General features: G+C 45.8%; 7 protein-coding genes across 16 annotated transcripts in view; 3 read left to right on the top strand and 4 right to left on the bottom strand.

Moving 5' to 3' along the window:
• The first annotated feature begins 31,900 nt into the window (after positions 1 to 31,900).
• On the top strand, positions 31,901 to 49,693 carry NPW (neuropeptide W). 2 transcript variants are annotated; one of them, XR_011364459.1, is made up of 2 exons: positions 31,901 to 32,101; positions 49,266 to 49,352. XR_011364459.1 is itself a non-coding variant. In XM_069982074.1 (2 exons), the coding sequence occupies exons 1-2, from the start codon at positions 37,900 to 37,902 to the stop codon at positions 49,407 to 49,409; spliced, it is 873 nt and encodes a 290-aa protein (XP_069838175.1). In that variant the 5' UTR covers positions 37,580 to 37,899; the 3' UTR covers positions 49,410 to 49,693. The 2 variants fall into 2 exon arrangements, 1 of the variants encoding a protein (XP_069838175.1); XM_069982074.1 differs by lacking the exon at positions 31,901 to 32,101 and adding an exon at positions 37,580 to 38,628 and having other exon boundaries at positions 49,266 to 49,693.
• Positions 49,694 to 51,145: 1,452 nt separating this feature from the next.
• LOC138801332 (protein SpAN-like) lies at positions 51,146 to 54,297 on the bottom strand. Its single transcript, XM_069984045.1, has 4 exons — positions 53,836 to 54,297; positions 53,638 to 53,747; positions 53,187 to 53,453; positions 51,146 to 51,270 (listed from the first exon to the last, which is right to left on the bottom strand). Exons 1-3 carry the CDS (start codon positions 54,062 to 54,064, stop codon positions 53,220 to 53,222), a joined length of 573 nt encoding a protein of 190 aa, XP_069840146.1. The 5' UTR covers positions 54,065 to 54,297; the 3' UTR covers positions 51,146 to 51,270; positions 53,187 to 53,219.
• Positions 54,298 to 62,510: 8,213 nt separating this feature from the next.
• On the top strand, positions 62,511 to 194,202 carry NHERF2 (NHERF family PDZ scaffold protein 2). 2 transcript variants are annotated; one of them, XM_069984044.1, is made up of 9 exons: positions 62,511 to 62,580; positions 82,078 to 82,202; positions 96,265 to 96,343; positions 148,322 to 148,558; positions 185,602 to 185,781; positions 188,360 to 188,516; positions 188,889 to 188,932; positions 190,511 to 190,576; positions 192,332 to 194,202. In XM_069984044.1, exons 3-9 carry the CDS (start codon positions 96,320 to 96,322, stop codon positions 192,488 to 192,490), a joined length of 867 nt encoding a protein of 288 aa, XP_069840145.1. In that variant the 5' UTR covers positions 62,511 to 62,580; positions 82,078 to 82,202; positions 96,265 to 96,319; the 3' UTR covers positions 192,491 to 194,202. The 2 variants fall into 2 exon arrangements, with proteins under 2 accessions (XP_069840145.1, XP_069840144.1); XM_069984043.1 differs by lacking the exons at positions 62,511 to 62,580; positions 82,078 to 82,202; positions 96,265 to 96,343 and adding an exon at positions 137,187 to 137,549.
• LOC138801828 (high choriolytic enzyme 2-like) lies at positions 63,938 to 78,988 on the bottom strand. Its single transcript, XM_069984926.1, has 13 exons — positions 78,923 to 78,988; positions 78,223 to 78,262; positions 77,439 to 77,489; positions 74,250 to 74,300; positions 74,001 to 74,153; positions 72,135 to 72,252; positions 69,959 to 70,137; positions 69,768 to 69,852; positions 66,776 to 66,900; positions 65,487 to 65,555; positions 64,549 to 64,839; positions 64,345 to 64,454; positions 63,938 to 64,189 (listed from the first exon to the last, which is right to left on the bottom strand). Exons 1-13 carry the CDS (start codon positions 78,986 to 78,988, stop codon positions 63,953 to 63,955), a joined length of 1,575 nt encoding a protein of 524 aa, XP_069841027.1. The 3' UTR covers positions 63,938 to 63,952.
• Positions 194,203 to 198,266: 4,064 nt separating the features above from the next.
• On the bottom strand, positions 198,267 to 208,749 carry NTHL1 (nth like DNA glycosylase 1). Of its 2 annotated transcripts, XM_069984040.1 has the most exons (7): positions 208,612 to 208,749; positions 202,627 to 202,844; positions 200,601 to 200,771; positions 199,928 to 200,087; positions 199,204 to 199,309; positions 198,709 to 198,880; positions 198,267 to 198,335 (listed from the first exon to the last, which is right to left on the bottom strand). In XM_069984040.1, exons 1-6 carry the CDS (start codon positions 208,694 to 208,696, stop codon positions 198,754 to 198,756), a joined length of 867 nt encoding a protein of 288 aa, XP_069840141.1. In that variant the 5' UTR covers positions 208,697 to 208,749; the 3' UTR covers positions 198,267 to 198,335; positions 198,709 to 198,753. The 2 variants fall into 2 exon arrangements, with proteins under 2 accessions (XP_069840141.1, XP_069840140.1); XM_069984039.1 differs by lacking the exon at positions 198,267 to 198,335 and having other exon boundaries at positions 198,361 to 198,880.
• A 37-nt stretch (positions 208,750 to 208,786) lies between these two features.
• TSC2 (TSC complex subunit 2) lies at positions 208,787 to 257,942 on the top strand. 6 transcript variants are annotated; one of them, XM_069984031.1, is made up of 42 exons: positions 208,787 to 208,895; positions 210,004 to 210,162; positions 210,517 to 210,603; positions 212,280 to 212,390; positions 212,783 to 212,927; positions 213,321 to 213,438; positions 214,680 to 214,728; positions 216,767 to 216,892; positions 218,462 to 218,535; positions 219,486 to 219,612; positions 219,719 to 219,862; positions 220,276 to 220,413; positions 220,499 to 220,602; positions 221,607 to 221,688; positions 221,856 to 222,011; positions 222,804 to 222,905; positions 222,999 to 223,121; positions 224,066 to 224,172; positions 225,621 to 225,774; positions 225,856 to 225,978; positions 226,073 to 226,207; positions 229,013 to 229,202; positions 229,286 to 229,379; positions 229,503 to 229,605; positions 229,688 to 229,782; positions 234,747 to 234,869; positions 236,981 to 237,145; positions 237,336 to 237,494; positions 237,595 to 237,656; positions 239,612 to 239,794; positions 244,789 to 245,004; positions 246,528 to 246,596; positions 248,122 to 248,276; positions 249,067 to 249,569; positions 249,680 to 249,758; positions 249,849 to 249,935; positions 255,336 to 255,522; positions 255,735 to 255,874; positions 255,953 to 256,031; positions 256,460 to 256,551; positions 256,652 to 256,750; positions 257,154 to 257,942. In XM_069984031.1, exons 2-42 carry the CDS (start codon positions 210,025 to 210,027, stop codon positions 257,316 to 257,318), a joined length of 5,388 nt encoding a protein of 1,795 aa, XP_069840132.1. In that variant the 5' UTR covers positions 208,787 to 208,895; positions 210,004 to 210,024; the 3' UTR covers positions 257,319 to 257,942. The 6 variants fall into 6 exon arrangements, with proteins under 6 accessions (XP_069840132.1, XP_069840131.1, XP_069840134.1 ...); XM_069984030.1 differs by having other exon boundaries at positions 237,595 to 237,695; positions 257,154 to 257,941; XM_069984033.1 differs by lacking the exon at positions 234,747 to 234,869 and adding an exon at positions 231,459 to 231,485 and having other exon boundaries at positions 237,595 to 237,695; positions 257,154 to 257,941.
• A 4,489-nt stretch (positions 257,943 to 262,431) lies between these two features.
• PKD1 (polycystin 1, transient receptor potential channel interacting) overlaps positions 262,432 to 288,358 on the bottom strand; it is a 90,414-nt gene continuing 64,487 nt past the window's right edge. The window contains exons 12-45 of one of the 2 annotated variants that reach the window (XM_069984028.1): positions 288,282 to 288,358; positions 288,065 to 288,198; positions 284,056 to 287,669; positions 283,498 to 283,647; positions 282,644 to 282,787; positions 281,919 to 282,198; positions 281,626 to 281,839; positions 281,376 to 281,535; positions 280,838 to 280,987; positions 280,377 to 280,521; positions 276,928 to 277,530; positions 276,609 to 276,765; positions 276,215 to 276,467; positions 275,579 to 275,774; positions 274,227 to 274,397; positions 272,206 to 272,349; positions 271,912 to 272,122; positions 271,420 to 271,546; positions 271,224 to 271,337; positions 271,071 to 271,120; positions 270,310 to 270,515; positions 269,976 to 270,051; positions 269,092 to 269,210; positions 268,530 to 268,738; positions 268,248 to 268,442; positions 267,839 to 267,978; positions 267,629 to 267,750; positions 267,057 to 267,195; positions 266,838 to 266,963; positions 266,579 to 266,753; positions 266,154 to 266,441; positions 265,758 to 265,892; positions 264,749 to 265,063; positions 262,432 to 264,665 (exon numbers count right to left, since the gene is read on the bottom strand). The exon at positions 288,282 to 288,358 is cut by the window's right edge and continues 99 nt beyond it. In XM_069984028.1, coding sequence (XP_069840129.1) covers positions 264,036 to 264,665; positions 264,749 to 265,063; positions 265,758 to 265,892; positions 266,154 to 266,441; positions 266,579 to 266,753; positions 266,838 to 266,963; positions 267,057 to 267,195; positions 267,629 to 267,750; positions 267,839 to 267,978; positions 268,248 to 268,442; positions 268,530 to 268,738; positions 269,092 to 269,210; positions 269,976 to 270,051; positions 270,310 to 270,515; positions 271,071 to 271,120; positions 271,224 to 271,337; positions 271,420 to 271,546; positions 271,912 to 272,122; positions 272,206 to 272,349; positions 274,227 to 274,397; positions 275,579 to 275,774; positions 276,215 to 276,467; positions 276,609 to 276,765; positions 276,928 to 277,530; positions 280,377 to 280,521; positions 280,838 to 280,987; positions 281,376 to 281,535; positions 281,626 to 281,839; positions 281,919 to 282,198; positions 282,644 to 282,787; positions 283,498 to 283,647; positions 284,056 to 287,669; positions 288,065 to 288,198; positions 288,282 to 288,358 — 9,969 coding nt within the window. In that variant the 3' untranslated portion in view covers positions 262,432 to 264,035. The remainder of the gene's footprint in view (positions 264,666 to 264,748; positions 265,064 to 265,757; positions 265,893 to 266,153; positions 266,442 to 266,578; positions 266,754 to 266,837; positions 266,964 to 267,056; positions 267,196 to 267,628; positions 267,751 to 267,838; positions 267,979 to 268,247; positions 268,443 to 268,529; positions 268,739 to 269,091; positions 269,211 to 269,975; positions 270,052 to 270,309; positions 270,516 to 271,070; positions 271,121 to 271,223; positions 271,338 to 271,419; positions 271,547 to 271,911; positions 272,123 to 272,205; positions 272,350 to 274,226; positions 274,398 to 275,578; positions 275,775 to 276,214; positions 276,468 to 276,608; positions 276,766 to 276,927; positions 277,531 to 280,376; positions 280,522 to 280,837; positions 280,988 to 281,375; positions 281,536 to 281,625; positions 281,840 to 281,918; positions 282,199 to 282,643; positions 282,788 to 283,497; positions 283,648 to 284,055; positions 287,670 to 288,064; positions 288,199 to 288,281) is intronic. The other variant, XM_069984029.1, reaches the window with a different exon arrangement.

Here is a 288,358-nt window from a genome sequence, read left to right as displayed (position 1 = left end):
TATACTGGGTTCTTCTGACTAAGACTGACCATAGCAGGGGACCTGGCAGAGGGCCAGGGCCCAGAGAGGACCACTGTAGAGAGCTGTCTAGCTTGCGTACTTCCTCTACAATGTCCAACACGAAAGACCCATGCACTTCCTCTACTCATGTGACTTCCTTACTCAGCGTATCTAAAGTGCACTGTGAGTGGGTGAAGAGTGCAATAGAAGAAGTAAAGAGAGAGTTGATAGGAAAGAAGAAGAACAGATTCCTGTTGGTTCACATACCCATGTGACATACAAACAATCAATAACCCTTTACACACTTCAGCTGTGCAGCATCGGAATACACATATCTAATACAGCGACATCTAGTGGCGAAACTTTATCACTATTTTCATCACTATTTTAGTACAATAAGTACAGGCTTTTTCGAAGGGTGTATCCAACAGTAACACCCGTGGTAGGACACCACACGCACCCTTAGAAGCAGCAATAGCATAGATTAGATAGAAGAGCAGTACTTGGCGATATACATTGTGAATTCTGCTGTGGGTTGAGATATAACAATAGAACTTACAGAAGCTTCTTTATTTCTCCCTCACTCTCTGTACCGTAACAATCCTGATCACCCATCTTTTTTTCAGAAGAATAATGCATTTATGTGGGCCTATGGGCTCTCCATGAGTTAGTGTGGAGAGACCCAGAACACCATTGGAGTTGGGGTGGGGGAAAGGTGCGGCCAGGTTGTCAAAGTAACTGTATGGTGCCCCGTGATATCCATGCACAAGCCCTATTCTAATTGATAGGTCTCTAGGGCTCATGCACAGAATTTGCGAGCTGCCCTACAATTGACCCCCCTGCATGAGTATGTCTCTGCATGTTAACCTATGGAGAGCAGGTGAGCCAGCATGAATGCACTGACTCTTTAAGTCAGTGAAATGTAGTATAAAGGCTAAGAAAGATTTTTGTTTCATTTCCTACAAAAAAAAAGGTTAAAGCTCTTCCATTACATCGTGCTTTAAGAGATTTTGCCAACCCATAAGGCCCGTTCTGATGAAAGGATTGTTTCTCTGTCCTGTGGATACAGAATCATGCGCTCCTAAGGACCATCGGCCTTGCCGTCTGATGACAATTCAGCTCTTGAAAGAAAGACTAATGTGACCCTTAAAAAGAAATCATGTGGTTTCCCCGGCTGTGTGTAAAGCAGCGACTGCTGGGCCCAACACAATCTGAAATCAATCGGAGAAAACCTTAGGTGGATCAGGCTCAGTCACTTATTGTCTGCTAATGGGAGCCGAATCAAGAGGTCTTTCTCGGAAGTAACAAAAATCTTTTGGAAATCCAACAATAGATCTTATGGACACTAACAAAAAGAGTAAAGTCCCTGAACTGACTAGACCAGGGGTAGGGAACCTTGGCTCTCCAACTGTTGCAAAACTACAACTCCCATCATGCCTGGACAGCCATAGCTAAAGCTTTGGCTGTCCAGGCATGATAGGAGTTGTAGTTTTTCAACAGCTGGAGAGCCAAGGTTCACTACCCCTGGACTAGAACATCTGGATCATGTAGACACCATGGGAGACATTTATCAAGCTTACGGCCAGGGCGTGCGCCAGGGAGAAGGCACAGATTCGCCCTTTCTCCCTGGCGTATGCCTGCCATATCCCCCACTCACCCAATGGGTGGATGGGGAAGGGGGGGAGGGGGTGGCTGCCCCTCATTTATTATGATTTACGCCTAAATCATGATGGAAATCCAAACCTGCTCAGGAGCAGATACAGGCGGAGCAGGTCAGGCCAAATTCACTGTGCCAGTCTTCATAAATCCCCCAATCATTCATCATGGGAGCCAGACTTATCCTATGTAAATTATATGGAGAACAGTATTGGGCCTAACTTGTTAATAATTGAATACAGGAGTTTCAAGAATCTGATGGCCGCAGGTATATAGAATCCATCCTCTATCAATGCCGTCCGCCTTTACAACTATTTGTGAAGAATGGGTCATTCTCCCCGATGCCATCATTGTCTGATAGCCGCACTGTGACAAGTCACTTCTTCTTCCAGCTGTAAGTAGTATTATTGAGATGTGAAAGTGGTCAGGAACTCACATAGAGGAGACTACAAAAAGTTCTGGGGGGGGGGGGGGGGGGGGGGTTACAATGCATAAAAGTTGCAAACTATCTAAAGACTCTGCTTCAAACCTCAGAACTCTAGAAGACAGACCATCCTCCGCCTTTAGTAGGGGAATGTAATGTGATTCTCCATTGCTGAATTCCCAGTCTGCATCCCGATCCCCATTATGGACCACAGACCGTCAGTGCAGCTATTTATTTATTTATGTTTAAAATATCTTTATTTATAGAATTTTTTCAAAGCAAACCAAGGCGGGGTTCACACTACAGTTTTTTCATAAGTTTTTGCCAAAATTGTATGTATTTGTGTGCATCTGTTTTGATCCATTTTTCTATTGACTTCCATTATAAAAGAAAACGGATCAAACCACATCCATTTAAAAAATTTTTTATTTACATACACTAAAATAGGGTCAGCTACGTTTTTGTGTACGTTAAAAAAAGGATGCGTTTTCATTAGGGATGGTCCGAACCTGCCGAGGTTCGGGTTCATACAAACCCGAACTCTCGGCAATGATTCACGCTGTCTGCCCGTTCCGTAGAGAGGGTGGATACAGCGGGAGGACCGCCTTGAAAACTGGGATAAAGCCATAGCCATAGGTTCATACGAACCCGAACCTTGGCAGGTTCAGACCATCCTTAGTTTTGATCTTTTTTTAATTAATAAGTTAGTGGAAAAACGGATATACACAAATGCATCAGTTTTTTCATCTGTTTTTCATCCGTTTTTTGCCAAAACGTATAAAAAAAAGGATAAAAAAAAAAAAAAGTAGTGTGAACCCAGCCTTATGTCTTACACCAGTTACCCCCTGGAGAGCGGACAAAAAAAACACAAAACCAGTCGCCCTAGTTAGGAACCGAACACACTGGTGGTAACCATACACCAACAAAAGGATATTTACATGGTTGAAACCTGATAAACAGGTTTATCAGAATTATGTTGGGAGAAGACATCAAAGATCTCTATGATATGGAAAGAAAGAGAAGAAAAGAAGAAGAACAATTAACCTGACAGCCACAGGGGAAGAAGAGCATCTGTGAGGGGGGTCTATAGGCAAATAATTGGTTTGTAAAAATATCTAAAATATCTATTAGTACCAGGTACAGAAGAACAGGTCATGTTGGTTATAGACTTGGGCTGTGAAATATTCTAGTTTCATTGGGTCCCCTGACGCCATCGGGATTCCTGACGCCTCCACTGTGCTGGGATACAGAGCCTGCTTACATTGATTATATGTCTCACAGGGATGAAAAGGCCGGGAGAAAGGGAGTGTGAAGAGGAGGATAGTCTCCGAATTTGCTTCCAGAAGGAGATAATTTGTGGGCACTCCCAAAACATACATAAACACTCACCGTCCAACTTATGTAACTACCAACTTTTTATCCAACCTCTAGATCTACCAATTCTCTTCTTTTATTAAATTCCAAAATTTTACAAACAACCAGACACATCTCCCAATCAGGGAAGAATAAAAACACCTTATTCACAAATCAACACATATTCCCCAACCCCCCCTACATCCCCCCCCCCCCCAAAAAGAAAAAAAAAGAAAGAACCCTCCCACTACCCCCCCCCCCCCCGTTCCCCCCCTGTTCCCCCTATCCCACCCCCCTCCTAGTGTGCCATTATCATTTTATATTCATTAGTTTCTCTATAAGCCTGCCACGCATGCCATGTCTCATGGAATTTATCGTTGCTTTCCTGTATTTGTGAGGTGAGGTCTTCCATTTTATACATTTTCTCTACCTCTCCCAGCCACATTCTTATTGTTGGTATCTCTGCCTTCTTCCAGAATTTTGGCACACAAACCCTAGCTGCGTTAATCATATGACGGGTTAGTGAATTACGATATCGCCTCAGTGGAATATCTGAGAAATGCAACAAAAAGAGTTCTGGGGAAAAGGGCAGAGGGAACACCGTAAGACTTGAGATAATTCTCCACACTTCTCTCCAAAATCCCACCAAATAGGGACAGCTCCAAAACGTATGAATCAGCGTTCCCTCCTCCCCACACCCTCTCCAACACAGGGGGGAACATTCGGGGTAAATTTTGTGGAGTCGTTCTGGGACACGATACCATCTCGACACTATTTTAAAACTAGTTTCCTGGTATCTACTTGACCTTGATGAAGTATGAGTAAGTGCCAGTATACGTGACTTCTGTTGATCTGTAAATGTTCTATTCAGGTCTCTCTCCCATTCTACTAGATATGAAGGGTTAGTAGCACCTGGAGGGGTACATAGTGCAGCGTAAACAAAAGAAAGGATGTGACGTACAGGCCCAACTCCCAAACATAGCTGTTCAATTCCCGTAGGTGACCTACAAAATCTACTAGCACTAGGTAGGGTATGTAAGAAATGGCGTAATTGTAAGCAACGCCAATAGCCCAAAGGGCACGGTTCGCTCATACTCATCCAATCGGATATAGACCCCCATTGTCCGTCCTTCACAAACATTTTCGCCCTACCAACATTCGCCAAGTGCCATTTACGAAAAATCGGATCCTCATTTCCCGGAAGGAATTCTGGATTCCCCGTGATCGAATATAATGGAGAAGGATAGGGCGCCAGATGACCTCTCGATAAAAATTTACTACATAGTTTGAGCGTTGGAGTGATTGTCGGGTGAGTAGGGAGGTATTGCGTGGGTCTCAACATCCACGTTACTGTTGTTAAATCCGTTGTCGCCCACTCTTGTTCAAGTTTAACCCATATTTTATTATCCTGGTGGCGATGCCAGTCAACCACCCTGGTCAGATGGGAGGCAACATAATATAAATACATGTTTGGCACTCCTTAGCCGCCCTTTCCCTTAGGTCTTGTCAATACATGTTTGGCTAATCTAGAAGTTTTGTGTGCCCAAATAAATTTAACAAAAAGGGATGAGATAGACCGGAATAAAGTTGAGGGAATCGAAATTGGAAGGGCCTGAAACAAATACAGGACCCGAGGCAGTATGTTCATTTTAATTAATGAACATCTCCCAAACCAGGAGAATGTCCCCTTGTGCCATCTATCAAGGTCCATAGATATCAAGTCCAAAAGAGGGGGGAAGTTAGCCTTATAGAGCTGTGAGATTTTAGGTGTTAGATAAACTCCAAGATATTTCAGGGAGACCGCATTCCACTTAAACTGAAAAGAAGATGATAGAACTTGTACCGTGTGCAAAGGGAGAGAAATGTTGAGAGCCTCCGACTTCTGCAGATTTATTTTGTAGTTGGATAGCTCTCTATAGCACTGCAATTCCTTTAAAAGATTAGGAAGGGACACCAGTGGGTTAGAAAGAAAAAACAATAGATCATCCGCAAAAGCTGCCACCTTGTGCTCGTGACACTTTGAAATAAAACCCCTAATATCCTGATTTCTTCTAACATAACATAAAAACGGCTCCAAAGTGAGAATAAAAATCAAAGGTGACAGAGGGCAGGCTTGACGGGTTCCATTAAAAATATCAAAACAAGGCGAGAGAAGGCCGTTGACCGAGACCCCTCTTTGGGAATAACAGAGATATATGCCCTTAATGCATCTTTTGGCAGTTTTCCATCACTGGCCAGAGAGTTAAATGCCTCCACGAAATGCTCCTTGACAATGTGCCCAAGTTTCCTATAATATTATAGTGGAAAGCCATCCGGCCCTGGCGCCTTGTTTGTTTCAGAAGCTCCCACTGACGGGGGAGAGGCTCGGCATCCCAGACCCTGCAATGTAATCATCTATCGCGGAGATCGAGGAAGCAGGAAGAGGATGGTCTTCGGATGAGGATAGACCATACAGGGATTCATAAAAAGATCTGAATTCCCCTGCTATCTGCTTTGATTGCAACAACTTTTCCCCTCTTTTAGAGAGGATATGAGGGATAAAAGCACGGGCGCTCTGAGCTCGAAGGGCCCGTGCTAACATCTTGCTCGACTTATTTCCGAACTCATAGAAGCCCCAATGGCACCTGGCAAATGCCGCTCTAGCTTTTACAAACATCAAGTCTCGTAGTTGTGTACGTAGAACACAAAGTTGCTCAGCCACCCCCTGTGCCCCTGTGACCTTATGTCGCTTATCCAACTCTTCAATTTTACAAATAAGGGAAGAGATCTGAGCAGATCTCTCTTTTTTCAACCTTGTGCCTATTCTGATCAGGGAACCCCATATATAACATTTGTGCGACTACCAGACGATGGATGGTGGTACCTCAGATGTTTGATTTAGAGCAAAAAATTCTCGCAATTCCCTCTGGATCTCCTCCATCACCTTTTTATCCTTCAGGAGCGAGTCGTTGAGGCACCACCTCCATGTCCGGTTATCCTGCTCAGACAAAGAAAAAGTTAAAGTAATCAGTGCATGGTCGGAAAACATTATTGGATCAATATCAGTGCAAGTGACCTTTTCCAAGTAAGAGTGTGAAACAAAGAAATAATCTATACGTGAATAAGAACCGTGCACGTGCGAGTAAAACGTATAATCTTTAACCGATGGATTCATAAGCCTCCAAACATCCATTAACTGAAAAGTGTTTAGGTTTGTTTTAACTCAACTTACTGTTCTATGTGAAAGTGCCGAGTTACCTGAAGAGGTGCCTAAGGAGGGGTCTAGCACCATATTCATGTCCCCTCCAAGCACTACCATACCCTCTATGAATTCTTCCACTGTCAGTAGACAGGATTCGAGCGCTTGCTGTTGACCAGTATTTGGCATGTAAACTGTCCCCAGAGTGCATAAAGTACCCGCCATTTTCCCTTTCACAAAAAGGAAGCGACCATTCGGGTACGCCATATGTCCGATATATTCCCATGGGGCTGATCGTGTAATAATTATAGCCACCCCTTTTGTCTTGGTTTCCTGTGAGCAACTATGGTAGACCTCTGGATATCGATAGTTACATAGCTTTGGAACCTGGTCGGCTCTAAAATGCATCTCCTGTATAAAAGCGACCGTTGCTCGTTTACTCCAAAGAAGATTCAGCAACGCAGAGCGCTTTTCAGGCATGTTTAGTCCCTGGGCGTTTAAAGAGACACATTTTATCGCGGCCATTTACACAACTCTAATACAGATGATGAAAAGATAAGGGAATAGAGGTCGAGGGAGGGAGGGAAAATTAAAAAAAACAAAAAAAAAAACCCAAGCACCACACTAACACTCGTACACCCCCTTCACACCTGGGGGTTACCCCTATACGGGAGTGGTCGGAGAGAGCCCAAGCCCGCCCGCCTATCTACCCCGTATACAACACCACCCTGTGGGGGCGTGATCCAAAACCTCGGAGAGGTCAAAGGTCTCCCTCCTAAGCCCCAACACCCGCAGACCTATTTTTTATAGCGTTTAGCAACGCCATCCAGACACAAAGGCAAAAGGAGGGGGGGAGCGGTGGGGTGGTCAGGGCGGCATCCTAATAAATAAAACAAAATTACAGTTCCCTCCCAGTACACATCTTATCACACATTACATTTCCCTACTCAGGCCCCCCCCCCCTCCCCAAAAGAAGAAGAAAGAAAAAAAACAAAAACAAAGGAACCCCAAGGAGCATCAGTAACGTCTGGGTCAGGGCCCGACAAAACCTTCAGGACATGTCGCCCACCACCAACAATTCTATGTTTGGGAAAGCAACAAACACTACATTATTCCCAGGCCAGACTTCAAGCTATAAGATGAATTTTTCAATCCCAAACATGCCAGGGGGCTACTGCCCCAAAAGTTATTTTCTTGTTCCCATCGGTAATACTGGTACGGTCCAATCCGGGATATCCACAACCGGGGCCCCCAGAAAACTGAAGGCGCCTGGGAGATCTGCTGGGGTATTAACCCTATGGAAACCCCCTGCTTGTCTTAATGTCAGGTTAAAGGGGTATCCCCAACGGTAGGTGGCTCCTTTCTCCTTGGCCACTTGTAGTAGGGGTCTTAGCATTCTCCTCATAGTGAGGGTCCGGCGTGATAGATCTGCCAACAGTGTAACTTCCGCACCCTGTACTTCTATAGGGCCTCTCTCCCATGCCCGTTGCATAATAGTCTCTTTTTGTTGGAAGAAATGGACTCTACACAACACATCCCTGGGGCGATTCTTATCAGTCAATCTGGGGCCCGCAATCCTGTGCACCCTATCTAACTCAATATTTGACTCCTCCGAGTCTCTGAGATAGCTTTTGAGGATAGTTCTCACAGTCTCCATTAGTTTCTCTGGGCCAATATCCTCGGGAATACCCCTGTATCTTAATATTGTTTCTACGGCCTCTATTTTCCAGGTCATCCACCTGCAAGACCAGTTGCCGCAGAGAACTATCATGCTGGGAGATCTGATCTGGCAATTTCGCTACAGTAGCTTCCATAGCCTTTTGTCTAGACTCTAGTGCATTTATTGCTGCCACTGCTCCCGCACATGAAACTTTGATATCTGCCAGCTCCTTGTTAAATCTTACTTCCATCAGCTCTAGCTGAGCAGTTAAGTCAGTACGTGTAGGGAGCGCTTGTATCAAAGTTCTAACTTCTGCCAGCAACTCAGCTGGACTGCATGTTTCCGTCTTACCCAGCCCCTCCATACTGCCACTAACCGGGGATCCAGGGGATGTTGCTGGAGTCGACTTCGGCATTGTAGTGCCGGCTTCCACAAAAGAGGCTCCCAAGGACAGACTATCCCGCTGTTTGCCGATCTCACTCCTGGAGCTCTGCGGAGGAGAAGACTCAGCATGGTTTGGAGTCTGGACGAAGCAGGCCAGCGTCCCACGTGTTGCTTGAGTGGACTGCTGCTGTCCCGTCTTCTTTCCTCTCCCTGCCATCCTCAAGCCTAGGTGCACAGGCAGGTTCGTGCAAGCACTGGACCGGCAGTCAGCTATTCAGACGGCGTCACCGCAAGAGTAAGCTCAGGCTCGTGCGGGTGGTTCACGGAGCTCAGGCAGAGCACAACCTCACCCCGCCATGTCCTAACCACGCCCCTGCATGTGCGTTCTTCTGCCGACAATCTTCTGTCCCAACCTCTAGATCTAAAGAAGAGAAAAGATGGTAGAAATTGAGACTACTATTTAGAGAAAAAAAAACAAAAATTTTACACTAGAGGACATAGGAAAATGGAGAGAGCTAGATTTTAGCTGCCTGACTCTATTGTTCAAGGAGGAATAAGCTGCCACCAGAATAGACCTCACAGACAACACATGAACAAACTTATATGTGTATAAAAAATGTACGGCCGCCTTTGGCAAATGGATGAGAGATACTTTTATGTTTGATATCAAGCAAAAGAAGATCTTCCACGTTGGATATTTAGTTCTTCACAACGTTTCAAGTTGCGGTCTAAATCTCTGCTGCTCATAAGCTTCCAAAATCTTATTGGCGTGCTGCTGTAGGGTGGGAAGGAAATAGAAAATTTACTTTTGGAACTTTCTGTTCCTTGAGTCTGTAGGCGGCACAACATGACCCCTCTATATCATCACTATATAGGAGATGTTGAATTTTAGTCCACCAGACACACCTCTTACAACTGCAGATGTCACTATAGAGAGGAAAGCAGTGGAAACATTAGAGATAAGCAAACTTTAAGCACGCTAGGGTTCATCCAGACCCAAGCGCACCGCATATGATTACCAGTAACTGGAGAAGGTGGATTCAGCCCTAAGGAGTGCTGGAAAACATGGAGACTACTGTGGCTGTATTCATGTTTTCCAGGACTCCCTAGGGCTGCATCCACTTCTTCAGGGCTGCATCCACTTCTTCAGGGCTGCATCCAACTCCTTTAGCGTGCCTGGTCATCTAGACTTGGCATGCTCAGGTATGGACAAACCCTAACATGCTCAAGGTTTGCTCATCTCTAGTAAACATAACTGGGGTGATAGTCATGCAAGTGACTGAGAAATCCTAGTTTTAATACCCCTGGCACCATGATCACAAGGGACCAGAAGGCAACCCTTTCATGTTGAACACTTCCCCGGAACTTCCTCTATGCACAGACTGATGGCTCTTCTTATTAGACAAAGCTGGGGTAGGGGTCATACTTACCTGCCTGATCCTTAGCCACTGCTGTTCTGGTGATACCACTTCCTAGTCCCTGCCTTGACACAGGGAAGTGAACACTCAGCCAATCACTGGCTGCAGGGGTGAACTGCCTGGCCCAGTTATTGGCTGAGAGATCATTTACTCAGATAAAGACCAGGAAGTGTTGAGGAGCAGCAGGAACCAGAAGTTTCCTGAACAGCAGCAGCAGGTGAGTACACCTTTTTTTTCACCCTAATAAAAACTCCATATAACCTCTTTAATGGTGACTATGTCATCTATGGATAAAGAAAGTTTTTCATCCACAACCCCCCCCCCCCCTCAGAAAAAAAAAATTGCCTTTACATCTCAGTGAACCAGATGTGAAATATTATTAGTTTTTCATATTCAACATGAATATGTTATTGCTGTTTTTCTTTTAATCCCATCCATACAAATTAACCCCTGGAGGTTTCGGCTCTGAATGCGCTCGCTCTGACATGAGTTGTTCTGCTAAACCCTGACACATCGTTCTTCTAGGATAATTGTTCTGCTACGGCGTCATCCTGAAGACTGACAATCCTGTCATGTATAAAAGGGGACTAACTGGAAAATGAGTCTATTACTGGAAAAAAAGCCACGCGAATGTAATGAGTCAGGAGGGGGATCATGGGATTATTTGCGTACACACTGAATATATAATGGCGCTGAAGTAATGGAGCTTGGTGATGGCGCTCCGGAAGTCACAGACTGTAAAATGTCATTTTGTGGTGACAGTGACTGCTTCTCCTGCTTCATCGGCTTCCCAATCTATTTCATGTGTCATCATTTCTAAGGGATGCGACCTATGTAATAGTCCGGGCTGAAGACGCCTTATCCCCCTCGGAGATGGATCTTGGGTTAAGCATCCCATAGGCCTAAGGATTACTCTTACAATGTCATCCATGGCAGGCGTCCTTGATGATCATCTTATCCATCATTTCTGGATTATGGAAAGGGCGCCACTGGTGGGGAAATTTACATTTCTTTTGCAGTCATCATGGAAATGTTATGGGGTTTTAAGCACCATGATAAGAACAAATTGTCAAAGGATTGTGAAATGAATGGTTGACCAAGTAATATGTGGATGGGTCAAGTTTGCCAGAGAAGGAGTAACTGAAGGCTGTCCTGATTGGGTAATCCCCGTCTAAGATGTCCATGTAATCCCATATGGCCTATGGACAAGAGTTAAAGGGGTTGTCCAGTGAAAATCTTTTTCTTTCAAATCAACTGGTATCAGAAAGTTATATAGATTTGTAATTTACTTCAATTAAAAAAAATCTCAAGTCTTTCCATACTTATTAGCTGCTGTATGTCCTGCAGGAAATGTTTTTTTTTTCAGTCTGACATAGTGCTCTCTGCTGACATCTCTGGCCGAGACAGGAACTGTGCAGAGCAGGAGAGGTTTTCTATGGGGATTCATAGAAAACAGACAGAGTTCCTGCCTCGGCCAGAGATGTCAGCAGAGAGCACTGTGTCAGACTGAAAATAAAACATTTCCTGCAGGACATACACCAGCTAATAAGTATGAAAAGACTTGAGATTTTTTGATAAAAGTAAACTACAAATCTATATAACTTTCTGATATCAGTTGATTTAAAAGAAAAAGATTTTCGCTGGACACCCCCTTTAACCTCTTAGGGACATATGACGTACCCATACGTCATATGTCCCCGAGAGTTGTTCAGAGCGGGGCCGCCGCGGTTCCGGGTGCCGCTTGTAGCCCGGGACCGCGGGTATTAGCAGGCACGGTCTGATCGCCGTGCCCGCTAATACAGTAATCAGATGCAGCTGTCAAAGATGACAGCTGCATCCAATTACCGGACGCAGCACTTCCCTGGTGTCTAGTGGCGGAGATCACTTATACTAGAAGCCCCCCAGGGGGAATAACCCTAACCCCGGGGGGGGGGGGGATAACCCTAACCCCAGGGGGAATAACCCTAACCCCAGGGGGGAATAACCCTAACCCCAGGGGGGATTAACCCTCACCCCAGGGGAAATAACCCTAAGCCCAGGGGAAAATAACCCTAACCCCAGGGGGGAATAACCCTAACCCCAGGGGGGGGAATAACCCTAACCCAAGGGGGGCTTCTAGTATAAGTGTAAAAAAAAAGTGTTATTATTAGTAAAAAGCCCCCTCCCCTAATAAAAGTCAGAATCACCCCCCTTTTCCCAGGTTTTTAATAAAAGTAAATAAATAAATAAACATGTTTGCTTTTGCCGCGTGCGTAATCGCCCAGACTATTAATTTATCACATTCCTGATCTCGTACGGGAAACGGCGTCAGTGCAAAAAAAAAAAACAAAGTGCAAAATTGTGCATTTTTGGTCGCATCAAATCCAGAAAAAATTGTAATAAAAAGCGATCAAAAAGTCGTATATGCGCAATCAAGGTACAGATAGAAAGAACACATCATGGCGCAAAAAATGACACCTGACACAGCCCCATAGACCAAAGGATAAAAGCGCTATAAGCCAAGGAACATATATTTGTTTACAATGGTTTGAATTTTTTACAGGCCATCAGATACAATAAAAGTTATACATGTTATATATCGTTTTAATCATAACGACTTGAGGAACATACATAATAAGTCAGTTTTACCCCAGGGCGAATTGCATAATAACAAATACCCCCAAAATAAAAGAAATGCGTTTTTTTGTTCAATTTCACCACACATTGAATTTTTTCCTGTTTTTGCAGTGTAATTCAGCCTGTCATTGCAAAGTACAATTAGTGACGCAAAAAATAAGGGCTCATGTGGGTTTCTAGGTGGAAAAATGTGCTGTGCTCAGCCAATCGCGGCTGAGCGGCTGATGACGCGGCCACGTCATCAGCTGCTCAGCCGCGATTGGCTGAGCACAGTTATGCTCAGCCAATCGCGGCTGAGCTTCGGATGACGCTGCAGAGGGCGGCCGGCACTCGGGAAGATCCGCCGGCCTCCCGAAGAAGACGTCACTGCTGAGGATCGGAGACCGTGGACGACACGAGATGCGGTGAGTATAATGCACCACACTTCCGGGTCTAGCGGGGGTGGGGGGAAACACGGGGAAGGGGGCCATTCACAGACATAACATACATTACAAAGTTGTATAACTTTGTAATGTGTGTTATTCTGTGAATAATTTTTTATCGCCGGACAACCCCTTTAAATAGAAGTCATTTACAAAAATATATAACTTTCTGATACACGTTGATTTAAAAAAATATATTTTTTACAGGAGTTCCCTTTTAAGGCACCCACAAATTCTGAATATCTATGATGAGCCATTATTCCAGTTTCCCCCAACCTATGGTTTTCTAGCTGTTGCAAGTCAACAACCACCAGTATGCCCCAAAAACCTTTTGGCTGTCCGAGCATGATGGCTATATTTATGAACATTCAGCTTGTCTTACCCTGCCTGTTATGTCTATAGACCCGGTGGGAAAGCTGCTGCCAGACACTTATGGTGCCACTTATCTCCAAGGGAAGCAAACATGAGAGGCTTTGACATATTAATGCGCGCTGTGTAATACTTAGGGCTGGGCGATATTGGCCTAAATCAATATCGCGGTTTATCGCATATGTAGCTGCGGTAACGATAATTGGACGATAACTATGACACGCCCCTTTGTAAGCCACACCCCTTTTACAAGCCACACCCACTCGGTCGTGCCAAACTGGGGATAGTTTGTTTCAATAAAGTTAAAAAAAGTACAGTAACTCAATGAGCAGCAACCCAAGCTAGGTACACACTACAGGACATGTATATACAGGTATACAGCTATGTGCACACTACAGGACGTGTATATACAGGTATACAGCTATGTGCACACTACAGGACGTGTATATACAGGTATACAGCTATGTGCACACTACAGGACGTGTATATACAGGTATATAGCTATGTACTATAGGTACCCAGAGTATATATGATGGGTATATAGTATATACAGGTGACAGTACAGGGACGTACATTATAGGGGGCTGTAGATGGCACTGCACTGACACGCTGTAAAGATATCGATCTATCGTTCGTGACAGACGCACATCCAAGGCTGTGGGTAGAGGGTGCTGAACACAGAAAGGCCTTTGGCAGGGGATCCCAAAATACAAAGCAGCAAGAGTCCGCAGCACACCAGCATATAGTGAAGAGATAAGCATGCTTGAAAATGATTCTGGAGTGAATTGAAACGTCGTATCCTGCACCTTATTTGATGGAATGAACCACTCTTCACTACATGCTGGTGTGCTGCGGACTCTTGCTGCTTTATCTATATCTATCTATTCCCTATCTATCTATCTATCTATCTATCTATCTATCTATCTATCTATCTATCTATCTATCTCCTATCTATCTATCTATCTATCTATCTATCTATCTCCTATCTATCTCCTATCTATCTCTTCCCTATCTATCTATCTATCTATCTATCTATCTATCTATCTCCTATCTATCTCCTATCTATCTATCTATCTATCTATCTATCTATCTATCTATCTCCTATCTATCTATCTCCTATCTATCTATCTATCTATCTATCTATCTATCTATCTATCTATCTATCTATCTATCTATCTATCTCCTATCTATCTCCTATCTATCTCTTCCCTATCTATCTATCTATCTATCTATCTATCTATCTATCTATCTATCTATCTATCTATCTATCTATCTCCTCTACGGGGAGGTGGGCAGGGGTGTACGGGGGGGCGGGCAGGGGTGTATGGGTACACAGGGGGGCCAGCAGGGGTGGATGGGTACATAGGGGGGCCGGCAAGGGTGGATGGGTACACAGGGGGGCCGGCAAGGGTGGATGGGTACACAGGGGGGCCGGCAAGGGTGGATGGGTACACAGGGGGGCCGGCAAGGGTGGATGGGTACACAGGGGGGCCGGCAAGGGTGGATGGGTACACAGGGGAGCGGGCAGGGGTGGATGGGTACACAGGTGGGCGGGTAGGGGTGGATGGGTACACAGGGGAGCGGGCAGGGGTGGATGGGTACACAGGGGAGCGGGCAGGGGTGGCTGGGTACACAGGGGGGCGAGCAGGGGTGGATGGGTACACAGGTGGGCGGGTAGGGGTGGATGGGTACACAGGTGGGCCCGCAGGGGTGGATGGGTACACAGGTGGGCCCGCAGGGGTGGATGGGTACAAAGGGGGGCCGGCAGGGGTGGATGGGTACACAGGGGGGTCGGCAGGGGTGGATGGGTACACAGGGGAGCGGGCAGGGGTGTATGGGTACACAGGGGAGCGGGCAGGGGTGGCTGGGTACACAGGGGGGCGGGCAGGGGTGGCTGGGTACACAGGGGGGCGAGCAGGGGTGTATGGGTACACAGGGGAGCGGGCAGGGGTGGCTGGGTACACAGGGGGGCGGGCAGGGGTGGATGGGTACACAGGGGGGCGGGCAGGGGTGGATGGGTACACAGGGGAGCGGGCAGGGGTGGATGGGTACACAGGGGGGCCGGCAGGGGTGGATGGGTACACAGGGGGGCGGGCAGGGGTGGCTGGGTACACAGGGGAGCGGGCAGGGGTGGCTGGGTACACAGGGGGGCGGGCAGGGGTGGCTGGGTACACAGGGGGGCGGGCAGGGGTGGCTGGGTACACAGGGGAGCGGGCAGGGGTGGATGGGTACACGGGGGCGGGCAGGGGTGGCTGGGTACACAGGGGGGCGGGCAGGGGTGGATGGGTACACAGGGGGGCGGGCAGGGGTGGCTGGGTACGCAGGGGTGGATGGGTACACAGGGGGGCGGGCAGGGGTGGCTGGGTACACAGGGGAGCGGGCAGGGGTGGCTGGGTACACAGGGGGGCGGGCAGGGGTGGATGGGTACACAGGGGGGCGGGCAGGGGTGGCTGGGTACACAGGGGGGCGGGCAGGGGTGGCTGGGTACACAGGGGGGCGGGCAGGGGTGGATGGGTACACAGGGGAGCGGGCAGGGGTGGCTGGGTACACAGGGGGGCGGGCAGGGGTGGATGGGTACACAGGGGAGCGGGCAGGGGTGGATGGGTATACATCTCCTCCACCTTGAGATCTGACCGGCGTCCCTGCACACACATGACATTAATGTGCAGCGCTCGCCGGGAGGAGGGGGGGGGACCGGCACCAGTCCTGTCCGAGCGCCCTTCTCCTCCGGCCAGTGAGCGCTGCACATGTTAATGGCCTGTGTGTGCAGGGACGCCGGACGGGACAGGATCGGCGGGACGGGGGAAGGGCTGTGCACTCAGGAACATTCTCCCCTGGACCCTGCTGCTCCTCCACTTCCCGCGCGCACACCGGCGTCCCTGCACATACAGGACATTAACGTGCAGCGCTCGCCGGCCGGAGGAGAAGGGCGCTCGGACAGGACTGGTGCCGGTCCCCCAACTCCCCCTTCCGGCGAGCGCTGCACGTTAGTGTCCTGTGTGTGCAGGGACGCCGGATGGGACAGGGGGAGGGCGGGCGCTCAGACAGGACGGGTGCCGGGGGCGGGCATTCTCACCTGGGCCCTGCTGCTCCTCCACCTCCCGCTCTGATTCCGGCGTCCCTGCACATAACGTGCAGCGCTCACGCCGGGCCGCGACTGCGTGCAGAAGCTCTCTGGGAAACACAAAATTACCGCAGATACCGTCCTGGCTAAGTTGAGGTCGGTTAACCGACGCCAGTGACGGTATCGGTATTTTTGCGGTATACCGCCCAGCCCTAGTAATACTTCATTTTTCCTGCGGGGGCTACTGTGGGCAATTTGACCACTTGTTGCCAGGTTGCTGCACAGTAGGTGTGGTGTCCCACTAGGGGTGTTACGGTTACATACACCCTTTGCAAAAGTCTTTACTTGTTGTATCATCCCTATGATGAAAGTAGTTCTAAAAGTTAGCCACTAGATGTCGCTGTATTATGTACGTGTTTATAGATGCTGCACAGCTGAAGGATCGCAAAGGGTTATTGTTTTTCTGTGTCACCAGAATTTGTAGACCAGTAGGATCTCTCCTTTCTTCTCTCCTATCATCTCCCTTCTCTTTTCTCCTGTTGCACTCTTTCACCCACTCGTAGCGCACCTTACATGCTAGAGAGGAAGTGAGTCAAGCGGGACACAGGAAGTGTAGTTCAGTCTTAGTACCCCGCATAGGAAGGACGCAAGACAGAACACTGTCACCAACTTCTTTACCTGTAACACTCCAAAGTTCTATGCACTGTTAAACTCCTCTTAAGAGAGGACTAGCCAGAGACAACCTCAACCCACGCCATGGACAAGGAGAAGTTACAGAGCAGGACAGTATCCATACTAGAGCCACAGAGCCAGGAACTGATCAGGACAGAGCAAAGTTGCACAAAGCCTAGGAATTCTGTCTCACAGTGCGCTTGTCAGCAGGGAACCCTTAGCTTGTGTCACCCATTAGGAAGGTTCAGCCGAGTCTAGTGGGCATAAGGTGGTGTGAGGACTGAAGTCAAAGGTCAAAACACGGGCACGGGTGTTCTTATTCTTCTACTTCTTGTACAAGTATTGTACCTCATCCTCCAACCTCCCGGCAGAGCACAGTACTACATGGGTTGAGACTCTCACGGCATCCTCCTCTCTGCCACTCTACCTCTTGTATTACTCAGCACAATTCAACCAACACGATTATATCCTACACTGCACTTATCCTACAGATTAGGTCGTTCTCCTATCAAGTGTTTTATATGAACATTGTCAAGTGTGTTTCAGAGAATTTCTGTTTTACCTGCTGCACATTTACAAGTAGTAAACCAACTCAACTTTATAACAAGACTCTGTAATTATTGGCCTCCACCAACACAGTATACACACAGCGCAACCTTGGGACACTTCCCCTTTCTGGGGGTGGCGGGTCTTACTATCCGGGAGGGATTATACCACTCTGGCCATCTGTGACATATCCCCAAGGGACCTGGTAGCAACTCAGCAAGACACTGACCACAGAGGAAAAGGGTACAACCGGCCTTACACACTAAAAGCAGACGTGCCATCACACCTGAGTGCCCACCAGGCACTGGCGTCACATGACAACATACTAAAGTCTGGCTGTATCTTGGCCATACAACACCTAGCAAGTGACCGTCCGTTCCTCCGACCAGCATCACCGGGGGTACACCACACAGGGACCTCCGCAGCAAAATACCCTGTCACCTTTTCATTGTGAGGGGACCCTTCTAACAAAAGAGCTTGTCCAGAGACGACAGCCCCTTCACAGCACATACACAGATTCATAGCCTAATAGTGTAACATTGTAACAAATTGTCTCCATTGTTCCGTCAATCAGGTTTATTGTGTTATTGTCCTATTGTCCATTGTTCTTGGACCGTGTCTATTTGTCATTTGGAGAAATCAGGACACACATGATGGATCTTCTCTCTATAGAGAATGATGTTCTGCTTTAGGATTTTTCATCAATGAATTTTGAGAACAGTTTTTCCATTGACATAGGCTTTTAAAGTCTTCTTTTTGGGGTACAATAGTGATCATGGTGTCACCTGCTATGAAAGGGGGTGGACTGGTGCATTCGCAGTTAGTGCTGCATTTACTAACTATGGAGCGTTACTTGACAAAGTATCAATGGGTTGCCACTGCCAGGGTGGACATAGACCTTTTGAAGGCTTCCATGGCTGCCATGATATATCTACTATTACAACCTGTCATATGTTGTAATAGGGATTCTGCTGGTTCTGGTCAATAGACCTACACTCAGGTTGTGCAACCTTATACGTACTTTAAGGATCAATTGACAATACAGAAAAAGTGTTCTGTGACCCTACAGTGCCCCCACAGGGAAAATTAGGAATTACACCGGGCTCTTTAAATTCAGTGGGATGTTTGTGTAATGCGCTTCCCCTTTAATAAATATGGATGTTCTAAACTAGATAACCCCTTTAACAAACAAGATCTTCTTGACATGACGCCATTTTTAGCGACATCGTAACTAAATAGTTATAGGGTGGTGGTGATGGTGGTGGTGGTGGGGGGGGGGGTGTAATGGAGCTTTATATAGAAAACTACTGTGTATTATCCGTGAGTGATGTGTTTTGTCCTCTGAGTTCTACAATTATGTAGCATGGAGCGGAGGCGTACGGGAAAATACACCGGAGAGGACAAATTAATCAGGAGTGACGAAGGATACTCTAGGTAATTACCCGATGAAATCGCCCTTCCCCCCTACTTAAAACTAATAGTTATGTAAAATGGGATTTCATGTCAGAATTAGCACATCAGCCATCACAAAGTGCAATTAGCATGAAATGAGCTGAGGTCCGGCAGAACTAATGGAGAGGCTGTGGATCATCCAGACGCCGCCAGCCGGCAAGTAATAGCCCCCTTGGTGCAGATTTAGGGAGAATGGAGCCGGCTCAGTCAAACATAGAATCTGAATTTTGGATAATGTTTCATATCTGCTGGAACAAAGGAACATAGTGTGACCTCCTTGGAGAACATCTCCAATCTGATGGGGGTATAGCACAACAAGTGCCAGACTGGAGGGGGCTCTGACCATTGTTGGGGGATGTCCATCGGTAAGGTGCTGGATGTACAATGTAGGGTGTCTGATATCTTCTAAGGCAGATGTAGCATCTTCATTTATGAGCCATAGTGGAGGACAACAACAAAGAGCGTCTCCCTCTCTGGAGGACCCAGGACGTCCATGTACACAGATTGCCTATTGATTTCATTTCCCCTGTGGTGGCGCTGAAAGACTTGCTCCAGAAACCACATTCCCCCAAAGAGTATAGATGGTTGCTTTTAACGAAAAAGGGGATTGTCCATAGTAGAAAACATTGAGCTAAAAGCATCAATTAAAGGTCCATTCCTTTAAAGTCAAAAAGAGAAAACGACCCCTTTTAATATGGATCCCAGAGTTGTCCTCTTTTGTTAAAGGGGTATTTCCATTTCCATCATTTATGAGTGATTGATAGATCCTGTAGGTCCCGTCATTGGAATCTTAAACCTCAAGGTCCCACCGTCATTGGGAGCCAACCCCTCTGACCTTATCCGGCCTATTGGCAACGGCCATAGGCGGATTGGATTCTGAAAACAAAAAGCTGGGAAATTCGCCAATGTATAGGCATTGGTAGATGTGTCACCTACAGGCCTCTGTATACTGTGCAATCAGCAATGTTCAGTATAAATTTTTTATGCATCCCTCTTTATAGAATAGGGTAGTCTATAAAGCAAAAAAAGAAAAAGTATACTAACAAATCATAGCCCAGCATATGCACAATAGAGATTATTGGTACTTTTGTAGTTTCCCAGTACAGATGTGCCACTAAGTCTTACACACCTGGGCAAAGTAACTCACTTAGGTTCTCACAAGGGGATGATTGTGTTTTTTTTTCCCCCACTAGATGTTTCTGTATTTATTATACACTCACCGGCCACTTTATTAGGTACACCTGTCCAACTGCACGTTACCACTTCATTTCTAATCAGCCAATCACATGGCGGCAACTCAGTGCATTTAGGCATGTAGACATGGTCAAGACAATCTCCTGCAGTTCAAACCGAGCATCAGTATGGGGAAGAAAGGTGATTTGAGGGCCTTTGAACGTGGCATGGTTGTTGGTGCCAGAAGGGCTGGTCTGAGTATTTCAGAAACTGCTGATTTACTGGGATTTTCACACACAACCATCTCTAGGGTTTACAGAGAATGGTCCGAAAAAGAAAAAACATCCAGTGAGCGGCAGTTCTGTGGGCGGAAATGCCTTGTTGATGCCAGAGGTCAGAGGAGAATGGGCAGACTTATTCGAGCTGATAGAAAGGCAACAGTGACTCAAATAGCCAACCGTTACAACCAAGGTAGGCAGAAGAGCATCTCTGAAGGCACAGTACGTCCAACTTTGAGGCAGATGGGCTACAGCAGCAGAAGACCACACCGGGTGCCACTCCTTTCAGCTAAGAACAGGAAACTGAGGCTACAATTTGCACAAGCTCATCGAAATTGGACAGTAGAAGATTGGAAAAACGTTGCCTGGTCTGATGAGTCTCGATTTCTGCTGCGACATTCGGATGGTAGGGTCAGAATTTGTCGTCAACAACATGAAAGCATGGATCCATCCTGCCTTGTATCAACGGTTCAGGCTGGTGGTGGTGGTGTCATGGTGTGGGGAATATTTTCTTGGCACTCTTTGGGCCCCTTGGTACCAATTGAGCATCGTTGCAACGCCGCAGCCTACCTGAGTATTGTTGCTGACCATGTCCATCCCTTTATGACCACAACGTACCTAACATCTGATGGCTACTTTCAGCAGGATAATGCGCCATGTCATAAAGCTAGAATCATCTCAGACTGGTTTCTTGAACATGACAATGAGTTCACTGTACTCAAATGGCCTCCACAGTCACCAGATCTCAATCCAATAGAGCATCTTTGGGATGTCGTGGAACGGGAGATTCGCATCATGGATGTGCAGCCGACAAATCTGCGGCAACTGTGTGATGCCATCATGTCAATATGGACCAAAATCTCTGAGGAATGCTTCCAGCACCTTGTTGTATCTCCACGAAGAATTGAGGCAGTTCTGAAGGCAAAAGGGGGTCCAACCCGTTACTAGCATGGTGTACCTAATAAAGTGGCCGGTGAGTGTATGTACTGTATTATGCACAGCTGAAGGTTTCATGGGTTATATGTTTTGTTTCACCTGCTATGTCTTATCCTATCATAGGGGCAGGTTTGTTTGCCCTCACTTTTCTGCTTTTCCTCTTTCTTACTCATACACACACACACAGCCCCACCAATCACAGGCTAGCTGAGGTAACGCTATAAAAGGAGCTAGTCACTGGTGGAAGGGTCTTTTTAGTTGGGTCATTGGAGAAAGACAAACACAGAGAAGGCCAGGGCCTGGGCCTACAGTGAAGCCAGGGCCTGGTTCAGGCCAGGACCCCTGTCAGGGACTGAGAAAACACAGAGCCAGAGAGATTGGCCACTCCAGGGATACCTTCTGCAACACTTAGGGCAGTATACCTGAGGTTAGATACTGACCCAAGTAGGATAAAGCAGCATGTAAGCCTACGTGTCCTACTGTAACACACGGCTATTCTGGGAAGTCTTGGGAAGTCTGCTCAACCCAGCACAGGGACCTGGGACCTAGTACTACCCTAACAGGATGGGTACCCTGACACTATAGGGCAAAAGGCGGTTAGATCCACAGTATCTACTTCTTTTGTCACTTCTCTTCTCAACTGTGCTATGCTATCCCAGCAGAGTACACTACTATATTGGACAGGGCCCTAAGGACGTTCCTCTACTTTACCTTGTTGTTACAACTTTTCCTATTACTACCTCCTTCCTGCACCTGCAGTTACCAAAAGTGGATTTATTCTGTATTCACTGAAGTTTCTACAAGTAAACCAAGTTATTCTGGTTAAGTCATTGGACTCTGGTCTATTCTTTATTGCACCTGCACCTATACACCTATTAATATCCGGTCTGCGAAAAAAATAGGACATGTCCAAGTGCGGATTGTGGCACGGATCCCCCCTGCCGCCTAGCAGCAGAGATAACAGGAGCGCAGAAGACCCCTGTGCTGTGAACATGTGAGCTGGCCAGCATGTGGGGAGTAGGCAAGTAGTTGTCTTCTGCGCTCCTGTCAACCCTGCAAGGGGGTGGCAAGGAGGCTGCACTTCTATTGGGGTATCCATGCCGCGATCCTCCTCTGGTAATATAGGCCCGGATCGCAGCACGGATCGTGTGAATGAGGCCTTATACCTACCTAAACATAATTTCTGCCTATCTGGTCATGATGAGGTTAAAGGAATGCTTTATAACACAACTGACTCACTGCAGACATATAGAGATTGGTGTAGCGGGTAAGATGTCTCTAGAAGTGGGCTCAGGTGGACATACAAGGATATTCCTATGTTCTTACCAGAGCCTCAGGTTGCAGTTTCCAAGGACTCAAGAGTTCTCTGCAAACCATCTCATAGAATCAGAGAATATTATGGCGCACCCTCTAACATTAGATCAGAAATACAAAACCAGAAGCTAAACCTTTCCCTGCTATCAGCGCTATAGATATCCGCCATCACTCACCTCCTGCTCGGGTTCAGTGCATCAATTATCAGAAATAAACCAGTAATCACCAATGCCACGGGGCGGTGAGTTTACGAGCGGCAGTCATTGACACGTGTGATGAGCGATTCTGCGTCATCATCGGCGTCAACACAAATGACTTCACCGGATCATTTACCATGTGATCGGATATTTACCCTTCAGTTAAATGACAGTGTATCTGAAGACCTTTCATCGACTTGTTTGCGCCTATTCAATCATATGGAGATCGGATTAGGAGCAGGGAGTCATTTGAGGATCTGCACCCAAATTCCACAAGCCGTCCCCCCTTCTGTTGTTCAGAAAATTAAAAGCGATACAGACTAAGGACCCTATTACATGGGGCGATTATCGTGCAAGTTATATCGTTCAAAGTGATACTGTCTTCCCCTTTCTGGATGGGGACTTCTCTACACAGATGTAAGGCCTATATTCTGCAGTTGTTATACCTTACTTTATAATAGATTTCTCAGTGCTTGGTCCAGTGAAAAATGCCTTTTATCATTAGTGGATTGTGCCACCTGGGCGGGGCTTAACGACCAATGTGCCACTTCGCCCTGCCCACATCGGCGTCATAGGTCCTGCCCCGTCATTGGATCTAGGCCCCACCCCCTCTAGAGAGCCAATGATGTCATAGAGGGGCAGGACCTATTGACGCTGATGTGGGCAGGGCGAAGTGGCTCAGCGGTTGAGAAGCCCCGCCCGGGTGGCACAATCCACCGATGATAAAAGGTATTTTTCACTGGACCAAGCACTAAGAAATCTATTATAAAGTAAGAAAACTGCAGTATTTAAGCTTTACAGCTGTGTAGAAAAATCCTTATCCAGAAAGGGGGTGACAGTATCCCTTTAAATGATAATAGTTTAGTGTAAATGCAGGCAATGATCAAACGACCAACGAGAAATCGTTCGTTGTTCGTTTGGTGCTGACACCAAAATCATTGTTAAAGGTAACCAATCACTTAAAAAACGGCTATAACGCTATGGGAATGTGCTGTAGCAGCACCCAGCACACTTCCCAAACCTGCTTCTACACCCCCCGTCCCTGGAGTGTACAGCCCAAGACTGCCCAAGACAAACGACTTCAACGATTTTTCGCATGATAATCGTCCCGTGCATTTCTATGTCCATCTTGAGATGCAGCTTCTTATTAGTGTGGCTGTCTGATGTATACGGAGAACTCCACCCATTATCCAGGCATCTAGAGGGTCTTCCGTATAGATGGCTGTATTATTGCTGCACATCGCTCCACAGCTGCGATTCACTTGAAGGCAAAAATAGTGGAAAGAAATTTCCTCTGGTATAAGCGACCTAAGCAACGCCATACCAGCTGTGTATGTGACAGGGAGGACATCTGGGGAAATATAAACCTCTCCACTAGGACGCAGGATGTCCGGTTGATGGATTTGTGCCTCTCCAACTGTTGCAAAACTACAGGCCCTGTATCCACACTGGACAGTGCTATTTTATTAGACGGGTCCCCTGATTTTCCCAGTGCTAGAATGCTTAGTAATTAGGAAAGTTTAGTGGGTTTTTTTGCTTTCAGTGTCTCCACATTTTTATCGACACAACCATATGGGGGCTTGTTTTTTGTGGGACATAGTGCACTTTAAAACGGAATCTGGGGTTTTATCATGTAAAAAAATAATTCTGCAGGTCAGTATGATGACGAATATACCAAACGTAATGGGGAACTCCAGTAAAAAAATGTTTTCAAATCAACTGGTTTTAGATTTGTAAATTATTTCTATTTAAAACACTCAATTTTTCCTGTACTTATCAGCTGCTGTATGTCCTGCAGGAAGTGGTGTATTCTTTTCAGTCTAAAATATTGCTGTCCAGAGCAGAAAAGGTTTCTATGGGGATTTGCTACTGCTCTGGACAGTTCCTGACGTGGACAGAGGTGGCAGCAGAGAGCACTGTGTCAGACTGGAAAGAATATACCACTTCCTGCAGGACAAACAGCAGCAGATAAGTACTGGAAGGCTTGAGTGTTTTAAATAGAAGTAATTTACAAATCTGTATAACTTTCTGACACCAGTTAATCTGAAAACCTATTATTTCCACTCGAGTACCCCTTGAAATAGTTTTTGTTAAAAACGTTTAATGTTTAAAAAATAATAAGCTACTCTATTTTTCTGGCTCGTTTTTTGCTGGGTGAGACATACTTTAAAAAAAAAAAACATTTTAAGGTACATTTATCTTTTCCATTATTTTTTAATCTGTATTTTGTTTTGTTTCTTTGAGAAGCAAAGTGACCAAGAAAACCATCAATATCTTTTTCTGTGACACCATCATTGTAGGAAACTAGTAATGTAATATTTTAATACTTGGGATGCGGTTTATTTATTTCATTGTAGGTTAGAAATTTGTATTTTAACAATGGGAAAAGAAGGTGATTTAAATTTTATAGTTTTTTTTTTTTACTTTTTTTCCTTTCCACCTAAAGAATTTGCGTATGTGATTTCTCAGTGTATTGCAGTTTTCTGCCATATCACTTTGGTGTAGACAGGGTGTAATAGGAGTACAACCATGCCTCATCTGAAGGTCCCTACTAGGCCTCTAGCTGCCATGGCCATCACATGTTACCCCATGACCACATCACAGGGAGGGGGGCTGCAGTCGGATGCTGTTGCTGTTGTCACTATTGACTGTGGCGTCCAGGGCACTAAATGACCGGGTTCAGAACTATGTCTGATCATGGCAGCTGCAGTTTACAGCTGGCACCTGTAGTATATGATGTGGGCTTAGCTCCTGAACCCATTTCACAGATCTGACATACAAGTACGTCAGGGTTCAAATAGTTCGGTATAAAAGGGGTTATCCAGTGCTACAAAAACATGGCCACTTTCTTCCAGAGACAGCACCACTCCTGTCTCCAGCTTGGGCGGGGTTTTGCTGCTCAGTTCCATTGAAGTGAATGGAACTTAAAAGGGTAATCCAGCGCTACAAAAACATGGCCACTTTCCCCCTACTGTTGTCTCCAGTTTGGGTGGGGTTTTGAAACTCAGTTCCATTGAAGTAAATGGAGCTTGATTGCAAACTGCACCTGAACTGGAGACAACAGTAGGGGGAAAAGTGGCCATGTTTTTGTAGCGCTGGATAACCCCTTTAATTGCAAACCGCACCTGAACTGGAGACAAGAGTCGTGTTGTCTCTGAATGAAAGTGGCCATGTTTTTGTAGCACTGGATAACCCCTTTAAAGGCCTATATAGGATTAGAAAAAAACGTAGCTGCTTTAAACCATAAGCAGCACCACATCTGTCCACAGGTTGGATATGGAATTGCACCTCAGCCACATTGGGGGAGATTTATGAAACATGGTGTAAAGTGAAACTGGCTCAGTTGCCTCTAGCAACCAATCAGATTCCACCTTTCATTTTCCAAAGAGTCCATGAGGAATGAAAGGTGGATTCTGATTGGTTGCTAGGGGCAACTGCACCAGTTTCACTTCACACCATGCTTGATAAATCTTCAGAAGAGCTGAGCGGCAATACAGACACCACCCATGACTAGGGGTGGCGCTCACATCTCTTTGTCTTCTCTCATAGCGCACATCTCTTCAGTCCCCTGAAAAGACGGGTCAATTACAATAACAATCATATTATGGGGTGTGAAATGACTCCATCTAATCCCATGAAGTGGGCGTGATGCCGGCATGCTGCAGAGAGCAGGCATCAAGCTGTGAGAGTGCTCTTGGTGCACACCATCATCGTACCTTTACATTAATAGTAAGAACACTGAACAATGTAATTGGCCGCACATTAACCCACGGGGCTAGCGGGAGGATCAGCATCACAGCAGAGGAGCTATAGACTTCCAGGGGTCCGGCAACTAAAGGGTTCCTACCACTCCAAAAATATACGGAATTCTTGGAAGCTATCCTGACATTGTCTTAGTCATCCCAATTGTGTACTATCATGTGAACAAACACTAGCCCACGTACCTGTGAACTACACCAGATACAATAATAACTCAGCTTCACAAAGGGTCTTGAGAACTTTCTGTTGTGTCTAAAGGCGCCGTAACATTGGAGTTCTGTTTCTGGATCCAGATTCCTCTATATACACACACTGCCAGACATCTAAGAACACCTTACCATTATCTCCCATTAGGACTGGTGGCCCACCGTACACATCAGAGCAGGTGTAGGGAACCTTGGCTCTACAGCTGTTGCAACACTACAACTCCCATCATGCCTGGACAACCAAAGCTTTAGCTTTATTACATGGGGCCATTCAAATGCATTATCACCTATAATACATGGATGCGTCAAGCCCAGCAGAATGAGATTCCCCCTCTTATAGGGAATATGAACAGGGGATATTGTACCTTTAAGTCCCTTTAAGGGTGCGTTCACAGATCCGCAGCAGATTTGATGGTCCAGATTTGATGCTGTGTTCAGTTATTTAAATGAAATCTGCTGCGCATCCGCAGCAGAAAATACGCTGCGGATCCGGTAAGTGTGAACGTCCCCTAAAGGGGTACTCAGGCAATTGTATTTCCTTTCAAATCAACTGGTGTCAGAAAGTTATATAGATTTGTAATTTTGTTCTATTTAAAAATCTTGAGTCTTCCTGTACTTTTCCTCTGCTGTATGTCCTGCAAGTGGTGTATTCTTTCCAGTCTGACACAGTGCTCTCTGCTGCCACCTCTGTCTATGTCAGGAACTGTCCAGAGCAGTAGCAAATCCCCATAGAAAACCTCTCCTGCTCTGGACAGTTCCTAATATGGACAGAGGTGGCAGCAAAGAGCACTGTGACAGACTGGAGAGAATACAACACTTCCTGCAGGACATACAACAGCTGATAAGTACTGGAAGACTTGAGATTTTTAAATAGAAGTAATTTACAAATCTATATAACTTTCTGACACCAGTTGATTTGAAAGATGTTTTTTTTTTTTTTTTTGGCTGGACTACCCCAGGATTTCAAGCTACACCTGTACACACATCTTAGGGCCCTATTCCACCGGACGATTATCGTTTGCATTAACGATTAACCATCTCAAACGACCGCTATTGCGAAAGACCTGAAAACGTTCACTCATTTCCATGGAACGATAATTGTTACTTATGATCGTAATTGCGATCACTATTTATTCACTATTGCGTTTGTATCTTTTGCGAACGACCGAACGATGTCTTATTCAATGCGAACGATTTGCAAACGTTTTGCGAACGAGCAAAGATAAAAATAGGTCCAGGTCTTATAAAGCGATCAACGATTTCTCGTTCGGTCGTTAATTGTTAACTGCATTTCAACCGAACGATTATCGTTTAGATTCGAATGATTTAACGATAATCTGAACGATAATCGTCCTTTGGAATAGGGCCCTTATGGTCCTTTTACACGGAAAGATTGATCGTTCGTTTTTGCACGATAACAATCGAATTCGAACGATAATCGTACGTGTAAACGCAGCGAACGATCAAACGACGAGCAAAAAATCGTTCATTTTGATCTTTCACCATGTTCTCAAATCATCATTGATCGTTTGCAAAAAATTCGCAGATCGTTCCATGTAAACAGTCTTTGAATGATTTCACCTATGTGTGAGATAGGCTTAAACAATCACAAAACGATCGCATAGCGAATTTTCCATACGATGTATCGTTCCGTCTAAACGCTGATCGTTATAAAAAAAACAACGTTCATTCAAAATCGTTAATCGTGCGATCGGGCGAATTATCGCTCCGTGTAAAAGTACCATTAGTATTGTAACATTATTCTTTTCCCTTTGTCATCCTGTTAGTATTCATTGTGTATTATTGATCTGTTCTTCTTTCTTACTAGAACAGAACAAAGGATGATTTATACCAGAAGATGAACAAATCCCAAAGACAGGAAATGAAGATGTTTCTAATTATCTTATCTATATTTCATTCTATTACTCCAGATATTCTATAAGAAATTGCCCTTATGATAGCCAGATTTATATTAGTTTTTCATAATTAAAAATCTCTTCTTTCTAATTTCTTAATATGCCATAAATTCATCTCCAACCTGAAATTAATAAAAGTTATTAAAATGTGCAACCTAATGCCTCCAGCCAGTCCTCCACTTTGGATGGCTTAAAGAGTTATTCTACTCAAACATAACTTTTGATATGTTGCTGCCCATGGTGAGACTAACAATTCCTTCCATACTTGTTATTATCTATTCAGTCTCCTTCTCCCAGTTCTGAGCTGCTGCTTTCTGCTTAAAACACAAAAGTCTGTGTGTAAGCTTTTCTCCCCCTCCCACCTTCTCCCCCCTTCCTTTCTGAGATGACTGATCTAAGCAAGTCCCTGACAGGCTGTATCTGCAACTTTGTAATGTCTGGAAGAATAATCACAGTGAGCTTATCAACAACTTGACGTCAGGTCAACCCTCCCAGCATTACAAAGAAGCTACAAGGTTGCAGATAAAGCCTGCCAGGGACTTGTTTACATTAACTGTCTCAGAAGGGAGGGGGAAGGAGGGAGAGTTAGAGAGAAAAGCTCACTCAAAGCTTTTTGTGTTTTCAGCACAAAGCAGCAGCTGAGAATTGGTATGGAAGGAATTGTTAGTATCACCATGGTCAGCAACATATTGAAAATTATTGTTTGAGTGGAATACCCCTTTAAGGCTATAAGGCATGTAGACTTTTGCAAACTATTTTAATTGTTAAAAAATGAAATGTTTACTGTTTTGTGTATATAGCCCCTATTAAGGACCTCAGCTCTATTTGTCTCCATGGTTACAGACTACAATCGTCATGTAGTCTGAATATTTTAGATGTCATGGAGAAAAAAAAAAGTGTTTCCACATCTTTATACAATTATGGTTGAAATGAAGGAGTCATGTAGTGATTGGTACCGGTCATAGATACATGCCAAAAGGTTTGATCAGTTGGGGTCTGTGTTTATAACATAACCGGCTGCTAGAGGAAGAATGGAGAAGAAGTTTGCAGCTGAGCGCATCTTCTTTCCCGGCTCTCTGTGTGCATGACATGAGAAGGTCTCTTAGGGCCCTATTCCACGGGACGATTATCGTTCAGATTATCGTTAAATCGTTCAAATCTAAGCAATCATCGTTCGGTTGAATAGCAGTTAACGATTAACGACCGAACGAGAAATCGTTGATCGTTTAATAGGACCTGAACCTATTTTTATCATTGCTCGTTCACAAATCGTTCGCAGTAGTGACGACAAGACGACCGCAAGAACGATCATAAGTAACGATTATCGTTCCATGTAAATGGGTGAACGATTTCAGGTCTTTCACAATAGCGGTCGTTTGGATCGTTTATCGTTAACGATTATGCGAACAATAATCAGGAACAGGAATCTGTCTTGATCACTTAATGTGCACTTCTCTCAGCTCGTTCCTGCAATCGGTCGGGGTATGAACACCCAGATCTTTCCACATATCTCCATTTTAAGGGGTTGTTTAGTTTAAAAGACTCATTGTCAAATACCCTATGAGGGGGGTTCTGAGTTTATAGAAGAGGAATGGTTCAGCCACAGCAGTGAGTGGCTACAAAACCTGCTGTATCTGTGCATTACATGACCTATTTATTTAAAGGGGTACTCAGCGTCATCAGCCGCTCAGCCGCGATTGGCTAAGCACAGTTATGCTCAGCCAATCGCGGCTGAGCTTCGGATGACGCTGCAGAGGGCGGCCGGCACTCGGGAAGATCCGCTGGCCTCCCGAAGAAGACGTCACTGCTGACGATCGGAGACCGTGGACGACACGAGATGCGGTGAGTATAATGCACCACACTTCCGGGTCTAGCGTGGGTGGGGGGAAACACGGGGAAGGGGGCCATTCACAGACATAACATACATTACAAAGTTGTATAACTTTGTAATGTGTGTTATTCTGTGAATAATTTTTATCGCCGGACAACCCCTTTAAGCAGCAGATTGACCTTGTGATCAGGAGACCCTTCTCACAAAAAGTAATTTCCAAGGCAGGCAAACATTATACTGGGGACCTTGAGTGTAAGGGGTTAAAAGACCTAGTCCCCCATCTTCTACAGAAGTCATAGCTTGAATTTATAATAATTCCCAGTAGCCTAGGCTAAGACACTGTAACAAACAGCTGCTGTATAAGCAGGACATGGGCAGCATAGCATTGTACTGAAGGTTTCCCTTTAAACAGTGTCTCCCGACCTTCAGTCATTTCCATAGCGCTTTGCATTGTTCCTCTTCTATTCCTCCTGGAAATGCACAATGAAATTGAAAGCAGTGTCATTGTTCCCCCTTGTCAGTTGGGCGTGTCCCTTCACAGACTGACCTCGTCCAATCAGTGCAGCCTATATAAGACACAACCTATTGACAAGGACATGGTAACACTCAGTTGTTAGCCTACTTATACATTTCCAGGAGGAATAACAGAGGGAACGTCACAATCCACAGAAGACAACTTAAACCGCATTGTGTACTTGTTGAACTTTTTCGACTCGTCTATAACTTTCTCGGCAGCAGCTCTCTCCGCGCGCCCATACGTCTCCGCCAGTAAGTCAGCACAATAATAGTTTTCTTCCTTGTTCTGTGTTATTCAAATTGAGCTGTTTGTGATGCGGATTGTAAATGACGGTGTATTATGCCGGTGACATTTGCGCACAATCCAGCTCCATTACCATGAGTAATTAGACGTCTTGTATTGCCTATATTTACCATCTTTTATCTTGCTGTAAAGTTTAATGTTCACAGATAATTTCTTTTATTTGCAGAGCGAGGCGCAGACCTATTTGTTTGCAAGATAATGGTTTTATTTTTTTTGTTGCATGTGTTCAGATTATGAAGCAGCGTACCACAATAGACAGAATTACAAATCAACCAGTCTAATTATCCATGGTATTGTCTAGCGGAACAATCCGGGTCCTGTCCCGCACTTATACATCTTATGGAAGGCTTTGTTCACAGGTGAGATCCGCCTCCTGAAGAAGTCATGATACTTGGGGGTCCTTCACCCACTACAGGGAAGACGAGGGAACAGCAGGACATGGGGATGTCAGAGCCTGGTAAGGTCCTATTACACATAGAGTATATCTACCAAACAAACCAGGCAGATATCTGTCCATGTAACAGACCCAGTGATCAGCATTTGCTCACTCGTCGGCTGATCGCTGTCTTTTAACCTGTCATAAAATAATCTTCTGTCAGCCTCACATCTCTCTGTGTAATAAGATCATCCAGCCTTCTAATAGGGTTGGTAGATGAGCGCCGATCTAGCAGATAGAACATGGCTCAGGCCACGTAATATGGCCTTTAGTCCCTGCTATCTGTCTGTAAAGGTAACTGAAGCTATTGTGGTGCGTTACTGGGCTGTACAACAACAATGCTGACACTTGGGGTACAGGACACTGACACTTGGGGTACAGGATAATGACACGCTGACACTTAGGGTACAGGATAATGACACGCTGTCACTTGGGGTACAGGATAATGACCCTGACACTTGGGGTACAGGATAATGACACGCTGACACTTGGGGTACAGGACACCGACACTTGGGATATAGGATAATGACACGCTGACACTTAGGGTACAGGATGCTGACACTTAGGGTACAGGATAATGACACACTGACACTTGGGGTACAGGATAATGACACTGACACTTGGGGTACAGGATAATGACATGCTGACACGTGGGGTACAGGATAATGACACACTGACACTTGGGGTACAGGATAATGACACCTGGGGTACAGGATAATGACACACTGACACTTAGGTACAGGACAATGACACTGACACTTGGGGTACAGGACAATGACACGCTGACACCTGGGGTACAGCATATTGACACTTGGGGTACAGGATAGTGACACACTGACACTTGAGGTACAGGATTATGACACCCTGACACTTAGAGTACAGGACAATGACACGCTGACACTTGGGGTACAGGATAATGACACACTGAAATTTGGGGTACAGGATAGTGACACACTAACATTTGGGTTACAGGATAACTGCACACTGAATCTTGGTGTGGTATCCCACCACAGGTGTTATTAGTTTTCACACCCCTCGCAAAAGTCTATACTTCAAGTAAGCATGGTAATGAAGTAGTACCTAAGTTTTACCACAAGATGTCACTGTTATCTGTATATGCACTTATGTATTGCACAGCTGTAGTGAACAAGGCGTTATTGTTTGTTGTAATCTGCGCACTAATGAGAGCTGTTCTATCTTTTCACTTATCTCTATCCTTTTTTCTCTTTACACTGTCTTCTCCACCACTCACAGGGGCATTACACCTCCTGTAGGAAGTTGTCACATGGGGAGAGAAAGTGCACGCCTACAGTGAGTCTTACCCAAGTCTTGATGGAGAGAGGACTCAAGAAAAGATGGTCCCTGCTGTAGTCCAGCTGGGCCCTGGCTTTGCCTGGTCCCCCCTCAAGTCCAGTCTAGTGTAGTGTGTGGTAGTGGATAGACGCACATGGGAGACACAGAGACTTTTTCTTCAAAAACTATACCTATTCCTAGTACGCAGTGCTAAGCTACTTAGAAGAGGACAAGTGAACACCCCAACCCCCAGTAAACACTTCTAAAAGCGCAGGTGTAACCAGGTAATTTGGCCACCTTGTTCAACTCAGGTAACAAGGTCTAGGGCTTGTGTCACCCTAGTAGGACGGGTCACCTGACACTGTAGGGCAACAGGTGGTATAACGACAGTAAAGGTCAAAACACGGGCACAAGTATACTTGTATTTTCAAGTACTGTATTCTTCAGTATTGTACTTCTTCTTCTTCTTCTAAAGTTCCGGCAGAGCACATTTTTTCCCTGAGTTGGGACTCTTGGTAAAAACTCTCCACTACTCTGAACTCTCAGCACAGACTCCTCTCTACTGTTCTCAGTTCACTCTACTTCTCAGCACGCGACCAAGTTAGCTCAGCTCTTCTAGTCTAAAGGTTCTTAGCGCAGATTCTGTTCTGTCACGTCTATGGTCTGCTACTGTACAAAGTATTTTCACAGTAAGAAGATTTTATTTATGGTAACAGGACTCAGTGATTATTGTTCTGGCACCTACACAGTCACTACTCCATCCTTGGGTCATCTCCCCTTTCTGTGGGTGGCGGTACCGATAGTCCGGGTGGGTCGCAGCTCCATTCCGGACCACCGTGATAAGTGTGCCCAACTGGAACTGGCGTCACAACAGTACATCCACTGGCTGAGCTATACTCCGACCAACCACCATAGAAGTGGCATCATACATTACCATCTAGCAAGTGACCGGTCGAGCACACACCATATTGGGGTAAAGCATAATGACACACTGACACTTGGGGTACATGATAGTGACACTGACACTTGGGGTAGAGGATAATGACACTGACACTTGGGGTACAGGATAATGACACTGACACTTGGGGTACCCCCAACCCCCGTGTGCAGTTGTTGCTAAGCAAAAGCAGTGTGTGTATTATGGCACCTGGCCCGGACCACCATGATGATTTCTTGCAGCTACAATTCATCTCTTCTAAACCTGCCAGACAAACATCTTAGGCTCCGCACTTTTACAACAACTTTCACTTTTTTGTGTCATGTAGATATGTGGGTTGCCCCCTGTATGTAGGATGCCCTGCTGGGTCCCCATATAGTAATAATGTCCCCTGCTGGGCTCTCCATATAATAAAAATGTCCCCTGCTGTGCCCTCCATATAGTAATAATGTCCACTAGTAATAATACTTCCCGCTCAGCGCTCATCTAGTAAAAATGTCCCCCTGCTCTGCTGTGTCCCATATAGTAATAATGCCCCCTGCTGTGCCTCACTATAGTAATAATGTCTGCTGTGCCTCCATATAGTAATAATGTCTCCTGCTGTGTCCTCTATATAGTAATAATGCCCCTGCTGTGTCCCCATATAGTAATATTGCCTCCTGATGTGTTCCTTAATATAGTAATAATTCCCAGCTGTGCCCCCACAGTAACTGCCCTCTGTCTGCCTGTGTCCCCAAAGTAATAATGCCCCCTTCCCTGCTGTGCCCACACAGTCACTGCCTCCTGTCTGGCTGTGTACCCATAGTAATAATGCCCCCTTCCCTGACACGCTGACACTTGGGGTACAGGACACTGACACTTGGGGTACAGGACAATGACACACTGACACTTGGGGTACAGAACAATGACATGCTGACACTTGGGGTACAGGATAATGACACGCTAACACTTGGGGTACAGGACACTGACACGCTGACACTTGGGGTACAGGATAATGACACGCTGACACTTGGGGTACAGAACAATGACATGCTGACACTTGGGGTACAGGATAATGACACGCTGACACTTGGGGTACAGGACAATGACACGCTGACACTTGGGGTACAGGACAATGACACACTGACACTTGGGGTACAGGGTAATGACACGCTGACACTTGGGGTACAGGACAATGACACACTGACACTTGGGGTACAGGGTAATGACACGCTGACACTTGGGGTACAGGATAATAACACGCTGACACTTGGGGTACAGGATAATGACACTCTGACACTTGGGGTACAGGACACTGACACTTGGGGTACAGGACACTGACACGCTGACACTTGGGGTACAGGACAATGACACACTGACACTTGGGGTACAGGGTAATGACACGCTGACACTTGGGGTACAGAACAATGACACACTGACACTTGGGGTACAGGGTAATGACACGCTGACACTTGGGGTACAGGATAATAACACGCTGACACTTGGGGTACAGGATAATGACACTCTAAAACTTGGGGTACAGGACACTGACACTTGGGGTACAGGACACTGACACGCTGACACTTGGGGTACAGGACAATGACACGCTGACACTTGGGGTACAGGATAATGACACTGACACTTGGGGTAGAGGACACTGACACGCTGACACTTGGGGTACAGGATAATAACACTCTGACACTTGGGGTATAGGATAATGACACTTGGGGTACAGGACACATACTTGGGGTACAGGACAATGACACGCTGACCCTTGGGGTACGGGATAGTGACACGCTGACACTTGGGGTACAGGGTAATGACACTCTGACACTTGGGGTACAGGATAAAAACACGCTGACACGGGGTACAGGACACTGACACTTGGGGTACAGGATAATGACACTTGGGGTACAGGACACTTACACTTGGGGTACAGGACACTGACACTCTGACACTTGGGGTATAGGACAATGACACGCTGACACTTGGGGTACAGGACACTGACACTTGGGGTACAGGACACTGACACTTGGGGTACAGGGTAATGACACACTGACACTTGGGGTACAGGACACTGACACTTGGGGTACAGGACACTGACACTTGGGGTACAGGATAATGACACTGACACGCTGACACTTTGGGTACAGGATAATAACACGCTGACACTTGGGGTACAGGGTAATAACACGCTGACACTTGGGGTACAGGATAATAACACGCTGACACTTGGGGTACAGGGTAATAACACGCTGACACTTGGGGTACAGGGTAATAATCATGCTGTAATATAACACTTCTATACTTTCCATTATAGAAAATTACAACTTTTCAACCAAAACTTTCAACCTTTTACAGTCAAGTTTAAGGGTTTTAGTTGATGGTACAGACAGAACAGTCGTCATTCCCCCTTGTATCCTTCCGGACATAACCGCCACCCCGGTCCGGGTTCAGTCGGGGGGTCTGGCCCATTTACAGAAGTCACTTAGTATGAAGAAATGTCAACATTTAGTGATAAAACATTCACCACTCATCAAACCTATAAGAAATCATTGCTGCTTCTGACCTTGTGATGTGTGAACATGAAGGATGAATTGATCGCCGGCATGTCACATTGTTAGGCGACCAAGTGATGCATTTAGCTCAATGATTTAGGGTCCTATGTAACTACTATTAGGTCGCCTCCATCAATCATATTAGCAATCACTAATACTAATATCTGCTCGTGTGAATAGGCCCCTAGAAGCTGATCCCATCTGTCATGCAGCAGTTTTCTTTGAGAGGACCATGAAATTTCGCATGACACGGACTCTCGTACAGATCAGACGACACATTTACACTAATGGTGGTATTCATCTTTGGGATAATAAGAGGAACAAGGTACGAGTGAGTGTTCTGCATTAGCCCAGTGCGACCCCCCTCCACAGAAGAATGAGTGGTATTTCAGAGATGATGTGATGACTCCCCCCCCCCCCCCTCATATGTCTCTTTATATAGGGAGGAATAAGAGACTCAGTTACAGATCTGATACGAGACTCCAGGCTGAACACAGGGGTGGAGGCTACAGCAGTTATAGACCCCCATCCTCCAATACAGAACCTGAGGACACATCTGCCCCTACAGCTCCTCATCTCATACAATCTTGGCCAGTCCAGGAGGACACATCTGCCCCTACAGCTCCTCATTTCGCACCATCTTGGCCAGTCCAGGAGGACACATCTGCCCCTACAGCTCCTCATTTTGCACCATCTTGACCAGTCCAGGAGGACACATCTGCCCCTACAACTCCTCATCTCGTACCATCTTGACCAGTCCAAGAGGATACATCTGCCCCTACAACTCCTCATCTTGTACCATCTTGACCAGTCCAGGAGGACATTTCTGCCCCTACAGCTCCTTATCTCGCACCATCTTGACCAGTCCAGGAGGACACATCTGCCCCTACAGCTCCTTATTTCGCACCATCTTGACCAGTCCAGGAGGACATATCTGTCCCAACAGCTCCTCATCTTGTATCTTCTTGACCAATCCAGGAGGGCACATCTGCCCCTACAGCTTATTTCGTACCATCTTGACCAGTCCAGGAGAACACTTGTACTGGTAGACTATGAGTTGGCCAATAAGCCCAATCTGCTGTTGGTTTCTTGGAACCCTACTTCTAGCTTCACCCCACCCAGGGACATCCTGGTACAAGCACTCTGCAAGTCCCAGGTACCACACCGTGGGCAGAGCCTCCGGACTCCTCATAGGGGTTCGCCGCTCACCTTACTTATGGAGAAGAGATGCTAAGGTGGACCCCTGGCAGGGAGCAAAAGAGGAGGCAGGGTTATTACAGACACCCTGGAGTGGGGAAAGGGTAGGGGTGCAGTTGTCTCCTGATCCAGGAGAGCAGAGGTTAATTCATAAACTGATCCAAGACAAGAGAAGTCTTCAAGAAAGTCAAGATGATAAGGGTCTGGAGCAAGGATCCTGGATGTATAGTGACCGGGGAGAAGAGAGAAGTCTCGAGGACCAAAGCCAGACGACCAGGTACCCAGAGGGGGAGGAGGAAAGAAGAAATCTAGAGGGGCAAATGTTGGTCAATGTGGGGCCAGGAGAAAGAAAGAGGAGCCCAGAAGAGACTTGGGTCACCATGGAGCCAGGTGATGTAGTTAGAAGTCTGGAAGATGGGCAAATAAAGGTGAGGAACACGGACAGACACATGAGGAGCTCCATGGAGTCTGTCCAAGAGAGAAGACCCAGCAGAGAGGACATCCTGACCATGTTCCTTCATCTACAGGAAGAGAACAGGTCACATCCCCAGCCATGGAGAACACCAGCTGCCAAAGACAAGCAGGTAACATTCATTTAAGGGTGACAATTCTGGGTGGCAACCGATATGGTAACACCATGGATATTACTCAGCTTTCCCAGGCTCCTAAATAATTTGCCCCCAACTTTTCATGAAGCAGATCTGACTGAACAGATTTCGTTTATAGAAACAGCGCCGCTCTTGTCTATAGGCTGTGTCTGGTATTGCAGTATTTACTGTTATAAGGCTGAGGTGCAATACCAAACTCAGCCTATAGACAATAGTGGCACTGTTTCTGTCTATAGAGAGTCACATAAACAAGTAGCTGAGTTAAATGTGTTAGATGCAGCAGCACTGTTTATTATACAGTTACCTCTATTAAGTTACGGCTAAATGACAAATTCGACTCGGCTACATCTTGCTAGTATCAACACTGCTACATCTCTTTGGTATCTTGTTTATATTGCTGTATTTCATGTCATATGATTAGATAATACAGTGCGTACTCTGCTTAGATACATAGAATCACTAGCTGAGTTACACCTAAATTACTATAATAACACATAATTACAGTATTACATTACATAGAGTAAATATATAGGGAAGTAGAGCAGCAGTTACAGTGGCTCAGTGAGCAAAGGCAGGCATGATATTGGTACAATGAAAAGTGATAGTAAAGGTACAATGTGATATTTGTATTATAGAGTCCATAAGAACAGGAATGTGGCTGGTACAGTAAGTAAGGAACATAATGTTGGTGCAGTGAGGAAAAATGATTGTGATACAGTATAAGGAAAAGGATGATGTATTAAGGAGAAACAACATTGAACAGCGCATATGTTGGAACAGTGAGAAAGTGCAGTGTTGGCATTAGCACAGTAGAATAGTGATAAAGTGAGAACGCTTTGATTATATGATGTTGGCACAGTGAGCAAGAGTACCTTTTAAAGCAGCACTAAGAGTACTAGTAACATCTTTACAGTTAGGAAGGTTAGTGATGGTGATAAAGTAATAGTACCTATAGTAGGAGTACAATGAGGAAAAGTACCTATAATAGTGGAAGAAATAGGAAGAGCTGGGTTTTTGGTACAGTGAGTAAGAACATTGATGTTGGTATGGTGAGAATGCGTATAATAGCATAATGGGCAAAATTGTTCCATTGAGGAGGAGATATAATGGTGCAGTGAGGGTGGGTACCTATAAAAGCGGTCTAGTGAGAAAGAGTAGCTATATAAGTGGTCTAGTGAGGAAGACCATCTATAATAGTGGTCCATCAAAGAAAATTACCTATATTATTGGTCTGGTGAGAAAGAGCACTAATATACTTACTATAATACTAGTAAGGAGGACTACCTATATAAGTGGTCCAGTGAGTAAGAGTATCTACGTACATGAAGATTTTTACTGACTCAATATGGAAGATCATTCATTAAATGCTGTGCAATGAGAAAGAGGATCGACATTAGTGGTTTGATAACATATGTTAGTGGTTCAGTGAAGAATAGTTCCTATAATATTGGTACAGTGAGGAAAAGCAGGGATTTTGGTGCATTGGGTAAAACAGTAATGTACAGTGAAGAAAAGTATATTCAATGGTGGTGAAGGGTCTCTATATCAGTGGCTTAGTGAGGAAGTGTACCTATAAAAGTGATACAGAGAAGACCATCATGTATAACAGTGGTTCAGTGAGGAAGAGTATTTGTATAAGCAAAGACAGATATTTTGAGTTTAAACAGTGATATTGGCACAGTGAGAAAGAACATCTATGATAGGGGGCAATAAGGGAAGAGTACCTATAATAGTGGTCAAGTGAGGAAGTGTACCTATAATAGTCATCCAGAGAGGAAAAGTACCTATAATAGTTGAACAGTGAGAAAGTGTACCTATAATAGTTGTACAGTGAGGATGTGTATCTATAATAGTGGTAAGGTGAGGAAGTGTACCTATAATAGTTATACAATAAGGAGGTGTTCCTCTAAAAGTGGTACAGTGAGGAAGTGTACCTATAATAGTGGTCTTGTAAGCATGTATACTTATAATAGTGGTCTAGTGATCATGTATACTTATAATAGTGGTCTAGTGATCATGTATAGTTATAATAGTGGTCTAGTGATCATGTATACTTATAATAGTGGTCTAGTGATCATGGATAGTTATAATAGTGGTCTAGTGATCATGTATACTTATAATAGTGGTCTAGTGATCATGTATACTTATAATAGTGGTCTAGTGATCATGAATAGTTATAATAGTGGGACACAGAGGAAGTGTACTTATTATAGTGGTCTAGTGAGCATGTGTACCTATAATAGTGGTCTAGTGATCATGTATACTTATAATAGTGGTCTAGTGATCATGTATACTTATAATAGTGGTCTAGTGATCATGAATAGTTATAATAGTGGTCTAGTGATCATGTATACTTATAATAGTGGTCTAGTGATCATGTATAATTATAATAGTGGTCTAGTGATCATGAATAGTTATAATAGTGGTCTAGTGATCATGTATACCTATAATAGTGGGACACAGAGGAAGTGTACTTATTATAGTGGTCTAGTGATAATGTGTACCTATAATAGTGGTCTAGTGATCATGTATACTTATAATAGTGGTCTAGTGATCATGTATAATTATAATAGTGGTCTAGTGATCATGAATAGTTATAATAGTGGTCTAGTGATCATGTATACCTATAATAGTGGGACACAGAGGAAGTGTACTTATTATAGTGGTCTAGTGATAATGTGTACCTATAATAGTGGTCTAGTGATCATGTATACTTATAATAGTGGTCTAGTGATCATGTATACTTATAATAGTGGTCTAGTGATCATGAATAGTTATAATAGTGGTCTAGTGATCATGTATACTTATAATAGTGGTCTAGTGATCATGAATAGTTATAATAGTGGTCTAGTGATCATGTATACTTATAATAGTGGTCTAGTGATCATGAATAGTTATAATAGTGGTCTAGTGATCATGTATACCTATAATAGTGGGACACAGAGGAAGTGTACTTATAGTGGTCTAGTGAGCATGTGTACCTATAATAGTGGTACAGTAAAGAAGTATACCTATAATAGTTATACAATGAGGAAGTGTTCCTATAATAGTGATACAGTGAGGAAGTGTACCTATAGTAGTGGTCTAGAAAGCATGTATACTTATAATAGTGGTATAGTGAGGAAGTGTACCTATAATAGTGGTCTAGTAAGCATGTATACTTTTAATAGTGGTCCAGTGATCATGTATACTTAAAATAGAGGTACAGTGAGGAAGTGTACCCATAATAGTGGTCTAGTGATCATGTATACTTATAATAGGTGGACAAAAAGGAAGTGTACTTATGATAGTGGTCTAGTGAGCATGTGTACTTATAATAGTGGTACAGTGAGGAAGTGTACCCACAATATTAGACCTGTGAGAAGTACCAGTAATAGTGGTCCAGTGAGCCTGTGTACTTATAGTAGTGGTACAGTGAGGAAGTAACAGGCATCATTTATAGTATATAACACCCCCAGCCTCCTCATCCTCATCAGGTTTGTATATTATCCTGTGATGAACCTGAGCTCTGCCCCCCACACCGTATAGCGCTGTCTATGGATGAGCTGCAATCTGTTTTCATAGACTTCTGGTTAGCAGACTGCAATGTGACAGATGATGCACCAGGGAGCTCTGGATGTCTCGGCCTTATAGTAATTGATGCCTCTTTATACTTGATGTATTGTAATGAGCTGCGGGGATCGCTGGAGAATAATCTGTGGGATGATGAAATGATCAGAGTAGTATTACAGGGAACCATTTATCTCCATACACTGGGATCATCTCCACTAGTCTCCAGTGACACCATTAGTCTACAGCTACAAGGATCAGACAACCTGTGCGTCTTGTAGCTTGTATGACCTACGTGATCTTATTTGATGGCTGTGGATCTGCCTCTTGCACAGATATCCACCGCAGGGGTGTACATGAGCTGGAGCAGCTTTCTCCTATACTTTGTGCTATTACCTGGTGATAACGATAGTAAATCAATCTTGTCACACCTCATAATTCGCCCGATCGTACGATTAACGATGTCGGAGTAACAATTTTTTTTTCATAACGATCAGAGTTTAAACAGTACGATATATCGTACGGAAAATTCGTTTTGCGATCGCTTAAGCCTATCTCACACATTGGTTAAATCGGCGAACGACTGTTTACACGGAACGATCTGCGAATTTTTTGCGAACGACGATTTGAGAACATTGTAAGATCAAAATGAACGATTTCTCATTCGCCGTTTGATCGTTCGCTGCATTTACACGTACGATTATCCTTCGAATGCGATCGTTATCGCGCAAATTCACATGATAATCGTTACGTCTAAACGCAGCATAAGGCCATGTTCACACAACGTAAATTATTAATCACGGCTGTTGTTGTCGATTTGGGGGAATCCTGTCCGGAGTGTATACATATAGGCTATGTTCACAATACGTATATGTCCGGTCGCATATTTTACGTGTGAAACTCCGGCCAGGGATTTACGCAAGTTGCGGCCGGCTACGTACGGTCCGCGAACTTACGCCTGTAGTCTACTTACGCTTCCCCAGCGCCGTACGTAGCGATCTGACAGCTGTCTTTTACTTGGATATCTTCGGCTAGCCCCGGACACCCCACAGAACCTTTTGGATCGGCAAATCAAAGTGCAAAAATGAAGAAATCACCACTCCGTACGGGACCGCATGTTACGCTACGGGCGTAAGTTACAGCATTTTTGACCTGAAACAATGGTCTCGTTCATTTTTTAACGGCGCTGCATACGATCCGCTCGTAAGTTCTTAAGTAGTGTGAACGGTGCAGCCGTAGATCGTATACTTTCCATTGTACGCAATCTACGTAAATCTCCGGCCGCTTATTCACGGAACGCGCTACGGCCGGAAACTTACGTAGTGTGAACATAGCCATAGGGGGCGAGTTATCAAACATAGTGTAAAGTGAAACTGGCTCAGTTGGCCCTAGCAACCAATCAGATTCTACTTTTCATTCCTCACAGATTCTTTCTAAAATGAAAAGTGGAATCTGATTGGTTGCTAGGGCCAACTGAGCCAGTTTCACTTTATACCATGTTTGATAAATCTCCCCCAGAGTATACACTCCAGACAGGATGCCTAGCGGCGCCGCAGACAACTGAGATGTCAATGAATAGCGGCCGCAGAGAACCTGTCAGGGGACAGAATGAGTGTGCGGCTCCAGCCGTATGCTCCATTGTGTGCAGCAGTGAATTTGGATGCAGGCACGCACGGATGCGCCCGCATCTGAATAAAACAGCAGTGAAGATAATCCGGCCGGTACTGCATTATTGGCCTGGATGATCTTTAACCAGTGTCAGACTGGGCCACCGGGGGACCGGGGAATTCCCCGGTGGGCCCCGAGCAGGAGTAGGCCCCGCCCCCCAGTCAGGGGACACAGGGCTGGAGACCACAAGAATGTGGTCTCCACCCAGTAAGCCCAGCGGGGGCCCCCGTGCTCCTAGGGGGCCCACTCAGCCGCCGATTGCCGCACCTTCCCTTTTAACTGGAAGCGATCGAAACGATCGCTTCCAGTTAAATGTAGCAGTGTTCCGATTGACAGGGCAAGAAGCCATTGGCTTCCCGCCCTGTCAATCACTCTTGTGACCGCAAGCAGCTTCTTGCTTGCGGTCACAAGCGTGGTGCTGCCGCCGCCTCCCGTGACAGATGAGCAGCTGCTGGTCCCGGGCAGCGTCATCACCAGAGAGCTCCGTGCGCAGTGCGGCAGCGGGGACTTCCGGTTCACGTAACGCATACCGGAAGTCCCAGCCGCTGCGGTGCACACAAAGCTCTCTGGTGGTGATGCTGCCAGGACCAGGAGCTGCTCGTCTGTCGGGGAAGAGAAGAAGAGGCCCGCGACCGTCAGGGGAGCGTGGTGACAGGTGAGTTGGGTTTTGTTGTTTTTTACCAGCACTGGGGGCTATAGGGGAGGGAGGGGGATGGCCAGCACTGGGTGCTATAGGGGGGATGGCCAGCACTGGGGGCTATAGGGGGGATGGCCAGCACTGGGGGCTATAGGGGAGGGAGGGGGATGGCCAGCACTGGGGGCTATAGGGGGGATGGCCAGCACTGGGGGCTATAGGGGGGATGGCCAGCACTGGGGGCTATAGGGGGGATGGCCAGCACTGGGGGCTATAGGGGAGGGAGGGGGATGGCCAGCACTGGGGGCTATAGGGGGGATGGCCAGCACTGGGGGCTATAGGGGGGATGGCCAGCACTGGGGGCTATAGGGGGGATGGCCAGCACTGGGGGCTATAGGGGGGATGGCCAGCACTGGGGGCTATAGGGGAGGGAGGGGGATGGCCAGCACTGGGGGCTATAGGGGGGATGGCCAGCACTGGGGGCTATAGGGGGGATGGCCAGCACTGGGGGCTATAGGGGAGGGAGGGGGATGGCCAGCACTGGGGGCTATAGGGGAGGGAGGGGGGTTGGATGGCCAGCACTGGGGGCTATAGGGGAGGGAGGGGGGGGGGGATGGCCAGCACTGGGGACTATAGGGGAGGGAGGGGGGGGGGGATGGCCAGCACTGGGGACTATAGGGGAGGGAGGGGGATGGCCAGCACTGGGGGCTATAGGGGAGGGAGGGGGGGGGATGGCCAGCACTGGGGGCTATAGGGGAGGGAGGGGGATGGCCAGCACTGGGGGCTATAGGGGAGGGAGGGGGGGGTGGATGGCCAGCACTGGGGGCTATAGGGGAGGGAGGGGGGGGGGGGATGGCCAGCACTGGGGACTATAGGGGAGGGAGGGGGATGGCCAGCACTGGGGGCTATAGGGGAGGGAGGGGGATGGCCAGCACTGGGGGCTATAGGGGAGGGAGGGGGATGGCCAGCACTGGGGGCTATAGGGGAGGGAGGGGGGGTGGATGGCCAGCACTGAGGGCTATAGGGGAGGGAGGGGGATGGCCAGCACTGGGGGCTATAGGGGAGGGAGGGGGGGGGTGGATGGCCAGCACTGGGGGCTATAGGGGAGGGAGGGGGGGTGATGGCCAGCACTGGGGGCTATAGGGGAGGGAGGGGGATGGCCAGCACTGGGGGCTATAGGGGAGGGAGGGGGGGTGGATGGCCAGCACTGGGGGCTATAGGGGGGGGGAGGGAGGGGGGGGGGATGGCCAGCACTGGGGGCTATAGAGGAGGGAGGGGGATGGCCAGCACTGGGGGCTATAGGGGAGGGAGGGGGATGGCCAGCACTGGGGGCTATAGGGGGGATGGCCAGCACTGGGGGCTATAGGGGGGGATGGACAACATAAGGGGGGCTATAGGGGGGGATGGACAACATAAGGGGGGCTATAGGGGGGATGGAAAACATAAGGGGGGCTATGGAGGGGATGGGCAACATAAGGGGGCTATGGGGGGATGGAAAACATAAGGGGGGCTATGGGGGGATAGACAACATAAGGGGGGCTATAGGGGGGATGGACAACATTAAGGGGGGGGCTATAGGGGGGATGGACAACATAAGGGGGCTATGGGGGGATAGACAACATAAGGGGGCTATGGGGGGATAGACAACATAAGGGGGCTTTAGGGGGGGATGGACAACATGAGGGGGGCTATATGGGGGAATGGACAACATGAGGGGCTATAGGGGGGAATGGACAACATGAGGGGGCTATATGGGGGAATGGACTACATAAGGGGGCTATCTATATTGAAGAAGGACAACATGGAGGGGCTATATATATGGGGATGGACAACATAAGGGGTCTACCTATATGGGGCATGGACAACACTGTAAGTTGTCTATATGGGGGACTGAACAAAGGACCATCTATAAGGTGCCTACACAGAGGGGACCATATACTATAAGGGAGATATATACACATAGAGTCAGGGCTACCCACTAAATGAGGGCATAAAGGGGCTAATACAGATGTGCAGTGTGTATAGAGATGAGGATGGTGACAGAGTGAGGAACCTAATATATTTCTCTGGCAGATTCTGTGGATTCGTGGCTCATAGAAGTTCTCATAACGGCCCAGGACAGATGGAGAAGAAGAAGAAGAGGGAAGAACTCTGAATAGAGAAGACGTCCCCTGTGAGTCACCTGCTATAACTGCACTGTAATGTATATGGTGTACAGAACCTGTGTAGAGCTGCGTCTACCTCTATATGACTGGATGAGGTGATGGTGATCTGTGTACAGAGGATTATTCAGTAGCAGCGGCGGTGTTAGTCAGTATGTGGTGGTGTTAGTCAGTAGCAGTGGTGATGTGAGTCAGTATGTGGTGGTGTTAGTCAGTAGCAGCGGTGGGGTTAGTCAGTATGTGGTGGTGTTAGTCAGTATGTGATGGTATTAGTCAGTATGTGGTGGTGTTAGTCAGTATGTGGTGGTGTTAGTCAGTATGTGATGGTATTAGTCAGTATGTGGTGGTATTTGTTACTTGTAATCTGGTGCAGTGTTCATTGGTCTTAGTATACTGGTTCTGGTCAGTAACAATATGGTGGAGATGGTATTGGTTGGTATTATTGGTAATATTGGTATACAGGATCTGGTCAGTAACAGTATGGCAGTAATATGTGTGGGGATGTTTGCTCTTTATATACTGGTGTTATTGGTAGCATACGGTAGTATACAGTGTTATCATGCAAAGAAAATTGTCTTAGAGCCCAATTACATCGGCCAATTATCGGTAACAAGCGCTCCTAGGAAGCCCCATGTAACAGTGCCAGAGATCAGCTGACAAATGCCCCATAGTTGGCTGATTAGATCTTTTGTGCGGGTGTAATAATCATTGCTGTCGGCCGCACATCTCTATATACTGCCTCCTATCACGCCGTGTAACTGGACCCTTATTAATGTTACCATAGATAAGTATAGTGGCAGAAGGGTGGGCCCCAAGAAGGATTTCCCCTGGTGGGCCCAAGGACTCCAGTCCGACACTGTCTTTAACACTGGGCATTCTGTGACCCGGCCGTCTTACGCCATGTGAACATGGCCTTATAGTGATCGGTGGGGGTCCAGCTGCTGAGACCACTACCCATCACTAGAACTTAGGGATAGAGCAACTCAAGAAAAGCCAATACATGGAGTATGGAGGCCCTGACAGTCACTATGCATCTCTATGAAGCAATAAAGCACTTGCCTCTTCATCAGCCAGAACCTTACTGATCACAGCATCTAAATCAGTGCTTCCCAATTCCAGTCCTCGTAGCCAGGTTCGGACTGGCCCACAGGGGAGCAGGGAAATCCCCCGGTGGGCCCTACCTCTTAGTGGGCCCCTAAACAAGACGTGGGCTTTCCTGGTTAGCAGCTCCAGGATGACATATAAGAATTGATGCTGGTTATAACTGGTGTATTTAGGGTGGGTGTCTAGAATCAAATCCCCTGGTGGGCCCAAGGTACCCCATTCCGACACTGCTTATTGCCCACCAACAGGTCATGTTTTGAGGATTCCCTTAGTATGTCACAGGTGATATAATTATCCTCAGTGCATCAGGTATTACCACCGGTGTTCTCTGTATGGGATATTCTCAAACATGACCTGTTGGTGAGGCCTGAGGACTGGAATTGAGGAGCTCTTGTCTAAATAAAATTTTAGATACAGGGCCCAATTACACAAAGATTATCGTGCGAAAAATCGTTATAGCGTTCGAATTTAAGCAATAATCTTTCCATGTGTGTGAAGACGACGACCAAACGACTAATGAACATTCATTCATGTGTCGCTGATCGCGCCTTTTGAGCCAACGATAAAATCATTGTTAATCGTTCGCAAATCTTTCTGTACGTGTTGGCATCATTCGTTTGTAGTTATGACCATTCGTAAATTAAAGTATAGAAACGATCATAATTGTAATCATTCCCTGTATTATAGTTAATTTTTTTTAGGTCATTTGTCGATAATTGGTGAAAATCACTTTGTCTAATAGGACCCTTAGGTTACATTCACATGTTCCGTAGTTTATCCATTATACAGATAAGTAACCATTTTAAACCATTCTCCCTTATTTGAAGGGATAGTTCACCAACAATTTTCTTATTTTAAATCAGCTGGTGCCAGAGATTTGTAATTTACTTCAATTAAAAAAATCTCAAGTCTTCCAGTACTTATCAGCTGGGGTTTGTCCTGCAAGAAGTGGTGTATTCTTTCTAGTCTGACATAGTTCTCTCCGCTGTCAAATGACAAATCTCTGCCACTTTCTGACTCCAGTTGATTTGAAAGAAAAAATAAATGGTGAAGTATCCCTTTAACTATCACCTTCCAAAAAATCTACGGATTATGGATGCATTACGGACATTTTTTTGGCGGATTATGGACGATTGCAGATATCATATATGGTTTTGAAAAATTACTGAATGTGTGACTGTAGCCTTAGATCTGTACAGTGAATGAGCCATTGGATGTAAACTAGAATGTTCCTATTCACTTACAGCAAGCAGTGATGAAATGAACACAAAGGGGGATTTATCAAACATGATGTAAAGTGAAACTGGCTCAGTTGCCCCTAGCAACCAATCAGATTCCACCTTTCATTCCTCACAAACTCTTTTGAAAATGAAAGGTGGAATCTGATTGGTTGCTAGGGGCAACTGAGCCAGTTTCACTTTACACCATGTTTGATAAATCTCCCCCTTTAAAGTGTACAACTATGTCCTTTACACCATATCTATCTGTCTCCGCAGCCATTTTATTCCAAGTCCAAGACTTCAGAGTGGGTTAGCTGTGACGACTTCCCACTGATCTCCTACAAGGTCTTGTGCCGAGCCAGACTGCGCTCCCTGTCTCACACACAGCCGCGGCCTGCAGACCCCGCCGCTGATTTATGAACTCAAAGCAAGAAAGAGTCACACGGATATCGATCTCCAGGCTGTTATGGGCTTTCCATCAATCATCTATGATAGGCCATCGCTCCGGGCGATCACCAAGGAGCCTCATCATCTATAGAGCTACCCCTCCAAGTCCACATCATAGCCCACATCCGATAATCCATATGTACATTAACACATTTCAGAACTGATCTCGGAGTCACCAGCGGCTTTGAGATTGTGTATTGCTTTGGCTTTTTTCACTCATGTTCCCTAGATCGACAATAAAGCTGTTTTTTGTTGGTTCAGCAGAATACATATATATTGGATTTCTAGAAATAAAAGATAAACTTAATCGCCGCTTCTGTTTTCTAATCTAAGATGAAGAATTGCTTGATATATCTTCATATATATATATATATATATATATATATATATATTCCTAGTGAGAACACATGTATGCTCTGAGCTGAAGAATTCTTTGATATATCTTCATATATATCTCTTCCTATTCAGAACACATGCTTAGAGCTAAACGTGCGTGTATATAAGAGAATGGGAGCCAATGCCAACAGTCTTAGCACAATTGGAAATCCTAAAGGGATTTCCGGCAAGAATAAAATTTATTCTGAAAGTTATACAAATTTGTAATTTACTTCTATTTAAAAAATCCCCAGTCTTCCAGTACTTATCAGCTGCTGTATGTCCTGCAGGAAGTGGTGTATTCTTTGCAGTCTGACACAGTGCTCTCTGCTGCCACCTCTGTCCATGTCAGGAACTGTCCAGAGCAGGAGAGGTTTTCTCTGGGGATTTGCTGCTGCTCTGGACAGTTTCTGACATGGACAGAGGTGGCAGCAGAGAGCACTGTGTCAGACTGGAAAAATACACCACTTCCTGGAGGACATACAGCAGCTGATAAGTACTGGAAGACTGGAGATTTTTATATAGAAGTTAATTACAAATCTGTATAACATGCTAAAAGCAGTTGATTTGAAAGAAAGAAAAATTTGCCAGAGTACCCCTTTAATGAGTATGGCCGCCTCCCAATTCTTAACAATAGCAGACGTTGGTGGAGCGAAAGATCAGGCATGTTGGAGTTCAGCTGCCCAACTCTTTTGTTCTCAGAGTTGTCCCTATCCCAAAGGCACCCAGACTGAGCATGCATTACAGATGAGCAAACCTCGATCACGCTGAGGTTCGTCTGAACCATCTCAATTTGATTATTAGTGGCTGAAGAAGCTGGATACAGTGATAGGATGTATCCATGTTTTCCAGGACTCCCTAGGGATGCATCCAACTTCTCCAGCTGCGGGCAATCAAATGCAAAGTGTTCCGGATCGGACAAATCTGATCATGATTGAGGTTCACTCATCTCTAGCATGCATATATGTAGAGGGATCAGGAGGGATAACTGTCGATTGAATAAGCATTTACAAAGCTATCATGTGCATGGCCAGCTTTAGGAGACTCATGTGCCCCTGTTCCACATAAAGGGAAAGTACTACTATAACTTATAGCCTATACCAGAGACAGGGGACTTTCGGCCCTCCAGCTGTTGCAAAACAACAATTCCCATCATGCCTGGACAACCAAAGCTTCTCTTCGGCTGTCCAGGCATGATGGGAACTGTAATTTTGCAACAGCTGGAGAGCCGAAGGTGTCCCATCCCTGGTCTATACCATCAAAATAAAACTCAATATGAGTGATACAGATAAGATATCATATATTTACAAGTATAAAAAGGAGAGGGCCATGAACGATATGATACAAGTACAACAAGACAAATGCATTACACTATCATCAGCAGAAGGGGGTCCAGTCTCTTCCGAGTCTTACACAAATTTTACAATGTTCTGAGAATATTCTCTTTCCATAGATTACACTGCAAGAAAACAGAATACAGGTTATGTGTGAATAAAGGCAACTAACCCAGCAAAAAAGCTGAATACCAGGGGTCTGGCTGCTGAAGCTGTAAGAACTGATAACCTGATAGTTACCACTGACCACAAAAGATGCTGCTTCTTTTAGTAGAGAGAAGGGCACCATGTTGGGTCAGCCCACCCCTATGGGCACTGTGAACCCAGTCAAGGCTCCATCTTTCCTAAACCAGAGGAAAATGGCCGAAGTGTCATGTTGCCCTTTTCCCCTTATAGGAATGATGCAAACAAGCTCTGATACCTCCTGTGTCCGCAGGCTGCTTTGATCTTCTATTGATAAAAAGGGGAGAGCCAAGTTGGTTTGGGCCATCACCATCGGTGAGGCTTCATCTATCTATGTGTGTCCTATTAAACCAGGCAGTAATGGCGTAAGTGTCCCATTACCTTTCTTGTAATACGGAGGGGGCAGATATAAGTCCCCCTGTCCCAAAAAGCTGCTTTATGCTTTTCTTAATAAAAAACGGGCGCCATGTTGGTTTGGTCCTTTTCCATAGGTTGTGTGTACCTAGTCAATGTTCCATCCATCTATAAACTTACCAATTAACTCTCCAAATAGTAATAATACAAACAAGCACTGAGACCTCCTGTCCTGCCAAAAACCATCAGGTACATCGCTTAGGATTTTTTACATGAATGGATCAAAGCTGGTGCGGGGATGCTGGTGGCACGGTCCTTTTTTAAACTGCCGCCCAGTCCCTATGCACGACACTGGTCTATTACCGAGAACTGACCAGGCATAAAGAACTGGAGGTGGGCCAGTCGGCCCCCAGTGTGACAAAACCCCTTTCCTCAGTAACGTTGCTCCATTGATTCTAATGAAGACGCGTCACAGAGGGGAGATTGTCACACTGGGGGCCGGCAAGCCCACCCCAATGATTCATGCCCGGCCAGTGCTCGGGAATAGACTGGCACCGTGTGCGGGAACTGGGTGGCGGTTCAAAAAAAGGACCGTGCCACCAGCATCCCTGCACCAGCATCGAACCATTCATGTTAAAAAACCCTAAGCGATGTACCAGATAGTACATTCACTTTAACAAGTATGGAGTGTTATTTTAATTATTGGTGTGGGCTGCTAGTCTCTATATAGGAGTACAAACATGTAATGCTTGCGACCCCCAATGGATCAGAATAGCGGTGGTACGCAATATGGTCTTATGCATGTTGATAGCCATGGAGAAACTAACCTCTGCCATCAGAGTGGAATTCACCTCTGACCCCGGCCCAGGTACACTTTAAAGCGACTCTGTACCCACAATCTGACCCCCCCCCCAAACCGCTTGTACCTTCGGATATCTGCTTTTAATCCAAGATCTGTCCTGGGGTCCGTTCGGCAAGGGATGCAGTTATTGTCCTAAAAACAACTTTTAATCCTACAGCGCTGTGTCTAACGGCCGGGGCTTACATTTGTATATGCATTAGGCTGGCACATCCTCTCCGTCCTTCCTCCCCGCTCTCCTCATCATTAGGAATGATCCAGGAACATTTACTGCTATTTGAGCTTTGCACAGGTGTCTTAACGATCCAGCCCATGTTCATTATGCACACAGAAGGGGAATAGGAGGCAATCTGTCTGGAGCATTCCTAATGATGAGGAGGGTGGGGAGGAAGGACAGAGAGGTTGTGCCAGCCTAATGCATATACTAATGTAAGCCCCGGCCGTTAGACACAGCGCTGCCGGATTAAAAGTCGTTTTTAAAACAATAACTGCATCCTCTGCCAAACGGACCCCAGGACAGATCTTGGATTAAAAGCAGCTATCCGAAGGGACAAGTGGTTTGGGGGGGTCAGATTGTGGGTACAGAGTCACTTTAAGGACCCTGGAGATAGTAATCGCTGTAATCCATACATCTGGAGGACCTACCCCTCAGTTTAAAAAACAATGCTGTACAGGGGCTCATATTGGCTTGTAGACCACCCGAAATCCTTTCTGTGTAACATGGCGGTCGCTGATGAAAAGAAACTGCATTGAGTTTCCATTGGAAATAATGGGTGATGGGAGCTGCTGCCCGCAGAGATCCTTGAGCTTATAAGAAGCATTGAAGTCTCTTCCATTATAGATCGTCAGCTTGTCGAACAAACAGCTGTAAACCTCGTTCTCAACATCAAAGTCTGTGAAGGTGACTGTGAACTGTAACAAAACCACAAAAAAAGATGGATTAGATGTCTCCATGTAAACATCGCCATCCCATTTGTTCCTTCAGCTATGGAAGTCCCATAGTTGAAGGCTCAGCTTTAGTTTAGATCAGTTGGAGCCCTAGCTCATGGGTGGCCATCAATGACGAATCAATGTACAGATGAAACTGTGTCATTACCTGCGTATTGGTGGTAATATTCCAGTGACATTTAGCATTATTGGGGTAATTGTTGGGATAATTGGGAGAAGTGAAAACTCCTTCTGATCCTGTCAAGTTTCCTCCACAACCTGTAAAAACATTATCAATGCCTTATAAAGCCCGGACAATACAAAGAGATTTTGCAATGACTGTAGTAGAAAAAAATGGGCATCTTACCATTAAGAACAGTCTTGATGGCAGTTTCTGTAGTGGTAGTAGTTGTGCTGGTGGTTGATGTTGTGGTAGTAGTCGGGGTGGTGGACATTGTGGTTGTGGTTATAGTCACAGATGCAGTGGTAGTTGTGGTGCTAGAAGTTCTTGCGGTGGTGGCCCTAGGAAATCTCATAGGAGTTGTGGTGGTGGTTGTGGTAGGGTTAGTTGTGGTGCTCGGAGACAGGGCCGCCATCAGGGCAGTATTGGCGGTACAGTTGTCAGGGGCCCGGGCTCAGACTAAGATCAAAGGGGCCCGGCCAACCTGACAGCTGTAGCTGTACCGCACACAGTTCCCTCCTGTCTGTCCTGTCACAGTGCCCCCTCCTCGCTATCCCCGGGCCTCTCCCCCGCCCTCTTACTGCCTTCTCTGACTGCTTCCTCCTTCTCCTCATGTCGGGACAGAAGAGGAGAGGGCCCGGAGACGCTGTGAGGAGGAGGGGCCGAGAGCCCGGGCTGTGAGGGGGAGGGGCTCAGAGCTGTGAGGAGAGAAGCTGAGGACTGCACAGCATGGAGCTTCCCTGCACACACAGGTGCTCACAGTGTGTGAGTTTCTATGTCCCTGTAATGTGTATGTCTATTTAATGTCTCTGTGTGTGTGTGTTAGTATGGATGTAAGTATACAATGTGCATAAGTGTGTATATCTGTGTAAAGTGTGACTATAGGTATCGGTCAAACACGTTTGCATTACACATGGCATAATCTGCGAGCATATTCAAAGCAAATAAAGTAGCATGGGGGAGAGGGGGCCATCTATAAGGGGACAACATAGGGGAGAGGAGCACAACATAGGGGAGATGGATATTATAAAGGGACAACATTGGGGGAGAGGGGAACATCTATAAAGGGACAATATAGGGGGAGAGGGGGCCATCTATAAGAGGACAACATAGGAGGGGCCATCTATAGGGGGGGCAACATAGGGGACCATCTATTAGGGGACAACATGGGGGGCATCTATAAGGGGGACAGCATGGGGGGCTTCTATAAGGGGGGCAACATAAGGGGGCTATTTATAAGGAGGGGCGACAGAGAGGAGGGCCATATAATAAAATGGGATCACATAGAGTCAGCCTTCCCACTAAATGAGGGTGTAAAGGGGCCAATACAGATGTGCAGTATAGAGAGATGAGGATGGTGCCAGTGTGAGGAGCCTAATATGTTTTTCTGGCAGATTCTGTGGATTTGTGGCTCAGAGAAGGAGATGGAGAAGAAAATGAAAAGGGAAGAACTCCGATCAGAGAAGACGTCCCCTGTAAGTCACCTGATATAACTGTACTGTAATTTATATGGTGTACAGGACCTGTGTAGAGCTGAGTGTGTTGATGGCGTAGTGGTCGATCAAGAGGGGGCGGGCGGGGCTGGGGGCCCCAATCAAAAGTTTGCTATGGGGCCCAGCCATTTCTAGTTACACCCCTGAGGGGACCCCATGTACAACACATGTGAAACAACTGCACTAACATGTAGAGATTATCGGAGCAGTGCAGTCTCCATACTGAATAATCCTCCTCCTCATGTACGTGTCCTCCTCTCCACCAGCCCAGGCTGCTTCTCTCTCTACATGTGATCCCCCAGCTCACTTATAGAGCACAGTAATGGCAGCTATCTGTACAAGCAGTGATCAGCCATGCCTGCAGGGAGTATGTACACCAGGCCAAGCTATAGTGTGTAAGGTAAGAAGAGTAGAGCCATGAGGTGACATGGGACTCCAGGGAGTATGTACACCAGCCCTAGCTACAGTGTGTGAGGTAAGTGGGAGCAGTGCCATAAGGAGACATGGGACTGCAGGGAGTATGTACACCAGCCCCAGCTACAGTGTGTGAGGTAAGTGGGAGCAGCGCCATAAGGAGACATGGGACTCCAGGGAGTGTACACCAGCCCTAGCTACAGTGTGTGAGGTAAGTGGGAGCAGTGCCATAAGAAGACATGGGACTGCAGGGAGTGTACACTGCCCCATATACAGTGTGGGAGCAGTGCCATAAGAAGACATGTTGGCTGCAGGGAGTGTACACCAGCCCCAGCTACAGGGATCCCTGAGGTAATACTGATCCCATACATAATATATTAGCTAATACTACACTATTATATGATAGCTGAGGTGAATGTGATCACATAAGTCTCATATGACATGCTAAACCCCAATATTATACCCCCTGAGGCTGCAGACATGTTTTCCTCCAGATCGTCTTGTGAAATAGAGGAAGTGAGATAAAGACAGGAAGTTATATCTATTCCTAAACCCCACCCTGCTCATAGCAATACACTATATATACCCCACCCTGCTCATAGCAATACACTATATATACCCCACCCTGCTCATAGCAATACACTATATATACCCCACCCTGCTCATAGCAATACACTATATATACCCCACCCTGCTCATAGCAATACACTATATATACCCCACCCTGCTCATAGCAATGCACTATATATACCCCACCCTGCTCATACCAATATACTAGGCATATACTCCTCCCTCTTAAAGGGAACCATTCACCCCGTGGCCCCCGTTAGAAACAGACAAACAGTTACATAAAGGTCAATATACTTACCATATCGCTCCCGGTCCCGTCCCGGATCTCGTTGTTGACACGGAGAAATCGCCGATTCTTCTTCTCCCGCCCATTATGGTAATGAGCTGAGATGAGTCCAACGTCCATAGGAAACGACGGACGAGTCCAACTTATTCATGAGGTCCTCTTCTCGTCGCCGCCCATCCACGCCTCCTGGAACTTGATTGACGTCTTCAGTCTTCAGTCTCCTCACGAATTCCCGCGCAGGCGCCGTTGCGAAGGTCTCGTCATCTCTTCTGCGCCTGCGCGGTAAACAGGATACGTGCTTGTGACGTTCCTGTGTACCGCGCATGCGCGAAGTCCAACACGTCACTTCAGCTCTGACAATCGGCGCACGCGCAGTAAACATTGAAGCTGTGGAGCGGCTTCAATTGTGAACTGCGCATGCGCCGAAAACGACAGTCACGGCCCTGCGCGGGATCCGGCGAGAAGAAAGAAGACGAGGAGGAAGAAGACCCGGCGTCAATCAAGTGTCGGAGGCGGGGAGAAGGCTGGACTTCGGGCCGGTGGCGCTCATTACCATAATGGGCGCGAGAAGAAGAATCGGCGATTTCTCCGTGTCAACAACGAGATCCGGGACGGGACCGGGAGCGATATGGTAAGTATATTGACCTTTATGTAACTGTTTGTCTGTTTCTAACGGGGGCCACGGGGTGAATGGTTCCCTTTAAAGCAGAACCACCTGTGCTTAAATGTATAGCATTATACAGACAAGACTGCTTGGGCTATAGGTCCCCCCCCCTCCCAAAGTCATGTCCCCCTTTGCTTAGGGCTCTGGGGGAGTCTAGAGGGACATTTTTTTTATTTTACTAATAACATCAGCAATCTTCTAGTCCTATAGGTTTGGCTAAAGCTGGGCATAGACATAGTGTCTGAATGTCTGTAATGTCTTCCAGCACCTACACGCCCATTCACAGGTTGTATCACATATTACAGCTCAGCTCCATTGAAGTGGAGGGAGCTGAGCCATGTCTAGTGCAGTGGCTGAGGGGACAGAGCCTGCAAGAAGGATTTAACCCCTATTCACACTACAACATACCGTTACATCATGGTGCGGTTTAGGAAGTAAAGGGAGGATTTAAGAGTCGGGCCCGCTCTATATCTGATGCTTTCCATTGCCATCACCTGAGGAAGAGATCAGAGCAGCTTTGAAACACCTAGGGGAAGATTTATCAAACTGGTGTAAAGTTGAATTGTTTTAGTTGCCCCTAGCAACCAGATTCCACCTTTCATTTTCCAAGGAATCTGTGAATAAAAAGTGGAATCTGATTGGTTGCTAGGGGAATTTAAGCCTATTCTACTTTATTTCAGTTTGATAAATCTCCCCAATACTCCTTTTGGTAGATTACAAAGTGGATCCTTCACATTAATTTCCTCTGACTTACTTAATGACCTGCTCTATGAATACCTGTTGGAGCGGTGTGAAGGTCTGTTGTTTTAGTCAGTTGTTTTATTGGTTGGAATGTTGTCAGTAATTGTGGAGGGTAGATAACTGTGATATATCTGATCTGCAGTTATGTGACTTCATCTACATATAAACAGCAGTCATTACATGTTAATGAAGACCATCGCGGATTGCTTATAACCCTCCAGCCATGTTACACTACACCTTATACTGCCAGACGAACCCTGCCTAGGTCTAATATACCTTCTTAGGCTACATTCACACATGGTAAATTTTCCATTTATCACAGCTGTTGTTCCGGATTTGCAACAACGGCCGTGATTAATAGAACATTTACATTGTGCTGCAGTCTATGTAATCACAGCCGGAGTAGATACACATAGTATAAGCTCCGGCAGGGATCCCTAGCGACCGACACGAAAATGTCAGTTTTGTGCGGCCGCTGTGGAACAACCCTGTCAGCTCAAACAATGGAGAGTTCTCCGGCCGCACTTTCCATTGTGTTCTATGGTGAATTGGGATGTGGGCGCATATGGATGTGCCCGCATCCCAATTCAATAGAAATTAAGTTTATCCTGGCCGGTGCTGCAGTATCGGTCGGGGTAAACTTCACTGACAGCGGCTGTGTCACAGAACGGCCGGTGTCTTACATTGTGTGAACGTGGCCTTAGACTGCATTGGGGGTGGGCAAGTTACATAAGACTAGAATTACAAGAGTAAGGGTCCTAGTACAGGGGCAGAGGAGTGTGCAAATTTCAGCATGTTTAAAAATCATCGGGCGCCGGCTGCACATCTTACCTTGTAATTGCTGATTCACAGGCAACGGCTGTTGAAAGGGTAATATTCTGTATATAGAGTCAGTGGTATATAGAAAATAAAAAAAATTTAGTTAGACTTACCTCTTCAAGCTCACCCAATGTTCTCCTGCCATGTATCTGCGTTGCCCTCTTAACGTCTCTGCAGTGACAGCATGCTCAGCCAATCACTGGCCATGGTGCCGTCCAGCCTTGGTTAATAATTGGCTAAGCAGGCTGTCACTGCAGAGACGGTCAGTGGTCAGAGGGGACGGCAGATACATAGCAGGAGAACATTGGGGGAGCATGGAGTGGAAAGCATAACTATACCTTTATTATTTTCTATATAAAACAAGGGCTGAACATGCTGTGGGCCGGGGTGCTTATTCTCTGGGGCATGTGTGGGGGCCAGGAGTGGTGTTACCCATCCCTGGACACACGGCACTGGCACTTGTAAGAGTAGCACAATGTGTAAGTGCAGTTTTACTTTGGAACTTCAGGGCAATACAGGTTACAGTGGCAAACAGCTCACTAGGTGCAGGTATAGGCAGGGCCGGACTGGGATTGAAAATCAGCCCTGGCATTTCAGAGCACACAGGCCCACTCGCCGTGCGGTGAAAAGTTATCAGACGATGTTGTAAATGCAGCATGGCTACATGTTGTATCATCACGGCTATGACTAGAATTACAGATAATAACACAGTAAATGGGGTCAGAAGCTTCTACCTCTGTACTGTGTAGCTGAGCTGCAGTTACAGGTCGTCACCACTACACAGAGACAGACTGCTTCCGGCTCCGGTCACCATGCTGAGTTTAACACCACCACCGCATAATGACTAATACCACCTCACACTGAGTAATACCACCGCATACTGACTAATACCACCACATACTGACTAACACCACTACATACTGTCTAACACCACCACATACTGACTAATACCACCGCATACTGACTGTCACCACTACATACTGACTAACACCACCGCATACTGACTAATACCACAGCATACTGACTAATACCACCGCATACTGACTAATACTGCCACATACTGACTAACACCACCGCTGTTACTAAATAACATCCACTGTACACAGATCACTATCACCTCAACCAATCATATAAAGGTGGACAAAGCTCCACACAGGTTCTGTACTCCATATACATTACAGTGCAGTTACATCAGGTGACTCACAGGGGACGTCTTCTCTGATCGGAGTTCTTCCCTTTTCTTCTCCATATGCCCTGGGCCATTAGAGCTTCTCCGAGCCACAAATCCACAGAATCTGCCAGACAGACATATTAGGCTCCTCACTATGGCACCATCCTCATCTCTATACTAAGTGCACTTCTGTATTGGCCCCTTTACACCCTCACTTAGTAGGTAGGCTGCCTTTATGTGACCCCCTTATAGTATATGCATCCCTCTATGTAGCCCCCTTATAGATGGCCCCATCTATGTTGTCCCCCCACTTATAGATTGCCCCTTCCCCCCCCCCCTTATAGATGGCCCCTCCTCTCCCCCCCTTATAGATGGCCCCTTATCTCCCCTCCTCCCTTATAGATGGCCCCTTCTCTCCCCTCCCTTATAGATGACCCCTTCTCTCCCCCCTTATAGATGGCCCCTTCTCTCTCCCATCCCTTATAGATGGCCCCTTCTCTCCAGCCCTTATAGATTGTCCCCTCTCTCTTCTCACCCTCCCTTATAGATGGCCCCCTCTCTCTTCTCCCCCTGTTCCTTATAGATGGCCCCCTCTCTCTCCCCCTCCCTTATAGATGGCCCCCTCTCTCTTCTCCCCCCTTCCCTTATAGATGGCCCCCCTCTCTCTTCTCCCCCCTCCCTTATAGATGGCCCCCTCTCTCTCTCTCCCCCTCCCTTATAGATGGCCCCCTCTCTCTTCTCCCCCCTTCCCTTATAGATGGCCCCCCTCTCTCTTCTCCCCCCTCCCTTATAGATGGCCCCCTCTCTCTCTCTCCCCCTCCCTTATAGATGGCCCCCTCTCTCTTCTCCCCCCTCCCTTATAGATGGCCCCCTCTCTCTTCTCCCCCCTCCCTTATAGATGGCCCCCTCTCTCTTCTCCCCCCTCCCTTATAGATGGCCCCCTCTCTCTTCTCCCCCCTCCCTTATAGATAGCCCCCTCTCTCTCCCCCTCCCTTATACATGGCCTCCTCTCTCTTATAGATGGCCCCTCTCTCTTCTTTCCCCTCCCTTATAGATGGCCCCCTCTCTCTTCTCCCCCCTCCCTTATAGATGGCCCCCTCTCTCTCTCCCCCCTCCCTTATAGATGCCCCCCTCTCTCCTCTCCCCCTTTTCATTATAGATGGCCCCCTCTCTCTTCTCCCCCCTCCCTTATAGATGGCCCCCTCTCTCCCCCTCCCTTATAGATAGCCCCCTCTCTTCTCCCCCCTCCATTATAGATGGCCCCCTCTCTCTTCTTCCCCCTCCCTTATAGATGGCCCCCTCTCTTTTCTCCCCCTCCCTTATAGATGGCCCCCTCTCTCTTCTCCCCCCTTCCCTTATAGATGGCCCCCTCTTTCTCTCCACCCTCCCTTATAGATGGCCCCCTCTCTCTTCTCCCCCCTTCCCTTATAGATGGCCCCTCTCTCTTCTTCCCTCTCCCTTATAGATGGCCCCCTCTCTCTCCCCTTCCTTATAGATAGCCCCCTCTGTGGGTCGGGCCGAGTAATACTGCCCTTAGTGGCTCTAGCACCGTGATCATACTAGTTACTGCTCTCAGCAAACACCCACCCCCCCCCACACACACACACACAAACACACACAATACATGCTGTGTCAGTACAGCCACGCAAAGATTTTAACAGTTTTGGAGCTATCGGCATCATAATGAATCTGCTGGGTGGGTTAGCAGGCGGAACACGCCAGCCAATATGAATCCTGGCGTTATGTTGAATTTGATTTGACTACTCGATTTGACTACAAACCTCTCATTAACCCTTTGTTGGTAGGAAACTTACAAACATATGAAGGAACTATGTCTGTTTATACTTTATACCAGATACACCACTCTATAATTTGCTACAATACCAATAAGCAGATATCTAAACTGGCATCAGTATGAGGTGTCACCAACTAGATAATTTTTTTCTGCAAGAGCCCTACAGTTTACTGCACATATATTACAGTACTTTTAGTTTGGGGGATAATCAGGAATTTCCTGCTACAGTATAAATTGTATCTAAAATAATTTTTTTATATTTACTTTTTATCATTTTTAATTCTGGAGCAGTGACCAGCTTCGGTAGCAGGACCAGCAGTAGGGGGTAAGTATGGTGGGCTCTATCCAGGGTTAGGGTGGGTTTCGTCCACTTTCCCGGGAGGCAGGTTCCCTTTAAGGGTGGGGTCACACGTAACGTAATTGCAACGGATTTCTCATTTCGAGTTTGCAGCGAAATCCGCTGTGATTCCCGTACTGTCAGTTTGAATAGTTTTGCATACTTATATAATCCTATTCAAACTGAAAGTACGGGAATTGCAACTCGCAGTTTGAAATCCCCTGCGATTCCATTACGTGTGAACCCACCCTAAGAATGATTTTGAGGTCAGCTCAAAAGATGCGATCAACGAAAATCGAAAGAATTTTCAGATGGATGGAGGATCTGTCCACCATGACAGCCAGGTCCAGATTGGTAATCTGGCACACCAGGCAAATGTCCAGTGGGCCGCTACGATTACCAGTCATTATCTACCAAAGTAAAACACAATACAGGTGATAAATACAACATATTATTTATTTCTATGTATAAAAAATGAGAGTAACGTGATCTATACAACAGACAGCATAAAGCATAAAACAAGACAAATGCGTAAATTTCATAACATTCTTTGAATCTTCTCTTTCCATAGATTACATGCAAGAAAACAAGCTACAAGTAATGACTGACCAGAAGAGCCCAAGTGCCCTGCTCTCCTAATAGTAAGGCTACAAAAATGCTCTTCTACTCTATTATTGTTAACAGTAGTGGCAAGAACCATCACTAGGATAATTGCATGATTTCTGTGGTCTACTACTTTTCACATTTAACCTAAGGGCTGTTTTACAAGGCCTGTTTTGTTATGTAAGTGAGCGCCCATCTGCTAGATCGGAATTCGATTAGCGAGCCTATTACATGGCTTGATGATCGTGCAGCATTCCGGCATATTTAGAAAATAATAAAGTTATACTTACCTCTCCAGGCTCCCCCACCAGTGTTTTGCTGCCTTTTCCCCACTGACCGCAGCCGTCTCTGCAGTGACAGGCTGCTCAGCAAATCACTGGCCGAGATGGGACAGCACCAGTGATTGGCTGACCGGCCTGTCACTGCACAGACAGGTTAGGAAGTGTCAGTGGTGGCTGCAGTGAGCAGGTAATTGGCAGGCAGACACAAGGGGAGCCTAGAGAGGTAAGTATAACTTTATTATTTTCTATATTCTATCTTTATTAGGGTGCCTTTACACAGACAGATTTATCTGACAGATTTTTGAAGCCAAAGCCAGGAATGGATTTAAAAAGAGGAGAAATTTCAATCTTTCCTTTATGACCTGTTCAATGTTTATAGTCTGTTTCTGGCTTTGGCTTCAAAAATCTATCAGATAAATCTCTCTGTGTAAATGCACCATTACACAGAGCAATATCCGCCTGATTGTACCTAATTGGTCAGATAATCGCCCTGTGTAATAGGACACTAAATCTTAAGAACTCATACATCTCGCTACTGGAGGACCTGCCTAGACAAAAGGATCATTCAAATCAGTTACCCAAATAACCGGGAAAAAAAAGGGAGCACCACTCACAAATACCTGAGTACTAAACCAATGCATATGTAAAGTCAAAATACGCAAATAAGAAAAAAAAGCATATGCACTAAAAGGTGGCACATCAACCAATACTTCATTGAAAAGAATGCTATACAAACAAATACTAAACAGGAGCAGTAAAACTAGGAAGACAAGCCCTAAATACTACCAAACATTAAAAACACTTAAAGAGTAACATGGCGATCCCACTTGCGTCCAAGCTGGGATACCCCAAACATCCTGACCCTAGACAACATCATATGGGATGGCATACAAAAAATAACCATTTATATAATGCTGTGTGTAGATCAAAAAAGGTAAAGAAAAAATACAATTAAAAAATGCTCACCATTTGTTGTCCAGATCAAAGGGTGGACAGGACAGGAACACCCAGGGTGTTTAACTGCTCCTGTTTTGTATTTTTTGTATAGGATTCTTTTCAATAAAGTATTGGTTGATATGCTACCTTTTTGTGCTTATGCTTTTTTCTTCTTCAGGTATTTTTAAATCAGTTACTTGACTGGTTGGTAGATCACCCGAAAACCTCTCTTTGCAACACTTGAGTCACTGGTAAAAAGGAACTGCATTGAGTTTCCAGAGGAATCAATGGGTGACGGGAGATTCTTCCCACACAGATCCCTGAGCTGATAAAGAACACTGAAATCTTTTCCATCGTAGATCCTCAGCTTGTTGAACACACAACTGTTAGCATTACCCGCAATGTCAAAGTCTGTGAAGGTGACTCTGAACTGTAACAAAAAGATTAAAAAATGTTATTAGATTTCTTAGAACTATTACCATTAGGACCCCACTGACCCCAAGAAAAAGTGGTCTAGCTCTCCCTCCTCAGGAGTGTAATGCATAACTGAGACATATCAAAGCATAGAGAAAAATGTGTCATTACCTGCGTATCGGTGGTAATATTCCAGTGGCATTTAGCATTATTGGGGTAATTGTTGGGAAAATTTGGAGAAGTGAAAATTCCTTCTGATCCGGTCAAGGTCCCTCCACAACCTGTAGGAACATCAACAATGCCTTATAAATCCTGGACAATACATGGGGCATTTTGCAATGACTATAGTAAAAAAAAAGTAAATGGTCTTCTTACCGTTAAGAACTCTAATGGTTGGAGTGCTGGTAGTTATCGCTGTTGTTTTGGTGGTAGTTGTGGTTGCAATAGTAGTAGTTGTGATGGTGCGTGGAGTTATTCTGGTGGTGGTAGTAGTGCTTGGAGTTCTTCTGGTTGTTGTAGTGGTGCTACGGGTTGTTGTGGTGGTGCTTGGAGTTGTTGCAGTGGTGGTAGTACTGCTTGCAGTTCTTATGGTTGTTGTTGTGGTTTTTGGAGTTCTTGTGGTGGTGGTAGTGATGGTGGTGGTGGACTGTGCTGTCTGAGTAGTGTCTATAAAAAAAAAATCAATTGGTGAATTATATTTATTCACGTTTGGTCGGTGCTTTTAAGGGTATGTTCACAATGAGCAATATGCAAGGAATTGAAGAGGAATCCGCTCTTAATTTCCGCTTGAAATTCCTCCTGTAAAATATGTACAGAACAATGTCCCATTGTGTTTAATGGAATTTCCGCTCCGTTGTTCGCACTGCAGAATTTCCAAGCAGAATTTTCTGCCACAGATGTGATTTCCGCCGGATTCTGCTAGTATTCGGCCTTGTTCACACTGACCAAAAACGGCAACCACTCTCCGCTCAAAGAAGTGACATGTCAGAGGCGAGGAAGCGGACGTGCGCCTTCTCAATTATTCACTGCAGGACACTGAGCACGGTGGAATTCCACCGTTTTTGCTCAGTGTGAACGGGGCCTTCATCTCGAATTCTGCTCCTATTCTGCCAGAGCTAAATAGGCAAGGAATTTCAAGCAGAAAACTTTCCTCTTCAATTACTTGCTTAATAATCACCTATTCCTCAGTGTGAACATACTCTTACACAGAGCAATAACCCCCCAATAGTGGTAGATATTAGTACTACAGGCCATATAATTGAGTACATACAGTGACTCACAGATGATGTGTTTGATCACAGAAATTTTCTTACCTTGTTCCTCCCTATTTGGTGGAGAGTACCATGTCTTCGCCGTAAGGATTTGACGCTTTTTTGCAATACCTGACAGAAAAACGTGTGAGGCTTTGCATTATTCCAACACCAATCCCACCCACCTCCATAAAATCTCCCCATATATAGACCCCCAAATAATAGTAATGTTGGTAAAAGTTGGTAGGTAAGTAAGCCCTTTATCAGATAGATATTTTCTTTGTTAAATATATATGTCAAGCATTGCAGTTTGGAAGTCCCCTCCATTATAGAGGTAGTTCCCCCCCTCCCCTTCCATAAGTCATGATCCTCTATGTGGATTGGGGCTATTGGTCCAGTTGGTATCTGACTGTCGCCATAAATGTGCAGGCAAGAATAGTATTTTTTCATACACAACATATCAAAAGATTGCTGAAACCCAGTGAAGACTACTCAGGGGACCACTCAGTGTTTGCCTATAGAAACCCTTTAAAACAGGGGTCTCAAACTCAATTTACCCGGGGGCCGCTGGAGGTAGAGTCTGGGTAAGGTTGGGCCGCATTAGGGTTTCCACAAAAAAAACTCTTACAAAAAACATTCCAATGTCATCAAATGGTTTCTCTCCCCCATCCCCATGTTTCTCTCCCCCCTGATTCTCTTCCTTGTTTCTCCCCCATCCCCATGTTTCTCTCCCCCCTGCTTCTCTCCAGTTTCTCCCCCATCCCCATCTTTTTCTCCCCCCCCCCCCTTTCCTCCTCACCTCCTCTGAGATAGTCACTCCTGCTGTCTGCCTCACCTACTGGCCGCCCGTAGGGCCCGGACGTGCTCCTCCAATCAGCGGAGACCGGAAGCGTGGTGCGCTGCGGAGGGCCGTAGCGCACACGTAGATTGGATGCGTGCATCACAGCCCTTCGCAGCGCACCACGCTCCCAGTCTCCGCTGATTGCATAGGAGTAGCACGTCCGGGCGCTACAGGCGGCCAGTAGGTGAGGCGAGCCAGATGCGGCCATCAAAAGAGCCGCGTCTGGCTCGCAAGAGCTGGGCAGACGACATGCGGACTCCAGGGACAGCGCACACCACAGCAGCACATCACTCAGGGGCCTGCTGGGCTCCGAAAGTGACGTACTGCCGTGTGCTGCAAACTAAACCGCCCACATTATAATCCGCCACTGTCAGTGACACAGGGCCGCACTTAGAATAAAGTTATCATTGAGGTGGGGGCCGCAAACTAGTGTCCCGAGGGCCGCAGTTGGCCCCCGGGCCACGAGTTTGAGACCCCTGCTTTAAAATGACAGAAATGGCTGAATACTTACTGCAGTTGTATAGAGTGTTTATTTTGACGATATCCAAAGCACTCAGGGCAAAATCGCTTCCTAACTGGATACTGTTGTTGAGTATAGGGATGAGGGTTGGGAGATTGTTACTGGAGTATGCCGTGCTGGGAGAGAAGAAGAATATGTGAGTGAATATAGGTTACGTTACACAATGTCTGATATTGCGGGGGCTCGCAATCTAGTGACCCCCCCCCCCCATATTTTTCCCTATAATACAACCATATTCCTCACCAAATTAGGTGTACATACCCCCAAGTGTAATGGGGCAGTCTCTGTTTCTGGGTGCTGTCCCAGCTGCCCATATTCCTGCCCTTTTTGGTCCCAGGGGCAGGATGGACATTCAGGACCCATGTGGTTTTACTCTGAAGCTCATCATGGGAAAAACTACCGGACCATTAAGTCTTTTAAAGTGTTATTGTAGAAGTCTCTTTCTCACTTAAGTGGCAATCTTAGGGGGTCACAAGGAGCGTTTCTTCTGTCTTAAAGGACTAGTGCAGCAAGCAGGTGGCATCATCTGGAGCAAAGCGGCAAGAAGGGTTCCTGTTTTGTTAAGGGAAGGGACTGTCCATGTTAAGGGGGGCTGTTGGTATTTTTTCATTTTTGTTTTAATAAAGAAGGATTTTTTTTTATAAGAAACAGTTCGAATATCAAACATTGTAGAAAATTGGCTACATAATTTAACAATTCCAAGAGGTAAAAAAGTAAAATTTGACCTAAAACAAAAGTCTTTAAAGGGGTTATCCAGAGCAACAAAAACATGGCCACTTTCCCCCCTCTCTTGTCTCCAGCTCAGATGTGGTTTGTAATTAAGCTCTATTTACTTCAAGGGAACTGAGTTTGAAACCCCACCCAACCTGGAGACAAGAGATGGGGGAAAGTGGCCATGTTTTTGTAGATCTGGATAACCCCTTTAACTTTTAACCAGCTGATCCATGTAGTGGTCATCAGTGATGTATGAATGACCACGGTATATGAGTGTGAGAAGGAAAAGAAGGGGAGGGGAGGGCGAAGTGGGGTGTATGGAAGGCTCTCCAGAGGGAACACAATTTGAGGGTGGGTGAGCTGTGAGGTGTCGTGACGGGACGTATCACGACTATTTTTAAGAGGAAGCTAACCAAGAGCTCATGTCAGGACCATCACGCAATAGAATCGCGATTGGCATCCTCTGCCTCCATCTTCTCCATGCAAATTATGTAGTTGACCTCGGATACCCATTCTGCAAAGGATGGAGAAGTAGAGGACTTCCAGTGGCATGGCCGCACCACTCTAGCAGCAGCCAGAAAGTGAAAAAGCAGTCATCACTGAACTGAAGAGATGGAGCCTTAGGGTGGTATTACAGGGGCCGATGGGGGCCTGATAATACCTGTAAACGAGCGCCGATCTGCTAGATCAGTGCTCGTTTACTGGGCCTATTACACGGCCCGATAGTCGTTTAACAAGGGCTGCAGGGACATCGTTACCAATGTCCTTGCAGCCTTTGTTTAAACTGTATACATCTTCTCCCCTTGTCTGTGCGCTCCAGCTTCACAGTGGCTTGTCTCAGCTGACAGGCCGCTCAGCCAATCACTGGCCGCGGCGGTCCCGGCCTGTGATTGGCCAAACGGCCTGTCAGCTGACACAGGCCGCTGTGAAGCCGGAGCGCACGGGACCCGGGGAGAAGCTCAGAGGAAGAGGAGCCCTGCAACCTGGATGGGTATGTATTCCTCTTTGCATATCATCAACGTCGGCCGCGCACCGCTATTACACGTATGATGCGCTGTCGGCGCACGACGATTATAGGTCAGAACCTATATCAACGATCAACCGATGACAACGATCATCGGCTGATCGTTGTCTTTATTACACGGAACGATAATTGGCCAGATCGTTCCGTGTGATAGTACCCTTAGATCTTGGATAGGAGGACAATTTGAGCTGTGACAGGTACTAAGCTATTCGTAAGAGAATTATATAATGCAATTATTTTGGACCAATATCTGGAAAGATGTGAGCAGCTCCACCAAATGTGTAGCATGGTCCCAGAGGCAGATGAACATCTCTGACACAGAGGGGAAGATCGAGTATAACAGGGCAGGGTGACAATACCACCGGGTTAAGATTTTATCATTTTTCTCCTGTGCGTGACATGCCATTGGGAGCTTGTGTGTGAACAAAAAGCATTTGTCCCAATCTTCAGTACTAAATTGCACACCAAGCTTTGGTGAGACCCTCACACCAAAGCTCCAGGTGTGGGTCACTTGTAGCTTTAAGGGTATAGGAGTCCATGAATATCATTGTATATGGTCCCCTTCTGTGTTACTACATGATGACCCTAAAGCTAGAAATGTTATGGGTGCACCCTGCAACTATCTTTCTTGAAGGCATCCGAATATATAGTGGTACGGTGTATATTCCAACACATAAAAAGCGCTTACTTGAAGATGCACCATATTATTCTGTGCATCAGGCATGGGTCATAAAATGAAAACAATGATGAGATTTTACCTATATATAAAGTGTTTTCTCACCTGACAAAGGGAAAAAAAACAAGAATAACACATACTCACCCTCTCCATTTGCTTCTGGTCCAATGCCGCAGCTTTACTGTCCCTGGCGAAGTGCCCCCATGATGTTCCTGTATACTCAGCATAGGCACCTGAATGCTGGGGACAGTAAGTGGCCAAAGCAGCCTTTGCAGGGAGACATCATCAGGGGCTTCGACCAAGGACTATGAAGCAGCAACGGTGTCAAACTGGAAGTGAGGAGAGGGTGAGTATGTTATTTTCTTTTTTTTGCCCTGCTATTGTCGTCCATACACATAAGATGTAAGACTGACTAAAAAATGTGTATGAAGGTGTCCTGGACTCCTGACTCCACACTGTCTATGTGGACTTGAGGAGAAATAGCTGTCGGTCGAATGAGCATATACAGCTTTACACTTGGAATAAAGATAGTAAACTGTATGTACATTGATACAAATGTGTCTACTCACTTCTTATAGTGCATAATGGAGCGATAGTCATAAGCAGTAAGGTCGTTGTTGTAGGTGTCACTCATTTCGAAATTAGACCTCGCACCTGCAATGAGATAGTTAGGTTACTTATCTAGGTCTATATCTGTGGATAGTCAGGAGAAGGACCATCAAATGCATTTTAAAATAATATCACTTGGTAAGGGACTTACTTTGCTGGATGTTATTCCACTGAACTTCTACATAGTTATCTCGGTCAAATCTCACATGTTCATGGTTAAGGCCGAGAGCGTGCAGAACCTCATGGATGACAACGCCTGTCCACACACAGTCAGGTTCTTCCAGGGAGAGGGTCTGGGCACCACCCATGAAACCCACTGGAGACCAACACCTGCAAAACAGAAGATGATGACAATTGTGGTGAAGAAAACAATAGGGAATATGCATAGGACAAAAAATGTGGAATCTATGAGAAGGCGTGGTGGAAGGTTCTCGAAAAATCTAATGCCTGAGAACTTACGCACCACATACAGACCACCAGCCAATGTCCTATGTCTTAGCTTCAAAGATCAGCGATACCATGTCTGCCATCTTATGTTCTCGTACAAACCAAGATACATATCTCCAAGACATTTGAGGTTCACTACATCTTGTGCGTCTATGCTGACCCATTGTGACTGACATGATTGCCTTGTAACGACCCTCAGTTGTCAAGTAGACATGTTATGAGCTACATTGGTGTAATCATTCTGACTCCCATCACCAGAAATGCTCCCATAACTACCATTTGGGTTCTCAGTCCTCTACATGTCTTGGTAGTCATCAGAAGACTCTTTTAATATTCACTTTAGGTCTATAGCTTAAAGGGGTCTTCCACTGAAAAATAACTTTTCATATGTTGCTGCCCATGGGGAGAACATAAAAAACAGCCTATATAAAGCAAAAGTAAAGCCAGGATGGCACTACCTGAACGGGATACCACGCGGCACTCAGGACTCCACAGTATATGCAATAAACATTTGCTGAAGTTTACATTGAGTGCCGCAAGTCATTTTTACTTATTTCTACCTTTCCACGCTCCCCATTGTCCTGCCACATCATGTTCAGCTCTCCGGCTGAGCAATCCTGCCTCCACTTCCGAGACGTACTTGTCTGGCAGTGACAGCCTGCTCAGCCAATCACTGAGGAGATAGGATAGTGCTGCAGCCAGTGTTTGGCTGAGTGGGCTGTCACTGCTGAGACAAGTAGCCTCTGAAGTATAGGTGGTGTCATTCAGTCAGGGCCTGAAAATTACGTAGGGTGACACCAGGGGAGCACAGAAAGGTAAGAATACACTGTTTGTTATGTTCTCCGCATGGGCAGCAACATGAACATTTTTTTGAGAAGAATACCCCTTTAAAAGGGTCAGTTGAAAGGATTTCCCTATTTAGGACCTTCAGCCATAACAGCCACCACTGAAGGACCAAGGATAGTCATGCATTAGCTCATTGACTTCAATGTAAACTGTGTAATACTTCAATAAACCTGTGTGGGTAAAAAGTTTTTATGGTTAACAAAACACCATCACTAACCTCAGGGAAACTCAGCAATTAAAGTCAATGGAGTATTCAATCAAGAGTCTCCATTGATACTTTACCACCTGAAAAAATTTGAATATGCATAAACAGGGTTCATGGAGCCTCAGTTACAAGTCTCAAAACATGGGAATAGCCAGATATCCCTCCTAGGAAGGAAGCCCATTGCCAAGGGGGTGCCTCCCAGTGGAGAGAGCAACAAAACACCCTGATTTGTAGCCCCTTAAGCCCCACGTACTTGCGAGTATTGGGACACAAATAGGGAAGTATTCGGGAATTGCCCCTCGTCAGTGTGGAGTAGGATTTTGGCTCCACAATGACGAGGGGCAATTCCCAGGAAACAGCTGTCTGTGGATATATACCTGGCTAAGGTAATTCCCTTGTCATGTCACAATACTTGCAACTGAGTGGGCCTTAAGGGGCTACATATCAGGGTGGTTTGGTGATCTCCCCACTGGGAGGCACTACTTAGCAAAGGGTCTCCTTCCCAAGAGGGATATTTGGCTATTCCCATGGTTTGAGACTTACATCTAAGGCTCCTGTTTTTATTTTACGGTTACCCACAAATTTCAGCTGATTGATGGGAGTCATAAATGTGAGACACCTTGTGATTGGCTTATTGTTGGAAGACTCAAAGCAGACTATAAAATAACATTACATAGTCCATGACTAGCATTATATGTCCTAGTTAATGATTACTCGCCATCTTCACGTCACATCATACTTGATAAACAATGAATATGTATTTATTTGGCTCTAGACATACTATACACTCAACCTACCACTTGAATAGCCAGCTTGTATTTGTACGTACCCTTTAGCAGCCTTGAAGTCGATGTAGTCCGTCTCTGTCGTCTTTTTTATGAAGCGTATGCAGGTGACATCCTGCATGTCACTTAGGGATGATGAAATTACAGAGTTCAGAAGGGAACCTGAGGAAGACAGAAGAAATACATTATATAATGCCTGACAGCTGCTTTCTCCTATTCTTGTACACTGGCACACCCAAAATTCATTGGGTTTGCAACCAGCTCCAAACGGGCAGACCTCCTATGACCTCCTAAGCGTGGGCGGGCAAGGCAAATATTGAGCTAAGTAGGGGTGGGTCATTGCAACCATAAATGTATGCGTCAGGCATAGAATAGCAGCTACAGTGTATTAGTTAAGGGGGGACTTGCAGTGTCCCAGAGCGGAGTCACTGTCTTTTCTAAACAAGTATAGGTCGGTACCATGGGTTTGAATAACCTCTGAGACTGAGGTCTGTAGTATGAGGTCTGGGGATGGTGTCACACAACACCATCCCCTGAAACACAGTCTATCAGAGGCTTCACATTCAGTCACAGGGTGGGTTTTGCCCAATCCAAGTGCTGCCTGAATATGTAAGTGGAGAAGTAGTTTCAGTTTCGGTTGTCTGTCTTTAGCCTAGTCTGAGGAGGAGAGAGTGTAGACTAGTCAGGTTTTCAGAGAGTTATAAAGATATTACAAAAGAGTTCTGGAGCTAGCCATGTCTGGCTGGAGTACATTTAGGGGAATGGAAGAGATAGGGATAATTTATCCACTCAGAGGGACTGTCTGAGGAGAAAATTAGGAGGGTTTGTCTACAGTCAAGTCTATCTGCTTGGAGTCCGGGACTTCTGCTCCCTTCAGTCTGGGCTCTTGATAGCTTTGTCCAGCTAGTCTGTCCAGCTTGATCCAGCTTCTTACCTTGCGATCTGTATTTCTGGTTTCCTGAACCCCTTTGCTTGTTTCTAGCCTTTCTTTGTCTTTTGGTTCTGTGTGTTGCTTAGTCCTCAGTGTGCCTCGCTTGTCCTCAGTGTTCCTTGCGCTGTCCCCAGTTCATCTTGCGACATTCTCTGGCTTTGGGTCCACCATTACCTTGTTGTATGTCTGGCTTTGGCTCCACTGTTACCTTGTTGTATCTCTGGCTTTGGCTCTACCATTTACTTTGCCTACTGTCTGTTATAGTGCCTTGTCCTAGTATCTCCTTTCCGTGTGTTTTAGTGATTCTGACCTGGATTTCGTGACCTCGACCTTTCTTGTGGATTTTGCTTCTGTACTTCTGCTGCCCGTTTGTTGCCAACCTTGCCCGACGACTATTCTTTTATTGTGTGAGTTTCGTCTTGTCTTGTTTTGTGTTTGCTTGTACTGCAGCGTAGGGAATGCCGCCCAGTTGCTCGCCGCCATCTTCGGGCGGATTGTGGCAAGTAGGTAGGGACAGCGTGGGGGGTGTTAGCTATAGGGCCCACTTGTCCTGTGTCTTTGTTCCCAGGGGCCCTGACACCCGTACTACCTACACCAAACAGCATTTAGCTGCAACTTAACTAAACTACCTGTTCAAATACACCACAGATCAACCTTGTACAAAGGGATCTTGGATAACAAGTTGACAATCAATTATACTGTTCACTACTGTGCAAAAAACGCATAAGTTGTACTGTTTACTGAACTCTTCAGTAAAAGCATTAACTGTTTAAGAACCGGAGTATCTTTAATACTACACAACACTCAGTACTCTGCCTAACTGCAGCAACTGCAACTCCTAGTACTGTGGTGGTGCTGAGCCAGCGTATCCAGGGGTGGTCAGCTGATCCCACTTCTGGCTCACTGGGAAAAATCCTGTGTAATGCTCCGTGCTCCCCAACATCTGCCCCCATCCAATCTGTCTAAATGCAATAATTACCAAAATAATCAGGTATGACGTAAGGGATGTAGACGTTTCCATCTGAAGACTTGGGCCACAAGCAGACACCGTGAGGACATGGAGAAGCACTTTTGCTAACACTATCGGCAATGTCCAGATTTGTGATGATGTATTTTCCAGTAAAGATGGTCTCTGGGTGATAAAAAGGTGGTAACAGAGGGATGTTAGTACAATGGAACATCATCTCTTATGGGATGCAACAGAATTGAAAGATCTCCATATACTTACCATTGTTGGCTTTGGAGATTCTGTCAAACACGCTCTGATATCCCTGGGTAACTGTAAGTATTAAACAAGATATAAACTTTTTAGAAAAGATCCAACTATAGGTCAGTGAATATAATATTTTGGTCCCTACCAGAGACGGTCACTAAGGGACCTCTCTAGTGTGTGTGAAGTGTGCCAGTACAGACGTGCCACTAAGTACCCCTGTCTAAAGGTGTCACAATCTGGGATGAAGGGTGCACATTCTACACTTCTGCCACTAGGTGTCACCAAAGCCTATCTATTGCACCGTATTTGCTTGATTTTCTGCACAGCTGAGGGAAAGAAAAGGGTTAACTGATATTATTCTGTGTCCTGTTTTGTCCAATCACTGCTAGGCCTGGCTTAGGCCAGGGCCCTGGGAGGTCTTTTGGTCTGTAGTCAGTAGTGGAGTTGGGGTGAGCTTAAAAGAGATTAAAAGAGAAGTCCAGTGAAAATTTTTATTAAAGTATTATATTGCCCCCCCTAAAGTTATACAAATGATCAATATACAGTTACTACGGGAAAGGCTTATATTCAGTTCACTTCTCCTAACGGGGAGTACTGCACTATTTAGGCAAGGTCCCCAAGACAGTCCCTGAATCTATTCCAAGTCAAGCAACACTTCTTTTACTTCTACTTTCTACTCTCAGTAACTACCTCAGGCACAACCTGCACCTAATATTGCACTTAAAGCGATTCTGTACCCACAATCTGACCCCGCCAAACCGCTTGTACCTTCAGATAGCTGCTTTTACTCCAAGATCTGTCCTGAGGTCCGTTCAGCAGGTGATGCAGTTATTGTCCTAAAAAACAACTTTTAAACTGGCAGCCCCGTGCCCAACGGCCGTGGCTTAGAATATCTGTGCCCTAACTTTGCACCATCCCTCCATCCATCCTCCCTGCCCTCTTCATCATTGGGAATGCTCCAGGCAGATTTTTTATTATTCACCCCCTGTGTCGGCACATGGGCTGGATCGTTAAGGCACCTGTGCAATGTTCAGACAGTAGAAAATGTTCTAGAGGCATTCCTAATGACAAAGAGGGTGGGGTGGAGGGGGGTGCAAAGTTAGGGCACAGATATGCTAAGCCCCGGACGTTTGACACAGGGCTCCCAGTTTAAAAGTTGTTTTTTTAGAACAATAGCTGCATCATCTGCCGAACGGACCCCAGGACAGATCTTGGAGTAAAAGCAGCTATCCGAAGGTACAAGTGGTTTGGGGGGGTCAGATTGTGGGTACAGAGTCGCTTTAAATTCTCGAGAAAAGTCATTCCTTGTTTAAGTGCTGGACCTGCACCCACACCCACACATTGTGTTACCCTTTACAAAGCCCATTGCCAGTGTTCTTGGTGGTTGGTTATGCCACTCCTGGCCACCATGACAAGTGCCCCAGTGAAAACACCAGAGCCCACTTGCTGTTGCCATCTAAGCACCCAGGGCAACGGCATGTGCATACACTATTTGTGAACATACCCTAACACAAGGCAAGTATGAATAAAATATAATAAAATGGATCATGCATGCAGTGGCGGTCTTTGGCACCAAGCACCCCAAGCGATCGCTTAGGGCCCCCAACATCCAGGGGGGCCCCCATGCCCCGCTCTTGTGCTCAAGACCGCTGGACAGGGCCACTGCCCCGCTTGCTGCTGCCATCTGAACTGTAACTATGAGCACTCCTAATGAGCGCTCATACTTACATGCAGCAGCACTGACAGGGCGGGAGACATTGGCTCCCTTCCTGTCAGTCACTCTTGTGGCCGCAGGAAGGGTTTTCCCTGCGGTCACAAGTGGCAGCTTTGTCCTTGTGGTGCCGGCGCTCCAGTGACATCATTGGAGCATCGGCGCCAGGACAAGGGGAGCGCGGCCTCTTGTGATCACAGGGAAAACCCTTCCTGCGGCCACAAGAGTGAAGAGAAGAGGAGACGCCCAGACCCAGGTGAGTATAAGTGTTTGTTTTATTGTGTTATATACTATATGGGAGGGGGAGGAGCACACAGGGGTCTGTTTAACTGGGGGAGCGCACATCGGGGGTCTATATAAATGGGGGGAGCACACAGGGGGGCTATATAACAGGGGGAGCACACAGGGGGGCTATATATCAGGGGGAGCACACAGGGGGGCAATAGACTACTGGGGCTTCACAGAGGGGTCTATATACTACTGGGGGCAGCAGAATGGGGTCTATATACAACTCGGAGAGCACACAGGAGGTCTATATCCAAGTGGGGGAGCACACAGGGGGGCTATTTACTACTGGGGGAGTACACAGAGGTCTATATACTACTGGTGGGGCACACAGGGGGTCTATATACTACTGGGGGAACATACAGGGGGTCTATATACTACTTGTGAGGCACACAGGTGGTCTATATAAAACTGGGGGAGCACACAGGGGTCTGTATACTACTGGGGCAGCACACAAGGGGTCTATATAATACTGGTGGGGCACACAGGGGGTCTATATACTACTGGGGGAACCACACAGGGGGTTTATATACTACTGGAGGAGCACACAGGGGTCTATATCTAAGTGAGGGAGCACACAGGAGGTCTATATCCAAGTGGGGGAGCACACAGGGGGCTAAATACCCCTGAGGGAGCACACAGGGGGCCTATATACTAGTGGGGGAGCACACAGGGGGTATATACAACTGGGGGCAGCACACAGGGGGTCTATATACGACTGGGGCAGCACACAGGAGGTCTATATACTTCTGGGGGGGAGCACACAGGGGGGCTATATATAACTGGGGGAACACACAGGGGTCTATATACTACTGGGGAAGCAAACAAGGGGTATATACTACTGGGGGCAGGACACAAGGGGTATATAATATTGGGGACAGCACACAAGGAGTATATATTACTGGCAGTAGCGCACCAGGGGTATATACTACTGGGGGCAACACACAGCGGTCTACCATCTTATATAATCAGATCATTACCCATGTGTAATCTATTATTGCTCAGGATGTGCTAAATATGCCCCGAGACGTCATATATAAAATGCCTATTGTTTTTGGACCTGATGCTTTCTGGTGCTGTACTGTATCAACAACTACATGTAATGCAAAGTACAGGGGAAGAAATGCAATGGCGCCACCTAGAGGACAAAACCAATAGTAATTTAATCTCTACATGCTGATTCTGTTACATGGAAGCAGATAACTTACTGTTAGCAGCGACTTCTTCTGAAGGGTTGCTTTGTACTTGCGGCTCAGGATCTGTGGATTTGTAGACAATAAATGTTTGATAGAAGATGCAGGCGGCTTCCCATCCCTCCCCCATGCTTTATACTGCAGCACTGCTCTCTGTTAGCTCAACTTGTACAGATCAGCAGTACATGCAGAACTAATTTCAATAAAATCAACTGTAATACTATAATTTATTAGGCAATTGCACATATAAGGAGGCAGCTACCACTCCTGTATTACTGCACAACAAGGAAGAGGAGACATTCAGGAGTCCTGAAAACACAGGGAAAGATGTAATAGCGGCCATACAACTTTCTACAGGGCAAATTACAATAAACAAAGTAAATGGCCAGATGCCCATAATGAATTAGTAACACCTATATATGTATCTAAAATAAAGAGTAAGGCTGTATTCACACTGTGTCTTTGCAGTCCGTTTAAGGGATCCACTTTTAAATGGTTACTTTTAACGTACACAAAAACGTAAAAAAAAAAATTCTACTTTGATCAATTTTTTTATAATGGAATTCAATGAATAGTCGTATGTGAACCCAGCCTAAGAGTGCTAAGTGCAATGTGCCGAACAGGGACATAACTAGGATTCATTGGGCCCCATAGCAAAAAACTTAATGGCTCCCCTCCAACATATTCACCTGCCCTGCTCAGCGCAGTCCCCCGATGTGCCGGGGAGCTGGGAGAACAAAGGAGCGCCATGCCAGGCAGGGTGAGTATGTGTATGTGGGGGGCTCTTGTTCACACTTACCTGGTGCGTTCCCTGTGTCTCTTCTCTCCCTTTGCAATCTCTGTTAATATACAAAATAACAATTCAGATAGGAAAGCTGACATAGGCATAGATGTAAGACAGGTGGGAATGTTATTTCTATAGAGCAGGGATGGGGAATGCTCAGACTTCCAGCTGTCAAAACTATAATCCCCATCATGCCTGGATAGCCAAAGCAAAGCTTTGGCTGTTCAGAAATGATGGGAATTGCAGTTTTGCAACAGCTTGAGGGCCAAAAGTTCCCTATCCCTGGAATAGAGGGAAGGAGATAAGTGGCCGGCAGGCAGGTCAGGTTATTAGAGGTAGGGCAACCCCAATAGACATAAGACAGACTGATTCTTTTTATGAAGGACGAGGGATAAGTGGCTGCTAGATATATAGTATGCCGCTTATCTATAGAAAACAAAGGATCCGAGAAACATCCAATATATGTTTCTCGTAATGGAAACCATCAAGCTGATCTCATAGACATAAGATCCCACCAAAAAGATTTAATGTCCCTGACATACCCAGAGTCATACTAAGAGAGAATTTACTATACATCAGTAACGTCATCTGGAACCACCTTATAGCAATTGTTATGGTCCGCCTTATGGGTATATAGTATTATGGATCTGATAGAGAACATTTATATTCTGCCAGTTTATAAAACTCTATCCAATTGATGTAAATCCCCACTTACCAGGGATGGGAAAGCTAAGCAGACGGAACATAGGGTGGCCAGCAGTAGGGTCCTCGTGGTGTTCATGATGGTCTTGAGATGCCTACAAGTTCTTCAGTGGCTACAAGACCATAGTCCCCTTCGCCTTGTCTTTCTCCTTATATACTCCCTGAACACACCCATATCTCTAGGGTAATGCTCAGTATCTACAGTAAATGGTATAACAATGGACTGGAGGGACACCTTTTATCTTCCCAGATGGCTGCTGTGATACACCTCCCATTCACACATTCACATCTACAAATGTCATCTCTTTCAGATGAACTGGGCTCTTCCAGTAAATCCTCATGCCATATGGATGACCCCATATGTGTAACAAAGGTCAAAAAGCCATACTACAAAGTTCAAAAAGCCCTACTACATACTCAGTAGTAGATCTGTCACAATAACTCTTGGTGGGGGGGGGCAATCTCCTGGTTTCCACCATTTTATATCCCTCCTAATTCTCCTATATAATTGATGGGCTTTGCTCGATGTGCCTGCCTGGAAAACATGGATACAGCTGTAGGTCTTAGGCTAGAGATGAGCAAACTTCGAGCATGTTCGAGTTAGTCTGAACCCAAACTCTTGGCATTCGATTACCGGTGGCTGAAGAAGTTGGATGCAGCCCTAGGGGGTCCTGGAAAGCATAGATACAGACATAGGCCATAGGCTATATCCACATTTTCCAGGACTCCCCAGCGCTGCATCCATCTTTTTCAGCCACCGGTAATCAAATGCTGAGAGTTTGGGAACAGACAAACTAAAACATGCTTGACGTTCACTCATCTAGTTATAGGCTGTAGCAGATTGGTGCTCATTTACAGCATACCTCAGAATGTGTAATACAGCCTAAGGCCGGTGTAGCAGACCAGATTAAAGGGGTTGTCCGGCGATAAAAAATTATTCACAGAATAACACACATTACAAAGTTATACAACTTTGTAATGTATGTTATGTCTGTGAATGGCCCCCTTCCCCGTGTCCCACCACCCCCACCCGTGTACCCGGAAGTGTGGTGCGCTATACATTACCTGTCACGTGCCGACCACGGTCTCCGATCCTCAGCAGTGATGTCTTCTTCGGGAAGCCAGCGGATCTTCCCGAGTGCCGGCCGCCCTCTGCAGCGTCATCCGAAGCTCAGCCGCGATTGGCTGAGCATAACTGTGCTCAGCCAATCGCGGCTGAGCAGCTGATGACGTGGCCGCGTCATCAGCCGCTCAGCCGCGATTGGCTGAGCTCAGTTATGCTCAGTCAATCGCGGCTGAGCTTCGGATGACGCTGCAGAGGGCGGACGGCACTCGGGAAGATCCGCTGGCCTCCCGAAGAAGACGTCACTGCTGACGATCGGAGACCGTGGACGACACGAGATGCGGTGAGTATAATGCACCACACTTCCGGGTCTAGCGTGGGTGGGGGGAAACACGGGGAAGGGGGCCATTCACAGACATAACATACATTACAAAGTTGTATAACTTTGTAATGTGTGTTATTCTGTGAATAATTTTTTATCGCCGGACAACCCCTTTAACTCCTTCCAGATTATAACCAGGCATATTGGGTGGGATTAACTTTACTATGGGCCTCGGGCTGTTCACTAAGCTTGGGCCCCCAACCCACTGTAACTATGGCGGCACTAACTTAATTCTTTTTCCTCCATAATGCAGCCTGTAAAGGACCTGTGGTAACATCAATGTCACATGATAAGGGCCTTTAATATATTCTCTAATGTTACTGCATTGTCTGCTGGCTGCAGTTTTGCCCTGATTTGTACAAAATTGCGGTAAAAAGCAGCGATTTTTATGCAAATCATGACTGAACATAAGTCTGTTTGGGGGGCCATGGGCCCCTCAGGAGCTCAGGGCCCCGGGCTACCGCCCGAAACGGACCTATTATAATCCGCTACTGCCTGGGCAAGAGTATACCCCGGGGTATAAAATAGCCTAGGCCAGAATATACCCATCCTGGCCAGAATATATCCATAATGTCGAACCAGGCCCCTTGGCTCCTTGCTTCATTAGTGGAGCAGCAGAACACAGGCAGCTCCCCTGCTGCAATAATGAAGTTAGGAGCTGTGAAGGCAGCCCCAGACCACCCCAGAGAAGAGGGTGAAGAAGCACCACCCCTCCTGCCGAAGGGCCTGCTGCCTGGGAGGACATCACCTGCGGCCCTCCATGTGTGAGTTAAAGCAAGGGCGTTCAGGGGGCGGGATCACTGGTGCCAGGGGTGGGGGTAGTCCCTTGGGGTACACTAAACGGTATCTGGCTGGCAAGGGTATTCCTCATACAGTATTCACCCCCCCCCCATCCATATGACATTCAGTATATAGGGAGGGGAAGGGAAGGCTCCAGTATAATAAAGTTCCCCCCTCCCCCATATGGGGCCAGCACCCTCCTATGTCTGTGTCCACATAAGACTGTCCAAAATCTGCCTGCCCTTATAATTAATCTATCTTTTGGACAGCCTCATATGGACTACAACCCCCCCCCCCCTTATTGAATTTATGCATGGTGTGGGTTGTAGTCCATTTTATATTAACATAAGGGGGCACAGTATACCTGTGTAGGTGGTGGATGGGCAGGTTAATGGGGCCCACTGTTACAAGAGGATGCTGTGAACACCACTATGTTAGGGTGAGACTTAGGCTAGGTTCACACTGCGTTTTTGCAATAGTTTTTTTTCATCCATTTTTTGCAAAAAACGGATTGCAAAAACGGAGTGTGAACCTAGCCTTAGAATAAAGTCTCCTCTAATATGCAACAGCTCACCGCAATGGCAAGATACAGACCCACTACAGACATGAAAATAGTTAAAAGCAGCCCCCCCCAACTGCCAAAAAAACTTCCATAAAAATAATGAGGCTTGGTTACCACTTGAAAATGGTATAAACTGCCCCACCACGTTTTCAAGTGGTAACCAAGAGCCTCATTATTTTTGTGGGAATTTTTTGGCAGTTGGGGGGGGGGGGGGGGCTGCTTTTAACTTTTTTTCATGTCTGTAGTGGGTCTGTATCTTGCCATTGCGGTGAGCTGTTGCATTTTTCTGTGTGTTTGTAACTTCAGCCATAGCAACGTGCTCCTGCCTAGTGTGAATGGTGTTCCAGGAGAGCTAACCAAATTTTTTTTTATTTTCCTCAGATATACCTGGGTGCTGCCTATTTAGAGAAAGTGATGTGACAGCTGTCCTTAAGTATCAACCAAGACACGTGAAAGCACCTGAAGATCTCTTAGTTATATCTTAACAAGAAAACTTAGAAAAAAAGGTAGGACCCATGTTGTTTACATATCCTGCATTAGCAGTCATGATATCTGTCCCCAGCTGTCCTTGCCCTATAGTCAAGGATTCTCAGACCCTAATGTAAAAAAAAAGAGCAGGACAGAACAAATTCTCCTAGCCATAAACAAAGTAAATAGACAGAGCGGGGGCCACTTTCTCCATAGCTGCTTACACAGTATTACACACAGCACATAAACATTTTAAGAATATAAAATGGAGGAAACGAGACAAGATGGCCTCTTAACTCCACAACTGTGCCTAGTGGAACTGCACACAGTATAACATTAAAGTGAATGTACATGACCTGGTTGGTGCCAGAGCATAGATCACGCGACATGGTCCATTTTTCAAATCGCCACCTTGTTTCCAGGCGAGGCGTGGCAGGAGCAGTAGGCAGGAGATGGTGCTGCAGAGGCCAGTGGACGTGACCGCAGGTGACAGGCTATACACAGGAGCAACGGTGATGCAGGGGAACAGGAACCAGGAACAAGGACTAGGGACAAGGTGGCGGATAGGAATCAGGAACAGGGACTAGGAACCAGGTAACGGACGGGAATCAGGAACAACAGGGAGCTGGGCCAAACGCTATGGGAAGCATGTAGAGGCTCCAACACCTGTAGTGGGGCAGGGCTGGAATAAATAGGGAGTGATTGGTGCAACTGGCCAATTAGGTGCGGACTGGCCCTTTAAATCTGAGACAGCCGGCGCGCACGCGCCCTAGGAGGCGGGGACGCGCGCGCCGGCCGGCACAGACGGAGGCAGGAGCGGGACCAGGTAAGGCGCCCCCCGGGGCCGAACATGTAGCAGCGCCGGGTCCCTGCACCGGGACCCCGGCAGCTGCATGAGATGGGGGGAGGTCGCGGCGGCGGCCCGGAGCATGGGACGCCGCCGCGGCCGTGACAGTACCCCCCCCCCTTTGGCCTCCCCCTCTTTCTAACCTGCAGGAACCTCTTGATGAGATCTTGGTCCAGGATGTTAGCCTCGGGTTCCCAGGACCTCTCCTCAGGACCAAATCCTTTCCAGTCCACCAGGAAGAACCTTCTCCCTCTGACAGTCTTCATGGCCAGAATGTCCTTAACAGCGTAGACGTCGTCAGAGACGGCTTGAGGAGCAGAGAACGAAGATCTATCGGAGAACCGGTTCAGGACCACTGGTTTTAAGAGGGAAACATGGAAGGAGTTCGGAATCCGCATAGTGGGGGGTAGACGGAGTTTGTAGGTGACAGGGTTGATGCGTCTTAGCACCGAGAAAGGACCGAGGAATCGAGGGCCCAACTTGTAGCTGGGGATCTTGAGTCGGACATATTTGGCCGAGAGCCAGACTTTGTCACCTGGGAGAAAATTCGTGGCAGGTCTCCTCTTCTTATCAGCCTGGTCCTTCATGCGTTCAGAGGCTTTGAGTAAGGACTGTCGAGTTTGTTCCCAGATCGATTGCAGGTCAGATAACAACTCCTCCACGGCTGGGACTTCAGAGGATGGAGAGAGAGGCAGAGGAGGACGAGGATGATGCCCGTAGACCACATAGAAAGGGGACTTGCCTGTGGAAGTCGAGTCCAAATGGTTATATGAGAATTCTGCCCATGGGAGTAGATCGGACCAGTTGTCTTGGCGGCTTGAAACAAAATGGCGTAGGTAGTTACCCAGAATCTGATTGACTCTCTCCACTTGCCCGTTAGTTTGAGGATGATAGGCCGATGAGAAGTCCAGCTTCACTTGGAGTTGCGAGCATAGGGCACGCCAAAATTTAGAGACAAATTGAGAGCCTCGGTCGGACACAATGTGAAGAGGAAGTCCATGCAGGCGAAAGATGTGTCGGAAGAACAACTGAGCCAGACGAGGAGCAGAGGGCAGACCAGGAAGGGCCACGAAGTGAGCCATTTTAGAAAAGCGGTCCGTCACCACCCAAATAACTGTATTGCCCGCAGATGGAGGTAGGTCTGTGATGAAATCTTCTCGGCTGGACGGAAGTGGATGGTATAGTTGAACCGAGAGAAGAAGAGGGACCACCGAGCCTGCCTGGGATTGAGGCGTTGAGCCGATTGGAGATAGAGGAGGTTCTTGTGGTCCGTGTAGATGTTAACCGGGTGTTTAGCCCCCTCTAATAGATGACGCCACTCCTCCAGTGCCAACTTAATGGCCAGGAGTTCACGGTCCCCAATGGTATAGTTCCTCTCGGCAGGGGAGAAAGTCTTAGAGAAGAACCCACAGGTTCTGGTCTTGCCTGATGTGTCCCTTTGCGAGAGAACGGCTCCTGCGCCCACAGAAGAAGCATCGACCTCGAGAGAAAACGGCCTGGAGACATCCGGGCGGACCAGAGCAGGAGCAGAGGCAAAGGCAGACTTGAGGCTATTGAAGGCTTGTTCGGCCTCTGGAGGCCAACGTCTGGGGTCCGCCTTCTTTTTAGTGAGAGCCACTATGGGTGCGACCAGGGTAGAGAAGTGAGGGATGAATTGCCGATAATAGTTGGCGAAGCCAAGGAAACGTTGGATGGCTCTAAGTCCCACAGGGCGTGGCCATTGAAGGACAGCTGCGAGCTTGGCTGGATCCATTTGTAGACCCTGGTCGGAAACGATATAGCCAAGAAATGGAAGACTGCGCTGATGAAAAACACACTTCTCTAGCTTGGCGTATAGATGGTTGGCCCGTAGTCTTCGTAGGACTTGACGCACTTGTGCCACATGAGTCTGCTGGTCCGGGGAGAAGACCAAAATATCGTCCAAATAGACAATGACGCAGACATAGAGGAGGTCTCGGAAGATATCGTTCACGAATTCCTGGAAGACCGCTGGGGCATTGCATAGGCCGAATGGCATGACCAGATATTCGTAGTGCCCATCTCTGGTGTTGAAAGCGGTCTTCCATTCGTCTCCTTTACGAATACGGACCAAGTTATACGCTCCCCTGAGATCCAGCTTGGAGAAGATCTTAGCTCCACGAAGACGGTCGAATAGTTCAGGAATAAGCGGAAGAGGATAGCGGTTCTTAACGGTCACCTTATTCAGGCCCCGATAGTCTATACATGGGCGGAGGGAACCGTCCTTCTTCTGAACAAAGAAAAATCCAGCGCCAGCTGGAGACGTGGATTTACGGATGAAGCCCTTTTGTAAGTTCTCCTGGATGTAGGAGGACATGGCTTCAGTCTCGGGCACAGAGAGAGGGTATACTCAACCACGTGGAGGAGAAGCCCCTGGAAGAAGGTCTATAGGGCAATCATAGGCTCGATGAGGTGGTAGTGAGTCCGCCTCCTTGGCCGAGAAAACATCGACAAAGTCTTGGTAGTCCTCTGGTAGCCCGGATAGAGGCTTGACATTAGCAGGTGACCTTGTAGAGCACTTGGATTGAGGAGATCTCAGACACCGGTTATGACAGTCCGGGCCCCAGCTGAGAACCTCCCCAGTTCTCCAGTCCAGCCTAGGGGTATGGAATTGCAGCCAAGGAAGACCCAGCAGGAGGTTGGAAGAGGAATGGCGCAAGACATAGAAGGAGATCTTCTCCTGATGTAAGGCTCCCACCTGGAGGACTAGGGGTGCCGTCTGGCTGTACACCGCTTCGGTAAGAACCTCCCCCGTAACCGAAGAGATAGACCGGGGTTGGGCTAGCTGGGTCACGGGTAGCCGCCATCTTTGGACCAACGAAGCAGAGATGAAACTGCCAGCAGAGCCAGAGTCGATGAGGGCAGTAGTCTGGAAAACTTGCCCAGAGGGTGTCTGGATGGAGACGGGCATAGTCAACCTTGGAGAGGTGGCATTCTCACCTAGGGAGGCCTCTCCCACCGGACCTAGGTGCGAGCGTTTCCCGGACGCTGAGGGCGTTGGGGACATCTCTGTCGATAGTGATCCGCGCCACCGCAATAGAGGCAGAGATTCTGGTCCAGTCGACGGTTCCTCTCATCAGTCGTCAGGCGAACACGTTCCACCTGCATAGGAACCTCTGGAAGCGACTGGGACATAGGAGCAACGGGATTCTGGAACACCGGTGCCAGCCGAGGATGGCGACGGGGCAGACTCAGACGCCGTCCTTGCCGGACCTCCTCCTCTCTCTCGGAAAACCTGGTGTAGACTCTGGTAGCCAGTAGAATAAGATCGTTCAAGAAGGTAGGCAGATCCCGGGCAGCGAGCACATCCTTCACTTGGCTGGACAGGCCCTTTTTAAAGGTGGCAATCAGAGCGGCCTCATTCCAGTCTAGTTCCGCAGCCAGGGTGCGGAACTGGATGGCGTAATCACCAACGGAGGAAGTCCCTTGGGATAAATTGAGGAGAGCAGTCTCAGCCGAAGACGCACGGGCAGGTTCCTCAAAGACAGAGCGGAACTCGTCCAGGAAGATTCGAAAATTGGCAGCAACCGGATCATTACGGTCCCATAGTGGCGTGGCCCAGGCCAGAGCTCTTCCCTCCAATAGGCTGATAATGAAAGCCACTTTAGAGCGCTCGGTGGCAAACTGACTGCTTAAAAGTTCGATGTACATAGTGCATTGGGTCAGGAATCCTCTGCACAACTTGGGGTCACCTCCATATTTACTTGGGAGAGCCAGTCGTAGTTTTGAAGAGGCTGCCGGAGGTGATGACTGCTGAGCTGTGGTATGCTGCTGAACGGCTGCAGTCAGTTGTTGAATCAGCTGTGACTGTTGCTGAATCTGTTGAGCCTGTAGGGCGACCACTCGGGCTACCTTGCGGATATCAGGTACCTCGCCGGGATCCATGGTTGGAGCCTACTGTAACGCCTGGACTAGTGGATCCACTGGACCGTCACCAGCGATTGCACTAACCTCACCAGGGAGCGGAGTCTAAGGGGCCGCTGGTTTTCACCAGAGCCCGCCGCAAGGCGGGATGGACTTGCTGCGGCAGGCGACCCCCAGGTCGCTACCCCTGGCTTGGTTGCTGGTGACGGCAGGCGAGGCGTGGCAGGAGCAGTAGGCAGGAGATGGTGCTGCAGAGGCCAGTGGACGTGACCGCAGGTGACAGGCTATACACAGGAGCAACGGTGATGCAGGGGAACAGGAACCAGGAACAAGGACTAGGGACAAGGTGGCGGATAGGAATCAGGAACAGGGACTAGGAACCAGGTAACGGACGGGAATCAGGAACAACAGGGAGCTGGGCCAAACGCTATGGGAAGCATGTAGAGGCTCCAACACCTGTAGTGGGGCAGGGCTGGAATAAATAGGGAGTGATTGGTGCAACTGGCCAATTAGGTGCGGACTGGCCCTTTAAATCTGAGACAGGGGACGCGCGCGCCGGCCGGCACAGACGGAGGCAGGAGCGGGACCAGGTAAGGCGCCCCCCGGGGCCGAACATGTAGCAGCGCCGGGTCCCTGCACCGGGACCCCGGCAGCTGCATGAGATGGGGGGAGGTCGCGGCGGCCCGGAGCATGGGACGCCGCCGCGGCCGTGACAGGGTATAAGTGTACTGGGGGGCGCTGGGCCTATGGGGCTGTCCAAAAGATCTCCTGATCAGAGTGGGTGTCAGCAGTGAGACCTGCTGTAATAATGCAGTGTCCCAGCACGAAAGGTTCTTTCTCTTAATACTCATATATTTTCTATAGTGCTGGAAAGGTTAGTGGCCACTGCAAAGGTTTGGTTTATGTTGCCCCATTATTCATCCCTTGTGTTCTCAATATTCTGTTATGTATATTGATTTTCATATGTTGGTCACATGGTGTGGTGATGCAAACGGCCTAGTATCATGTGACTTCCCCGGCTGCCATAGCAACCCCAATAGCCCTCGAGCTTTTGGCTGGGGTCAGTCAGTCCTCCCTCTACCTTCAAGAGGGAAGGGTGTGTTACCTTGCTGCTCCTCAGGGAGAAGGCTGCTGCTCAGTATTCTTCAGTCCATTATCTCCAAAACGTATTCCGGTCCAGTCCAGATGGGCAAGGTTTTCCTCAGAGGATGTCACTCTCTCCTAAGGTTTCTAGCACTGCATGCTAGCAGTAGTACCATAAAAGAATAAGTCTCTTGGTCCCTGACAAGGGTCCTGGCCTAAGCCAGGCCCTGGCTTCACTGCAGCAGGAACTGTGCTCTCTGTGTTTCTCCCACATCTACTGACACCAAAAAGCCCTCCCACCAGGAACTAGCTCATACAAAAGCCATATAAATATAAAACACCTCAAAGTGCAGGAGGCACTTTTCCTTATCTGGATTGGCCCCATACACTACTGAGTTCCTCAACAAGTTGAATATGGTGGACAATGACATTAAGTTAACCATGGTGGCATCGGAAACAGCTATACGGTTTCTAGATACATGGGTGTACAAGGGGGATGGGAAACAACCTGTTACATTTTTCCAGCTCTCACCCCAGACATATGTTGGAATCACTACCGTACAGCCAACTGTTAAGAATCAAAAGAATAGTTGAGGACCCACAGAAAGTAGGTGAAAGGCTAGAGGAGATGGGTGAAAAGAAGGTACCCATGCAGGTTGAAAGACAGAAAGCTAGAGCACTGGCTACTTCTATTAAAACCTTAGGGTCCTATAACAAGGGCCGATGAAGGCCCGATCAATTCTGTAAATGAGCCCCTATCTGCTAGATCGGCATCCATTTACTGGGCCTATTACATGGCCCAATAATCGTTTAGCGAGGGCTGCACAGACATCGATAGCGATCACATACATTTTGTGATCACATATTCCACATAAGAGAACAAACACATAAGAGAAATTATAAGGAAGGAAAGGAAAATTCTGGGTGATATTTTTCCATACATACCTGAATTCAAGAAGCCCCCTTGTGTGACATTTCGCAGATCAGGAAATTTGACACACTCGTCAGAGCAGCTGTGGGGTCAGCCAGCAGGGAGAGACAAATAATTTATTATTTTATTTTATAATTCCATTCTTTATACAAAATTAACATTGTATTAGAAAAATATACAGCAGAATTTTAATTTCAATCAATTAACAATTACGGTACATTTTTATTTTACCCTAAACCCTCCTACCACCCGCAAAGGAATTATATGAGAGGTATACGGAATAGGAAAGACAGACAACATTAGAAGCACACAATAAGGGATGCAGTAGCTGCAACCATATGATTAAAAGCAGAACATTTGTACATCCCACTACTGGAGAACAATTTCCTATTAAATTTTATCTGACATGTAAATACGTCATTTACATCCTCTGTGTAAGAAATTATATGTGGGGGAAACCACCATGGGATGCAAAGAGAGCATCAATAAACAAGTCTACAATAAAAACGGGTAGAGTTGACCACCATCGGCTGATCGTTTCTTTAGGCCCAGACCTAAAATTATCGCAACCTGCAACAACGGCTGTTGTTTAACGCTAAAATACACTGTCTGAACATAGCCTTACGATGTTGCTTGCTTCCTCTGGCAGTAGATTATCTCCCATGGGATAAAGCATCAGGCCGGTTAAATTAGGCCTTGTCTCTTTTTCCCTGGCCAAATTCACTAAGAGGCGCTTGTTTAACGACTCATCACCTTTAAGCAGGATCAATCATCTGATAGTTCTTCATTATTGGATGGACGTCATCTGTATAGATAGATGACGTCTCTTGTTCATTCGTTAATTATCAGGAATAAACAATGTATTACACAATATGATTTTCCAGGGGAAGTGAGCACCAACTTGTCAGTTCAGCACTCACTTCCCCCTCATTCCCTGCTCGCTGCCTGTGCAGTTACAAGCAGAGACATCAAGGGGGAGGGGGGTGCCTGAACAATCCTTAGGTTATGCGGGCTGGTGATAAAAGTCAGCGGCAGCGGGCTGCCTATTACACAGAACAATGCGCTGCAGAATGTCACTGACATAACCCTGATTTTTCAGCATGTTGAAAGACCACCATCAGCCGACTTACTGCTGAAGGCCGATAATCGTTTAGTGTAATAGGGCTAGTGTAATTAGTGTTCCTCTGAATTGGCGTGCACTAAAGGGACTAGGGCACAATAGGACCCTAGTTACACCTGTATTATATATATATATATATATATATATATATATATATATATATATATAGTTAGGACAATACAGAGGGAGGGGATTTGTACAGAACAGATGACCAGACCTGCATATTGCAGACCCCAGTATAAGGCCCACAACATCTTACAAACATATTATGAGCCTGTACTGTGAATCTGTAGAATATTACCGCTACTTAGTGCTGCATGTGTGCAGAATGGTGGTGAATGGTGTTGGTGGAGTGGTGAATAAGTGTGACTTTTAATGGAAAACACAAAATTGTTTGGGTGACCCCAAACTTTTGAACGGTAGTGTATATATATATATATATATATATATATATATATATATATATATCGCTCTGTGTAATAGAGAGAACGATCAGCCAATGAAACAATCATCCACTGTTGTTTTGCTAACTCTTAAGCAAAAGGTTCAGATTCGTATTTAAAGAAGGCGACTAATTAAGATACAAGGCAATTTTATTAAACAAATGGTTAAAAATATGATAAGTAATCTATAAAAGGATTATATACAGATGGTATATCAGAAATACAATAGCCAGGTGTTCTCAGTATGAGATTGCGGACACCTTTGCATAGATATAAATACACAGGTTAAAGGGAACCATTCACCCTGTGGCCCCAGGCAGAAACTGACATACAGTGACATAAAGGATCCCGTTGTTGACACTTCTTCTCACGCCCATTATGGTAATGAGCGCCGCCGAGCCCGAAGTCCAGCCTTCTCCCCGCCTCCGACACTTGATTGACGCCGGGTCTTCTTCCTCCTCGTCTTCTTTCTTCTCGCCGGATCCCGCTCAGGCGCCGTGACGGTCGTTTTCGGCGCATGCGCAGTTCACAATTGAAGCCGCTCCGCAGCTTGACTGTTTACTGCTCGTGCGCCGATTGTCTCGAGCACTATCCTGTTTACCGTGCAGGCGCAGAAGAGGTGGCGAGACCATTGCAACGGAGCCTGTGCGGGAATTCGTCAGAAGACTGAAGACTGAAGTCGTCAATCAAGTTCCAGGAGGCGTGGATGGGCGGCGACGAGAAGAGGACCTCATGAATAAGTTGGACTCGTCTGTCGTTTCCTATGGACGTTGGACTCATCTCGGCTCATTAGCATAATGGGCGCGAGAAGAAGAATCTGCGATTTCTCCGTGTCAACAACGAGATCCGGGACAGGACCGGGAGCGATGTGGTAAGTATATTGACCTTTATGTCACTGTATGTCAGTTTCTGCCTGGGGCCACGGGGTGAATGGTTCCCTTTAAGTACTTACAATATCACTAGTGCATAGTCACATCATCCGTCCTTCAAGCATCAGCCACCTGCAAAGCCGCAAGTGGCCGAAACCAAACATCAGCTGCAAATCGGCGCAGGACAGAGAAGAAATCATTACCAGGAATATATCAATACTTCATCTGCCATAAAGCTTCAGCTGGGGAGAGGCTACCAGCGATCTGACAGAGACCAAGTCCTGGGCCTACACTATGGAAGCGTCCTTACCATAGGTCCAAACCTCTCTACCAGATGGCTGCAACTCTCGGGTTTTATGCACAGTTAGAATCAATAATCCTAATACAACCTGGTGTTGCACTAAATTTAGAATACACCGATCTTGTTGTGTTTGTTTGGATTACCTCATGTTAAAGAATAGAATGGCCAGTTCTAATCCTTAAGAGGACAATACTCAAACAATGGGACAATGCACAGATTAATCCTAAAGTAATGATATATGGTTTTCTTGTTTCAGGGCAGTTTCTAGGCCATTTTGGCAACAGGGCGACCCTGAAATATAGTGCCCCCCCCTGGGTATATCTTGTATATTATTGTGTGACCCTCTGTGAGGAGGTATATACTGTTGTGTGACCCTCTGTGAGGCGGTATATACTGTTGTGTGACCCTCTGTGAGGCGGTATATACTATTGTGTGACTCTCTGTGAGGCGGTATATACTATTGTGTGACTCTCTGTGAGGCGGTATATCTTGTGTATTACTGTGTGACCCTCTGTGAGGTGGTATATATTACTATGTGACCCTCTGTGAGGCGGTATATCTTGTGTATTACTGTATGACCCTCTGGGAGGCGGTATATATTACTGTATGACCCTCTGTGAGGTGGTATATATTACTGTATGACCCTCTGTGAGGCGGTCAGGGCCGGCCTTAGGGTAAATGGCGCCCTGTGCAAAACCTTTTTTCGGCGCCCCCCCCCCCCCCCCCCTTAATGTAACATAAAGCTCCTTCAGCCTCCTCCCCCCCCGCCATTCACACAACTACCACCCCCAGCCCCCCCAAACAACTAACATAACGGTAACGATAATTATGACACGCCCCTTTTAACAAGCCACACCCTTTTTTGCAAGCCACATCCACTTAGCCATGCCAAAAAGGAACTTACTGAGCATCAACACAAGGCCGTGCCATTTAGTCTATAGCCATTATTATTATTTGTTATTATTAGGGGGTCTCAGCAGAAACCTGGATGAATATATACACAGGTATACAGCTATGCTCACACTACAGGAGTGTATATACAGGTATACATCCACTACAGGACATGTATATACAGGTATACAGCCACTACAGGACGTGATACAGTTATGCAGTACATAGCCCTTAGTCCCTGTGGTGGAGGACACTCACTGCAGCTTCTGACACAGAGACCCGAGGCTGGGAGCTGTGCAGAGCAGCTCTCTGTCTGCCGGAGCGCCCCCTAGCTGGCCGGGAGTGAGGTGCCCTGTGCAAGCGCACAGGTCGCACACCCCAAAGGCCGGCCCTGGAGGCGGTATATATTATTGTGTGACCCTCTGGGAGGCGGTATATATTATTGTGTGACCCTCTGGGAGGCGGTATATATTATTGTGTGACCCTCTGTGAGGTGGTATATATTACTGTATGACCCTCTGGGAGGCGGTATATATTATTGTGTGACCCTCTGTGAGGCGGTATATATTATTGTGTGACCCTCTGTGAGGCGGTATATATTATTGTGTGACCCTCTGGGAGGCGGTATATATTACTGTATGACCCTCTGGGAGGCGGTATATATTACTGTGTGACCCTCTGTGAGGCGGTATATATTATTGTGTGACCCTCTGTGAGGCGGTATATATTACTGTGTGACCCTCTGGGAGGCGGTATATATTACTGTGTGACCCTCTGGGAGGCGGTATATATTACTGTATGACCCTCTGGGAGGTGGTATATATTACTGTGTGACCCTCTGGGAGGCGGTATATATTACTGTGTGACCCTCTGTGAGGCGGTATATATTACTATATGACCCTCTGTGAGGCGGTATATATTATTGTGTGACCCTCTGTGAGGCGGTATATATTATTGTGTGACCCTCTGTGAGGCGGTATATATTATTGTGTGACCCTCTGTGAGGCGGTATATATTACTGTATGACCCTCTGGGAGGCGGTATATATTATTGTGTGACTCTCTGTGAGGCGGTATATACTATTGTGTGACTCTCTGTGAGGCGGTATATCTTGTGTATTACTGTGTGACCCTCTGTGAGGCGGTATATATTACTGTGTGACCCTCTGGGAGGCGGTATATATTACTGTATGACCCTCTGGGAGGCGGTATATGTTATTGTGTGACCCTCTGGGAGGCGGTATATATTACTGTGTGACCCTCTGTGAGGCGGTATATATTACTGTGTGACCCTTTGTGAGGCGGTATATATTATTGTGTGACCCTCTGGGAGGCGGTATATATTACTGTGTGACCCTCTGTGAGGCGGTATATATTACTGTGTGACCCTTTGTGAGGCGGTATATATTATTGTGTGACCCTCTGTGAGGCGGTATATATTATTGTGTGACCCTCTGTGAGGCGGTATATATTATTGTGTGACCCTCTGGGAGGCGGTATATATTATTGTGTGACCCTCTGGGAGGCGGTATATATTACTGTATGACCCTCTGGGAGGCGGTATATATTATTGTGTGACCCTCTGTGAGGCGGTATATATTACTGTATGACCCTCTGGGAGGCGGTATATATTATTGTATGACCCTCTGGGAGGCGGTATATATTATTGTGTGACCCTCTGGGAGGCGGTATATATTACTGTATGACCCTCTGGGAGGCGGTATATATTATTGTGTGACCCTCTGGGAGGCAGTATATAGAGCATAGCAGCACACTATACATACCATAGGATATCACACATACACAGCACACTATACATAACATAGATCATCACACATACCTTTGCACAGTGGACTCTTTACACACAAATATAGTGGAGTAACTTTTTGTAGCAGGGTGCAGTCTAGGAAGGGTTAATCATCAGGCAGAGGTCCTATGCCACTAACCCTCCCCACCCCCTCCTCCCGACTGAAGCTGCAGAGCCTTGTGAGCTAAGGGGAAAGGAAGTTAGAAGGAAGATAGATAAAGTAGAGACTGTGGGGTATGAAGCTGCCCATCACCCTGCTCCCCCCCCCAATCACATACACCCCAACACTGTACTGCTGATCCCCCACAGTGACACCCCCACAGGAAGCGAGCTGTTGTTTTAAAATAACAGTAATTATTTACCATTAAATGGCGGCCATCCACTCAATTTCAACAGTGTGTGAACAGATCCTTTCTGTGTTTTTAATCCACTCCTGGTTTTGGTTAAAAAATACTGACCAAAATACTGAGCAAAAATACTGTGTGGGAATTTGCATAGAAGTGACAAATTCTAATTATGTTCCAGATTCTAAGTTCCAAATTAAAGTCAATAACAAAATCGGACTCTCTATATTCTAGCAGCTAGGTTCGCACTGTGCGTTATTGTCACATTTTTAACATGCAGTTTTTATTATAACTGATGAATTCTCATCTCTCAGAGTCAACAAAAAGAGCATGTTATACACACAACAAAAACTCACAGGGTGAACTATTCAAACCCTTTTCCCCCGAAAGAGCCCAATAAGGCTCTGTTCACACAGAGCGAAACTGGAGGAATTCCGCTGCTGAATCCTGCCAGCCTCTCTGTCATAATGAGTCTATGGGACGCTCAAACGCCTCCTCTCTCCGCGCTAAAGAATGAGTTCCGCAGCGGAATTCCACCAGTTTGGATCAGTGTGAACAGAGCCTAATGCCTTGCAAGCCACTAAAAAGAATGTGTTATTAGAAAATGACTTATTGTTTAAACAATGTTTTGATGTTAAACATATTTTTTTAAGAATTATTGGTGACATTTTTCCTAATTTCCAATTTTTCTATCTATATTATAAAATAATCCTGTAATCTTGCAGTTTTCATTCTCACCACTGGGGCTAAAACTAAGCTGAGACTTCCTGTTCTGTCTGTAGTGATTATGATAAGGCATCTGTAAAGTGATCTGAAGGTAAATAGCATCAATACAAGACAATAGCAACTCCCTGTGGAATGACCTCTTCAAACATCACAGAGTACCAAAGATCACAGAGTCTGTCTACTGTCATCTATGTCCATGAGTCTTGCTGTAAAGCATGCCACTAAATGCTGTTAATAACAGGCCAGGCAATATGGCAGCCCCCATAACAATGTACAAAAAAATAAAAACCAAGTAGAATAAAAGAAAAAAAAAATTGTATCTGACTCTAATCAGTAAAAAAAAAAATTAAGTTGACACATTGCCAATCACAATGTAATGTTACAAGCAGCGCCAAAAAGACGTGCTAAAATGCTGCCTTATTATGTCTTCTGTAGTAATGTTAGCTGCTGAAACTAAGGCTTTTATTCTGGCGCGCGAGACAGGCAGGGAACCAGGAACCAGTCATCTGGGCTGTGACTAGTCACGGCTCTCTGCCTGTCAGCGCTCTGTAGGATGATTGACAGGAAAAGAGGCCAGTTAGAAGCCTCTTTTCAGAAGACACAAGACATGATAAGGTAGCGTTTTAGCTTGTCTTTTAAAACATTAAAAACATCTGTGCACTTTTTTTAGTCCCCCTAGGAGACTTGTTTGGGCAATCATTTACCCACATGTGACTAACAAGCTTCACCCATCCACATCGTATGTCTTAGCCACCTAAGAGATTGGCGCCTACATGGTTCATATCCAATCTTTGTTTCATAGTGCAGAAATGTTTTTTGTGAAACCTTTGACCTAGATGTCTTTTGATTTTTTTCAGACTCCTGAATATTCATCTTATAAACAGGACGCATTGGCTAAATATAGCGGGATAAATGGCTGAACTGACAGCTCTAATGGTAATTGTCCTTTGTAATGAGATGCGGGAGTTACAGAAGTGTTCCTTGGTGGGCAGATGAGTCACAAGCAAGAAATGAATGGAGGACCTATGATAAACACCTCTGGGACTTGTAGTACCACATACATAATACCTTTATCTACTCTGTATATTAAATAAAGTGTCAGCATCCTATCACTGGGAGTGGCATGGCTGTTATAATGTGAGGGGACACACACTTCACTCTATCTAGCAATAATAGTTAAAGGGGTACTCCAGCGGGGGGGGGGCACTTTTGTGCTGGGATCGGGGAGGAGGTGGCCGAGGGAAAAGACGTCCACTCACCTCCCCGGTTCCAGCGTCGGGTCCCGCATCACGGCGCTCCGGTGCCCGATTCCCAGCCGCGTCTGGGTGTCTGACGCGGGCCCGAGACGTGACGTCTCAGGTCCGCTCAGCCACTCAGTGAAGGAGGCGGGATCCGCTTCAAGTCTGCTCAGATCCCGCCTCCTTCACTGAGTGGCTGAGCGGACCTGAGATGTCACGTCTCGGGCCCGCATCAGACACCCGGAAGCGGCCGGGAGCGGGGCACCGGAGCGCCGCGATGCGGGACCCGCCGCTGGAACCGGGGAGGTGAGTGGACGTCTTTTCCCTCGGCCACCTCCTTCCCGGTCCCAGCAAAAAAGTGCCCCCTCGCTGGAGTACCCTTTTAATGCAGTTTGTAATGGTGTGTTTACACGGAGCATTTATCGTTCGAATTTTTGCGATAACAATCGCATTTGAGCGATAATCGGCTCGTGTAAACACAGCGAACGATCAAGCGACGAGAAATCGTTCATCCTGATCTTTCAACATGTTCTTAAATCGCCATTCGCCGTTTGTTTACATGAAGGGATCTGTGAATTTTTAGCAGTCTTTCACCGATTCACACATATGGGAGATGGGCTTAAGCGATCTTAAAACGATCGCAATAACGATTTTTCCAAACGATATATCATTCCGTCTAATGATCCGTTTACACTAAGCGATAATTCGCCCCAATCGATCATTTAACAATTTTGAAGCAACGATGTGGTTTTTATAACGATCAGCATTTAGACAAATCGTTATTGCAACCGTTTTTAAAATCGCTTAAGCTCATCTCACACATAGGGTGAATCTTTGAAAGACCGTTTACAGGAAGCGATCTGCAAATTTTTAGCGAACGACCAACGACGATTTGAGAACACGTTTAAAGATCACAATGTACGATTTCTCGCTCGTCGCTTGATCGTTCGCTGTGTTTACACAAGCCGATTATCGCTCACGGCGATCGGGCCGGTGGCACGGCAATCAGAGTCCCCCAAAATAGTAAATACCTGCTCTGGACCCCTCAGCTAGGTAGCTGAGGGGTCCAGAGCAGGTATTTGTACATTACTCACCTGTCCCGAGGTCCTGATTGGCGTCTTCCGGGTTCGCGGCGTCCTCCGTCTTCTCATCCGGTCTTCGGCTCTTTCCGGCGGTCCCCATCGGCTTTTTTCGGCTATTTTCGGCTCCAGCCTCGTCTTTTTCCGGATTTTGCGCTCTGCTGCCCCCTAGCGGCTGATATGTGTAATACACTTATCAGCAGCTACAGGGATGTTCAGAATGTAGAAAAAGTTTTGGGTTTTTTTCCAAATTTTTTTTTTTCTATTTTCCGCACCCTATCGCCGCTGAGTGTTGATCAGCATCGCACGAAAGTGCGCTGCTAATCAGCAACTCCTCCTTTTTGGCGTAGGGTGTTTTTTTTCTATATCCTACTGCCACGGTCTGCTGATAAGTGCCGCACATAAGTGCGGCATTTATCAGCAACGCCTTTGTTGGCGTAGGTTTTTTTTATACTTACTGTAAAAAAAAAAACACGTAAAAAACACTACATTACACCACACTACATTGAATAAAGTTTGACACTACACCACTACATACCCCATATACTAGTCCCCGTATAAAGATGACCCCCAGGGTGTTTTCGGCGTCGGACGCATACGCTATTATTGCCTCCGACACCGAAACAGCCAGTGAGGATGAATGGGGGGATCCTTCTTTCCTCCATTCATCCTCATCATCCTCATTATCCAGTGACGTGTCTGGGGGGTAGCGTAGCGTACGCTGCCTCCCAGACACGTCTTTTCCGCCAGTACCGTCCCAATAAGAGATGACGGTATGGCGTGAAATTCTACAAACTCTGTGAGCGTACCTCTAGGGTACGTGCACACTGCGGAATGGCGAAGGATAACCCTTTGTGCATTCCGCAGCTGGCACCCGCCGGCGGACTGATGCAGGCGCATGTCTCTACCCGTGTCATAGACTCCATTCTATGCACAGGCGGATTCCATCGTCCATCCAAAGAATGAATACGTTGGACGGAGAGCGGAATCCGCCCGTGCATAGAATGGAGTCTATGACACGTGTGGAGACGTGTGCCTGCATCACCCCGCCGGCGGGTGCCAACTGCGGAATGCACGAAGGGTTATCTGTCGCGATTCCGCAGTGTGCACGTACCCTTAGAGTGTATGTAGGAAGGGACACCCGAATCCAGCCCCCAGATGCCCCCTCCCCGCCCCCCCCCCAATCCTCGGAACAAGTGGGAAGATCGTCCGGGAACTGATCTTCCCACTGCTGGATAGAGGTTACCACCTGTACGGGGATAACTTTTATACCAGCACCCCCTCTTCTGGTCCCTCGCTGCCCTGTAGCTTGCGGCACGATCCGAACATATCATAAGTAGTAATAGAGCCCTAATATTTAGCAGCCATGGAGCGGCCCCAGCGCTTCTGGATATGAGGGACCCCGTATCGCACCAGGACAACATTTTCCAGGTGACGTCCCCCACACTGGAGAACAGGAGACCCCAGAAGAAGTGCAGAGTGTGGCGTAACAGGGGAATCAGGAAGGACACCATTTTCCAGTGTGACACCTGTCCTGATCCCCCCGTCCTCTGCATACAGGATCGCTCCAAGGCGCACCACACGTCACTAGGGTTCTACATTATCTAAATTCCTTCCCTTATTCCCATTTCAGGGGTCATGTTGATCCAGGGATTATTCTGATCGCCATTATGGAGTCGGGAAGGAATTTTTCCCCTGTGATGAGGCTACTGTCGTCTGCCTTACGAGGGTTTTTTGCCTTCCTCTGTGTCAACACAGGTTGAATTTGATGGACACCTGTCATTTCCAACCTTATAAACTAATAATTGGCCTAATACCCCCAAATAAATTAGAATTGTCCCTTTTCCCCAGCTAAATAGATATGGCCGCCATTCCCATTAGAGGATGCCATGATGCAATTACAAAGCCTCTGTGCGGCCAGGACAGTAGAAACTTCCCACAAGTGACCCCATTCTGGAAACTACACCCCATAAGGAATCTAACAAGGGGGGCAGCGGGGGATATGGCCCCCTGGTGACGGCCACATTTGGGACGTGAAAATGAAAAAAATGGTATTTTTTATTTTCTCGGCACATGTTCTACGTAAGTGCCCGTCACCAGTGGGGTCCATATCCTCACTGCACCCCTTGTTAGATTCCTTATGGGGTGTAGTTTCCAGAATGGGGTCACTTGTAGGGGTTTTCTACTGTCCTGGCAGCACAGGAGCTTTGTAAATGCGACATGGCCTCCATCCTCCATTCCAGCCTCTAAATGGCGCTCTGTCCCTTTGGTGACTTGCCCTGTGCCCATATGGCACATTATGCCCACATGTGGGGTATTTTCGTACTCAGGGGAAACTACCCTACACATTTTGTGTTCATTTTCTTTTTTAACCCCTTGTGGAAATGGAAAAAATCAAGGCTAGACCAACATTTAGTGTAATTTTTGTAAAATTTTTACTCTAAATCATTAATCTTGTCATGATTTTTTCATTTTCACAAGGGGCTAAAAGATTAAAAAAAACACTAAATGTGTAGCGCAATTTCCCCTGAGTACGGAAATACCCCACATGTGGACATAAAGCACCATGCGGGTGCAGGGTAAGCCTCCAAAGGGAAGGAGCGCCATTTGGTTTTTGAAGGCTGGATTTGGATGGAATGGATTTCGAGGGGCCATGTTGCATTCAAAAGGCCCCTGTGTTGCCAAGACAGTTGAAACCCCCCACAAGTGACCCCATTATGGAAACTACACCCCTCAGGGAATGTAACAAGGGGTGTAGTGAGCATATGGACCCCACTGGTGACGGGCACAAATGTGGAACAATGTGGCGTGATAATGAAATATTACATTTTTTACACTATAATGTTGGTTTAGCCTTGAATTTATCATTTTCACAAGGGGTTAAAAGAGGGGAAAAAAACAAAATGTGTAGAGCAATTTCCCCCGAGTCCGTAAATACCCCACATGTGGACATAAAGCGCCATGTGGGCGCAGGGCAAGCCTCCAAAGGGAAGGAGCGCCATTTGGATTTTGGAGGTTGGATTTGGCTAGAATGGATGATGAACGCCATGTCGCATTTACAGAGCCCTCGTGCTGCCAAAACACTGGAAACCCCCCACAAGTGACCCCATTCTGGAAACTGCAGCCCTCAGGGAATCTAACAAGGGGTGCAGTGAGGATATGGACCCCTTGATGACGGGCACCTTTGTGCCATGAAAGTGAAAAAATGAAAATTTTCCCTTTCACGTCACATTGTTCCACATTTGTGCCCGTCACCAGTGGGGTCCATATGCTCACTGCCCCCCCTTGTTAGATTTCTTGAGGGGTGTAGTTTCCAGAATGGGGTCACTTGTGGGGGGTTTCCAGTGTCTTGGCAGCACGAGGGCTCTGTAAATGCGACATGGCCCTTGAAATCCTTTCCAGTGAAATTCAGCTTCCAAAAGCCAATTGGCGCTCCTTCCCTTTGGAGGCTCGTCCTGCGCCCCCTTGGCACTTTATCGCCACATGTGGGGTATTTCTGTACTCGGGAGAAACTGCGCTACACATTTTGTGTCTTTTTTTTCCTCTTATCCCTTTAAGAAAATGAAAAATTGAAGGCTAGAACAACGTTTTAGTGTACAAAATAAATTTTTCTTTTTTCACGCCATATTGTTCGGAAAATCTGTGAAGCACCTGTGGGGTCCAAATGCTCACCGCACCCCTTGTTACATTCCTTGAGGGGTGTAGTTTTCTAAATGGTGTCCCTTTAGGGGTGTTTTTTAGGTTTTGGCACCCCAGAGCCTCTGCCAACCTGAAGTGGTACAGTCAAAAATGACCAAATATAACGGAGGCATTGAAATTCACTAGGCGATCCTTTATATCTGAGGCTTGTGGTTGCGTCAAATAGCGCAATAGGGCCACATATGGGGTATTTCTATAAACTGCAGAAACGGGGCAATAATTATTGGGGTGCATTTCTCTGGTAATAGGTTTATAATTATGAAAAATATTGGATTACAATAAAATCTCTGCACAGAAAATTAAAATTAAAATTTCTTACACACTTAGCTTTATTTCTGTGACTCCCCTAAAGGGTTAAAACACTTTCTGGATATGCTTTTGCAGAGTGTGGGGGGTGCAGTTTCTGAAATGGGGTGCTTTGTGGGGCTTTCTAACATACAGGCCCCTCAAATACACTTTTAACCTGAACAGGTCTTTAAAAATATCTGATTTTGAAATTTTACTGAAAATTTGTAAATTTGCTGCTAATGTTTTAAGCTTCCTATTGTCTAAAAAAAATGAAAGATCGTTTAATAAATGCTGCCAACATAAATTAGACATGTTGCTAATGCTATTTAATATATAATTTATGTGGTATAACCACTTTCTGTATAAGCAAAAAAGTTTCAAAGTTGGAAAAATGCATTTTTTCACATTTTTTCACATTATTTGGGTTTTTTTCATAAAGATTTGTTATGAGTATCGACTCCAATTTACCAGAAATGTAAAGTACAATATGTCACGAGAAAACAATCTCAGAATCAGCCGGATAGGTAAAAGCATCCCGAAGTTATTAATGAATAAAGTGACACTGGTCATATTCATAAAATTTGTCTCTGTCATTAAGGCCATTTCAGGCTCTGTCCTTAAGGGGTTAAATTCTATAAAAATATAGATTTTCTGTAAACAAAAAAGGGGGATAAATGGGTAATTGAGTCTCTTCCTTCCCTAGGAAGAGACCAAGGAATGAGAATTCCCCTCCCTCTACATCCATTGAAGGATACAAGGTCCTAGATGAAGTCTATTCAGATTTTGATGATGAAGATGATAAGAAGAAAGAAAAATTCCTATTTAATCCTGAGAACATTGCTAAACTTGTCAGACTGGTTCGTACTGTAACTCAGCCTGATCAGGAAGAATCTTCATCCTCTAGAAATTCTAAAGCCTTCGGAATGGATGACTTTATCTATGACCTTATTATTTCTGAATGGAAGAAGCCAGACAAGGCTCCCTCTATTAGTAAGAGGTTTTGGACCCTATTCCCTATTGATGAGGATCAATTTGAGACTTGGATTGATCCTCCTAAAGTTGATATGGCCATAGCCAAATTATCAAAGAAGATTATTGTACCCTCTGATGATGGTACCAGCCTTAGAGATCCCATGGATCGCAGGGTTGAAGCATCATTAAAGAGAGCCTATTCAGCGGCAGTAGGTCAGACTTCCATAGCTGTCTCTAACCACGAGGTTACAAAGGCCATGAAGATATGGTTAGACAAAATTCAGGAAGATATAGATGCTTGTGTTGATAGAGATTGTATCCTATCCTTTCAGGAAAGTTAATTTAGCCATGGAGTATATGTCTGATTCTGCTGCTCATCAAGCCAGACTTGGTGCTCGATCCATGGCGTTATCATCCGCTGCTAGAAGGGCCTTGTGGCTGCGTCCGTGGCCGGGTGATAATCCATCTAAATTTAACATGTGTAACATGGAATTTTCTCCGGGCAGGCTCTTTGGCTCAGAGCTGGACACCCTGATGCTGGAACTCTCTGACAAGAAAGGCAAATCTCTCCCTCCTGTCAGAAAGTCCTTTTGGTATAGGAGAGAAAGGTCTCCCCAGGGAGGTAGACAAAGCACATTTCGAGGCAGAGGTAGAGGGTACGGAGGCTACAGAAGGGGAGGTTCTTCCAGAAGAGGTAAATCCTCCCCAAAAGGTAAAGATTTCTGATGCCAATCTTCTGGTGGGGGGTCGTCTGTCCCATTTTTTGCCCGAATGGGAGAGATTAATAAAGGATATATCGGTATTCAACATCATCAGACGAGGTTATGTTCTTTCATTAGATCCGCTGCCACCGAAAAGGTTTCTCGTTTCCTCTCGTCATTGTCCAGAGAAGCAGAGACTGTTGGAACAATCCATTCTGGAACTGATTCAACTATCCGCTGTAGAACCTGTCCCTCCCAACGAAAGAGGCCAGGGAGTTTATTCCCCTGTTTTTCTAGTACCCAAACCCTCGGGGAAAAACAGGTTAATAATAGATCTCAGATACCTAAACAGATTCATGAACAAAAGCAAGTTTCGCATGGAAACTATAAAATCGGTAAAGATGATCCTAAACCGAGGAGACTTTATGGTGTCTCTTGACTTGAAAGACGCCTATTTTCATATACCAATCTACACAGATCACAGAAAGTTTCTTCGTATCACAGTTCACATGGGACAGCAGATCTTACATCTCCAATTCAAGGTTCTTCCATTTGGAATAACATCAGCCCCATTCGTGTTCACAAAAGTAGTATCCTCAGTAGTGGCAGTACTAAGGATGCAGAACATAAACGTAATACCGTACCTAGACAATTGGCGTATCGTAGCAAGGTCGCAGGAACGCCTCAATACAGACGTGACTTCCACATTGAACCTCCTGACCTCTCTAGGTTGGCTGGTCAATTGGGAAAAGTCAGACCTCATTCCCTCTACAGTCAAAAGGTACCTGGGGTTTGTTATAAATTCCCAGAACATGAGACTATATCTCACTCCAGAAAGGAAGTTGAGAATCATGGAAGGATACCGGTTTCTGAGAATTCCTCGACCGGTTTCATTCAGGACTCTGATGAGATATCTAGGGCTTCTCTCCTCATCGGCAGAAGCGGTACCTTGGGCCCTTTGGCATCTGAGACCCCTACAATCGGAAGTTCTTCAGAGATGGGACAAGAGAACTACGTCGTTAGACAAAAAGATCAGGCTTCCCCTAGCAGTAAGGAAATCCCTACAATGGTGGGAACATGTAAAGGATGGAGCCAATATAGAAGAACCAGTTTGGACTATTCTCACTACAGATGCCTCGGGGTCAGGATGGGGAGCTCATCTAGAAGACAGGAGGATCCAAGGAAAATGGAGTGGATCAGAAAGAACCCTCTCTTCAAACCAGCTAAAACTAAGAGCCATATACAAAGCCCTCTTACATCTCTCTCCTCAGATTCAGAGTCAAGCCATTAAGGTAAGATCAGACAACATCTCTGCCGTGTACTACCTGAACAAACAGGGGGGCACCAGATCCAAGGCACTCCTTGGAGAGGTGGGTGTAACGCCTGGAGTAGTGGATCCACTGGACCGTCACCAGCGATGGCACTAACCTCACCAGGGAGCGGAGTCTAAGGGGCCGCTGGTTTTCACCAGAGCCCGCCGCAAGGCGGGATGGACTTGCTGCGGCAGGCGACCCCCAGGTCGCTACCCCTGGCTTGGTTGCTAATGACGGCAGGCGAGGCGTGGCAGGAGCAGTAGGCAGGAGATAGTGCAGGCAGAGGATAGTAGACGTGCTAGCAGGTGGCGGACAGGACTCAGGAACAATGGGAAGGCAGCGGGCAAGGACTAGGGACAAGGACTGGAGACAGGAACAAGGGACAAGGACTAAGGTCAGGAACAACAGGGAGCTGGGCCAAACGCTATGGGAAGCATATAGAGGCTCCAACACGAGGGACAGGGCACGCTGGGATTTATAGGGAGTGATTGGGTGCAACTACCAATTAGGGGCGGACTGGCCCTTTAAATCTGAGACAGCCGGCGCGCGCGCCCTAGGAGGCGGGGACGCGCGCGCCGGCCGGCACAGACGGAGACCAGAGCGGGACGAGGTGAGGCGCCCCCCGGGGCCGAACAGACAGCAGCGCCGGGTCCCTGCACAAGGGGTCCCTGGGACAGAGGGAGGTCGCGGCAGCGGCCCGGAGCACGGGACGCCGCCGCGGCCATGACAGTGGGAAACATTTTGAGTTGGGCAGAACTGAACCTGACCAGAATTACTGCAGTCCATATAAAGGGGACGATGAATGTAGTGGCCGACAGACTCAGTCGAAACCTGGCAGTACCAGGGGAATGGTCTCTGAACCCTGCGATATTCAGCCAGATAACCTCCAGATGGGGTCTACCAAAGATAGACTTGATGGCAACACGCACCAATGCAAAAGTCCTGAGGTTCTGCTCTCTCTATCAGGAAGACGATCCAATGACAGTGGACGCGATGACAATACCGTGGAAATTCCAACTTGCATATATATTTCCACCGACGGCCATGATTCCAAGAGTGTTACTGAAGATCAGACAAGACCAAGCTTCTGTCATAGCGATAATACCATTCGGGCCGAAGAGGTCCTGGTTTACCCAGCTCCTGTCAATGAGCAGAGGGACATATTGGAAGTTGCCACTACAGCAGAACCTGGTGTCTCAGGGCACGCAGCTCTGCGAGAATCTGGGGTCTCTTCACCTGACAGCCTGGAGACTGATCAGTCCTTACTAAGGGCTAAAGGGTTTTCTAGCAGAGTAGTAGACACACTTTCTCATTCTAGAAGTGCTGCTACTAATAGATCATATGCTAGAATCAGGAGAATCTTCCAATCTTGGTGTTTTCCCAGACAAATAAATCCCAGTAACCCTTCAACTCCAGAGATCCTAGAATTCCTGCAAGACGGGTTTGACAAGGGATTGTCGCCTAGTACCCTGAAGGTCCAGTTAGCAGCCTTATCAGCTTATCTTCAGAAAAGGCTCCTGCAGATTCAGGAGGTAAAGGAATTTATTAGAGCCATTTCAAGACTACGCCCCAGGCTCTGTAGACCTGTGAATCCGTGGGACTTATCCCTAGTCGTAAAAGCCCTAAGTAAGGAACCCTTTGAACCTTTGGAGTCAACATCCTTAAAAATGATTACTCTGAAGACGGTCTTCCTCTTGGCCATAACATCTGCCAAGAGAGTAGGAGAACTGCAGGCCCTCTCTTCTAGAGAACCATATACTATTTTCATAGAGGACAGAGTACTTTTGAAATTTTTGCCAAACTTCTCTCCTAAGTGCCCTTTCTTTAGTAACCTAAATCAGATGATTTCTCTATCCAGATTACCTGCGGATTTGGTGTCGGAAGATCCAGAACTGCAAAGCCTAGATGTCATCAGGTGTCTCCAAACCTACCTGGACAGAACCAAAGAACTTAGGAAATCCGAAAATCTGTTTGTATCGTACATGGGGAAGAACAAAGGCAAAAAAGCCTCTAAACCATCCATTTCCAGGTGGATTTCAGAATGCATTAATTTCTGCTATACTATCAGTGATCAAGACCCTCCAGAATTCACGAAAGCTCATTCCACCAGAGCCATGGCAGTTTCATGGGCAGAAAAAGCCCTAATACCTCTGGAGCAGATTTGTTTAGCAGCAGCGTGGTCCACTCCAAAGACCTTTTTCAAACATTATAGGATAGGAAACTCTATTCCAAGTTTTTCCACCTCGGTCCTGAATTCCGCTTTTCAACAATCCCACCCTTAGGGGTTTAGAAGTACGTGTTAAATCCCCATTATTGTGCCGCTGTGGGACGTAAGGGAAGGTTACATTTGATGGATAATGTGTTTTCCCTTAGTCCCATCAGCGGCACAACTTCCCACCCTTTTGTTGTTGTTTTTTCTTCTTCTATATAATGACTCACTGGCTGTGGGGATCCACCTCCTCTTATCCTAGAGGGAGGAGGGGCCTTTATTTGAATTATTAAAACTTTATTCTTTGTACTATTAAAAGTTCCTTTGTCCTGCCTAGCTCAAAGGGGCAAGAATACCCCGTTATTGTGCCGCTGATGGGACTAAGGGAAAACACATTATCCATCAAATGTAACCTTGTGCAACCACAAAGCTTCCCAGCAACTACATCGACCATCGCACAAGTGAACTTCACTGGAGATAGATAAAAGTAAACAGAGACATCTAGTGGTCATCATGAAATATTGCAATGAATCCTTCTAGAAAAAAAAACACAAAAGTACAAAATACCACAACATCTGAGGCCGAATTCACACATCCGTATGCAGTGTCCCAGTGTGGGGTCCACTGTCTTTTCTAACAAGTATAGGTTGTTACAATGTGTATGTGTAACCTCTGAGACTTTAGTCAGTAGTATGCGCCGCCAGATGTCACTGTTCTATTGCACAGCCAATGGTCTAAAGTATGTAAGGGTTAACTGATTGTGATCTATTGATTGTGAATTTCCTGCCACTGTCTGACCATTTCTACAAAACAATCCTAGAGCTACCTACCTTAGTAGCTATTACCCTATCACAGAGGGTTATCCTATGTCTATTGCCCAATCAGATTTCCCCCCTGTAAGCCTTTTAATATATAGTGGTGTGGGACTAATGGGTTGCAGTTCTAGTCTGCTGTTCAGTTTTGTCAGTGTATGAGAGAGTGTATACACAGAGCCTGCTGAGAGTATTCTTCCAGGCCCTGGCCTGCTGCCAGGAGCCTTGTGAGGACTGCTTCTTTATTTCTTCTAACTAAAGAGATCCTTGCCATGTCCAGTTAGAGCACCGCATGGAGGGACTGCAGAGAGGGATGGGACTGAACATATTCACACTGGGGGGACTGTTCTCCTCTTCTCCTACCTCTGAAAACGTTTAAAGTAACTGAGGTACTAAACAAGTCTGTAGCTAAGCTAAAGGCAAAGGCTGAGTCTTTTACTGCAAGTCGCTAGCGTGTCCCTTGAGCGCCTCCCAGACAACTAGCTCTCCCACTAGGGGGACCTGTAATCCCTGATCATGTGTCACTCCTTGCCCACATGGTAGCTTAGGCGGATGTCTTTTCACATGGATTCTGGAACTTTTGCCCGACAGCCCCAGCTAAACCACTGTGTCTGAATAGGCCCCAGTCTGCAGCCTGCAGGATGCCTACTTACCCTCACTGTCCAACTCAACCAACTAAAAGCCTATTTCAACTAACTTTCAAAGACCCATTTATTAAGAATAGGTGATCAGCGCAGCAAATACGGGCCACATCTCATTCAGGGAAGTTACTCTAAGACACCTTAATGGGATTTAAATTCAGTATCTCCATAAAGGGGAACTGAAGCAGATAACTGTAGGAAGGATAGTTGGGCTATTAGGGTGTCCTTACACTTTATCCAAAGTCATCAAATCCTCAGCGTGTTTGGCCATCTCTCTAACGTGTATATTGGCCTCCTGGGTCTCCACCAACATGTGATGTTCGTGGACAGAATGATGGATGTTCATTGCCTGACCCCTTTCTTCTTGGAGTGATAAGCCAGACCTGTCTGGTTGCGACTTACCCCCTCCTCTCTATAGAGAACACATTCAGCCATGCAAAACTTTGAAGCGTATGGAGAAGTAAGGAGAGATAACTGTTGTCAGAATGAACATTTAAAATGTACAGCTACATCAACTTGGTAGCATTTTCGAAGAATTGACACCCTTGGGTCTCCTTTGCGCTTGTGTGTTTTGGGTGTTTAACTATTCTGGGTCCGGAGAAGTTTTAGATATAAGACAGTATGTTCCTTTGGAGGTTATGAAGTATATAGCCTAGTACAGTACTTCTAACCTGAGGTATAATAATTATGAAGGCCATGGCGATTTACCAATATATAAAAAAAAAAAAAACAATATGTGTAGGTGTTCATCAAGGTTGTAAGAAGCCGAATGGCAACCATATCAGGACAGTAACATCACTGTACAAAGCCGAGCCAATGCTGGAAGTGGGAGTCAAGTTCTCATTTCTAGTGAATTAGATACATAGTCATGGCGTATCTCCTCATTTAGCAGTTTGATTGGAGATCAACAATAGTGGTCAGATGCCAGGTGCTGATACTGTATGGCCTCCATGGCCAGTTTTCATGGACCTTCTCAAGGACTTTATGTTAATGAGTCAAGAGATTTGGCAAAATGGCATGCTGGTGTATCTGTGGGCGGACATGTTGGCCCCATTGATTCCAATTAAAAATCATATGAGCTGAGAAAATGACCTATGTTCAGGCCTTGAAATCAATGGTGCCTGACGCTGTCCATGCACAGATACATCGGCTTGCCATTTTGATGACATATTGGTGCCAGATATGTGATTGAGCCCTTACATCCTATGTGTATGAGCTCCATTATATTTAGCGTTTAATCAGGTATCGGACATCAGAATACATGAAACAAACATGAACAAAGAGGTTGTATAAGACCTAACAAGACGACTGCTTCCGGGAACTTCTACTCTTGCCTATTGAGCGAAACTACATGAATGCTCTTTGAGGTCTGTAATGTGAATGCAATGACACAATGCAAAGTAAATGAAAGTTGGTGGGGTAGACAATTGTCCTGCCGCTCTGCCCCCTGCTGATACGGTGAGACAGGACTGTCCTCTAATAATGGCCGCCTGCAGACAATTGCTGAGAGGGGCCTTTAGAGATATTTTTACCACAGAGAATAGCGATACTATAGGCAGGGTGACAGGACTCTCCCTTGGGTAGGTCACTGTGAGTTTAGAGCTCAGCGTCAGATGACACCTTGTATTATAGGAAAGCAGCGCAGGAAGCAGGAGTGGTGCCCGATCGGCAGTCTTTGAGGAAACCCATTGTCTTTCATAGAGGGAGGAGAAGTATGGAAAAGAAGGAAAGAATGACCACAGTGAGGACCCTTGTGTGAAACGCCAGTCTTCCTGTCTACAATACTGACTCCCTGTTCCGGAATTTACCACATCTAAATGAGACTATTAATGACAAGTGGATTGACACGTAATGGTTCTCTAATTTAGTTGCAATTGCAGATGGGATCCTATGTCTACAGGCCCCTCCAATGTAAGCAGCAGGCCTATATGGGAAAATAGGGGGCTCTTGGTGTTGGTTCATGTCACTATGCTTGCTTCTTCACGCTCTTACTCATCCCATATTTGAGAAAAGACACTTGAGGCTCCTGCACTGTTCCCACCATCCCCTCCATTGGTTTTTAGGGTACTTAAAGGGTTGATCCAACATGGCCGCTTTTAAACTAAAGGCCTCATTACATGGCCTGACAAGTGCTGTAAACAAGAGCTGATCTCGGAAATTGGTGCCACACTAATGATTGCTAGATCCTTCGTGCAGCCCTTTGCTGCCATAACTTGTCAGCCGCACATTCCCTATTAGGGGTGGAGATATGTGCTCAATGAACAATGATTTTTAGAGAGTCACAATGAAGCAGCCAACAAACCAGTGTTTGCTCATAAACCAGTTGATTTCTGTATCATTGCCTGAGATCTTTGCTTCCTGTCATAGAATAGGAACCTTTATTATTGGCTTGCAGGGTCATGTGAAGTGCGCACAGCTGCAGCGCTGTGTACATTCTGTATACACTCCAGCTAGAATTCCATGCGGCCGCATAGAAAACGGACTTGTTAGTTTTGTGCGGCTGCTATTCATTGCTGCTCCGGACGCACTTTACATTGTCTGCTATAGTGATTTGGAATGCGGGTACACCCGAATGTGTCTGCATTCTAAATCAAAAGAAGTAAAGTTGATCCGGCCAGTGTGAACTTCACAGACAGCGCGGTTCTGTGACACAGCCGTGTCACGGATTGGCCACTGTAATACACAGTGTGAACCTAGCCTTATATTACACAGCCCTGGTATCACTGTATAAGAGCTTATGTACAGTCCTGGGATTTGGAGAAGCTATAGCTGATGACAATACACCTATTAGGAGACAAGATAAAACATCTCTCCTCATTCTGCAAACGTGCACCACTAGATGGCGGTAATATTTTACAAATGCACTGTACACAGGCTGAATAGAGCAGTAAGACACAGCTCACACAAGCTTCCTGGGCACATCATCACAGCGTACATAATCCGAATCTTCATCTGTAGGAAGTTCTGCATAGAACCCCCCCCCCCCCCCCCCCCCCCCAAATTAGAGACCCCTTAGAGACACATTAATATGAAGACTTATTTCTCAAGACGAGTCTTAAGATGGACAATGAAAGTCATAGAAAGGTTCCATGATGTTTTATTTTATTCTGTTCAAAATGAGGTCTCTTATGTTAGTTTTATTGCCCTCATCTTCTGAAATACTCTGTGCTGCTGGGATATACTCTGACACACACACACACACTATGCCCCCTGTATCTATTAGTGTGACACATGACATTCTCAGAATGTCAGTAGAAATGTTGTTTGTTGCCCACAGCAGCCAATCACAATTCAGCTTTCATTTTACTGGGGCTAATGAATATTTGAAATCTGAGCTCCGATTGGTTGCTATGGGCAACAATAGACCATGTTACTGTAAAAATGATTGATAAATCTCCCCTGTTTGCTGCCTGTAGCAACCAATCAGAGCTCAGCTTTCAAATATTCATCAGCCCTGGTAAAATGAAAGCTGAGCTGTGATTGGTTGCTATGGGCAACAAACAACGCTCCTATTGTTGACTGCAGGGTTGGGACCTCGGCCTGCAAGATTTTAGAGTCATATGGCAAGGGGCCAACAGGGAATCTGCCCGCATATTATGAGTATGGGCCTATGACCTGTGCCAAGACTTGAGGGACCTCTTGGAGGCTACAGAGTTAGTGACTTAGGGCAGCTCCTTTGCTGCATCACAGCTTTCCACTCCATGTGCATCCTAAAGATGTGCATACAGTTGAAAGTAGAAATCACTTGGTGGAGATCCAAGACAAGTGCCCCAGATTTCCTTGTGCTGGACACCAGGCCAGTTCCTTGGATGCTTGGGAGGGGGTGGACTTCCCTTTCTGATGAAATCTAATGAAATGTACTATATTAGTATATACAATAGAGCGCTGTAATACCAGTGCCGACTTCCTAGTATTACTGGGCAGGTCAGTCACTCGCCGGCTGGGTGGCAGCCCAATTTAGAAGCGATCATTATCCAACCTACCTAATTAAAGGGATTTTCCAGTTGTGTGTAGATGACCTTGCAACGTCATTATATATTCTGTGCTACAATCCCTCCCTATTTTCTATATCTCAGCTTGCTGTCAATGAATAGTAACATTTATTGATGACATGATTCAGGTAAATGGCTTCTTCTGGGAAGAATTTTTGCTGTACAACTGTGGGTCACCACCACCGTTGCGAGACCCCTGTCATGTGACCACGCGTGTTGTTAGTTGCTTTTTTCCCTTCCTTTTTTAGGCCACTGAACAATCTAGCGTCTCGTTCTTAAGGCTTCAGCACCAGGAAGTAATGAATTAAATCCAGACTTTCAGTATCAGAGTAATTAAGTAAAAATACTCCTGGCTCAGGGTGGCAGCCATGCCGCTTCACCGCTCCGTAATTAAAACCTTTAATGGTTTGATGAAACATCTTTCCGTCACAGACAGATGGCGGCTTCCAGATAACAATGAATCACAAGGTTCTGCGTCTGCCAGGGAGGCGCCTATCACTGGTCAGTGGATTGAAGAGGTGATGGTGTCCCAGCTTCAATGTTTACCCAGGCACAGCGCCATATATAAAGTTGTGGCTGTAACTGGTACTGCAAAGCACTGCTGCTTAAAGGGGTAAAAAAATGTTTTTTAAATATACTGGTGTCAGAAAGTTATACAGATTTGTAATTTACTTCTATTTAAAAATATCTTCCAGTACTTATCAGCTGCTGTATGGTGTCTGGCAGCTGCTTTCTACAAATTTTAACACATGGGTGCTCAGTCAAGGAGGGTGTACATGTATATGAGGGGTCTGGAGAAAGAGTGGTTGACTGAACACTTGTTTGGCCAAGCTCTCTTTGCTGACCCTCCATACTCTCTCGCACACTCAAGTAGGGTGTCCATGTGTTCTAAATGGGGAGAAGGGAGTAAGCCATCGCTAGACATCTCTGATGGTAGCTCATACCCCCGAGAACAAAATGATTGGAGCTAATAAATCCCAATGTGTTATATCCTTCTCTCCTCCAATCTCTGCCATTGGGAAGCTCCTGTACAGCAGGTAAGTTGGCCAATGCCAACAATTTAAAGGGGTTATCCAAAGGAAATCTTTTTCTTTCAAATAAACTGTTTTCAAAAAGTTATATAGATTTGTATTTTGCTTCTATTTAAAAATCTCAAGTATCCCCATACTTATTAGCTACAATATGTCCTGCAGGAAGTGGAGTATTCTTTTCAGTCTGACACAGTGCTCTCTGCTGCCATCTCTGGCTGAGACAGGAACTGTCCAGAGAAGGAAAGGGATTTGCTACTGCTCTGAACAGTTCCTGTCTCGGACAGGGTTGGCAGCAGAGAGCAATGTGCCAGACTGAAAAGAAAACATTCCCTGCAGGGCATTCAGCAGCTGATAACTATAGGACAACTTGTGATTTTTAAATAGAAAAGAATTACAAATTTATATAACTTTTTGGAGAGATTTCATTTGAAAGAAAAAGATTTTTGCTGGATAACCCCTTTAAGAAGGTTTAGCCATCTTTAAATGGGCATTGCCATTAAAAAAAAAGAACTTTAAATATGTTGTAGAGATCTAGAAAATCCAAAATCCAACAGCATCCAAGATGAAAGAAATCCAACAGAAGACCGTTCCTGGTTGAAATGTTGGGTTGATACTTGGCTGAATAAATTTGAATTTCTTTCATCTTAGATGCTGTTGGACTATGAACTTTCTTGGCTTTCTTTTGGCCCACCTTCCTGGAATTGTGAACCTCTGACATGCAATCTCCCTGTCTACTAAGAAAGAGCCTAGGGATCTATTGGTGCTGCCGGACCCCCTTGTAGAGATTTGTTAGGGTCCAATGACTTAAACAGGCCAGGAGAAATCCATGCTGTGCACGATATTAGCTCTGTGACCAAGACAGTCTCACAAGTCTATGGGTCACGTGTACAGAAAGCGGGGTGAGAAGTGTTCAGTCTTTTCCTGTTCCATCTAGTACTCAGAACCCTCCGACCCCGACCGATCAAATCTTTTGATGATGTCTCTACAAAAGTTTTTTTATAGTTACTTTAATGTGTTTGGCCAGCTGTAGGCTAGGACCACATGTCGATTCCTGGTTGTGCGACAGGAACCACCGTGTTTTGCTGCCTGTTCACACTACCTGGCCTCCCATTCAAGTGAATGGGGTCACATTCCGAACCACAAGTCCATCCAGGATGAATATTATGTGACTGCGCAGTTAGTATTGTGGCCACTTAGAGGTCAGAACGTGACCCTATTCACTTCAATAAGAGGCCACGTCGTATAACCAGGCAGCACAACACAGCATTTCCTAACCCACTAGGTTTTAATGGAGTCCCTCACATTCCAGCATGCCGTTCTTTATATTGAGAAGAAGAATGGCGCTGCATACTACGCTATTCTTCCCATCATATATGGGATACAGCCGTAACACCCCAAATAGTTTGTGTAGCTGAATGTCAATCATTTCTAAACGGAATAGCATAGGACTGAGAGTATGATTGATTACAATGAAATCCAGATGTTGGGACATGATTGCAGTGACTACAGTTCAGCTGCAGATGGCGATGTGCAGCAGATTTTTGCAAAAGCTCAGGACTAAGAAAGGGGGAAAGTTTCCCCCTATTTCCAAATAGTAGGATTTCAGGGGCTATTAAACTAGTTGATGTCATCCCTGTTATGTGATATTAGACACCGTTTATTTTTATTAACCGGGCTACTGCTTGCATAGACTACTATGCACATCATTTGATTTACAATATATCAAGGAGCTGGCAGCAGGCATTGCTTACGTCTTCCTCTTCATAGCCAGATGTTTGGGGGTTTCTATAAACACTGGAGAAGGCGATGCAGCTGGAGGTGCAGAGGTTAAACATCTGCACTGGGAGCAATGCTGCTAGACAGGCAGGAGTCATTGCATAGGTTGCTGGAGGTATGATCAGTATGGCCGCCTGGCAAAGGATTCTGGGTGACTCAATCTTAATGTCACTTGTGTATGTATGAATAAATGATTTATTGGTCAAGCAACTATGCGAGCAACATCTGTAAGAAAGTAGTTATGGCAGGAGCGTGTATAAGTGATCTCCAACCTGTGGCTCTTTGGCTGTAGTAAAACTACAACTCCCAGGATGCCCAGACAGCCTGTGGTTGGAGTAAGGGTGCTAAGTTCCTTCCTTTCTTCATGGTCACATTTACCAACATGGGCACATCTTGGACAGACTGAGTGTCTACTGCCAGCGGCTGTCAGGGCATGCTGGGTGTTGTAGTATCGTAAGGGTCTATTCACACGTCAGTATATTTTCCAATCCGCAATTTTGAATCCGTAAGCAATCCGCAAATTTTCATCCGTATTGCATCCGTATTGCATCCGTATTGCATCCGTAAAATACGGACCCCATAGAGTTGTATTGGATGTGTCAGTTACTGTCCGTACTAGGGTCTGTCCTTTTTTTTTTGCGGAACGGATTGCAGCCCAGTACACAACACGGATGTGTGTATGGGTCCATTGAAATACATTGGTCCCATTTTTCTGCGGATCCGCAATTGCGGACAGGAACAGGATGTGTGAATAGGGCCTAACAGACAAAGAGCCACAGGTTGGAGTTCATTGGTTTACATAGTGGTGGAAGGGCCCTAACAAGATAAAAAGGGGGCCCACTGCAACTAACCACAATCCATCATGGTCACATTTGCCATTATTTCTCGCCACGTTGGCACATCCTGGACAGACTGGAGTGTCACCTGCCTGCAGCTGTCATGGCATGCTGGGAGTTGTAGTTTTGCCACAGCTAGAGAGCAGTAGGTTGACGATCATTGCATAGTTGGCAACAGTAGTGGATTATAACAGGGGCGTTTCGGGCGGCAGCCCGGGGCCTGAGCTCCTGGGGGGCCCATGACCACCCAAAAAGACCTATACTTTCAGTGGTGTACTGTCTCCTGGCTACACTACCACCATGATTTGCAAAAAATCACAGTTTTTTAATGGCAATTTTGCACAAATCAGGACATCATGACATTATCTGTCCTGTACTATGGCTAATGCTGCCATAGTTACAGTGGTGTGGGAGCCCAGGCTTGGTGAACAGCCCGGGGCCTATGGTAAAGTTAATCCGCCCCTGGTTGGCAACATTTGAAATTTTTTTCCAGGGACACTTTAGTGTTAAAAAATTATGTGGCTTTTTGTAGGTGTGGTATCTGTGGGGCGTGGGTTCAAAATTTTCCAGTTAGAATTTACTGTCAGAACAACACAAAAGGAGCATTACACACCCCAGTATTAGGTCCCCAGTATATTACACACCCCAGTATTAGGTCCCCAGTATATTACACACCCCAGTATTAGGTCCCCAGTATATTACACACCCCAGTTTCAGGTCTTCAGTATATTACACACCCCAGTGTCAGGTCCTCAGTATATTACACACCCCAGTGTCAGGTCCCCAGTATATTACACACTCCAGTATTAGGTCCCCAGTATATTACACACCCCAGTATTAGGTCCCCAGTATATTACACACCCCAGTGTCAGGTCCCCAGTATATTACACACCCCAGTATTAGGTCCCCAGTATATTACACACCCCTGTATTAGGTCCCCAGTATATTACACACCCCAGTTTCAGGTCCCCAGTATATTACACACCCCAGTATCAGGTCCCCAGTATATTACACACCCCAGTATTAGGTACCTAGTATATTACATACCCCAGTATTAGGTCCCCAGTATATTACACTCCCCACTCAGAGCAGGCTGAGACTCAGAGATAGCATTCTACTGACTGACTGTACATACTGGTTGTTTTAACCCATATGATGCAGCTGAACCCCATATAATCATACTACTACCCCCTTCATCCTACTGCTACTCCATCATCATACTACTACCCCTTTCATCCTCCTGCCCCTCCATCATCATACTACTTCCCCCTTCATCCCCCTCCTGTCCCTTCATCATCATACCAGTACCCCCTTTAGCATCCTCTTGTCCCTTCATCTGAATAAAAAAAAAAAAAAATTATACTTACCTCACCAGTATGGTTCCTCTAGTCCCCCAGGGACTCCTCTCCCTGCTCTGCATGAGTGACATTACTCGCGCTAGAAGGGGGTGGGGGTTTCTTGTGGCGAGGGCAGAGCCACCCGGGACATACCCGGGACTGTCTTCTCAGAATCGGGACACTCCCGGTTTTGCCGGGACTGTCCCGATTCTGAGAAGACAGTCCCGGGAATGTCATTGGTGTACACGATGGAGGAAAGACCACAGTGCAATCGAACACAAGATCCTTCCATCAGGGTCATATCTGCCTCCACTTTTTTTCCATGCAGGCAAAGTGACCTAGAGGACCAAGTAGGCCGACATAATGGCCTTCATTGGGCCCTTGACTACCACCTTAATGTCTCAGTGCCTCACGGAGTCACAAAACCTTATGTCTGACAGCTTATCGTTGGCTTGTATACTCAGAGACACCCCTTGCTTCCAAATAGTGAGAAAAGATTGTGCAAATATCAGCTGCGTGTCACATGGGTGTGGGATAAGCTATCACTGCCTCATCCCATGGGTTTATTCACACTCAGCACAATAGATATAGGCACATCGGGGGCAGAGTAGATTCCCTCTAGCTAGGTACACTTCTCTTCCAACCCCCTCCTCATTGCATGTGCTAAGACCATGAGAAATTCCTTCCTGCAGTAGCTGTACTGTAACAATGAAGTTAGTTGTGCCACCACAGGCCGCGTCCTTGTATGTAGTTCTTGGGCCATGGTGCCGATTCCGTAGGGTATGTGTCCATCAATGACATTGTTATGGATGCTCAACAACACAGGTGTCAAACTGTGTCCCTACAGCAGAACTACAATTCCCATCATGCTTGGATAGCTAAAGCTCTGGCAGTCCAAGCATGATGGGAATTGTAGTTTTGCAACAGCTGGAGGGACGCTGGTTTAACACCCCTGAAGGTTTAACACCTACAAGAGGGTGAGAAGATCAAATTCAAAGCTAAGAAACCAATAAAAGTCAAAAATCATACTCGTACCAGACACAACGTGGTCTTTATTTTATTAAGATACTCCTGGAGCCCATATTCTGCACATCTCTAACTGGTACTGCTAAGCGCTGCTGCTTAAAGGGGTACTATGGTGATTTATTTTATATTTTTTTAAATGAACTGATATCAGAAAGTTATATAAATTTGTAATTAACTTCTATTTAAAAACAATACAAGAACTGTATAGAGCAGGAAAAGTTTTCTATGTGGATTTGCTACTACTCTGGACAGTTTCTGACATGGACAGAGATGGCGGCAGAGAGCACTGTGTCAGACAGGAAAGAATACACCACTTCCTGCAGGACTTACAGCAGCTGATAAGTACTGGAAAACTGGAGATTTTTTTAAATAGAAGTAATTTACAAATCTGTGTAATTTTATGAAACCAGTTGATATGATTTTTTTTTTACGCCAGATTACTCCTTTAATGTTTGTCATTTAGGTCATGAAGATGGTTGTTGTGTTACAGCACTGTAATGTGTGCACTGGATGGCGCTTTTATGTAGGAACTATGTACTATATAACAGCGCTATAACTTATATACACAATTAGGCAGAATTACATCCGTATCTATCTCCATTTACATCCCTGCTGCTTAGGCTGGGTACACACTGCGTTTTTGCAATCAGTTTTTTTTCAGCCATTTTTTGCAAAAAAACAGATGAAAAAAACGGATGCATTTGTGTGTATCCGTTTTGATCCGTTTTTCCATTGACTTCCATTGTAAAAAAAAAACGGATCAAAACAAATCCGTTTTTTTGACGGACACAAAAACGTAGCTGACACTACTTTTGTGTCCAATAAAAAAAACCGGATCCATTTTGATCCGTTTTTTTTTTTTTAATGGAAGTCAATGGAAAAACGGATCAAAACGGATGCACACAAATGCATCCGTTTTTTTCATCCGTTTTTTGCAAAAAAAACGGATTGCAAAAACGCAGTGTGAACCCAGCCTTATCAGACAACCCTTACTGGAAAACATGGATCCATCCTGATAAGCCGGACATTTCTAATCTTATTAATGTACGATATAAGACCATTCCCACCCCCGCTCATGCACTTTTCAGCAGTATATTACTGTCGTATGCCCGGCAGTAAATTCTTTATATTAAAGTGACATGGCAGTGCAAGGGTTAAAGGCTACCCTGACTTACTCCTAAGCATTGCAACACTCTTCTGGCAAATATCTGGCAGCCACGTGGATAAGATCACTTACAGGTTACCGAGCCTCACATCTGGCTAATGTCGCAGTGACCTCCAGGGGTCAGGAGCAAAATACTTAGAATTTTTTTTTTCTTATATATATGTAGAGCCTCTGCTCACTGTGTAAGGATCATGCACAATGTCAGAGCCCAGGTCTATAATATACGCAAAGAAGTCATATGACCAATAAGCATTTAATAGAGCCTGCTGTGAGGCCCTGACAGGAAACGTACCACATTCCAGCTCATTCCGAATGCACTAAAGCCATTGTACAAGGCCGGTGATCACATAAACACACAAACATTCACAGCAAGTGGGGCCCAGTGCTCATAGCGCACGCTCACCCCCAATGTAGTCATAATACACGGTCAGCACTGGGGGCATTGAAAACAGATGTATAAGGAGATTCAGGACCATGATGCATTGCTGCCAGGTGTCGCATTCAAACTTCTGTTACAGCTTATCTTGTACTGGTCCTGAGATACATCCTGTATTAGGCTATGTTCACACAATGTAAGTTCAGTATTAATCGTGGCCGTTTAAACAACGGCTGTGATTAATACTTAACTTACATAGTGCTGCCCTCTATGGAATCCCGTCCGGAGTGTATATACACAGGGGGAGATTTATCAAACATGGTGTAAAGTGAAACTGGCTCATTTGCCCCTAGCAACCAATCAGATTCCACCTATCATTTTCTAAAGAGTCTGTGAGGAATAAAAGGTGGAATCTGATTGGTTGCTAGGGGCAACTGAGCCAGTTTCACTTTACACCATGTTTGATAAATCTCCCCCATAGTATACACTCCGTCCGGGATCCCTAGCCGCGCCGAGTGAAAATGACATGTCAGTTTTCTGCAGCCGATATTCAGTGAATAGGGGCCACAGAAAACCCTGTCAGTTCACGCAAAGGAGCGTGCGGCCCCGGCTTAAGATCTTTTTAGCGCCGGGATGATCTTTTCTGAGACCAGCCGAATGGCCAGTCTCTTACCATGTGTGAACATAGTCTTATACTGCAAAGCTGCACTCACTATTCTGCTGGTGAGGCCACTGTGTACATACATTACATTACTTATCCAGCACTGATGCTGAGTTATATCCTGTGTAGAGATGAGCGAACCTGGAGCATGCTTCGATGAGTCGATCTGAACCCGAACTTTCGGCATTTGCTTAGCGGTGGCTGCTGAACTTGGATAAAGCCCTAAGGCTATGTGGAAAACATGGATATAGTCATTGGCTGTATCCATATTTTCCAGACAACCTTAGAGCTTTATCCAAGTTCAGCAGCCCCAGCTAATCAAATGCCGAACGTTCGGGTTCGGATCGACTCGAACGCGAACCCGATTCGCTCATCTCTAATCCTGTGTTATACTCCAGAGCTGCACTCACTATTCTGGTGGTGGGTCACTGTGTATATACATTACATTACTTATTCTGTACTGATCCTGAGCTACATTGTGTATTATACTCCAGAGCTGAACTCACTATTCTGCTGGTGTGATCACTGTGTATATACATTATATTACTAATCTTGTACTGATCCTGAGTTACATCCTGTAATTCTTTTTATTAGAAAAATATAAAAATTAACAAACAAGGCATATCTGGCCATAACTTAAACATAACAGTAAATTACATAAATAACAAATAATAATGATAAACTATTGTAATAGTATAAAGCAAAAATGAAATCTTTAACCTTTTGCCACCAGGCCAGCCCAGCATTCCTACTTAACAAAAATAAATAAATAAATAAATAAATAAAATAAAATAAATAAATAAAAATGTTTTCAATCCAGGCAAAATAAGCCATAAAACTTAAACTACAAAGCCATCCTCGGCTGTAATCATAACTAAATAGAAGCCACCCTGGCTAAAAAAAACTCCCAAACCTGGGTTATAGTAAATAAACAAAACACAAACACACACATACAACCACCTTTAGACTAACACACGACCACCTGATCCTACAAACAATAACTATACATGAACTGAAAATGAAAGCCATCCAGGCGTAACCAAAAGATATAACATATAACATATCAGTATAAAAATAAAATACTAACTAACTAACTGGTTATTCCAGTACAACACTCGAGCCCAGCTGCCCTGAAAAACTAAAAAGGTACCTAAACACCAGTAACAGCGAAACAAACCACCAGTAACAGAGAAACAAAACACATAACAATTCTATCTATTACCCACGTGCCCCTCCACCTTCCCCTAGACCCCAGTGTGAGCTCACTTCATGGAGTCAAAGTTCAGTCCATTTTTGGTGTCAGCTCCATTCAGCTCACACCTTCCCACAGACCCCGCCCCCCATATCCCCCCTCCCAACCTATTCTGTATCCCCTCATATATACAATATATACAATGACTATAATGTCCATAAAGTTCATATGGCTTATTCAGCCATAACCCTGCCTACACTTATCACATAACATATATTAACATAAACATAGCACACCATAATAACATAACACAACAATATTATACAATATTATAAGAAGGCCCAAGTTCGGTAGCCTGTAAGCTCTACTGCTGACCAGAAAAAAACAACAAAAAGCTAAAGTGGCATGCACCAGCCCTCCACTGGGATCGGAGGATGGCAGATCGGGCACTAGAAATTTATAAACTATCCCTTACTATCTTACCCTACTCTCCCCCTATCTCTAACCCTAAGTTTAAACTGACCCTACGCGCTTTCCCTACTGCTGTCCCTACCTGCTCTGTCCCTAACCAGAATTATGGTCCCTCCCCAGTGGGCTCAGTACCTAGGGCACAGCAAAAGAAAACCCTCTCCACAGGAGAGAAGCCCTACTAGTACCCAGCCTGCCATACTCCAAAGACCTGATCTTCCCAAGGTCACCAGTGATGTTCCTACAGACCTCCACCTCCCACCTCGGAGAGGACTCTACGCTGTGTAGATACTAGACACCGTGCGTTCCACGTGTGGTACCTAACCAACAAGCTGACTAGAAATAACGTGCAGCGATCTTGGCCACCCAGGTTCCTGAATGCCCCATAAGCCCACTCCGGATAGGTGAAGCTGACTAACTGACAACCTATGGAGGCGCCCACCCTGGTGTAAACCCCTATATTGAAGGGACAATGAAGCAGGAAATGATCCATGCTTTCCAGCGTATTACCACACTCCTCACAGGGACACCCCCGATCATCGGAGCTCCTGCACCTCAAATTGTCCCTTACATATAGCTTCCCCTGGAAACAGCGCCAGGCCAAATCCCAAAACTTCTGAAGGATCCGTTTCGAGTTTAAAAGACTAAGCCCAACCTCTAGATCCTGACCTGGGCAGTCCCTGAGCGCCAAGGGCTTCTGGAAATGGGTCAACAGAACCCTTTGGTCAAGGAATTTCCTTGACTGAGTCCTGATCTCCCACATTCCCAGACCCCACCGACGTATCATCTTCAGAGTCGGAGTAGCGTAAGCCGGAAGATACCCATGGGGTGTACGAAGGTCCTTCACTCGCCCTCCTGTCTCCCATTCCTGGAAGAAAGACCGAAACCATTCCCTGCAGGAGAGTACCCACGGAGGAGCCCTCTCCTTGACCAGGTTCAGCCTATTCCCCCATAACAGCTGGAAGAACAGGCTGTAGATCCTAGTATAGGAAGCCTCTGGCAAGATACATACACTGCCCAGGTAGATGAACAAAGGGAGCAGGTACGATTTGATCAGGTGTACCCTTTCCCTTAAGGTTAAGGACCAACCCTTCCACTGGTCCACCTTCTGAGCAGCATTCTGGAGCCTACCATCCCAGTTTTTAGTGGGGTAATCACACTGGCCGAATGTAATGCCTAGGATTTTTGCCGAGTCTTGGGGCCCTGGAAGGGTGTCCGGGAGATCAAACTCGGGATCTCCCCCTCCCAGCCAGAGACTTTCACACTTATCCGGGTTGATGCTGGACCCAGATGCCTCTGAGTAGCGGTCCACCTCCGACATCACCATATCGACCTCCTCTCTCGAAAACACGAAGATAATGACATCATCAGCGTACGCTACCACTCTCAGGGTGGCTTCTGGCTCCTCCAGGCTCATCCTGACCCCTGCCAATGGTCCACAACCAACCCTCCTAAGGAAAGGGTTGATCGCGAACACATACAACAGTGGGCTCAAAGGACAGCCCTGGCGAACACCAGACCCAACCTCAAAAGAGCGGCCAGATCAACCGTTCACCAGCGGGAAACTCTCTGCCCCTGCATACAAGATCTTAAGCCAATTGACAAAAGTATCTGGTAGGCCATATCTCAGAAGGACGGACCAGAGGTACTCATGGTTCACCCGATCAAATGCTTTGGCCTGATCCAGTGACAGCAAGTACCCCTTCCAAAGACCAGCACCGCTTCGCTCCACTGCCTCCCTGACACCAAGGACAGCACTTAAGGTGCAAACTTCACCAGCCGATTAAACAGTATCTTGGCCAGAATCTTCCTGTCCACATTGAGAAGAGCTATGGGCCTCCAATTCTCAATGCGGCTCGAATCTTTACCCTTTGACAGAAGAATCAGGGCTGACCTCCTCATTGACCTCGGCAGAGTGCCCGAGGAAAGACACTCATTGAAGACCTCAGTCAAGAGGGGAACCAAGAGGTCTTATAGTCTTGAAGTCTTATACCACTCAGATGTTAAGCCATCTGGACCTGGCGACTTCTTCAGGGCAAGCCCTTCAATCGCCAGTCTAACTTCCTCTTCCCTGGTCTCTTCTGCCAAAACATCAAGAGAGGGGTCTACCCCTGGCTCAGGAATGGTTTCAGCCAGGAAACCCGACATCATGTCTCGATCTAGATCCTTCCTCCCCAAGAGGTGTGAGTAAAAGGATCTGACGACCTCCAGGATCCCTGATCTGGACCGGTTCAGAGATCCCGTACTATCAACCAGTCCAGTCACGATCTTACTATTCACTGACATCTTACAGTTTCTGTAGGGGTCGGGCGAGCGGTACCTCCCGAAATCCCTCTCAAAAACTAAAGATGCGTGCCTATCATACTGACACCTCATGAGCAAGGCTTTCACTCTGGAGATCTCCTCTCTACTACCTCCAGTCGAGACGAGATGCTCGAGTTTCCTCCTCAGGCCCTGATACACACGATACCTATTCAGAGACCTGAGGCTCGAGAGCTGGCGGAAGAACCTCGCAACCCGCTTCTTGAATATCTCCCACCACTCTGACTTACTACTACATAGGCCCAGTAGAGGTACCTCACTGAAGAAAATCCTCAAAGGACTGTCTTACCTCTGCTTCTTCCAGGAGGGACGAATTAAGCCTCCAGTAGCCTCTACCCATCCGGAGGGTCTCTGAAACATTCAGGGAAAACAAAATAAACAGTGATCGGAGAACTCCACCTCAACCACGGACACTGCGGAAGAGACGGCTTCCTCCTTTAAATAAAACCTGTCTAATCTAGACCTGCAGCTACCTCGATGATAGGTGAAACCCGTGTGGCCCGAGGGGGTCCGGATGTGGGCATCCTCTAGGCGAGCTTCCCTAACTATGCTGATCAGGGCCATGCTATCATAAGCCAGCTTGTCTTTGGCGCCTCTCCTGTCCTGAGACCTCGTGATTGTGTTGAAGTCTCCACCAAAGACCACCTGCCGACTTGTAAAAAGAAAGGGCTTAATCCTCATAAAAAGGCTTTTACGGTCCCACTTAGTTTGTGTGGCATAGATGTTAATGAGCCTGAGCTCTTGCCCCTTCATGAAGCCATCCAAGATCAGGCACCTCCCCATTTCCAACTCGATAACCCGTCTGCATTCTACAGGAGCGGTAAAAAGGACCACCACCCCACTATACGGCTCAGCCGCAAGAGACCAGTGTGAAGGCCCATGCCTACACTCTCTCTTGGCTTTTATTAGAGAGGCTAGATCTGTCAACCTGGTCTCCTGCAAAAACAAAATGTCGGTGTTAATACGACCGAGAAAATCAAAGGCTGCAAATCTAGCCGTATCAGACTTAATGCTGGCACAGTTAATGGATGCCAGCGTCAATGGGGTGAGTGCCGCCATCATGGATGATAGAGTTGGACGGCCTTAAACCCCTACTTACTTGTTTTCTTTCCTTTTTTCTTTCCACCCCCTTCAACATCAGAGGAAGACCCCTTAGATGGTTCCTTAGACCATTTTAGAGAGGTGGACATATCCATCTCTTGATCTTCACTTCCTCCACCTGAGGCCACCTGACCCCCTGAAGAAACTACCTCTGGGGGAGCAGGCTCGGCACCTCCTGGAGGTTCCTCTGGCCTAGACACCAGTCCCTCAACCTCTCCCGCTAAAAATGGAGAGGTTCCTTCACTGAGGGACTGATATCTGTTAGATAGACCGATCAGAGGGGGGTCAGTCAGAGCTTATTTTGACATCTGGCCTTTAATAATTTTTTGGGAAGACATTCTTCCTTCTGCTGCGCTTAGGTTTTTCCTCTTGCCATCTCCCTCCATCCTCATCCAGACTTTCATACTGGGAAGAACCTGAGGAGATGGCTATAGCCTCGCTTTCCTCTTTGCGCAGTCTCCCCATCTCTTCATCTAGTTCAGCGTCCCCCAAAGCCTCAGCCTGACCATCTGAGCCAACGCCAGGAGCAGGACCCTGGACTACCCCGACCATCTTGGAACTTCCAAGGTCCCTGCTCTTTCTGCGCCTTTCCTCTCGCCTAAGCTGAGTGGGGCTCTTACGCTTTTCCTTGTCAGTTCCGCTGAGGCAACCTCAGGGCTCTCCCCAGCTCGGGTGGCTGCAGCATAAGAGAAAGAACGGGGACACCTGCTAAATGGGCGACCAAGGTCACCACACAGGTGGCACCTAATCCGGCCACAGGATGCAGAAAGATGACCCTCCGCATCGCACAGTGCGCACATCTGCTTAGAGAAGTTTGCGCTAAAGTGGGTGGGATCACCGCACCTGTGGCACAGCTTCGGTTGCCACTGGTAAAAGACCTGGATTCTGTCGCGACCAAGGAAAGCGGCTGATGGTATGTGCGCAACAGTATTGCCTGAACGTTTTAGACGGACTGAGAACGTCCAGGCCCCAGACCAGATGCCATGCTGATCTAAGTTCTTCCGGGGAACGTCCGTCACTTCCCCGTACCTGCCCAACCAAGTCATGATGTCATAACAAGAAAGTGATTCGTTACTTGTCAAAACGGTCACTTTCTTTACCATGCTCTGGCGAGATATCGCTTTAACAACGAAATCTCGCCATCCGGGCTCGTCCTTCACCAGCTCATAATTAGACCAGAAAAGTTCAAGCCCCTCTGGTCTTACAAAGCTGATGTCGAACTCAGAGGAGCCATAGGGGTGGATCAAGGCAAAGATGTCACTGGCCTTGAACCTCATCTGGAAGAGAAGCTCCACCACCTTCCCTCTCTGTGGGCACGCATCACTGCCTCTCCATACCAGACGGGCCACGTTCCTACGGCCCACCTCCTGCCCGGGTGTTGGAAGCGACCAGACCACTTCCCCATTGTTCTCTCGGAAGGCTCCAAGTCCATGTCTTTCTATGTAGAAGGGCAAGTCGACCTCCCTCCCCTCTACCTGGAGCGTTCTATCTCCTTTCCTAAGTGCCTCCAGAAGGCGTCGTTGCAAGTGATCCTCCCCAGGGGGTGGAAGTGAAGATCTCCCTGGACCTCCGGCTGCCGCAACATTAGCGTAACTCCTAATGGCAGCCGGAGGGGCAGCCGGACCCGGCCCTGACTGACTAGTAACCGCATTATCAGAATATTCCCCAGCAATATCTGCCCTGAGAATTGCCACTTCTCCAGTGGCACCTGAAGGGTTAACTTCACCACCCCTAGCATTCAAACCACTCACATCCCAATCATGCACACCACTACCACTCCCATCAATAACACCACTCCCTCCCCCAGTCTGCACAACATTCATACTACTACTCCCCCCATCAGTCACCTCCATACACTCAGTAGCTAGGCTGGCTTTATGGATCAGTGTGGCAGGTTTTATCACAGTTTTATCGATTTTTCGTGTCTCAGTCCCAACAGTCTCTTTAGCTGCGGATGCCATGACAGGTGACACACATGGCCCCGTATCACCATGAACTCTCCCGCTGGAACCCATTATAGGCTCCAATGTTGGGGTAGAGTTGCTTACTGCGTTCCCAGAAGATGCGCCTTCCCGCTGTGATCCCGCAGAGCCCACAGCAGGAGACACGGCAACCGGAACCGCTGTCACTCCGGGTGGATGTGACATACTGGATCTTTCCACACCAGTCTCTGATGCCCGGGCACCCCCCACAGAGGAGCGTCCTGCAGCACCCGGGACTCCCGAGTGGCCCTGAACCTTCCTGTCCGGCCCTTCTTTACCTTTACTATGGCCGCCCCCACTACTGACACAAGCAGGAGCGGGTTTCTTCGCCATCTTGCCATCTCTCTCTCCTCCTTGCTGGCCCCATTCCACATCAGAAATGGGGACTGGCAGTGTAGAGGAGTCACCAGCTGCCCGGACTGACTTCTCAGCCGCCCCGGACTGCTGGAATGGAGTAAATACAAGACTCACACTTTCTTGCTTTTTGGCTGCTTTTCTTTTTACCGGAACATCATCACCAAGCTCTTCTCCAAAGGTGAAGGCCTCCATCTTCAGCGGGGACTCCTGCCTGATTATGGCCTGTAGTAGTCCTCCATCTGACAGACCATCATCATCATCCTCATCAGTGTCTGGCAGGGCCACCTGCGCTGCCATAATGCTGTAGCTCTCTTGCATGCTTTGGGGGGTACTTTGGGTGACATCAGAGGGGTCTTCATTCACCACACAGTCCTCCTCCTTACACTCCACCAAGTCCTCAGCTTTTACAGCCTCCATTTCTTCCTCCTCTCCACTACTACTCTCCCCATTTCCTGCAGCATCACCCCCATCATCCGCTCTGCTGCTAGGAGATTTCATAGTGGCAAAGCGATCCTCATTGCGCAATTTCTCCCTGAACAGGTCGCTCCCTTCTAGGATGGCCGCCCTCCTCTCCTCTATCCCCTTTACCTGAGCACTCAGGGACTTGATCTTGGGAGAGAACTCGGGCTTCTTCCTCTTGGGAGACGTATTTGCCTGGTACTTCAGAAAGCGCAGATCTTCTCTTGCTGCCTTCAGTTCCTTCCCAAGCTGTTCGTACTCCGCAAACTTAGCGGTGATGCGGGAGCAGTACGTGCTGGCAGACTCCTTGGGGCCTCGCTCACCCCACATCTCCACCGGCTGGCTCCTGGACACTGCTGGAGTTTTCTTATGGCCCTATTCCACGGAACGATTATCGTTCATAAACTCGCTCAAACGACCGCTCGTTAACGATAATCGTTCCGTTGAATTGATGAAAACGATCGAACGACTCGAGCAAAATGGTCGTTGAATCGTTCTCAAAAGTTTTTCAACATGTCGAAAAAAAATAGTTTGTCTTCCAACGATAATTCGCTAATCGTTTTGTTGAATTAGAAATCGTTAAATCGTTCGTAAAATGTGTCTAAAAACTTCTATTCCCCGCCTACATTATCATCCCGGCGAACGTTTTAACGATCATGTAACGACCGCAAAATAATCGTTATCGTTCACATTCCCACTAGATTGAATGTGTAATCGTTCGCAAAAAATAGTCGTTTATTGATCGTTAACAAGCGGTCGTTTGAGCGAGTTTATGAACGATAATCGTTCCGTGGAATAGGGCCATTAGCTGCAGCTTTCTTTCCTCCATCACTGGAAGCCATTGCCTGGGGGCCAGGGGCCACATTGCTGCGGACCCTTCCAGATCTCCTCAGTCCACAGGCTGGAGCGCTGGCCGGTAGCTTTTCCTCTCCACCCCCCGCCGGCCTGGTTTGGGAGATGGAGGCCCGGGATTCCCGGGGATCCATGCTGAAAGCCTCTCCCAGGACCCTGCCACACTCCTGGGAAAGGCAGGTGGAAAATCAGCCTCTCTCTCCGGAGCTCAGGAGTACAGACAGACACACCTAGACACTGAGAGTGACCACACCCGTCTATCCTCCAGTCTACTCCAGAGCTGCACTCACTATTCTGCAAGCTTCAGATCAGAAGCTGGTTTACAGTTTATAATGACAAGTAGCAGAATAGTGATTGCAGCTCTTGAGTCCATCTTTCACTCCTTCTGTATTTAGACAGTTCATTAGGTCAGGTGTGTTTCTCCTCCATAATAATAAACATGACCCGGTCTATTAGTGAGATTTTACTATTTTTGTCAGTGACAGCTGTTTATGGGTAAATTGTGTATAATTCATGATGCGCACTCGTGCGTCTATTTATACCACCCAGTAAGCGGTGAGGGGCGGTATATAAACATACGGGTAGAGGCCTGACCTTTGTTTGTCTCAGTGACCTCAGTTTGTTAGCAAACAACGTCCACGGCTAAATATACATCTTATCTTTTCCGAGCCAAAAGAACACAGATTAAAAGGAAAAAAAAAAAAGAGGTCAGGATCATGTGTTACATTTCCTAGTGAGGAAAATATTCTCTGAAGAAAGTGCAGAGTAATCACTATTTCCTTTGTAAGTTTCTCTTAAAAGGGAAGGTTATAAGGAAAGGAATTCTCCCCAGTGTTAAAAAAATTCAGCACTAAATAGGCTACTCCTGTGCTGGACGGGGAGCCCAATACTCATAATATTGAGAATTCTGTGGAATACTGATTGCTAAGGACCCTACCTACCTGACTATCTGAAAAATAATCACAGCCGTTCAGCTTAAAGTCGGATTTCCATCGGACTAAAAAGCAGCCCTAGCCCTGTAGGCAATACTCTTGTAGGTAATTCCAAGCCCTGCCCTCTGTAGGAAAACCATTTGTAAGTATTACCCTCCCTGCAGGATATCCCCCCCCCCCCCATAGGTTATTCGCCTTGTAGTACCTTGTAGTATAACCCCCCCCCTTTATATACACATCCTCCGTAGAAAGGGGACCGGCCCATCTGGCATTTGCCAGCAATGCCAGATGGCTAGTCTGGCCCTGGTGACGGCAGAGAGGACAGGCTGACAGGACACCATATATAATAAGAAGATTTATCTCAAGATTATTATTATATTTTAAAGCGACCTTGTTTCCAGAATGCTAAGATAAAAAGTAAAGAGTGAGTTGTCTGGTCTGGGAATAAATATACCCCCCTTTTAACCCTTTCCCATTGCAGGTCTGGCACTAGTGCCCACCACTACTCTTATATTATGTATAGGCCAGAGACCATTAGGCCCATCCCTCCGCTTAATGGTACTTGTTGATGTGGTGCTCGTCAGGGGCATAGGAACGGCCAACATCTACATAGCAGCTATAAGAGTGGTGGTGGCCGTCAGGGGCATAGGAAGGCCATCATCTATATAGCAGCTATTAGAGTGGTGGTGGCCATACAGTGTCAGCTCCAGCTTTATACAGCTGCCATTTATCATCTTATATCCCTACATGAACCTAGTGCTGGGTACAGGGCCCCAACAAACAGCTCCACATATCCCAGCTTCCTGGGACCCAGTAAATGTGACACAGGGTGTGATTGAAACTCATCCACCTGTCTTCCCTGATATGATAATGGGGGTGACTATTATAGAGGAAAACTGTAATGGACTTGATTCAGAGGAGCAAGGACACTTCACATTAATCTCTGACTGACGTATTATAGATGGAGATAGGAGATAGACAGATAGATAGATAGATAGATAGATAGACAGATGGATAGGAGATGGATAGATAGATAGATATAGAAAGAAAGTGAGCAGCACAGCAGTGTGGATATGGGTGCCAGCGGTCTGGGTCCTGGCTTCAGACCGTTTTCACATATAGGTAGAGAGTCCGCAGCACACCAAGGTCGTGAAGATTTGTGATTTATTAATTCATAAGTGCAGCAATCCAACAGACGGAACGTTTCGGTGATCACATATCACCATTTTCAAGCGCTTGAAAATGGTGATATGTGATCACCGAAACGTTCCGTCTGTTGGATTGCTGCACTTATGAATTAATAAATCACAAATCTTCACGACCTTGGTGTGCTGCGGACTCTCTACCTATAGATAGATAGATAGGAGATAGATAGATAGATAGATAGATAGATAGATAGATAGATAGATAGATAGATAGATAGAAAGGAGATATAAGAGCAGCACTCCCTTTAGACGTAGTTTGGTGCCTGCAGATTCCCCAACCCGGGGTATAATTGTCCATATACAACGAATAGTCCGCAGCACTCCAGGATAGTGAAGCAAACGTGAAATTTATTTCATAACATCAAATAGTGGTACCACTATTTGATGTTATGAAATAAATTTCACGTTTGCTTCACTATCCTGGAGTGCTGCGGACTATTCGTTGTATAGAGATAGATAGATAGATAGATAGATAGATAGATAGATAGGAGATGGATGGATAGATAGATAGATAGATAGATAGGAGATAGATAATTGACATGTCAATTCTCTGAGCGGAGAGCGGCAATGCATGAGACATCACACTGAGACAGTGAGGCAGGCGCGATTCCGAGCAGAGCCTACAGCGTGGGTTCCATTCAGAATTTCCACCTGTTTTGCTCAGTGTGAACGGGCCCAAAGAGTTAAAGGGGGAATATATCATCATGATGTATGTGGCGACTGTAATACACAACAGATTAATCCTGTGTGAACCTACCCTATATCTGACTGATATCCCTGAACCAGCTGATAACAGAGAATAATAGATACCACAGCAGAGAATAGATAAACTGTAGCTTATTAAACTCCTCCACACAGGACGGCGCTTACACTACAGATATAATATCACTCCAGGGGAGTTTAGCGCATAGTCGGGAGCCATGACGGCAGCGCTTTATTACAGAACAGTGCTGACTCAGGGAAGATCGCTGTAAACTCCTTCAAACTCCAATTAAAGTGGCTTTATTTAGAGAGTGAAAAAGTGTCCTTCCCTCCCTGGCCGCCTCTCCTCCCTGCAATCTTGTCCTGATCACAGGAACCTTCTGGCCTGAAGGCTGTGACTGTGGGACAAGCCTGTGCAGCGCTGGCTGGTTATAACAAGCTATTATTACAGGTGGGGACGGACTAGGCTGACACGACACGACTAAGCTGACTACGCTGTCAGCCCCCAGACCCGGGGGGACACAAATGTCCTCAGTCCAACAGCTAGGACAATAAGCAGCAAGTGCAGCGGCCTCCATCATGTGGGCTACTCGGCATTCCTTCATCCCAGCTGGCATGGTGCCCCTGGGCACACGTGGTACCTATTCCACCCTCTGCCCACTCTGCTAGGTTGGCATTTATGCTGAGGCGTTAACATTTCCTACCTCAGTTTTTCCTAGTATTATTTCCTGACTGACTTATCCTCATAGGCCAATGTTCTAGTCTCCTCCAGCTGCTGTAAGAATACAACTCCCATCATCCCCTCATAGCTAATATATAGGTCAATATCAGATTGATGGGGGTCCAGTACCTGGCATCCATGACTGGGAGGACACTGCAGCCTCTTTAGTCTTCATCTCTTTGCCTGGCACTGAAGCATACAACAACTCCGTCCCATTTAAGGGGGTATTCTGGAGAAAGAATTGAAAAAGAAAAATCAGCCGGTGTCAGAAAGTTATAGATTTATAAATTACTTCTATTAAAAAAATCTCCCAGTAGTTATCAGCTGCTGTATGTTCTGCTGGAAGTGGTAGATTCTTTCCAGTCTGACACAGCGCTCTCTGCTGCCACTTCTGTCCATGTCAGGAACTGTTCAGAGCAGGGGAGGTTTTCTATGGGGATTTGCTGCTGCTCTGGACTGTTCCTGTCATGGACAGAGATGGCAGCAGAGAGCACTGTGTCAGACTGGAAAAAATACAACACTTCCTGCAGGACATGCAGCAGGTGATAAGTACTATACTGAGCACAGGGGATACAGAGGTGGAGGACTTGGTCCAGCTATATTGCTCATACAGGCTGTAGCTAGCCAGACACAATAGAAACGCGTTGGTCTAACTGGCCTATTTCGGTGGGATCAGCTGACCATCCAATGCAGGGATGGGGAAACCTTCAGTCCTCCAGCTGTTGCAAAACTACAATTCCCATCATGCCTGGACAGCCAAAGAGAAGTGTATGGTGGGCACCATGGCAGATGACAATGGTCCTTACCCCGCTGACATACTCCCACCGAGGTGTCTGCCTGCAGCTTTCCCCCCATTCAGAACACATGCACTCTCTGCTGAGCTGAGCAGCCATTTTTGAGGAGGGCGCAGCTGTTGGCGAAACAGTGGTCACTTATCCTATGTGTATTGTGGTGAGCCCCCGGATGGTGTTATAGCAGTGAGACCGCCGGCCACTTGCTAGATAGAAGTGTGACGCCACTACTGTGATGGATGGACCTTAAGATCTTGTCATGTGACGCCAGTGCCAGGTGGGCACACAGGTGTGATGGCACGCCTGCTTTTAAGGTGTAAGGCCGGTTGTACCCTTTCCCCCTGTGGTCAGTGTCCTGTCGGGTTGCTACCGGGTCCCTTGGGATAGTGTAGTCACAGATGATATAGTCACAGGTGGCCAGAGCGGTGTAATGACCCTCCCGGATGGTAGGCCCCCGCCACCCACAGAAAGGGGAGACGTCCCAAGGTTGCTGTGTATATGCTGTGCAGGTGGTGGTGAATAATCACAGACTCCGTGGATAACGTTGACTTGATTTACTATTGGCAAATGTGCAACAGGTAATATAGATGAGCTCGGATATACACTTGATAAAGTTCCAATAAACACTTGTACATAGAATCACCAGATCTGTGTGATAGGTGCTGAGTAGGATGTAGTAGTGTTGGTAGAGTTGTACTGAGGTAGCGTAGTAGAGAGGAGGGTGCTGTGAGAGTAATGAGCTCTGCCAGGATGTTGGAGTGTATAGAATACTTGTAGAAGAAGAAGAATAATGAGAAAACCTGTGCCTGTGTATTGACCTTTCTACAGTCTTCACACCACCTGATGCCCACTAGCGTTGGGTGAACCGTACTAATAGCTGACACAGGCCCCAGACCTTGTTACGTAGGATTACCAGAGTGCTGAGGGTTCCCTGGCTGACACTAACGCTGCGAGATGGAGTTCATAGACTTTTACAGTAACTTTGCTCCACCCGGATCAGTTCCTAGCTCTTTGGGTCTCTAATTGATACTGTCCTGCGCTGTCGTTTCTCCTAGTCCACAGTGTGTGTTGAGGTTGTCTGTTGGCTGACCCTCTTCTAAGAGGTTTAACACTGCATCCTACAGGGTATAGGCACTGAGAGAGAAGAAGTTGGTAGCAGAGAACTGTCCTGCGTCCTACCCATGAGGGCCACTGACTAAAACTACTCCTCTTCCTGTCTGGTGTGACTCACCTCCTTCACCCAAGGGACTAACTTCCAATCCAGCGTGTAAGACGTGCTGTGGTTGGGTGAAAAGAGTGAACAGAAGATCAGAGAGAAGAGGTGATAGGACAGAAGAAAGTAAAGATCCTACTGGTCCACAGATCCTGGTACACACAAACACAATTACCCTTTGAGACACTTCAGCTGTGCAGCTTCTAGACTTCAGTATATAATATAGCAACATCTAGTGGTCATCTCTTAATACTACTTTGGCTGCAATAAGACCACAAATAAGTACAGGCTTTTGTGAAGGGTGTAAATAATGGTAACACCCCTAGTGGGACACCACAGTATGACCACAAGTAGATGTGAGTAGGACTGCAGGATTAGACAACATAGGATTTGTTTGTAGTCAGTTACCATGGAGACAGATAGTTCTGCATAGAAGCTGTATACTCCAACTATCTGCAGAACTATTTAGACATATGCAGGATGCATTATAGCAGCTCCTAAACTTGGGGCTCCCCAGCTTTTGCAGTATAGTTGACGTCTAGCACAAGCATGATGGGAGTTGTAGTTTTGCAACAGCTGGAGAGCAACAGGTTGTCAAACGTGATTAGAGTATAGCTGTGTGTGTAATGTCAGACTGTCAGGCCATGATGGCAGTAGTCATTTTGCAACAGGTTGGGGAACACTGCATTATAACTGTGTAGTGCAAGATTGTGAGTGAATGATGGGAGTTGTAATTTTGCAATAGCTGAAGAACCAAAGGTTGGGGAACAGTACTGGAATATTATCTGAGGGCATGATGGGAGTTGTAGTTCTGAAACACATGGAGCCACAGGCTGAGGTAGAGTACATTACTGTAGAACTTTGCAAATCTGTCAGAGCATGATGGGAGTTGTAGTTTTTCAAGTTGGGTAGCAGATATAAAGCAACAGGTTTGGGGACACTGCAGTATAGGAAGGATGACATGGCTCCATACACTTGTATCCTAGGATCAGCAGATATCAGCACAACTTTCTCTGTGTCTATAGCCCCATCTGAAGGACCCTGCAGACCCTTCCTGCCTCCTCCTCCTGCAGCCTCCCCCTCTTGCTCCTGTAGCCTCCTCCTCCTGCCCCCGCAGCCTCCCTCTCCTACCCCTGCAGCCTCCCCCTCCTACCCCTGCAGCCTCCCCCCTACTGCCCCTGCAGCCTCCCCCTCCTGCCCCTGCAGCCTCCTCCTCCTGCCCCTGCAGCCTCCCCCTCCTGCCTCGCAGCCTCCTCCTCCTGCCCCTGCAACCTCCTCCTCCAGCCCCTGCAGCCTCCCTCCTCCTGCCCCCGCAGCCTCCCCCCTCCTGCCCCCGCAGCCTCCTCCTCCAGCCCTTGCAGCCTCCCTCCTCCTGCCCCCGCAGCCTCCCCCTCCTGCCCCCGCAGCCTCCCCCTCCTGCCCCTGCAGCCTCCCCCTCCTGCCCCCGCAGCCTCTCCCCTCCTGCCCCTGCAGCCTCCCCCTCCTGCCCCGCAGCCTCCTGCCCCTGCAGCCTCCCCCTCCTGCCCCTGCAGCCTCCCCCTCCTGCAGCCTCCCCCAACAGCCCCGCAGCCTCCTGCCCCCGAAGCCTCCCCCTCCTGCCCCGCAGCCTCCTGCCCCTGTAGCCTCCCTCCTCCTGCCCCGCAGCCTCCTGCCCCTGCAGCCTCCCTCCTCCTTCCCCACAGCCTCCTGCCCCTGCAGCCTCCTCCTCCTGCAGCCTCCCCCCCTTCTGCCATGCAACCTCCTGCCCCCGCAGCCTTCCCCCTCCTGCCCCCGCAGCCTCCCCCCTCCTGCCCCCGCAGCCTCCCCCTTCTGCCCCCGCAGCCTCCCCCCTCCTGCCCCTGCAGCCTCCTCCTCCTGCCCCGCAGCCTCCCTCCTCCTGCCCTGGCAGCCTCCCCCTCCTGCCCCTGGAGCCTCCCCACTACTGCCCCTCAGCCTCCTCCTCCTGCCCCTGCACCCTCCCTCTCCTGCCCCGCAGCCTCCTGCCCCTGCAGCCTCCCCCTTCTGCCCCACAGCCTCCTCCTCCTGCCCTGCCGCCTCCCCCACCTGCCCCGAAGCCTCCTGCCCCCGCAGCCTCCCCCTCCTGCCCCTGTAGCCTCCCTCCTCCTGCCCCGCAGCCTCCTCCTCCTGCCCCGCAGCCTCCCCCTCCTGCAGCCTCCCCCCCTCTTGCCCCCGCAGCCTCCCCCCCTCTTGCCCCCGCAGCCTCCCCCCCTCCTGCCGCTGCAGCCTCCCCCTCCTGCCCCGCAGCCTCCTGACCCCCCAGTCTGCTGGAAGCTTCCAGGTCGGAGCGGAGGGAGGTGCCAGAGCAGCATCTTTGTGGCTTTTCCTTGTTTGCAAGTGAAACACAAGCCAGAGGCAGCGAGCAGAGGAGGAGGAGGAGCGGAGCCCAGAGCCGCCGCCAGCAGCACTGCACCCCGGGCAGCACTATGCCCTGCTGAGCCCAGACAGCCCCCCGCTCACCCACACTGCCACCCGACCCGACCACCATGGCCCAGGAGCGCCTGCAGCCCCGGCTCTGCCACATCCACAAGGGCGAGCAGGGCTACGGCTTCCACCTGCACGGAGAGAAGAACAAGAGCGGCCAGTACATCCGCAAGGTAGAGCCCGGCTCCCCGGCGGAGGTGGCCGGCCTGAGAGCCGGGGACAGGGTGCTGGAGGTCAACGGGGACAACGTGGAGAAGGAGACCCACCACCAGGTACACAGCCATAGATCAGTCACTGACTAATTATATAGTGCTGGAGCTGTATACTCTACTCACCCCATGTATACGGTACTGTCATATAACAGTCACTGACTTATTATATAGTGCTGGAGCTGTATACTCTACTTACCCCATGTATACTATATACTGTTTTGTACTGTCCTGTCACTGCTGGTTATAACAGTCACTGTCTCATTATATAGTGCTGGAGCTGTATACTCTACTTTCCCCATGTATACTATATACTGTACTGTCATATAACAGTCACTGACTTATTATATAGTGCTGGAGCTGTATACTTACCCCGTGTATACTATATACTGTACTGTCACTGCTGCCTATAACAGTCACTGTCTCATTATATAGTGCTGGAGCTGTATACTCTACTTACCCCATGTATACCATATACTGTACTGTACTGTCCTGTCACTGCTGGTTATAACAGTCACTGTGTCATTATATAGTGCTGGAGCTGTATACTCTACTCACCCCATGTATAATATATACTGTACTGTCACTGTTGCCTATAACAGTCACTGTCTCATTATATAGTGCTGGAGCTGTATACTCTACTTATCCCAGGTATACTATATACTGCACTGTCACCTCTGCTTATAACAGTCCCTGTCTTATTGTATAGTGCTGGAGCTGTATACTCTACTTACCCCATGTATAATGTATAGTACACACTACACACTAATACATATACAGGACTGCTCTGAACTGTCACCTCTGCTTATAATAGTCACTATCTCATTATATAGTTCTGGTGCTGTATACTCTACACTACTCCCCTATGTATAATGTATAGTGTACACTACTTATGTATACAGGACTGTCCTGAACTGTCACCTCTGCTTATAACAGTCCCTGTCTTATTGTATAGTGCTGGAGCTGTATACTGTACTTACCCTATGTATAATGTATAGTGTACACTACTTATGTATACAGGACTGTCCTGAACTGTCACTTTTGCTTATAATTGTCACTGTCACATTATATATTGATTGACCTGTATACTCTACTCACCCTGTCTATAATGTATATACTACTGTCACTGCTGCTTATAATAGTCACTCTCTCATTATATAGTGCTGGAGCTGGATACTCTACTCACCCCATGTATAATGTATAGTACATACTAATACATATACAAGACTTTCCTGAACTGTCACCTATGCTTATAATAGTCACTGTCTCATTATATAGTGCTGTAGCTGGATACTCTACTTACCCCATGTATACAATACTGTCACTACTGCTTCTAATAGTCACTGTATTATTATACAGTGTAGGACTTGTATACTCTGTACACACTATGTATATACAGGACTGTCCTGAACTGTCACCTCTGCTTACAATAGTCACTGTCTCATTATATAGTGCTGGAGCTGGAAACTCTACTTATCCCATGTATACAGTACTATCACTGCTTATAATAGTCACTGTCTCATTATACAGTGTAGGACTTGTATACTCTGTACACACTATCTATATACAGGACTGTCCTGAACTGTCACCTCTGCTTATAATAGTCACTGGCTAGTTATATACTGCAGGACCTGTGTACTCTATTCACCCCGTGTATAATATAAACAGTACTGTCACCTCTGCTTATAATAGTCACTGGCTAGTTATAAAGCCCTGGAGCTGGAAACTCTGTTCACCCCATGTATAATATAAACAGTACTGTCACCTCTGTTTATAGTAGTCACTGTCTCATTATATAGTTCTGGACCTGTATACTCACCCAATGTATAGTGTACACTACTCATACATATAGAGGACTGTCCTGAACTGTCACTTCTACTTATAATAGTCACTGTCTCATTATATAGTGCTGGAGCTGGATACTCTACTCACCCCATGTATAATGTATATAGTACTGTCACCACTGCTTATAATACTCACTGTCTCATTATATAGTGTAGGACTTGTATACTCTGTACACACTACGTATATACAGGACTGTCCTGAACTGTCACCTCTGCTTATAATAGTCACTGTCTAGTTATATACTGCAGGACCTGTATACTCTATTCACCCCGTATATAATATAAACAGTGCTGTCACCTCTGCTTATAGTAGTCACTGTCACATTATATAGTGCTGGACCTGTATACTCTACTCAACCCATGTATAATGTATAGTACACACTACTCATACATATAAAGGACTGTCCTGAACTGTCACTTCTACTTATAATAGTTACTGTCACATTATATAGTGCTGGACGTGGGCTGTATACTCACACTATAGTAGTTGCTGTCACATTATATATACATGTCTAGGCACTGTATACAGTATAGTACACATACAATGCTGTCCTGAGCTGTCACCTCTGCTTATAGTAGTTACTGCCTCGTTATATACCCCCCCCCCCCCCCAGGATAGTACTGGAGAGCAGGGTTACCTAGACATGTCTATATACTGTATACCCTGCATGTATAATGCATAGTGTACACAGAGGGACTGAGACCATGCTGTGTAATAGATTCACCACAGTCCTGACCTGTCACTTCTGCTTATAATAGTTACTGTGACATAATGTAGCTCTCTTTCCTAGATAGTACTGGAGAGCGGGGTTACCTAGATGTCTGTATACAGTATATATATATATACCCTGCACTTTCCAGTATAGTATATAGTGTATACAGGACATGAGATGGCATGCCTTATTGGTGTATAACGGTATGGCTATATACTGCTGTCACCCAACTTACATTACATTATATACCCTTCACAACCCATATACAGTATAGTATATAGTGTATACAGGACATATACTGCCATCACCCCATTTAGATCACATTATATACCCACTTCCCCATCCACTGGAGAGCAGGGTTACCTAGTACATGGACGTATAAGAGATTACATCCCTACCGGACATCAGGTATCCATACTGTGTATATTGTGCTGTCACCTCTAACCAGTCCTTATAATAGTCATAGTACAACCATATACTATCTATCTATCTATCTATCTATCTATCTATCTATCTATCTATCTATCTATCTATCTATCTATCTCTTTCTATATACAGTATCTATTATCTATAGATACCTATAGATCTATCTATCTATCTATCTATCTATATCCTATCTATCTATCTCTTTCTATATACAGTATCTATTATCTATAGATACCTATAGATCTATCTATCTATCTATCTATCTATCTATCTATCTATCTATATCCTATCTATCTCTTTCTATATACAGTATCTATTATCTATAGATACCTATAGATCTATCTCTATCTATCTATCTATCTATCTATCTCCTATCTATCTATCTATCTATCTATCTATCTATCTATCTATCTATCTATCTCTTTCTATATACAGTATCTATTATCTATAGATACCTATAGATCTATCTCTATCTATCTATCTCCTATCTATCTATCTATCTATCTATCTATCTATCTATCTATCTATCTCCTATCTATCTATCTATCTATCTATCTATCTATCTATCTATCTATCTATCAAGCAAATCTATAAAGTCTCTATCCTTAGCCTGAAATGGCGCACACTGCTGTTATATGGTGTGAATAAACCCCCTTGATATTTTTCAGCATTTTGGAGTTTGGCAGTGACTTGCTTTGAGATGGCTGGCGCCCAATACCAATACTGATATTTTTGAGTGCTGCGCTACTGCTTAAGTGCCTGTTATATCCCTTTATCTCATCTCATCTATAATACGTCAGTCAGACATTAAAGTAAAGTGTCCTTGCTCCTCTGAATCACGTCCATTACAGTTTTCCTCTATAGTAGTCACCCCCATTATCATATGAGGGAAGACAGGTGGATGAGTTTCACTCACACCCTGTGTCACATTTACTGGGTCCCAGGAAGCTGGGATATGCGGAGCTGTTTGTTGGGTACCTGTACATGGGATATAAGATGTAAAATTGCAGCTGTTAACAAGCTGGAGCTCACACTGTATGGCCACCACCACTCTAATAGCTGCTATGTAGATGATGGCCTTTCCTATGCCCCTGATGGGCACAACTCCTAATAGCTGCTATATAGATGATGGCCTTTCCTATGCCCCTGATGGGCACCACTCTAGTAGCTGCTATATAGATGATGGCCTTTCCTATGCCCCTGAAGGGCACCACTGTAATAGCTGCTATATAGATGATGGCCTTTCCTATGTCCTATGCCCCATAATGTAACAGTGGTGGTGGGCACTAGTGCCAGGCCTGTAATGGGGTAGGGGTATTAGGGGGGTATATTTATTTCCAGACCAGACAACACACTTTATTTCCTTTGATCTGGATATGGATTTTTTTTTTAAAGATATTCCATATAGTGTCCCTTTAAGGGCTGGTTACTTTTCAGTAGGTGATGCGGAGCTGGCACAGGTCCAGTTGGCACAGTGCCTAAGTATAAGAGGGTTGTTGGTCATGGGATTATGGCCATACCACAGGCATGTGAAATTGAAATGTAAGTACTTATTAAGTTCTGTGTATAGCCGAGTACCTGTCACGCTGACCTCCGTGTGATCTCCTATACGCAGCAGGTTGTTTGTGGACTTTTGCGGTGTATAAAATCTGGAGAATCGTCCATTTTGGATTTGGTTGATCTTTTATGGTATCCTTGTTGTACATTTTTACTTTTTCAAAGGGCCAGACCCCTTTAAATAACCCCTTCTACCCAAAACTATGACTTGTTCACACTTCAGTCAGGGTGGCAGTGCAATTCTGCTTAGTACTGAGTCCCGAGATGACACGGGTCTCCTGAGAATAACTCGAGATACTTGAAAACATCTTGTTCAGCCTTGCAGGCAGGCGCCTGTTGATTTTCCATATTAACACTGTTGTTCTGAGCTGGAGCTTTGCAAGCAGCTGATTGACACTGGATAGTAAGCTTTGATGGCAAGTAAGCCCTGTGTCCTTACAGTTTCAGCTGATCCTCTGGGTTTTTCATTGGGCTGAGCTACTTCGAGTTCCTAAGAACACTTATTATCCGCCAAGCAACTGGTGGCTCTCTAGCTGTTACAGAACTACGACTTCCATTATGCCCAGGCATGAGACACACTGTTCGAAGGTGGTCTGGGCATGATGGGAGTTGTTGGTCTGCAACAACTGGAAAGCAAGTGGTTGAGAAACACTGACCCAAAGTCATCAGGGCCTAATGGGAGTTGTAGTTTTGCAACAACCGGAGACACACAGGTTAGGAAACACTGTCTGCAAACTGTCAGGGTATGATCAGAAGAGGAGCGAGATCCTGAATGTCTTGTGAATGAGGCCTAAGATTTACATTCACAACCACTTTAAGTGGGAACAGAAGGTCTATGGTCACATGACTCAGCACCATCTAAGATTAGTGTCGAAGAAGCCTCATAAAACTAAAGGACGGGATCTTAGAAGTGAATAGCGCTTGTGGTGTAAAAACAATGGGGGAGGTTTATTAAACTGGTGTAAAGTAGAATTGGCTTAGTTGCCGCTAGCAACCACTCAGATTCCATTTTTCATTTTTTAAAGAATCTGTGAGGGATGAAAAGTGGAATCTGGTTGCTAGGGGCAACTGAGCCAATTCTACTTTACAGTAGTTTGATAAATCTCCTCCAATGTATTTAGTCCATATGATTGAATACTGAAGTGAGTGTGATGCCCCTTTAAGCGAGAGGTGACATTTTTGAATTTGGTAATTTTACTGTCGATGTTTCCATGTGACGTACGGCCTCCATTGTAGCATATTTTTAGTTGCAGCTCCCTGATGCGTCCTGGCCTCAAGATGGGGAAGCATTGGACACAGAGCTGTATTTATAAGTTATAATGCCCGGGGGCCCGTAGCGTAATACAATGGAGGTCACCGTAACTGCAGGCGTCTCCAACCTTCAGGGGATTTGGGGTCGACATACATGTTCAGCAGGTCTAATAACAGGGTACCATGACTTAATCTGAATAGTTTGTAGTCTGTGTTATGGGTCCATTAGAAAGGGCATAGAAGAAGTACTGGGTGACAACAAATATGTCCGCCATTACTACTCCCTCAGCGGTCACCCATCTGTCCCTGAATGTAAATGTGCCTGACCATACATATATAGGTCATTTATTAAAGGGGTTGTGCTTTAAAATGTCAACAATTCTCTAATATACCCTCTCTTTTAATTCTTTGTGAATTTCAACGTCTCTGCTTGCAGTCGCTGAATAGGAATCCTAATGGCTTACCCAGTGCCTGAGCATGTGCCTTGTTAATGGGATTAAGAGAACAATCTACTGATCACATGACCATTTACATTATTCATTGTATACAGAGAAGGTTCCTATAACATGACAGCAAGCAGAGATTTTGAAATAAATTCAGAAAGTCCAGCTTCTCCATTTTCCTTCCTGAGACATGAAATACCCCTTTAGGGTAGCTTCACACGTACCGTATCGCTGCGTTTTTAACGGTGTGTTTTTAACGGTGCGTCTTAAACGGTGCGTTTTTAGTGCGCTTTTTACATGCGAGTTTTGATTTTCATATGAAAATTGTGTGAAAATCAAAACGCGCATGTAAAAAACGCAGCAAAAACGCAGCGTTAAAAGACGCACCGTTAAAAACGCAGCGATACGGTACGTGTGACGCTACCCTTAAGGCGTTGGAAGAAGCCTTTATATGTTGCATGCGGGTTAGAAGATGGAGGCTACCATTCCCCCCTTTTTTTCTGACTGATTTTCCAGGGTGTGGGCCTACGCTTAGTTGCCTCTGCTTCCGAGCGTCTGGTTACAAGAAGCCTCCTCTTTGTGAGTCTATTTTACTGCGCTGTATACCTTTCATGATGTGTATACGGTGCTACTAGCGTATGTGTGACTGTAAACATAGGCGAGGACTTTACATCTGCCCGGGAGACTTCACTTTCATCTCTCACGTCTCCGCTCTTATCATTCCTCACATTTTTACTAGATTTATAAGGAATCACAAATTAAAGGGACACTCCCCTTTAAGGTCCTCGCAGGTTCAAGATCTCTGCCCTGTTTGCTGTTAATGAAACAAGAACTTTCTTCTTTACATCTAGAAGGTAAAGACCTGTTTTGACCTAATGTCTTATCTAGTAGACTATGAGAGCATCACACATATACAGTACCACAATATATCTTGTTTGCATACGCCAGGACTATCCCAACTCTTTTATTAAAGGTTTTATTCAGAATTTTTAAAAAAGCTACAGTGTCACCCCTGTTCTCAGGTTATGTGTGGTATTACAATTCAGATGTATTTTTTTTAGTGGAACTGAGCTGCAGAGCCACACCGAAACTGAGAACTAATGTGGCGCTTTTTCTGGAAGAAAGCGGCCATGTTTTTTTATAACCCTGGACAACTCCTTTAAAATGGAGGCTGCTAAATGGAGTATGAACCTAGTCTAATGGAGGAGAGTTATAAACTCTGCCTTAGTTGCAAGTGGTTTCTGTGGGCAACAGGGTGTACAGGAGACCATTTTTGTTGCTCATAACAACCAATGAGAGCTCAGCTTTCACTTTTTATACTGCTGTGGGAAGATGAAAGCAGTGCTGTGATTGGTTGCTATAGGCAATAAACATGGCTGTTTTTTACTAAATGAGGCTCATTCGTATAGCATTTTATAGGTATACACCACTCAAGCTTTAGCTTTGGCTGTCCAGGCATGATGGGAATTGTAGTTTTGCTACAGCTGAAGGGCTGAAAGTTCTCCATCCTTGCTTGCTTTACGGCATGCTGTGGCTTTCTGACTGTGTCAAAAGTTTTGACACAGCTTGGGATACTGTTTGTGACCCAAGTGAATAGATAAGGCAAGGAATACGTGTATACGGGAAGTATAGATATAATGTAAACAGGCCCTTCTACTTCTCACAGCTGAAGCTTTGCTACAGTTGCATCCACTATTTTTAGCTGATAAATTTTACCTGCGCTATTACATTGTAACAATGTACGGTATAGGATAGAAAGGTCTGCAGCCCGTGGCCCCCATAATAAGCGTGTGTCCCCCATACCCAACGTCGGTGAAGGGGTTAAGGAGGCAGTGTCACATTGTGTCTGGTCGTGTCATTGCCGCTGACATAACCCTCGCATTGTGCTCGTTCTTTTCATTGTCACTGATCTCTGAGTCACATTGTGTTTGGTTTCGTCACCCGTCACTTCACGTCCTGGGACATTGGAATTTTTTTCTTTCCGCTTTTCATTTTCTGTATTTTTTTTTCCTGTAGCGGAGCGGTCACTCTGTTCTGGGCTAAAACAAAGTCCCGTTTATATTGGGCGGCCATGATGCTTTCAGAATAGACTCTGCTCCAGGCGGTGTTACTGTCTGTTCTCTTGATGGTGATCATTTTGCCGATCTCTCCCTATTCCCCCCAGAATAACACCTTTCACTACTTCTAACCCAGCTTTCTGCAAGCCTTGATCAGTATATACATAGTTATTGTAAAGCATAGTGACGTAACCCCATGCTGCTTCTCCTTCTCTCCTGATACATTGCCCTTCTGAATATTAGTCTTTACTTCTGATAATGTATTCAGGAAACAGGAGGATCAGGATGAACAAAATCTTAAAGGCCCTATTACACGGAAACATTACAGCAGATAATCGCCTTGTGTAATAGAAAACAATGATAAGCCGACATGAACGATGTTGGCTGATCGTTGTCTGTCATTGTCTTACAACATGTTTAAAGACAAACGACTATGATAGCAGCAATCTGCTGCCGTTGCTCCGTGGAATAGGAGCGGGGGCAGCAGACCGCTGCTATCTTCTATGGGCTGCCCAGACGATCTAGCTATCACCTGGTCAGCCCCCCCCAGCTCTTACCCGCTCACTGCTGAAATGTGTAATGTGGCATCCGAAAGTTATATAGATTTGTAATTTACTCAAGATTTACTCAAAATCTCAAGTCTTTCAGTACTTATCAGCTGCTGTATGTCCTGCAGGAAGTACTGTATTCTTTTCAGTCTGACATGGTGCCCTCTGCTGCCACCTCTATCCACATCAGTAACTGTCCAGAGCAGATATGGTTTCCTATAGGGATTTGCTTCTGCTTTAGAAAGCAGGGACATAAGGGCAGCCGAGAGCACTGTGTCAGACTGGAAAGAATACACCACTTCATGCAGGACATACAGCAGCTGATAAGTACTGAAATACTTCAGATTTTTTAATAGAAATAAATTACAAATCCATATAACTATCTGATGCCAATTCATTTGAAAGAATAACATTTTCACTGGAGTTTCCCTTTAAGATTACTGCACCAACCATATATCATTCTTAACTGTTCAATAGTTTTTGGATAACCTTTATGAACTAGGAAGAACAGGATGATCATTTCTATTGATTCTGTGCCGTGGCCGTGTCACTGTTAACTGTGCTTCTGAAATTGTATTCATGAACCAGGAAGATCAGGATGGTCATTCTGTGCCTAGAGAATAATGCAAGGAGTGATGCCCACGTCCAATCAGTAAAATCTTCATGTGACATGGATGTTTTGCCCTGTCTGAACTGGTTTCTAGTGTCACAGCACACTAATAGTTACCAGTGATACCCAGTTTCACAGCTGGGCAAAGGGTGGCATTGTTGAGAAGTTGCCCATTTGGCACAACCCACCTGGCATTCTCAGGTGTCTAATCCTCATTGTATAGACATAATCAGGCATTGAAAGGAATTGGGACATAGCTATGCGCTGAGCAGTCGAGGGGTGTGTAAGCAACGTTACCTGTGACGCAGATAAGCAAATGAAGATCTTGTCCTGTCATGGCTCCAGGAATCAATGACCACTCCATAATGTGCCAACAAATATTTAAAGGAAAAGTCTGGAGCTAAGGGGGATGATGTATGACACAAAGATTTGGTGTCATGCTCCGTCCCTTTAAATCTCCTATAATTATGAGGTTCAGAAGTTTCTTGAAAACTTAACTAACTTTTCCCCCTCCTGAACTTCTGTCTTACTGAGGAGTGAGAACCTGTTTAATGGGCCGAGTGCCCAAAGGTGGAGAACAATGATCATTGTCCCTAAGAAAAGCCTTTCCATAAATAAGTATGGGTGTGTTGAATATCATGGACCCTCAGGGGTATACTCCTGCCCTTAAATCTGTGTAAACAAAGTCATACGTTATCAAGATAAAAGCTGACTCACATGGGCTATCCTCTGTATGTGTATGCCTCGACATGGCGGAAACCTAGGGTTGCTCATTAGGTTACTGCTTTAGTGGGTTCTTCTTTTTGTATGGTATGTTATATGTATATGTTGTATGGTATGTTATATGTAGTACCATGGGGCCATATGGAACCAATGCCCCAGATGTTGGCATTCTCCTCCCTCCACAATCCTAGCAAGTAAGGCTGCACTCACACGCCCCGTAAAATTGTCCGTGGTCGCAGACAATTTTAGGGACCATTGAAGTGAATGCAGCCATTCACATGATCCGTGCCGCGCCCCGCACGGTGAATAAATAGGACATGTTCTAGTGCGGATCACGGTATGGATCATCCTGCCTCGGAGGGTGTTGAGGTAACAATTAGCACCAGGTTTTTGGTATTGGGTCTTCCATCCTCAGTATTGATTATGGTATTTCCATCCTTTACTTTAATTTTAGAATTGTAGTCATGTACCAGAGAGATCAGGATGAACAAAGCATTAGATCCAACTTCTATAGCCGACATTTTGTGTATACATTTTGCTGCAGTGTATGGAATAAGAGGTGTAAACAGATGGTAGACGCCTATCTGGTCAAGGATTCTACAAACAGATCTTAAAGGAGCCTAGAGCCGCTGTAGTAACATATCGTTTTTCTTTTTCACGCAGGTGGTGCAACGTATTAAAGCCATAGAGAATGAGACGCGGTTGCTGGTCATAGACAGAGAAGCAGATGATTACCGACGCCTCTCGCAGTCCAGCTCTCTCCCCGATTCCCAGCCTAACTCCAGCGCCCCGTCCTCCCCAACGGTGGGCAACAATAATGGCGAAATCTGGAAGACAAAGGAGGACACAAGGCTTGAGGACGAACTGCAGAATAACCACAGCACAGAGAATGGCAAACAGGTAAGAACCAGATATACTTATGTTTCTATTATTCTGATGTCTCTTGAGTTATCTTTGTACCTGGGAAAGCGGGGTGGAAACCAGTATAGCTATATATTCTCAAGTAAGAAGAAGATAACACTTTATCTAGGCTCCTTCGTTTTTGCGGACCCTATGGCCCAGGTTAGCTGGAGGAATAAGGACACTGGGGGGCAGTAAGTTAAGCCAATAACACCGAACCCCTACCCAAGTAACTTTTGGGGTGCATTCTAGGTAAGAATCTTGGGATATAGTAGCTTCCATACTGGATTTTACCCATATTTCCTGGTAGAAGGGATAGGGAACCACAATTCCCATCATGTCTGGACAGCCGATGCTATTGCTTTTTGCTGTCGAGGCATCATGGGAATTGAAGTTTTTCAACAGCTGGAAGACTGAAAGTTACCGATCCCTGTATTATTATGATTCCCATCCGGTGGATATACCATATATGTCCACATAACAATACTCCATTAACAAATCTAACTAAAATGTCCTGAAAAGTTTTCATCCCGGGGAGGACGCTTTCGTTCTCTACCCAGCCCCTCACTCAAAAGAAGTTCTACCCCCCCATTCTTCCCTCTTATCACAATCTTGCAGGGGAGGGTGAGCTGGCGAGTTGCTTCCCTGCCCCCTCTGGAAACTCTGCAGTCGGGGTGGGGTGTATGATAGAACATGGCACGGACTGTCGGAGATCAAAGCAATGATATGATTGGTTGTCTGCCAATGAGGAGAGCATGGTGGGCATTAGCTGGCCGGACATACTACAAGCTTCACATTACTTGTACTCTGTTTACAACATCCCAGGGGCCTCCGCTTTCTGTTGGGGGTCTGTTTCCTCCTCCCTGCCCCCGCTTCCTGATACCACAGCTTGTAGTTTGGGATTTGTTTCAGAGTTTGGAAACTCTTGAAATGTCCCAGTGACATAAAGCAGAGCAGGGAGCTGAGAGTTCAGGCTGAGGGGAGCCATGTGAAATCCAGGGATTTGTCTTTCTTAAAGGAACCAAAGTGACCTGTAACAGGAGGAAAGAGAAGTGGAATATGTTTGTTTTTCTGCTTCGTACCTGTCATCTTGATAGATATGTAAGAGTGGCTTATGACGGTAGTATTTGCAAACGGTAGTGTTAGGTACTGGGTTTACACAGTAAGAGTCTGTCAATAAATAACTAAAGGTTTGTTGCCTAGTTCAGAATCATCCTGATATTACTCTTCTTATGTGGGGAGCTTGTGCTTATACCCAGCAGCCAATCTGAGCATTGTGAGCTGCAGTATAAAGTATGAGGGAGGGACAGAGCAGCAGCTTTAGCTCTAAATGAGGTAGGAGGAGGATTTCACTCAACCTTAAGGGCCTTTTACATGGGACGATTATCGGCCAGGAGCATCACTAGAAATTCTCCCTCAGCCAATCATCATCTTGTGTAAAAGTGACAGCGATCCAGCGAGGAGCGGAAAAATGCCCAATCCTTGGCTGATTACATCTTTTGTGTTGGTTTAAAATTTATTTTTATTTATTGTCCTGGGCAAACAGGAGATGTGGGGATGATAGCAAAGGGAAACAGACGCCTAACCCCTTTGTTCAGAAAGAGATAAGCCGCAGAAAGAACGCTCTTGCTGCAGCTTGTCCCTCCCCATAGACAACCCAGCCGTGCTCATCCCTCCTGTATATGGGGAGGATGGGCGGCAGGCGGGGGACTTAACTGACGGCCAAACGATTGTTCGGCCATTAGTCATTTAGGCTGTATGTCCACCTTTAGACTCCAAAAGACGAACGTCTCTGATCATATCTGTGCTCTAATGGAGCAGACTGAAAGCTTCCTTACTTTAAAGGGATTGCCTACTTTAGAAAAATCTGTTGACATCTACACTACCAGGGAATTTTGCTGTAGTAGCAGACCCCTGTTCAGTATCCTCCTCACGATCATAAGCGAGACCGTTTATCGTTAACCTCAAATCATTCGCCATATTACACAGACCGATAGTCGTTACTACGATCTTTTACTCCATCTGATCCCAGCAAAGGAATGAACGATGTGCAATTACACTAAACGATTGGTCAATAAATGCAGAACTTCGGCGAATGTGGAATTACAGTGAATGATTAGCGAATGTTTAAAGATGATTTTAGGGTCAGATCTAAATCAATAATCAACGACGCGCGTACGATTTTTCATTGCCTGCTATTACACAGGACGGTTATCGTTTAAATTAGAAAAATACAATGATTTTTGCCACGATGATCGCCCCGTGTAATAGGGCCCATAGTGTGTGTAAAGGAGCCCTTACGGCTATGGGGAAATGAGTGGCAATATTCTTCCCTAGTGGTGTGACATTGGCTATAACCCACAGTACTGCGTTGTAATAGCTGATATTAGGGGTCCTGTACATCAGTGTATCAGCCATAAAACCACACTGAATGTTCCTTGCTCTGGAATCCAGGCCTCTTGATGGCCATTGACCCCTGTGCTCCAGGCAATGCGCCGGCCTCATTACATTGTCCCACATTGGCTGCGTGCCTTGGATACAAACATGAAGGGCTCGGGGCAGAGGTGAGGGTCGTGTTTGCAGCACTTCCACGTGAACAGCGGCCACTCAGGACATGAAAGTCATATTACTATCCATTTCCCTCATGGCAGGACTCCAGCCCGGGGAGAGCGCCATGTAATTGAGTTAGCGTCTATAATGAGGCTGAATATAGTCTCTCTTAGGATCTCACCTCCTGTCAGCCCTGTCCCTGATATAATTCAGGTAAGTGTATGGCCTGTCTATGGGGAGATCACTCTCTTTCTGTGTGCTAATAATTACATTCTCGGAAGTCCACATCACTATCTTCTCACTTCACCTTTTCCACGCTCGTTTTCCCCCTGTTTCTTCGTTGTCATGCCCGTGAGGTTTAGCGTCCTCCTGCCAACGCTTCATTGTACAAATCACAGTAATTATCCGGGAACACGGCGATCACCGGATCTTGTTTCCTAGTTAATTGCAATGATATCCTGGGCTTTTCATCTTGGTTTATTTTTTTTATGCTAAGTTGTGTGAACCGTACCGGGAAATGAAGAGCTGGAATGGGGTAATGGATGGGACAGTGACTCATAGGGGTGCTGGCTGCAGAGATATAGCGGTGAAACCATAGGACTGCAATCACAGCCAGGCCCTTGCTTTGTAAGAAGAAGCCTGTAAGTCAGGGATGGGGAACCTTCGTCCTTCCATCTGTTGCAAAATTACAGCTTTAGCTTTGGCTATCCAGGCATGATGGGAATTGTAGTTTTGCAACAGTTGGAGGGATGAAGGTTCCCCATCCCTGGAAGGTAAAGAAAATGGCTGTCAGATAGATAATTGATTGGCTGCCCATTGTACGTAGTTGGACTTGACCAACCTCTGACAAGCTTCAGGAAACCTCCCTGACTCTTCAGACCCCAAGGCACCACCATAGCAGATTTTTCATGGCAATTTGTCACCATTTCTCATAAACTGGAAAGTGACACAAAGACAGTTGCACAATGACACGCACACCCCGGGACTGCATTCTTGTGTCCCACACAGTACAGATGGATACATGACGTGACTGCACCTGACTAGTGTTCCGGTCATGTCTCTTCTTTTCCACGCTATGTCATGGGGAGATTCTTTACCAAAGACGCTCTCTGTGCTGCAGCCGGATGTTGCCGCTGTCAACAGAGCATGCACTGAAAGAAGCTCGCCCTCGGGGCGTCATGTTAGCAGAGGCTGTGCTGCTATTTACATGCCGTGACGTGGATGAGGAGTCAACCCTGTAAACGTCCACCACTGGATTTGGATATGTCCTTCTTACACATGATAAAAATGGATCATTTAGACTGAAACAATCAAATTTAAAGCGTACCTGTCAGGAATAAAAACTTTTGACGTGTCCTGGAGATCAGAATCTGACTGATTAGTAGAATGAGTGGGGATATAGATCACATATGACCAGTCTGACCAATTGCAGTGGAAAACCTGAACTAATAACGTGGATGACTGCATTGGTAAGATGGTCGCTCATCCGACATTGTCCAGTCAACAATAGTTCAACCACCAACCTTCTTCTATCAAATGTGTATGGCCAACTTTAGATGCACCTATACATAATAACAAATGGAGGAAGCCATTGACTGAAGATTATCGGTAATCGCCATTCCCCCCCATAACTTAATTGAGTAGAATGCATACTCTAAATAAGCCCAATATGGTACAAAGCTCAGATATCGGGAAGCTTTCTTTTTCTTTTGTCGGCTGTATCTTTTCACTCCGAGCCTGAGAACGTCGCCCTCTCAGAACATATGACTCCTTCTAGCCAAATTTTTCAAGGTTCGCAATGACTGAATAAACATGTTTATTTGCTTTCGCTCCTGTTGACCTGGGAATTAGACGCGTCAGTTGCTCTTGCTTAAGTCTCTATTACACCAAAAGATGTCTGACAGATTATCTTACAGATTTTTTTCAGCCAAAGCTGAAATCTCAGTCTTATCTTTGTTACTTGTTCTCTGTTTATAGTCCGTTCCTGACTTTGGCTGAATAATCTGTCAGACATCTTTTGGTGTAATAGGGATCTTACTGTTGGTTGTCACTTCACATTCATAGATGTTGGTCACAAAGTCTCTGACTCCCTTGTTGCCGCCAGACTGGCTTAAGGACCACCCTAGGCCCAGGGATGGTTTCCTATCGTTCAAAGCCCCATCATTCCATTGTATTTTGTTTTTTTTGTTTTTTTTTGTTCTTTCAAGGCAGATTTGATCAGTGGCCTTCAATTCTGCCCAGGATGGGGTGGTGCACCTAGTCTATGCCCTGATAATCAGTTGTGGTGAAAATACATCCTTATTGGCTATCACCCAAATCTACACAAAACTGGCCCCTGTCCAGACCACAGATCTTATCCCTCTGTAGTCAGGAGCCATTGTATATATAGGAACCTAAGTTTCATAATTGGCTCTTGTCCCACCGAGGTTGTTTTATGTGAATCCTTAAGCCCTTATTACACGGGGTGACAGAGAGGTGTCAGCAGTCGTTTGCCCCTCATTCCCCGCTCGCTGCCACCGCTATTGCACGCGTTGGCAGCAAACGTGCAGAGGGGGCCGTGGGGGCTGTCCGGGTGATCGCTAGATCGTCCTTGCAGCCTGTAGCAGCAGTCTGCTGCTGCCGCCCCTGTCGCGCGGTGCGACTGCAGCAGACCGCTGCTATCTAATTGCCCTATTCCACGGGCCGTCTAGAGGAGCAAACGAGCGTTCTCATCGCTCATTTGCTCCTCGTTCCCCGCTCGCTGCTGCCGCTATTCGACGCGGCTGCAGTGAGCGGGTGAGTGCGGGAGGGGCGGCGGGGAGCTGCCCGGATGATCGCTGATCGTCCGGGCAGCCCATAGGATACAGCAGCGTCTGCTGCCGATGCTCCTATTCAACGGAGCGACGGAAGAAGATCGTTGCTGTATCAGTCGCTTGTTTTTCAACATGTTGAAAAACAAGCGACTGCAACGATCAGCCGACATGAACGATGTTGGCTGATCATTGCTCTCTATTCCACGGGACGATTATTGTCTGTAGCGGCCGTTATCGGCCGAATACGGCCGATAATCGTTCTGTGGAATAGGGCCTTAAGTTGTTTGTTTTCAACATATTGAAAGACAAACGGCTGCAACGATCAGCCAACATCGTTCATTGTTCATTCCTCGTTGCCTGTGTAATAGGGCCTTTAGTGGACGAAGGAGTAACAGGCCATCCCTAGAGTCCATTATCTAATTCTATTGGATCTAATTGGCCAAAATGTTTTGCCTATCTATAAAAATGATTGCATAGTGTAAGGCTGTCAAGGTCAAACACATCACAAGAATAGACTATAAAATACTGTACTGCTTTATGGAAGTAAACTACTCAACCCAGTCCTCCGCCCTGCAGCTTTTTATAACTTTGTTAATATACTTTGTCATACAGACAGTTTTGTGGATTGTTTGTCATTTCCAGAATACCGTACCTTCAATAAAAATTCTGTACATACTGTATTACTGTTATGTAAATTGCTGTACTGAAACTACAACTCTCAGTATCACTTTGGCGACTCTGTATATCTGTGCATTACATGGACAGCCCATTGATTTAATTGTGTAATGCTCCCTTTGACATGTGGCGGTGCTGTAGAGAAACTAAACACTTGTTGCCTGGTTCCTCTCTTGATTGCAGCTGATCACTGTGATCAGCTTATTTTTGGGAGCCCTTCTAACAAAGACTGTCCATAATAAATAATCTATCTATCTATCTATCTATCTATCTATCTATCTATCTATCTATCTGTGTAAGTGTTTCCATTCATCCATGCATGTGTATTTACACAGTATCATAATAGTCACCAGTATATTTTTCTTATGTTTGTGTCTGTTTCTGTGTCTCTATATGGGATTTGCCTCTTTCCCACAGGAAGTACAGAACACATATACATTCAGCCTATTACGCTTCGCTCATCATATTCCAGCTGTGTGTCACAGGCCATCACCAGGGAGCGTGTGGAAGGGCAGATAGAGCTGGGAGCTGATCCACTTGGAAAAATCCTGTTTCCTGTCTCCTGGCTATGGATGGAGATGGGAGAATCATTGTAAACTGCTGCTGTTGCTTAGGACGCCTTTTGTGTTCCCTTCATATGGAGTTGATTTAAGTCAAGTGAACATTGTAGACAAAACACAGATGTATGGTCATCCTAAGGATAGAACCAGATGGTTATTTACTAGTTTTCTTTAAGAAACAGCGCCACACCTGTCCAATGGTTGAGTCTGGTATTGCATGTATTGCATAACATAACATAGACAGGTGTAGCACTGTTAACTAATACTGGACAGTTCTATAGGTGATACATATACGATAGATGACAGCTAAGTGCTTGTTTGGCTGCCAACTTTTACTGCAAATCATACAGAATGCTAAAATCAACCATGTATAACAATGCAGAAAAAAGGCAAAATAACTCAAATTTAATAGAACAAAACAAGGCAACATATTTAGGAAGTTACTTAGCGTTTTCTGTGGATTTTTACCGTGTAATGTTATAAAAATGTGAAACAACACTGTACATGGACTCCTCATCCTCACTTTGACTGAAGGATTGACCTGAGGTTCTGCTGATGTTACCTCTTCCACATACACGTCTGAGTTACTGGTATAAAGACCTTTTGTGAAGCTTCATACTATTGTTATATCCCCATGGCACATTGTACTGAGCACTGTGTACAGTAAATTTGTTTACAGTGTAAATGTGGATCAGTAAATGCCCCGTGGCATGGCTGCAGATTGGCTGTGTGGGGTGATAGTGTGTGCCGAAAGCCAAAATGTGCTGAGGGATCAGTGTAGAAAAAGATAAGGTGCAATTCTCCAGAGTAGCCAATGGGGGCGCTTCTGTTAAACTGACATAATGCTAAATCCAACCATAATAGACAGTATATTAGTACAGACTTCTGTAATATATATATAAAAAAAGGGGGTTCATATACATGTATATAGCCTGATCACAGTATTGTTCCTCAATTTCCTCTGGGGTCAGGATGGGGTCTCTTCCTTATTTGCTGCTTGGTTTACCCCTCGCATTGTATACCTGATGTAAATACAGAGTATGTAAAAAGCTGGAGTCCTCTAACAGCTAAGGTCACTAGGACTGGAGAAGAGAGTGGTTAGAGTGCCTTCCATAACAGCAGTCTGGCTATGTAGTCTGGACCTCCCCATATAAAATCAGCCTGGTCGTGTAGTGAATGAGAGGGAGCACGCTCCTCCGCTGCCGCTGCTCTGCGTTCAAGGAAGTGACATGTCTGGCTGTGTAGTCTGGACCTCCCCCTATAACAGCAGTCTGGCTGTGTAGTCTGTCCCTCCCCCTATAACAGTAGTCTGGCTGTGTAGTCTGGACCTCCCCCTATAACAGTAGTCTGGCTGTGTAGTCTGGACCTCCCCCTATAACAGCAGTCTGGCTGTGTAGTCTGGACCTCCCCCTATAACAGTAGTCTGGCTGTGTAGTCTGGACCTCCAACTATAACAGCAGTCTGGCTAGTCTGGACCTCCCCCTATAACAGCAGTCTGGCTGTGTAGTCTGGACCTCCCCTATAAAAGCAGTCAGGCTCTGTAGTCAGGACCTCTCCCTATAACAGCAGTCTTGCTGTGAAGTCAGGACCTCTCCCTATAACAGCAGTCTGGCTGTGTAGTCTGGAGTGCCCCCTATGACAGAAGTAATCTAGTGGTCTATCCTATAGCGCCCCCTAAACTTAAAAAGAAGTATCCCCAAGCAATAAATTGTCAGCTCCTCTGCACTGCTTTAGTCTATGCAGAACCCTACATGATATTGGGGAGGGCTGCAGTTCCATGTTGATATTGCAGAAGGGGTTTAGCTCTGGCTGTCGGATTATGGTAAGCAGTGGAGGGGCATCAGACAGAAGGTTTGCATCTCATTGTAAAGCAGCAGAATGTACAATCCAGCTTTAGCCGCTAAGACTATGCTCTATTATTTGTCAGGATGCACACAGAGAAGCCTTTGTTAGTGCATTTTTCTACAGCCGGATTGTGGAGGGTGGGTACAGGCTTAATCTAGACCTTTCACCTTATGCAATCACTTATGTGGCAGGATTTGTACATGAGCCTTCCACAGCTGACTTACAACTGTTTGTCCTTCAAGGCACGGCTGTCAGGGTAGACATATTACATACAGGACAGAGCGAAAGAATAATGGAAGTCAGGTGATTTGTAAATATGAACTGGAACTGTTCACTCTAGTCTCTCTGGTCCATTATGGGGCCTAAAGGAAGGTTTGAAACTTCATCCTAATATTCTGGGTCCAGGCCTAAACAGGGCCTAATACTGTTCATCCTAATCCTCCTGGTCCTTAGGATCTAAACTCTTGTTGTCCATTTTATTCATCCATAAAGGGGCCTAAGCTGCCTGAAACTGTCCACACCGATCATCTGGGTCTATAAAGAGGCTTTAGCAGCAGTGAAACTGTCCATCCTGATCTTCCTGGTCCATAATCGGGCCTAGGCAAGACTTGAGACTGTCCATCCAGCTCTTACTGGGGCCTATACAGGGCCTGCAAGTGTTAAGCCTGATCTTCCTGGTCCATAATGGGGCCTATAACGGACCTGTATGTGTTCATTCTGATCTTCCTGGTCCATAATGGGGCCTATACAGGGCCTGCAAGTGTTCATCCTGATCTTCCTGGTCCATAATGGGGCCTATACAGGGCCTGCAAGTGTTAAGCCTGATCTTCCTGGTCCATAATGGGGCCTACAACGGACCTGTATGTGTTCATTCTGATCTTCCTGGTCCATAATGGGGCCTAAAATGGACCAGCAAGTGTTCATCCTGTAGGCAAGTAGTTGTCTTCTGTGCTCCTGTCTTCTGCGCTACTATCATCTCTGCTGCCGGGCGGCGGGGGGTGGGGGTCTGCACCTCTATTGAGGGATCCATGCCGGGATCCTCCTCCGGTCATCGTGGAGCGGCATAGGTTGTGTGCATGAGGCCTGAGGATGTCATATGCCATACCATTATATAATTTCACACTCGCGGCAGACATTTTTTCCCTCACAGAACATTTTTCTTGTGGAAAATCTCAGGTTCTCTTTCCCCCTGAATGTCTTTCTTTACACAGACAATAGATGAGGCTGATTTGTTTTCTGCGGGTGGAGCAGCAGGATATGCCTCCCTCTAAGGAAGAACCCACACCCCGCCACAAAAATTTCCTCTCCTGCACCTAAATTTAGATTTGCACCAAAACAATGGGTATTAATGTATTGTCTGAATGGAATCTTGACCCAGGATTCTTTTTTTACATTATATATACACATATACTTATACTAAGCGCATCGCAAGTCCTGTTGGAATAATAGGATTGCCATATATGCAACTGTCTTAGTTTGGACACCCTTTTTTTGAACCACGGCCCGATTTCCGCGCACAACGCTGGTCTATTACCGAGCACCAGCTACGGGATAGGGCTTGAATGTGTTGATTTGGGCTTTTTATATGTTGGCAAGTATGTTATGTTGTATTTTCATAGCCGGTTTGGTGAGAAGAGCACCCACACTTGGTTGTCTTGTGCTGCTGAGACTTTTTGGATTTACTCTTGTATTTATATAGCCCCTATTGTGAGTAAAATTCAGGGTTAAAAACTCGTCTGATTTGACAGGAATGTTAATGCCATGACCGATGATGTCATCCGATTATAAATTGTATATGGATTTCATTTTCAAAATGTCTTTTTCGTGAATGTTTTTGCTTTGCTGATCTGATGAATTAACTGATGAAAGGAGCCGGGATTCCACATGGTACTTACATAATGTTCTGCTGTAATGGTGATGGGACGAGATAAGGAAGGCTTGATATGCTGTTCTGTAACATAAACAGCTCTGCTACATCTACAGCTCTGGACAAGATGTGACGTTTCCTTCATCATGAAATACTTTAGCGGTCTGCGAGGGATTTGCCAGAACTGGGCGTCTGTCCTGTACTTTGTTTTATCTCTTATTTTGTTAAGGTGAATCTTCACCAAAATGGTTTAAAGGGGTTTAACAGAGGTAGAAAAACATGGCTGCCCTGCTTAAATCATGTCAATAGGGCTGACCTGAAATAGAAAACACAACCTGTTGTCATGCCCATGGCTAATAGGAACAAAGAATTAGACCTCAAACATGACAGATTTCTTCTTGCCCCCCGACTTCTGGATTGGGGAGAGAGTCAGCCCACACCATAAATATTAGATGTTGGCCGATCCCGCTTAAAGTTAAAGTTTTCCTTAATGTGTATGGGCAATTTAAAGGGGTACTCCGGCGCTGATAAAATAAACAATCAATCAATCAAACATAGTTTTTACAGTTACCATCCCTCCTGAGTCTGTCTCCATTTCAATTTCCCGCTTTTTGAAGGTCCCTAAAGCTCCAGTTGGTGGCTTAATTTTTTCTTCACTTCCTGGTTTGGGGTTTCCCATGATGCACTTTGTCTCCTGTGATGTCTAACTGACTCTGTAAAACTGTTACACGGCTTACATCTTGTTCAGCCAATCAGAGCTGAGCGACCTGAGTCATCTGACAAAGGGAGGCTGGCCTAACAGGGCTTAGACCCGCCTTCCTCTTGATGATGTCATTGTCACAAAATGGCTTCCACAGAAAAGCCTGGGGTCAACAGTCATTGTTTACTTCACTTCCTGGTGGGGGGTTGAGGAGGAGAAAAGATAGGGAAAGGGGGTAGATAGGCGATTGAAGCATATTACAGTTATATAACGTTGTAATGTGTTTCAATTACTGGGAAAAAGCTTTTTGCTGGAGTACCCCTTTAAGGCATTTTAGAGCTCCTGAGTACATTCCACTCAGAAACTGTTCAGTAATGTTTTTGCGGCCATTATGGCTGGTACCCCATCAGTCAGATGTCTTCCTTTAGCAGGTGTCTGACACCCTGGGTTCTGTGTAGGTGTCTATTGGTTTCCCAGTTCCTCCTCCCCTTGTAAAAATAGATATACATCATAAAGCGGTGACACCCAGAGGTCAGGCAGAGGTAAAAGAGTGCAGAACTTTTACTAGGCAGATTCTTTCTACACCATTAACATTTTCACTACCTTGTGAAGCATTGACAAATTTAAGTGTTTTTTTGTTGTTGTTTTTTTTGTCCAGAAATAACTTAATGAAAGAGCGCCACACCTGTCATTGGGTTGTGGGTGGCATTACAGCTCGGCCACGTTCATTTCAAAGGAGCCTAGTTTGTAATGCTAGATGTAGGCAGCTATGTTTTTTGTAATCCTGAATCACCCTTTAAGTGTGATTAAATGTTCACCACGTGGCTATATCTCTGAATTTAGATAGTATTACTTTGTGTGTAAGGAGATAAGCGCAACTAACAACAATGGTAGCCACCACTGCTCATGTCAATCATGCATGTGAATGTAGGTTAGTGTGCAGCTAAACTACATTGTTTGTTGGCTATCAGTAGTGAGATCTAATTGCAGGAACACTGATGTTTATGAGCGTGATCAGATTCAGATACAGCTATATCTCTGAATTTATTGTAAGGCCCTGGATTAGAGGGATACTCCGGCAAAATGTTTTCCTTTAAAATCAATTGGTTTGAGAAAGTTTATTTAGATTTGTAATTTACTTCTATTTAAAAATCTCCAGTCTTCCAGTACTTATCAACTGCTGTATGTCTTGCAGGAAGTGGTGTATTCTTTTCAGTCTCACACAGTGCTGTCTGCTGCCACCTCGGTCTATGTCAGGAACTGTCCAAAGCAGTAGCAAATTCTGATAGAAAACCTCTCCTGCCCTGGACAGTTCCTGATATGGACAGAGTTGGCAGCAGAGTGCACTGTGTCAGACTGGAAATAAAACACCACTTCCTGCAGGACATACAGCAGCTGATAAGTACTAGACTTGAGATTTTTAAATAGAAGTAAATTACATTTAACCTCATCTTCATCCTTTCCTTCCTTCCATTTATAGTAACAGGATGGTGGGCAAAGCTAATCCAGTTATCTTACAGACAAGCAGCTGGCATTATGTACCATCAGCTTGGTTTATAAGGGAGCAATAAACTACTTTTATGAGTTTTATGTCCCTGCTACTTATAACTTAATGAGCAATGGTATGTTCCATTACCTACGATAACTTTGATGTTGTGAAGATACCCAACCTTCATTAGTAGCGTTGAGCGAACGTTGCTGGACTCCCACTGCCAGGAGAAGTAAGATCCATGTTTTCCTGGCAGCCTTCTTCAGCCGCCGGGAGTTAAGTGCTGAGCGGTCAGGTTCGGAGAACATTGCTAAACCTGAACAGTTTAGCAAGTTGGACTACTCAACATATTTCATCAGTCTTGTCAGCTGTCACCCCTTATGATATATAGTGCTACATCGGTTCTCAAACTTCTCTGAACTCGGAACAATTTGGCTCTCGAATGATACTTTTAAGGGTACTATTACACGGGCCGATGAAGGCCCTATAATAACTGTAAATGAGCCCTGATCTGCTAGATCGGCGCTCATTTACTGGGCCTATGACACGGCCCAATAATCGTTTAACTAGGGCTGCATGGACAGCGAAGACCGCAGGTTGAACCCTGCAGCATGCATAGGTAATGTATAGAGTTTGGAAATTGTCAGCCGCTGGCCGCACATCGCTATTACACGTAGCGATGCGCGGTCTGCACCCGACAGTTATAGGTCCAAACCTATATCAACAATCAGCCGATCATTGTCATCAGCTGATCGTTGTGTTTATTACACAAAGCGATAATCGTCCGGATATTACATTGTTCCGTGTAATAGGGCCCTAAGAAATGTTTGCTTGAGGGTGCATTCATACGTACAGGATCCGCAGCAGATTTGATGGTTAGGGTGGGTTCAGATTGAGGAATTCTCGCGGATAAACTCTGCAGAATTCCGCTGGCTGTACGCGTTCACGGACGCACGCTTTTCCGCTTCAGTTCTTTCGGCGGAATGCGGAATCAGCCGGCCCATAGAATGGTGTGTATGGAGCAGGCGGAAAGGCGCGCGTCCGTGAGTGCGTACAGCCGGCAGAATTCTGCGGAGTTTATCCGTGAGAATTCCTCAATGTGAACCCACCCTAACACAGCATCAAATCTGCTGTGGATCCTACGCGTGAATGCACCCTTAGGCCCAATTCACACTGAGCAAAACCAGCGGAATTGCGCGCCTTCGCTTCCTCCTCTCTCCGCTCAAAGAATTGACCTGTCAATTTTTTAAGCGGAGGTCAGCAGCAGCAGAGACGCGCGCTTCCTTGAAGATACTGCAGGACACTGAGCATGGCGGAACTCAAACTGGGCCTTAGAACTCACACTACCACACACCACAGATCGCACAACAAGACCCTGGCGCAGTGCAGTCGCTGTCAGTGTGCCTATGTTGCTGTTTGTTGACTGTAGTTTGACCTGTTTAAGCCTTCCCCTCCAGTTCTCCCCTCTACTATATAGTCTGTACTGGTCAGCTCCTCCTGCTGACACCATTTACCTGCACTATAAATAATGAGGTGTGAGGGTCCCTATGTGCACTATTTTGCTATACATGTATAGTACTGTAGTGTACATGGTACAGTAGTTAGCTATTGGTGGATGCTGGAACTGCTCGGTTCTTGTTCAGCCTGCCAGAATGGCAGAGAGGTACCACTGTGTTATTTAGATAGATAGATTGATCTATGAATGGTTCCTATGTGGTCATCGGCTCCTTACTTGCTTACCCCAGGGTAGGTGTCATATTAAAAATGGCAGCTCCCTGAGAACTAGTAAAAATTCTTGACTAGTGTTAAAATTCTCATTTGGCTACTGATGTCTTGTAGGCGGATTCGGAAATAGAGGGCTGGTGTGCCCCCAGAAGCTGCAAGCCACCAGAATGTCACTTTGGTTTGACTGGGGTTCAGGACTAGGACAAAGAACAGTGTCCTTTTGTGTTTCCTTTTTCTTGAACCACCATGTAAGATGACACGCCGCGCTTCTTGTTTGTTCATCTGGGGGACTCACTTACGGACCCCCACTGATACCATTTTCTGACATAGCAGTGAGATGGTAAAATGTGTACAAAATAATAATACATGGGTTATCTTCTTTATTATTGTCTTGTCTACCATTGGCCATGGCAATTTTTCCTAAGAAATTTCCAACCTGGATGTATAATTGTATAGCTGTTTCCAACCTGGATGTAAAGATATATAAAGTAGTTTTCCATCTGGATGTGGAAATTTCTATATATTTATAAATTCAGATGAAAAACTACTTTTCATCTGTATATCCAGGTTGTAAATTTGTATACATCAAGGTTGGTATTTTCTATACATCCAGGTTGGAAATTTCTATACAGTACATCAAGGTTGGACATTTCTATATATTTATAACCTAGATTTAAAGATATACAGATATTTCCAATCTGGATGTACTGTATAGAAATTTCCAATCTGGATGTACAAATGTAAAGTAGTTTTTCATCTGGATGTATAAATATATAGAAATTTTCAACCTGGATGTATAGGTACATGGATATGTTTGACCTGGATGTACAGCTATCCCTAGAAAATACATTATCAAGCAGCAAGCTCTTTCCCATACAGTACTTGTAATGACAGGTGGAAACATTTCTCAGCGACTCGGTTAATAAACCTCAAGCGGTTCCACATTTTTGCGCATAAATCAGCGCGGCGGGCAGATTCATCACCCACATGTACACATCACATTTTCCGCTGCTTACTCACTCGCACACGGATTAGCAGATCTCACCGCTACGAGTGTTTATTATGTATGCAAAACTAAATATTTATTCCCAAAGACAGATTATCATTTTGCGTAGAGACATTTCGTGCTTGATCTGTCCATCGTAAACGGCGTCCGGACAGACGTCATGGGACCTGCCCACCTAATGTAATAAGTGTTTAGCCAGCTACATGGTTTCATTCTGCTAAAAAGATCAGAGCTTCTCCAGACGAATAGCAAAACTCTCTAGTATCTAGATATTCTGCTGAATAGTGACATCCAGATTCTGTGTCAGATTTATGCTCAGAGCCGTAGTCAGTATCCCTTCCCCTACTGCTCATACAGAAAACATTAGGGGGCACTAGTGAGCACAGAGAAAGCTTCTTCCAAAGCATAGAACTCCTTCCTGAGGCATGATGAGAAGAAAAAAAAGTAAGTTGTTAAATGGGTTGCCCTTTAAATGTATTGCCCCTTCAGGATATACTATGGACGTCATAGAGGTGGTCACCCACTTGGGACACCTTGAGCATCCAGCGGCTTCATCCTTGTCACAAGTCTACGGAGCCCCCGCAGCTGCTCTTAATTTAAAGGGGATATCTGTGATGAGACAACCCTTTAAAGGCTTTGTTAACATTTACACCTTGAACCTTCCTTGGGTGCCGTATGCAGGGCTATTTTTTCCATAAAAAATTCAGAAGCCCCTCATGGATCCCATTGGAGATCAAGTTGGATGACTGATCTGTCAAAACGTCATGTAATTGTACATCGGCATACATCAGCACCTACTAGTGTAGTCCTATTTAGGGTGATCGTCCCCTCCGTTCCTGTTGTTGCTGAGCGTCGTGACTATGAACGTATGAGTTCAGGATGAGTGGAGAGTGCGTGCGGAGGATGCGGAGGGTCAGGAATCTGGGCAGGGAGAGAGACCTGAACCATTGAGCTCATATTTTCCCCCCACATCTTCCAGCATTGTGTAAACACTGATAACTGCAGAGAAACGTCACTGTTTTACGGACCATCTGTCAAGAGGCTTAGAGTGTTTTCCCTGCAGGAATACAAGACATGTTGGCTGTGCTCTGTAAATATTATCAGTCTGTTTGCTTATTTGCTCTGTGATCAGCTTTTTTTCCCTTTTCTATCTATGTTCTTGGCAGGTGATATGGCAACGCTACGTGAGTTCCTCTTAATAGTTATGAGAGCAGTTCCACTTGAAACCAAACATTTTGCTCTGAAAATATCGCTCCTACTCCCCAGTTCCCCAAAATTCACTTAGGTAGAGCGAGGTGGCCCAGGTTCTGTTTTGCATCCGCAGTTACAGACGGGAAATTAGTTGTCAATCTGTCCACCATTTCCTCTTATGGCCGCTACGGTAAATGACACAGGGTCATCCTCTAGGCGTCACAGTCTCTCTTGCAACATACTGAGGCCTATATGGCGGGATAAGCAGATAAGCTAGATCTGTGTGTTCTGCTGCCATGTGCACGGTGCAGATAATGGTAGCCATACCAGTTGCATTAGTAGCCAAATATGATGGAATGGTTATTTTGGCAAATCCCTGTTAGCACCATCAACGTGACCCCGACCTGAACTGGTTTACAGGACTTAGTGGAAAATAATTTCGCTATTTTGAGCATTTCTCCAGCTGTGTCATGTCAGGTCTATTTTTAACCAAGTGAAAATGTAATTTTATTTGGTACCGACTCATGGTGGGACGTGTTTGTGTGTGCAAACCTTTGTCAAAAGACAACTACTGGTAGTGAAAGGCGTCCTCTCATTATAGGGGTCAGACTGCTGAAACCCTTTCTGTTAGCTGTTCCTGGCCAAACAGAATTGCTGGTGGTCTTAGCAGAAACTTATTGTATGTCCTATCAACCATTTTATCATTGCCGATCCCCTTGACGGCAAGAATCTTTTCTCTAGGAGAGAATCCCAATATTCTAAAGCAGTGTTCCCCAACCTGTGGCTCTCCAGCTGTTGCAAAACTACAACTCCCATCATGCATTAGCAATCGTCTAGAGTCAGATCTTGAAGTTGTAGTATTTAGTAAGAGTACAGTAGTTCTGTCCATTGAATAGCAGACCAAATGTCTGATTCAGCGACCTCAGGTTTGGTTGTTGTTGTGCTGGCCGTTCTGCGGAGCGTCTGATATCGGCCGCTGCTCTCACATTCCTCTTGGTCGTGCTAAACGCTGATAAGAAAAGGGCAGGGTCACTTTGGCTGTATGGTCTGCGAGATCATGTGTGAGAAAAACAAGCTAAGGAAAAACTTAGAAGAGGAAATGCTGTGCTATGTGAACTGGACCAGATCCATCAGAGCTGCTGCAGACATCACTACTCATACAAACAAAAGGGAAAGCTGTGGTGACAACTAGAGATGAGCGTATGAACTATCCGCATTTGACTCTCGCCACCTGGAGAAGGTGGATGCAGCCTGAGGATTGCCTGGAAAACATGGATACAGTCATAGGCAAGTTTGCTCATTTCTAGTGACAACCAATATAGTCCTGTTACTGGTTGTCATCCATGACAACAGCAAGGACATACATACAGGCAGCAAAAGTGAATGCTTTGTGGCCCACCTGTTTGGCCGCAGGTCCCTTCTCTACAGGGTAAACCTGACGCAAAGGTGTGTGAAGAAAGAAACATATACCCAGCTCTTCTCGGCCCCCCCATTCAAAGACATAGCAGGAGAGATTCTGCGCCGAGTCCATGGACTGAGGTTCCCGTGGAATCTCTGCGCCAAATCTGTAGTGTGAACAGGCCCTAATTATCCAGCTGTGTGGAAACTACAACTCCCAGCATGCCTAGACAGCCAGTGGTCGATTGTCTGAGAAAGATCACCCGACAGGCTACATGGCATCTGTATTACACTTGCATCCCCTCCTAAAAGTACAGTTCCCATCATGCCTTTGCCTGTCAGGGCATGATGGGTATTGTAGTTTTGCAGTAGTTGGAGAGACTTAGGTTGGAGATCACTGCTTTATAACTTTGTGCCCCCATATTGCTCACAATCCTACAAGAATTAAACAAATATAAGATTCTGGAAATAGTGGACATTTTATATGGAGACTTGTAGAGGCCACAGCTGTGGATACAGAGAATGCCGAGGCTATTTCCAGCCTAATGTCACATTTTTCGGGGGATTCCTGGTGTTGTTAGGCCGAACAGATTTCCACATTTTTATCTTGCATCATTAAATGGAAAGTGATCGTCCATTTTCCTGTCATAGACACAGATGACTATTGTCACAGGGTTTTCTGTTTTTAGCCGGGATACATCCCTGACAGCATGGAGACATTCACACCACAATAACGCATTGAGGATTTCAGATATCATGACAGGGGGGACATTTTGGGGCTACAATAACAACCCAGAATTCAAAGAAAAACTCAGTTTATTCATAGAAAGGAACAGTGTCCATCTTTGTGTCGGGAAGGCGGCCATTTTGTAGTCTGTAGGGCTGTGCTGTAGTCATAGAGCAGTACTGTTGCTATGGCAACCTATCAGCACTACCAGGGCCTGCATACTTAACAGTGAAGACGATTAAACCTTGAGCACTCTCTATTTGTATCCATGTTGCTCCATTCAGGTGATTGAGGACGAAATACCATAGACAGCCTGTAGAAAATAGGGGCACTGTTTCTTAAACTCAATAAGGCGCTGTTAGCATCTCTTTATCTTTGCTGGAAGAGGGAGGGGGTCCCAAAGTGAATGCTATGGTTTGTGAATGTGTGTAAACATGGTCCAGGTTCCCTTCGGTATTAGGGCGAGCCTGGAAACATGCTTTACAGCTACAACTCCTCTGTATAATTACAAGACGCAGTAATTGCAGGGTATGTATGAGCAGACCTGTTGCACTTGACAGCCCCCCTCCCCCTGTCTTGGAGAGCAGGCATCGGGGTGTCTTTACATCCATCACAGCTGTGTTTTGGGGAAACATTGTGACAATTGCGTATTTTGCTATTTCCCTAATGACAGATCTTCGCCGCCTCCATGTAATCAAACTCGTTGAAGATCCAGCCAAAGAATAGGTTATTCCGTGTGACTGCCAGAAGCTCATTAACCCAGAGACAATATGAGGAGTTTCCAGCATCACCGTCCAAGCGACAGATAAAAACAGCTGCCATCTTGTGCACCTGTAAAGTGCCGCAACCCCTGTACATCAACAATACATTAGATAACATTTATCAGGAATCGACGGGCGGAGGGAAATGTACCGCCATAAACCATCCTGACTCTTATGCTGCATTTACACGGAACGATTATCGTGCAAATTTGCACAATAACGATTGAATTAGAAAGATAATCGTACATGTAAACGCAGTGAACGATCAAACGACGAGCGAGAAATCGGTAATTTTGATCTTTGTACATGTTCTCAAATCGTCATTGGTCGTTCGCAAAAAATTCGCAGATCGTTCCGTGTAAACAGTCGTTCACCGATTTAACCTATGTGCAAGATAGGCTTAAGCGATCGCAAAACGATTTTTCCGTACGATATATCGTTCCGTCTAAACGCTGATCGTTATAAAAAAAAAAATGTTACTTCGAAATCGTTAATCGTACGATCGGGCGAATTATCGCTACGTGTAAACCCAGCTTTACATAGTGCTCTGTTCACCTCCATGGCATAATAGGAGTTGTAGTTTTGTTGCAGCTGGAGTGCCACAGGTTGGGTAACAGTAACAGGTCTAGGCCACGATGGGAATTATAGTTGTGTAATAACTGGAGAAACACAGGTTGGAAACACTAGTAAGGTTAGGTCTAGGGATGATGCGAGTTGTAGTTTTGCAACAGTGAGAGACACAGTTTAGGGATCACTGCTCTCTAGAATCATGATTGACAGTTTTGCAGTAGCTGGATGGTCACAGGTTGGGGAACAATGGCCTATTCAGGTCAATAGCATGATGGGAGTTGTAGTTTTGCAACAGCTGAGACACACAAGTTGAGGGATGCTGGTCTTGTCTAGATCATGGCATGATGGGAGTTGTAGTTTTGCATCAGCTGAGACACACAAATTGGGGAACACTGATCTAGTCGAGATCATGGCATGATGAGAGTTGTAGTTTTGCAACAGTTTAGGAAACACTGCATCATAACTGATATAAAACTACAAGTCTCAGCAGTCTCCATACTAAAGTACCAGCTGGAGACTAATCTCCATGTACATGAGGATTACCAGACCACAGGGGCAGATTTGGGTGGTTTTAAGCATGCTCAGATGTTTCGCTCCTTGGGACGCTAACATGGGGGGTTGGGGTTTGCATTGCCATGACCTAAACCAGATACTATAAAACCATCTCTTTCTCAGCAATCCGGACCAATGAAGGGTTAACTGCGACGCTTTAATCTTAAGAATCTAATCTAGTCGAAGAACGTGGCAAGGGTAAAGCCTGAACCAGCCATTGCAGAAGGACAGACAGACTCACCAATTTCTTCACTAATAAATCTTTAGAAGACGGTGGAGAGAGTCTCTGTTTGTCGCCTGCACAGCCGGAGGGTACTAGAGACTGCGGAGCTCTGCTGCATTGTTCGGGATTGGCAGCAGTCACTATTTTTGGTTACATATCTCCATTTTGTAGGTCTTGAAAAATGTCTATATTGTTTCCTTCTATGTCCTCCCTATCCTGTGTGCCGAACAATCTGAGGAAGAGCGTGATCTGGGCGTGTGCCCTGAGATCAGGAGCGAAGAGGAAGAACAATGCTTTAAAGAGCGCAAAGAATGTCTATATAGTCCATGGTAAAGAATTTACTAGCCCTCCCCTACTCCATCATAGTACAAATGTTCGTCATATTTTTTTTATCAGAGTCTGGGAAAGTTGGGTCACTACTAATACACGTTGTCACCCTTGTTCCTAAATGACGTATTGGCCAGGCTACGCAGTGATAGGTCATAGATCTAGGAAGGTTTGTTACTCAGGATGCTAGGAAAGCTGTGTGCTCCCCAGAACCAAGAAAACAAGAGCCCTGACACCATTCGGCTGTCCAGAGTATGCTGGGAGTTGTAGTTTTGCAACAGCTAGAGCCCTAGGTTAAACGGTAGCTTACCAATGCCATAAAACAGGTCTGAGTAGGTTTCCAGGCTGCACAGGAACAAGCGACATTGGATTTTCTGCTTTTCTCTAATCTGAATTTTGTAACATTATCTCCGGATTAGTGTCTGGGCTCCCAGCAGCGGATATAGTCATATCTTTGTGTAACACTGGGGAGGAGGGGAAATAGAGAAAATGGGAGTCAAATTGAACATTATTTCAGTGTGTAAAAAAAATAGTATTAAAAAGATTTTGCAGGTGTCCTGTTTAATAAAAAATTGAAGGAAATCTGTCATGTTGAAAATGAAGTCCGATCTGTGTGCAGCATGTTATAGAGCAGAGGGAGCTGAGCAGACTGATATATAAACTTACAGTGCTTTTACACAGACAGATTTATATGACAGATCTTTGAAGCCAAAGCCAGGAATGGATTTGAAGAGAGGAGAAATCTCAGTCTCTTCTTTATGACCTGTTCTCTGTTTATAGTCTGGGCCTGGCTTTGGCTTCAAAAATCTGTCCGATAGATCTCTCTGTGTAAAAGCACCCTTATGGGAAAAGATTTAGCAGAACTTGTCACTTATACATGTAGACTAGAGATGAGTAAATCTATAGTAGGAACGAAGTGAAGCGCTTTGTTCCTATCGGGATTCTGCTCATCAGGCTGCGGGCTACTCCACTCTTCCCCGGGTGCTGGAAAAAGATGGATCTAGTCCTGGGAAACTGGGAGAAGTTTACCAGGAATAGATCCATCTTTTCCCAGCACCTGGGGAGGAGCGGCATGGAGCAAAGCAGACTTCAAGGCGTTTCGCTTCGTTCCTACTGTAGATTCGCTCATCTCTAATGCACACCTTTGCTCATTCAGATTTAGGAGTCCAGTGGTCGGCCCACAATTCTACATGATGATTTGGTACAATCTGGCCCTTTAAGGACACTAGCTCTTACTCCCAAGAAGTTTAGGATTACTCATCAGATATGAGAATTAATTACGCAATACGGTAAACAATAGGACAAATTAAGGAAACAATCCTCTTGTAAACTTCTTGCCAAGCCGAGAAAACAGGTTCTTCTTCTAACCCTCCAAGAGCGGGAGACAGGAAGACTTAGTCACCGCTCGGATAAAAGTGACACGGGCACTCTCAGTTTTACCGTGTAGCGGAGCGGCTACATTCCTTACAAGTATGGGTGAGTCCAACGTGTGTTACATCATAACATAGAGAGAGAAAGATGGTGAGTCATGTTACATAGAGCGATCAGTCAGCACCTACCAATATATCTAAACAAATCACTGATCTCAAGGAGACTTGCAAAATAGACACAGTGGGTTGCTGGCTAAAGCACTCAATACAGTGAAATCCTAGGTGCACTGCCCCCTGGGAAACATTAATATATCTAGTAAAGGGAACGCTCACCTGTCAACACCATCTTGTTGTAGGTCCAAAATTTGGGGCTAATTTATTTTTTTATATGTAAGTAAAACTTTCTAAGTTTGTTTATTTTTCCTGTTACAAAGTGCCAAATTCCCTGCCTATACATAAAGATAAAGGATACAATTCTGTTTACTGGAAGCCGCCTATGGAGTGGGCTTCTGAGCTTACGGCATAAACATAAAGTTAAATAATAAAATTCTGTCTACATTTATTCACCTGTAGGGGGAGCTTTGTGTTTACTCCATAGACATGATTAAATTCTGACTACATTTATCCCACAGTAGGGGGAGCTTTGGAGCTTACTGCATGACATGAAGATAAATGATAAAATGTTGTCTTCTTGCAGCTACCTGTAGAGGGAGCTTTGGAGCTTACTATGTAGACATTATGTTAAACGGGTTATCCAGCACTACAAAAACATGGCCACTTCCAGAGACTACATGACTCTTGTTCAGGTGTGGTTTGCAATTAAAGCAAATGTACCATTAGGTACATTGGCTTAACGTGTTACACATGAATAGAATGGCGCCGGTCTATTACCGAGCACTGGCCCAGGCTGAAGCACTGGAGATGGGCTGCCTCGCCCCCCAGTGGGCGGAAGCCCCCGCCCCTCTATGACGCGGCTCCATTAAATCTAATAGACCCACGTCATAGAGGGGAGGGGGGGTTTCCTCCGTTCTATTCCTGAGTGAAACTTAAAGCGAATGTACCTTTATGGTACATTCACTTTAAGCTCCATTCACTTCAGTGGAACTAATGGTGTGTTTACACAGACAGATTTATCTTACAAATATCTGACAGATTAAAGAAGTCAAAGCCAGGAAACTCAGTCTTGCCTTTACTGTTTATAGTCTGTTCCTGGCTTTGGCTTCAATAATATGTCTGTGTAAACACACCCTAAATTGTAAAACCCCACCCAAATTGGAAGAAAGTGGCCATGCTTTTGTAGCGCTGGATAACCCCTTTAAGGGTGCGTTCACATGTACAGGATCCGCAGCAGATTTGATGCTGTGTTCAGTTATTTAGTTACATTCATATCTGCACCATCTGCTGTGGATCCTGTACGTGTGAACACACCCTAAGGCCCAGTTCACACTGAGGAAAAAAAACGGCAGAATTCCGCAGAGGAGAATCCCGCCGCGCTCAGCGTCCTGCATTGTTTCAATGTGAGAGCGTGTGCTGACATGTCAATTCTTTAAACGGTGAGGAGAGGAAGTAGAGGTGCTTGTGCTCTCCCGTTGACACAATGCAGGACACTGAGCGCAGCGGGATTCTCCTCCACATAATTCTGCCAATTTTTGCTCAATGTGAACTTGTCCTAAATGATAAAGTTCTGTCTACTTGCAGCCACCTGTAGGGGGAGCTCCTAAGCTTATTGCATAGACATGAAGTTAAATCGTAATATTGTGTCTACTTTATAGGGGGGGGCTTACTACACACTTATTATTGTTCTGTATATACAAAGTATACAGTAAGGTTTTCATTAGGTTTGTTTCTGGTATTGCAGCTCTGTTCCATTGAAGCAAATAAGGCTGTGCTGCAATACCACACAAAACCTGTGGAAATATTTGGCGCTGTTTCTGGAAAAAAAACAGCCGCCAGTATTGCAGTCACCCTAATTCTATAAGACTATGTTCCCCAACATGGGCGCTCCAGCTTTAGCAAAACTACAACTTTCAGCATGCCTGAGCAGCCTTTGGCTGAGAGTTATAGTTTTGCAACAACTAGAGGGCTACAGATTGGGAAACAGTGAATTATGGGGCGTAATAACGTCTGCAGAGGTGATGGTGGTCAGACAGCATGATGGTTGGGCAACATGAATTCTAGAAATTGGTGAAATTTCCCTCTGCCATATCTAAGGTCCTTATTGCCCATCTCATCATACTCTTGATCCACCCCCTTTCAGGGCTTTAGATTTCAGTTCCTGGCACTTTGCCCACCCTGATGTTCAGCCGCCCCCTTGTCATTACAGACAATAACCTGTACAAGGCAGATGGGATTTATGTGAAATGTGCCATTATGGCCGCACTGAGTGGCCCTCATCGGATCCTTTGTCTATCTCAAGTGGAAGGCAATATTTCCAGCTATTGAGCGTCCTGCGAGAGCCTCTCCGGGGCATCTGATGCCTTTGTACACAGAGCCTGTTCTGTTTTCACAGCTGATTCTGGCCTCTTAGTGAATGATTTACAAGTAACACAAACTCCATTGTATATTTTGGCTCCTTCGCAAGGTACACACAGGTATATATTCCCATTGCAAGGGACGTTTCCTCGCAATCACCTGATGAAATCCCTTCTCTGGCCTCTGAGGGTCATTAAATAGGAAGTGCCAGGAAATGTTATAAAAGAAAGATAAAAGGATATTAGGCGTGATATCAGGATAATAGTGTTATAAACATATATAGTGCAGTCATGATTCATAAGGCAATGGCTATACCTATACTGACTATTATAATACTGCTCCCTATATACAAGAATATAACTACTATAATACCGCCCCTATATACAAGATTATAACTACTATAATGCAATACAGGAGAGAAAAGAGCGCTGCACCTCACACCTATGGCTGACACTAGTGCCTCTCGGCTGCATAAAAAACATCAGAATTTTGTGTATGAATTGATCAAACCACACTGCCCCATGTACCGCGTGCAGGTATCTGATACACATGGGTCCCTACACTAAATCCACACTGTGCCGGTCAGTGACCACCACCCCCGCAGGCGTGCACAGTCAGGGAAGGGAGGCCATGGAACGGCCCTGCGACCCCCATATCACAGGACCAGAACCAAAAATGCCACGCCAGAACCTGGCCAGCACCGCCGGCAGAGAAGGTCGCCCCCAAACAGCACGAGTCTGGATGAGGTATTGCGCTAACCATGCTGTTTGGGGGCGACCTCCGCCGGCGGTGCTAGCCGGGTTCTGGTGTGGCATTTTTGGGTCTGGTCCTGTGATATGGGGGTCGCAGGGCCGTTCCATGGCCTCCCTTCCCTGACTGTGCACGCCTGCAGGGGTGGTGGTCACTGAACGGCACAGTGTGCACTTAATGTAGGGACCCATGTGTATCAGATACCTGCACGCGGTACATGGGGCAGTGTGGTTTGATCAATTCATACACAAAATTCTGATGCTTTTTATGCAGCCGAGAGGCACTAGTGTCAGCCATAGGTATGAGGTGCAGCGCTCTTCTCTCCTGTATTGCATAACTACTATAATACTGCTCCTATATACAGGAATATAACTACTATAATACTGCCCCTATATACAAGAATATAACTACTATAATACTGCTCCGATATACAAGAATATAACTACTATAATACTGCTCCTATATACAGGAATATAACTACTATAATACTGCCCCTATATACAAGAATATAACTACTATAATACTGCTCCTATATACAAGAATATAACTACTATAATACTGCTCCTATATACAAGAATATAACTACTATAATACTGCTCCATATATACAGGAATATAACTACTATAATACTGCCTCCTACATACAAGAATATAACTACTATAATACTGCTCCTATATACAGGAATATAACTACTATAATACTGCTATATACAAGAATATAACTACTATAATACTACCCCCTATATACAAGAATATAACTACTATAATACTGCCTCCCATATATACAGGAATATAACTAATATAATACTGTTCCTAAGTACAAGAATATTACTACTATAATATTGCCTCTCATATATACAGGAATTTAACTACTATAATACTGCTCCTATATACAAGAATATAACTACTATAATACGGTTCAGGGAAGAAAAAGAGTGCTGCACCTCACACCTATGGCTGATACTAGTACCTCTCGGCTGCATAAAAAACATCAGAATTCTGTATGTGAATTGATCAAGCCACACTGCCCCATGTACCTCGTGCAGGTATCTGATACACATGGGTCCCTACACTAAGTCCACACCGTGCCAGTCAGTGGCCACCAACCCCGCAGGCGTGCACAGTCAGGGAAGGGAGGCCTTGGACGGCCCTGCAACCCCCATGCCACAGGACCAGACCCAAAAATGCCACGCCAGAACCCAGCCAGCACCACCGGCGGAGGAAGCTGCCCCCAAACAGCACAAGTCTGGATAAGGTATTGCACTCACCATAGCTAGCAGCCTTCCCCGCCGGTGGTGCTGGCTGGGTTTTGGTAGGGCTTTTTGGGTCTGGTCCTGTGACATTGGGTTGCAAAGCCGTTCCATGTTCTCCCTTCCCTGCATGTGCACGCTTTGCGGGGTTGGCGGTCGCCGACCGACACGGTGTGGAGTTAGCGTGTGGACCAGAGGATCTGCGCGGTGGTACACGGGGCAATATGGCTTGATCAATTCATATACAGACACTCTGGTGTTGATTTTTAATATAGGCCAAGCGGCATTAGTATCAGCCATAGATGGGATGTGCAGCCACTCTCTCCAGTTCGTATAACTACTATAATACTGCTCCTATATACAGGAATATAACTACTATTATACTGCTCCTATATACAAGAATATAACTACTATAATACTGCCTCCCATATATACAGGAATATAACTAATATAATACTGCTCCTAAGTACAAGAATATTACTACTATAATATTGCCTCTCATATATACAGGAATTTAACTACTATAATACTGCTCCTATATACAAGAATATAACTACTATAATACAGCTCCTATATACAAGAATATAACTACTATAATACTGCTCCTACATACAAGAATATTACTACTATAATACTGCTCTTATATACAGGAATATAACTACTATAATGCTGCTCCTATGTACAAGAATATAACTACTATAATACTGCTCCTATATACAAGAATATAACTACTATAATGCGGTTCAGGGAAGAAACAGAGTGCTGCACCTCACACCTATGGCTGATACTAGTGCCCCTAGGCTAAATAAAAAACACATCAGAATTTTGTGTATGAATTGATCAAGCCATACTGCCCCATGTACCTCGTGCCGGTATCTGATACACATGGGTCCCTACACTAAGTCCACACCATGCCAGTCAGTGGCCACCAACCCCGCAGGCGCGCACAGCCAGGGAACGGGGGCCATGGGACGGCCCTGCGACCCCCGTGCCACAGGACCAGACCCAAAAACACCACACCAGAACCCGGCCAGCACCGCCGGCGGAGAAGGCTATAATAACTACTATAATACTGCTCCTATGTAAAGAGAAAAGTCCAGCACCAGTGTAGCGGATAAAAACGTCCTTCTTTATTTATGCAAACTTCACATAACGAGAAACAAACATGCGATTGTTGACGCGTTTCGGCGTCTCTCACGCCTTGTTCACAACATAGTATGTTGTGAACATAGTATGTTCATAGCATACTATGTTGTGAACAAGGCGTGAGAGACGCCGAAACGCGTCAACAATCGCATGTTTGTTTCTCGTTATGTGAAGTTTGCATAAATAAAGAAGGACGTTTTTATCCGCTACACTGGTGCTGGACTTTTCTCTTTACATATGCTGCCCTGGCTCCGGGCTTTGCCGTGCACCGTGAGTGGATCAAGCAGGTGAGCTGACCTCAAATCAGCATTTGTAATACTGCTCCTATATACAAGAATATAACTACTATAATACTGCTCCTATATACAAGAATATAACTACTATAATACTGCTCCATATATACAAGCATATAACTACTATAATACTGCCCCCTATATACAGGAATATAACTACTATAATACTGCCCCCTATATACATGAATATAACTACTATAATACTGCTCCTATATACAAGAATATAACTACTATAATACTGCCCCCTATATACATGAATATAACTACTATAATACTGCCCCCTATGTACAAGATTCTTTATGCCGAAAAGTAAGAGTTGAGCTTTGGAGCTTGCACTTTAACAAGAATCAGCAGATGGTGGTCTTGGGGATATTAGGTTACAGTACACTGTGCGGCACACAACACTACAAATCTGTGACAATTAGGGTGCAGCCTGTCATCTGCGGGGTTAACTGGAAGCCATGATTATTGTCCACTTGTCTAAATTACAAGGCTAAGAGGATGAATGGAAATGATTGTGAGAACTGGAGAGGGGCGCTGTGCTGGTAATGGGACGGGCTCTACAAGGTCACAAGGGATCACCTGATCAATTACTCTTTCCTAATCTTTTCACTGGCAGCCTGCGATGTAATGATTAACCCCATAACTGCTGGGAATGGAATCCGCAAACCATTGTTAACCCCTCTAATTGTCAAGCTGGTAGATATGTTGCTGGGTCATTTTAAAGTGTCAGAGATTTGTAATTTATTCTATTGAAAATATCCAGTCTTCTAGTACTTATCAGCTGCTGTATGTCCAGCAGGAAGTGGTGTTTTCTTTCCAGTCTTTAGAGCAGGAGAGGTTTTCTGTGGGGATTTGCTACTGCTCTGGACAGTTTCTGACATAGACAGTGGCAGCAGCAGAGAGCACTGTGTCAGACTGGAAAGAATACACCACTTCCTGCAGGACATACAGCAGCTGATAAGTACTAGAATATTTTTTTTAATATAACTAAATTATAAATCTCTGGCACTTTCTGACACCAGTTCATTTGAAAGAAAAAAAATGTGGTTAACAACCCCCTTAAGATGTCACTCAGCTTTCCCAGGCTTCTGATTATAGTCTGGATTCCTATTAGACAAAGCGATTTTTCATTTTCTCTAATTAAATTGATTATTGCAAAATGATTTTTCGCACAATATTCTTTACGTGTAATAGGGCCCTTATTGCCGTACATTCTTATAAGGGTAGAGATCCTCCAAGAAAATTGCAAAAATGTAAACCGCCATTTTTTAAACTGGACCCTATAGCCTTGCAGCAGCACAGAGTATTTCAGTAGAGGTTAGAAAACCTCTGCACATACAGATTAGCATCTGTTTCAGCGCCTGACCCTCTGCCGTGATCTAGAGACTGGCTAATTTCCTCTGAACTTCATCCATTCCACACGTTCTCACACCCCCGGAGTGGAGCGCTGCAGGCCGCAGGACACGGGCGCAGGGTCTGCCAAGGGTCTGTTTAGCTATTCTGTGGGAGTGCGGCATCGAGAATGTTCCCCCCATGGGTTACGCATTCCAGAAAAAAAAACAAGTCCATTAATATGCTGCACATTCTGAGCGTCCAGATCGGTTGTGAAATCTAACGCCTCTTGCGAAAGCCGCCATATTTAGAAGTGTGTTTAGAAATCTTAGTTTTCTGCATTGTTACATGTAGTAAATGGCAAAGAGCAAAGGACCAGCGCCACCTAGTGGCTCAAATATCATGCAAAATCCAACCAGTAACTTAGTGGCTCAAAAATTGGTTACATTCGCTTTAAGTTGTGCCCACCCCTCAGTGACACGGCTCAATCAATGGAGCCGCATCACAGATGGGCGGGGGTTTCTTCCCACTAGGGGCGGGCTGTTCAAAAAAAGTACTGCAGCATCGGCTTTCCTGCATCAGTGCTGTTCTATCCATTGGCGAACCTTAAAGCGAATGTACCTGATGGTACATTCACTTTAAAGGGGTAGTTCACCATAAAATGTTTTCCTTCAAATCAACTGGTGCCAGTGATTTGTAATTTACTACTTCTCAAAAAATTCTCAAGTCTTCCAGTACTTATCAGCTGCTGAATGTCCTGCAGGAAGTGGTGTATTCTTTCCAGTCTGGAGACCAGGAAAGGTTTTCTATGGGGATTTGCTTCTGCTCTGGACAGTTCCTGACATTGACAGAGGTGGCAGCAGAGAGCGCTGTGTCACACTGGAAAGAACACACCACTTCCTGCAGGACATGCAACAGCTGATTTTTTTTTAACAGAAGTAAATTACAAATCTATATAATTTTCTGACACCAGTTGATTTGAAATAAAAGCAATATTGGTGAACAATCCTTTTAAACGGCTAAGGTTGGGTTTGCACTGTATTTTTTGCAGTTCGCTTTCTCATTCACTTTTTGCAAAAAAATGAAAATGGAAAAACGGATGAAAACCTGATGTGTTTGTGTGCACCCGTTTTGACTTTTTATTATAAAATAAAGATAAAAAAAAAAAACAGATCAAATTGCTTTGTTTTTTTATCGTACACAAGATTGTGGTCATTTTTGGTAAGCTAAAAAAAAAGAAAAAAAGTTTTGATGTTTTTTTTAACCATGTAAGTCAATGGGAAAACAGATCAAAACAGAAGCACACAAATATCCGTTTGGAAAAAAACGGACTGCAATGCAGTGTGAACCCAGCCTAAGAAACTGATAGAATATGGCATGGCAGTATGGGGTCCTTATTGTCAACTAAAGTCCCTATTACAGGGGCGATTCAGAGGAACAAGCCAGCGCTGACCTGTCAGGTTAATGCTCGTTTGCTCCTCGTTCTCCTCTCGCTGCCGTCGCTATTACACACACTGACAGCGAGCGGATAAGAGCTGGAGAAGCTAGGGGGTGGCGGCCTGGGTGATCGTTAGATCGTCCGGGCAGCCCATAGAAGATAGCAGCGGTCTGCTGGCAATGCTCCTATTCCTCGGAATGACGGCAGCATGTCACTGCTATCTAGATTGTTGGTCTTTCAACATATTAAAAGACACTGACATTGTGCATGTCGGCTGATTGTTGTCTTCTATTACACAAGATGATTATCGGCCGAATACGTTCAATAATCGCTTTATGCAATAGGACCTTTAGTGTAGAAGCCCACTATAAAGCCAAACCTGCCGCACCCGAGGGCACATCTCTCCATGCCCTATGACAAGCATGTGAATCTAGGTGGTCACGTGCCTCCTCATTCACCACACAGTAGTCTTATTTTTATCTCTTACATGATAACACTATTAGTCGGCGACTGATTGTCAGGCACTTTACTATCTCGCAGCTTCATAGAGTTATTTACAGTCTTATCTTATAGCGCCGCCTCCTCTACTTTTACCACCCTTGGCAGGACCAGATTTTCTTGATACATCTTTGTTGCCATATGAAACAAAGTTGTTTTATGTGCTGAACATGATACTTACTTTCTTTTTAGTATCAGATTATATACTGGGATTCTTTTGAATTTTAAAGGGGTTGTTCACCAAAAATATTTTTCTCTCAAATGAACTAGCGCCAGAAAGTGCCATGTTTATTTCTATTAAAAAATCTCAAGTCATCTGCTGTATGTCCTGCAGGAAGTGGTGTATTGTTTCCAGTCTGACACAGTGTTCTCTGCTGCCACCTCTGTCCATGTCAGGAACTGTCCAGAGCAGTAGCAAATCCTCATAGAAAACTTTTCCTGCTCTCCAGAATGGAAAGAATATACCTCTTCCTGCAGGACATACAGCAGTTGATAAGAACTGGAACTACCCCTTTAAATGGAGTATATACCCCCTGAGTTGTAATGACGTCACAACTTGGGAGAGAATGTCTGTCCCGGCTGATAGACCGGACGCTCAGCCAATCTGTGACAGGCTGAGTGGCCAGTCCATCGGCTGGGTCATGACATGTCAGCGCTGGAGATCCCAGAGGCCGGTCCTGCCGCTAACTGCAGATACGGGGAGAGGTTAGTGCCTACTCCTGATCGAATTCCAGATATAAAAAATGTCTGGACTTCTCCTTTAAATGACTGCCCATGGTTTCCGTAATTTAGAATTGAATTGAGTTTGTTGTTTTATGACCACCGCAGCTCTCAGGACATGCTGGGAGTTGTAGTATCGCAGTGCCTGGGGAGTCACAGGTTAGAGACCATGTGTAATGCAGCCGGTGGTTTATGGTTTCTGTAGATTTGCCCCATCCTGAGGTAATCCTGCACCAGATGTGAGGTTCCTGCTGTGGCCTCCATTACCAGCTGTAATATAAACCAGAAAAGTAGATCATATCCCCCCTTCCCCCTCATGGTATGTGGACGTCTGAGGAAATTCCTCCTAGAAGTCTTTATGGTGGAGTCTGACACTTTCTGATAAGCTAAATGGAGGTGCCAGTCCCTAAAAGCATGTCACATAATGCTGACTGATGGGTGCAATGGGTTAACCTCCTCGTGTGACTACACTGACGTCAGCCGCTCTCAACAGGCAATTTCCTCTAAATGGACAAACATGGGAAGTCAGCTTTATGAGCGTGTGAACCTGCATGGCTGCATGTATGTGCAAGTGTTAGCTGTGGTGCCCCAGTGAGCGTGCTTTTCAGACTGGTGCCCTGGGCTCAGGTAGTGCTGAGTGAGCGTGCCCTTCAGACTGGTGCTCTGGGTTCTAGGTAGTGCTGAGTGAGCATGCCCTTCAGACTGGTGCCCTGGGCTCAGGTAGTGCTGAATGAGCATGCCCTTCAGACTGGTGCTCTGGGTTCTAGGTAGTGCTGAGTGAGCATGCCCGTTAGACTGGTGCCCTGGGCTCAGGTAGTGCTGAGTGAGCATGCCCTTCAGACTGGTGCTCTGGGTTCTAGGTAGTGCTGAGTGAGCATGCCCTTCAGACTGGTGCCCTGGGCTCAGGTAGTGCTGAGTGAGCATGCCCTTCAGACTGGTGCCCTGGGCTCAGGTAGTGCTGAGTGAGCATGCCCTTCAGACTGGTGCCCTGGGCTCAGGTAGTGCTGAATGAGCATGCCCTTCAGACTGGTGCCCTGGGCTCAGGTAGTGCTGAGTGAGCGTGCCCTTCAGACTGGTGCTCTGGGTTCTAGGTAGTGCTGAGTGAGCATGCCCGTCAGACTGGTGCCCTGGGCTCAGGTAGTGCTCAGACCTCCTCACATCGGACATGTATACTTCTCTGACTACTGTGGAGCAGTGACATTATGGAGATTCCAGGAAGAATGTAATAAGCAGCGCCACATTTTACATATGCCCCACCTATTTATGTAGGTCATGCTCCCAAATAGTATGTGTGACCTCTACATCACACTACAGCATGACCCCCTGAGGAGACTAGAGAGGACCCCTAAACAAATAACGACCTCAAAACAGACTCCTATAGAAATACCTACCACAAAGCATACACCTATAAAAGTACTGACCTCAGAGCAGACCTCTATATAAGTACTGACCCCAGAGCAGACCCGTATACAAGCACTGACCCCAGAGCAGACCCGTATACAAGTACTGACCCCAGAGCAGATCGGTATACAAGTACTGACCCCACAGCAGACCTGTATACAAGTAGTAACCCCAGAGCAGACCCCTATACATGTACTGACCCCAGAGCAGACCCCTATACAAGTACTGACCCCAGAGCAGACCCCTATACATGTACTGACCCCAGAGCAGACCTGTATATAAGTACTGACCCCAGAGCAGACCCGTATACAAGCACTGACCCCAGAGCAGACCCCTATACATGTACTGACCCCAGAGCAGACCCCTATACAAGTACTGACCCCAGAGCAGACCCATATACAAGCACTGACCTCAGAGCAGACCTGTATATAAGTACTGACCCCAGAGCAGACCCGTATACAAGCACTGACCCCAGAGCAGACCCGTATACAAGTACTGACCCCAGAGCAGATCGGTATACAAGTACTGACCCCACAGCAGACCTGTATACAAGTAGTAACCCCAGAGCAGACCCCTATACAAGTACTGACCCCAGAGCAGACCCCTATACATGTACTGACCCCAGAGCAGACCCCTATACATGTACTGACCCCAGAGCAGACCCCTATACAAGTACTGACCCCAGAGCAGACCCCTATACATGTACTGACCCCAGAGCAGACCCATATACAAGTACTGACCCCAGAGCAGACCTGTATATATGTACTGACCCCAGAGCAGACCCGTATACATGTACTGACCCCAGAGCAGACCTGTATATATGTACTGACCCAAGAGCAGACCCGTATACATGTACTGACCCCAGAGCAGACCTGTATATATGTACTGACCCAAGAGCAGACCCGTATACATGTACTGACCCCAGAGCAGACCCCTATACATGTACTGACCCCAGAGCAGACCCCTATACATGTACTGACCCCAGAGCAGACCCCTATACAAATACTGACCCCAGAGCACAGACTCTGCAGTTCCTTACCATTCCTAATTCTTGCACCCTGCACTCCTCCTCACCCTCTGGTGCCACCGCAGCTTGACATGCAGACGCTGGCCCGGGATGTGGTGTGCAGGAGTGAAGAGGAGGGCAGGAATGAGGAGAGGCAAGTAACTGCAGTCAGGACGAGCTATCGGGAGGTCCTGGGTATTCCAGCTGTGTGAGCAAGTATATATTCATAGCAGGTCTAATCAGAACGTCCTCTATTTTTATGATAGAAACCCCCTTTAAGAACAGATTTAGACGTCATCCCATGCACAGATCACATGGGGGCAGTTCCGGTAAAATTTACAAGATCCATCAACAGCAATTTAATGGAATAGGATTTTTATATTGTCCGGTGACATTTGGATGAGAGTGACTGTGATCAGAGCCCCAGTGCCAGGCTGGGCGTAGAATCCAGCAATCACCCATAGCCTTGTTGTGGGATTGTCACACAAACGAAAGTGAAATAGAAAGCATGAAAATAGTTAAAGTACTGTAAAGGTGGAAGGTGCCCTGCAGCGCCAGGAGTCCGGGGTTACACCTCGAAATGGGGCGGAATATGCAAAATAGGAGTCGCTTTTAATGCAAAGCTTTGACTGGCATACAGGACCTTGGGTAGCTGCCAGTGTTAGACCTGCTGAGGAATAGAGAGAAAGAGCTTGTGGAGTGTATGAACAGTCGCTTCACCTGTCAATAGTCCAGGACTCTTTTACATTAATTTGTTAAGAAAGGCATTCCATGGCCAATGGGACTACCACTTTTAGATCTATGTGCACGTGCCATCTGTTGGACTTGGCTTGTGTGACCAAACCTACATGCTCCGACGGCCAAAGGCAATCGAGCTGTTGTAAAACTGTAACACCCATCAGCCACCGGCTGTCATGGCATGATGGGAATTGTAGTTTGCAATAGCTCGAGAGCCACATTTGGGGAACACTGCTCCTAATGCTGTCTTAAAGGGGAACGCAATTTTAATACAGATGCCACAGAGTCAGGTAATCCTTCCCATAGAGTCAGATGACTTTAATGGGGATGGGTGGGCACTGGGTGTATCACCGGGGCGGCTACCAACATGGCACATCCACATAGCAGCCAGGCTTAGATATTTGACTCCCCTGTGCTTAAATAAGCTTATTATTAGGATTTCAATGGGATTCTGTAAGTCATGTAATGGGATTTGTAAGCTTAGGACAATTATCTGCTTTATACTGTGTCGTTTCATGTACACAGCTAATCCACGGCTGCCGGTGTAGTCACAGGGTGAACAGGTTGTTTCCTCATCTGGTGTCATAGCTTTGGGGTTTATCACCCAGGACCACCACTCATTTATAAAGCACAGAGACCAGTGTATTAAACATTTAAAGGGATTGTTCACTTCTAATAATCCCTCTTGAGTGGCCTCTTCTGGTTTATGGATGTTGTTGGGGGGTTGTTAGGAATGAAGCTTAGCATGGCAACCACTGTGTGCTCCTTCTAACACAGACTCACGGTACCCTCCTGAACAGGTGCCCATCTTTTAAGCTGTCAATACACATAAGTTATTTGTACATGTTCGATCACATCTGTCTTTCTCCCTCCCATACACATGCATGCATGCTCGGTTTGGCCAAGCGTGCATATGTGCTCAATGGGAAGGGGGGGCAAAGGGTCTGCCAGATGTTAAAATTCAACTTGACAGATCTTTCTCTTACCGGACACCTGCTGTGGGGGAAGAGATGGGAGGCCACTATATACATTAGATGGTCAATATGTCTAATAGTAGTAGTGGTTCCTCTCACTCTCTAATATCTGTTACCGCCATATACACCAATATACCATGTCCATATATGGTGTTGCCAAGTGAAAAGTCCTTAGCAACCAGTCTGTCAAACAATTCAAGTCATCAAAGCAAAACTGGCACTTAGAGGGCGGAAAGGGCAAAGCTGCTTGTACAGTCGTCCTCAGTCATCACGTGTCATGGCCGCCTTCTTGTGACAGACATGATATATTTTGTATATGACTTTTTTGCCTTTGTTGATGATTTTTCATCTTCAAAGCGGAGCCTGTCAGATGTGTTTGTGTTGCGACTTGTCCTACCAGATGATCACCTGCAGCTATTACACAGAGTGACCGGGGTTAGTCACGGCGGCCATTAAACCAAGCCTAGGCTTTACGAATGACTGTAAATCGAAAATAGAAAGTGCACATAAAAGGAAAGCAAACATACCCGAGCGGCTTTCATAAGCGTGTTATTGATGTCCTCGCAAAGAGTAATTGTGACCATTGCCTGGTCATACACACCCATTGGTAGATAGAACTATAAAAGGTGCGGGAAGAGTTGTCATGGGGACGTAAAGGGCAACGTTTCTAAAGTTTCTATTTGTTGTGTTTACAGGACATGAATGGACAAGTGAAGGATCGATGTCCCCGGCTGTGTCACTTAAAGAAGGGACCCAATGGCTATGGATTCAACCTCCACAGCGAGAAATCTCGGCCCGGACAGTACATCCGATCTGTAGACCCAGGCTCTCCGGCAGCCAAGGCCGGGCTCAAACCACAGGATCGGCTGGTAGAGGTTAGTCATATTTTACTTTGTAAGAACACTTATCAACCTAGTATATTTGCCACTACCAACATGGCAGGGGACCAATACAGGGGTTGCCCACAGACGTTAATTGATCGGTTCACCCCATTGACATTTAGGAGTTTGGCCAACCATGTGGATGGCCTGCTTAGAAGCAAAGTGCTACTAGCCCTTTAAGGCCAGAACCCATCACCTTTGATAGACATCTGTATCAGCCACGTGTTTGATAGACTATTGTAAGGTGCTACGTGGGTTCTTTGGCACTTTATAAATTAATCAAAAGCATATTCTGCGGCACAGCACAATGAGGTAATACAATAGGACTCCAGACATGGGGCATTTACCACCAGTTTTCCCAAAAAACTTGCATAGGAAAGCATTATTAGAAAGTGCGGCTGGCGTGGCGCCCCACTGGAACTATGCTCAGGTGTCTAATGCTAATTTGGGGAAGGTAGGTATTCCAAAACATATGCGCCCTGCACCGTGCCATGGGTCACCCGATCCTCCTTCTCGTCGCCCGAGTCTGCTGAACCTTCAGTGCCCTCTGCCCGTTAGATCTGTCATCTCCTCCTATTGTACACCCAGAAAGCTCTGCCCCGCAATTCATGGGTCCTCCTGTATAATTGATGCACGCGACGCAGCCATGCGATGGGTAGACGGTAGTGTGCCAGTTGGGGGAGGGTCTTTTTTTTCTCTTTCTTTCTCTTGCCTTTCTTTCCTTTACCAGAGACAAACCAGCTGGGAGATTTGGGAACCTGATCTGTCTCCAGCACCTCACGAACATTATGTGCCGGAGCCTTCCATGCATATTTCATGCTGCTTTGTAGAAGCGAGAGGATTCCCAGGGGAGGTGCGCTCAGAAGCCGCTCATTGAGGCTTATAATCTTGTACCTGGAGAGAGGAGTCCGCTTGGGGTGTCGCATCTTGTGGGGAACTTTGCATGACACAGGCGTGTGCGGCTATTAGACACCTGTCACCCAACATGCTTATCTGTCATAGAGGATTACAGCTCAATGCTCTGCAGGCCTCCTGGTTAGGTTATCCGATCAGTCCCAGGTATCCCGATGCAGGTTATACATTTACATGGGCTGTATGTAATACTTAATATGACCTCAATGACTTTTATTTTCCTAACGTGGGTTCTTGTTTTGGATACAATTCACCCAAATAAGTAGGCACTGGTCTGTATAAGGGTCTCCCAGGCCCAAAGCAGTGGTCTGAATCTGTGACTACATCTTCCAGCATATCCTGTTTAGTTACTGATCAGTGGGGGTCCAATGGCTAGGACCCCACAATCATGAAAATGACTATGTGAATAGAGCAGAAGCATGCATGCTTGGCCACTGCTCCGTAAACTCTATGGAACTTGAAAACTTTGCATGGAATTATTTAGAATTCCAATAGACATTGAATGGAGCAGTGGCCAAGTGACCTTCATTCTCATGATTGTGGTGGTCCCAGCCATCGGACCCCCAACGATTAGCTACTAATCATCTCTTGTGTGGATAGGGAATAACTGTTAATATTGGAGTAACCCCTTTAACTCTTATGAGTTTACGAGACCCCTACGGGGGGAACCCCTTGTCAGTCTTTGCATTCATGAAGTCAGCCTCTTACCTAGTGTAAAGTGGCTGCTATCAGAGAACAATAGATTGCATTCAGGTAAAGCTGAGTCTGAGTGTTTTGCCCCTCGTCTACGTTTCGCAGCACTCGAGCGACTCCACATTTCTGTCGGTCCGCTCTATATCACCACTGGCTTTACTGAACCCAGGCTAAGAGTTCACAGGTGTCAGATTCAGGGTCGGGCCGCTGGCACCGCATACACTCCACCTATTCCCAGAGCGACTGGTGATACCTGGCAGGTGTGCGGGACGCGTCCATGCTGAAGGAATGGGGGGGGGATAGTTATTTTGGAGTAATCAAAGGAGAAGTGGAAGAAAGAAAAGTTGCAGGAAAAGTTGGGGGTGGGGTAGCTGGGAAACAATAGGTAGTAAAATAAGGGGGTGACGGCGAAGGGCAGGGGAGACGGAGGGGGAAACACAAAGCTATGTGGTCAGAACAGAGCAAAGTCATTATTCCTGTGAGGAGAAAGTAGGAAGCGGTTGCTAGGGAACCAGGGAGAAGAGGCCTTGGTGTTTGTTTTCATCGCCAGGGCCGAGGGCAGGGATCGGAGAAAAGAGACGAATTCTGAAGAGAAAGAAGGGTCCCTTTAACCCCTTCATTGCCAGCAGGTTGCCGAGCACGGCTGGTAACCACACAATGCATTCTTTTATGGTTCCCACACTCGTTGTCAGACAGGAGCCGGCGGCCCAGCGAATTACACGGCACGCTATTCAGTCCGCTGCACGTCAGCTTTGTTGCTTTCTAACTACACTAGAAAATTGCATGAATAGCAAATCCTCGCTAAAATAAAGTGACATTAAAGATCTCCGCAATGTCTTCCAGCCGTAGGGTCGTGTACACAGATATAATTATTTGGTCACACTAGTTTTCTCATAGACTGGTTTTGTTTTTTCACCTGTCATATCCTAAAATGGCTGCTATACTATATATATCTATCTGCCTGCAGGTAAACGGACAGAACGTAGATGGCATGAAGCATACTGAGGTGGTAACGAACATAAAAGCCAAAGACAACGAGACGACGTTACTGGTGGTCGACCCTGAAACGGACGAATACTTCAAGAAGCTAGGGGTCACCCCTTCTGAAGCTCATATAAAAGGAGGTACATCCTATCAGCCATATTGTCTTGGGGTTACCCATAGCATGTAATCAGATCGCTTTAGAAATAGGAAAACTACAGTGCAAATTTTTTAGCACAGAAAAAAAAAACACGTCGCTTTTTGCAATTGCAGTTTGGATTAAAGGGGATCCCTGTTTGTATCACCCTCTTGGGATATTGTATAGCGCCCATTCACATCAATAGGTTGCCTGTTTAATGCAGCACAGATCTTTGTGACTACTCTGTGAGGACCCCCCTTCTTGCTATAAACTCTCTATTAGAGTAGATCAAAATGGGTTTTCTAGACGTGAAATCCCTTTTAAAGTCATTCTATATGTTTTTTGTCCTTTCTAACATTGTATTCTTTCCTTTTAGGTGTAATCCCTCAGATGCTGACCAATGGAGTGACCAAAACACAGGTTTGTATGCATGACTTTCAATTCTGGTATAGCCTGTGTAACTCACTATAGTCTATGTAACATATCATCATAGACACCATTGCTTCCCATTGCAAAACTACAACTCTTCAGTGTTCAGGGCATGATGAGAGTGGAAGTTGTGCAACAGCTGGAAAGCCATAGGCCGCGGATCACTGATATATAGGATAATACCAACAGAACTTGACATAGTTAAATTTAGCAGTTTTTCCTTTTAAAGTCATTGGCCTCTAGGTCCTTGTTTTGTTTAATCATGAGAGCCTTGGGGCCATTGACTTCAATAAACAAAACACCAAATCCCTTCTTTTTCACTTTTTGCTCGACTATGACTTTTCACCAGGACAGGAATTTTGTGACGCCTAAATCCCATTATAACACATTGACGTCTCTACGGCCCTTTCTGTATGAGGTGTCTTGCAGTTTCCTCCGCTGTGGGTTCTCTGCACTTGTAAAAAGGAACTTGCTATTTCTGTGCTTTCACTCCAAACACCATCTCTCTGCCATGTATTGAAAAGCGCCAAGTGCAAGCCCCCACCCCGCAGAATCCTGGGACGACTCCAGGCAGGAAATGTTCAGCCATTTGCCAAGGTGCTGGATATTGAGAGTGTTTGGTGTATAACTCCAGGCAAGCAATGCGTGCGCACTCAGCACACAGCTTTCTGTATACCGTAGTTGTGATAACTTAAGAAGCCCACAGCAGAGGATTGGGGTATTCTTTTTGCTGCAGGATCATTGTGGTCTATGGGATTCTTCTGCTTTTAAAATGGATTAAAGGAGAAGTCTGGCGAAAATTTTTATTAAAGTATTGTCCCCCAAAAGTTATACAAATCCCCAGAATACACTTATTATGGGAATTGCTTATAAAGTGCTTTTTTCCTGCTCTTACTACTGCATCAAAGCTTCACTTCCTGGATAAAATGGTGATGTCACTTCCTGGATAACATGGTGATGTCACTTCCTGGATAACATGGTGATGTCACTTCCTGGATAACATGGTGATGTCACTTCCTGGATAAAATGGTGATGTCACTTCCTGGATAACATGGTGATGTCACTTGCTGGATAACATGGTGATGTCACTTCCTGGATAACACGGTGATGTCACGACCCGACTCCCAGAGCTGTGCGGGCTGTGGCTGCTGGAGAGGATGATGGCAGGGGAACACTGAGGGGCACAGGGCACTGGAGGGACACTGAGCACCCTCTGCCATCATCCTCTTCAGCAGCCACAGCCCACAGAGCTCTGGGAGTCAGGTCGTGACATCACTATTTTATCCAGGAAGTGACATCACCATTTTATCCAGGAAGTGAAGCCTTGATGCAGTAGTAAGTGCAGGGAAAAAACACTTTACGAGCATTTCCCATAATAAGTGTATATTGGGGATTTGGAAAACTTTTGGGGGGCAATACAACACTTTAAAAAAAATAAAAAATAATACTGGGTCCCAATGGTTTATAGAATGCCCCCTCCCACTAGGTCATATGAAATCAGGTTGTCTATAGCAGACTGGTTAAACAGAATCTAAAGAGATCTGAGTCACATTTTTGTTCTCTTTACAGCTCAATGGAGGCTCCTCCACGTCCTCATCTCACAGCGACCTGCAGAGCCCCGACAAAGACTCCCAGGTAATAAAAAGCTTCAGGTCCTTTATACGTTGTGACGGACAGCTGACATGCTATACTGAGTCATCAGAAGTAATATAGGACCGCATCCAACTCTGTCCTTTTGAGTTCCAAGTCATTGTTTTCCATTGTTGTTTCCTGTATGAAAGGAGCCATAGGTAGTTTACTTTTATCTGTCTATTTAGCTATGTGAGGTCTGGTTTTAGGTGGGATGAGTTGTAGTCATTATTAGGTGCATATAATTATTGTCACATTTTTATTCTTTTTTTTTTGTATAGGAAAAAAAAAAAGGGTAGATGGCCCAGCCATTATAGACAATAAATTTGCCTTATTCTGTATTTTTTATCTGAAACTTACAGTTTATTTTTTTGCATCACTAGGGAACTTGAAGCAGCGATTTTTTTATTGCTTGTATTAAACTTGGGCGTACTTAGTATTCCGAAGCATCATTCCCTGTTATTGTGACACAGACTCTGGCACAGCCTAATAGATGGATACCAATGGCAGACCTGGGGGCCTTTGTTAGGTCCCTGGCTGCCATAGTAACCTATAGGCCGAGGGCCAGACAAAAGTCCTCTCCCTCCATCAGACACTTCAGACTGCAGCATCTAAGGCTGGGTTCACACTGCTTTTTTGCATCCATTGCATGCAGAATTAAATGGAAATGGATTCTGCAATATGGCATCTGTTTCTGCATCCGTTTTTTTCCCTTTAAACGTATATGAAACGGACAGCAAGAATGCATCATGAACCTAGTCTAAGAGAATTACACAGCAAGGATCTCGGCAGTTGCAGCAGTAGCCTGGCCGTGTAGTACTGCCAAGTTGTCTCTGTGATTACATGGTTACATAAGAGAGCAGCCAACAGGATCCATGTCCATCATGTTTCCCTGGTTGAATGGAGTTGTGATGATTGGCAGCAGCTTAGTCTGTGCAAGCAGCCATGTACAATAAATACCCACATGCTAGTAACAATCGTATGGATATGTTGACAATGTATTTTGGTTGTTTTATGTCACATAGACTCTCAGTGACAACCCTATATTAAACGATAACCTTAAAAAAAAAAAAAAACAGAAGTTCTCATTAGTGGGGGCATTTATGTGTGCTGTATACAGATTTGCAGCAAGTCTCGTGGACTTCTGCTCACGCTGCTTTCACAAGGAGAGCCAAGAGGACAAAGGTAGGAACTTGAGATGAGCAAATCTCGAGCACGCTAAGTTTCATCCATGGAAAAGTTGGATGCAGCCCTAGGGAGTCCTAAAAAACATGGATACACCCTATGGCCTATGTCTGCATCCATGTTTTCCAGACAGCCTTAGGGCTGCATCCAACTTCTTCAGCCACCAGTAACCAAATGCCAAACGCTCTGGTTTGGATGAACCTAAGTGTGGTCAAGTTTCGATCATCTCTAGTAGGGATTAATGCTCAGCCAAGCACTTTTGCCTCTTAATTCTAGACATCTAAGATGGTGTTAGCACCTGATCCCCCACCATTCTGAACTTCTGGCATGTTGCTATGACATGTCAGAAGATTTTTTTTTTTTACGTGATGATAACACTTTAAATCATATTAAGACATGTTCTCAAATAGACATTAGAATGTCTCAGTAGTGCAGCTTTGGGCGATCATATCTCATCTTAGAAGCAGTATTTTATGTTATAATACAGACCAGAGGTTACTATATAGAGTATATTTCTGACAGATCGTGTCAGCAGAATATGAGTAGTAATACCCGCATTATACTTCTATGTTACAGGCAGGTGACCTGATCCGAAAAGACCCCTTTGAAGAGAGCGGGCTACGTCTCAGCCCTACAGCAGCCGAAGCAAAGGAAAAAGCCCGCGCTAAGAGAGCCAATAAGCGAGCCCCCCAAATGGACTGGAACAAGAAACACGAAATTTTTAGCAACTTCTGATCTTGTCTTTCAAGACACGAACATTCGGGATGAGGGCTGTCGCAGGACTCACACACCCTCGCTCCCACTAAACAATGCGTATTAACCGGAGCGCGCAGATTATTACCAACTAACGTGAGGTTGTCACCCAACCTATACCTGTTTAACCATTTCAGCTATGTGGAATTTCAAGGCATATCGTGTTGACTGTTTGGTGCCAGGCCACATATTCTACCCACACCAGCATCGGAGGATGAAAACATGGTGCGCTCTGTGCGGGCATTATTGTCACATTGGGTCATGGGTGAATTGGGGGGGAAAAACTGGCTTGAAAGAAAAAGTCTTAACTCGAGACTGGAATGTAGACAGAAAAAGCAATGAATTCTGGGAATCGACGACAAGGACAACAGTTCTCCATTGCTAAAGCAGCAGGGTCCTGGCAGCTGTGTCGTCGTCCTCCTCCCATGTTTATAAGACTGTTTCCTCATCCTGTCCTGCGGTTCCAGCAAGGATTAGGATGTACCATTTCCTCCGCCAGGGACCAAAGCTCGCGGGAGACCGCTGAGATCGGTTATCAGAGTACCCTCTTATATGTCCACCCCCCAAAAAAGTTTCACCAAGAAAGTGTACATTCCGCATTCTCAGTAGATAGGAGGATTGCACAATCTCCTCCTAACATTTGAAAGACATGGCTCTGTTAACACTTTTGCTGCCAACTCCTCCTGGGGATGGAAAGTCATGCATCACAACACTGGGGATGATATGTCTTGAAATCATCTTGCTACTGACAGTAGAATATGGTTATGGATGGAAAAAAAAAGGAAACCTCATTTAGTGCACAGGGGGGGAGGGGGGCACAATTTGGGCCTCATGTGGAATAGGCAAAGTACTGCACGTCAGACCGTCCCTTGGGGTCACACATTCCTTGCTGCAGCCCAGAACCGCTGGCTCCCTCTTACCCAAGTGATGTGCACATGGTTTGAGTTACGTGGAAAAATAACAAGGGCTCGGAATCAAGTCGCTCAGCAATCTGCCCCTGAGATCGGAAAGTGCCCCCCCCCCTCTTAGAAGTCAGAGACTGATGCATAGATACTGTGTAAGGGTGCCATGTGTGATATACCGCAATGACACCTGTACTAGTGTTTGATTAACCCGCTTTGGAGCGCAACTTACCTTATAGCAGGCATGGGGAACCTTCGGATCGCCAGCTGTTGCAAAACTACAATTCCCATCATGCTTGGACAGCCAAAGCTTTAGCTGTCCAGGTATGATGGGAATTGTAGTTTTACAACAGCTGGAAGACCAAAGATTTCCCGTCCCTGATTTAAAGGGGTTATCAAAAACATGGCCACTTTTTTCCAGAGGCAACACCACTCTTGTCTCCAGTTTGGGTGCAGGTTTTGTAACTCAGTTCCATTGAAGTAAATTAAGCTTAAGGGTACAAACACACACACCGTATACGCAGCAGATCTGCAGCAGATTTGATGGTGCAGATTTGATGCTGTGTTCAGTTAATTAGATCTAATCTGCTGCGTATCGCAGCAGTAAATACGCTGCGTATATGGTGCGTGTGTTTGTACCCTTAACCAGACCTGAACTGGAGACAAGAGTGGTGCTGTGTCTGGAAGAAAGTGGTCATGTGTTTGTAATGCTGGATAACTCTGTTCTCCAACCTGTGACTTATCAGCTATTGCAAAACTACAATTACTACAAAAATACAACATGTCCTAAAAGACTTTAGTATCATGTTAGTTGTTTGGAGCAGCTTTGAGAGGCACAATATGAGGATCACTGGCCAGAAGCTGTCAGAGCAGGATGAGAGTTGTAGGTTCATAACAGAAGAAGGGACTCCGGACTGGGTAACACTAGTCTAAGGCTGACAGGGTATTGGGAGTTGTAGAGCTTCCTAAGAGTAAGAGGTCCTTGGGTTACAAAACTATGACGGACATTTGTCAAGGGATGATGGGAGTTGTAGATTTGCATCTGTAAGAGATCCTCTAGTTGGGAACACTGGCTGAAGGTTGTCAGGGCATGATGGAAGTTGTATTTTTATAGCTGCTAAAAAACTACTAACTATGGAACATTGAACAAGAGTTGTAGCTTCATAATAATAAGAGTGTCGGGTTAGAGAACACTGGCTGAAGGTTGTCAGGACATGATGAGAGTTGTCCGCTTTACAAGCATAAAGGAACTTCAGGTTAGAGAACACTGGCTGAAGGTTGTCAGGGCATGATGAGGGTTGTAGCTTTTTAGCAGGGGGAGAGTCACAGATTTGGGGGGGGGGGCACTGCCTTAGACCTTCACTCAAAAAAAATGTAGCATTTAACCCTGTGTTCTGTTAATACCTCTTATATCCAGGATTACCAAGTGGGTGAGATCACGTCCATCTGAAAGCTCCTCTTACTAAATCTATGGACCTTACGCTGACCCAGGAATGCTGTTTTAATCACGTCGGGGGGGGGGGGGGGGGGGGGGGGATTAGGTAGATTCTGGCCAAATAAAATATCTTTTTACAATAATTCTTTTCCATGAAAAACAACAACAAAAGAAGTTTCCCTCCTAGGTTTCTAGAGCTGTGCTGCCCCCTAGAGGCCATAAGGAAAATGCTTGGGTTCTGCAAGCCAGGCAGAAATATTACCAGATATTGGATAAAACAATGTGCTTCTATTGTGCAATGTGTGGGATATGTACCCAGGAGGCCGTCAGCTTTATAATTCAGCCCTTTTTTTTATTGAGCTTTGATTCTTAGACCACACCAGGGAGTTGGAGGAAGACGTATATTGTAAGGTTTTCTGATGATCGCTCCATCACACCGCACCAATAATTGTTCCACTTTCCATTCTTGACCTTTTAAGTCACCTCAACCAGACGTCATTTAAGATGTAGTTGCGTTACCCTCACGTGATGCAGTTTTAGGGCTTATGGTGGCCACATGTTGATACAGCTGTACACAGTCAGACTAGGGTGAGATAAGTGAAGAGGTCTAAACAATGGACGTAACATAGTCAATTACTGAACATTCCAGATTGTTTGAGCGGAGATCTTAGGACTGCTCTGTGGGGGGTGCCTCTTTACATATTTGTCACCACACAGCAGCCTATGGACCAATTGCATTAGTATCCACTGTGAGGGGGCGCTTACCTTCACTCATTCCGCTAGATGCACATACCGCGGCATTTAGCGCAATTCCTGACCCCATCACTCCGCATTAGGATTGGGCTTAGTGCAATTTCTCAATATTCTGCCATCATTCAGCATTTTAGGTTGAGCAGGCCCCGATCACTTAGCATCGAGATTTAGCTTAGGCCAGTTTGGATTGAGCATGGTGCCATTTTTCAGTGGCCCCCCATTACTCAGCATTGAGGTTCAGCTCGGTCCCATCACTTAGCCTTGAGGTCGAGTTTGGGCCTTTCATTCACCATTGAGGTCGACCTCTGGCCATCACTCAGCATTGAGGTCGACCTCGGGCCCATCACTCAGCATTGAGGTTGCGCTCGGCCCCATCACTGAGCCTTGAGGTCAGCCTGGGTCCATCAGTCAGCACTGAGGTTGACCTCTGGTCATTCACTCAGCACTGAACTTGAATTTGGGCCCATCACTTAGCACTTAGGTCGACCTCTGGTCCATCACTCAGCAGTGAGGTCGACCTCTGGTCCATCACTCAGCATTGAGGTTCAGCTTGGTGTCATTCTTCAACCTGGTCACATCTCAGCACCAAGGTTGAGCACAGCCCCATCACTAACCAGTGAGATTCAAATTGCTTCCATCACTAACCAGTGAGGTTCTGATTGCTTCCATCACTAACCAGTGAGGTTGAGCTCCCATCACTCTGCCTTTATCTTGAGACACAGAGCCCATCACAGTGTTCAGGTCGAGTAGGATCTTCAGTCACTTGGATCTCATCATTCCACATCTTTGTAAGCAGGACCAAGACTTTCTATAAAATGAATGTGCACCATTACATGGAAAGCTTATGGAAGGTGACCCCCATGGGCCATTCTATTGGGTTATACTGCAGCTATGCAGACCGGCCATTGCTGTATAAGACTGAAGGTGTGTGCTGGCGCTCTGGACAGGAAGCATCAGAAGCGGTGATCACCCATGGCCTGTATCACTCATCCTTCCTCACTAACACTGAAGTGCCGACCATAACCGTGGGTGCTCAATGGACGCTGTAGAATGTGGATGAAAGCGTGGAGACGGCATGTTATATAGGACGATATATGAAGGACGCGGCGTTGGATGTAGTTCGTGACTATATTTTTAACAAACTGATGGATTTTTTTTATGGACGTAGAGTTATTTTAAGTGTTCTAAAACCTGACCACTATGGCTGAAATGTGCCCGGCTAACGCCACTGTATCCTACAGCATATCTCACCAGCACAGCAGGCCCCTAATGGCTGCCCCCTGCTGGTAGAGTCGGAGGTCTGCAGTATAGTTTTGTATGGCGGACTGTTTTTGTTTTTTTTTGATAGAAGAGATAGCCAGGAGACCTCTGCCCCGCACGCGGCCATTACGCTGCCTATATGTAGCTCTGTTTGGAATCATATTTTTGTACTTTTAAAAACCTGTAATTATGTAAGGCACATATCTGATAACATTTATCTATGACACACCACATATTGTACTGCTATGTGCATAATAAAGGCTTTCCCAAGTACCCGGCTGTTACGTGGGCCTCATTCTGTGCCTTGGTCACATATTACAGGGCTGAGACATAACCAGACCTGAGGGCAGATCGGTCACAAGGGGTATTCCCACCTCAAGCATTTTCGGCATAAATCCAGGATATGCTATAGTTCTGTGATTCTCAAATGTTTCCTCTTTTCAATTCCATTTGGCTGTGTCAGTACTAGCGCTAACTTTTAAACAGTTGGGGAGCACCCAGTATCATAATTAAAGAGTAGTTAACAAAACAAAAATGTTTCTTTCAAATCAACTGATCCCAGCAAGTGCCAGAGATTTGTAATTTACTTCTATTTAAAATGAAGTAGTGTATTTGTTCCAGTCTGACACAGTGCTCTTTGCTGCCACATCTGTCCATGTCAGGAACTGTCCAGACCAGTAGCTAATTCCCATAAAAAAAACTCTCCTCCTCTTCAGACTGGAAAGAATACATCACTTCCTGCAGGTAATACAGCAGCTGATAAGTACTGGAAGACTGGAGATTTTTCATAGTAAATTACAAATCTCTGCCACTTTCTGGCAACAGTTGATTTGAAAGATTTTTTTTTTTTGGTGGAGTACCCCTTTAAAGGGGTAGTGCGGCGCTAAACAATTATTCACTAAATAACACACATTACAAAGTAATACAACTTTGTAATGTATGTTATGTTAGTGAATCGCTCCCTTCCCTGTGTTTCCCCCCACCCACACCAGACCCGGAAGTGTAGTGCTCTATACATACCTGCTTCTTGCCGACCCCCGACCGCCATGTTGTGCCAATGATGTCATCTTCAGACGGACGGCCGAACCGCTCCGACTGTTCCTAGTGCCGGCCGCCCTCTGCCGCGTCATCAGCTACTCAGCCGGATTGACATCATTGGCACAAGATGGTGGACGGGGGTCGGCAAGAAGCAGGTGTGTATAGAGCACTACACTTCCGGGTCTGGTGTGGGTGGGGGGAAAAAGGGGAAGGGGGCGATTCACTAACATAACATACATTACAAAGTTGTAGAACTTTGTAATGTGTGTTATTTAGTGAATAATTGTTTAGCGCAGCACTACCCCTTTAAGGGGGGACTTTATTATTAAGCTCCTTGGATTTCTGCAAAATATGTGGCTTTTTCCAGGTTTCCAGGTTTGCTGAATTTATTAAGAGGCGTGATGTGAATACCCAGACCAATGAAACTTTTGACATGTCTCTGTCAAAAAAAAAAAAAAAAAAAGAAATGTCACAACTTTTATTAATAAAACATAAAGCTATACAGTGTATTTACACAAGAAAATCATAGTGTGGTTAGGACTATAGAGCTGTACCCTAAGCTATTCTTTTCGCTGGAAGGATCCCTCCTTGATCACTAATCTGCCAGCAAGTGTTGAGTTTGCCTGCAGTGCCTCCGCAGGGCAAATGAGGTATTACAGGTTTAGAGAAACCAATGGCTTGTTCGTCAAATTCATGGCCATACTGGGTCCCTCAGAGAAAGATGCTTATTGTAGCCACAGTCTGATCTGCTTAATAGAATGGGAGACCCCCTGCATTTTGTAGATATACCAGACAGACCCTTTATACGCAACTAATAAACTTCCAAGAGGATTCATCTTCCAGTCTCCATTTCTCTGTCACTTCTTCTTCTTCGCTCCAGGGCAGATGTCTCTGTTCAGGCAGTCGGAGCATCGGGGGGACACGGGGAGGCAAACCTGCTGCCCAAACCCCACCAATAGCCAATTGATTTCACTCCACAGATCCCTATGGACAAAAAGAGGTCACTTCTATCAGATCAGGGGGTTGTTCAGGCATTATGCCCATGTCACTGCCCCTACCACACATCATCAGAATACTCATATCCTGAAATACTCTGCACTGCTGAAGACCTTGACCTTACTATTATCTAACTCATCATTTGCCCATCCTTACTGCCAGCATCACATATGGCGGATCCATCACACCTACAAGATCCACACACTCCACTCCTGAAATACTCTGTGCTGCCGGGGCACTGACCATTAAAATCAAGATGTGACTTTCCACAGCAGAATGACCAGACCATTTATGACCAGCCTGACCCTCACCTTGGCAGCCAATCCTCGAGGGCCACACGAGTGTCTTCAGGAGTCTTAGTTTCTTTCTTCACCCACTTCAGTCTGTTGGAAATACGATGTACGTGAGTGTCCACACCTGAGGAGACAGGAGGCCATCACAGACTACAAGTCTCACGTTGTCCAGCGTTACAAAACAAGGCTGCTAACGTAATAAAACAGCGCCACATCTGTCCTTAGGTTGCATGTGGTATTGCAACTCAGCCCCTATTCACCGAGTTACTAGAAAAATCCATAGAGCTCTGTTTGGAAAAGCGCAGCCATGTTTTTCCAATCCTGAACTACCCCTTTAAGTGTGTTGTATAAGGGTGCCTTAACACAGATTTATCTGACAGATTTTGAAAGCCAAAGCCAGGAATGGATTTGAGAAGAGGATAAATCTCAGTCTTTTCTTTATGACCTGTTCCCTGTGCATAGTCTGTTCCTGGTTTTGGTTTCAAAAATCTGTCAGATAAATCTGTCTGTGTAAAGGATACCTAACAAATTATTGGGATTTCCAGGCTATCAGGTGCCAGATCAATGGACATTCACTGGGTATACAATTATCCAAGGAAACCATTTCATTCCACTGAATCTAGAGGAAACTGCTCAGTGTGAATGTGACCTGTATGGATTGTGGTGATTGAAAATCATGATAATAAATTAAAGGTATCTGAAATGGAAACAGTCAGCAATCTGGATCCAGTCTCATCCTTACCGATTCCAGAAACCTTGTTCCAGGCAATATCCATAATCAGATGAGCCATTTTAGGTCCTACTCCGGGAAGCTTTACCAGCTCTGCTACATTATCAGGAATGTCGCCACCGTACTGCTCCTGAAGTATCTCCGTGGTCTTCTTTATGTATTTCACCTTACTCTATGGTAAGAAATCAAGATTAAAGGAATTGTTCAGTTTTGTCGGGTCTCTAAAGACAAGTTCCATAATATGAAACACTCAACTATTAGCTGTGTCTTCTGTTTATCCCACAGTGGCCACTACTGGCGAAATGTGGTACTGTAAATGTCCATTCCAGTACATGAATGACCATGTTATTTATGATCACGATGAGTCCTCCAGAGCAGTAACCACTCTTTACAGCAGCTCTTAGTGGTGCGTTTACACAGAGAGATTTATCTGACAGATTTTAGAAGCCAAAGCCAGGAATGGATTTGGAAAGAGGAGATATCTCAATCTTTCCTTTACGACCTGTTCCCTGTTCATAGTCTGTTCCTGGCTTTGGCTTCAAAAATCTGTCAGATAAATCTCTGTGTAAACACACCATAGCTCTTGCTAATAAACAGGGATTCTAGAGAGACCACTCCCTTAATTCAGAGAGTTTTACAGCCAAGACTGGCATTGTCTACCACCACGTCACCATCATTCTGTCACCTTCCAGAATCCCACAGGATAGATAAGTTTCCCCAGTGTCTCTTCGTCCGTCTCCAGTATCTTGTCCACGGTCAGGCCATGTTCTCGTAATCTGGTCATGGCCGCTGAGGTCACCTGGTCCTTTGTTTGGCTGGACAGCATGAGGGACAGCAGGACCTGGTAGCGCATCACCTGTAAAGAAACAAAGCGGGTGATCAATTACTGCTGGAAATAACTAGGCTGTAACCCCCAAATACATCAGCACCCATCCACAATGATCCCCTCATCTCCTACTCTGGTCTGTGTCTATAATCTGTATATATATATATATATATATATATATATATATAGTGAGAATGCTGCTTATCTTAAACCTATCAATTATAGGATATTACTAAGCACATACAAAGTACATCAGACAAGTAGATGGCGCCAGATATGCCATAAATAAGGGGCATTTAAATCCAGACATACAGGGTATATACACCTATATATGTGTACAGCTTTTATCTGGGTAGTGCGGCAGGGGACATGATTTTACTGGCATTCCAGCATGTGGACCATAAAGCAACCATCTGGCTCCAGTATGTTTGGAGAATGCAGGACCTGCTGGGAGTTATAGTTCCACCACAATGGCTGAAGCGCCACAGGTTGGGGATCTCTGGTGTAATACATTCACACTGCAGACATGGCAACCACATGCCCATAGATCAGCAGCAGGCGTTGTGGATACCAGTGCTGCCCTCCTGTACTGGGGCCAGTCCCCACCATCTGCTGCTCTGTCTGGCATAGGCTCCTAGTAAAACAAGAACCTGCTGCAAGATTAAAGGGGCTCTATAACCCTCCCTGCTGTAACTTTTATAGCATGTAAGAGGGGAAGGGGGGTGTCTACTGCTCAGCTACCCCCTCTATTGTACAAAGATGAAAGGTGCAAAGACTGAAAGACTGGGTGTCACTGACAATGATGGAACTGCAGCCGGAAAAGTTAAATCTTGAGAACAAAATAATGATTGTATATACCTAACACACTGCAAACCTCGAACACGGTACATAAAGTGTACAGCGATTGGTATATACTGCCATCTACTGGTCACTGTTGGTAAAGCATTTTAAACTTTTATAGGTGTTCTATCAATAATCAGGTAACAAAGTCACTTGTGTCCAAAAAGTGGGAAATCATGAAGTAAACCACACAGAAAACACTCAATGATAAAATAAAGACCTGCGGTGGTCCGAGGATGGGCCGGCCCCCAACTCTGTGGATGGATTTACCTTCACAGCACCAAGCTGGACCCACTAAGATTAACCCATGTCGGTGCCCAGAACTCTGTGTCGCTGATCCATACCTTAGCTGTAGAAGCTCTCCATCAACATCATGCTGCACATTACCATTGGACCTTGTTTGAGCTTCCCTCCAATATCCGGCTGGCATGAAACACCACTACCTCATGACCCTCTACACCCCACAAGCGGCCTGTGAGTATTTCCCATCTGGCACCTGGTCAGGAAAAATAGCCACTTATTGTAGTCCTGTGGCCACTGACCCCAGTGATCTTAACAAATTGGCCACTATACCTGAACTCCCCAAAACAAACCAGGTAAGTATCACACGACTATGATTACACACACACATGGTTTTGGTCCTGGGACTAATTCTTACAACATATTTGGGGTCAAGAAGGAATTTTTCCCTCTTACTAAAAATCAAATCTCTTTTTTTTGCCCCTTTACATCTTAGGGTCTTTACAATATTTTTGCATATTGAGCACGCAGACGAGCAGTAGCCGATTTCTCTGTGTTGGAACCGGCAGGAGGTGGTAAGTATTGGGGGCTCTATTGGGGGTTGTGTGGATTCTGCCAGGGGTGCCAGGGTCCCTTTCAGCCTCTTTTCCTATGTTGTCACCATACATGCACCCACAGACTGTGAGCCTATACCACAATACCCATCTATGACACCCTCACAGGAGATCAGCAGTGCTCAGCAGTGGCATTATCACATCAAAATCCACAGCAGAAAACCCATGTGGGTGTATGTAGGAGGTGTTACCTGTGGCCCGGCCTTCTGATCAAAACATTTCTCTGCCCCCATCTGATCCACAGGGGCGTCACGGTCGCTCCTCATCTGCCGGATGTTCTCCAGTTGTTTGCTCCAGTTCTTTGGTTCCCACTTAAGCTTCTTGTCAGTCTCATCTGTTGCCTCATATTCTACCTGTATCCTTCTCTTACCGCCTGCCGCTCCTGAGGATGAGGCCTTCACAGCCGGGCCTGAAAACAAGTCACCAGATGGGGGGATTTAGCAGAAGAATCACCAAGCAATCCCCTTATTTATTCAGGTGAGGTGACAGGCCCATCTCATCCCTGATCCCTTCTATTAGGTGCAGCCGCCTCGGCCCCCATTACCTTCTACAGCAGGGATGAGAAACTTTCAGCCGTCCAGCTGTTGCAAAACTACAATTCCCATCACGTCCAAAAAGCCTAAGCTAAAACTTCAGCTGTCCAGGCATGATGGGAATTGTAGTTTTTGCAAAAGCTGGAATGCCAAATGTTCCACCTCGGCATTAGGTGCAGCCGCCTTGCCCCCCCCATTCCCTGCTATTAGGTGCTGCCGCCTCAGCCCCCATTCCCTTCTATTAGGGGCAGCCTCGGCCCCCCATTGCCTTCTATTAGGTGCAGCCGCCTTGGCCCACCATTCCCTTCTATTAGATGCAGCCACCTCGGCCCCCATTCTCTTCTATTAGATGCAGCCGCCTCGGCCCCCCCCCCATTCCCTTCTATTAGATGCAGTCGCCTCGGCCCCCCCCATTCCCTTCTATTAGATGCAGCCGCCTCGGCCCCTATTCCCTTCTATTAGGTGCAGCCACCTCAGCCCCCCCCTATTCCCTTCTATTAGGTGCAGCCACCTCAGCCCCCCCCCCCATTCCCTTCTATTAGGTGCAGCCACCTCAGCCCCCCCCATTCCCTTCTATTAGATGCAGCCACCTCAGCCCCCCCCCCCATTCCCTTCTATTAGGTGCAGCCGCCTCGCCCCCCCCCCCATTCCCTTCTATTAGGTGCAGCCGCCTCGGCCCCCCCCCCCATTCCCTTCTATTAGATGCAGCCACCTCAGCCCCCCCCCCATTCCCTTCTATTAGGTGCAGCCGCCTCGGCCCCCATTCCCTTCTATTAGGTGCAGCCACCTCAGCCCCCCCCCCATTCCCTTATATTAGGTGCAGCCGCCTCGGCCCCCATTCCCTTCTATTAGGTGCAGCCACCTCAGCCCCCCCCCTTATTCCCTTCTATTAGATGCAGCCACCTCAGCCCCCCCCCCATTCCCTTCTATTAGGTGCAGCCGCCTCGCCCCCCCCCATTCCCTTCTATTAGATGCAGCCGCCTCGGCCCCCCCCCCCATTCCCTTCTATTAGATGCAGCCACCTTGGCCCCCCCATTCCCTTCTATTAGATGCAGCTGCCTCGGCCCCCCCCCCCATTCCCTTCTATTAGATGCAGCCGCCTCGGCCCCCCCATTCCCTTCTATTAGATGCAGCCGCCTCGGCCCCCCATTCCCTTCTATTAGATGCAGCCGCCTCGGCCCCCCCCCCATTCCCTTCTATTAGATGCAGCCACCTCAGGCCCCCCCCATTCCCTTCTATTAGGTGCAGCCACCTCAGCCCCCCCCCCATTCCCTTCTATTAGGTGCAGCCGCCTCGGCCCCCCCATTCCCTTCTATTAGGTGCAGCCACCTCAGCCCCCCCCCCCTTCCCTTCTATTAGTGCAGCCGCCTCAGCCCCCCCCCCCATTCCCTTCTATTAGGTGCAGCCGCCTCAGCCCCCCCCTATTCCCTTCTATTAGATGCAGCCGCCTCGGCCCCCCCCCATTCCCTTCTATTAGATGCAGCCACCTCGGCCCCCATTCCCTTCTATTATATGCAGCCACCTCGGCCCCCCCATTCCCTTCTATTAGGTGCAGCCACCTCAGCCCCCCCATTCCCTTCTATTAGGTGCAGCCACCTCAGCCCCCCCCATTCCCTTCTATTAGGTGCAGCCGCCTCGGCCCCCCCATTCCCTTCTATTAGATGCAGCCGCCTCGGTCCCTCCCCCATTCCCTTCTATTAGATGCAGCCGCCTCGGCCCCCCCCCCCCATTCCCTTCTATTAGATGCAGCCACCTCAGCCCCCCCCATTCCCTTCTATTAGGTGCAGCCGCCTCGGCCCCCCCATTCCCTTCTATTAGATGCAGCCACCTCAGCCCCCCCCATTCCCTTCTATTAGGTGCAGCCGCCTCGGCCCCCCCATTCCCTTCTATTAGGTGCAGCCGCCTCGGTCCCCCCCCCATTCCCTTCTATTAGATGCAGCCGCCTCGGTCCCCCCCCCCATTCCCTTCTATTAGATGCAGCCACCTCGGCCCCCCCACCATTCCCTTCTATTAGATGCAGCCGCCTCGGCCCCCCCATTCCCTTCTATTAGATGCAGCCGCCTCGGCCCCCCCCATTCCCTTCTATTAGGTGCAGCCACCTCAGCCCCCCCATTCCCTTCTATTAGGTGCAGCCACCTCAGCCCCCCCATTCCCTTCTATTAGGTGCAGCCACCTCAGCCCCCCCATTCCCTTCTATTAGGTGCAGCCGCCTCGGCCCCCCCATTCCCTTCTATTAGATGCAGCCGCCTCGGTCCCTCCCCCATTCCCTTCAATTAGATGCAGCCGCCTCGGCCCCCCCATTCCCTTCTATTAGATGCAGCCGCCTCGCCCCCCCCCCATTCCCTTCTATTAGGTGCAGCCGCCTCGGCCCCCCCATTCCCTTCTATTAGGTGCAGCCACCTCAGCCCCCCCCCATTCCCTTCTATTAGGTGCAGCCACCTCGGCCCCTATTCCCTTCTATTAGATGCAGCCACCTCAGCCCCCCCCCATTCCCTTCTATTAGGTGCAGCCACCTCAGCCCCCCCCATTCCCTTCTATTAGGTGCAGCCGCCTCGGCCCCCCCATTCCCTTCTATTAGGTGCAGCCGCCTCGGTCCCCCCCCCATTCCCTTCTATTAGATGCAGCCGCCTCGGTCCCCCCCCCATTCCCTTCTATTAGATGCAGCCACCTCGGCCCCCCCCATTCCCTTCTATTAGATGCAGCCGCCTCGGCCCCCCCCCCATTCCCTTCTATTAGATGCAGCCGCCTCGCCCCCCCCCATTCCCTTCTATTAGATGCAGCCGCCTCGGTCCCCCCCCCATTCCCTTCTATTAGATGCAGCCGCCTCGGCCCCCCCCCCATTCCCTTCTATTAGGTGCAGCCGCCTCAGCCCCCCCCCCATTCCCTTCTATTAGGTGCAGCCGCCTCGGCCCCCATTCCCTTCTATTAGGTGAAGCCCCCCCCCCCCCCATTCCCTTCTATTAGATGCAGCCGCCTCGGCCCCCCATTCCCTTCTATTAGGTGCAGCCGCCTCGGTCCCCCCCCCCATTCCCTTCTATTAGGTGCAGCCGCCTCGGTCCCCCCCCCCATTCCCTTCTATTAGATGCAGCCGCCTCGGTCCCCCCCCCATTCCCTTCTATTAGATGCAGCCACCTCGGCCCCCCCACCATTCCCTTCTATTAGATGCAGCCGCCTCGGCCCCCCCCCATTCCCTTCTATTAGATGCAGCCGCCTCGGCCCCCCCATTCCCTTCTATTAGGTGCAGCCACCTCAGCCCCCCCATTCCCTTCTATTAGGTGCAGCCACCTCAGCCCCCCCATTCCCTTCTATTAGGTGCAGCCACCTCAGCCCCCCCCATTCCCTTCTATTAGGTGCAGCCGCCTCGGCCCCCATTCCCTTCTATTAGATGCAGCCGCCTCGGTCCCTCCCCCATTCCCTTCAATTAGATGCAGCCACCTCGGCCCCCCCATTCCCTTCTATTAGATGCAGCCGCCTCGCCCCCCCCCCCCATTCCCTTCTATTAGGTGCAGCCGCCTCGGCCCCCCCATTCCCTTATATTAGGTGCAGCCGCCTCGGCCCCCATTCCCTTCTATTAGATGCAGCCACCTCAGCCCCCCCCCATTCCCTTCTATTAGGTGCAGCCACCTCAGCCCCCCCCATTCCCTTCTATTAGATGCAGCCGCCTCGGCCCCCCCATTCCCTTCTATTAGGTGCAGCCGCCTCGGTCCCCCCCCCATTCCCTTCTATTAGATGCAGCCGCCTCGGCCCCCCCCATTCCCTTCTATTAGATGCAGCCGCCTCGCCCCCCCCCCATTCCCTTCTATTAGATGCAGCCGCCTCGCCCCCCCCCCATTCCCTTCTATTAGATGCAGCCGCCTCGGTCCCCCCCCCATTCCCTTCTATTAGATGCAGCCGCCTCGGCCCCCCCATTCCCTTCTATTAGGTGCAGCCCCCCCCCCCCATTCCCTTCTATTAGATGCACCGCCTCGGCCCCCCCATTCCCTTCTATTAGATGCAGCCCCCCCCCCCCCATTCCCTTCTATTAGATGCAGCCACCTCAGCCCCCCCCCATACCCTTCTATTAGGTGCAGCCGCCTCGGTCCCCCCCCCATTCCCTTCTATTAGATGCAGCCCCCCCCCCCCCCATTCCCTTCTATTAGATGCAGCCACCTCAGCCCCCCCCATTCCCTTCTATTAGATGCAGCCGCCTCGGTCCCCCCCCCCCTCCCTTCTATTAGATGCAGCCGCCTCGGTCCCCCCCCCATTCCCTTCTATTAGATGCAGCCGCCTCGGCCCCCCCCATTCCCTTCTATTAGATGCAGCCGCCTCGCCCCCCCCCCCCATTCCCTTCTATTAGATGCAGCCGCCTCGCCCCCCCCCCATTCCCTTCTATTAGATGCAGCCGCCTCGGTCCCCCCCCCATTCCCTTCTATTAGATGCAGCCGCCTCGGCCCCCCCATTCCCTTCTATTAGGTGCAGCCCCCCCCCCCATTCCCTTCTATTAGATGCAGCCGCCTCGGCCCCCCCATTCCCTTCTATTAGATGCAGCCCCCCCCCCCATTCCCTTCTATTAGGTGCAGCCGCCTCGGCCCCCCCATTCCCTTCTATTAGATGCAGCCCCCCCCCCCCATTCCCTTCTATTAGGTGCAGCCACCTCAGCCCCCCCCCATTCCCTTCTATTAGGTGCAGCCACCTCGGCCCCCCCCATTCCCTTCTATTAGATGCAGCCGCCTCGGCCCCCCCATTCCCTTCTATTAGATGCAGCCCCCCCCCCATTCCCTTCTATTAGGTGCAGCCGCCTCGGCCCCCCCATTCCCTTCTATTAGATGCAGCCACCTCGGCCCCCCCACCATTCCCTTCTATTAGATGCAGCCGCCTCGGCCCCCCCATTCCCTTCTATTAGATGCAGCCACCTCAACCCCCCCCCCCCCCCATTCCCTTCTATTAGGTGCAGCCGCCTCGGCCCCCCCCCCCATTCCCTTCTATTAGGTGCAGCCGCCTCGGCCCCCCCATTCCCTTCTATTAGATGCAGCCCCCCCCCCATTCCCTTCTATTAGGTGCAGCCACCTCAGCCCCCCCCATTCCCTTCTATTAGATGCAGCCACCTCAGCCCCCCCCCCCCCATTCCCTTCTATTAGGTGCAGCCGCCTCGGCCCCCATTCCCTTCTATTAGGTGCAGCCGCCTCGGCCCCCCCATTCCCTTCTATTAGATGCAGCCCCCCCCCCATTCCCTTCTATTAGGTGCAGCCGCCTCGGCCCCCCCCCCCCATTCCCTTCTATTAGGTGCAGCCACCTCGGCCCCTATTCCCTCAAAACTACAATCCCCATCATACCTGGACAGCCAAAGTTTTAGCTTTGGCTGTCCAGGCATGATGGTAATTGTAGTTTGAGGCCCAAAGGTTCCCTATCCTTGCTTTACGATATGCTGCAGAATTAATGGACCTAAAACTGCATCAAATTGAGCAACACTGATTTACACATCAAACTGCCCTATAACATTGATATATGGTGAGCATGCGCAATGAATAAGGTACAGCAGCGTTCCCCAACTTAAGACTGATCCAAAACTACAACTCCCAGCATGCATTGACTGCCCTAGGCGTGCTGGGAGTTGTAGTTTTGGAGCAGCTGGTGAGCCCCACACTACACCCTTCTGCCTCTCACCTGCAGCCTCCTCAGCCTTCTTCTTACTCTTTCCCCCTTCTAGTATCTTCCTCCCGCTCCTGGTGGTGATTCTTCCAGCGCTCATATTTCCCCCCTCACATGTTCGAGCTGCCTCAGAAAACTACATCTCCCAGCAGCCCTCTCTAACAGAGCGCGGCACGTGACCTGCCATGTGGGCGGGGCGCTGGACTGAAGTGGGCGGCGTCTGCAGGCCCAGAAGCCAAGAGCTGAAGTAGAGAGCGCTGGCCGGGCGTCCGGGTGACAGGAGGGCGGCGGAGCTCCAGGTGGGTGCGGGGCGTCCTGCGGGCTGTAGCAGGGGGCGCTGCCGGGCCTGTCCTGTGCGCCTCCTCGGGCTTGTTTACCTTGTGGCGCTGTGTATACAGTGCTCCTAGCGGGACCGCAGCGCTTTGCACTTTCTATCGCTGTTGTTTTGCGCTAGGTTCACACTCTGCGTCATTTATTGCTGCATTCTGCGGCCCCTGACTGTCACTAAGCTACAAATCTCAGCCTGGCCCGGGGTATGCTGGGACTTGTAGTCCTGGGGAAGTGACTGCAATAAACTGTAACCGTGCTTGCTGTCAGTGAGTGGAAGAAGGTGTGGGGAGGAGCTGCTGCAGCACCTCTTGCTATTGCCCCCCCCCTTGCTGATTATATATAGGTCTGCTGCTTTATCTTCTTGTTACTGACACTCCTGCTGCAGCACCTCTTGCTATTGCCCCTTCAGCTTATAATATGTATATCTGCTATACTACCTTCTTATTACTGACACTCCTGCTGCTGCAGCACCTCTTTGGAGTCATGTTACTGCAGCCATACACTGCTGCTGCAGCACCTCTTTGGAGTCATGTTACTGCAGTCATACACTGCTGCTACTGCACCTCTTAGTACTTGCCCTCTATCTCTTGCTATTGCTGTTTGCGCCCCCTAGCTGCTGAGGCCCTCATGGCACTTTTGCCCCCTAGCTGCCGCAGCTTTTTTTCACCCTTGCTATTGCTGCGGCATCCTTTGCTTGTTGCGCCCCCTAGCTGCTGAGGCCCTCATGGCACTTTTGCCCCCTAGCTGCCGCAGCTTTTTTTCACCCTTGCTATTGCTGCGGCATCCTTTGCTTGTTGCGCCCCCTAGCTGCTGAGGCACCTCATTGCACTTTTGCCCCCAAGCTGCCACTTTTTTTTTTTTTTTTTCACCCTTGCTATTGCTGCAGCAATAAATTTTGCCACCACTATGATACTCCCTGATAACCCATATTCCAGCTGCTGCAGAACCTCTCTAAGAAGGAAGTGTTTCCTGTGCTGTCAGGGCACGGCATGCTGGGAGTTGTAGTCTCCCAATAGCTGGAGCACCACTATATATAGAGCACAAGTTACAGCGTTTTCCTTGCTCCTCTTCCCACAGGGTCCCCCTATCCCTGCAGCCATGGCGAGACAAATGGGCCGAGACCCCGGCCTGAAGGAGAAGGTGAAGATGTTCCTGGGCCTGGGGCCGTCACGTGGGAAGACCAAACACTCGGAATGGCGGCAGCCGGAGTATATCATCACCGCCGAGTTACTGAAAGTAAGAACCACAACCATTCAGACTTCACATATGTGGAAGCTGCTAATATCTTACTCCTAGGCCTGAAGCCTGAGGCTGCACTACTGAGACTTTGTCATTCCTGTCATTTACTGTGTTGTCATGGAAACCCAGAGGGCACCCAAATCACAGTCTAGATGGGTGATCCCCCAACCTGTTCCTCTCCAGCAGAATCCTGTCAGGGCATGCTGGGAGTTATAGTTCTGCAGCCAGGTTGGAGAGACTTGCAGTAATGTTATAACTCCTCCATGATGACACATTCCGTTCCGTTATGACAGGCCCCATATTACTATGTATCTGTTTGTCTCTGTTCACATTTTTTAATCTATTTTCCAGGAGCTGAGCCCAGAGAGCGCTCTGAGCGTCCGTGTCCGCGCCATGAATCAAGTCTGTGACCTGGCGAAAACCAAGAAATTTGAGGACGTGAGTGTGCTCTAGGATCTATCCCTTCACGGGTGGGGAACCTTGGCTCTCCAGCTCTAAGAAAACTGCAATTCCCATCATTCTAGGAGAGCCAAAGCTTTAACTGTCCAGGTACAATGGGAGTTGTAGTTTTGCAACAGCTGGCGAGTCAAGGTTCCCTACCCCTGCACATGAGAGAGTGTATATAAAAGTGTTACTGTCTCTTTAAAAAACAAAAACAAAAAAAACCTTTGCCATGACAAGTTTTGATCAGTCAAGATCTGGGTGTTCAGACTCCTACCGATCACTAGATATACCCAGGACCAGGAGAAGCGGCAGCTGAGTGCTTCACCCTGCGGCTCCTCGCTTGATTCATCTTGTTGTAGGTATGGAGCTCTATAGACTAACTATAGAACCTGACTTCTGCAGTGAGCAGGGGAGTGAAGCTCTCGGCCATGTGCTTCTCCCACCTCTATCTTGTGGGTTTCAACACCCATACCCCAACCACCTCAAAGTTTTGACATGTCTGTCATGGTAAGTAATGTTTTTTTTTTAAGGGACAGTAACGCTTTACAAATGCCAGGTTGTGAGACTAAGGGCCCTATTCCACCGGACGATTATCGTTCAGATTATCGTTAAGTCGTTCGAATCTAAGCGATAATTGTTCGGTTGAATAGCAGTTAACGATTAACGACCAAACGAGAAATCGCTGATCGCTTAAGACCTGGACCTATTTTTATTGTTGCTCGTTTGCAAGTCGTTCGCATTGAATTAGACGTCGTTCGCAGTAGTGATGAACGCAATAGCGATGACAAGACGGCCGCAAGAACGATCGTAAGTAACTATTATCGTTCCATGTAAATGGGTGAACGATTTCAGGTCATTCGCAATCGCTGTTGTTTATCGTTAACTATTATGGAAACGATAATTGTCCGGTGGAATAGGGCCCTTAGAGTGGAGCTGTGTTGTGAAACGTGAGGGATGAGCAATGCAGTCATGCGCTAAACTAAGGGCCCTATTCCACAGTAACGATAATCGTCCGGATCGGCCCCATTTGGCCCGATTCGGACGATTATCGTTCGGTGAAATAGAGAGAACGATCAGCCGATCGTTCATTTAAAATCATCGTTCCCCCACCGCGCATCGCTATGGTTGAATAGCGGTGCGCGGCGGGCGACCGACTATTTTAGATGAAGCATCATCATACATTACCTGGCTGCAGGGCTTCTTCTCCGCGCTGTCTTCATCCCCGGGTCCCTCGCGCTCTATCTTCTGAATGGCCGGAAGGCTGACGGAGCGCTCAGCCAATCACAGGCCGGGACCGCCGTGGCCTGTCAGCTGACCGGCCATTCAGAAGATAGAGCGCGGGGGACCCGGGGAGGAGACAGAGCGGAGGACAAGCCCTGCAGCCAGGTAATGTATTGCTGCAAGGACATCAGTAACGATGTCCTTGCAGCCCTCGCTCAACGATCATCGGGCCGTGGAATAGGCCCAGTAAACGAGCGGCAATCTAGCAGATCGCCGCCCGTTTACATCGTTGATCGGGCCCTCCTCGGCCCGTGAAATAGGACCCTTAATCTTACGGATTATAACGTAATAGAAATCTTCACTTGCGGTTGATTTGCTTTTATCTACGACCGGTTGTTTTGTGTTTTCTTTTCCTTGACCCTTCTGCGGTCTTCTCTGTATGATTCCAGCACGCAGTGGAAGCCATCTGGACGTCCGTTGCGGATCTGCTAGAACCCGATCAACCAGCAGAGGGCAGACTCAATGTGCTCACCCTATTGAAAGGTCTTGTTGTTGGACAGGTACTGTATAGTGCTAGTGCTGATCCACCTGGGAGACTCTAGCTGTTAGGAGACTACCACTCCTGGTATGCTGGGAGTTCTAGTTCTATGACAGCTGGACAGCAACCAGTGACTTAGTGTATGCTATATATATATATATGTCCTGTGGGGTGCCAACACTCGACACTTTATGCCGTTGAGCAGTTTGGTGGCCACACTACAGAGTATAGAGCCGACTGCTTCCAAACCCGTTCTCCCTGTAGTGTGGCCGCCTAACCACTGATTGGTGGTGGCACTATTGTCAGCCTATCTTGTGGATAGGCCTTTAATTTTTTTTTTTTTTTTTTTTTTTTTCTGGAATAACCCTTTTAGGAAATCTCTTCAAAAACCTAAATGATTCACCTTCTTTGTAGGGTGACCGGCTGGGGTTCCTCCGGGCTCACTTCTTCCATGTTATAAAGGATTACCCCACTAATGAAGACCTTGTGGAGAGGCTGGAGGTGTTCAAAGCGCTCACTGATAATGGCCGAGACATCACCTACCTGGAGGAAGAGCTGGGTAGGTGTCATGTAGTCTCTTCCCAGTCCCATCTTCTATCTTCTCCTGTCATCTGTGATCTGTTGGGGAATTCTGTCTGCGAGTCTTCTATTCTCTCTGTGCCCCCCAGAGGTCAAATGAAGTATTACACATCTTATACATACGGCTACAAGTTGATGTTTAGGATTAGGTAAACATTGCTATGTTTCTTCCAAAAACAGGGTCACCCTTGTTCTTAGGTGGTGTGTGGTATTACAACTTGGTTCTACTCACTTCAATGGAACTGAGCTGCAACACCACACACAACCTGAAGATAAGAGTGGTGCTGATTGGAAGAAATCAGCTATGTTTATCTAGGCCTGGTCAACCCCTTTTTAATATTACTGGGGGTAACGTGTATTTCTCTCATTGTAGCGGCGTTCGTCCTGCAGTGGATGGAGTTCGGCCTGTCTCCTGATTTTCTGCTCGTGTTGGTGAATCTGGTGAAGTTTCACAGCTGTTATCTGGAAAGTTATATTGCTCCTATGGTGCAGTGAGTATTCCTGTTGCTCTGATTTTATAATATTGTACAGTCCCCACATTTCCTAATCTGAACCAAGTTACAGCATGGAAACAGTCAGCAAGTTTGTTATTGGATATTAAATATATGCAGGATCTATGTTTTACTGGATTGTAAGCCTTAAAGGGGTAGTTCACAATTATTTTTTTCTTTCAATAAACTGGTGCCAGAGATCTATAATTCTATTAAAAAGTATTATAATTCTATTAAAAAGTATCTCAAGTCTTCCAGTACCTATCAGCTGCTGTATGTCCGTCAGGAAGTGGTGTATTCTTTGCAGTCTGGAGAGCAGGATAGGTTTTCTATGGGGGTTTGCTGCTCCTCTGGATAGTTCCTGACATTGACAGAAGTGGCAGCAAAGAGCACTTTTTTAGACTGGAAAGAATACACCACTTCCTGCAGGACATACAGCAGCTGATAAGTACTGGAAGACTTGAGATTTTTTTTTTTTTTTTTTTAATAGAAGTAAATTACAAATCTCTGGCACTTTCTGACACCAAGGGGTTGAGGAAATGTCCGACCCGGCTAAAGGATGCCCCATCAGCCAGTCGGTGATAGCGGTGCAGCGGTTCCCAGTCACTGACTGGCTGAGCGGGGTATACATCAACCAGGTCCCCAAAGAGCTGAGAGCTGTAGAATGCAGACAGGTGCCCCTGGAGCGGGACGTTGTGCAGTGCGGACACACATCCAAAACAACAAGACGGGTCATGTGGGTGGTGATAGGAGTCGGTAGTGATAGAAAAGCATAGGTGACCTCTTCAGTCAGAGTTTAGCCGCAGTAAGAGTGCTGTAGCTATGGCTTTCCCCTCCCCTATAGACAACACAGGAACACTTGGCTTTGCCAAACGTGCTTGTGTATATTGAGCATTGACGCGGGCAGGACCATAACTGATGGGCGAACGATCGGCCGGCCATCAGTTATTGAAGTTGTATGGGGGCCTTTAGACCCCCAGCAGTTTCAAGCAATATTGATTTGAATAGGGCAGTGGTCACACATGAGAACGTCTCCTCTTTTTATTGTCCGTGGCTATGGGATATGTGATGTTAGTTTCTTCCCTCTAAAGCAGTCTTGAGATTTGTGCACAGTATAACACTATCATGTGATGTCATGTAACTCAGTTAGTCAAGTCAGGAGCGAATCTCAACTAATTTACAGGGGGCGCTATTACAGAGGGGGCTGTAATATCATCTTTAATGGTTTCTGTTTCTTGCAGGATGATTTGTCTGCTTTGTAACCGGACCACTTCTTCCTATGATATTGAGGTTAGTGCCAGCTTTTGTTTTTACAGAGCAGTTTAAAGGGTATATCAATCTCCAGTGATGTCATATTGCTAGGATTAGAGGGGGGCTGACCTCTGTGATGCCCACTGATCCTGAGAGAAGTGGGGCCATGGCAGTCCCCGTGTAAACTCGTTAGGCGGAGCATATGAGTCAGGCTGTCGGGGTAAAGAGAAGGTATGAGTTGTATGTCTCTCAGTAAGGAGTATACCCGGTTCCTCAGAGATGCAGTGCCACTGTCGTAGCGTGCTCAGAGGGGATGATTGACAGGCAGAGAGGTCTGTTACTGCAGAGGGGATGATTGACAGGCAGAGAGGTCTGTTACTGGCCTCTCTGCCTGTCAATCATCCCACCGAGCGCGCTGACAGGCAGAGCGCAGTGACTAGATACGAGCGGGGAGCCACCCATCATGACTACTTCCCCGCTCGTATCTAGTCACGAGACGGGGAATAAAAGTAATTTTCTCCGTTATAAAGCACCTGCTGCGGCCGGTACGTGCCGGGGCCGCTCCAGGTGCTTTATACAATGCTCAAGGGAACCATATCAGCCCAAATGGCTCCCTTTAACTAATAAAACCCCCTAAAGTAGACCCAACGCCCTAACCCCCGGCCCCTCCCCGGCAGTCACCCAGTCCCTTGTATTTGTAAAGCGCCTAACGTGCCCTTCAAAGCCTCCATGTTATACCAGCCTGTGTTTCTGAAAAGGAACATAAGGTCATCTATTTCAGATCTAGAGAAATGGTGAATAATAGAGTTTCCATTTGGAGAAGAATTTTTTTGCCTCTTTCTCTTTATTACGGATGGTCTCTAATTTGTCATATATAAGAATACCGTTCTTGGTAAATTCACTAGTTCCTCCACAGTGGGGGGCTCAGGTTGCAACCAATGGCGGCAAACACACTTTTTCGCCGCTAGGCTCACTACATGTAGCATTTTCACCCCAATATGGCCCAGAGAAAGCCCCGGCAATTCTAGTGAAAAATCATTAAAAAAATTAGGATGCGGGTCATCAAGGGGTATCTGCCTTCCAAACACTCTTCACATAAGCTACCCCTGATGTCCAAAACACTTGGATGTGGGGGCAGGACCAGATTAGCCCTAGGCGTTTTACATTTAGGGCATTCTCTTCGATAATGCGCCGTTGCATCCCTGTAAGATAGATTAAACGCATATGTAGCGCTATGCAAAATTCTTAAGTGTTTCCCGCCATTGTTCATTGATCATATGTTTACGAGTCCCCTCCCAACCTCTCAAACAATTGAGCCGGGTCCGGAACTGCGTTTAAAAACCCCACCCAAACTGGAGACGAGATGTGCTGGATAACCCCTTTAAGATTGTGTGCAGCCTCCATGTTTTTATAGACAAGGTAAATAGATGAGCTCAGACTATGCAGATAAATCCCGTCACTTTTTTTACCTTTTTACGCATCAAAAACATTGGCTCATTTTGCATGTTTAGCACTCGATGCCTCTCTACATATACCCATCGGTGCATTTTTGTAAGTCCAATTTTTCCTTTTGGAGCTTGAAGTTTTGCTATCTCCGTGACTTTATAGCAGGCCGCGTTCATATACAGTAGGTTTGTTCAGTAATGCGCGTGACGGCTTGCATTTGCACATGAAATATATTTTAAGCTAGGCAATGACTAGTATTACACATATTACCCGATATTAAGGAGCAAGCGAGCGCCGACCTGTCATGTCAGCGCTCTCTTGCTACTCTTTCCCCGCTCGCGGTCTGTGCTATTATACAAAGACGGCCAGTAGACCGTCACTACTGTTGTTGTTCTGATAGAACATGTTTTAAGACAACGATCGGCCGACATGGTACGTGTCAGCTGATCATGGTCTTTTAACATGACCTATTACACCAAGTAATCATTGTCCAGAAGGGCCGGCATTCGGCCAAGTGCAGCCAATAATCGCTTGGTGTATTAGGACCTGAAGTCTTCCTTATTCTTCACTGAAGTTACAATATGTATAAGACCATTGTTATGGAGATTGCTGAGATGTGTGGTTCTTCTAGGTCTCTTTGAAAGTCTTGGATGCGGTGGTCTGCTACAACTGCCTGCCCTCTGAGAGTATCCCCACGTTTGTCATTACATTGTGCCGGACGATCAATGTCAAGGAGCTGTGTGAGCCCTGCTGGAAGGTGAGCGGTCTAAATAGTAACTTGGCATATTTCAAACCTAAAAGAGTCACTGTTATTATAGATAACTTTGATATGTCATCAGGCATGTCAGAAGTTAATAAATTGCAGCGGGTTTTGCTGGAGAGACCCGCTGCGATATGAAGAGAGAGCCGGGTAGAGAGCACAGCAGCAGTGAGCTCGACTCCCCAGCTGCCGCCCTCTAGTACACTTGAATAGAGATTTGATCAGTTACCTTAATTTTTAAGGGAATCTTATCTTTACTTTTGTCTTAGTATGACTATCATTTCCAGCCACTTTTGACATGTTTTGATTGCATCTGGTTTGCTGTGATCCTGAGATACAGCCATGGCAGTGGCGCTCCACAGCCGGCCAGCTGGAACATCTGACTGTCTGCTCCATGGACTCTAATGGAGCGAATGAGTCAAATTTGATTGATAGCCAGAGAGTGAAACATGCTGCTGCACACTTCCCCCGACTGTATCTCTAGATCGCAGAGAGCCACAGGACTAAGGATCCTATTACACGGCCCGATTACAGGGCCCGATTACAGGGCCAATCTGCTAGACCGGTGCTCGTTTACTGGGACTATTACACCGCTTGATAATAATTTAGCTAGGGCTGCATGGACATCGTTAGTGATTTCCGTGCAGCCCTTGCCCTTAAACTTTATACATATCTCTTGACTGCCCCGGTATTTTTCTGCCCACTTCCCGGAGCCGCAGCGGTGTTTCTGGCCAGTGATTGGCTGAGCAGCCTGTCAGTTTAGAGACCTACTCTGAAGCTACAGTGGCGGCTCCGTAAAGAGAGCATAAGACAGAAGAACACGGGACTGTGGAGAGCTAATGTATACCGGCAGCCAATGATTTCAGGTTAGGACCTGAAGACACGTTTGATTATCACTGTCATGAGCTGATCGATGTCTCTATTACACAGTGATATTTGGTCAATAATCACTCCGTGTTATAGGTCCCTAAGACCTGGTGCGGTCAAGGACATGTCACAAGTTACTAGACCAGACGCTAATGCTTTGAATGTTCTGCTGCCCTGTTCATTTAGGGCAGGGATGGGAAACCTTCTTTTCCTCCAGTTGTTGCAAAACTACAATTCCCATCATGCCTTGGCTTTCCAGGCATGATGGGAATTGTTGTTTTGCAACAGCTGGAGGACCGAAGGTTCCCCATCTCTGATTTAGGGAATAAACGACCCCTGTTACTCTGGAATGATGGAGCCCCTAGCTGGTGGACCCCCACCGGTCAGCTTGAAATCCTCTCTCCTGTGTATAGTGGATAACTTTTTATATTGGAGCTATCCCTTTAAATATCTGAGGGGTAAGAAGTAGAATGAAAGGTAAGCAAATATGATGTATAATTCGACCACCCTTGTATATTATCCACACGTCATACATGCCAGTGTATCCTCATCACGGTTAGCAGTCCCCTGTAAGGATCTCCTATGGCCGTGTCCTCCTGGCAGGACGTTGTTTAGCTTTTTGTTCTCCCTTTTATAGAGCAGAGTTATGTTTATAATGTTCTCTTTCCCAGAATGAGGATTATATTTTTGTCTCTGCAGCTTATGAGAAACCTCCTGGGAACTCATCTCGGCCACAGCGCTATTTATACCATGAGCCGAATCATGGAAGACAAGTAAGAGGCGCTAGTGAAGTCTGTAGAATGTGGAGATCTATCATTATGGGCTTTATACGCCTTACACCATTTACACATCAGTATATATTCATGGAAAAAGCCCTTCAATGTTTATTTCGGATAATTGCTTATAAGAGTTACCCAGCATAAGAAAATCTTCCAGAAACAGCGCCCCTCTTGTCCTCAGTTTGTGTGTAGCATTGCTGTTCTGTTCCTTTGAAGTAAATGGAGCCAAGTTATAGCTTGTAATATAACACACAGGTGTGGTGTTGGAAGAAAGCAGCTATGCTATTGTAATTCTGCACAATCCCTTTAAGGGGGCTGGTAAGATGCTGCCAGACTTCTCTGGTGGTGGCTTATATCCCACAAACCAAAGCATCAGGGAGTTAAAGGGGTTGTCCAGCGAAAAATCTTTTTTCTTTCAAATCAACTGGTGTCAGAAAGTTATTTAGATTTTTAATTTACTTCTATTAAAAAATATCAAGTCTTCCCATACTTATTAGCTGCTGTATGTCTTGCAGGAAATGTTTTATTTTCAGTCTGATTCAGTGCTCTCTGCTGACATCTCTGGCCGAGGAACTGTCCAGAACAGAGATTTGCTTTGAGGATTCATATAAAACCGAGACAGATTTCCAGACATGTCAGCAGAGAGCACTATGTCAGACTGAAAATAAAACATACATGACATACAGCAGCTGATAAGTATGGGAAGACTTGAGATTTTTTAATAGCAGTAAATTACAAATCTATGTAACTTTCTGATATCAGTTGATTTCAAAGAAAAAGATTTTCGCTGGACAACCCCTTTAAAATCATCATCGTCTGAGGAGAGTCTGAATCCCACATACACTTCAAGCATCCTTACCATAATTTTCGAGTTTAGTTAAAAATTTCTCCATATTTTCTTATGTCTTTTGTTTCTTAAACAAATGTTAATGCCCTCTTTTCAGGGTGTATTCGGAGGACGCCCCCCTGCTGAGAGGAGCGGTGTTTTTTGTGGGGATGGGGCTGTGGGGTGCACATAGGCTATTCTGCTTGAAGAACTCTCCGATATCTGTGCTCCCTTCTTTTATAAAGGTAAATGATGGAGAAGACTTTGAAGCCTGATGTTACAGCCTCCAAACACTACAATCTTGTCTAACGGATATATTGTGGGATAATTATTGCCCATTTGTCTGAACAGGCGATGAACTGTCCCAACGCGGTGGTGTCCTATGAGATTGTCCTGTCAATCACAAGACTGGTCAAGAAGTACGGGAGAGAGGTGCAGGCAGTAACGTGGGACGTTGTCCTGGACATTGTTGAGCGGTTATTTCAGCAGCTTCAGGTATTACCCCATTTTTATTTTGCCGACATCACATATGCTTTTACTATTTCTTTCTTATGTGCAGTTCAAGTTGTCTCCTGAGTTACATCCTGTATTATACTCCAGAGCTGCGCTCACTATTCTGCTGGTGGGGTCACTGTGTACATACATAACATACTGATCCGGAGTTACATCCTGTATTATACTCCAGAGCTGCACTCACTATTCTGCTGTTGGGATCACTATGTACATACATTACATTACTTATCCTGAGTTACATCCTGTATTATACTCCAGAGCTGCACTCGCTATTCTGCCAATGATATGTGTGTGTCCCCCTTTATGGGGATCTCCTCAAGCCATAAGGGATATATTTGTTACAATGTTCGGAGACGCACAGTTCATTACTGAGGACATGACTCCTTGTGTTTCAGGTGCTGCGCAGCCCTGAGTTGAAGGCGGCCATACACAACCTGCTGACCGCTGTAGAGGAGCTCTATGACCAGAATGACTTCCATGGAGATGAAGAGAGATTCTTTGATCTTGTGGAGAGACACTCTGATGAGCGGCCTGTGCGTTCCCTGTCTATACCTCACAGCCTGTCTGCCCCCCCGTCCCATAGGACATTATAATAATGACCTGCTTTGCTGTCCTCAGGCTTCCTCAGTGGTGAACCTGATAACATACAGAGCCCAGAGCATTCACCCTGGGAAGGAAGGATGGGTGCACGACCTGCAGAGACTCATGGACAAGTATTTCAGGTCTGTAATGTCTGTAAGTTTTGTCTGTAATGATACTTTTTGTTTCCAACGCTATATAATTTTGGGGAGATGTTTCTTGCTATTGCTGTATGAGAACATTCGTACTTGCAACCAGAGACCGAAACCTCATTTCTTATGGGGCCACTAGTTGTTTCTGAGCTTTGAACGTAAAACTCAGCAGCTGGCCATGTATATGTGGTGTACACCAGTGCTTCTCAATGACTTTCCTCATGGCCCACCGTGAGGATTTCCTTAGTATTTTACAGGTGATCTCATTATACTCAGTGCATCAGGTATTATCACATGTGTTCACTGTATGGGATATAAAGGCATTATCCAGCTAAAAATATTTACTTTCAAATCGGCTGGCATCAGAAAGTTATATAGATTTTTGATTTACTTGTATTTAAAAATCTCAAGTCTTCCTGTACTTATCAGCTGCTGTATGTCCTGCAGGAAGCCGTGTATTCTTTCCAGTCTGACACAGTGCTCTCTGCTGCCACCTCTGTCCATGTCAGAAACTGTTCAGAGCAGGAGAGGTTATCTATAAGGATTTGCTGCTGCTTTGCACAGTTCCTGACATGGACAGAGGTGGCAGCAGAGAGCGCTGTCAGTCTGAAAAGAATACACCACCAATTCCTGAAGGACATACAGCAGCTGATAAGTACTAGAAGGCATGGGATCTTTAAATAGAAGTAATTTACCAATCTATATAACTTTCTGAAACCAGTTGATTGTGAAAGAAAAGGCTTTTCGCCAGAGTACCCCTTTAAATATGACCTGTTGGTGGGCCATGGGGACTGGACTTGAGAAGGTGTACTGGTGTACACCAATCACTTTGCGTATAAATTTGTTCCTGTTCTTGGAGTAGGTGATAACATGCTCACTATGGAATACACCTTTAAGTCTGCAGCAGTCAGTGACTTCATTGGCGTCCCCACTGAGATCACTGACTCGTGTTCTGTATGATGTGTAAGGGTAATACCATGTCTTGTCTCTTTCAGGAACGAGTGTCGCTCCATTGTGCGGATGAAAGTCCTGGATGTTTTGTCCTTCTCGCTCAGCATAAACAGGCAGTTCTATGAGGTTTGTATGTATGATAAGTGATAAATATCCCCCTCCCCCCAGCAGGATTCCAGTTTCTTGGATGCTGTACATTTGTCCTTTGTCATACCTTTTTAGACTATCTAGTATAATGTGGCTCTTCTTCCCCCCCCCCCCCCCCCCTTTTTCTTTCCATTTTCCCTCATTAGGAAGAACTGATTGAGAAGGTTGTGACATGCCAGCTGGCACACATCCCAGAGGATAAGGACCATCAGGTCCGGAAGCTTGCCACCCAACTCCTGGTTGACTTGGCTGAATGCTGCCACTCTTGCCACTTTAACAGCTTGATGGATATCATAGAGAGGGTGAGGGTCCTTTCTGTGCAGAATAATCTATTGGTCTATATCAGGGATGGGGAAACTTCGGCCCTCCAGCTGTTGCAAAACTACAACTCCCATCATGCCTGGACGCTTTGGCTGTCTAGGCATGATGGGAATTGTAGTTTTGCAACAGCTGGAGGGCGAAGGTTCCCCATCCCTAGTCTATATGCTCATTGAACCCATAGCCTTGTCTTTTTTTCTGTGGGACACTTTAGAACCATCCATATATATAATAATAAACTGCTTACAAAGCTTTCCTTCTGCTGGGGTTCCCAGCGATTGGCTGTGACCTGTTGGGAGTAAGGGGCCTTTTACACGCGCAGATATCTGACAGATTTTTATTTCTTTTTTAGCAAAAGCCAGGAACAGACTATAGCCAAAGAACAGGTCCTAAAAAAACTGAGATTTCTTCTTTTTTCAAATCCATTCCTGACTTTTACCTTAAAAATAGATAATATGCCTGTGTAATAGGGCCCTAAGTGTTCACTCTTCCTGTAGCGCCACCACAGGGGGTAATAAAGCATTACACTGTGTCCATTCACATCAATGACTGTGATAGAGTACAGGTGCAACAGACACTGCCCTCAATGCTGACAGATTGTAAACATGGGACCACCCCCCACCGTCACCTCTATAGAATTTAATCTGGTTCTGTGAAACTTTCTAAAGTTGTTGTCCTATCTGGATAACATTCTTATGTACTATCTCGTATGTATGAGATGCCCTCTCCCTCATATGATGGTATTCTAACATACAGCCCGCTTTTATTTTTCTTAGGTTGTGACCCGCTCATTGACCTTGACTGAATCTGCTGGCCAGGATGCATCATCCCTGGAAGATGTGAAGACCTCAGTGCTGGGCCTAATGGTTATATTACAGGTACCATTAAGGACTTGCTCTTCTCTCCTTCATGTGGCTAAGACAATTTACTATTCTATGAACTGTTGCTTAACCCCTTCACTTTTTGTGTAGACCAAGCTGTATACTCTACCTGCAAGTCATGCCATGCGGGTGTATGAGATGCTGGTCAACCATATTCAGTTGCACTATAGAAACCTGTACAGCTCCCCCATGGCCAGCAGTATTCGCCTCCAGGTAAGTCTTTATAGGTGGACAATATGGTACCATCAGGTACATCATGTTTTTTTTTTTTCTTTTGCATGAGCCAATCTGCGCCACCACGGGGATCCCCGCAGTGCAGTCTTTTTCTTTTTTTAAACTCTGCCCAGTTCCCGTTCTTTTACTGTGCACCAGCCTGGCTCTATGCACTGGGGACGGGCCTGCCGCCCCCAGTGTGACGATATCCACTCCCTGCTGTGACCCGGCTCCTTTAGAATCAGTTTATTCTTATGGATTCCTGATGGTTCATTTGCTTTAAGGGTGCGTTCACACGTACAGGATCCAGAGCAGATTTGATGCTGCAGATATCAATATAACTAAGTAACTGAACACCATATCAAATCTGCTGCGAGTCCTGTATGTGTGAACGCACCCTAAAGCTTGCCATAGACATTTAACGTACACCAGTGCCACTAATTTTGGCATGGCTGGCGCTCATTTTATACAGTGGTCCTCCAGTGTTGTAAACCCCCAGGCCCTAGCACATGGGTCTCCAAACTGTGGCCCTCCAGCTGTTGCGAAACCACAACTCCCATCATGCCTGGACAGCTAAAGCTTTAGATTTGGTTGTCCAGGCATGATGGGAAATGTAGTTTCGCAACAGCTGGAGGGCCGCAGTTTGGAGACCCATGCCCTAGCATGTCTGGACAGCCGACAGCTGCTGAGAATTGTAGTTGTGCAGCGGTTGGTGATTCCCAGGTTAAAGACCAGAGGTTGGATGTGTATCAGGGTGTCTCGCCATAGTTTAGTTGTTTTCAGGAAGAGATGACACCACTAAAGCGGTCTATCATCTCCTCCTATTATATACAGCTGTCTACCAAAATAGTTTGCTGCTCCTTTCAAGTCATACCATGAATTAGTATAATTAGTTATAATTAGTCATAATTTAAATATTTTTCTTCCCTTTTTTTTTCTTTAAGGTGTTTGATTTCTTTTTGCTGCTACGAGCCGACTCTCTGAAACGCATTGGTCTTCCCAACAAGGATGGAGCTGTAAGGTTCAGCCCGCACTGCCTCTGTGAATATGTGTAAGTAGTTGCATAGAGGGTCCTTCCTTTTGAAGAGGTTTTCCTGAGATTAAAACTACTACCTGGCAATGGGGGTAGGTGATATGCTCATTAGTGGGGTCTGACCTAAGGGCCCTATTCCACCAGATGATTATCGTTCAGATTATCAATAAATCGTTTGAATCTAAACGATAATCGTTCGGTTAAAATGCAGTTAACGATTAACGACCGAACAAGAAATCGTTCATCGCTTTATAAGACCTGGACCTGTTTTTATCGTTGCTCGTTCGCAAATTGTTCGCATTGAATAAGACGTCGTTTGGTAGTTCGCAGTAGATACGAACGCAATAGCGAAGAAATAGCTAAGAAAAAAACAGTCGCAAATACGATCGTAAGTAACTATTATCGTTCCATGGAAATGAGTGAACGTTTTCAGTTCTTTCGCAATAGCGGTCGTTTGAGATCGTTAATCGTTAACAATTATGCGAACGATAATCGTCTGGTGAAATAGGGCCCTAAGGGACCCCAACCAATCATGAGCTCAACTTTCTCCTTTCCTCCAAATGAAGTGGGACCACACATGCTGGGCCACCACTTACTTAAAGGTACTCAGCAGACTTACAAAAACAAAAAAAAAAAAACTTCAAGGGCGGCCGGCTGATTAGCAGATTACCTAACTAACAAAGCACTTTGCTTGTTAAGGGTATATACACACTGAGCATAAGTTTTCTGCTTGAAATTCCTCTCCTATTGTGCTCTGAGTTGAGTGGAAATCGAGCGGATTTCAAGCAGAATTCAGGCTTCATTGACTTTCATAGGACTCCTCTAGCAGAATCCGCCCAAAGAATTGACATGCCAGTTCTTTGGGCGGAACACAGATTTCATGCCGAATTCCGGACGGAAATTTCCTGTGTGCACGGGCAGTTGGAAATCCCATTTTTCTCTATGGAAAGGAGCAATGTTGCATTTAAACGGGCGGAATTCTGCACGCTTTTTGCGGCGGAATCCGAGAGAATTACTCAGTGTGCATATACCCTGAGGACCCATTTACGCTGAGCAAGAAATCCCGCTGTGCTCAGTGTCCTGCTTTGAGTGAATGAGAGGTCGCGCGCTCCTCCGCTCAAAGAAATGACATGTCATTTCTTTGAGTGGAGAGGGGAGGAAGCTGACGCGCGCCAGCCTTCTCCTTTACTCAAAGCGGGACACTGAGCACGGAGGGATTTCTTGCTCAGTGTGAATGGGGCCTTAGGGTATATGCACACTGAGCAATTCTTGCGGATTTCGCTGTTCTTGCTCAGTGTGAACGGGGCCTAATGCTGTAAATTCGCTCCTCTCTGCCAGACAGCCCGGCAGTTCTCAACACCAACTGCTTATTCAGCATCTCACTCGAGTTTTACCTTCTACTCCTCATTGTAGTTGGTTGCAATGCTATGAATTACTATGAAGTCTTGCCCTCTGTGTCCTTTTAGGAGTGAGTCTGAGAAGAGGGCGCCAGACAGGAAATCACCCGGCACCCTGTCACCTCCTTCTGGAAGCCCGAGCCTCACTTCCCACAGTTGTCCTCGCATGGGCTTTCTGCCATTCTCGTTGGCATTTGGGGTCATCCTGCAATGCCTAAAACAGGTATTAGTTTATACTTTATCGCCTTTGTGTGTTCTTACCCCAAATACCCCGGATTCTTATGTCTCACTTCTCATCTACTAGGAGACAGACTGGAAAGTTCTGAAATTGGTTCTTAACAAGCTGCCCGAGTGCCTTCGCTACAAGCTCCTCATCCTGTCCTCCCCCTGTAACATCGACCAGCTGTCTGCATCTCTGTGCAGCATGGTGAGCAACCTTCAACACTTTGCAGTCTACCAAAACCCGACTTCTCCCTGCTCCATGGAGGATCTTATTTTACCCCGTTGTGATTGCATTCTAGCTGTCAGATCGAAGTGCAAGCGACCGTCTTTACAACACACCGGAAGGTTTCTCTCGTACTGACTTACAGCTTGCAGTGGTTCCTGTGCTGACCGCATTGACGTCATACCATCCATACTTAGACATCAGTAAACAGGTATGACCCTGGGCTGGGAGAGGTTGTGTCTTCCCCACTTGCTTGGAGTTACTTTATTCAGGTTTAGTTGTGAGCGAACCTGTCATACTGTTGTGTTCGGCAATGTTCCGTGTGGCTGCAGAAATTGGATGCTGCCAGGAAAACATGGTTACAGCCAATGACTCTATCAATGTTCTCCAGGACTCCCTAGGGCGACATCCAACTTCAGCCACAAAGATTGTTGCCGAACAGTTAGGGTCCTATTCCATGGGCTGATGGGGGCCCGATAATTGTTTAGCCAGGGCTGCAGGGACAATGTCCTTGCAGCCCTTGTTTAAACACCATACATTACCACATCAGGTGGCAGGTCTTCTCCTGCGCTCCTTCTCCCGGTCCCGCGCAGCAACTTCTGAGCGGCCTGTCTGAGCTGACAGACTGCTCAGCCAATCACTGGCTGCGGTGGTTCCGGCCAGTGATTGGCTGAGCGGTCTATCAGCTCAGACAGGCTGCTCTGAAGCTGCTGCTGCGCGCAGGACCGGGAGAAGACCTGCAACATGGTTGGGTAAAGTATGCTGTTTGTGAGATCGTCAGTTACCCACCGCGCACCGCTATTCCACATAGTAATGCGCGGTCGGTGCCCGATTTTAGGTTTGCACCTAAATAATCAGCCAATGACCCTATCATCGGCTGATCGTTGTCCTATTCCACGGAGCAATAATCCGCCAAATCGGGCCGATTTGGCAGATTATCGCTCCGTGGAAAAGACCTTATTAGTCTTCCAATACTTATAAGCTGCATGTCCCACTAGAAGTGCAGTTTTCTTTCCAGTCTGACTCCATGGGAAGCAGAGCAGTACCAAATCCCCATAGAAAACCTCTCCTGCTCTCCAGACTGGAAAGAATACACTGCTTCCTGCAGGACATAAAGCAGCTGATAGGGACTGGAAGATTAAGATTTTTTAATAGAACTAAATTACAGATCTCTGGCACTTTCTGGCACCAGTTGATTTGAAAGAATTTTTCTTTCTTTCTTTTTTTTTGTAAGCAAAAAGAGAAAATTTGTGAGTACGGCACTACATCTGTATCCAAAAATTACCAAACTCTTCAGGTGGTGCTCTATGTAAAGTTCATACAGAGGCAATATAATTCATAATAAGAGCATAGACATAGCACTCACCGATTTGAAGTCTTCTCAGTATCTTTATTTAGTTTATACAATCATGTGCATAAAACAGGTATTTGAGAGGACGCCAAGAGCGTTACAGCGGCAGCTTCGTCATGGCTGCGTAATGACGTCTTACGTTATCTATGTACTTAAATAGTAACCTATTCAGTAACATAGACAAACATAGTGCAATTAAAAATGTAAATATTTTTAATAATTTTTAATTGCACTATATATGTTTGTCTATGTTAATGAATAGGTTACTATTTAAGTACGTAGATAACATGAGACGTCCTTACGCAGCCGTGACGAAGTGCCGGATAGGCATGAACAGCTGCCGCTGTAACGCTCTTGGCGCCTCTTCAATACCTGTTTTATGCACATGATTGTATAAACTAATTACGGTTCAGGGAAGAAAGAGTGCTGCACCTCACACCTATGGCTGATACTAGTACCTCTCGGCTGCATAAACATCAGAATTCTGTATGTGAATTGGTCAAGCCATACTGCCCCATGTACCTCGTGCAGGTATCTGATACACATGGGTCCCTACACTAAGTCCACACTGTGCCAGTCAGCGACCACCACCCCCGCAGGCGTGCACAGTCAGGGAAGGGAGGCCATGGAACGGCCCTGCAACCCCCATGCCACAGGACCAGACCCAAAAATGCCACACCAAAACCCGGCCAGCACCACCAGCGGAGGAAGCTGACCCCAAACAGCACGAGTCTGGATAAGGTATTGCACTCACCATAGCTATCAAAGATAGAATGGGACAGACAGGAGGGATTTTTGGGTCTGGTCCTGTGACATTGGGGTTGCAGGGCCATTCCATGGCCTCCCTTCCCTGCATGTGCACGCTTTGCGGGGTTAGCGGTCGCTGACCGACACGGTGTGGAGTTAGCGTAGGGACCCGTGTGGACCAGAGGACCTGCGCGGTGGTACATGGGGCAATATGGCTTGATCAATTCATATACAGACACTCTGGTGTTGACTTTAATATAGGCCTAGCGGCATTAGTATCAGGCATAGATGGGATGTGCAGCCGTTCCATTCTCTCCAGTTCGTGTTGTATAAACTAATGGTGCGTTTACACAGAGAGATTTATCTGACAGATTTTTTAAGCCAAAGCCAGGAACAGACTATAAACAGAGAACAACAGGTCATAAAGGAAAAATTGAGGTTTCTCCTCTTTCCAAATCCATTCCTGGCTTTGGCTTCCAAAATCTGTAAAATAAATCTGTGTAAACGCACCATGAGGGTCCATTTACACAGAAAGATTATCTGCCAAAGATTTGAAGCCAAAGCCAGGAATGGATTTAAAAAGAGGAGAAATCTCCGCCTTTCCTTCATAACCCGATCTGTTTAGTCTTTGTGGCTTTGGCTTCAAATCTTTGGCAGATAATCTGTCAAATAATCTTTGTGTAAATGGACCCTAAATAAAGATACTGAGAAGCCTTCAATCGGTGAGTGCCATGTCTATGCTCTTTTTATGAATAGAATTTTATGAATGAATTTTTTTTTTTTTTTGCTGAACTACCCCTTTCGAGTAGGTTATTAATATAAATCATGTAAGGTGATCTTTTAGCAGTAGAACCATAAAAGCCCACAATAGGAGTATTATAGGATGGCTCTGACCTGTCTGGTGACTCTCGTTCGCAGAGGGAAATGGTGCGTTGTCTGGAAACCGGTCTTATCTACCGCTGTGCCAAGCAATGTGTGGTTGCCCTGTCCATGTGCATGGTAGAGATGCCAGGGATCCTGATAAAATCCTTGCCAGTGCTCATTGTGAAATTGACTCATATCTCCGCCACAGTCACCATGGCTATCCCCATGCTGGAGTTCCTATCCAGTAAGTCCTGTCTGCTCTGTCTATTAGCTTTATAAGACGTGTCTGTGTAATAGTGTAAACCCTCTAACACTTGTGTTTTTCAGCTCTGGTTCGGCTGCCGCACCTGTACGGTAACTTTGCCGCGGAGCATTATGTCAGTGTGTTTGCCATTTCTCTTCCCTACACAAATCCATCAAAGTGAGTACCTCCTAGGACAGCCGCCTTTTTATATATGACTGAACACCAAGATCCAGCATCATGGTATACAAGGGTATACCTGCTCCTATATCTAACATATCCCTACAACTTCCTATCCCACAGATTCAACCAGTACATAGTGTTCCTGGCCCACCATGTCATCTCCATGTGGTTCATCAGATGCCGGCTGCCTTTCAGAAGAGACTTTGTGCCTTATATAACTAAGGTAAGTGCGGCAATGTACAGACACGTATACATGGTTATTATACAAAAACTACTTTCCCACACTCCTCCACTCTTCCTGGCAGGGTCTCCGCTCTAATGTCCTGCAGAGCTTTGATGATACACCTGAGAAGGGGAGCTTCAGGGCCCGCAGTACTAGTCTGAACGAGAGGCCTAAGAGGTACGTCTTCTATGAAAACCTTCCTGTTCTGCATCTAAAGAATAGGACTGTATCATCACTACATTGTATGGAGGGGCTTGACAAGTGCTGCTTTTGCCGTTGTGTTAAAGTGTCACTTTGCAGAAATCAATAGTACAGGCGATTTTAAGAAACTTTGTAATTGGGTTTATTAGCTGAAAAATGCTATTTTATTATGAAACAGCAGTTTGAAGCTCTCCCCCCTGTCTTCATTGGTCTCTATGGAAAGGGGAGAGACGAGGCACCAAAACATGAAAACAAAGAGTTAAGTTAAATTACAGGTACATCATTGGGCTATCTCCTCTGAAGTCAGCACTGACCTCTAAATACTGGCTTTCACATATGTCCCGCTGTGTAATCCTTTATTCTTTGCTGGTGACTAATCTCCCTCCTCCCCTCTCCATAGGTTACACAGGGCTTGACTGATGTAAGAGTCAAGATTTCCTGATAATGAGCAGTGAATGAGAGAGAGGAGGGGGGGGGGGGGGGGGGGGGAAAGTCTTTTTATTTGAATGCAGATAATGGCATATTTGCCTAACAAACCCAATTACAAAGTTTCTTAAAATCGCCTGGACTATTGATTTTCTTCACCAAAAAAAAAAAAAAAAAAAAAAAAACAGTGACACTTAAGACCCAATTGCATTCTGTGACAACCCATAGTCTCACCCATCATTTCAACTTGTGTCCACCATATATATCTGTATTTTTATTTTACTTAATTTATTTTATTTTTTAAAGTTTTGTGCTGAATATATTAAAATATATTTAAAGTGACTCTGTCACCCCCCTTTGTGCATTCGGACATCTTTTATCAGCTGCAGATTGTGTTAAGTGGGCGGGGCCTCGTGACATTAGTGCCACTTAGCCCCGCCACAGCGCTACCATTGGTCCCCTTGACACCCATTGGTGTGCTGACAAAGAGGGGGTGGGGCCTAGACCTTTAGGCCAGCCTGTTCAAGTGGGTGGGGCCAATGGTGGTGCCGTGGGCGGGGCTAAGTGGTGCTAATGCTGTGAGGCCCTGCCCACTTAACACAATCTGGAGTTGATAAAAGATCTTTTTACTTGAAAAAGCACCATGACATATGATATAAAATAAGGTATGAAAACCGCTAAATTTACCCATTACACCTGTGTAGAGAAGTCAGAATGCAAAAAAGAGGTGACAGTGTCAAAGTATTGTGTTAAAGTAGAATTCTATTGCCAGCAGCCACAGCTAGAGGGAGCTCAGGAGCGTACTGTGTACACTCATCACAATAACCAAAGCTTATGAAGTTTGATAATACTAATATCAATATAGTGCCCCAACCTAGCTCCTAATCTCATATGTCCTGTGGCCTAGTGAGTTGTGCCCATCAGACACTTGTGCCATCAGTAGTACCTCCCCCATCGGTAGAGGATTGAACACTCCGATCCCATTTCAGTTTTTGTTAAAGTGACAGGCACATCCTCAATACCAGTGTTGATGTTAATCTCCATAAAGCTATATTCTCCTAAAGCGCTTCTCATCCATCACTTCTCCTGCAACCATCCCACCCTTTACCAGTGAGCTTCCCCTCACATCCCGCTAGGTTTTATTTCCTTATGACTGCTTATTTGTGTGGTTTTCAGTCTCATACACCTGTGACAATTGATAATTTGTGCTTAAACCATCCTGACAGGGAAATCTATTATGTTATTAACAACAGGTATGTGGCGGTGTTTTTACACCCATCTGCACCCAGTGACGTCAGAGGTGCTGCCATGTGACCAACTATTCAATGGAAAGTTACTCTTTAAGCAATGTTCAGAAAAAATGATTCCCACAGCATCCAAAATGCAGAAAAGTGTTTATTTTTTTATTTTTTTTTTGGCAGAAATCAACAGTCCAGGCAATTTTAAGAAACTTTGAAATTGGGTTTATTAGGCAAATATGTCATTATCTGCATTCAAAAAGACTTTCCCCAGGTCCCCCCCTCCCTCCTCTCTCTTATTCACTGCTCATTATCGGGAAATCTCAACTCTTTTACATCAGTCGAGCCCTGTCTGTTCTATGGAGAGGGGAGGAGGGAGATTAGTTGCCAGCAGAGAACAAAGGATTACACAGCGGGACCTGTGTGAAAGCTGGTATTCAGAGATCATTGCTGACTTCAGAGGAGATAATCCGGTGATGTACCTGTAAATTAACTTTGTTTTGGTGCCTCATCTCCCTCAACCCCTCCCCTCTCCATAGAAAACAATGAGGACAGGGGGGAGAGCTTCAAACTGCTTTTTCATAATAAAAATGCATTTTTCGGCTAATAAACCCAATTACAGCGTTTCTTAAAATCGCCTGGACTATTGATTTCTGCAAAAAAATTAAACCACAGTGACACTTGAAGTAGTCCTGGTGGGATAGAGTGGAATGCATTCATATGAATGGCTGCATGTAATACAACATTTCACCTGTAGTGGCCTAGCCGAGACTTAAACTGACAACCGCTTCTCCTTTAAAAGGGGCGCGGATGAAGATTTGATGTTTTTATAACACATCCCAGAGATGCAACATAAAGAGTTGTGAAATATTGTAGCCCTTTTAATGTAAATTAAAAGGGGTTGTTCACCACTTTTTTTTTTTCTTAAATGAATTTTGGCCAAAAAGGGCCAGAGATTTGTATATTGCTTACGTCTGAAAAAATCTTAAGTACTGGAAGACTTAGAAGACTTATCAGCTGCTGTATGTCTTGCAGTAAGTGGTGTATTCTTTCCAGTCTGGAGAGCAGGAGAGGTTTAAGGGGATTTTAACTGCTCTGGACAGTTCCTGTCATGGCCAGAGGTGGCAGCAGAGAGTACTGTGTCAGACTGGAAAGAATACACCACTTCCTGCAAGACAAACAGCAGCTGATAAGTACTGGAAGACTGGAGATTTTTTTAAATTTAATTAAATTAGTTTATTTTGAAAGAAAAAAAAATTGGTTAACAATCCCTTTTAAAGTGACCCTTTCAGGCCCCCACAATCATTAGTCAGGAAAGGCTCTGAGGCTGGTCAGTAGACAGGCTCCATTGTAAGGCCATATCCTGCAGCGAGCCAGGGAGTGAGATGCTCCGAACACAGACACCCCCACAACTACATATCCTTTAGATAGAACCCATTTAAGGTGCCTATATGCGTTAGTTAAAAGTGATCCAGGAGTCCAGCAGGGAAGTGAGCTCTGCCACCCTCCCTATTCCATTGAATGGCGGTCACCCGGCATTGCTCTGCTGATGCCTCTGATATATTCTCAGGTGGATTTCTTGGTCTTTTCCTGCTGCATTTCGGTTGCAGTTCTGCTTTCTCGTCTTATTTTACTTTTACGGTGTTATTTTTCTACAAAATGTCTTTGTAATTTTTTCATTAAGCGCCATTTGTGAGCTGCGGACATTGATGCATGGTGTCTGATCAGCAGCCTATTACAGAGGCTGCACAGATTCTGCTGTTCATTGCCTCCCTCTGTCAATAAGGCACCGGGCTAAGAACATAAAGTGCCCTTCTATCTTGGATGCACCGACCATAAGAAGCAGCATGAATATTATCTATGGGTGGCTGAAGACACTGCATAGCCAATGAGAATTTAGATTCTCTGCCAACAGTCTTTAGATGGTTTTATGACCATCTATGTACAACCTGTAGGCTGATCTAGTCCTCATAAAATCCATGTAGTATAACACTTTAAATAGAAAAGAGGGGCAAAGGGTTCCAGCTGTAGTTTGTATCTGTGAGACTGTATGCTGTGAGAGGGGAGAAGGGGGACCCAGCAGCAGTTTCTGTGAGGCTGCTTTGAGAGGGGGGAGGGGGATGCAGCTGCAGTTTCTGCAAGACTGTATGCTGTGAGAGGGGTGGGGGATGCAGCTCCTTTTTCTTCAAGGGGTTATCCAGCGCTACAAAAACATGGCCACTTTCCCCCTACTGTTGTCTCCAGTTTGGGTGGGGTTTTGAAACTCAGTTCCATTAAAGTAAATGGAGCTTAATTGCAAACCACACCTAAACTGGAGACAACAGAAGGGGGAAAAGTGGCCATTTTTTTGTAGTGCTTGATAACCCCTTTCAAGGCTTTAAAGGGGTTATCCAGCACTACCAAAACATGGCCACTTTCTTCCAGAGACAGCACCACTCTTGTCTCCAGTTTTGGTGTGGTTGGCAGTTAAGCTCCATTTACTTCAATTGAAATGAGTTACAAACCCCCACCCAAAGTGGAGACAAGAGTGGTGCTGTCTCTGGAAGAAAGTGGCCATTTGTGTGCAGCGCTGGATAACCCCTTTTAAGAGTAAAAAAAAAAAGGAGATGCAACTGTAGTTAGTGAGACTGTGCGCTATAAGAGGGGAGAGGTGGATACAGCTGCAGTTTCTGTAAGACTGTGTGCTGTGAGAGGGGAGGGGGGGGGGTTACAGCAGCAGGGAGATGCAGCTGTAGTATCTTCTGTGATACTGCATGCTGTGATAGGGGGAGGAAGAGGAGCAGAAAGCAAAGTGACTACATGTATACCTAGGGGCATTCATCTTAAACAGGGCCAACATACCAGAATATCCAATATTCTAGAAATGCCGCTAATGCTCCAGAAATCCCATAGCCCAGAGTTGCCGTACTTCCGCTGCTCTCTGATACTTTATGTAAGGTTCCTACAGCTGCGGGACGCCTGTCCATATCAGCCACAATTGACTCTTATGATAACTTTGCTGTTTTTTTTTTTTTTTCTCATTTTGCTTTTGGCCTCCTCATTTGTTGCATTTATGTTTGTTTTCTGTTTCTCCCTTTCTATGGTGTCCCCCAATTCCGATCTCCACCGGCCTTCTGATGTTCCCACTCTTCACATCTTTACACTGGTTTCCACCTTCATCCTTTATGTGGGTGGGGGTGAACACTTTCTCCCCACGTGTGAAATATGGGCTGGGCGGCGGGCATCATTGCCCCTTTATGTTTTCCGTCCTGGCGGGGTACTTCTTGAATGGGGTAGCTTGAAGCTATCTAAGCAAACCAAGCCGGGCTTGAGTGACTCCTCCCCGGTGAAGGAGATGAGAGACCTTTCCAATGCCTTTCGATCTCGCAGCATCAGTGTGTCGGAACGGGCTGCATACAGGTATAGGGGGTCGGGGGTTACACTGCCTCCCACTGGGGCGTTGACTGCATGCCAGGGAGACTTGCATGGCAATCCTAGACACTAGTGCCCATTTTGTAACCCTTCCAGCTATCCCAGAGACGGGCAGCCCTCACACACAATGCACGTTCTCTTGTACTCAAAAGTTTGCAACAAAGTTTTCTAATAGAAAAACTTAACACATGTGGAAAAGACAAGAGTGCGATCCCGGAACGTCACCGGCATTACAATATTCCAATCTGTAGTCCTGTGGGTGGTGTAATGTGCTATCATCTATTTGGCTAATACTATGGGCTGATTCCTAATGGTGGTGGTCCGGCTGCACTCTTCTCTTAAAGGGGTCCTTGTAGATTCAAGTGTTATGGTTGGTGCATGACTGATTCATATGCCTAATGGTGAGACAGGTCTGAGGATCATGACTTGGGTTAATTCAGACTTATTGTCTAGTATCAATGGGTTTGACCCATTGGATCAACTCATCCATGTCTGTGGTTAAATCTGGTCAATAGCTGGTATACAGATTCTATAGTGTCTCCAATTATAGCCCAATGAACTATTCTGCTACCTTGCTTTACTTACCTCCTACTGATCTTGAGTATGAAGATGGCCATATAGGTAAGATTAAAAAGCCAAAAAGATGTGGGAGCAGGGAGAGAAGCGTGCAGCTGAGCACTTCCCTCCCTGCTCTGTTTATGGGACCAAGACGTTCCCATAGACTTGCATAATGGGACAGCATTGGTCATAGTCTTGCGCATAGCACCCGAATTCTCAGGCCCCGACCATTTTGATATGTTTCGGACACTGCCCATTTAATGCCGACAAGTTGCAGATCATCTAGTGCAGGGATGGGAACCTTCGGCCCTCCAGCTGTTGCAAAACTACAATTCCCATCATGCCAAAGGCTGTCCAGGCATGATGGGAATTGTAGTTTTGCAACAGCTGGAGGGCCGAAGGTTCCCCATCCCTGATCTAGTGTGTTTATCTAGACTCCATGTTTTCTAGGACTCCCTAGGGTGGCATCCAACTTCTGCAGCCTCAAGTAGTCAAATGCATTGCTGAACCCGAACAGTGCAGTCACGACTCAACACTTATCTAGTGTATATGGACCTTACTAAGCATGGATTTCGGAGATGGATAGCAGCATGGCTGATCTGTTTTCTGTGATAAGCCACTGCCAAGCCGGTCCCACTCACTTACATTACGATTGCGTCTCGGTCATGTGGCAGAACTGGGAGAGAATGTGCATGCACTTCTCCTGGCTTATTCTAGTGAACACCTTACTAGAATGACATAGTATGAAGAGTCTCTCAGTATTCAGTGTATTATGGGAGCCCATGTGAATGATAACTTAAAGGAGAAGTCTGGTTAAATTTTTTTATTAAAGTATTGTATTGGCCCCCAAAAGTTATACAAATCACCAATATACACTTATTACAGGAAATGCTTATATAGTGCTTTTTCCCTGCACTTACTACTGCATCAAGGCTTCACTTCCTGGATAAAATGGTGATGTCACGACCCGACTCCCAGAGCTGTGCGGGCTGTGGCTGCTGGAGAGGATGATGGCAGGGGGACACTAAGGGACACAGGGCACTGGAGGGACACTAAGCATCCCCCTGCCATCATCCTCTCCAGCAGCCACAGCCCGCACAGCTCTGAGAGTTGGAGCGTGACATCACCATGTTATCCAGGAAGTGACATCACCATTTTATTCAGGAAGTGAAGCCTTGATGCAGTAGGAAGTGCAGGGAAATAAGCACTTTATAAGTATTTCCCGTAATAAGTGTATATTGGGGATTTGTATAACTTTGGGGGGCAATACAACACTTTAATAAAAAAATGTTGCCGGTCTTCTCCTTTTAACAGAGGAGGAGACCTATAGTCATCTGTCCGTGCATGATAAGTAAAGCAGAGTGGTAGTCAAGTTAGATTATTAGAACTGGAGCTGCCCTTTAAAGAAATAGCATCAGAGTCCAGTTGATCGGGGAATCTGGTTACGCCCTCTAGTGGCATTATTGCAGGGTTCTAAGTCATGATCCTACAGACCTGTCCTGAGCAGATACACCTAAGTAACCCATCATTGTGTTGCACAGCCGGATGCAGACCTCTGTGACCAGCTCCAGCCTGAGCTCAGCCGATGAAAGCTCCATGGCCCAGGCCGACGATAGCCTGAAAAATCTTCACCTAGAACTAACGGAGATCTGTCTAGACATGATGGCCAGATACGTGTTCTCCAACTTCACCGCAGTTCCCAAGAGGTGAGCCGGAGGGTGGTCCTATGTCATGTCACTGTAGACACCATAGTCCTCCAACACTCTGTAACCCACTGGTCCATACTAGTTCTTTCCAGGACACTGGTTCATATGATGAGTTGTAGAAGACTCATCTACTTGTCAGGATGTCTATGACTCTTGCTGCCATCTTATACGCTCCGCATATCTGTTGCAGGTCTCCAGTCGGGGAGTTTCTCCTGGATGGTGGAAGAACCAAGACGTGGCTGGTGGGAAACAAACTGGTGACTGTGACAACAAGTGTAGGGAGGGGTACCCGTTCTCTCCTCGGCTTGGATACAGGGGAGGCTCCAAAAGAGGGGGATAGCGATGCCAGGTAATCAGTGGCCTGTCCTACGTCTATCTCACACAACGTTATGTTGTACATTGCTAAATCCTTGATGAAACTTGATCTATATCTGTTTCCTGTCTTGAAGCCCATCTATGCAAACAGAAGTCCGAGAGGTTCCAAAGATCGAGCATCAGGCGAGAAAGCAGGGTATGCAAACGCCACGTCACCGAGTCCGCTCCATGTCTGGTGAGCTCACTTCATTGGGGGGAGAACTCCTCTCCCTTTCTTATGGTTTTTCGTTGCGGGGTGATGGAGGAGGAGTTGGTGCAGGTTGTCTCCAGAGAGCTGAGTACACCAGGAACCATGGGACAGATTACCGCTGACTGCTGTTGTGTTGCTGCAGTTAACCCTATAGCTTTCCAATCACTGTGAACTGCTTAGTTGTGTAGTGTGCTGTGCTGTAGTACCCGGCCCTCCTGCACTATTGGGTTGTTACGGCTCTGTACTACTTATACCCTGATCTCCATAACAGGCTGACATATAATTGCATTTGCACAGTGGTTTGTATTCTATGTTACATTTCCAGGGGTAGGAAACCTTGGTTCTCCAGCTGTTGCAAAACTACAACTCCCATCATGCCTGGACAGCCAAAGCTAAAGCTAGAGCTGTTCCCTACCCCTGGTTTATGGGCTAGGCTGCATTCACACAAAAACAGAAAAACACAACAGCTCACCGCAATGGCACCGCAAACCCACTACAGACATGAAAATAGTTAAAAGCAGGCCCCCCCCCCCCCAACTGCCAAAAAAAAACTTCCACAAAAATAATGAGGCTTTTGGTTACCACTTGAAAATGGTGTAAACTACCCCACCATGTTACAGTGGCCTCTTGCCATTGCGGTAAGCTGTTGCATTTTTGTGTGTTTGCAACTTCAGCCATGGCAACGTGCTCCTGCCTAGTGTGAATAGTGTTCTAGGAGAGCTGACCAAATTTGTCTTTTCTTTTTTTTTTTTTTCTCTAGGCTACATTCACACATTCATAGTGCTGTCCATGGCCCTGGACGCGTAACTACGGACAGGACCATGGATGTGCATCCAAGTTATCCAATGCTACTTTCTTCCAGAGACAGCCCCACTCTTGTCTCCAGGTTGGGTGCAGGTTTTTTGCTGCTCAGTTCCATTGAAGTAAATGGAGCTTAATTGCAAACCGCACCAGAACTGGAGACAAGAGTCGTGTTGTCTCTGAAAGAAAGTGGCCATGTTTTTGTAGCACTGGAATAACCCCTTTTAAGATCCGTATCACGCTCTCAACACAGATGTGTATGGGGCCATACAAATAAATCTGTCCCCATTTGCAGACAGAATAAGCAGATGCTTATTCCCTTATGAAATGAAGCCAGGCATGTGTAATGTCTGGCCAGTGGTTACTTGCCATAGTAAACTACAGCTCTCACAGGGACTGGCATAGACTGCTGGGTGTTGTAGTTTCACAACAGTTGGAAACTGCTGCTCTAATGAAAGTAAATTCACTACAATGGTTGGAGGAGGCGCTGTGTTATATATCTAGGGCAGGGGTAGGGATCCTTGGCTCTCCAGCTGTTGCAAATTTACAACTCCCATCATGCCTGGACAGCCAAGCATGATGGTAGTTGTAGTTTTGCAACAGCTGGAGAGCCAAGGTTCCCTCCCCCTGATTCAGTGTATATCCAGTATTTGACTACTAATACAGAGCGTTGCGTTCATTGTTGTGATTGCTGCTGTTGACGTTCCAATGTACAGATTAATGAATGTAGTGATCTTTAACCCTTCGTGCCTGCAGATTGTTCACACTTTAGTGCAGGGATAGGGAACCTTTGGCCCTCCAGCTGCTGGTTCCCCACCCCTGCTTTAGTGGATTAGACTGCGTAATCCTTGTGTTACTAGATGTTGCTTTTTCTGGTTTTATACTATTCTAGTTGTGTAGTGTGTTAATCCTCTATCTCAGCCACATTGATATCAGAGCTCAGCGGAGGCGGCCTTTACTGTAACCTATTCCATTACCCGGTACCTGATGGTCTTGGGCTATAGGCCACCTCCTCTGATCTCCGCTTGCCTTCTGTTAATTTGCTTGTAGATTGTTCCCCCTCCCCCTGCACCCCCCACTCATACAGTGATGGTTTTCAGGTGGCCATGGACTACGAGCTGGATCTGAAGGCATTTCTCTATCTGCATCGGGCATGTCTCCTGGAGGCCGAGGAGACAAGACCCCCCGCAGGGTACCGGTGAAGAAGGAGAAAGCTACCTTGGCTGACTTTGTTCCAGTGCTGACGCAGGGCTGGGCGGAGATACTAGTGCGTAGACCTACAGGTAAACTATGCATCATGTGTTCTCTAGCATCTCAACAAGAATAGAGTACCACAGATTTATACAGAAAGCCATGGCTGCATATCAGCTTGTTATACATCGCCCTACTGCTTCTCTACTAAATTTTAATGAAAAAAGAGGCTACCCCCTCACCCGGTTGCTGCTTCTTATTTTGAGAAAGTTGCACACATCTGGTATTCCTGTTTTTTTTAAATTTATTTATTTTTAATTTCCTTTTCTGTCTAACACCACAAGCAAGACAAAATAGGATATGTTTAATAAGATCGGTAATTATTTCTCCTCACAATTGCCGTTAGGCAGCTAGATGCAGCAGGGGCCCTCCCCCACTACGCTGTCTGCAATAGAAGACTATAAACGCTGGAGCTGGCCGTACCCATTAGTCATGTGATGGCTGGACCTGATGACTTTTGACCATCTTATGCATGGGTCTCCAAACTGCAGCCTTCTAGCTGTTGCAATATTACAGCCAAATCCAAAGCTTTAGCTTTCCGGGCATGATGGGAATTGTGTTTTTTTTCCAATATGTAAGAATAATAGCAGACGGCACTGCTTCACTCTCAGATGAGACACTGCCGGTGTGACCATTCTTAAATTAGCCAACGTGGTGCTCAATCTCAGAAATAACATGGAAATAACGTGAGAAGGAATATAAGATGGCACTCACCAGGCTGTAGTGAAATAAAGTCCAAGTTTATTCAGGCTTGTGGGGAGCGGGGGAGAACAGAAATCGAATGACCGCAGTTTCGCGGCAATCGCCGCTTTGTCAAACTCACACGTCATCTCCACGTCACTCCTTATATACAAAACTTTATACAAAATGAACAAATAAACAAACATGTAACAAAGTTAAAATCATATATAAAGAATAACGACACACACACAATGTATCCTCACAGATTGATATCACTCCGGGTATTCATTCCCAGGTTTCCCAACGCATCGTACTTTATAATGAATTCAGTTTCTTGTCTTAACAGAATGTTATGCCGATCACTTTCATACCTAACCTGCGGGATAGTTTTGAGACCCATGAACATTAACTGTAAAGTATCGCCCTGATGTACATCAATCATATGCTTAATCATCCTCGGGCTACCCTTACCAGTCCGGATAGAACGAACATGTTCTGAAAATCTTTTCCACATAGGTCTAATGGTCTTGCCTATATAGAATTTATTACAGGAACAAATTAGGGCATAGACTATGAAGCGGCTCTTACAAGTAATGAAGTCGGTGACGTCGTGTATGTGACCACCCAACCTCACAGACCTCACGTTCTTTAGGGAGGAGCAATAGTGGCACTGACCACATTTATGGTTACCCTTCGATGCTAGTGATTGTAGCCAGGAACTTTTTTTCAGGGGAACTAGGTTCTATTCTCCCTCGGACCAAGATATCCCTCAAATTTTTTGTCCTCTCGAAAGCTACAATGGGTTTTTCACATGCAATCTCACCCATCTTGTTGAACAATGTGCCAGTTATTCTGTATGGAGCTTTTGATAATTTGTTCAAGGGGAGAAAAATCAAAAGAAAAAACTGTCCGTCTTTTCCTTGTAATAGCTGTATCTCTTACTCTTTCTTTGTTTGGTCTGTTCACATCTTGTGCTTTTTCCATAGCTTGTTGTATCAGTCTATCCGGATATCCTCTAGCCCGTAGCCGCTGACTTAGTTCCTCTGCCTGTTTTATAAACAAATCATTATCATTATTGATCCTTCTAAGTCTCACAAACTGGCTATACGGCAAGGACTTTTTTACATGGTAAGGGTGAAAACTCGAAAAATCCAATAAGGAATTAACTGCTGTCTCCTTTCTAAAGCAAGATGTGGTTAATGTAGTATTACTAATGTCTAAATGCACATCTAGGAAATCCAGGGTTTTATCTCCAAACACAGCAGTGTACTTCATGTTAAAGGGGTTATCATCTAGGTATTCAACAAACTCAAAAAACTTATCCTTTCCTCCTGACCACACGACCAGTATGTCGTCTATATAACGCAGGTAGGTGTGAATATGTATCAAAAAATGATTTTTCACAGAAAACACCATTTCTTTTTCCATAAAGGCTAAAAAGATATTTACTAGTGTAGGGGCTACTGGTGTGCCCATCCCCACTCCAGAGCTCTGTAGATACTATTTACCATTAAACTTGAAGGCATTAGATGTCATCACTAATTCCAGCAGTTCACCTATATATTCGGAAAAACCCCTCTTGTATCCTCCGACTTCGCGGAGACACCACTTGACCGCCTGTACACCCGCATCCTGAGGGATGTGGGTGTACAGACTTTCCACATCAATGCTGGCTAGGCAAAAATCCTCCCACCAATCAAAGTCTCTCAGGGTAGCCAACAGGTCACCAGTGTCGCGAAAAAAATTTTGCTCAGTGGCTGATCCCCTCCCCGCCACGATGGGCCTGCCCGGGGGGCGCTCCATACATTTGTGAACATTAGGCAACCAGTACCAATATGGTTTTTTAGGGTTGGTCACTAATAATTTTTCCGCAAATTTTTTTGAAATAAATCCCCTTCTCTACCCCCTTACGTAGGAAGGAACGGGTTTTGTTGACAATAGTCAGAGTCTGGTCTGAGGACAATGGTGTATATACAGCAGTATTGGATAACTGTCTATAAGCCTCCTCTAAGTAGTAAGCTCTAGAGAGGATAACTACATTGCCCCCCTTGTCTGCTGGACGCACTACCACCTCCTGACGGGACTTGAGCCGTGCAAGTGCACTCCGTTCACCCTCCGTTAGGTTAGACCGAGACTTAGGGTAAATGAGTGCTTTTACATCATGCATGACCTTGTCCATAAAGATGGAGATGGGTGATCCGGCAGGCAAGGGGGGGTTAAATTTGGATTCTACTCCACCCGAAAAAGGATTCTGGGTATGTTCTGGGGTTACCCCTGATGACTCATCTAACCCTGTAAGGAGAGAGAAAACTGTCTGATCCTCCATAGAGGTTTCCCCACATAGCATGAAACCCAAGGGTCCCACCTGTACCTGTGTCTCACCCATACAAAGTTCATCCGATCTACTATCACTTTTTTGGGCAAAAAAACGCTGGATATTAAGTTTTCTGATACCCCTCCGTAAATGAAGCTCAAAATTGACATAATCAAAATCATTATTAACACAAAAATTCTGACCTTTAGTGAGCACTGATAAGCAATCCCTATCTAGGGTCAGATCAGTTAAATTGATCACTCTGATTTCATCCACTATATCCCTCTTATCAGTACCTGTAGGTAGAAGCGAAGCAAAATAACCTAGCTGCGCCAGGTGACCTGCTTGCGCTTCGTTCTTCCTTTTGTGTTTTGTACGTTCTCCCCCGACGGATCCTCCGCCTAAAGGGGTCGCTCCACCTCTAGCCACAGGGCTTGATGGAATATTGTCCATGGTATCGCTGGAATCAGTGCCTGTATCAGTCATCCAAAAATCTGATTGTTTTTTATTTTTATTGTTTCATCCTCGCTTCATCCTTCTTTTACTCTTTGTTCCTGATTGGTTCCAGGTGAATATTTTCCCTCGTTCGTAGTCTTGTTTGTCCCGAATAAATTTGTCCTTTTTTCTTTCCTTTATATCAGCTTGTACCACCGCAGTTCTTTTATCCACTCTGCCGATAAAAACGGTAAACTGTGCATCCGTGAGTCTGGTTTTTAATTCATTTTTTTCATTTTTAATAATTCGGCAACAATCACCGCATGTTCCTGTTCTGTGCGTCTCAACACCAAACGTGTCAAATTCAGAGCATGTATGGCATGAATATTATTCCATTCTTCCAGAAATTTAGAATCCATAGCAAATTGGGAAACATCCTTGTACATCCTTAAACCCCTGGGAGCTCTTTCATGTTTGCTGTACGACTGCAGGGAGTGAACCGTGAAAAACCCATTGTAGCTTTCAGAAGGACAAAAAATTTGAGGGATATCTTGGTCCGAGGGAGAATAGAACCTAGTTCCCCTGAAAAAGTTCCTGGCTACAATCACTAGCATCGAAGGGTAACCATAAATGTGGTCAGTGCCACTATTGCTCCTCCCTAAAGAACGTGAGGTCTGTGAGGTTGGGTGGTCACATACACGACGTCACCGACTTCATTACTTGTAAGAGCCGCTTCATAGTCTATGCCCTAATTTGTTCCTGTAATAAATTCTATATAGGCAAGACCATTAGACCTATGTGGAAAAGATTTTCAGAACATGTTCGTTCTATCCGGACTGGTAAGGGTAGCCCGAGGATGATTAAGCATATGATTGATGTACATCAGGGCGATACTTCACAGTTAATGTTCATGGGTCTCAAAACTATCCCGCAGGTTAGGTATGAAAGTGATCGGCATAACATTCTGTTAAGAAAAGAAACTGAATTCATTATAAAGTACGATGCGTTGGGAAACCTGGGAATGAATACCCGGAGTGATATCAATCTGTGAGGATACATTGTGTGTGTCGTTATTTATACAAAATGAACAAATAAACAAACATGTAACAAAGTTAAAATCATATATAAAGTTTTGTATATAAGGAGCGACGTGGAGATCACGTGTGAGTTTGACAAAGCGGCGATTGCCGCGAAACTGCGGTCATTCGATTTCTGTTCTCCCCCGCTCCCCACAAGCCTGAATAAACTTGGACTTTATTTCACTACAGCCTGGTGAGTGCCATCTTATATTCCTTCTCACATTATTGTGGTTTTTTTTAACAGCTGGAGGGCCACAGTTTGGAGACCCATGATCTAATGACTAGTTGTGAAACTCTCGGCCCTCCAGCTGCTGCAACACTACAATTCCCTGGACAGCCAAAGCATGATGGGAATTGTAGTTTTGAAGGGATTCCCAACTGATCAAAACTTTTGGCAGTAATTCTTTGTTTACAGGGTGGTATTGTGCTTCATGTTTGCATTTCATAGCTTTACTGTACATTGAAATCAACCATGTGCAGGTACAGTCCCATAAACAGTCTCTGATCTTCATCCTAGGTAATACCAGCTGGCTCATGAGCTTGGAGAACCCCCTCAGCCCCTTCTCTTCAGACATTAACAATATGCCCCTCCAAGAACTGTCTAATGCCCTGATGGCAGCCGAGAGGTTCAAGGAGCATCGAGAGACTGCGCTCTACAAGTCCCTGTCCATGCCCGCCTCCACCCTGAGCTCTGCCGCCAGCAAACCCACCCTCCTCCAGAGAGCCAACACAGGTAGGTGGGCACAGGACCTCCCTCTGGCATAGGCCGATAAAGCAATAACCATTTACCATGGACAAGAACCTATGTTTATCCCTATACATAGTGGTGGATCATGAAGGTTTCTTGCAATTCTCTTTTCTAGGGGTTGTGCCGCCGCCTTCAGGTGAACACCAGCAGTTGTAATACCATTTAACGTCCTGTGAACAATGGAGGCGCTGTTTATGGAAATAAAGCAGAGCCTTTTAATAATTGCAAACCAAATGGAGCTGCATTATGATGCAGGCCTTGTGCGGTGCATCCGTGGTTGTCCTTTTAGATTGCAACTTGCTGCAGATAGCGGTTGTCCACGACTTGTGGCCGCTAATGGTGCGCTTACACAGACAGATTTATCGGAGAGATTTTTGAAGCCAAAGCCAGGAATGGATTTAAAAAGAGGAGAAATCTCAGTCTTTCCTTTATGACCCGTTCTGTGTATAGTCTGTTCCTGTCTTTGGCTTCAAAAATCTGTCAGATAAGTCCGTCTGTGTAAACGCACCCTAAGAACAGTCAGGGTTCTCTTTCCCTTGACCAGTCTGCTCAAATTATGAGCTTTTTCCTAATTCCAAGAATCTCTCCAAATCCAGAGGTTTTTTAGTTAAGCTAAGAAGGCTTATTTATTATATAATGGGAAAGTTCTGGTTTCTGCTATATATCATCTACTCATCATTATTAGGATCCCTGCATGCTGTCAGTGAATGTGAACCATATCACATCTAGACCTCTTCACTGTGTAGTAGCTCTTTAGAAAAAAAGCCATCTGCTTGGCCTCTGGATGTTCCATTCACTGACTGCAAGCAGATGTGTTTTCATCTCACAGGGAATCCGCTTTCTTAAGATGAATCTAGAAAACCTATTCAAAAGCGCACCTGTTATTTTCAACTCCTTGCCACGTCACTGAGACAGGGTCTAAATGTTGAGATCCCAAGTGATTTTTAGAGCCAGGAGAAGTGAGCAACTGAGCGCTTCACTCTCCGGATCGCTGCCTTTTTAGTCTCACTGCACAAGATGGGCTCCATCAGAAGTCTATGTAGATTGTGTCCTATAGAGGGCTGGAAAGTGAAGCACTCGGCTGTGCCCTGCTCTCAGCGATATCTCGACATCCAGATTGATTAAAACTTTTGACATTTTTATATGACGTATTAACACAGGGACATGGTTACTATCATTTAAAAAAAACTTGTGTTTTGATCAGTCTGGTTGCTGAGACCCCCATGATCAGGGAGAATCACTCAGCTGAGCGCTTCTCTTGCTGTCTCTTTCCTTGTTGCAGGAGACTTATATAGAAAATCTATGCAACTCATCGACTGCAGCAAGGAATGAGATGGGAGAGAAGCTTCCAGCTGAACACTTCTCCCCACTCTCTGCGTCCAGACCCTGTCCGATCAAAACTTTTTTTTTTTTTTTTTTTTTTTTTTTTTTTTTAAATGCCAGTAACTTCAGCGCAATGGTTCCATCATGGCAACATCTTGCAATCTGCTTTTCCTCTCCCATTACAGTGGCTTCTGTATCTCCCGCCTCCCAGTCCAGTGGTCCAGGGAAGCTGCTTAGGAGCATATCCTGGGCAGGTATATATATATTCAGCTGAAAGGACAATTCAGAACTGTCTGACCCATTTGACGTGTGCCTGTATATTAACCAGATATTTGCCAGATCCATCTGTTTTCTGTGTGCTTATGGCTTCTAAGGTGGGGTTAAAGAGCGGAGGACACGTTATGGGGCTGCTTGTGTTCTGCACGTGATCTGGCTGGCCTGTCCTAATGTATGGCGCTCTAGGCAGATAAGGAGAAAGCTAACACGTTTGGAGACTCCTCATGAGACTGCATGTTGTCCTTTAGGTCAGATAAACAATATGGTAGCATTGTAAGTGGCGTGGAGTGATCCCTAACATCCATCAGCACCGCCGCTGCCTGATCTGCTGGATATAGCTGAGGGTCTAGAATAGAGATCATTGCTTATAGTGACGGCGTAACGTGGATGGAAGTTCACATCATGTAGATGGACAAACGACAAGAATAGAAGATGCTTCTGTAGTCTGTGCCTTGTAGTGTTAGCTCTCCTACTTGTATGTGAGTAACAAAAGGATTGTATAATGTGAAGGTATAGATGGGTTTTATAACACTGTTTCCCAGCCTGTGGAGTTCCTGCTGTTGCAAAACTACAACACCCAGCATGCCCTGACTGCATGATTGCAACATCTGGAGACCCACAGGTTGGGAATTGGTGTTTTAGCGCAGGGATTGGGAACAGTCGGCCCGCCAGCTGTTGCAGAACTACAAAGCTTTGGCTGTCCAGGCATGATGGGAATTGTAGCAGATTTTCCCCTCACCAGTGTCGCTTATTGGACTCCATCTTGGACTTGGCACAGCTATACAAAAGTGGGTTAAAGTTTATAGGCTTAGCCCGTGATGAAGTTAGATATAGACTGTGCCAGGCGGGAACAAGTGTTCTGGAGTATAGATGCTTAATACAAAGGAGGACCAACATTACAGAAGCATGGCTCAACTCCGTTTCCCCTGGTAGTCTAACAGTACAAAAAATGGAATCCCGATGGGGGTTGTTAGGTTAGGCCTCGGTGGTAATGTTTGGATAAGTTCTTAGACTGGAAACAGGCAACATGCCTCATCCCTATTGCTGACTATACCCCCTAAATACTTGGTTTCCACTTTGTTGTTCTCCCTTTGCAGTGTGTTTTAGTCCACAGGACGGAGCCTTGTTACTGTGAATTGGTAGTTTCCCGACAGCTAGGGAGCTCTGAGGTGGAGACCACTGCCCCTTATGCCGTGTCTCCTCTGATGTAGAATATATATGACAGTCTGTGTGATCATACTGGTGTCTGCATGAATATGGGGCAGGGCACGGGAGAGGTCGTAGGCTTCACTCATGGTTGACTTCGATTCGTAGTTCCTGACCTTTTTTGCATCTTCTCTCTTGGGTGAAGAGGTTCGTCTCACAACAATACATGATCTTCAGTCACTGGGTGCGGAGTGCGGTGATACTTCCACATTAATAATAAACTATATCTTGTCACAGCTGGTCCCGTACCACATTCTGATAAACCTGAGGATGTTACCAACTCTTCCTCCTTTGCAGAATCTTCCGTTGTGCCGGAGGAAGGCTCCCAACTGGAAGGTGAAGAAGTGACCTCCCCAAGTGGATCCCAAGAGCTGGACGACTTTGAAGCTGTGAGTAATGAGGACACCACCAGCGAAGACAAGACTGACAAGAAGACAGAGGGGATCAGCAGGGTGAGTGGTGTCATCGGTGTATCACTACCCTATGGAACATATTACACATTGTGGTTTTCTTATATCCCTAAGTCCCCCAAGTTCAAGAACATAACTAAAATCCTACTGCCTCCTATGTACAATAATATATCTACTATAATACTGCCCCTATATACAAGAATATAACTACTATAATACTGCTCCTATATACAAGATTATAACTACTATAATACTGCCTCCTATATACAAGAATATAACTACTATAATACAGCCTCCTATATACATGAATATAACTACTATAATACTGCTCCTATATACAAGAATATAACTACTATAATACTGCTCCTATATACCAGAATATAACTACTATAATACTGCTCCTATATACAAGAATATAACTACTATAATACTGCCCCCTATATACAAGAATATAACTACTATAATACTGCTCCTATATACAAGAATATAACTACTATAATACTGCTCCTATATACAAGAATATAACTACTATAATACTGCCCCCTATATACAAGAATATAACTACTATAATACTGCCCCCTATATACAAGAATATAACTACTATAATACTGCCCCCTATATACAAGAATATTACTACTATAATACTGCCCCTATATACAAGAATATAACTACTATAATACTGCTCTCTATATACAGGGATATAATTACTATAAGACTTCCCCCTATATACAAGAATATAACTACTACAATACTGCTCCTATATACAGGATATGAATGTAACTTTGAAGGATACTGTTAGAATTAATCTATTTCATGGTTATCATTTATACAGTCCTCATCCACCTCCAGTCAAGAAGAGTCTACGTCCCAACAAACAGAGGAGTCTGAGCAGGGAGGGATCCCTATAGAGGGCTCTACACGTGAACTTCCATTCCAGCCATCACAAACACTAAGCAAGTCGAGCTCCTCTCCTGAGCTTCAGACCTTGCAGGAGCTGCCCCGGGAGCCTGACACTAAAGAGCCCGACACTAAAGAGCCCATCCAAACTCCTGCTCCAGAACCCGAACCTCTACCCCCGAGCCAAAGCACGGAACCTCCACCCAGTAAAGCCGAAGAGGAGACTCCTGCTATATTAACCCCAAAACCTGAAGCGGCTCCCAGGCAGGAACCTGGGCTGCCCCAGCAGTCTCAACAGTCGGCAAGTGGGTACCGTCCCCGGGGGCACACCATCTCTGACTCCGAGCCTTCCAGACGAGGCAGAAGGATGAACATTGATGCTTTTAAGAACAGCACCAAGGCCACTAAAGCAGAGAAGGTGCCTGGAATAGACCCAAGGTACTGCTGACATGTCTCTATAAGGGCTTATGGAGAAGTAAAAGCATATATGGGTTTTATGGATGGTATGGTGTAAGTGTCCATGTATCTGACCGCTTTCTTCCTTTCAGCTTTGTATTCTTGCAGTTGTACCACTCTCCTTTCTTTGGAGATGAGTCCAACAAGCCCATCCTGGTCCCCAATACTCAGGTAATTCCCATGAGCACCTTGTATCGGCATCTGTCGGCTGCTTTGAGTCTTCTCAGTACAAGCCTGATCATGACGCTTTTTATCTTCTAGACGTTTGAAAGAACAATGAAACTTCTTGACCAGATCCCGAGCTATGACACGCACAAGATAGGTGTCCTGTACGTTGGAGAAGGACAGGTAAGTGTCACGCTATTACATCTAGATCATTAAAGGGTTATCCAGGATTAGCAAAACAGCTGAATTCAAAAACGGCACCACTCTTGTTCTCAGGTTGTATGTGGTATTGCAGATCAGTTCCATTGAAGTGAGTAGGGTCAGTTTATAATACCACACAGACTGTGGGGTGGTGATATTTTTGGAAGAAAGCAGCTGTTTTTCTAATCCTGCATAACTCCTTAACCCCTTAACGACATCGGGCGTAAATTTACGCCCTGGCGCCATGGTACTTAGCGCATCAGGGCGTAAATTTACGCCCGATGTTTCCCCGATCGCTGCGTGTTCACACACAGCGGTCGGGGAAGATGGCCTGCTATAAATCATAGCAGGCCATCATAGCTTCTCGGCACGGGGGGTGGTTAACACCCCCCGTGCTTACGATCGCTGCTATAGGCTGATCAATTCAGATCAGCCAATAGCGGCGATCGGAACCTTTCCGGGTCATCAGTGACCCGATGACCCGGAAAAAAATGGCGGTCGGTGCTGTCCGAGGACGGCACCGACCGCCATTACTGTAAAAAGTAATGTTGATCGCCGTGCCACCGGCCCGATCGCCGTGAACGGCCGGCCGTTCACGGCGATCGGGCCGGTGGCACGGCGATCAGAGTCCCACAAAATAGTAAATACCTGCCCTGGACCCCTCAGCTAGGTAGCCGAGGGGTCCAGAGCAGGTATTTGTACATTACTCACCTGTCCCGGGCTCCTGATCGGCGGCTTCCGGGTTCGCGGCGTCCTCCGTCATTCCGTTCGGTCTTCGGGTCTTTCCGGCGGTCCTCGTCGTCTTCTTTCGGCTATTTTCGGCTCCAGCCTCGTCATTTTCCGGATTTTGCGCTCTGCTGCCCCCTAGCGGCTGATAAGTGTAATACACTTATCAGCAGCTACAGGGATATTCAGAATATAAAATTTTTTTTTTTTTTTCCCAAATTTTTTTTTTTCTATTTTCCGCACCCTATCGCCGCTGAGTGTTGATCAGCATCGCACGAAAGTGCGCTGCTAATCAGCAACTCCTCCTTTTTGGCGTAGGGTGTTTTTTTTCTATATTCTACTGCCACGGTCTGCTTATAAGTGCCGCACATAAGTGCGGCATTTATCCGCAACTCCTTTGTTGGCGTAGATTTTTTTTATACTTACTGTAAAAAAAACACGTAAAAAACACTACATTACACCACACTACATTGAATAAAGTTTGACACTACACCACTACATACCCCATATACTAGTCCCCATATAAAGATGGCCCCCAGGGTGTTTTCGGCGTCAGAGGGATACGTTATTATTGCCTCCGACACCAAAACAGCCAGTGAGGATGAATGGGGGGGATCCTTCGTACCTCCATTCATCCTCATCCTCCTATGACGTATCTGGGGGTAGCGTAGCATACGCTGCCCCCCAGACACGTCTTTTCCGCCAGTACCGTCCCAATAAGAGATCACGGTATGGTGTGAAATTCTACAAACTCTGTGAGAGTACCTCAGGGTTCACTTACAGATTTAGGGTACATGCACACTGCGGAATGGCGAAGGATAACCCTTTGTGCATTCCGCAGCTGGCACCCGCTGGCGGACTGATGCAGGGGCGCGTCTCCGCCCGTGTCATAGACTCCATGTTATGCACGGGCGGATTCCGTCGTCCATCCAAAGAATGAACACGTTGGACGGAGAGCGGAATCCGCCCGTGCATAGAATGGAGTCTATGACACGTGTGGAGACGTGCGCCTGCATCAGTCCGCCGGTGGGTGCCAGCTGTGGAATGCACGAAGGGTTATCTGTCGCGATTCCGCAGTGTGCATGTACCCTTAGAGTGTATGTAGGAAGGAACACCCGAATCCAGCCCCAGATGCCCCCTCCCCCCCCAGCCTCGGAACAAGTGGGAAGATCGTCCGGGAACTGATCTTCCCACTGCTGGATAAAGGTCACCACCTGTACGGGGATAACTTTTATACCAGCACCCCCTCTTCCGGTCCCTCGCTGCCCTGTAGCTTGCGGCACGATCCGAACATATCAGAAGTAGTAATAGAGCCCTAATATTTAGCAGCCATGGAGCGGACCCAGCGCTTCTGGATATGAAGGACCCCGTATCCCACCAGGACAACATTTTCCAGGTGACGTCCCCCACACTGGAGAACAGGAGACCCCATAAAGTGCAGAGTGTGGCGTAACAGGGGGATCAGGAAGGACGCCATTTTCCAGTGTGACACCTGTCCTGATCACCCCGGCCTCTGCATACTGGATCGCTCCAAGGCGCACCACACGTCACTGGGGTTCTACATTATCTAAATTCTGTCCCTTATTCCTATTTCAGGGGTCACATTGATCCGGGGATTATTCTGATCGCCATTATGGATTCGGGAAGGAATTTTTCCCCTGTGATGAGGCTACTGTCGTCTGCCTCACGAGGGGTTTTTGCCTTCCTCTGGATCAACACAGGTTGAATTTGATGGACACCTGTCATTTCCAACCTTATAAACTAATAATTGGCCTAATACCCCCAAATAAATTAGAATTGTCCCTTTTCCCCAGCTAAATAGGTATGGCCGCCATTTCCATTAGAGGATGCCATGATGCAATTACAAAGCCTCTGTGCGGCCAGGACAGTAGAAACTCCCCACAAGTGACCCCATTCTGGAAACTACACCCCATAAGGAATCTAACAAGGGGGGCAGCGGGGATATGGCCCCCTGGTGACGGCCACATTTGGGATGTGAAAATGAAAAAAATGGTATTTTTTATTTTCTCGGCACATGTTCTACGTAAGTGCCTGTCACCAGTGGGGTCCATATGCTCACTGCACCCCTTGTTAGATTCCTTATGGGGTGTAGTTTCCAGAATGGGGTCACTTGTCGGGGGTTTCTACTGACCTGGCAGCACAGGAGCTTTGTAATTGCGACATGGCCTCCACCCTCCATTCCAGCCTCTAAATGGCGCTCTGTCCCTTTAGTGGCTTGCCCTGTGCCCATATGGCACATTATGCCCACATATGGGGTATTTTCGTAATCAGGGGAAACTACCCTACACGTTTTGTGTTCATTTTCTTTTTTAACCCCTTGTGGAAATGGAAAAAATCAAGGCTAGACCAACATTTAGTGTAATTTTTGTAAAATTTTTACTCTAAATCATTAATCTTGTCATGATTTTTTCATTTTCACAAGGGGCTAAAAGATAAAAAAAACCACTAAATGTGTAGAGCAATTTCCCCTGAGTACGAAAATACCCCACATGTGGACATAAAGCGCCATGCGGGTGCAGGGTAAGCCTCCGAAGGGAAGGAGCGCCATTTCGTTTTTGAAGGCTGGATTTGGATGGAATGGATTTTAAGGGGCCATGTTGCATTCAAAAGGCCTCTGTGTTGCCAAGACAGTTGAACCCCCCCACAAGTGACCCCATTATGGAAACTACACCCCTCAAGGAATGTAACAAGGGGTGTAGTGAGCATATGGACCCCACTGGTGACGGGCACAAATGTGGAACAATGTGGCGTGAAAATGAAATATTACATTTTTTACACTATAATGTTGGTTTAGCCTTGAATTTATCATTTTCACAAGGGGTTAAAAGAGAAAAAAACACACAATTTGTGTAGAGCAATTTCCCCCGAGTCCGTAAATACCCCACATGTGGACATAAAGCGCCATGTGGGCGCAGGGCAAGCCTCCAAAGGGAAGGAGCGCCATTTGGATTTTGGAGGTTGGATTTGGCTAGAATGGATGATGAACGCCATGTCGCATTTACAGAGCCCTCGTGCTGCCAAAACACTGGAAACCCCCCACAAGTGACCCCATTCTGGAAACTGCACCCCTCAAGGAATCTAACAAGGGGTGCAGTGAGGATATGGACCCCTTGATGACGGGCACATTTGTGCCATGAAAGTGAAAAAATGAAATTTTTTACTTTTACGTCACATTGTTCCACATTTGTGCCCGTCACCAGTGGGGTCCATATGCTCACTGTGCCCCTTGTTAGATTCCTTGAGGGGTGTAGTTTCCAGAATGGAATCACTTGTGGGGGGTTTCTAGTGTCTTGGCAGCACGAGGGCTCTGTAAATGCGACATGGCCCTTGAAATCCTCTCCAGTGAAATTCAGCTTCCAAAAGCCAATTGGCGCTCCTTCCCTTTGGAGGCTCGTCCTGCGCCCCCTTGGCACTTTATCGCCACATGTGGGGTATTTCCGTACTCGGGAGAAACTGCGCTACACATTTTGTGTCTTTTTTTTTCCTCTTATCCCTTTAAGAAAATGAAAAATTGAAGGCTAGAACAACGTTTTAGTGTAAAAAATACATTTTTCTTTTTTCACGCCATATTGTTCGGAAAATCTGTGAAGCACCTGTGGGGTCCAAATGCTCACCGCACCCCTTGTTACATTCCTTGAGGGGTGTAGTTTTCTAAATGGTGTCCCTTTAGGGGTGTTTTTTAGGTTTTGGCACCCCAGAGCCTCTGCCAACCTGAAGTGGTACAGTCAGAAATGACCAAATATAACGGAGGCGTTGAAATTCACTAGGCGCTCCCTTATATCTGAGGCTTGTGGTTGCGTCAAATAGCGCAATAGGCCCACATATGGGGTATTTCTATAAACTGCAGAAACGGGGCAATAATTATTGGGGTGCATTTCTCTGGTAATAGGTTTATAATTATGAAAAATATTGGATTACAATAAAATCTCTGCACAGAAAATTAAAATTTTCAAATTTCTTACACACTTAGCTTTTATTTCTGTGACTCCCCTAAAGGGTTAAAACACTTTATGGATATGCTTTTGCAGAGTGTGGGGGGTGCAGTTTCTGAAATGGGGTGCTTTGTGGGGCTTTCTAACATACAGGCCCCTCAAATACACTTTAAACCTGAACAGGTCCCTAAAAATATCTGATTTTGAAATTTTACTGAAAATTTGGAAATTTGCTGCTAATGTTTTAAGCTTCCTATTGTCTAAAAAAAATTAAAGATCGTTTAATAAATGCCGCCAACATAAAGTAGACATGTTGCTAATGCTATTTAATATATAATTTATGTGGTATAACCACTTTCTGTATACGCAAAGAAGTTTCAAAGTTGGAAAAATGCAGTTTTTCACATTTTTTCACATTATTTGGGTTTTTTTCATAAAGATTTGTTATGATTATCGACTCCAATTTACCAGAAATGTAAAGTACAATATGTCACGAGAAAACAATCTCAGAATCAGCCGGATAGGTAAAAGCATCCCGAAGTTATTAATGAATAAAGTGACACTGGTCATATTCATAAAATTTGTCTCTGTCATTAAGGCCATTTCAGGCTCTGTCCTTAAGGGGTTAATGGCACCCTCTGTTTGTGTGGGGGAAACCCAGTGGTCAGACCATTTTCTAAGTTCAATCTATGTTTCAATCAAGATTGGCAATGAAAAAGCGATCCTCTCCAATGAACACGGATCCTACAGGTACACACAGTTTCTGACCGGGTTGGGAAAGCTGATTGAGTTGAAGGACACTCAGCCCGACAAGATATTTCTTGGCGGATTGGATGGGTGCGGAGATGACGGACAGTTCACCTACTGCTGGCATGATGACATCATGCAAGGTAAGGGGAGACTCTAGCCCAGTCATGGATGATAGATAGCTACTGGGGTTTCTGTTTCTTTATCAGGTACTCATCATTCTGACAGTGACCTATGTAATACCACATTTCACCTGCAGTGGCCACTGTAGGCAATGTGTAGTGATCAGCTGATCGAAGTCTTCATTATTTAATAAAAGAGTGGAAATCTTCTAACTTCCTCCATGTATATTCAGTCATCTTCCAGATCACTACCTTCATGCCGAACAATGAGATTGACCCCTTACGCTGCAACAAGAAAAGACACGTGGGCAACAACTTTGTGAATATAGTGTACAACGACTCGGGAGAGTTTTATAAGCTGGGAACTCTTAAGGTACGCCGCTTGCCTGCCCTCCTCCATGGCCTGCTGAGGTCGCTTACAAGAACACTAAATCTCATCACTTCTCTTTAGGGTCAGTTTAACTTTGTGGACGTGAACATCCAACCCTTGGACTGCGAGAGCAACTTGGTGACGTTACAGTGTCGGAAAGGTAACTCTTTTTTTTAGAAGACTTCTCGCTAAAAGCATTGCTGGCATAGAAGATACAGGACATCAGTGGGGTCCTAGAAGTCAGACATTGATACCAAGAGCATTCAAGCCAGTTCAATCCATTCAGACACCACCAATATCTAATCCATATGCCATCATTGCTTTTGGTTGAAGGATGCCATAAATTTGGGTAGGGACTCCTTGCTTTCCAGTTGTAGCTTTGGCTGTCCAGACCTGATGGGAGTTGTAGTTTTGCAACAGCTGGAGGGCCAAGGTTCCCTACCTCTGCCGCAGATGAACCCTAAGTTCACACACAGACCTTCAAGTTACAGTTACTCACCTCTACCACTAGGGGAGTTGGGAGCACATTTGTCTCCCAGCAGATGTTTCAAAGTCCATAAATAAACTTGTATTTTCTTTCATTTGTAGATATGGAAGGATTGGTTGACATATCTGTCGCCAAAATAGTTTCTGATAAAAACTTGCCGTTCCTCGCCCGCCAGATGGCGCTGCACTCGAATGTAAGATCGATGGCTCTTTATCGTGTTCTAGGAGCAGCTTGGGCACAGGTTCTTTGCATTATGACTTTTTTTTTTTTTTTTTTTTCCCTTTGGTTTGCAGATGGCCTCACAGGTTCATCACAGTAGATCAAATCCCACAGACATTTACCCTTCAAAGTGGATTGCCAGACTCAGGCACATTAAGAAAATGAGACCAAAGGTAAGTGCCCTGGAGGATGGTGCATTCTGCCTGCTCCTTGTAGTGTCACACATGCCGCAATATATAGGGTTGTGTTGAGTTCAGCTGTTTGTGGATTTCGAGTGACGTGTATTGTGTAGGAATACTGATAATTTTGGCCCCAATGCACAGGCCCAAGAAAATCCGAGTAAATTCAATGTAAAAAATCATGCACTTATGAATTAACCCTTAGACTGTTCTATTTGCTGTTTAATTTCACAGCTGTTCTTTGTTTTAAACTCATCAAAGAGATAACTGAATGATAAAATTCTGACTGCCTGTTGTGACCACTAGGGGGAGCTAACAGTGCAACGAATATTTCTGTATGCAAAGAACATAAATTCCCCTTTAATGGTGACTTTTTTATTTTTGTGTTTTCTTCTAGATTCACGAAGAGTTGCTGGAAATGAGTGCAAACATGCCTTACCCCATCCATAACCTCTCCAACAGAACTCCCCCGCAGAACCCGCCATCTGCCAGCGGCTCTTTTGAGACCGGACAGCGGACTCGGCTCATCTCTGCTGTGGATGATTTCACAGAATTTGCTTAAAACCTACAATTTTAAAAGAGGCTGGACTGCGTGCATGGTACGTCCCAGGGGCCTGACAGAAGGGGCAGGTCGGGTCCCTGCTGAAAGCACAGACTACTAAAACACTGAATGCGAAAGCTTTCTGCTCTGGGGCCTCATGTAGCAAAGAGAAGAATCGGACATTTTACGAAACTTCTAATTTAAATTATTTTTCAATATTGGAATAAACTTAATTTATTAAAAACATTGTGCCGCCCCCCTTGCAATGTGATCAGTACAAGAGTCACCCGGATCATGGAAACTGTCAGCAAGCTGGACACACAGGGTGGGCGTTACTGCTTTTGGTTGTTTTGTTTGTTTTTGTTTTTTTTCTGCACAGTTACAAATTAAAAAGTTTAAAATATATATATGGGACTTATAATTCCATACTGTAGCCAACTTTTTGGCTTAAAGTGGCACAAATCACTTGGTTAAAGGGGTTATCCAGGATTAGAAATTCAAGTGTATACAGTGGGTGATGACCTGAAATGTGCATGTAGTCTCCATGTAGTACACTGTTACTGATTCCGCCATGCTTCTGCTCCTTGCATTAGACCATGACTGGTGCACTGCATGTGATAGGCGCTAACAGCAAGTCATGTGAATGCAGCTGTGTTTCTAATCCTGGATAATTCCTTTAAATCAGTCATACACAAGATATTAGTGACATTGTCTGCTAGTTCCCCCTGGTGATCTAGCTGATCATCGTGTAAGTATGTGATAGGATCATGAATGATCATTCTTATACACTGTATTTCTGTACAAAACACGAGCACACATTGCCGTCTTGCAGCCATCTTTATTTGTGACTTTGTCCGACATCTTGCATTGTAGCGCGTTTTACAAACATAAGGCAAAAGTGAAGATGTCGCCCGTGATCAAGATTTTGCCATGGCAAAGCCAATGCAGGTTTCCAAATCGCCTACCATAGAGGCTACTGAGCCTATCACTTCTCTAGGAGAGTGATGTCACCAGCTCCTAGTGATGTCATAAACCTCATCAATATGGCCACCTCCATTGTGCGAAATGAAAAGGAAAAAAAAATCTTGTTCCCCAGACAATAAATAATCTGTTACAATTAATTCTCACCATACAAGTACAAGCAAAAGCATACAGGCTCTGCTCGGGCTCGCTGCCGGCAGGAGGGGCTGGGGGAGGGGTAAGTGCAATGTTTTACATAGAAGAGCTCTATGCAGCCACTGGATCAATGGCTTTTGTCATAAAAAGACATTTTTATTACCTGCTAATCCAATAACATATGAAAAATCATAGCTGTAAACGTAAAAACTTCCCATTCCTGGTAGGTATGGTGGGGAGAGCTCTGCTTAAAGGGAATGGCTCTACAGGGTAGTATGTAGGGCAGTGATGTCCAATTGTAGTTGTGCAAGATTAGAATTTTATTTTTTTTTTTTTACAACGGCTCCACACCTGTGTTCCTGTTGTATATGGTATTGCAGCTCTGTCCCCATCACTTTAATAGAGCTGTAATGCCAGGTACAGCCTGGAGATGGTGTGGTGCTACTTGTGAATGAAAGCAGCCATGTTTTTCTAATCTTGGACTTCCCCTTTAAATAACATGACTCCCAAGAAAAAGGGTTAGGGCAGATAAAAATGGGTGGAGTTTGGGCATTTTAGGGGGCTGGGTAGGTGGTCGGTCATCGGGATTATGACGAGGACCATTTTACTTCACCATTTCTATTGGCAAGAAATTTGTAAACAGAACCTTCATCTGCATCAAGAGTCTTCAGCAAGGCCTTGTTGCCTATAGCAACTAATCAGAGCTGTGTAAAGAAATGAATGCTTAGCTCTGGTTGGTAGGGGAAATGAGGCCTACATGAATTCCACAGTAACCTAATTGTAGCATATAGACTATCCACTGTGCATGTGTTTTATTGGGAAATGTGGACAGAAAGCTTGTCTGTCCAGGCATGATGGGAACTAGTTTTGCAAGGGCTGGAGTGCTGCAGGATCCTTGCTAGGGACCACACTGTGTAAGGGCCCTATTCCACAGTAACGATAATCGGCCAGATTGGCCCGATTCGGCCGATTATCGTTTGGTGAAATAGAGAGAACGATCAGCCAATCGTGTCATCTGCTGATCGTTCATTTAGGGCCAGACCTAAAATCATCGTTCATCGCTACGGTTGAATAGCGGTGCGCGGCGGGCGACCGACGATTTGACAAGTAGCAGCATCATACATTACCTGTCTAGACGACTTCTCCACTCTGTCTTGCTCCCCGGGTCCCGCGCGCTCTATCTTCAGAATGGCCGGTCAGCTGACGGAGCGCTCAGCCAATCACAGGCCGGGACCGCCGCGGCCTGTGATTGGCTGAGTGGCCTGTCAGGTGACCGACCATTCTCAAGATAGAGCACGTGGGACCTGGGGACAAAAACAGCGCGGAGAAGAAGCCTGGACAGGTAATGTATTACTGCAAGGACATCGGTAACTGTGTCCCTGCAGCCCTCGCTCAACGATCATCGGGCCGTGGAATAGGCCCAGTAAACAAGCGACGATCTAGCAGATCGCCGCTCGTTTACATCGTTGATTGGGCCCTCCTCGGCCCGTGGAATAGGACCCTAAGAAGGGACTGCAGGAATAGGCCGCCTTTAACCCTCCAACTGTGGCGAAACTACAATTCCCATCAGGCCTAAACAGCCAAAGCCTTATCTGTACTTTTACAACAATTGGAGGACCAAAGGTTTCCCATCCCTGTCCTGCGAGCTGCGTTTACAAACAGATTGTCTCTAATACCCCTCTTTTAAAAGATTAGGATCCAGAACAGGGACCCCCTCCCGCCCCAAATCCGGCATTACAGTCAAGTCATTGATGTAAGGTGGCGTTTTGTAATACTTAAACTTTCCTGCAGCCCCATCACTGGAGAAATTAATACCTGCTCCCAGAGCACTGCTGGGGATTGCAAGAAGTGTAAGAGTTCTGTTCACCATTTCTTAAAGGAAATCTGTCACCAAGAAATCTATCACCATCATGTTATAGAGCAGGAAGAGCTGAGCAGATTGATATATATCTTTATTGGAAAAGATTCAGTATAACTTGTTACATGTTGAGTAAAATCCTTGATCATCTGTGTTAAGGAGTCCAGTGGGCGGGGTCACTCAATGGTCTGGACTCTTGAGCCTGGAAACATCAGAGATTTCAATCAATAAATTACAAGTTATACAGAATATTTTCCCATAAGGATATATATCGCTCCGCTCCTCCTGCTCTATAACATGATGCTAATAGCTTAGGTAGCATTTTCATGGTGTTGGTTTCCCTTTAAATAGTATTAAAAAAAAAAAAAAATAATCCTCAGCTAAACATGATTTTAAAATCCTTATTTTAGATTTAAAATCCTTATTTTAATATACAGTCTTAAGTGACTGGTTGGGCTGTTTTTTAATCCAAGGAATATAACGTTAGAGAGGTGCTTTAGTCCCTATATGTAATGTACTTTGGTCCAGCCATCCCTACAATTACATGAGTCCTATCGGGTGAGTGTAATGTTACTATGGAGGGGGACACAAACTTATATGATGAAACTGAAGTAAATGAAAACTGCCCAAAAGAATTATATTATCAATATACACACTGTATCAAATATATTAAATAAGCGGCTTAGATATGTTTTTTTGCATTATATATTTTGGCCCCAAAGTGTCCTTTTAAAGTAATACTATTGTGTAGAAATATGTGTGACATGAAAAAAGTTTTGATTGGTTGGAGTTCGGGTGCTGAGAACCCCGATAATGGCCAAGAGCTCCTGTCCCCCGTCTATCTCCTCACTACAGAGGCCAGAGGTCTATGGAGCGTGATTCAGAGAGAAGCTCATAGCCCAGTGCTTTTCCCTGCTTAGTCTCGCAGCAGACCCTGACCAATAAACCTTTTAGCAGGTCTCTGATGTGAATTTTTTTTTTTTTTTAATCAAATGATAGTAGTGCTTTTTTTTCTTGATTTACCTAAATATTTTTTGGCACTTGGCTGCTATAGGCAACAACACTGTTTTTGCTCTTTAGTATATACTGTAATACTGCTGACCCGTCCAGTGAGGTGCAGGAATGGAATAGGCAGAGCAAAATCCCAATATTCTCTATCACGTGTGAATGTTTGGTATAATGGGTTCGAGAGACACAAGTAGGCCGTCCCCCGCTAAACATAATCTGTACCTTTTTAAGACCATAGGCAATATTCTACTTGTATAAAATACATATAAATATATACAAGAGCACAACATACAATACTTAAATACCTCTAGTTATAATAGTGCTCTGTCCCTCTATCTACAGAACTGCTTAATTTTGGTTACGGCGCTATGAAAATATAGCGAATATTACAAAAATATACATATTCCAACCCGCGACTGAGCATCACCGGTTTACAAAGAATGAAATGTGAGCTGTGTAAAGACCAGACCATCTCTGACTGCTGCAGGAATCTAAAGAGGGATTGAACGTACAATTAAATTGATGCTTTGCTTTTTTTTTCTTCTCTTATACTCCAATTACAGCCAGAGCTGCATTCTGAATTCTGCTGGTTTTAAGGTGCACGACACAGCTGCTGTTTTAGTGTTTTGTACATGACCTGGTATAATACATTATAGAAGATATTTGAACCAGACAATGTGGCTATTTTCTGTATATGATTCTCTACACATTTCAAGCATCAATCAGAATTACGAGCGCAGCTCTAGATGTGAGTATAAAGTATGGTTCTACATCTAGAAGATTCTTCGTATAGGTGGAGTTTTTGATTCTATCACTATAAAGGGGCTATCCCAAAATCGACATTCTATGGGTAATTATCATGCTGCCCAGTGGCAGGAAACTTCCTGGGACCTCTATAGCCTGCTTCTAAACAAGTCCTATACAGAACTGCTGGAGTTTTCATAGACTATTGCAATTTCATATACCATTCACTTAAAGGGGTTATCCAGCGCTACAAAAACATGGCCACTTTTCCCCCTACTGTTGTCTCCAGTTCAGGTGCGGTTTGCAATTAAGCTCCATTTACTTCAATGGAACTGAGTTTCAAAACCCCACCCAAACTGGAGACAACAGTAGGGGGAAAGTGGCCATGTTTTTGTAGTGCTGGATAACCCCTTTAAACTTGAGCACCCCTTTATATAGAGGTATAGAGAGAGTCATAGATGGCAGGTTCAGGGACATAAGTCCCTCACAAACATACTTTCTTTGTATTGAATGTTTCTGGCCTGGGTATATGTAAAAAAAAAAATCTGATAAAGTGCGCAGCGCTCCATGCAAACTGCTGAAAAGTACAAGGAAACACACATGAGAAATACATTCAGTACCAAGGGGGATGTATAGACAGATACTAAACCCCGATCATAGCAGGAGCACCAGGGATTATAGCAGGGTGGTGCTCTGATCTCATCTACTTTCTTGTTTATAACCAGAAGCCACAGATGGTCTCTGCATTGAGGCTCGTACACAGAGGTGAAAACCATTTTTGTAAGTGGTTACTTCTTCCAAGACTTTAAATTGCCTTCTCAAGACTATGGCTTTTAACTACAGATACAAACTGAACCAGAATTGCCGTGCCCTGCAGGTCGAAAGATGAAAGTGAAGTCTTTTTAGGTTCCCACCACTTCCAAAGCTGGTGAGATGTTCCTGAAATTCTGCTTAAAGGCACAATGTAGAGTCCACCATGGAGGAAATCTCTTAAAGGCACAATGCAAATACTTCTTATGAGAACCCTCAATGTGCGCAATGCCTTGGAGGCGGAAAGCTTCTTCCACAGGTCGTGTCCTGTAAACTCAACTGGGAGGATTAAGACAAGTGGTAGAATGAGATCATAACCTTCACGTGTAACAAGTACATCAAAAATCTTCTGCAACCACCCAAAAAAAAGTGTCTCCTCTACAAGTGCATGGTGAGGGTTCATCTTACTTCATGTCCCAGCATAATGTTGGTTTATCCAAGCCAAGTAGAATTCTGTTCCCTTTTTTTCCCTGGTAAAATATGCAGGTTTTTTCTTCTCTACAGTGCTAAAGGGAATAAGATGCTCTTGCAGCACCCTGATTATAACCTAGGGACTCGCAATGACTGTTGTAGTAACTCAGGACTGACCAGCAGGTCCTTCAAAACACCCTGGTCCCCTTTAGAAAAGCACCATCAATAATCTTGCAAGAAGCATCTACAGAAGTTGACTAGATTCCAAACGCCTCCTTAAGTCTTTCACTATGCTTCTTTTGAATAAGCAGCTCCTTGTAGTCCATGTTTCCCAACTATAAGTCATAGTGATCGTCAACAGGACAGGTTGTGGGACAGCCAGCTGTCTACAACTCAAAGAATGGGCCACCAGGGCTCATTGAAAATATCATCTGGAACCACCAGGGCTCCATGAACTCGGTATAAGCCACCAGGGCTTCCATAAGTAAAGCAAGCCACCAGGGCTTGTGGATTTGAGAGTCGCCAAAGCCTCCAGGGCTCTAGACTTTAGAACCAAGAAAAAGACCTGTGCTTGTTGACGTATCTTGGGAAACACTGTCAAATCGGGACTATCTGTTCATAACCCAACAAGCGGAGCCATTGAGAAGATCTCCAATTGGGTCTTGAAGATCTCCAGCTGGTTTGTAAAAGCCACTTATATCCAGAAATACTTCTCAAAGGTAAAAAGAAGCTCCTGGAGCTGATACCCATGTAGCTGAGACAACAGAGTGCCACCACGTGGATGAGGTCTGCTAACTGACACTTGGATGCACTCTGTTGTGGGCCCGCATTGACTTCCTCCTTTTGCTATGTGTTATCTGCATAGGGATGAGCGCCGGCTCTTCTGCCACCACCTTGTCCACGGTTATTTTGCTTACTGAAGTGCTCTCTGTTAATACCTGAGAAATGGTGGAAGATGGTGAAGTCTGTAAAGAGTTCTTTAGTCGATGGTGACTCTTAGATTTAGCACTTCCACTCTGAGTTAATGCAGAGTTCGGCCTGAGGCCTTGTGACTCATGGCTTAGTGGCCTCTGTGTTGGAGTGCTCTCATGTCGTTGTCTCTTCTTGACTATTTTCTTCTGTACATCTTCAAGGCTGCGCTCTATTTGATATACTTCTTCTGTTGCATGGTTGACCAGATCGAACTGTGACAGAAGAGTCTCGAGGACAGGGAGCAATCTTTGGATGTTAGCATCGACCTCCGCCCTCTCCCTGGTGCTCACAGCGCTGAATGTATCTAGCTGACTGGAAATGGTGGAGAAGGATGAAGAGGAAGAGGTATCAGAAGCTGCACTTGGGGTGGAACCTCGAAGAGACTTGGAATCACTAGAAGAGCGGGAAGGAAGTGGCTCCATTCCTTCAAAGCGCACCTTGTGACGGAACTGAAATAGACAGATTTTTTTATTATTTCTTTGTTCTGTAAATTAAAATAGAGCATATAATATCAATGACAGAATTGATTTACCTCTTTCACTTTGCTGACACCCATCCAGATCCGAAGCCTTCTGAGAAACAGCTCCACCATCTCATAGTCCTGCAGTTCGAAGGCCGGTCGGAACAAGTCCAGGCGCACCTGTCGGTAACTGTTGATCAACATGACTGCAAAGAATCTCATCAGGATCCATACTTCTAGCACCAAGTAGCTTGCAAAGTAGAGATGGTGAACATAGGAGGAATATGGGAAAGGGGCCTTCAGATTAATAGTGCCACGAGCCACAGCAAACAAAGAGAGGACGCTCGCTCCAAAGCTGTGAAATCTCTCCCAGGAGGAGGAGAAAAGCTGCAGGAAAGAGATACAATAAAATCACTATAGTACTGACTCATTATAAATATACCAGAAATTCATGTATCCTGTGCATGGTACCAACAGGTCGAAACGCTTCTACATTAATAGACCATGTGACTGCCATGGTCCCCTATATAGACAGTCTGGGGGTTCTCTTTTAAACAGAACCGTCGGACAGGGACCCCGGGGTTCCCGGGGCGCGGATCCGGGAGAGGGGAGGGAGATCTGCTTGCCTATGCCGGCACGGACTCCAAAGCCTGGCCAAGCGAGGGGTCTCTCCCCGCCGGATGGCCCTTTGCCACATCGATCGGGAGGAGGTACAAACGTAGTTTATTGTGTAAAAATAATTCAGCAATCCATGTGACGCAACGTTTCTACGGCTTCACACCGTCATTTACAAGCATGGCTAAGAAAGTAGCTAATCTAAACTATGCCCTCTACAACCAAAAAAAATAAAATAAAAAGTGCATCCGATAAACTAAAAAAATTGCACGAATGGCTTGATAAATGGTGCGGAAAAATATAGGCCAAGCACAAAAACACTTTTTTGCCAAAAATAATGGCGCAAAAAGAATGATACATATGCCCCCTTATGTTATATATTTGTGGCTACAATTCCCTCCTGCTGCCATGCTTTGCTTTTACATGCATTCATTATTACATTTATATTCAGATGCATTGTACTCACCAAAAAGCCAAGCTGGGCGTACACCAGCACCAGACCTAGTGTGGCCCCAGCTGCGGCACACAACTCTTTCATAGACAAACTCAGTGTCTTCCCAAATACAGACCACTCTCGGATAAATCGTAGCTGCTGTGCAACCTAAATTTTAAAAAAAAAAAAAAAAAGTTAAAAATTGCTAAGGGACCTTATTATGACTCTGGTGGCCTGTTAGTAAATTTCTGGGCTCTTTTAGGGACAACCCAGGAACCACTGAAAGCCCACCCTTGATCTAGATCAGCTTTTTATTTGATAGCTTTACATCTTATGTATATTTGTGAGGACCACCTATTCTTTTTGCAATTCTGGGTGTTCTTATTTGTGTTTAAGCCATAAATAACAGTCCGTCTCCGGCAGACATACCTTCACTGTGAGGAGGAAGAGCAAAGATGCCGAGAGGATGTTGAAGGTGTTTCCCAAGAATGCCACATGCTGAAGGTTGACAAATGAGACTTTATCCTTCCGGTATCTTTCCCACTGCTGGTCGGCCAGGCTGCCGCGACTCAGATACACAACCACCGTGCTCACCGTCAAGACAGTCAGCAACCACTGGACATAATTCCAGAAGTTGGTGAAATAGACCAGCCCCTCCTTCCTGATAGACAGACATTCGGCAAGCACAAAGTACACGACAAACATCATGAGGAAGACCTGCAAGGAGAGAACGCAAATATCAACTTACAGCAACATGTGATCATATTCAATGTTACACTATGGGTACAGCAGAGCATGCTCTTAATAGGTGACTTGATATGATGCAACTCATCTCTATAGAGAATGTCACTTACCATCATGGTAAGAAGAAGGTGAGTACCACTGCTTAGACGCAGTAAAGGGAAGGCTCTGATCTCAGCAGATGGCAGTGATCTACCAGCCAATGGGAACTCCAACAGCAGCGTCACTGAGGAGTAGAGGTGGACCCCAGGGCTGAACAGAGAGAACTCTACAAACAGCGCCCTCGTCCTACAAAGATAAGGGGCGAAGATGTTAACATATGGGAATGGAGATATTACAGCAATATACAACTTAATAAGGTACGAAACTTACAGGTTGTCAATCCATTGGTCTTGCTGGAGGTCCTTCAAGATGGCTTGGTTCTCTTCCAAGCTGCCCCCCAGCTGCTGAACATAACCAGAGCTGTCATAGAAAGAGAGGAAACCCCAATACCAGGCGCTGGAGGCAGGAAAAGGAATGATGTATAGTAAACAATAACCCAAAAGAAGGTGCAAATGACTTCATGGCTACGGGCTCTATGGTGGTACCTACCCTGTACTATCTGGTGGAGAATATGACCAGTCCTGGGAAGACATGGCTGATGCATTAGTCCAACCAATGTCATAGCTGGTGTCATCAAACTCTTCTGAACAGGTTCCAGGGCTGGACAATGCGTGGACATCGCACTCTGCTAAGAGAGATAGGGGTTATATCTCCTGCCAACAGTCATGCAAACTGGAGGTGGCATGCCTCGATTTTAGCAGTTGGATCCCCACTGATAAGCCAGTAATCCCCCATAATGTGGATAAACATTATCATTAGAGATGAGCGAACCTGGAGCATGCTCGAGTCCATCCGAACCCGATCATTCGGCATTTGATAAGAGGTGGCTGCTGAAGTTGGATAAAGCCCTAAGGCTATGTGGAAAACATGGATATAGTCATTGGCTGTATCCATGTTTTCCAGACAACCTTAGAGCTTTATCCAACTTCAGCAGCCCCCGCTAATCAAATGCCGATCGTTCGGGTTCGGATGGACTCAAACCCGAACCCGGTTGGCTTATCTCTAATTATCAAGTGTTGTGTGTCTTAAATAATCACATGACATGTAATGTGTAACCGCACCTTTCTTTAACCGGATCTGGCGTAAGCGAGCCGACCCCAACAAGCTGCTGTAGCTCCCCCTCTGATTGTTATTCAGGAATGGCAGCAGCACATCAGAAGCCCAGGCCCAGAACTCATCTGACCTGTGGAGGACAGAAGGAGATCAGACGTACTTTTTCATGCAAAAATCCAATGAACTTCTGTGATTGATTATGGATGTCTGGACTCTACCTCTTAATCTGCATGAACTTGTGGCTTCCCATCTCCTGTCGGACTGAGCGCTGCAGCAGGTAGGCCCTGTGGTTCACGGAGGCATCGCCATAGTTGGTCAGGAGGACGACCAAGAAGAAGAGAGTATAAACCATCAGGTTCTGTATAAAAATAAAAAACATTAAAAAATGAAGACCTGTTTAGAAGTTGAAGCCCTGTATAGATCTGTATAACCAACTGAGGGGGTCCTACAATATCCAGTATATTACACAATGAGCCTGACATTGTAGAAGACTATCAAGGCAGAGGATAAGATACAACTGTAACAAACCAACAGCTGTGTGAAGATTTAGGTCTGTACAGGTTATCCGCCATTGGGTGGGAACAATGAATGTTTCCAGGCCGATAGGGATGAATAAGAAAGGTTTACCTTAAGCATCCTATGCAGCAGTTTAACCTTGCGTGCCTCCTCTCTGGCCTGAAACAATGCGAATCCCTGTGGTGGTCGGACCTTGGTGATCCTCTCCGATATCTGCTCCACAAGAGGACATTCTACAAGAGTGTCCTCTTCTTCTGGATACAATCGCTTCACCACCAGTGCAAAGTATATGGCCTCCAGGAGAACCTGGATTAGAGAGAAAGAAGTGACAGGTGGAAATAATAGAGCAATGGGCGTCCATCCATCCAAGAAGGACATCTCAGGAGTAGTTACCTTTATGGGCTCCAAGACAAAGAATGAGCAGAGGAAGCTGAATATTCCAGAGATGAGCCACATAAGACCCACACTGGAGGTGAAGCCCACCCCAATCCACACCGAAACAGCAAAACAGGAAAGGAGAAGGAAACAGCTGAGGACATGGGCCACGCGTGTGCACCAAGAAGGCAGCATCTGTCTGCTTCTCTGGAAAGCATCTGTGATGACTGTTCATAGAGAGAGGAAAGGGTGAGATGTTTGTGTATTTTATACCTATATGCACAGAGAACTCTGAATCCTCTGCAAAAAAACATAGTTATATTTTAGCAATCTGGTAGCCTGCAGCCACCACCAGGGGGAGCTTGTGAGCTTCCTGCATACTGTTTTATTATTCCTTTCAATGTACCGTATAAACTGTATATGGTGAGCTCCTAAGTACCCTACTGTACCAGTCTGTTCATTTGTTACTACAATACTCGGTTCCGCTTTTATATTAAATAAATATATTACACAAAAATTCAATAAAAACTTTGTAAGTCAAAATATCATGAAAAATAATCCTATTATACGTATTAGTTACCTGTCCTGTTGGACTTGACTGACTTGGTCACATCCCTGGCTGATCCGGATAAAGTCTGCCCTTTGTCATTTAATTTATCCAACATTATGGTTTCCGTCTTATCTCCAAATGGGTTTGATCTGTCAAAGCAATGGAAGAAAAAAAATCACAATTTACTTGTTACTTTATCAGTTTTGCAGTGTAGCAGCCATGTGAACAACTCTGTGCCCGAACACTAACTGGAGCAGCTCTCTCTACCTCAGCAGGAAATACCAGCACATCTAAAGCACCAATCAGTTAAGACCTTATTACACAGGCCAATCTGGAGATCAGTGTCAGATCTGTGCTCTCTTGCTCCTTATTCCCCGCTCTCTGCCAGTGCTATTACACGCACCAACAGCGAGCGGGGGAGCTGTAGAAGGGGCCTCCCCGGACAGCCCATAGGAGATAGTGGCGATCTGCTGCCACCATTGTTATTGTGGTAATTTTACTTCAACATGTTGAAAGACAAGAATTAGCTGACATAATGCATGTCGGCTGATCGTTGCCTTTTAACACCAGCTATTACACCAAACAATTATTGGCCGTAACGGGCGATAATCGCTTGGCGTGATAGGGCCTTTACCTACAGACATAGCTACAACCTACAACAGGGCAACTGTTGGCCATTACTCATCCAATCAGAAAAGTTTTCTTTTAATTAAAAAATGAGGAGGTTCAATTTTCTATCAATAGACGTATAAAGGGAAAAAAATTGCAATTTACTATTTATCAATCAATTAACAAAAAAAAATTCACATCCCAAAAAAATTAAAAGCCAAAAATTCACATCCCAATACAATCAGCTATCTGGCTGTACAGTCACAATGGTTATGTGCAATACAGATTATCACACATCTACTTACAAGTCTGACAGCAGATCCGTATCGGTCCGGGAGATCCTTCTAAGGTCTTGTGGAAGGGACATGCTGCTGGCTCCATCTATATGACAGCAGAGAAGACACGTGACTTCATTAACATGCATAGTAACATTTTGTGCTATAGTCCCATAATACATAGGACTGTTGGCAGTCAGATTATGTGACCTACATGGTTTGTCTACAGTTTAGAAAGGGAAATCTAAGAGTTATCATGACATTTTATAGGATCCTCTCAGAAGATACCAGATCTCCACTACTCTTGACACTTTCGGACCCAAGTATTGGAAGTCTCTGACAATACCGTATCCCAGCCTTTTACCTGATGCTAAGAACTGCCGAGGTATAGACTGTGGTAGTCCTAAGACCACGCTATCATCCTCGCTGGGGTGGCAGCTGGCGTCTGGCCCAATGTTACAGCTGGTTCGGTGTCTCTCCAGCTTCTGAATGGTGTTGCCCATGATGGAAGGGTCACTGAGGAGGTCTGGCCAGTTGAGCACACCATCATTCGCATTCCACTGGATGAAGCTGTACGAGGTGGACGATAAAGAGGACTCAGTCCCAAACAATAGAAGACTAAAGACGTGACAACACCATCAAAGGTAACAAGATAGGAAAAGTAAGTAAAGAGACTTTGCATCTATTGCGAACGACCGAACGAGGTCTTATTCAATGCGAACGAGCAACGATAAAAATAGGTCCAGGTCTTATAAAGCGATCAACGATGTCTCGTTCGGTCGTTAATCGTTAACTGCATTTCAACCAAACGATTATAGTTTAGATTCGAACGATTTAACGATAATCTGAACGATAATCGTCCGGTGGAATAGGGCCCTTACTCATCCATGTAGATAGTTGTTTTATAATCACAAACAGGCCAGATAAAAAATAATTTACTGTACAGGGATTATCCCTGTTGTTACTGAGCCCTTGTGAGGGCAGCTGTTTAATACAACGGTGACCATCTAAAATTATCAGTTAGGTTTGCTCAGTTTGGGAGAATAGCCACAAGGCCAAACCTTCAACGAACCAAAAGTACCCCCAACACAGGCAACATACTACCTATTAATCTGGAAATCTCACCTCTTGGTGTCTTCCACAGGGATTTCTGTTTTGGTTGGGTCAGAGAAAGCCTAAGGGATGAAATGTTGAGCGGTTAAAGTAATAAAGACAAAGATATTACAGTCCATAAACAGGGAGAATTAGAACTTGGTACAGACATCCATGACTACTTACCTCTCCATGGTTCCCCGGGTACGATATAAAGGAGCTCTCCATCACTGTGTCCAAGTAGTTATCAATTTCAAGAGAGTGCTGGTCAAAGTATGTAAGGGACGGACGGACACAGGTCTAGGGGGGACAGAACACAGCTACAGCCTGATACTTGTAAGAGACGGACCATTGTGATCTCTACTGCCGACATGTGGCATACCTTGCTGCGGGCTCGTCTGAACAGGTAGAGAATGACCAGGTATATGGGATACACCAAGACGCTAGTCACTAGTCCCACAGCCACCGAATCCACACTGAGGGGAACAGACTCGGATACCGCTCTGTGCCTGAAACAACAGAAATGCTCATCTTACTTATGCTGACTTATAACTATGTTAGTCAATGTACATAAATTACTGATCCTGTACTGATCCTGAGTTACATCTTGTATTATACTCCAGAGCTGCACTCACTATTCTGCTGGTGTGGTCACTGTGTACATACATTACATTACTTATCCTGTACTCATCCTGAGTTACATCCTGTATTATACTCCAGAGCTGCACTCACTATTCTGCTGGTGGAGTTACTGTACTTGTACTGTATGTAGTGTACTCTGGTAATAAAAGATGAAGATTTAGGCCAAAAATAGGATGCCTGGCTCTATCCATCAAGTAACTGTAGTAAATATTTACACTCTGTATTCCCTTACCCATGATTCTTATCTCCCACCACACCATACCACACGGCATTGGCGCACAGGAAGAGGAATATGAGTACAGCACAGCAGGTGGCTCTCTGGACACGGGTGAAGCGGCTGCGGGGAGGTCGATCCCACATAGACAGCCAGACGTGTTTCTCAGAGACTCCTCGCTGAAGTTCTGCCATGAAGATGCGGGAGAACCTCTTAAGTTCTGTCTCACCTAAATAATAAAGGAAACGGGTTTGTAGTAAGAAACATGGCTTCCATCATATCGAGTTTATGACAGCGAGGAAAAATACTCACTGGCAGCAAAGATTTCCTTCTCCACCCGACGCCCGTTCTCCTCCTGCCCCACAGACAGCCAGTCATTGACCAGGAAGAAGTAATTCTTACTGCGCTGCAGGTCCTTGATGATGACGTGCTGCACGTGCCAAGATGGGCTCAGTCCTGTCCAGAGATATTCAGCTTGAATTTTGACTATGTCTCCAACATCCCAACCAACCATCATCCCAAACCCAAATGTCTAGCCCATGCCAACTTTTCATTACACCATTAGGAGACAGGGTCTTCTTCCTTTCCTTCCATCAGCTGTAGCATCCAAGAAGGAGGAGAGAGAGGTAAAGCTATAATATCTGTGACAGGGAGGAGGGAGGTGCAGCTGTAGTACACATGAGAGACGAGGGAGATGTAGCTGTAGTATCCATGAGAGGGAGGAGAGAGAAGTAAAGCTGTAATATCCATAACAGGGAGGAGGGAGGTGTAGCTGTTATATCCATGGAAAGGAGGAGAGGAAGAGCTGTAATATCTGTGAGAGGGAGGAGGGAGGCGCTGCTGCAGTCTTCATGAGAGGAAAGGGGACAGAGTAGCTGTAATACCAATGAAAGGGGTAGCACAGCTAAAAAGAAGCACAGCCGCATTTTCCGTGAGAGGGAGGTGGGAAGTGTAGCTGCATTCTCCATGAGAGGGAGGAGGGAGTTGCGGTTGTGGAATCGAGAGGGAAAAGGGAGGTGTAGCTGCAGGATCCATAGGAGAGAGAAGAGAAAGGTGTACAGCTACAATATCTATGGGAAACAGAAGCTGTAGTATCCATGACAGAGAAGAGGGTGGTCCAGCTATTGTCTACATAAGAGGGAGGGGGGAGAAGCAGCTGCAGTCTCCAAGAGAGGGAAGAGAAGGGAGGTGTAGTTGTAAAATCCATATCAGGGAGGTGGGAGGTACAGCTGTAGTATCCATTAGAGGGAGGAGGGAGGCGCAGCTGCAGTATCCGTAAGAGTGAGGTTCAGCTGTAGTATCCATAACAGGGAGGAGGGAGGTGCAGATACCGTATCCATGAGAAGGGGGCAGGAAGGTGCAGATGTAATATCCATGATATGGAGGAGGGAGGTGCAGCTGTAATATACATGATAGGGAGGAGGAAGGTGGAGTTTAGCATTCATGAAAGGGAGGAGGGAGGTATAGCTGTAGTATCTATGGCAGAGAGGCGAGAGAGGCAGGAGGGAGATACAACTGCAGACTTCATGTTAAACTGAAACAGCATGAGAGAAGGGAAGCAGCGGTAGTTTACAGCACACAGCCCAGCCCAATACTACACCATGAATCTGGATAGTATTTACAGAAAAAAGAGGGGGGAGACCCCACACATGGAGGATGTCTGTGCTGCTGTTGTATAGATGACTTAGGAAATCAGTGCTGTCGGAGATCTCCCTGTGACTGTGTGACAAGTGATGACTGCCTCCTATGTGTAGTAATCCCGCTTGTGCCAGTAGATGGCAGTGTTCATCTACAATGCCTTTTATCACCAACCAATTAACTTAAACTGCATTTACATAAAACAATTATTGTTAAATACAGCGTCTCTAATGACTGTTACCTTGTGTAAACTGCTGACGCGCGGCCGGTGGACGGTAAAGTGCCGCTCATTGACAGGACTGATTGTTGGTAAATATTTGAGCAGTCTCTTATGTATGTAAGTCTCTCTGGCCCTTTATTAGCCGTATACACAAGCTGTAACATAGAGGGATGATATTACCCCTGGATTGTGGTTTATGTACACAGGGATTTACTATAATCCAGTGACTGCGACTAAGTACACGTGTTGTTTATATGTCGTATTAAGGTACATGGCTGCTATAAAGGAGGCTCCCGCTTACAACCACACATTACAACCAGATCCCAGGACTGAAGCAGCATAGTTTACACAGTTTACATAGCTGTCTATTGATTTCTACGGGCCCCATGTAGTCTTATTTAGCATATGTGAATATCTTGGGTTCTCAGAGACCCCAGTTGTTTTGTCCGTATGGATTTACGCCTCATCCCTTTACCTTTATTATCATGCCACAGACGGATCTTCCACACATTTCCCAAGCTCTTGTCTGTTGCTATCTGGAAGATGTCCACACTGTTCCTGTGGAAGGTATTCTCCCCATCTAGATGCCTGTGGCCACTTTTACTGTCTACTCCGTACAGGCTGATGCCAACATGAGCCGTGGTACCTGAGCAGGGGGAAGCAAGCAATGAGAACTGGCACTAAGGATTAGGTCACAACATGGTCATATAGAACGTCGTGTAGGCACACATACGTATACAGACATACACATGTATCTGCACTCCTGTAGATATAGTCTTGTAGACACTCGCATAGACACACACAAGTACACACTCATGTGGACATACATGTGTAGGCACACTCATATACAGTCATGGTCAAAAGTTTTGAGAATGATACAAATATTAATTTTTACAAAGTCTATTGCTTCAGTTTTTAAAATGACAATTTGCATATACTCCAGAATGTTATAAAGAGTGATCAGCTTAACAGCAATTACTTGCAAAGTCAATATTTGCCTAGAAAATGAACTTTATCCCCCAAAACACATTTCAACATCATTGCAGCCCTGCCTTAAAAGGACCAGCTAACATTGTTTCAGTGATTGCTCCATTAACACAGGTGTGGGTGATGATAAGGACAGGGCTGGCGATAAATCTGTCATGATTAAGGGTAGGTTCACACTACGTAAGTTTCTGCCCGTAGCGCGCTCCGTGAATAAGCGGCCGGAGATTTACGTAGTTTGCATACAATGGAAAGTATACGATCTACGGCTGCACAGTTCACACTACGTAAGAACTTGTTTGTTTCAGGACGGAAATGCTGTAACTTACGCCTGTAGCGTAACATGCGGTCCCGTACGGAGTGGTGATTTCTTCTTTTTTACACTTTGATTTGCCGATCCAAAAGGTTCTGTGGGGTGTCCGGGGCTAGCCGAAGATATCCAAGTAAAATACTGCTGTCAGATCGCTACGTACGCCGCTCGGGAAGCGTACGTAGCTTACGGGCGTAAGTTTGCAGACTGTACGTAGCCGGCTGCAACTTGCGTAAATCCCGGCCGAAGTTTTACACGTATATGTCCGGCCGCGAAAAATATGCGGCCGGACATATACGTAGTGTGAACATAGCCTAAGAATGATTAAAAATAACTAAGAATGACACCACTGGACACTTTAAAAGGAGGCTGGTGCTTGGCATCATTGTTTCTATTCTGTTAACCATGGTTATCTTTAAAGAAAGATGTACTCTAGTAGACACACAAATATATAAACACATTCATGCAGATGTACTCTTGTAGGCACACATGTGTACAGACTCATGTAGGCACACTCATGTATAGACACTCACCAGATCCGCGGCCCCATCCTGTCTTCACCAGAACTTCATATTTATAAGGTCCAGCTTTCCCGCAGAATGGAATAACTCCGGCCTTACCCACATCTATCAAGTCTAGTTTGTGGACAATGATGGTGGCTACAGAGTAGGTAGCGAAGCAGACGGCACATGTGAGCAGCACAATGTAGTTAATACCAGGAGGAGGAGGCTGAAATAACACAGAAGGGAATAAGACAGTTAATAATAATATATAGAGATAACCGTATATACATGTATTCATACTGCGAATGTCCAATAATCTGGAATGTTGGGATCACAAACACATAGGCTCCTGAACCTGCTGTAATGCCTTATGCCTCTCAGCCGGCCCTATACTGCCAGAGGCCCATATGGGCACACTGGTGTCAGCACTGCCATAGGGTAAGGCTGAATAGGCCAAGTGGGCATCATTGTTGGGGTCTTCCTAAATGCCTCCACAGATCAGGATCCCCCAGCGGCAGTGATATTCAAGCCCACTGGTGATAGTTTACAGGTATTTTAGGAACATGTGCACCTACATTAACTACAGAAACAGTGATACTAAACAAATTACATACTAGAAGACAAACAATTAAAAAAATTAAATAAAAAATGAATACTCCTACTTACAGGGTAAATAAAGTTGACTGAGTGTGGTGGGACGAAAAGACTGGCACCGAATGCCGTGAGATGTTGGGTTAGACACACAGCCTGGTCCGGTCTAGTGTCCTCCAGGGGTACGACGCCCTCTGTCTTCCATCTCATCTCACTGCCATCAAAGTACTGACAAAGGGAGGTGTACAGACCCACTGTCACGTCCACGGGTGACCACATGTAATGGTTTGTGATATTAAGGTAGTAGCGTCTGGTCAGGTTTCCATCTCTAAAGCAGACATAGATAAATGAAAATGTTTTCTATCATAGTCATATATCTAGGACCACCCTACAATATGGCCCCCTAAAGTGTGAGCGAATAATGGGCAGCCATTACCCTCAGACTTTATGCTCATGAGGAATCTCTTACGTGGGGGCTATGAAGAACGTGTACAGCTTATGGTCGTCTTCTGACAGAAGGTCCTGGCTGATCTGCTTCATGTCACTGTAGTTGTACTGGTTGGGATGGGCGGTCTCATGCAGATACACGGAGATGTACGGCTCGGGTTCACTGTCTTTGTATCTCTCTGAAAACAATGGTAAAACAAATACTTTATCGAAGACTATACCTGTAGGCCATGACGGGATGGACAGTACACCAAAGGGTCACATAATGAGTTAGATCATTGAGGTCCGACCACTGGTCATAACAATAGGGCGTAATAATAAGCGGTGTGTCGCTCACTCACCATCCTGCACGTTGTACGTGATCCGTATATGAAGTCCTGCATTCTCATTACTGCTTTCTGCTTCGAGGTCCACCTTCACCGAGCGCCGGCTCTCTATGCTGGCCACACCAGCTGTGATATTCCCCACACCGGTGCTATTGGCAACGCTAACAGTGATGGCCTTTTCAGAGTCCAAACTTTCAACTGGGATCTGGCTACCATTACTGGTCTGGAACTCCATTGACGCCACTTTGGTGGACACTGTGTAGTTGCTGATGAATCCGAAAGGGTAGGGATTGGAGTCCACCTGGAACATGACCTGGATAATGTCTGTCAGGTCAGGGAAGGTGCTGTTAAATCCATGTGGGATGAAGAACTGGCAACCTGTCCTGTTGCTGTAGCAAAGCAAGTTAAGAGGATCCGATCGTTTTCCCCGAGCCAAGATCTCGCCACCCTGCAGGGTCAGAGGCTCCTCATTCAGCACCCGGGACTTCATCAATATCTTCATGAGATCTGAAGACAGATTGTAAGCTTTGGAGGCGACGGTAACATTGTTAAAAGCCCCGCACAGGTTCCCTCCTCCGTGGACCAGGGACTTGGTGTTTACAAGATGGATGAAATCTCCTGCAATGGAAATGACACCAGATCAACGGAAAAGTACATGAAAAGAAGATTTCCACAAGTAATACATAGGGACAGATTTATTATTGTCAGAATCTGGGCCAAAATACTTGTTATGTTATATAGACACTTTTCCATCTTTCTCAATATGGGGCGGGGCATAGCAGGGGAGAGGTGTGGTTTAGTCTGGAATGGGTGTGGCAATGGATGACTTTGTCTAGGCATCAGAGAGTATCAGCCTAAGGCTATGTTCACACTACGTATTAGACCGGCCGTTCCGTGACCCCGGCCGGATCACGGAACGACCGGTCTCTGGCCGGATCATCTCGGCCGGTACTTAAGTACCGGCCGGATGATCTTTCCGGCAGCAGAGCTCTGATGCGGGCGCATCAGCGTGCGCCCGCATCAGAGCTTCCCATAGCCCACAGTGAAGCAAGTGGCCGGAGCCGCTCGCTTCACTGTGTGAACTGACAGGTCTTTCTGCGGCCGGAATTCACTAAATTCCGGCCGCAGAAAACTGACATGTCAGTTGTTTGCGGCGGCGTATGGGATCCCGGCTGGAGCGCATACAATGTGTGTACGCTCCGGCCGGGTTCCCATAGAACAACAGGCATTGTTCCCCCGCGGTAAAAGTACGGCCATTGTTGCCATCGGCAACAACGGCTGTACTTTTACGTAGTGTGAACATAGCCTTATTGTGTTATATTCAGCATTGGTCAGAGGGGGCAGAACATGATATTACATGCTCCACCCCCTTAGCTCCTGCACTGAGGCGAACATTTCTGACTGGAGTGCTCCTTTAATGGAGCACTCCATTAGGAGATAGAACCTGCTGATATGACCCTATAGCCCATGTTGCACTGAGGACTTTCTTTGGACGCCATTTTCGTGTAGTTGGTAGTTTAAACCATATGCTATTGAGAGTTTGGTGCATTGGGGGCGGGACTAAAGATTGCCCCCCCCTTCCCTGAACACTGTTGCCGCGCTGTTGACGTCACTCTGCCGCTCTTTATTGCCAAGTGTTGCATGAATATGCATTAGAAGGGACAGGTCAGGCAGGCCCCCAGTGCACCAATCTAAGAGATTAAACTACAAACTACACTAATACGGCTCCAAGGATAAGGGTAAGAAACTTGCTTTCATCCTCAGCACTTGTGTACTATAGGGACATATCAGAAGGTAAGATGCCTCTTAACCGTTGATATAACTGCATAGAAAGACTGTATAGAAAGATGAATCCATCTCGCCATTTGATAGATCATTGCACACGGCCAGATATAATTGTGAGAGCGGTATCACCGATAGTTCTGGCCGTGGATTGTACAATGCAGGCGGCTCATAGATGATGATGGATCTCTCCCTGTAGCTATGGAAGCCGTGTCACTATAAATTCCTTTCCTCCAGGAACACAAAAGAGACTCATAATTCAGCGGGAACTTTTTTCCCCCCTCCTGTTTCAGCCCTGTGACATTATTAAAAGCTCTTTATATCATCCCATTCCTCCTGTGCGATCCTCCGGCTGCGGGGAAAACCGTCCTCTATCATTTAACCATTATTTATGGCGACTCCTGCAGCCTTGCCTAATTGTTTGTTTGCCTAGAGGTGTCATCAAAGCGTGTAAATCACTGCGGGCGCCAGAATTATCGCAACTAACAAACCCGTCCTTCATCCGCACTAAAAAAATCATTTTCCCTGGAGATCATTTCAATGCGTTTCCAGCGGAGTCGTCGCCGTTTTCTGTCATTAAACGCTGGTCTGCAGGTTCTGTGCTGTTGCTAAGCAACCAAGGGGTTTCGGTAATGTGAGGAATATCTCATCTTTTATATTACAACTCAACAATTACCCTCATTGTGTGAAAAAAGAATTGATTTAATTCCAGTACTGTGAAATACGACGCTAGGGCTGCTGTCATATGTCACCTTTAACACTTATTTCCTAGGGTACAGAATATGTATTATCATCCGGGGTCCGACTGCTGGGACCACCTGAGATCACATTTCCAGTTTCTCTCAAGGTTTAAAAGTTATCAACACAGAAAGGTGCAACAACAATAGGGAACAGCTATGCACAGCTATTAGACGTGTTCAATGTGTTGTCCATGGTGCTGAACACAGAGATGGAACAGCACAAAGCAATTTTCTTCAGATATTGCAAATCTGATTGCGGCAATCGAGACAATTCTGGTCTTCTCTGATATGTTACCATTGGAGTAACCTGCCTTTGATCCAATATGGCAGCTTTCAAGATGGTGGCTATGTTCCGAACACAGCCTAAAAGATAGGCCCCCTCACCCATTACTTGCTGGGGTATTCAGAAATGTCATTTTCCCTTTTGTTTCTGAAAGATAAGTGTATCCTGAGAATTGTGACTCACCCTGTATATAAAGATCAGTGGAGGTCTGAACACCCAAACCCTGATCGATTAAAACTTTTCACATATCTGTGTGACAAATTTTTTTTAAAGTGACAGTAATGCTTTAAGTAGCATTCAGACCCCAGGCTGATAGGGAGACCTGTTATGTATTTAGCATTGGGTCCTCCGATTTCAACACTAACTGTGTAGTACCTACTTTCTCCCAAAGAGGCGCTGTAGGATAATTCAGCATTTGCTCTCTAGTTACTCCAAAGTGATTTAAATTGGATTCTGACATGGAATCTCTGTCAAAATCTGTGTGGAATTTTGTGAAAACTGCAATCTGGGTTTGAGTTGTACTTCAAGAATTGACATAGAAGACTGAATCCACATTAAATTCATGATAAAATGTAAAATTTGTGCAGATTTTCTAAATCCAACATAAAAATATTGTAACCTATGCATAACAAACAGTTAACATCTCTGGCAGGTCTTACCCATGATGTTCAGTATGTTGTCTGCAATGGTGGTCGGGGTCATCATTCCTTGTGTCGTCTCGTTCTGTAATATAGATAGCATGGCTTCCAGCTTACTTAGAGTTGTCCGCTGGCAAGCTGCACAGGCCAATTCCTTGTTGGCCACCTGAAGATAAAGGAAGGAGCAGTCTTGGTTATGTCACAAACTAGAACACTACGGGGGAGATTTATCAAACATGGTGTAAAGTGAAACTGGCTCAGTTGCCCCTAGCAACCAATCAGATTCCACCTTTTATTTTCCAAAGAGTCTGTGAGGAATGAAAGGTGGAATCTGATTGGTTGCTAGGGGCAACTGAGCCAGTTTAACTTTACACCAGTTTGATAAATCTCCCCCTACATGTGTAAATGCAGTCCCTGGTTCCCACATAGGCCCTGTTCCCTATATTCACTACCGCTCACAGCTCCGCCATACTACTACTTACCGTACACTGTGCAAGTGCTGCCGCAATCTGCCGTATATCATCCACCGTGTTCACTTTCAGAGATATGAGGGCATCAGTGATTTTTTTGCGCACGGTCCCTAGGTTCTTTTCGCCTGGCTCTTCATGTTTCATGCTCATGACTTGTTCATACTAATAGAATAAAAAAGTAATTATATAAACTATACATATACAATACAATTGTTTAGAAAAACCTATTTTGGAATTCTAGTTACACTCTATTAGGAAATTCTAGTTACTAAGTGCGTCTCTCATTCTGGAGGACTCAGGATATCAATAGCAATAGAAACCTTGTAATGCTTCACTGAACCTGTGGGGGCACTGCAGGCAAACAATTAGTGATTCTAGAATGACAATTCAGATTACAGCTCCCATAAGGATTGTCACCCGGCTTTCCTTAAATACTAAAGACTGGCATTCTGCGGATGTGATGTCACAGTATGTGAAACTTTTTTTCCCAAAATTCAAGAATTCCAATACTCTGGATAGATAGTTGTTAATGTAGTGACTCAGTACTTACCTCATTGAGAACAGTGATGAGAGCCAAGGAGTACTCTGCGACATGTTGGGGGTCGCTCTGCTTCAATAAACCCTGCAGGCGAGACTCTGTGAGGTTGTGCAACCAGTCCGCAAGGCTATGGAATCCATCTTGGACACCTGGCATCATTATATTCATGGTGCTGTAATGGGGGAGGCACATGGAGATGTTACATGGCAGCTTCATTCTACATTACTGCCCTATAAGTGAAGAATCAATCAGATACACTTACTGGTTTAAGGCCACTGCCATCGCCCCCTGCTGGTCTTGCACAAGTATAGAAATTTCCACTTTAAAGTCGGACTCTTTGTAACCAACGGGCAGGAAGGTGATGTGTTCCGACCGGCTTCCCTTGTATACCCAGAAGTCATCGCAGTGCCCACCGCGGCAACGCTTAGCCCTCAGGATGAAAACGAGAGACACTTCATCTTCTGTATCTCTCCACCCTAAAAAGATAAGCCAATGTTATGTCAGGCTTTGGTGCCGGTAAAGTGTGCGGCATAGTGGGGTATAGAAGATACTGACCTGTACAATCAAAGTGGACTGGGTCAGTCAGGGCATGTATGGTGCCATTAGGAAAGATTCTGCAGGTTCCCCCAGAGGGTGGAGTATTAGGGAGCAGATCTATAGAAGCGAACCCTTCTTCCTCCATGGTGGGATCAGTGACATGAAGGGTGAACTTGTACCCCTCTCCATCTTTCAACACCCCCTGCCTGAGGACGAGGTTCAGCTCCCGGTCTCCTGTGGTGGTGGTACTGGCATTGAGGACCAGGGTCTTGTTGCTTAAGCTCTGAGCTGTCCATCTCTGCAAGAAGAGACAAGTTAGTCACTAAGAAGGTAATATCCAACAGGACAGGAATGGTCATTTTTGATAGCGTAGAGGTAACAAACTGACACCAATGAGCACCATTAGTTGCTCCAGTAAGCACCCTACAAAAGTCATAATGAAAAATGTAAAATCAAGTGCCAGAAAGCAGCACTGCTGCAAATTGTGAAAAACAAACCCAAAGGAAGCAAAGCTCGTCTAGGGGCATTAGCTATCCCTAAGCCCCTATGTCCTGTAACAACAGTACATTACAGTGTAATAGATATAAGGGGATGTGTAGGGGGACTCTATTATTGAGATGGAAACTATTTGTGGATGGATGTGTAACAGATTCTACCCCCACCAAAGCTGGAGGCAGTATAGTACACACATCACATTAACAATCATTGTATAAGACTCCTGGAGAGCACAGCGTATATCTTACCCCCGTCCGTGCTTCATCCTGACAGTTAGTGCAGGATCCTTCTAGGTAAACATAGGAGCTAGCGCTCACTTCATACACCGACTGCGCCTTACAGGACACACACTTCAGGGAAACAATGGGAATGCTGCCCCTTTTAATCAATACCTGCAATGAAAGTAAACACATAAAAATATAAAATGGTATACTGTAACAGACATCCATCACTATAACCCAGGATTAATGATACAAGAATATAACTACTATAATACTGCTCCTGTATACAAGAATTTAACTACTATAATACTGCTCCTGTATACAAGAATATAACTACTATAATACTGCTCCTGTATACAAGAATATAACTACTATAATACTGCTCCTGTATACAAGAATATAACTAATATAATACTGCCCCTATATACAAGAATATAACTACTATAATACTGCCCCCTATATACAAGAATATAACTACAATAATACTGCTCCTAAATACAAGAATATAACTACTATAATACTGCTCCTATATACAGGAATATAACTACTATAATACTGCTCCCTATATACAGGAATATAACTACTATAATACTGCCCCTATATACAAGAATATAACTACTATAATACTGCTCCTATATACAAGAATATAACTACTATAATACTGCCCCTATATACAGGAATATAACTACTATAATACTGCTCCTATATACAAGAATATAACTACTATAATACTGCTCCTATATACAAGAATATCACTACTATAATACTGTCCCCTATATACAAGAATATAACTACTATAATACTGCCCCTATGCACAAGAATATAACAATACTACTGCTCCTTAGGAGAAACATTAACAACCAATCTCATTAGTCACTGACCGTCTGGTTGGTGGACTCAGAGTGTCTGCCGGGTTTACTGACAGTCAGAAAAAAGGTGTACTCCACATCTGGCTCCAGCTTTGACTTCTGTATGAGCATTTCCCCCAATTCTGAGGTGACATCTGAATTACATGTAGTACTTTCTAAATTCTAAAAACAAAGGGCACAAAATAAGAATAATAAATCACCTTGCATAGAATATGATAGGAACTATAGCATGGCTAACAACTCACTGGAAGCTGTGGAGATGTGAGGAGTAGAGATGAACGAACCCGAGTGTACTGCATTTGATTATCGGTGGCGAAAGAAGGTGGACAAAGTCCTAAGGCTGCCGGGAAAACATGGATACAGACTATGGTCATAGGCTGAATCCATGTTTTCCAGGAGTTCCTAGGGCTGCATCCAACTTCTTTAGCCACCGGTAATCCAATGCTTGAGGTTTGCTCATCTAGTGGGGAGGTGTGATTTGAGCCATACCAGGAAAGTCGAATTCTTAAAGACTAGAGAAGACACAAGAGCAGTGTTATACCTGATTGTAGATATACTATTCCCTCTTACCTTTGTCAGTGTTGTACACGACCATTTATACGAGAGGGGAGTCTGCTCTTCTTCCTCCAAGTTTGGGTCATAAGACTTTTTCCCATCCAATACTAAATCCCGACTACTTGACCACACTCTATAAGATCCTCCATCAATGATTGGCACCAATCTGCTTGGCAACATTGTGACATTGGCATAGCTGCTTCTAGACAATGGTGTGTCACCAAAGGAAACAGAAAACACAAAGCAATAGTCCCCGATCTCTAGAGCTAGCTTAGGTACTACCAGCTGAGGTCTGCTCATATCCACGTTCAGAAGGCGGACCTTGTCAGACTCGCTGTAATGTAGGCAGCTAGTTGCTTTGTATATCTCCCATAGGTGTTTGGTTTGGTAGCTGATGCATCCACGGAGATTGATCTCGGCCTCGATATAATTTTTCTGGGACCTTCTCATGATCACTTGGGTCGGCAGCTCCAGCTGCACCTCTGGTTCCTGACATTCAAGGATGCGAGTAGTCACGGTCATTTCAGAGACCCAAAAGCTGATGAGATTAAAGGCACTGACTTTTACCCTAAAGTCTCCTGGTGTCTGGTAGGTATGGTTAGGAGATGCCGAGTATGTGACTAAAGAAGGTGTATTATCTCCAAAGGACCACTCAAACCTAACATCCAGAGGACTCGGAAGCACTTCCGCCTTAAAGGTGACACTCCGGTTTACAAATGCGTTGACCGGAATCAAGTTGAGTCCGACAATCAGTTCTTGGACTTTTATAATCTTTGAGATGTTCTGACTCCCGAGAGCATTAGATGCACTGATGTGTATAGTGAGGCTTCCTGCACCCATTGGGGTATAAGTCACATTTCTACCAGCTAAGCTAATGGCAGAGTGACCCTGCAAATCAAACAGCCAAGTGTAGGCAACCAAAGAGCCATGGCTGACTTCTGCTCTAAAATTCTTCTCAATTCTGGCTGGTATGGCAACTTCACAACAATTGACAAGTTTCAGGTTCTGTATAGCTTCAAGAACAGATATCATGACTGTTTCTTTTTGTTCACTAACTTGGTTATGTGCCACCACAGTCACCGGATAGCCGCCAATTTTGGTAAACTCATGCGTATAACTACTGCTGTTAAGAACAATGGAGAAATCTCCGTTTATAGTCAGTTCATAAGTAACAGAGGAACCAGAAGAAATACTGATGTTAAAGGTGACTAACTCCCCTGGCTCTACCACCATCTTGCTCACTAGAAGTTTTAGACCATGTATTTTATCTTGCACAGTGACATTTTTGTAAGCAATTTCCCAGCTCACATCATTTGAGGCATTGAGACTGACTGTAAAGAATCCTGGTTCCTTGAAGTGAACAATGGCCACCTTTCCATCAATGGACCCATCAGGAATACTCCAAGCCCATGACACATTTGTACCATGCTGGATTCTGCTGGTGAGGTACAAAATAGTCCCTGTGGGCACGTAATCTCCCTTATGGTCCAAACTCATTATAGATAATCCCTCAACTGGCTCTTGAACAAAGATTGTGGTTGTTGAGTTGACAGCGCCTAAGGTGTTATTGGCCACAGCGAGAACCTCCCTTGCGCCGGGGCATTGAAAATTATACAATATGAAGGATTCATATGTGAACCAAACCACGCTTTCCTCCAGATACCATGTGTACATCACCCCAGACCCACTGTTTAAACTCATAGAAATGTTGACTGTTGTGTTAAGAGCAGCTGGATTGGGAGAGGCCAAGAGATGGATTTGGCCAATGCTTTCCACAAACACCACACTGATGTTCACGCTTGCATTTCCCAACATATTGACCGCTTTCAGAACAATGGTATACGTTTCTGGTTCTATACTCAAAAACTGATAAGTTTTGCCAGCACCACTCTGTATAATACTGTCATTTTTTAGGACAAACCAACTGTACGAGATATTGGTCCCATCTTTGATCGTGGCTTGTAGAGGTAGGCTCTTGTTGGTCGGGAAACAGCAATCGTTGACCAAGTCACCTGTCGTAATTTGAAGTCCTTCAATGGTCTGTAATACATATATAATAATACTATCTTGAAGAGAACCAAGTTCGTTCTCAGCCGTCACTATGACGTTAAATGTTCCGATAGATCGAAAAGTGTATGAAATGGTAGAATTACAAAAAATAGGGGAACAGCGATCACATAGTATCCATGAATAACGGACATCATCTCCTGACTGAAGAAAGGCTGAGAAGGTCACAGAACCATTCAAAGGCACCACTGTCCGGGTAGCGTTCATAGTTAGTCCATGTATTCGGGTCTTGACTGTGATGTTCATATGGGTTCTACTGCTACTTACACCATTGAAGCCATTTAGGATGATGGTAAAGCTCCCTGTGGTGTTATAAATATATGCAACAGACTGTCCTTCAGCTGTAATCCCATCTCCAAAATCCCAGTGATACTGAACTTTAGTCCCACTTCCTATAGCTGAAAATAAATATATTTGATCAAGTTCCAAAAATTGGGTCCCATTGTGTTCAATTTTGATGGTCTCGATGGGTTCTTGGACATCTACCAAAGCGGTTCCATTGTGGAAAGAGACATTGTTGAACACAGACACCGTGACTTGATACACACCAGGAACTTTATACAAAAAACGGACCTCAGTCCCACTGTTATATCGAGAGCCGTTTGCTCCAAAGTCCCATACGTATCGATACTTATAGGCAGGGAAGACGATGACTTGGAAATGACTCTCATTGCCTAAACTTACATACTGCTGAGCTGGCAATAAAGTAACATTGACTATTTCGGGCTCGATACAAACATTGGTATAATAATAGGCCTTGTTCACATGGCTGGAGAGTATAAGGGTAAGTGGAAATATTCCACTGGTTGAGAAGTCATATTCTACTGATGGGATCCCATAAATGATGATGCTTGAAGAGCTATTGCCTAAGGTCCAGTTAAAACTGTAGTGTTCATAGTCCCCTGTGACGTATGCCTTCAAGGTGACATTGGCATTTTCAAGGATGCAGGTAGACGGCTCTATTTTAAGGACCTGTAGGACATACACACGGACTAGAAGGAGCTCTGACAAGGAGTTGACTGCATTGCTAGCAGTTACACTAACTGTGTAATTCCCATCTTTGCAATATGTATAGTTTATCATAGGCTCATTACCCTCAAATAAATACCCATCCCCCATGTTGAACCTCCACGTGATATTGTCCCCGGTTTCCACAGAAGCATTGATAAAAGTCTGTAGGCCTCTCTCAGTCGGTTCATCCGAAGACACCACCAATCCAGTGATCTCCTCATAAACATGGATGGTCTCCATTGCCAAGAGCTGACTGATGTTGTTTACGGCAAGAACGCTGACATTGTAAGTCCCGATGCTGTCGTATGTGTGATTCATCACTGGCTCACTGGTATTGAAGTGGAAGGAGCCATCGCCTAGGTCCCAGCTGTAGAGGACACCGAATGCTGAGGGTTCAGAGATGACCTTAAAAATCACTGGTCTTCCACTGACAACGACTAGAGCATCTATAACAATGGATAAGTTGGTCAAGGATCCTTGGACCTGAAGCGGTATGGTATGCGACACGTTTTCGTACTTGTTGAAGACGGCCAACGTCAAATTATATTCACCTGGAAAAACAAAAATGTTGCAAAATTAATTATTGATTCTCAATAAAATGACTGGATAAAATAGGTTCTTTACGTATGAGTTTCAATGTCTAAAAGCTGCCCTTCTTATCTGTAGGTGGATTATGCTACGTTCTCAGCATATATATGTCAATATCATATGTAGAACGAAGAGAGTGTTCTTGACATATACCTCTGACATATACTGCCTTTGACCAAACTAAAATTCCTAGCATGCCCTGATAACCAGCATCAGAGGGTTTTTCATCAGGAAGATGAAGAGCCCCAGGATGCAAATTATTGTCTTAAAGGGTTACTCCACCTTCGAACAGGGTCATAACACAATAATATACAAATATTATATTATATATTACTATAGCAGATGGCAAATATCTCACCGGCTTCCTGGTAGATGTGGGTGACGTTATTCTCAACTAGCACCATATGAACAGACGGGTCAGGGACTGGGAATGATTGGTTATATGGAGGCTTGAAACTATAGTCTTGCTGCGTGCCATCCCCGAATGTCCACCTAGAAGAGACAACATGTTCATGTGACATCAGTTTTTGAGTCTTCCCCAAACACTAGGTATAGCTACATACAGGGAGACTCACCTGAAGGTGGCCTCAACTGCAGAGTCCAACAAGATGGTGGCAGAGAGCTCCTGCATTTCATGTTGGGTCACGATGCT

This window comes from Dendropsophus ebraccatus, chromosome 9, assembly GCF_027789765.1.
Source record: "Dendropsophus ebraccatus isolate aDenEbr1 chromosome 9, aDenEbr1.pat, whole genome shotgun sequence".
Lineage (NCBI taxonomy): Eukaryota > Metazoa > Chordata > Amphibia > Anura > Hylidae > Dendropsophus > Dendropsophus ebraccatus.
This window is presented reverse-complemented; position numbering and strand designations above follow the sequence as displayed.

Bases quoted from the DNA above. Each gene is read 5' to 3' on its own strand.
- LOC138801828 (XM_069984926.1), bottom strand. From the start codon at position 78,988: ATGAACACCACGAGGACCCTACTGCTGGCCACCCTATGTTCCGTCTGC. The intron at 78,263-78,922 runs GTAAGTGGGGAT...GTATATTAACAG, and splicing joins GCTTAGCTTTCCCATCCCTG to AGATTGCAAAGGGAGAGAAG. The intron at 74,154-74,249 runs GTAAGTATATGG...TTTATCACCCAG, and splicing joins AATCTCCAAAGCCAACAATG to AGACCATCTTTACTGGAAAA.
- NHERF2 (XM_069984043.1), top strand. From the start codon at position 137,340: ATGGCCCAGGAGCGCCTGCAGCCCCGGCTCTGCCACATCCACAAGGGC. The intron at 188,933-190,510 runs GTTTGTATGCAT...TTCTCTTTACAG, and splicing joins ATGGAGTGACCAAAACACAG to CTCAATGGAGGCTCCTCCAC. The intron at 190,577-192,331 runs GTAATAAAAAGC...TCTATGTTACAG, and splicing joins GCCCCGACAAAGACTCCCAG to GCAGGTGACCTGATCCGAAA.
- TSC2 (XM_069984030.1), top strand. From the start codon at position 210,025: ATGGCGAGACAAATGGGCCGAGACCCCGGCCTGAAGGAGAAGGTGAAG. The intron at 220,414-220,498 runs GTGCGTTCCCTG...TGCTGTCCTCAG, and splicing joins GACACTCTGATGAGCGGCCT to GCTTCCTCAGTGGTGAACCT. The intron at 246,597-248,121 runs GTATATATATAT...CCTCCTTTGCAG, and splicing joins TAGGAGCATATCCTGGGCAG to AATCTTCCGTTGTGCCGGAG.
- LOC138801332 (XM_069984045.1), bottom strand. From the start codon at position 54,064: ATGGCGGCCCTGTCTCCGAGCACCACAACTAACCCTACCACAACCACC. The intron at 53,748-53,835 runs GTAAGATGCCCA...ATGTTTTTACAG, and splicing joins CATCAAGACTGTTCTTAATG to GTTGTGGAGGAAACTTGACA. The intron at 53,454-53,637 runs GTAATGACACAG...GTTTTGTTACAG, and splicing joins ATATTACCACCAATACGCAG to TTCACAGTCACCTTCACAGA.
- NPW (XM_069982074.1), top strand. From the start codon at position 37,900: ATGAGTTGGCCAATAAGCCCAATCTGCTGTTGGTTTCTTGGAACCCTA. The intron at 38,629-49,265 runs GTAACATTCATT...CTGTCTCCGCAG, and splicing joins CAGCTGCCAAAGACAAGCAG to CCATTTTATTCCAAGTCCAA.
- NTHL1 (XM_069984040.1), bottom strand. From the start codon at position 208,696: ATGAGCGCTGGAAGAATCACCACCAGGAGCGGGAGGAAGATACTAGAA. The intron at 202,845-208,611 runs GTGAGAGGCAGA...ACTTGTTTTCAG, and splicing joins GAAGGCTGAGGAGGCTGCAG to GCCCGGCTGTGAAGGCCTCA. The intron at 199,310-199,927 runs GTAAGGATGAGA...CTGTCTCCTCAG, and splicing joins GAACAAGGTTTCTGGAATCG to GTGTGGACACTCACGTACAT.